The sequence below is a fragment of the Poeciliopsis prolifica genome, unplaced genomic scaffold, assembly GCF_027474105.1.
Source record: "Poeciliopsis prolifica strain line A6 unplaced genomic scaffold, Auburn_PproV2 SCAFFOLD067, whole genome shotgun sequence".
Lineage (NCBI taxonomy): Eukaryota > Metazoa > Chordata > Actinopteri > Cyprinodontiformes > Poeciliidae > Poeciliopsis > Poeciliopsis prolifica.
In genome coordinates this window covers 602,057-828,819 of record NW_026562442.1, presented here as the reverse complement: position 1 = coordinate 828,819, position 226,763 = coordinate 602,057, and the positions used below count along the sequence as shown (strand labels likewise).

General features: G+C 38.3%; 7 protein-coding genes across 10 annotated transcripts; 1 reads left to right on the top strand and 6 right to left on the bottom strand.

The window, feature by feature from the left end:
- Positions 1-2,677: 2,677 nt before the first annotated feature.
- Positions 2,678-17,288, bottom strand: nup37 (nucleoporin 37). Of its 2 annotated transcripts, none has more exons than XM_055020349.1 (10): positions 17,166-17,288; positions 16,047-16,241; positions 15,844-15,965; positions 11,095-11,167; positions 10,825-10,919; positions 4,998-5,088; positions 3,703-3,887; positions 3,581-3,631; positions 2,919-3,012; positions 2,678-2,841 (listed from the first exon to the last, which is right to left on the bottom strand). In XM_055020349.1, exons 2-10 carry the CDS (start codon positions 16,200-16,202, stop codon positions 2,728-2,730), a joined length of 981 nt encoding a protein of 326 aa, XP_054876324.1. In that variant the 5' UTR covers positions 16,203-16,241; positions 17,166-17,288; the 3' UTR covers positions 2,678-2,727. The 2 variants fall into 2 exon arrangements, with proteins under 2 accessions (XP_054876324.1, XP_054876325.1); XM_055020350.1 differs by having other exon boundaries at positions 16,047-16,238; positions 17,166-17,222.
- Positions 17,289-17,491: 203 nt separating this feature from the next.
- On the top strand, positions 17,492-33,529 carry parpbp (PARP1 binding protein). Its single transcript, XM_055020348.1, has 11 exons — positions 17,492-17,556; positions 18,215-18,370; positions 19,010-19,246; positions 20,370-20,474; positions 21,589-21,759; positions 21,864-22,018; positions 23,425-23,608; positions 23,688-23,869; positions 25,649-25,730; positions 30,836-31,016; positions 31,930-33,529. Exons 2-11 carry the CDS (start codon positions 18,221-18,223, stop codon positions 32,259-32,261), a joined length of 1,779 nt encoding a protein of 592 aa, XP_054876323.1. The 5' UTR covers positions 17,492-17,556; positions 18,215-18,220; the 3' UTR covers positions 32,262-33,529.
- Positions 33,515-35,216, bottom strand: pmch (pro-melanin-concentrating hormone). The gene is made up of 3 exons (XM_055020351.1): positions 34,993-35,216; positions 33,709-33,838; positions 33,515-33,624 (listed from the first exon to the last, which is right to left on the bottom strand). Exons 1-3 carry the CDS (start codon positions 35,206-35,208, stop codon positions 33,575-33,577), a joined length of 396 nt encoding a protein of 131 aa, XP_054876326.1. The 5' UTR covers positions 35,209-35,216; the 3' UTR covers positions 33,515-33,574.
- A 6,580-nt stretch (positions 35,217-41,796) lies between these two features.
- On the bottom strand, positions 41,797-61,599 carry igf1 (insulin-like growth factor 1). Its single transcript, XM_055020347.1, has 5 exons — positions 61,293-61,599; positions 59,497-59,656; positions 49,176-49,432; positions 49,026-49,061; positions 41,797-46,924 (listed from the first exon to the last, which is right to left on the bottom strand). Exons 1-5 carry the CDS (start codon positions 61,338-61,340, stop codon positions 46,865-46,867), a joined length of 561 nt encoding a protein of 186 aa, XP_054876322.1. The 5' UTR covers positions 61,341-61,599; the 3' UTR covers positions 41,797-46,864.
- An 11,186-nt stretch (positions 61,600-72,785) lies between these two features.
- LOC129351551 (zinc finger protein 420-like) lies at positions 72,786-79,107 on the bottom strand. The gene is made up of 7 exons (XM_055020457.1): positions 78,980-79,107; positions 77,804-78,006; positions 77,612-77,713; positions 77,438-77,533; positions 77,247-77,357; positions 76,272-76,395; positions 72,786-75,550 (listed from the first exon to the last, which is right to left on the bottom strand). The coding sequence occupies exons 1-7, from the start codon at positions 79,005-79,007 to the stop codon at positions 72,957-72,959; spliced, it is 3,258 nt and encodes a 1,085-aa protein (XP_054876432.1). The 5' UTR covers positions 79,008-79,107; the 3' UTR covers positions 72,786-72,956.
- Positions 79,108-79,479: 372 nt separating this feature from the next.
- Positions 79,480-85,818, bottom strand: LOC129351555 (zinc finger protein 709-like). 2 transcript variants are annotated; one of them, XM_055020465.1, is made up of 7 exons: positions 85,689-85,818; positions 84,491-84,693; positions 84,306-84,407; positions 84,131-84,226; positions 83,927-84,037; positions 83,097-83,220; positions 79,480-82,936 (listed from the first exon to the last, which is right to left on the bottom strand). In XM_055020465.1, exons 1-7 carry the CDS (start codon positions 85,714-85,716, stop codon positions 80,331-80,333), a joined length of 3,270 nt encoding a protein of 1,089 aa, XP_054876440.1. In that variant the 5' UTR covers positions 85,717-85,818; the 3' UTR covers positions 79,480-80,330. The 2 variants fall into 2 exon arrangements, with proteins under 2 accessions (XP_054876440.1, XP_054876441.1); XM_055020466.1 differs by lacking the exons at positions 84,491-84,693; positions 85,689-85,818 and having other exon boundaries at positions 83,927-84,213; positions 84,306-84,370.
- Positions 85,819-86,176: 358 nt separating this feature from the next.
- On the bottom strand, positions 86,177-224,416 carry btbd11a (BTB (POZ) domain containing 11a). 2 transcript variants are annotated; one of them, XM_055020393.1, is made up of 17 exons: positions 223,316-224,416; positions 127,230-127,379; positions 108,444-108,651; positions 105,715-105,867; positions 104,061-104,226; positions 101,599-101,688; positions 99,402-99,503; positions 98,368-98,461; positions 97,206-97,341; positions 95,752-95,984; positions 94,652-94,830; positions 94,338-94,443; positions 93,070-93,172; positions 92,902-92,983; positions 92,108-92,176; positions 91,913-92,026; positions 86,177-90,854 (listed from the first exon to the last, which is right to left on the bottom strand). In XM_055020393.1, the coding sequence occupies exons 1-17, from the start codon at positions 224,181-224,183 to the stop codon at positions 90,615-90,617; spliced, it is 3,093 nt and encodes a 1,030-aa protein (XP_054876368.1). In that variant the 5' UTR covers positions 224,184-224,416; the 3' UTR covers positions 86,177-90,614. The 2 variants fall into 2 exon arrangements, with proteins under 2 accessions (XP_054876368.1, XP_054876369.1); XM_055020394.1 differs by lacking the exon at positions 99,402-99,503.
- Positions 224,417-226,763: the final 2,347 nt, after the last annotated feature.

The following is a 226,763-nucleotide window of genomic DNA, read 5'->3' as shown; positions in this document are numbered from 1 at the left end:
TATCCTCAGGACTGAAGCAAATTATCCATCCATCCATTTTCTTGCACCCTTACAAAGACAATGGGGCAAAAGAATGATCAAGTACGACTTGTTTGTGAGGGGAAAATCTCTAAACGTCAGGAGAATTTGGGATTGCAACGCTGCATCTGGATGAACAAGACTTCTGCAGCAATCTCCAGAGACAGATGTCTGATCAAAATGCAGAGGAGAAAACCAAACATCCTGCAAAAGCATTTTTTGTTGAATGGAAATGCAATTGAAAGGATCCATTGTGATGGCAATTTTCTGGCTGATGATCAATATAGATAAAACCTGACCTAAAACAGATTGTTTTGTCTGAAAGATCACCAAGTCGGTAACTGGACCTTTGGTCCAAACGTGATGTGGTGAGCGGATCAGTGGTGTCTCATGGTTGAATCATGGGATGCACATGAGCTTTAGATTGATTTAAATACCAGATACTGTGAAGGCCTGACTCTCGGTGGCAACAACTTCCATCAAGTGTTTGTGAAAACTAGAATTTAGTTGCACTCTTCCTACCTGGATTGGTTTAATCCAATCACAGTGAAGGTTTTTTATAACCTGACAGCCTGTTGAAGGTCAGACTACAGAGTCTCAATTGAATTTCAGTCCAGACTTTGACTTAGCCACTCCAAAACTTTCATCCTGGTGTAACTGTATAACTGTTTGTGGATAATGCCTCTCGCTATGATTCACTGTTTTTGAATTTGATTTGATCAGGGCACAATGAGTTACTTTTTGAGAACTTTAACGCTTTTTGTGTTGGTTCAACTTTAACTTTTTGATCTTACAAGTTAATTAAATGGCAGGTGATCACATTTTCACATAGGTCTGGATCGGTTTAATAGGTGACAGCATTTTGTGTTTGAATAATATCAAAATTTTACATCTGATTATGCCTTTAAAATCCCAAACTTTTCCCTGGATTGTATATGAATAATGCATCTTTAGTTTATGCAGTTTATCTGATCAAACTCCACACAAAAAGCAGCGTCAGCTAACTATTTTTCCCATTGATTCTCTTCATCTGATCAAGATCAAAATGAATCGCTTCATCCTGGGAAAAGTCTGCAAACAAACCAGCTTCAAAGAGCCGTAATCTCCATCTTCTCACATCACGCTCCTCATTATTTCTGTTTGCTCTTTTTGTGTTGAGTCAGGGATTAAAGTTATCTGAGGGGAAGATTAGAGGAAAGCCGGTTTTGAGGAAGCCTGATCTCACTTTTATCCCATTTCACAGTTTGTTTTTAGTATGCACAGCAAGGCCAGGGATCGAATTGCTTGTGAGGCATGAAAACTTTCTTTCAGATCAAAAAGGTAAGCATCCGAGGACGTGCTTACAGGAAAGTCCAGAAGATGGTCAAAAAGAGGCTTTATACTGACTGTCGGGCAACAGATGGCGTCCATGAGTCATGAGATTCAAGAGAAAACATTGAACTCATACAAACAAAGTAGCAGTGGCACGTTTTGCTTCAGTGGACGGTGGTGAATGGCCAAGAAACATACAAGGCTGGTGAGGAGGTTTGAAGGAACGGTGCTTCTTGCTGCCTCTTCTCACTTCGATCTGTTATTTAGACAAACTGCTACACAATACATCCCAGTGTGTTTCAGCACAATGAGCAGCTCTGTTAGCACTGATCCTGCAACATGTGTGGAAACAGCTGACTGCCTGTCAAAAAAATGAGAACACTCCCGACTCCGCAGCTCCAACGTGACATTTCAGGTTTAACACAAGGTTGGAGAGGGAACGACAGGCCTGACTCAGGTACTTAAAAATGTTGGAAAAGTTCAGTCTGAGCTTGCAAACAGAAATGAGTAAGTGCATGTACTGTAACCAAAGTTATTACATGCTCAGTTTGAAGAGAAAAAAATAAAAATCCATATAAAATCATTTGCAATCGTGACGTTTCCATTAAATAAGGAATGCAATTAAAATCACTGGTTAAGTTTGTTCACATAATTTTCCTTTGCAGTCTCAGCTGACCAAAATTATCCTTAATATTACCAAACTCACACAAAATGGGGTCAATTCCTTGTATATTCTTTTTTATGTTCATAGAAATTGAGGTTGCTTCTTCTTGTGCTTCAGAACAGAAATGATTAAAACCATAAGATTTCACTTTGCGAAGAAAATGGGAGTCAATAAATGCTTCAATTGGCTGCAAACACAAAACATTTTAAATATTTAGTGTTAAAGTTAACAGAAATATGATCAGACTGAAATCAGTTTTTTAAGACTCACCTTTAGAGTTTTCTTTATTTTAAATAAAATATAAAAGTTCTCCATAGTTTTATGGCAATCCAGAAAGACTAATAGAAAATGAAACGGAAGGACATGAGGAATAACAAACAACTTTTTGACAATTTGAGAATAAAACCTGGAAATACAAACGATTTCATACAATCTCAGTTTTTCCATACCTTTCCAGGCCTGGAGAATAGTAAATTAAAATTTTCGGCTTGTCCAGACTTGGCAGGAACTCTGTGAAATATAATGTCGGACAAAAATGTAAATGTTAAGCATTTTTCCTTCAGAGTTCGCTGCTAAATGAGAACGGACCCCATCCAAACACTGGAGTATGAATTATAAACTTAAGGATCCAAAAAAATCTCCTTCACGCAGGCAGTTCCATGAACTCTCAAACAAATTCATAAATAATTGTGAAAAGATATATTTTATTGAACATACAGCAACATAAAAAAACATCACATTTCAGTCGTCCAAAAGCAGAGCTTCCTGTCGCCGCCAACCACACAGAGCGGCAACATCCGGTGCCAACTGAGGCCCGATCCGACTGACGACGATCCGAGCATAACGGGCTGCAACGATGTAGGAAATAAGCGTCAACGGCAATGAAGTAAGAGCAGCCGCCTGTCTGGTTGAGGTGAAAACCTACCTGTGGGTGACCAAGATGATGGATGAAAACCTGACTGCTGACTTTTCCAGGACAGCCGGTGGTGGCGAAGAGGTTTTCATTGACAAAGGACCACCTGAAAAGAAAAATGATTAGTTGTAACAACTGGATTTATTTGGGAAATATATATTTTAGACATGAATACAGTAATAGTACTGTAGGTAATGATCACCTGTTACAGCCTTTGTTAGTTTTGCTCCTACAAATGACTCAAAGTCTTCTGGAGAGAAATGTTGAGAGGACAGATTAGGTCCTTCAGACACTGTTTTCTGCTCCAGCTCTCACACTGCGCTCTCCTTTCTTTCATGTGGGTAAATTATGCAAACTCGCCTCATTTTTTTTTTCTTTTTTTAAACAGTTACACTGTGTGGCATTATTTAAAATGACACCAGTCAAATGCAATATGATAAGCAACGACTGGGGTAAAGTTAGCCTTCCTGTTTACTCTGTAGAATCCAGTACAGAATGGGTGACAAACATATCAAAAGATATGAATTTTTGAAGTAATTATGAGTTTTGGCGTATCACAAACAGAAATGTTTTAGTTAATAAAAAAATTGCAACACACTGAAGCCAACATGTTCCACAAATCGTGGATCCCTTTCAGGATCAAAATTTAACAGATAAAGGAGACAGTGTGTTACCTGAAAAGTCGTGCTTTGTCTTTATGAGCCGGCCGTTTCTCCTGAGGGTAACTGGATGAATAACACATGAATCAGACGTTCTGTAGATGAACGAATGAAGCTTCGCCTCGTCCTTCCCTCACCTGGAGCGAGTGATGTCCCAGATCAGCCAATCGTTGCCCACCACGGCGCCGACCTTGATGGTGTTTGTGAGGCACCAGTCGGCGGACATGAGCGGCCCTCTGTGCCCGCAGTCCAGCGACAGAATGGCCTGCTGGGTAACCAGGTCGTAAAAGCGAATCGTCCCCTTCTTCTCCGCCACCATTAACTGATCAGCAAAGACGTGCCAGAAGAGGTCAGTTTGTGCAAACTGACCGCTGTGGCTCCCAGTTAGCATGTTAAATGTAAACGTTAATGATAAGACACAAAAACCAAAAGGCGAAAGCCGCTATTGCAGCAAAAAGAATGATTTTAGGAGACCCATGTAAGCAGAGAGAAACTAAACATATCTGGAAAACAACACATCTTTAATATCATTTTTCACAAATAAATGTTGAAATAAAAAACATAGAATTTTTATAAAATTACTTCTCTACTGGTTGAAAATGATCAGGTCTTAATAAACAAGCTCTGGAGTACTTAAGACATAGCTTGTTACCAACAAAAGAAATTAAATTGCAAGGTTTCTCCCAGTGTTGGTGCAGCGAGTCATTTATTCACTGCCGTGTTTTTAAGTTAAGAAATGTTTAAAGTTGACAGGAAATTAGAAAAAAATAAAATAAAATAATAATAAAATCGCTTGATAATCATGTGCTATTAGAAGATTAATGCTTGAATATTGACTATAAGGTATTATAAAAATACAAACATTTAAAAATAATTGAATTCGTTTTGCTTAACCTGGTGGAAACCCTGAATTAGAAAAATGTTCATCGTTCAATACAAACAAGTCAAGTTTAACAAAAAAATTTAAGTAAAAAAATCACAAAACTGATGTTTTTTTAGACTTTACGTGAAAGTTTGTTCAACAAAATACTGACAAAGATAAAGATAAACAGAATATAACAAAATTTCTGTCTTTGAGAAGGAAAAAAATCCAAAGAAAACTCAAATTTATCTGAGAAAAACCCTGCAACAGTGAAGCACGGTGGCGTAGGGATGATGATTTGGGCCTTCATTGAGAACAAATCAATGTTCTTATGTCCTGAAAAGCTAAGATTAATAAACAGGCGTGTACTTTCTTTTTTCTCTAACAATACATTCAAATATGAGTTTCTGTGCTGTAGATGTGATTGTCATAAAAATATACATAATTCATTCAGACAGAAGAAACGTAATAAACACTTTAGAGTTCAGTTTATGTTTTAGAAAAAGGACAAATATTTATTTAGCTCATCTGAGACTAAAATAGTATTTTGAAAATGGTTGAAAACAACACCTTGAATACTTCCTGTGGGTGCCAGCAGACGCTCATCCCTGGAGAGCGAAGCCTCAGGACGGCCGTTTCATTCCCGTCCAGGTCCCACAGCCTGAAATTAACACAATTAAAATACTTCACTAAAAACACTAAAAATACTTGTTGTTTGACCTACTTTGATTTTAGAAATGATTGGGAAAAAACAAGCCTGTGTGAGATTAATCTTCTGCAATTAGTGACGTGACAGACTAATTCCTGTTGACATGTGAACAGCTTTTGGTCTGAAACCTGCAAAAGATCAGTGCTTTCTCCTAATTAATGCCTAAATATAGCCTCAAACCAGGAACCAGACTCGGATGCTTACGTAATAATAACAGAAGGAATTCGCTTTCCAATGCTCCCCATTTACAAACATCCTCGACTCTGACTGATATAATCCCAAATAATCCTTTTTTCACAAACAGTACGCCCAATTATCCTCTTTTTGGAGCGTTGAGATTGCACAACAGGGCTTTAATGGATCACATTCAAGATTACGCTGCCCCTAATTCATCAAACCTCTACTGAACACAGGCTTCCCATTTTTCCAGGATTTTTTTTCCTTCACTGACAGAGGAAACGACAGCCGGAGCAGCGCTACGCTTCATCCGGACGGCAGCCGGTGGTTGGATGTGGGCGGCTCACTTACGTCAGGCGGAGGAAAGCGAGCGCGATCGAAATTCGGTGAAAATGAAACAGAAAGCACAGCCTGACCTCTGTTGTTCCTCGATTCATGCTCAGCCGAAGAAAACACTGGAATGCTACTAAAGTCTAAGAAATAACCTCAAAAACGTATCTAGACGTAAATTTCTCAATAAAGATATTTACATTTTCCTGTTTTATCAAGTTAGGGGATTTTATGTGACCACACAAAAATGCACATAAAATTGATGACAAAATATTTTAAAATATAAACAAGAAACTCCACCCAGTATACATTCTCCATTGTGAAACATGGTGGTGGCAGCATTGTGTTTCACAGAGTTCTGCAACAAAGTGCAGCCAAAATAAAATCTTCCCATATTTATAAAACTGCTAGAAACAAACTCCATCAGTCTTGGAGTAGTAATTGAAACAAAAGGTTTTACACAGTATTTCTAAGAGGCAGGGTGCAAGCCACACCTTTCAGATTTTTATTTGTAAAATTACTGTTAGAACCACCCTGGGTTTATACAGGCTCCAGCAACTCAAATTTAACTTAAGACAACTATGAATAAAATTTAAGACCTTTATCACGACCCAAATCACGGCTTGTTAGCTACATCGCATGATAGCTACTTTTTTCACCTCTAAGAGCTACCTAGCCAGACAGAGCTACCTGGCTCTCTCGATAGCCATACGATAGCTGCTAAAGCCATTAGCAGCTTGTTACCAGTAGCTTTAACCACATAAAACTGGGACATTTCTGGGATCTTTTTGTGGTTCTTGTCAGTCGCGTTGAGCTTCTCACATGGCATATAGCTCTCTAACTAGCTACGCAAAAAGTTACATGTCAACTGCTAATAGCTTGTGTGTATGCTAGCCAGCTAGCTGGCAAACATGCTTGCTAGCTAGGTTAATTGCCTTGAGTCACAGCTTGTTCTCAGCTGCTAACAGCGTGTTTTTGGTTGCCTACCTTGAGTTACAGCCTGATAGTTAGCTGCCAAGTGCTAACAGCTTGTTTGTTTACTTGCTAACCAGTTTAACTATGTGGCTGTCAACTGCTAACAGGTTGTTTGATTAATTGCCTTGAGTCACAGCTTGATAGCTCACTGGTAACAAACAGCTTTTTGCTTGCTAGTTAACTAGTTAACCACCTTGAATCTCAATTTGCTAGCAATCACTAGCATCTTAATCGTAGCCTTTATCGCTTAGAGTCACAGAACGCAATGAGTGAAGATTTTGCTATGAGGAAAATTCCTGCAAGAAAAAAAAACTACATAAACTATATAGGATTAAATTTTTTCTGCAGTGACAAGATTTAAGACTTGAGATTAATCAAATTGATTAATGCATCACTGTCCCTCCATATTTACTGATTACTTTGTGTTTTGTTTCACCTGAAATCCTAAGATATACTGAAGTTTGTGGTTCGAGCATGACAAAAAGGGATTAAGTTTGAGGTATTAATACTTTTATAGAGGAGGTTGCTTTGTTCCATCCCGTGGCGTGAGTGAGGACATCCCCCATGTCTCCTGCTGGAACAGAGTCCCATCAAAAGTCGGGGCTTCTTTTCGCTAGTGGAGAAGAAACCCACTAGACCGCAAGAGGAAAACAACAACTACACCCTGTTCTTTCTGACCGGGTGCCAAGCGGAGCTCAATCGCACGGAATACCACCAACAGCCAAACTTTGGTCAACCGCGCTGCCCTGCGAACGGAGAGCAGCGGCTCTCCACAAAAACAGAACCTCTGCAGGAAGAGGTGAAAGACGTAAGGCGACGGCACTCCGTGCGCCGCAGAGTTGAAAAGGTCGCCTGAGGTCCTGTATCGTCTTATCAAAGTGTGAAGAAAAACAGCAGAGGCCTCACAGTTTGCTCAGTGCTTCCAGTAAATGGGGAAACGAGAGCCATTGCCGGTGCTCTTAAAGGGAGAAGAGTAAATAATTAAAAGTGTCTCTCTGGACGGAGCTAACGGGGTCAAACTGTGTAAATCAGGAGTCTGCTTCCTTTGTTATTTTATGTTTTTGCTGTTTTCCTCTGCAGAATAGATGTTTCCCAGAATAAATATCCTTAGATAAGTACGGCTGAAAAATATATCAGTCGATGTTGAAAATTATTGATTCATTTTTTGTTTTAAATATCTAAAATACTGCAAACATTTATTGTTTTATCCAGTTTTCACTCCCCACTGTTGTTTTTTTTAGTTTTAGGCAGTTATGAGGTTCAGCAGTCAAACCTGAAACTGCTGCTGCGCAAGTTACGAAACAGACTGTTACTAGGTAACCATGGAATGAGCGAGTTGCTAGGTAACCAAAGAGTGAGTTGATTCCACAAACTTCGCTCAGCTGTGATTGGTGGAGCGGCTAAAGTCTTTCTTCTGCCTACTTTCCCAGAATGCTGTGGGGTTCTGAATCAGAGTTCAACAATATCATTGGATATTATTGATTGATATTGGTCCACGTCTATCACAATATATATTGCTATGAATTAGTTTATGAACAAAACAAGTTCATAAAATAAATTTTTTTTGTCAGCATCGAGAAAGAACAAGTATTATTGATTATTGACTTTTCTCACTTCTGAAACCAATGCAGAGGATTTATTAAACAGTGCTAAATTGACTTAAATGTTTGGGTTTTTTAAATTAAAACTTAATTTGATAACTTTGCACCAGTACAGCACACTTTAAAACACCAGTAGCTTCACAAGGTTGGTCAAAGACTTAAAAAACAAAACAATTTTAATTTGTTCAGTCAGTTAAATTAGGAGAATAACAGCCAATATAAAATAAATAATAAAAAACCTGAAACAATAAGTTAATTATCTTGATAAAAGATCTGAAAATAAACTGCAGCATTGCTTTAAATGGCTCAGGAAGTACAATTATAAATTCTGAATATGGTGTGAAATAAAATAATAATAAGGGATAAAGCATAGAATTAGACTGAATAGATCTGCACCAATCCAAAAAACTAGATTTTTTTTCCATTCTGTATTTTTCTGTGCATCTCTTTGATAAATGGTACAATAAATGCCTGTGCGTGATTCTATTCAATATTTGATTAAAACTGTCTGTTTAACAAATGCATCTAAAGTGAAAAGGCTTCAACAGTTTCATTCAGAAAGGATGAGATAATATGGCAGCTGTGACGTGTTTTTCCTAACAGAACACATGCAGACACAGATAAGGCTCCGGGGTCTGGACCAGGCCCAGCTCAGAGCTGCAGGTGTGTGTTATCTGAGTTCAGCCGAGAACTCCGTCAACTCCAGATCCTCCCAGGACTCTGCAGTGCGGCCTTCTGACCTCTAGGTGGCACGCCCCCCTCCCTCGCCCCGTTAACTCCACCCTGCTCCACCCGCAGCGCGGCTCAGACTCCATCCAGCCTGAGGAAGTGGAGTGCGGCTCCCCGCCTTGATGCAGCGGCGTCAGGTTGCATACCGACTGCAGCAGAGTTCCCAACGCTGCAGGAGACGGCGATGACAAAACTAAGCAAACTTATAGTGGAGGCTGTCCTGCCAAAGCCAACAGACTGACGGAGAGGTCGTGAACTGACACATGCTGACATAAACCTCCCTTCCTCCCTTTCTGAGCGGCCGCCGCTCTGTGATCGGCGCTCGGTCTGTGTGGGCTGACTGGAAGGACGCTCCTTCGCCGCTAACCTGATCTGTCCTAATATTTCCGCCCCGCTCTTCCTCCAGCGTCCCGTATTTTCTCATCATGACAGCGTTTAAATCTTTCAGCAGATGGAGCGCTCTCCTGTTTTCTCTGGACGCCCGGCGGAGGGAGGGGAGGCGGTTAAGGAGGAGGGATTTTAATCTGGTGTGATCCAGGGCAATCACCAAGTATTTCCTCTGATTAACTGATAAAAATGCTGCTTCAACGTTTTAAAGACCCTTCAAATAATTAAGCTTTCATTTTTATCCAGATCTACTTTAATTAACTAATTAGGCCCATAAAGTAAGAAAGCAGAAAGAAACAATAGGAAAGTAAAAACAAATTAATCCAATTCAGTTCAGCTTTCTAACTCAAGTTAAAAAAAATTGTTGCTCAATAGTTCAGTATTGCAAATTATTTAAGAGTGGCAAGTTATTAAATATGGACTGATGGATGAACATAAATACATTGCGCTAAATATAATCAAGCAAATTACTGAAGGTAAAAGCATTTCCACAATGTGGAGATAACTCAAGAGATTGGGAAAGAACAACTGCGAAACCTTAAGAAAACCATCAACCACTTCCTGCGTTTCTACTGCACAATTTGAACTTACAAAAATTAAATTGCTTCATGGAAACATGGCGATTTAGAAAGAATAAACAGTTTCTGCACAACGTTTTGCAGTATTTCTCAATTAAAGCATCTTTTGAGTCATGAATCATGTTACTACTGAAGGAAACGACAAAGAAGATGACAGGAAGTGGTAGTAGGATGATGGTTAGTTTTTGAACTTTTCAGAGCAAAGAGAAAACAACATAAAGGCTGAACTCTAAAAGTCGTGTATTTTGAGAAGCGAGTGATTTTCCCATGATGCCTAGCGCCTGCTGTAGCAGCCGGTGGACGCAATGCTAAAATGCAATAAAGTGAGGTTGCTACGACAACAATGTGAGCCCAACAAACAGTTACGCCAAGCAGTAATTAATGCTAAAGGCAGCCCAAATTAATGGTGGGGTGACCTTTTTGATTTTGGACTTTGTAATTGGTTTACAGTTGAAAACGTGAAAGAAAGTGTAAAACGATAGCAGAGGTTCGAATAAAACGTTTACGACCCAATTAGAGGTGGAAATCATTAGATTGATGGTTGAACTAGAAAAGGATGGAAAGAAACGAAGCTGAGAGCTGCAGCTTCCTGTTCAGGTTCTGTCCCTCCGCTGACCCTGGCTACTGACAGTTTTTTCCCTCTCCCAAACTTAATTGAAGAGGAAAATTTAGGAACCTCGTTACAAACTCTTCCCCCTTTAGAGGGGAAAAACCTCTGTGCAGCTAATTGGCTTTCCATATTTAACAAATTAACCAGAAATGCTACAAAGCAGCTCAGCGGAGCATGTTGTGCTTAGCATCGGGTTTCACCGTGGAAACACAGTCAGGACTTTCTGCACCATTAACAAAGAACAGGACTGAAAATCAGAAGCTGGGAACACGCGGAGGAGCGGAAACCAAGCGGCTCGGACCTGCAAGTGTGGTCATCGCTGACGGAAGCGATCTGTTTCCCCTCGGTGGGCTCGAACACCAAATGGTTAATGTAGCTGCTGTGGCCCTCCATCACCTGGGCGAAGCAGAGAGGAGACAGTCAGTAAAACTGAGCAGAGCTGGCTGCATATCTGCTTTCTGTGTGTGTGTGTGTGGTTACATTTCCTGTTTAACTAAGTAGCAAATGTCTGCGCTAAGTAGAGAGAAAGCTCCCCGTCTGAAGACCAGAGCAGTTCCAGATGTTGGGATACCTTGACTTCGTTCTGATCCTGCAGATCAGAAGTCAGCAGGCGTATTTTTCTGTCAGCCGCCGCCGTGCAGAACCTGCAGAGAGGAAGACAAGACGTAACAATAAACAAAAAGAGGGAACAGAAAACACCCTGGGTGACAGACGACATCTCCCAATCAGAGTCTGTGTGTGGCAGGAACTTGGAACGGGATCGTCGGCGGGGGAACGCTGCCAGGGATACTGGAAGATAAACACAGAGAGAAACAAGACGGCTCACGCCATCTACGTGTGTCTTTGTTGGAAACCCGGTGCCGAGCCGCGGAGAGGACTTTCCCCTCTAATCAGTCCTCGTACAAACCAGCGCCTGCAATTACTCACACAATTATACTAACTCACTTATGACAGGAAAAACACACACGCATCACCAGTATAAACAGACAGCGCTTCACACATTTTCAGGCGCAGGCAAATGGATTTGGCATGATGTCATTATAAATATCCCTCAGACAGCTTTGCCTCTGCAGCAGGTTAGATAAAACACACGCAGGACGTTACAGAACGTTACAGCCTGCACTTTTTGGCACGTCGGCTTTCCTATAAAAGAACATTTACACACTGATGTGAGACAGAAAACCACTTTAAAAGCCATCAACAACGGTGTTTTTCCCTAAATATTAATTAAAATTTCATCACTTTTTATCTGATGATAATAAAAGTGCATTTCTGACATTTCAGGAAATAGTTTAATACCAAAGAACTGCGTTTCTACTCATTTTTCACAAGGAAACTAAGTTAATTTCTCTTCTTTAAACTTTCATTTAAATACAAAAGTTCATCTTCCTTCAGAAGGAAAAATAAAACCCTTTTCGCCTTAAATCTAAAATGGTCACAAACAGATCGATGGTTCTTGTAGTTTAATCAGGCATTTAAAAAGGGCACATATTGTGTAAAATTCACATTTTGCACGTTTTTGGTCCATCTGCTGCTGTGTTTTTGGTTCTCTGTGTCTGGAAAATGAGCCGTTTTAGAAACCTTTTGAATGTAACATCACAAGTCAGCAGGCGTTTTCCCTGTTGCCTAGCAACCTCAGAAACCAAGCTCGTTACCTAGCAACCCCAGTGAATTTCCAGTATGTTTGGTCAGGTGGTTTTATCACCGTTTCGCTGAACGGAGTGATTGGTTATTGACTTACATTCTAGAAATCATTTGTTACATTCTTGCTTGTTGAGCAGGAGGCTCTACTGATGCTTTTCAAAGATGAATAGGTGGATAATTGCGCATCTGTCTGCAGCCATTTTCACGTGTGAGTGTAAATGATGAGTTGGGGGGCGTGGCCAGCAGATTATTCGGATTTAAAGTGGCAGAGGCCCTGAAACAGCTCATCCTGATAGGAGCTCAAAATAGGTACATTTATCTAAAAGTGACTTTGTGCAAAAAATGTAATACACATGTTTTGTATAGACCTAAGAAAAATGGAGCTCTGTTAATCCCATCTGTGGCCATCCTGGGAAGACCGTGAACTTTGACCTCCATGGTTTGAGTGTCGACTCTCGAAGAAGAGCCGGTTGCTCGCAAGTTGGCCGCCGTATTTACTAGATGACAGCCAAGCTTGAAAACTTAGCGTGTGCAGTGGAAGTCAGTGGTTTTAATAGACGTCAGGCCTGTTTTTCAACACAAGCTGCAGTGGTGGCAGCTCAGCCGCCCCCCCTACCCCTTTCGCCTCCCATCAGGCCTGTGAGAACGCTGGACTTTTCCTGGAAGGCACAGCTACGTGCCGATTGAAGGGAGAGCTTGAACCTGAGCGGGTTCTCATCAGCACAATAACATGTGCGCACGTCACAGCGCTGGCTCGAGGGTCCTGTGGAGTAAACCACAGAAGGCCAGGAATTAGCGCTGCCTTTCCTTTCCAATTACACAGAGCCTGCGCGCCTCCAGGGGGAATGCAGATCCTTCACATCCACAGCTCCAATCAGGTGGAAACTCTACTTTCTAATAATCCCTAGCTGCGCCGACTCCCCACCTGAAACAACTTGGCTGCGGTCCTGGACGAGTGACAGCGAGGAGTGCTGATGAATACTTTCGGACAGCGTGACTGACACGCTCTCCCAGAAAGAAAGAAAAAAAAAAAACGATTCTGCTATTTTACAAGTCACAGATGTCGGCTTTTCAGGACGGAAGCGGAGGATAGCTCGACACGCTGTAATCCTCCAGCAACAGTCTGATGACATCTTACATAACACCCCTCTCTACACCGTCACATACTAACCCTACTGTAGTGAACAACACCTCCTCATGTGGTTTTTCAGAAAAACAGCAAATCGGTCACCACATGGCAGGATATTGAAGCTCTTAATATCTAAACGTCTTTACTAAACGTAGTAAAGACGAGTGTCTGAAGATTTACAGGTGGTTGCCGATGTCAGTGGGCAGACTGGTTTGAGGCGACAGACACCCACTCGTTACAATCAGGGTGTGCAGAACACAACCAGTGAGCAGAGAATAGATCAAGCCTTGATGCAGCTGAGCTACAACAGCAGCAGACCACACCCAATACCACTCCAATACCTAAAAGAGTTCGATTTGTTACATTTTTAGCTGATGTGGATTGTTTTCCCACTCCACTGTGTCAAACGAACTAATTAAAAAACCTGCTCCTCTCCTCGCCTGTGGTGGCGCTGCACCAAGAACCATTGCAGGAAATGACTAAATAACCTCTGAAGAATAAGACATGAGTGCAACTTCCTTTCACAAAATGAAGACAAAGATGGAGTGGTGTCACATTTTAGCGGTTGTAGGATTTCTCTCTTGTCTTTCATCCTGCTAGAGCAAGGCTCTCATGTTTGACTCTTGTGGTTGCTTAACTGGTATTTACCCACAATGCTCTGCACTATAACCCACTCTTACAATCTCAGGTCTACTTGTATCCATATACGAAACAAACCAGAGCTCTCTTTAATCGAGTCCTAGATTTGTAGGTAGACTAGAGTTGGCTTTCTTTGGTCGATTGCACTCTCACAGTTCCCCAAACAAACCAAACTTTACATAAACTGAAGCGGGATTAAAGAAAACAAAACAGGACTGGTGTGAAGGCACCAAAACTTGAGAGGTGGTCCAGTATTAGACATTCGTTTTTAAAATGGTAAATCCTGAAAAATAGAAGTTTGACTTTTTTCTCCGAATTCAGAGAAAAGTCAATTATTTTCTTTTTTTTATGTGGCTCTGTTCTTCTTCCACATAAATGTATGAGTTTTAATAAATCAATCAAAAAGCAGATTTAAGCTCAACAAAGTGCTTTGAGAATAAAAATCACTGAATAGATGTGGTCTCATTTAAAACATATATTTTAGAGGACAAAATACTTAGTGTTGTACCTAAGGAAGAATGCAATAAGATTTTAATAAAGAAGTAATAATTCATGAATTACATGGACTTGTAACAAGAAAATAAATCAGTTCAGTGGCCTAAAATGACCACAGATTGACTAAACCAATAATCAATTATTTGATTATTTGTGGTATTTTTGTTGTCTTTTCTGTTCAGAAGAGTTTATAGGTCAAATTATTTCACAAACACACCAACCATGGGATGTTGTTGCTAAAAGTGGTGAAAAGCATCACAGCAGCTTGAGCTCGTATGTCAGAGACTGGCGACAGGTTTGAGCCGCCGCCTGCAGCGGCTCCCTGCTGCGTTTTATCCGATTTATGATGAGTTGGAGCGATCTAGCACTGCTACATCACTTAGAAAACTGATTGAGACTCTGCTCAGTTTACTCTTCCTGCCCGTTGCTGAAAACTGTCCAACTGAAGGGATCTGGTTGCCACGCAAATTTAGTGACGCGAGTTGAATTAAATCAAACCAGAGATGAGGTAAGGTGGGAAGAAAAGGTTATTTTTCTATATTTATTATTGCTTGATAGTGAAAATTACCAGCTTAACTGATTATCTCATGAGTAATACTTACATAAATACAGCTAATTGAAAACCTCCTGGTTTTTCCACCAAATGTTGATTTCTGAACTCTTCCTAAGTTAAAACATTAGTACTGTTGTTTCTAAATGAATATAAACTTGTTTCCTTTGCATTATTTGAGCTCTGAAAGCGCAGCATCTTTTTTGTTATTTTTGGTTGAAATTTCAGAGACATGTCAGTAGTTTATAAAATAAAAGAACAATGTTCATCTTACTCAAACATATTCCTATAAAAAGAAGTAAAATCAGAGAAACTGATCATTTTAAGTCATCTCTTAATGTTTTTCCAGAGCTGTAGAAGTAATAGCTTTGAGATTGTTTACTTTAATACATAAATACCAGTATTTATGTATTAAATACTACTATTTATGTATTAAAGTAAACTATTAAATATTTTTTGCCTATACATCCCATTTTTATTCTTGTAGTTCAACTTTCACAGGAAACAAAATTAATTTAATTACATTGGAAGAGGAAAAGAGCCAGTCTTTTCCAATCAGGCAGATATTAAACCTTACTTCCAGCTGTGTAGCACTTTGAGCCTCCAACTGAAAAAAGTCCTTTCAACAGCCAACTTACAGCACTAATCAAACACTTCCAAGCAAAGCATTTGGATTATCGCACCAATGAAGAAGCATCTGAGCAGCCAAGGGGCTCTTGTGGTTGATATTTCAGGAAAAATAAACTTAAACTCCTGAACATGGATGTCAGTGAAACCTTTGCATTGTGTGTGGGCTGCAAAACAAACAGCATATCTAATATGCTGCTACCAGTCAACATGTGAATTATCTTGAAAGGCGATACCTGATGGTGGGTATCCTGTCCAACCGCGACTCGGGACTCCAAGCCAAAGTGTCAACCCGCAAGTCATGATGAAAAGCTCGGAGAGCATTGAACTGGACCCCGTCCACCTCCATGTCCTCCTCCTGCGGAAGCAGATTCGTGTTTAACCGCAAAGACAAACAATGTGGTGGGTAAATCTGGCAGTGTGGAGCCGCATCTCTTACTTGGAAGAGGCAGGTGCCCACCACCACATACTGGTTTCCACCATAGGCCAGCAGAGAGGCAGGAGAACCCGAGCTGAAAGGGCTGAACTCGACCACATGGACATAGTCCTCACATGTCACGGTGTAGCTGGGACTGCGGGTCAGGTCCTCCTGCATGTTGGGATCTGGTAAAGTTGGCTTCAGGTCAGAGATCTACTGGAAACGCAGCAATAAAACAGGAAACAGACAAGCCACATTAGTTTGCAGAAGAACAATAAGCTTTGGCTGACACTGCAAAAGGCAGATTTTCATCTCTGAATAGACAGATACAGGTTGTTAAAATCAAACACAGATTCGGTCCAGTAGGAAAAGCAGAACCCATGCTAGAACATCATGTTACTACCACAATCCTCAATTTATTTTCCTGGAATTTTATGATTTTACCCAGAACAAAGCGCTTTATTCTGACACCTAAGCAACCAGTTCCCTACAGAGGACACCCAATAATCCCAGTATAAATAACACTATTTGGTGAAGGGTTCAGAGGCTTTTTTAGAGAACAGCAGTAAACATGGGATCCCAGGAACCTAACAGAAACATCAGGGTTAAATCCTGCAGAAGACTTGACACCTGGAGCTGAGGGATTCCATGCAAACTGACTAATCTGAAGATACTATGAAAGAAAAATGTGTAAAAAAATTAATGTGGGGACGTTTAATACAAATGTACTCTTTTTAATTTGTAAGATTGACTATGAACGCTTTTGTATCTTCCTGCTCTTGTCCATATTTGTAGGAACCAGGTGTTAATTTAATTATGAACATAATTTCCCTCCGATTTCCTGGAAGAAAGCTGTAATGATACACACCATCGTAACAAATGACCTATGTACAGCTTCTCCTGAAGTATGGCTGGTATCTGGTTTACTTTGGGACAAAATAAGCAGTTCATTTCGTCTTTTTTTAACTCAAACGTTTTCCTCTTTACTCAGACGACAGCTGGTGAAGCTAACCGTAAAAGTCACATGGATACGAAGTATAACGATTGTCAACTTTCATGGCCCAAATGGACCACAGATGAATTAGTTTCGTTAAAAGGGTTTGTTCATATCATAAACGCAAATATAACGTGAATATTTACCAAGTTGGTCTTTAAATGGGCTCGCTGAATCAAATACAGCGCGCATTGGGGGTGTTTTCTGCCCTACTTCCGCATACGTCACCGGAGCGTACCGTTTATTGTAGAAGTACGGGGGGTTCGGGTGATAGACAAACCCAAAAATATAGAGATAGTTTACAAAAGGCTACAATAAAATATTATTAAAGTCTGTTTTATGACAAATATTTTCAAAATGTACTATCATTAGGTCGCAAAATTTGTCGGGAATTCAAAAGAATATCAGGAAACCCCAACTGATTCTTGCTCAGAGCTGATTGGCTGGAAGGTAAAAACGTAATCGAAGATTTAAACGTTCAAATCGGCAGCTGATTTCTGGTTGACTCGCTGCTGAAGGCTGGGAACATTATAACAGGTTAGAACTGATTAATCCAAAGCTTATTGACATTTCTATTAATATATGTCGGAACAATAATAATGGAGGCATAAATAAAACTATAATTAAAAAGAAAAAGACAAATTAATTCAAAACGATTGTTAGATAATTTAAAGTTGTGGGCTCTCAGAGACCTATTGTTCATTTAAAAATAAATCAACACGAATTATCATGGTGTACTTTTCATTTAACTTCATTTACATCTAGCTTTTTAACTTGGCATTTCAATGAGAGCATTTAATATGCTTGGAAATTACTATACATTTATTTTAATGTATTTTAATATTTTCTGTGGTTGTCTGCTTTATTAAAATAATAAACTGCCAGCCAACAGGTCAGCCCTCTATAAACAGATAAACAAATTGCCATGACATAATTCACGCAAAAGGAGCCCCAACTAAATATTAATTGCATAAAACTGATTATACTCCTCAGAATCCTGACATTTATGTAGATAATAAAAAATAATTTTTTATTGATCTTTTTATTAATCACAAAAATAAAGGTTGAAATATTCCACCACATGTGCAATAAATCTGAATAATCTGGTCACAATTATTGAGCGTCTTCATAATATTTCAATATTTTAGATGAACTTTTAAACATTCAGGATAGTTTTCTGCAACTTTTCTTTTAGGAAACGATGTCAGCATTGGCAGAGCGTCTGAGGCTGATGGTGAAAACCTTCAGAAAGGAGTCCCACAGGGTTTTACCGTCAGAGAGGACCACCGTCCACGGAGCCGACAGCATGCTGATGGTGCTACAGCTGGCCATGGCTCAGGTCAACAAGCAGGTAGCAGATTAGCTTCTCTATTCGTTAGTATTCAAAAATGTAACCTGGATTAACAATGAAATAGTAGTTAAGGGAGGAGTTTCATCCAGAAAACTCGCTAAACCTGGTGGTTCAGCACGTCGTGTTAAATGTTTAAAGTTGACAGGAAGTTTTAAAATATCACTTGATTATTATGTGATATTGAAAGATTGGAAGATTAATGCCTGAACACCAAAATACAAACATTTTAAAAAGACTTAAAGAGGATGGATGAGCTCGACCTTTTCACAACATGGAGACAGTTTTAACAAATAAACATTTTTAGTAGAAGTTACATTCTGCAGCTTTAACACCAAAACCTTTTCCTTCTTTAATGCAGTCTAACAAGGTTCTTCCATGTGGAAGAGATTTTCTGGACAAAGTGAAACATACTGGAAAACAAAATGCCTTAAAAAATGTTAGTATTAATAACTGGCACTCTTATTTCCCCTACCATTAAGGTTAAATAAACAAAGTAGTACAAACTGAACTCATCTCTTCACATCCTGATGTTGCACAACTTTTGCATTCTTGTTTTTTTGATTTTGCTTTAGTTTCTGCTCCAGACTCGATTTGTCCTTGGCTGTTAGTACTCACCATCTCTTCTCCTCCCATCGACAGCATCAGGGAGAGTTCAAGGTGGATCTGAGCGACGTCCTGATGGCGTGGAAACTCCTTCTGCTGGACAAACTTCACCTGGCGCCCCCCGGCGCCCTTCACCTGGAGAACTCTGAGCTTTTCCTGGAGGCGTACCGATCTTTCCTGAAACGCTCCAACGCCGTGGATCTTACTGATGTTCTTGCCATGAACAAGGAACTGAGAGCGACGGGTTCGGACCCGGAAGAACCAGTGAGCGCGGTGAGCAGCAGCTAGTCGACATCAAAATCAATGTTTTATTATTAGAAGAGGATGAAAAAGTTGTTTAACTTTTTCACATGCCAAACACAAACCTTGACATATTTTTTGGGGATTTTACATAGGTTTTATTATGAAAGGAAAGCGTAAAGTTTTACATTGATAGCAGTAAATAAAATCCAGTCCAGCAGTTGTGTCAACTTTGTTATCAACATGATTGACAAAAAGCGGCAAATGGGAATTATCTTCTGAATGAGCAGCGAAAAATGATGAAGCTAATTGTACAACAGTCCTAAAAGCAGCATTAGAGGTTTTCATACATCATTAATTGTGATTTACCATCATAAGAAATTATAGTAAATGATAGATGGAGGATAAATGACCTATAAATTCAACTCCAACCAATGACGGACTGACTCACGATTAGAACTGCACTGATTGCAGTTTTCTGGCTGATCTCCAGTTACCGATATTTGGATATTTGCTTGTGAACAGGCTGAGTTTAGCTTTGTGAAGATTCACAAAGTTGCACTGTTTGAGTGTTGACATTGGCTTTGAGTAGAGAGAGCAGATCTCATAAATAAATTTGACATTAAACATAATGCAAGTTGAAAGTGTGGCATTAATTTTAGCCTCCTTTTTAGCATTTGCATTTGGTAGCAGGCTAACTTGATAAAGATAATACAGTATTTTAATTCCATAGTAGAGAAAACCGTGTCCTTTCAGTAAGTAGATAGAGGGAAAAAAATTGGCATTGGTATCGGTTATCAGCCAAATGAGTTTCAGTATATCGGCATTTCGGATGTGAACCATATGGTGCATCCCCAAGTCAAACCTCTCACCAAAGAGCAGAAGAGGACAGTCATTGATTTATTTTGTCCTTTGCAGAGGATAATTAGATCAGCTTCACATGTAAGTATCACCAGTTCACTGTGGCTCAGGATACAAATGTGTGCCACACTTTTCAGATTTTCAAGTTTCTTTCCTTTCACTTCTTAACTTTTTATTGGTCACATAAAATCCTAAGAAAATACATAAATCCAGAAATAAAGGTGACAGTTGAAGAAGTATAAATAAAGGGTAAAGTAGTGAAACATTCTAATATGTTGCTTATTCCTTTACCAAGATCCAGCTGTTTGAGTTCCTGTCAGGTAACATGGAAACCCCAGATCTCCCAGATTCATCAGCTCCTTTAACGCCGTCTGCTCAGAGCAGGCGCTGCCGCTCCCAGGTAGGCCCAATCCTGTAATAAATCCTTTCTGTTTCCACTTGTAGCAGTATGCAAGCCTTTTTACCAGCTTGCACTGATCCAGGCTTTTGCTTTTCCAGCCTTTCTGGTCTGGAATCCATCCTGTTCCTATTGACAGGAACTCTATATCACATCACTCGGGTTTCGGAGTGTAATGTGAAATCAATTACGGCGCGGATGTTTAACACTTGGCTCGGAGTGGAGCTCAACAGGAGCTTCTGTAACACAGTCTGCTTCCTCCTTCTGTCGCTTGCTAATTTATGAGGTTTCAGCCAAGACTTGCTGCTATTTTACCACTTTTAGGGCGCTTTCATTCTTTATGAGCTCAAAACAGTCCAGGTTTGAGTTCGTTGCTGTGAGGCAACTGTTATATTTGCCCTTTCTGAGATAATCAGAGATTTTGATGAATCTCTTACAAAGTACCAAGCATAAAAGAAGAGATTCTGTAGAAATTCACTTCAAATGCAAAAGAAAGAATGCTGCTGGATGAATATTCACTTCTCCATCTGTGAGTCTATTGTCATCAATCTATCAATCCATTCATCCATTTCATTCATCCATTCATCAAGGTTTCCCCTCAGAAAACTTGCTAAGCCTGGCGGTTGAGGCGCTTGGCAGCCATTCGTCCAGCAGCCCGCCTTGTTTTTGAGTTAAAAATGTTTTAAAGTTGACAGGAAATTTGAAAATATCACTTGATTATTATGTGTTATTGGAAGAATAATATCTGAGCAGCAACTATAAAGACTTTAAAAATGCAAATATATATATAAAAAAGTAAAATAACTAGGCAATGCTAAGCCTGGTGGAGGCACAAGTAAAGCCTGGCAGCCCACCAGGCTTACAGTACACTGGGGGACACACTGATTCATTCTCTCATCAGTCATTCAGCATCAATCAGTGCATCCAGCCATTCTTTTATAAATTTGTCCAACAACAAACTTTTCTTTCCATCTATTTGTCTGTTTGTCTGCAACTAGTGACTATTATATTGATTATCTTTGATTAATCAGATTAAAAAAACGTCACATTCACAGATACAGAGACAATTTTAACTTAAATGCTTGTTTTATGATCTGTTTTCTGTTTATCGGAGCAGATAAACATGACAGTGAGGCGAGTTTTCTGCTCCTATCTGAGTTTGCTGGTGAACTCTAAAGATGACCTGGCCTTGACCTTCACCCTCAACGTTCCCTGTCGCTCTCTGCAACGCCAGGCTTTCACTGACATCAAGCGTGCCGCCCGACACAGCCAAACATCTCTCTTCTTGGTAAGAAATCCACATTTATTCAGTTCACACATTAGCAGCAAAGCAAGATATAGAGTATTTCTCGTAGCTGCAACATTTGTTTTTATTTTTTGTGGCCTTTTCAGGCTGTGACATCTTTTGTTCGAGCCATCCAGCTTGGAGGGAAGGGGTACGCGCCAGCAGAGTCTGATCCCCTCAGGAAGCATTTCAAAGGCCTGTCTGACTATGTCCAGTTCATGGACAATCTGGAGGAAATACTGGGGGAAATTCCTGACCCCAGGTACACGATGCAGCTTAATCCCAACTTGGTTTGCAGCTCACAGTGTGACTTGATATTCCTGTCTGGAGTTAATGGTAGTTTTTGAGGTACTCTTTGAGTAAAAACTTGTAGTAGTAAGAGTAGAACTACTTCAGCATATTTTTGCTTCAGTGAAATTAAAAAGTCGACTCAACCAGTGAGTAACTGATCAAATTATCAATCATCTCACATTTAAAAATTACACAATCAGGTGGTTCAAAATGTAAAGTTAACAGGAAATGTTGGTATTTTACGGATGTAATTATTAAAAGTAACAAAATTAGAATCTGGATTCTTTGAGTTTTTGGTTAAAACATGTTTGTTTTCCATTCAGAGGGGAGAAAGTCCAGAAATTTCACTCCAGTAGAAGTGAAATCTGTTTTCCCAATTACACAAGTGAAAAGAAATCTCAAATTAAAGTTAACATTTCTTTCCTTTGCGGTAAAGTCACTTTACTTTAGCACATCCTGTTGAAGGTGAAGGGTGGGATAAGGAGCAGGCCGGCATAATATTCACTGAAATCGCACTCTGATCATAAAATATATCTGTGCCAAAGCAGGTTCTGATTTATAAAAGCATCCTATTCATTTTTTTCCTTTTTTTCAAGATAACCGTGTTAATTTTTCCAACATCAAAGCCGAGTGTCTTCTGGTTCGCTGACTTTGATCAAGCCTTGAACTCTGCCCATCATCACAGATCATGTTTAGACGTCGAGGAGCTTGGCGCCACGACAGAAGCGATTATCAGAAATGATTTTCCCGTTCAATCATGCAGATTTGGAAGGGGAAGTGAAATCTCTTTCTGTTCAGCCGTAACATGTTGTCATGTTTATGCAGTGTGAACTCCAGCTGCTTTTCAGAGGGCTTTTCAGTTCATCCCGTCTAATGAGATGTTGATTACCTCGTCCCACATGTATCTTTCAACAAGCAGGGCCTTTAAGTTCTCAGCAGAGTACTGTATTCCCTCAAACACCTTCAGCGCCCCTCGTTCGGCGAACATCTGTTTTCCCAAATGATATTGTTACCGAGCCTCAGTGATGGGTCAGGGTTGGAGCACCACCTCTCCACCTTGTGGACGTCTTTTCTTGCACGCCTTAGTGCACTTAACGGTGAATCCAGTAAAAGCTGAAAGGTACGGCTGAGTGCAAGGTGACTTTATTACAAGTTGGGAACATTTTTCACAACTATTACGATTGGCAAAGCATTGCGATGAAATAAAAGCGCTGAAATGCGTGTGCTTCGCCTTTAAAGCCAATGTCCAAATAATTGAAAGCGAAGCTGCAGTATATCTTGTGAGTGCTTAAAGTCGACCATTTACATCCTCTGTTGTAGAGTCATTTATGTCCCTCTAACGATAATCATTGATTAGTTTTTTTTAACTTCCTTCAGTGAATGTGGAGCCAGGCTGCTGGCCGCCATCAGAGCAGCTTTGGTGAAAGGACGCGGTTCTGAAGATCCAGTGTACGCTGCTGCAGAAGAAACTACAAAAGAGCTAAAAGAGAGGATTGTCCAGCTTCACCAGACCCAGAAACAAGCTGCTAAGGTGGATGGGACGGGCATAAGTCCTGCTAGGGTAATCGTCATCCTCACCTCTAAACTCTGCGCTATTAGATTCGCTGTGAAGTTCTGATTGCAGCCGTTTTCATCCTCAGCCGAAAGCTTACGCAGTGAACCACGCCACTGCATACGGAGGGCGAGAAACGGTAAAGGTGCTAATAGCGCTGCTTGACGAAGAAGCTGTGGCGCCGCCGTGTGGTAACAAGGCAGACCTGCTGTCTGAAGACCAGCCGGTCCTCAGCGGAGACGAGGGAACGTGTGTCCTCACGCTGTTCAGGTTGGTCACATGCTCAGAGAGAACAGTCTGAGTTCAGCAGCACAAACTGCCTACTGGGTTTTTTAAGAGCTTCAAGGAAATGTTCATGTAATCTACCAAAGATGAGCTGCAACAGGTTAGGTCAAAAGGTGATACAAAACACGTTCATTAGGTTTTTTGCACAAAAATAATTCTTACATAATGAGATTTAAGTCTGGTAACTCTAAAGGTAACTCTAAGTACCTTTTGAGCTCCTGTCAGAATAAGCTGTTTTAGGGCCTCTTGCCACTTTAAATCTCAATAAGCTGCTGCTGACAACTCAACGTTTACACTGTGAAAATGGCTGCAAACAGACAACTATGTATCTTTGAAAAGCAGAAGTGGAGCCTCATCCACAACCAACAAGAATGCAGCAGGTGGTTCCTGAACAGTAAGTCAACAATGAAACACTTGACTTTTCCAGCAGCCGTTGTACGGGGGTTAAGCCAGCTGACCAAATGTGCTGGAGCTCCTCTTTGGTTCCTAAGTGATGGGCTGAGGTTGCTAGGTTGCTACCTAGGGACATTCTGGAGGTTTTAGAGAGCGCTCATTTTCCAGACATCAAAATATATTAATTATCGCCCCAAAAAAAGAGCTGGGTTGTTTTGTTTTGTGTTTTAATTGCTGAGGCGTTTATAGAAGCAATAAAGACCCAAATGGAAGCACAAAAAAACTAAAGCTGATGGTTTATAATACATTTTCTCAAACTATTACAAGAAAACAAAAGGATTCATTCTGCAATCCTCTGGTCTAACAGCACAAAACATTTAGGTTAGATTCACCTGACAGATTCCAGTTTCCAGCAGAGATGGTTCTGGAATACCTCAGGTTTCTGTGGTTGGACCTCTTTGTTTCATGAATGCTTCCCCTGACAGAAGAGAGAATTGGATGAATGTTTTGTATGCTGACTGCACTATATTATCCATAAAGCCTGATTAATTCAATCAGGCTGCAAATAATTTAAAGACGTGCTGCTTTCCTCCTTTAAAGCTGCAGCTTTTCAGTCATTTCTTCTGAATGGCACCAATTTAGCTTTCACTAATGTAAAGAACCACACTTTTTCTAACAAGAATATGTCATTCTACAACTACTTATAATTATAGGATGACAAAAATAGAAATGTCTTCCAGATTTCTTCAATAGATAACTTCTAAATCCAAAACATAACATAAAGTCTTCTTTTTAACAAATATAGTTTCTAAAAATAAAAAAGAAAGATACACAAACTCTCTCTTGAGAACCAAACTTTTAATTGTTAATATTAGCAGCACACTGCGGACATATTCTATGTTTTTCTTTGTTATCATATGAATTTTTCCTGTTAAATTGGTTATTATTAAACCTGAACTGATACTTTCAGACTCAAGTCTGATGTATCCCTATAAACTTGGTTACTTTTGGAGTCCAGATTGGAAAAATGGTTGAAATCTAAAGTTTGTGCTTGTCACACCGACTTTGAATTAAATTAGGCTGTTTTTACACTCTGAGAACGGGAAAAGCCCTGCAGCAACGAGCCGACCAACATGGGACTCATGGCAACTCTCGATGAAACCACATGGGGGAAAATCCTCCCGCATCACACTGGAACAATTTATCAGGTCAAACATCTGAAAGGAAAATAGCAGCCTGGGGCTGTTTGCAGTCTGTTGTCTGATGGTTGCGAAGATCTTTGACGGGACAACAGATTTAAAAACAAAACAAAAAAAACATGCTGAAGCTTTTTGCTTTCTTAATTTATGCAACTTCACTTCTTGCTTCCAGATCCCCTGAAGTGTCCAGTGGATGTTCTCCAGAACCCCTGAGGAACCGAGTCCAGAGCCGACTGAACCTGCTCAAGCCCAAGGTAACACCAGCACCCAGAATCCAAACCATCAGTTACTTCAAATTGAATCAGATGTGCAAACACTGAAAATAATGTCTTTACATCCTGTAATCTCTCCCTGGTACTGTATTATTTATTTGCTTAGCTGAAGCTCACAAGTTAACGTTTTCACAGCTGTGTTTTAGCTCCTAATGCTGGTTCAAGTGTGCAGTTTCAGTCCAGGGCATAAAATGAATTATTTGTAGGGGGCTCATGCCATTAACCATCACCTCCTGATAGATATTCATTTGCCTATTTGCTTGCAATGCACAATACTGTATACTTAATATCAATATTTCACTATTTCCTGTCCCGGTTTCTTGGTTTCAGACACTTTCTGCATCAACCTTTAATTCTGAGTGTTCAGAGTTGATGTTTTGCTCCGTTTTAATAACCTTTTACCCAGATGTTTGATGTGAGGCACAAGCCTCACCTTATCATGGTGATGCTCTGCAGAAACACTTATTATTCAGAGCCATGACTGGGGAGCAGAAGCAGACTCGGAGGTAAACCGAAACCGGTCTGGTTGACGGAGGCAAATAACCGCGAGGCGGTAATTCTAGGTTCAGCTGAAGAAATGTTCCACTCCCCATGCGTCTTTGTCACAGCGAGTTTAGCAGGGATCCCCGCTGATTCTTCACACATGAAACTGTGTTCCACGCATGTGGAAGAAGATGTGCAATGAGGGGTTTGAGTCCCGAAGGAGCAGAAATAAAATAACTTCTGTTGCTGTTGAATAGAAATAATAAAAAAACATGTCAACAAAATTTGTGTTTTTTGCGCTAGGATGAGTTTATGACGAGCAATGGAAATACTTTTTAAGCATCAGCAGCTGGATGTTACTACTGCCGGAAATGATGAAGAAGACGACAGGAAATGGAAGGAGGAGGATGGTTTACTTTTGTTTTTTCTGGGTTTTTGGGTGTTTTTTTTTTTTTTTTTTTTTTGGAGAATCTGCATCTGGCTTCACCAGAGTTCTCACATCATCGCACATTTCATGAAAAGTTTTCATTTCAACGTGTTGAATGCGGAACCCTTGTGTAAAATCGCCAAAACGTGGCGAACGTAGTCAAGGACGCATTCTCAAGGATCAATAAACTTCAAATTCTAATGAACATTTAACATTTTAAATATTTAAAATAAATACAGAAAACAAAAATAAATACATCATGAAGTCTGAACAAAATGGGTTTTTATATAAAAAGGACTGGTTGAGACCAAAGCACCAATTTTGGTAGAAATAGAGAAAAGAGAAAAACTTTAAATCAAGCAAATGAAAATTTTGTGTCTTGTAATTTATCATGCGGTTAATTGATTTGTTGTGAGGCCAATTTGTCTCTCCAGTGGCTGAATTATGAAAATCTCATGTAACTGTTTACATCTGTTGCTGCCATCATTTTTAATCTCTTATTGGGTGATCAAGCTTTTTCACATGTGATTTTGATTTAATTTGCGATTACGAAACAGTGATTTTTGACATTAGCGGAATGGTGACAAAGATGTGTCACTATTTGCAATAGAAACGCAGGAAGTGACTTGAAAGCCGGATAAAATGCGACCATTCAAGACAGCAAACCAATGGAACCGATTATAAGTCCCTCATTTTGAGTCGCATTTTCCTGCTGTGTGAACGCAGCCCATGTCTGTCTAACTTCACACATTTTGACTTGGAAATGTTTAAAGCTAATCACCTGTGTGAACCGTTTTTGTTTTCCAACATCATATGCTGAACACATTGAGCGAAGCAGCTCCTCCATTTGATGGAGCTTCCAGATGTCATCCCAGCTCCCCACAACCTGGCTGGCTTCCTGTTTGAATGCGGCGTAATGGTCCCCGGGCCGCTCACCGCTTCCTGAACTCCGCCAGCGGAAGCTCTCCGCTTCAGTTTCGCTTTGAAGATGCCGTATCAGGCGCACAGCTCGTCTAGCCGGGGAAACATGAAAGGTTATTTGTTGTCTGCTGAACGACTTTGTCCTCTGGTAATTTCACCGAACGCTGACGTCAGCTGGCACACATGGAGATGGACTGATTTTGTTTTTGAGACGTTTTTAAATGCGTTTCCCAGTGCTGCAAACCCAACCTGCAATGACACTCAACATTGTTTTGCCACAGACTCTGTTCTCAGAAAAGTGGAATTTATTACGTTTTAATCCAATGAGATTAAATCCCTTCCATGTAGGCCTGTCACCATGACAAATTATGCAGGATTATAAATTGTTCCAGAAGTAATTGTTGTTGTTTTGATGCCATTTTGTAAGTGGCCTCAGATTTTGGTAATGACACAATAATAATGTAAGAACACATTAAGAGCATTTAACACTGGAACTGGAGGACATTTTAAATATCCAAAATAAACAAAATACATTTAATTTTGAAGTTTTTGTAAACATTGTTTTCAAAAAGGGATTGGTTGACACCTAAGCACCAGTTTTTGGTAGAAAGAGAGAAAAAGATAAATGATAAATTATGCCAATGGAAATAATTGAGTTTGTTTTAATTTGACATGCGATTAATTGATTTATTGGTTATCGTAACAGACCTCCTTAGAGGTGGTATTTGTTCCCAGTTTTTGTAGACGTTTTAGACATTAAAGTGAATCTTTAGATTATTTTTGTCCTGAAAAACAGAACCTATACTTTATGAACCTACCAGCTTAATTTGCTGTATTTTTTTGCCCCTCTCCTTGGTTCTGATTTCTTCTCACCACTGTGAGCCTTTGGCTTGAAGGGTAAAATCCCCGGATTGTGATAAAGAGCCGTTGATCAAACGGTGGATCTGAATGTTCCAGGGATTCAAGTCTTCAGGATCGTTCAGTTTTGTCAGAACCTTTGTCTCGCACCATCCGACTTTTAATAAGCTGCTTTACTTCCCCAAGATAAAGACGTAACTCTATCAATACATATGACTTTTTAAAAGCTAACAAAAAATATAAACAGTAATCCTAACACAATTACGTTACAAAGTTTCTAAATTTGGTGTTTTGCTGAAAGTTGACCTGTAGTGCGTTTTTGAACAGGATAAGTGTTTTGGCTGTACAAAACATGTTTGTAACAATTTTTTTTGTACAAAATATTTCTTACATGAAGAAATGCCTAATTTGCACTGGTTTCCAAATGAGCTATTTTAGGGCGTCTTGTCACTTTAAATGCAAATAAGCTGCTGCTGCTGGCCACGCCCCCCGACTCGTTGAAAATGGCTGCAGATAGATGCGCAATTATCCAACCGCGCGTCTCTGAAAAGTAGAAAATAATGCAGCAAGAGGTTTCTGGAGAGTAAGTAAGCAACAAAACCCTAATCAGCTGTTGTACAGAAATAAAACCAGCTGATGGAACGGGCTGGAGTTCCGCTGAGGTTGCTAGGCAACGGGCTGGAGTTCCGCTGAGGTTGCTAGGCAACGGGCTGGAGTTCCGCTGAGGTTGCTAGGCAATGGGCTGGAGTTCCGCTGAGGTTGCTAGGCAACGGGCTGGAGTTCCGCTGAGGTTGCTGGGCAACGGGCTGGAGTTCCGCTGAGGTTGCTGGGCAACCGGCCTACGATTTGTTACATTCAAAAGGTTTTTTTTTCTGAACACCAAAAACACTTTAACTTAAAAGAGGCCAGGCGTTTTGTTTCTTTAAGCGCTTCCGATGTTTGTAGAAGCAGTAGAAACATAAACAAGTTCAAAATGTGAATTTTACATAATAGGTCCCACTTAAAGCAACACCATTCCCATCTGAGGACAATAATTTCTTTACACTGAGCCTAAATATTGACCAGATGTTATGTTTACTGCTTTAAACCATCAGTTATTACTTTTCTGAAGGATTTTGTCAACAAAACTACTGACTGTGGAAAATCTGAAGCAATAAGACTAAAACTAAGTAAAGTTTTGGATTTGAATCAAATTAGAGGGCAGTATGTCTTAGTTAGTTTGGAACATTTTCATTACGTTTTGCTCTTTTTGTCCTGGTTCTAAAGAACCATCTCCTTTTGTTATGTTGAAAACACAAGTAGGAAAAAATCCCTCAGCGAGTTTTGAAAGGCAGGAATCCAGGGCATCAACTTGGAGTCAGTGATACCGATCAGCATCGTCATATTGTTTGATGTTTTTATTAAAAATATTGACATATAAGAGCGATTTCTCCAAGCCACCCACAATAAAAGACACTAATTACTTTGGAGAGTCCCGATCCACTGCCATGTAATGCCAACATGGCTGCTGCCAAACTCCAAACAAGACATTCATGTTCCCTTGAGCATAAGCTCAACTTGTCATGTCATGGTGGCTTTTCCACTATACACACTTCTCATTTCTTGGAAAAACTAGTTTAAGGAGCTGCAGTTTTAAAAATTGCTATGCTAATTTTCATTTATTTTTCACGTTATAGTCGCACTAATGTGATGCAGGCCACTAAGCAGCTTTCAATTTTCCTTGTTGCTGATGAGCAACATTTTTTAAAAGTTCAAAATCTTAATTTGAATACTTTTGCAGGGTTGACTTTTGTTGTTAGTGAGAGCTGCTAAAATGATAAAAAAATCAAAAAGAAGATTAAGAAAAGTGAGTAAAAACTGGGATTATTTTGTTTAGCTACAACAGAGGGTCAAAAACTTCTTCAAAAGTCGAACGACAAACTCAAAATAAGGAAATAAAGTTGTGATATTGTGAGAATTTTACAAGAAAAAAGTCTTAATAAAATAAGAATAAGTTTGTAATAATGTGAGAATGAAGTTAATAACAGAATAAGGTCAGTATTTATTTTATGAGAATACCATATGTAAAATAAATTAAAAAGAAAATGAGGAATCTTGAGCATTTGATGAAGTTATAATTTAATATTGGTTTTACAAACTGACTTTGTGCAAACAACTGCATTTCGGAGAAGAATCATCAGATCTAACAAAAGCTTTGCTCACATTAAAATGACTTTTCTCTAAATTGTGTAACTTTTTCAGGCAACATTGCGTCTTTATTCCGCCGACACGATGACTTTGTTGTCGGACTTTAGTTTCGTCATGAGAAAAAAAAAAAATCTGTCTGCTGTGGCTTCAAATAAGTTGATCCAGGAAGTTTGAAACGTGCGTTGAAGTTTGTTTTGTTGGTTTGTTTCAGGCTTCACAAAGGGTGATCCGATCCCAGTTTGCCTGCACCTACAACGATGAACCGCCGCTCAACCGAGTGCTGGACTTCCCGAGCGCCAGCCAGATGCCAACCTGTGTTCACCCGGCGCCAAAGCCAAGGACCGGCCCGACTGTGGCAGACGGGTTCAACCCAGATGCAGAAGATACAGCAGGTTGGTTCACATTTCAACCTGTTCAACAGAAAAAGATTAAGGCACTTTGTGTGCATTTATATGTGCAAAAACCCAAAATGTCAGCATGAACGACACAACTGGTTGGGAAACTTTACACCTTGATTTTCCTCAGTGGAGAAAACCTGAAACCATTAAATTAATACCTTACTGTAAAATATTTTAACCTGCAATGGCGCATTTGTAGATAAGAGGGGAAAAAGTTAAATTCTGCTCAAGAAATTGCTGAAATTTCTAAGAAGAAACAAGTTTGAAAAGTTAAAAACTTTGCAAGAAAATTTGGAAATTCTTGAGTTTCAAACGTTGAAACTGGGAAAAAAAATTTCTAAGAAATTTCTCAGATTAATTTCCAAAATTCTCAAGTTTTTGACTTAAAACTCAGAAATGTATACATTTTTTCCTAAAAATGTATGAAATTAATGTCAGAATTGCTTCTAGCAAATCTTTGGCTTTTTACACTTTAATAAAAATTTCTGAGATTAAACTCAAAACTAGAGTTTGTGAAAGCAAACTTCAGACTTTTGAGACTCTGAAATTTCTACTTTGTTCTTCTTTAAAAGTTCTGAAATTAACGTCAAATTTTCTGTTTCTTCTAGCAACTTTTCAGCTTTAGATTATAAGAAATTTTCAATCAATCTAAAAATTTCTTTTGGCAAAAATTTATTTTCTACATTGCCACACAAACCCAAATAAAGTGACTCCACAGACTTTTTCCCAATGTTTGTTTGCGTTGATCTGTGAATATTCAGACTCCACAAAGTTTATATGAAAAATGCTGAACTTCTGCTTCATGGCATATATATATATATACACACAATGCTTGGACGTCCAGTACACTTTGTGAGTTTACCTTTCGTTGCTTCCAACATTAAAAGGTGTTTTTGGGTTGTTTCAGTTTCTGCAGCCAAGCCTTCCAGTGAATCCTGGAGAAAAGAGCGCTTTGAGGTAAAGCGGGGGGTTGCACCCGAGCAGAGGAGTGGAAATGCTCAAAACGGAGGTGGATGTCCAAGTAATAAAAGGAAAACTGGCATTCAGATGCAGAGCAAGGGTAATAAGAGGAAGCAGCTGGATTCTGAGCAGCACACCGAATCAGAGAATGAACCTCCGGAGAAGAAACAGCACACCCGTGTGTCAGTCAAAGTGCCCGGCAAAAACGCCTGCAAGGCTTCAAATACAAAGAAACTCATAGCTGGACAGGGAAAGCTTACCAGCTTCTTTAGAGTTTAGGCTTCTTTCACTGATTCTATGTCAAAATATGATTGTAAATTTGCTTAATTTGAGTCAACTAAATGGTCAATTTCACCAAAACACAAATTATGAAACATATTTGTCCCTGCACAGGTTCCCTGGCTTATATTTTGTCTACTCTTTTGTTTAAAATTTTGACCCTTTAAAAATTTTTGTGAACAGGATCTTTTTTGTTTTTGAGATTCTTTGACATTGACATGCAACATAGCTAGCTGCTAATTAGCTTGGCTACTTTAAACTAAAGGAAAACAAGAACTAGAACTGGCTAATGAGTTTTTCCTCAAATATGTATTTCTACAAACTGAGTGGTAAACAGGTTTTGTACAAAACAATAAAATGATGCGTCTGTCCGACTGTAACATGAGCAAACTGAGAGAAACGGCTAACCACAAATAGCAAACTGGGTACTAGCAAAAATGTTATGCTCAACAAATTTTGACAAATGTCTTAATGTCTGGTTTCATCAAAGATGGGCCAAGCAGTAAAATACCTAAATTATTGCAAAACCAATTATGATAATGGAAAAATTATTAGCATAAGCTAAAGCTAACAAGAAGTGCTAACCAACTAGCTAGCTAGAAATGTCTACTTAGACACTAGCAATACATTTTAAAAGATCTTTCTACTAATTAAATTTTATTAACATGTCAAATGTTTTGCTTTTTTTCCTTTTGGAACATAACTTGAAATGTCTGGCTGTAGCTTACCGGTATCGTTAGCATTCATCCCTTTTGCTAAAGACGCAAAAAACAGATTTCTAGGCTTCGGCTACAGATTTGGATGTTTTCAAAGTAGCAAAGGTGCCAAATGTTGCATTTGTCAAGATGCAAAATGCTTTTTAACTAGTAGTTTTAGCTCAACAACCATAACACTTTATTTTATTTCCTCAGTTCTTGGGCAACTTTTTGTACTTTGACATATTTCGAAATCCAAGAGCATGAAAAGGTTTCATCTTTTGGATTTGAAAATAGTTCTTGATATAATCAACAAATAGGTGAGTTTTATAAAATGTAAATGCATTTAAGGGGCTATATTGGTTTTTTTCCCCCAAGATAAATTCTCATTTTAAAACTTGAATTGTGTGAGGAAGGAAAATCAAACCTGGAATCCATATTTGATCATTGCACTTTATTTCTAAATTATCTGCATACATGTCAACAGAAATGCATTTAATTACTACATATGAGGTTTGAACGTTTACTATGTACGATTCCAATGCAAGCTTCCATTTAATAAACTGTTGATGTTTTACATGTTTACGGTGGACTTTATGTCGTATATTTGAGAAACACTCAAGCTTCCCAACAGGGTCGGTAAACTCTTCCGATCATACATCGCAGCACTGCAGGGATGAAAACACAGAAATCGGTCAAAACAATAATTTGATAACAGTGAAAAAATGAAGGAGATATTCCCAGACTCTTACTGTCGAGGTCTTTTTCTCGTTTATTTATTTTCAAAGTGAACTCATCAGGTGTGCGGTCCGAACTTCGCTCTGCGACCAGAGGGTGGCGCCGGTTCAGCCCACGAATACGTTGCTCCACCAGGTTCACGTCCTACAATATATTAATCACCACATGTATAATCTGAATAATCAAGAAGCAACAACAGCTTCAAAAGATTATTTTTCCGCTCAGCAGATGTTGGATTTCCCTTTATCAGATGATCCAACTCGCAGAAAATGGAACAAATGTGTCCTCCTGTTTTTTTACGATATCACGGTAGCCTGTTTTTTCCAACGTTCTGGCTCACTCAGATGTAGATGTCTTTGTTGTTTCAATTATGGCTCTCTGTTCCCCATTACCACAGAGATAACCACTGTGTTCATGACACACTAGAGACGTAATCGCCAGAAAAACATATTGCAGCCAAAGGTTTTCATGAAACACCAATATATCTTCATTCCTCCTGGTGTGATTTCAGTAAATCTTTATGGGCTTGTGATCATCTGACCTTTTCGGGTAATGGCATTTCCCGGTTTTCCAGCACTGCTGTAAAATTATTTTATAGGCGTGTGGGTAAAATATTGACTTAACAGTAGATGACTGGATGGTGGCCAGCTGAGAACGGTCAAGTGGAGATAATGTGCACTGTGAAGAAGACTCACAATGAATGTTTATGACTATTAGGAAAAAATTACTTTTGCAAGTTTGTCGGTTAATTCAGATTAATAGTATTGGCTTATAGACACAAAGAACAGCTTGCTGATGATGACCTCCATTGGTTTTAACTGTCACATAATGTGCCAAATCTTAAATGTATAAATCTAAAAAAAAAAGGGATGCAGTGCTTTGCTACTCAGTGGCCAGGATGTACTTGGTAAAGGCTTAGCATTGTTAAATTCTTGCCTTTTTTAAAGACTTTATAGTTGGTATTTAGGTATTTATCTTCCGATCTTCCAAAAATGCATAACTATCAAGTAATATTTTCAGATTTCCTGTCAACTTTGAACATTTTTTCAGTCAAAAACATGGTGGCTGGATGGATGAGTGTCTGCCCTGGTACTCCACGCACCAGGCTGAGCAAGTTTTCATGGGGAAAACTTGCATTTTAACAACAATCAGTCATAGTAAAATGGTAAAAATTACTAATTAATTATATTTCAAATTTAGCTTTCAGAACATTAATGTTAACTTGTACTGTCTGGGGAAAAATTGCTTAAAATAGAATCAGCACAACTAAAAACTCTTTTATCCCTTGGAAAACTGACCGGTATGACGATGATTTTGGACGTCCCGTCATCTGTGAGGCTCCGTCGGTACGTCAGAGGAACCAAAGCGTGTTCAGTCACGTCGTCTTCAGCCAGAAATGAGTCCAAACCTTCTTGTTCTGCAGCGCCATCTTCTGAAGGAAGGGCCACTGTGACCAAGTGGCTGTTCATCTCAGAGAACAGCATTAAGGCGAACAGGAGGGAGCAGATGGACATCGTGGAGATCAGTGTTCAACTCAGAGCCTGTCTGATGTGACGGGGCAATAAGCTGCTTTATATAGTGAAGGATGGTGGAAAGTGTCACCAAAATGCAGCATCGCATCGATCTGTAAAGGCTGAAGGGGACAGGAAAGTTTAAAAGGTGACGCAAAATAATCTACAATCTAATTAAAAAGAAAAAAGGGGAGATTAGAGATGGGATGAGAAACATGCTGGTTGTAATTCTCCATCCTTATCAAACTGGGGTTGACTGGTCACATAAAAGGTCAGAGGGCAGAAAATAAGCAGTTTACTGAAATAAACTCAACAGGTGGAAGGACAGACGCCTGTTGAGGGGTCAGAAAGGTCATAAAGGTCATGCTTTGTGGCTTTTCAAAACCTACTGAAAAGCCATCAACAGGCGTCTTAATACATTCTGACCTCTCTGCTCTATAATCCTTCCACTGTTGCAGAGAATGACGTGTTCGCAGTTCATTCAAGGTATTTTACGAATTATATTTTACTGCACTCCAAAACACTTGATCTTAAGTATTTTAGTTTATTACGCTAATATCTCCATCTCTTCTCAGCAAGACATATAACCTGGTTAAGTCAATAGATTCTTTCAGGCCTATGTTCACTAGCAGATTATTTTCATGTTTAACATGGAAAAATGTTTTATAAATGAAATAATTTGCTGGTACTAAATCAATATTAAGGAATAAAACAAGCTCCTACATCTTGCTGAACGATTTTGTCTAATTTTATGTGAACCATCATATTTGCACCAAAGAGTTTGTGTTTTTCTGGCCTATTTACCAAAATTAATCAGTGGGAACTGTTTTGCTACACCGTCTCATTATCTTATGAAATACCAAGAGAGCCAATCACATTGCAGGGATTAGGGGCATTTAGATGTCTGGATGACTTGAGGAAAAAACTAAGGCTACAGTTCAAACGGGTTCACCGAAACTGAACAGTAGCAGAAAGAAAAACGCTGCCTGGATGAGTTTCAGTTGCAACATTCAGATTATAGGGTCTGAATTTTGCACCAACAGCATCCAGGCAAGAAACAATCCAGCTCTGGAGCAAAGGTTCAGCCTTGTGGTGGCGTAACGGTGAGAGGAAACCATATTTTCTTGTTCTCTTACCAACTGAACATTGTTTGAGTCTCAAGGCAAACCATCATATTGATGATGATCATGTCTTTCGCTTTGACCAAAGCGCATCCATCTTCCATATCGACTTATTTCAAAATCTCCTGTTAAGTGTGACGATGAGTTCATTGAACTTCAATGAACTCATCATTCACTAGATCTCAGTCCAATAGAGACGTTTGGGGTGCGGTTCATAAATCAATTAAGCTGTTAAGAAATGACTCAGACAATGTAGAGACACCATGAAGGAGAGCCAAGAAATTCAAGAACAAATTAAATAAAGTTATTGACATCTATCAGCTTTGTTTTTTCTAAGGTCACCAGAGTTAAAAAAAAAGTATTTTCAATCAGCAGCAAAGCACAAAAGAACATAAAACAGTCCACAACACAATATATAAATTGATCTCTATTCAGTTCAAACAACTAAAAAAAATGCATTTCAGTTCAATCACAGCTATACTGCCGTTCCATTGGTTCTAAAGATTCCAAAGAGGCGGGGCTTGGCGAATTCAACCAATCCAATCGCGGCAAAAAGGTTGACTCATCAGAACAGGGCTGTCAGTAGCTTAGCATCTAAATCTCTGAAGCTCGGACTCTGGCAGGAGTTTTTGGGTGAACGTTGGGGAATATTTGGGAATAAGTCAAATACTGTGAAGTTTATCGTCTCAAAGTGATCCTGGTTCAGATGAGGAGACCTTGAAAGCAGCAGCACTACAACAGCGTATTTATTAGTGCCAATATACGAAAAATGAGGAAGAATAAACTGGCCAAAAAACAAGAAAAGTCAAAAATTTGCTAGAAATAAAAATTAAATTCACTTTTCAAACTTAGAAAATTTCCAAAAGTGCATATTGGTGCAACAACTATAAAAGTAACATTTAAATATTTTTTTGTTTTTGTATTACTGTGTTAGCTTAGTTCTCTATAGGGCCCCCTGGTGGTGTGGGGGTCCTAAGCACCCGCTTAACTTGGGCAAGCTTTGCACTTTTCACATCTTGTTTTTTCAATTATTTCAATTACATCTTGTTTTTTAAAATGTATTCAATAATGAGGAAGATACTCTTTCCAACCATGAAAGTCCTGATCTTTAAATTGAAATGGATGCTGCGATTTTCCCGTTTCTTGACTGACAAGCAACGACATGAAAATGCAGACCGTCAGCCGGTGATAAAAAGGCGGAGGCAAGCATAAATGTTGACACAGCTCTTTGTGGGTTTCTTCGCAGCTCAAAGGGCTTACCTTATTAACATCAGAGGATCCCGTAGAGCAGGGGATGGAGAACCAGGGTATGAATAATAACTAAGGATCTCAGCTGAAGGGATTTTACTTGGAGCGGTCAGCCTTTATTTTCTAAGTATTATTGTTGGAGGGCTGGGAATTCTGATGAAGAAGATGGCTGATCCAGCAGAAGCACATCTGAACATTTGAGCTCCACACGTTGTTGTTTTAACCTTTAGGGGTCTTACTTTCTGTTTAATAAAACCGCCTTCTTTTCAAGCTGATCTATCCGTTTTATTAAACCTAAACGCGCAGTGGATGGACGGCACTTCACTTCTATACCACCTGATTCAAAGCCTCAAAAAGGAAATTGAAGGAACTATCGCACTGTTTTCTCTAGTCTGGATTTCTAAGAAATTGTTACCATAATTCTCCAACATAAAACATTAAAAGTAAATCCAAGAGGGGAATAATCTCACGAGAGCCAGATGTGATTTGAAGGATCCTTGCTGGATCTCTGGCTGATGTCTTTGAGGAGTTTTCACCTTAAAGACATCAGATAAAGCTGTTGCTGACTTGCAGCTGGCCTAGATTTAATCTCCTCCATATCTGCCTCATGCCTTATGTTTTGAGTTTTGAACTCGGAGAGGCTGCTGAGTGTTTTATTCATCAACTCTGTCGGATGCTTGCATCACCTGTCAGATGGCGGTGCTGTATTTCAATCACACCGCCTACGACTTCTAGCCTGGGCTCCATGACATCAGTAGCAGCATTGTTTTATGACCCTCTAGGGGTGCAAGAAAGGTCATTTCCTCATCCTGTATTAACGCACTGCCTTTCATCAGAGACACCCGTCTTCTGATGGGAAGCAAAAAACGGGAGAGAAGACAAACACGTTTTGCGGCGGACGGCGGTAAGAAGCTCCAGTTCCAGGGAAATTCGATGCTCCGTGCAGGATGCTTCACATGTGTGCGCTCGGAGCCAGGGGGGCTGGCGTTGATGTGGGTGCAAAGATGGAAAGGGAGTGAGGGGTGGTCGCATTTTGGGCAAGATTTCTCTGGTTTTGCCAAGAGAACCGACCATGGTTTCCTGGAACAATGCAGCTGATGAGAGTCTCTCCAAGGAAAATAAGGCTCTGACATCATGGGTTCTTAAAGCACGCAGCTGAGCCAACACTCTCCTGCTATAATCAAGTCTCAGTGAATTTCCACTGTCGACTGAAGCCGAGAAAGAGGGAGAATCTCCAAATCCCAACGCTTAGTTGCTTTTTTTTTTTTTTTTTTTCTTTTTTAAAGACACTTTAATCTAGCTCCTAATGTGCTGGTAGCATTGCTGGACTGTTTTCCTCACATCTGCTGTGATTGGTCATAATCAATGCATTGCTGTCTTTCATGGTGTCTGGGGACAAGATTCTTCTGGAGTAATAGAGCAATAAAACACTGATCTGACAAAAGCAAAAGCAAAAACTCAGCAGAGTTCGACTGCTGCCTGCGCTACTGGGGGAAGAAATGAATGGCTTAAGACAGATGAGGCCTTACGTGGTGCTTTCTTTTTTCTCCCTGTGAAACAACCACCAGAATAAGTAGTAAAATTGGTGAGTGTAGTAAAAGAGACCACAAGGTCATTCAAAAGACAATTGTGTGCTTAAGATGAGGAGTTGAAGAGTGTGGGGAGATTGTGTTTCAGAGTTCAGTCCAAAGTACGTGTCCTTAGATGCACTGGATCTCACAGTGAGCAGATCAATGAGAGCGGAGGCTGCTTTTTCCAGTCCTGGCTTCTGAGGTTACTCACATATTCTCCTGTCACGACGCAACACTAAATAAGAGGAATAAGCTAATCTTTAATTATTAGCTCGCTGTAAATGTTCTGCACGCAATCTGCCAGGTTCATTTGACAGTTTGCTAAAACTGACGAAATGAAACTGAAATTGAGGAAAAGTTTTCGTTCAATGGACCAAATAAAAATGGAGGGAAAACTGTTCCGAAAACACGTGGAAATTATAGATATAACGTTCTTTGTTTTTGTGTTTTTTAATCTATTCAATCTTCTCAAACAAAACGGTGGCAGAAAAAGTTGAATAAGAACTGAATAAACATTTTGAAGATATTGTATGTAATGTAATCACAATACTTAGGCCTTTTTTAACTCTGCACCTAAACATTATCCAAAAAACCACGAGTATAGCTAATAATATTTCACTAGCAAATACACTATCAGAACTGAATTTGACATGAACTGTAATAAAAAGCCCAAAGCTACTTATTTTTAGTTAAATATTGTTTGCTTTTAGCTTAGTTTTTATTGTTTTTGGAAGTAAGTTTTCCTTTTTTACACTTTTGTCAACTTTTAGGTACAGAATTAAAAAAGAAATGGATTAAATTTTCTTTGAACAGCCAACTGACTTTTACAATCATCATTTTGCAGACCAGCAAAATTGCAAAAAAATAAATTAACACGAAAATGAAAGATATATCTATATTTTCAGTATGTCTTATAAACACACCATGTAGTTCTCGCTGAGCTCATTTTTAAATTAATTTATTAAAAGTGTCTCCATGTTGTGGCAGTTTATGATAACCTGTGAAACAGCATCAACAACCAATCAGAACAAGGAGGCGGGTCTTAGCGTTGTCAATCACACTCATGTACGCGCTCTTACATGTGGTAATGGCGGAGAAACAAATTACAGTTACAGAAAAGTGCTTATCTGCCATCAAAGGCGGCTATGCTATCTAGTTTTAGGATTCACAACAGAGATTGATTGACAGCGCTAAGACCCGCCTCCTGGCTCTGATTGGTTGTTTCTAGAGAGCAGAGAGCTCGATATTCTCACAGATTATCTGCCTCATACCATTTTTTACTAGTACTGCAGCTTGATAGTGATTAAAACTAACTGAATTAAACAAAAAGTCACAATACAATGAAAAACCAAGAACTACTACAATCCAGCTCTGCATCCTGTAACCGGACCGTTGTGGAGGGATAATCAATTCTGTATTAGCCTCGAGGAGGGATGTAATAACATCCAGGATGACCTGGAGCGAGCCGACCTCCCCCTCCGCTCCTCGTTTTGATCCCCGCCGCCTGCTGGGCGGCCGCCAGGGAGTCAGTTCATCAAGGTCCCCATCCCTGCTCCATACATGCATCCGTTTGTGAAAGTGCTGACGGCGAGCGGGCTGGAGCGCGGCCCTGTCACTGCGAGCATCCTCCAAAGAGCTGAACATGCAGCTCTGGCCTCAAGGAGAACCACACCCCGTTGTGTTTGGGTTGGCGGACCCTTCCGCCTCCGAGGAAGTATCACGTTGTCTTTCGGTACGACCAGTGCGGTCAGCTTCAGAGTGCACACAGCTTGACTTTTGGCTTTATCTGCGGCCAAAATATCTTAAAGGATTTAAACAGGGACAAACATCAACTATATAATTATCTGCTGCTTGTGTGTCTGAGTCAACAGAGTTCCTCGTAAAAGCTGCAACGTTATGTAAGAGGGAAAATAATGTCTTCGCAGTATTAGCTTTCCACCAACAGCCTGTGGGTCTGAAGTTTCCTCAAAACTATTCACACCTCCGGTCAGCATAAATAAAACTATTCCGAGTGTTTAGTAGAGCATTAAAAGCATCGTGAAATCATCATCTGGGCATCCACATAAACAAAATACTTATGCACTCCAAATTTTACGATTTTAACCTCTAAATAAATGGAAAAACATGAAGATTTTCCTTCCAGCTTCAAAATTACGTTCTACTTTATGCTGGAGATCACATAAAAATCCTGACTCAATAGCTTGAGGTCAGGGCCGGCCCGAGGCACATGCAAGTTAAGCAGCTGCTGCAATACGACAGTGTCCAAACAGCACCAAGCTGGCATGATAAAATATATATATACTGTATATATTTATACACCTCTGGAAAAAAATAAGAGACCACTTAATAATCTATGAACGACTGACTACATGTCTCCCAAAATTACAAGCAAAAAATGAGAAATGGTCAAAATAACAAAAAGATAAATAATGCAAAGGAAAAAAAGTTTGTGTTTCCTTAGAAACAATTCTAATGTTTAAACTCAATATCCGGTGGAATAACTGAGGTTTTTAATGTTTATCATCTGATTTTACTTTCAAATAGTTAAAACAACAGCTCTTCATTTCAAAATGTAATTATTTAATTACAAAAACAATAACTACAGCATTTTACACACATTGGAATGACAAAGCAACTGGTATGGGGGGCCCCAAATGAAAACCTGCTCAGGGCTCCAAAAGGCTTTGGACCGGCCCTGTGTGATAAAGATTAAGGGCTTTGAAAGCTTTTTTTCAAGGTGTAGCGTGTGAGTGTTGAATAAAAGCAGCCTCCAGACATTTCTGTGATGTTGACAAGTGGTTTATTCAGCAGGAATGGTGAACAGTTTGTCAGTATTTTTCCCTACAGAAGGCAATCAAGCACCATAAATAACAGGGCTGTAATTAAACAGTTTCTTGGACAGTGAGCTTCAGGAAAATACATTTACTCATTAAACACTTCAGGGAGTCATGAATGACTCACACACGTCCTCCCGTGCTTAAGTCTTTTTTGATTATTTCACACAATTGACAGACTGAAATGTTCGAGTGATTCATAAGCAGATGATTTGAAGTCGTTTCTGTGGTTTGCTCCTTAAAATATGCAATATACACAAAGGGATTTCTGTCTGGTTCATTCGCACTTTCACTTTTTACAACTTAAGCATTAAACTGCAGTGGAGTTGAGATAATTGGATCATGCTATAGTTATATTTTCATGAGTTACAATTTATTTAAAAAGTCTTTGGTATGTACTGTATATCTAAAGGAAGAACATATTTTTAAAAGAACATTAAAAGCCGTTGCAAAAGATTCACACACTTTAATGTTATTTTTCGAAGCTCAAGAGCAACAACCATGCCAGTCAATCGGATAAAAGCAAATTTTTCATTTTGATTTTTAATAATTTGGTGTTTGAGGTGTGATCCTGCTCCTGAACTTCTAAAATTAAGTTGTTTTTTTCCTCAATAAAATATTTAAAACCTTATCTGACTTTGAAAGTGGGACCATGCAACTTTTGTTAAATGGTGATAAAAATGCAAGTGTTGATTTGTGCATGTGGAAAAATCTCAAATAGCATTTCGATCTGGTGTTAAAACACGAATTCTTTCACATTTTGAAAATAGAGGGAATCATAATGTCTTACCAAAATTATACAAGCAGCCTAATTCTCTAAATTATTGGTGCCATTTGCTTGTATCAAGGCTCCACTGTTTAGCTATTTTAGCAATTTAACTCCTTCACTTGTACATACAGTTGTTATAATTTATGTAAAATAGCGTTAATTAAGCATGTATCTACTAATAAATGTTACATTTTTCTGTTTTATTTGTAATATAAATGTTAAAGTAAACAAGAAGTCTAAAGTCATGAATGTGCTTGACTGTTTATAGAAGAAGTCGCTGTGGCTGGTTAGCTTACGTAGCTTAGCTATGTTAGCATAGCATAGACGTCAAAGAAGGAAATAGCTGATTGTTTAACAAAATATTATGAAGATGTTAGGTTCCTCAGTTTATTTAGGATGTTTGCAGTTTTTGTATTAACTTAGGGTCTTGAAGCTTTGAGAACAAGACTTTCTAGCATGCTTTTGGCTAAATGTGGCTAATGCTAACAGATATGAAAGTGTATTGGTTTTAGACCTGACAAAAAACAAATGTTTCCAACATTTTCAGTTCCCTTTATATCAAAGTCCATGAGCAATGATGATTGATTTTTGTAAAAATTTGTAGTCTGCTTTGGGTAAACGACATTATGTAAGCTGCTTTTGCAGTATGTTTTAGGCTAAAATGAGCTAATAGCTGAAATATTAATCTTTGACTGATCCTGTGTTATGTTTAGCGAAATAAAAACCCCTAAGTTGTAAATGTGCTGGCTACCCTAACCCTTAACCCTAAACCCTAACCCTACAGTTGTTATTGTTTTAAAGATAACTTTAAAAATTGTAAGCTAAGCTCCACCGTTAGCATCCAAGTTTACTTCCGCAAATGCTGCGCACGCTCTCAATTTGTGAAGTCATTGCGCCCTCTACTGCGCATGCGGAACACTTTCAGGTAGTTTACAATTCATGCTAGAGAACACAAACATGTTGCGTGTATTTGGAAGAGTGAACAACATGCCGCAAAAACACGATTTGACAAAAAAAATTCAGAATTGGGTCACTTTAGGCTGCAGTGTGAAGGTAGCCTCAGTTAACAAAGTTAAAGCTAATATTAGTTATATTTGTTGCTGCTAGGTTTAGGTGCCAATTCATTCACAAGTACAAGTTCTGGTTTTTAATACAAAATAAAATGTATAACCTCCTAATATAGATGGATTTTCAGGACAGCGAAATCATGTTAAGTTGAAGTAATTTTTGCAAGGAAAATATTTTTTACCTAAATTACTTAAATATGATCATGCAAACTATAAAAACAATGTAAAGTATCACAGGAACAATTATACTAATGAACAAAATGCAATTACTTTCTACGAACAATAGAGGACGTCAAGTAAAAGTTGCATAATCCCACTTTGAGTTCCCCTAATGTTATATATACTTTGGCTTCCAGGGAGGCATATGGACGCACGCACACACTCTGGACAGACAAGAGCACACCATGACCTTTAACAAGCTTAAACACAACTGGAAGAATCACAGTATTTTTCTCAAGACATTTGGCAAAAGGGACTTATGTTGAGAAAATAATTTAAGAGTAGTAGAAAAAATAGCATTTTGCCTTCTTGGGGCCACAACATTGTATACTCATTTTCTTTTTTTTTGTTTTTTTTTCTCGTTTTAGTCTCCATGCATTCACAGAGATCACACAGATACATTTACTTGCTTCCACTACTGAAACTGCTCACAAATAAAATCACTATTAACATGGTGGCCACAAGGCTGTGCAAAAGGGAAGACCTCCAATGTAAGCCCTGCCATTCGTCTGTCTTAGCCATCTCTTTGCAAGTACCAAACTATAAAATAGCACCATTATACAGTGGATAGGATTTTTAATACAGTTTTGCTATATGAAACCATCATGTACAATGAGTGATAGTAATGCAAAGGTTAACATAATGGGAGTACAGTTTGATTATACACAGAGAGAGGAGACAGAGCCAGATATGAGCCGTCTTTGGGGCTTTTTCAGGGAGGCTCAGACAAAAAAAAAAAAAAACTGTTTCCTGTCAATTATCATGCAGTAACTTCTCTGAACTGGCTTGTTTGTGAAATTTGTGAAGGTGATCTTGACCCTTAGTCATATTTGGATTATTTATAAGTGTAATTGTGTACTGTTGCAATGCTGCATCTCCCCTGTCAGACGCTGGTTGGTCATGTTTACCAGTTTATTTTGCATGACTTCCCAGTGGACTTTGAAACGGATGCTGTGCTGTTTGGTTGTCATTGCATCAAATTATACAATACTAGTATTAGTCCTCTGTTAAATAAGAAATCATAGGCTGATAATTAGGCTAAACTTTACTAAATCTCAACATTTCATCATGTTGTAGCCACAAACTTCACCGTATTTCACTGGGATTTTAACTACCGGTAATAGAATTGAGAAATGGAAAAAATTATGTTTTTCCACTGTTAGTTGTGCTCTTTACAAATATTTCTTTTGTGGAAAAGTTGCACAGAGAAACTGAGATTTGTGAAAGAAATGCTGTTTAATTTTACCAAAAGCCACACAAGGAATGAAGCAAACATGTAGAAGAAAATGACAAAGTCAGATGAGACAAAATTTGGGATTTTTGTTCTTTTTCTTGTGTAAATGCTTTTACTTTGCAGGACCAGGGAACCAATCAGTGTCAAAGGGAAGATTAGTGAAGCTAATAAATCAATTATTTGCATGACAAATCTAAACAAATGCAAATAATCATTTCCAGGATTATAGTTTTTCAAAAACTGGATGACAAAAGTCTCGATTTACCCCTTTTTAGAAGAACAGTTTTGTTAATGGAGACTTTATTATTCATTTTATCTGTTATTTCTGTATTTTTCTTTACTGATTTTTGAAAATTATTTCTCATATTAGTTGAAAACAATCTCCAAACAACAATATTATTGTTTATCACAATAACTTTTGTTGGCATTTTATCATCCAGAAAAAAATTGTTGTGCCTATTTACAGGTAAACTAGTAAAGAAGGAGCTACTTTGGAATGGTCTAGTCAAAGTTTAAAATAAAATAACAATAATAATAAAAAAGGCAAATTTTAAAAATTGATGTAACTGTCAGTCTGAAAGCAGGACGGGGTATATCCTGACAGACCTGCAGGATTCCCCCATTTCACAACTTTGTGGTGATTTATGACATAAACGTCCAAGAAAAAAAAAAAAAAATAGCAGCGTGGTTAATTTAGTTTTTGGCTCCAATATTTTAGTTTTTTCTTTGTCTTATCTAAAGAAGTTACTTTCAAAAAACTGATCATTCATGATTTGTACAACATGTTTGTCTCCAGGTATCTGGAGTTTTCGCAATCATATCTGGAAAAACTGGTGACCTGTGAAAAGCTAACAGAAAACAAACATAATGGCTGATTGTCACTATTTGATTAGCGCTCTCATTTATGCCAGCTGAACTTTGAATCCACTGACTGACCCATTTCTGTTGAGTTTTAACAACCATGACAAACTGAGAAGACAGAAATCTTGGGTAAATTGAAAAGCTTATTATTTTTAAAAAATTAAAACCTACAAATTATGGTTAAAGTGGGGCTTGAAAAGGAAATTAACAACAGCAACGTTTAAAAGTCCGACAATACACAACATGGTGTTGGTCTTTCAGATAAACAACATATCCACAGTAATGCATAGTGCATAAAAACAAACGCTTAAGATAGAATTGAATTTGAACAGGGATAGTAACTGCTATATGTGGCTGTGACACAGAAGTAATCAGAAGAGTGAAAAGGATGTGACCAACTATTCCTGTTTGGGTGACGACCCCACCTTCACTGGAGCCAAGGAAGGTGGTTGTTGCCGTTTAAACATGGAGGTATAGCAAGCTCTTATAGTGTCTTAGCAGCTAAACTAGTCTGTTAGATTGAGTTAACAAAGATTTCCTCCCGATATGGAATGGTGCAGTGTTTAAGATGATCACAAGTACCCTCATCCAACCTTTTAACTCAACTTTTCTACTGTTTTAAAGCTTTTAGGCCATTTTTAGCTTCGTTTTGTTATACAGTGAACCATTCCAATGGGGTACCAGGTAAGGCCACTCCCTTCTCTCTTCCTAAGGTGTTGTCCATTCGGTGCTTCCCTACATTCGGTAAGTTCTGCCCCCGGAGCTGCCTCGACTCGAGTTTTTCGGATGGACTTCCTGCAACACAAAAACAAACACACCTTAGAAGTCACAACCAATGACAGTCGGGTCAGTTGTCACAACGCTATGGGACTTTAGGAGCTGTAAATATGGAAACTGGAGAATCTTTCTGTGGTTTTAGTATTTTATACCATTCCCAAACAATAAGAAAAAACAATCTAATCTACAAGAACCAAACCGAGAACAATCATTGAGACCCATCAAAATCTAAGAGTATTTTCACATTGGGGACCAAAACTGAAATATTTCTTACATTTTCAGTTGGTGAGGTTAAAACCAATCAAACTATGAAAAACCTGTTCCCCTCCTCGCCTGTGGGGGCACTGCACCAAGAACCACAAAAGCCTCTGAAAAAGACAATGAGCGCAACTTCCTCCTTCGTACAATGTAAACAAAAATAGAATGACATCGGATTTCGCTGTAGGATTTCTCTTTTGTCTTTGGAAAGAACCATTTCTCCCACCAGCGCCAGATTCCTGTTTGGTTGCATTTACCCAGAAAAGTTCACTTGGGATCTGTACATGTATTTGAATCGCACCAGAGTTCACTTCAAACCAACAAACACCATGGATTTTAGGCAGAGCAGCATTTGGTTTTTTGGTTTGCATCAGAGTTCGATTGCGTTCACATTTCCCAAAATGAACCAAACGTTTTAGACAAACTAACCAGAGTTTGATTCAATCAGACTAAACAGGTGTGAATGAATCCTTACTTAGCTTTTTAACCACTTCACTAGTGGCGTTTCCATTGCAAATGTGTGCTAAACTTTGGCCACATTCAACTAAAGTTAAAAGAGCACAATTTCACAATTGCGGTCTTTCCATTAAATAAGAAACTATTTCAATTTGGCCAAAAAAATTACCTCATGTACCACCAAAACTTTTTATCAAACGAGAGCTTCCATTAAGAAAATTTACTTTTGAAATGTTAAATTTTGTAATTAAATGGTCAATGTAAGTGTGTTTGGGGTGATAATTAAAGTTATCATTAAAGTTCATGACATCTCAATTAGAAAAAGACTGTACAAGGACATTTGTTTGTAATCACTGTGCTACAAATCACCGAAACGCCAAAACATAGATTTGGCCATAATTCACCATGTTCGGAGAAAACCAAACCCAAACGACCTGACACCAGCTGTAGTGGAGGCGTAACGCAGTGGTGGGTTCTGATGGGGGCTTGCTTTGGAGCCACAGGACCTGGACACCTTACAGCCAATGAGTCAGCCATTAACGCCTCTGTAAACCAGAGTATGGCAGCATCAACTGTGAGGCCATCTGTCCAATGGTTGGCCTAAACTGGGGTCAATAACAGAACAGCCAGGCACTGACATCCGTTCATCAACAATATACCAACACACGGGAAGCAGCTGCCTAGTCAAAGTCCAGATCTTATCCTGATTGATATTTAGAGGTGACCGTTAGGAGTGCAAAACATGATGTCTAAAAAGCAGAACAAACTGATGTGGTGAGGAGGTGTTATTCAAATGTAGGGTGCACTTAATTTTCCAAATTAGTGTTACATAATGGTAATATTAGCAACATTAGAACATCAGCTTTCACCAAAGGATGAATTGGTTTATCCTTTGGTAAGGATGAACCAAATGATGACACATCCACCTAATTTGGCCAAATACAAGCACCATATGTTCAAGATGCTAGCCCATTTTCAAGATGGCCACCATATTGGCTGTAGAATCACTACATTTTGCTATGAATATGCACCAACTTACCCAATGTAGAAGTTTCTAGCATCAAATTATATATTTTTGACAATGTAAAAACCAAATCTTAGACTCTAAAATCTTATAGAATCTTAATTTTTCCTTATTTGAGCTTAGTTTAAAAAAAAAATAATAATCCAACACAACTTTAGCTATCATGCCTGTTTGTAGAGATCAGGGGTGACCAAATATTTTCTTAAAGCGGCTATATTGGAAATTTAAATATTATATTAGGACCATATAATATAAATATTTGTTATTTTACTTCTAGGTACGGTTATATGAAAATGGTATTTAGTTATTGATCAAATCAATCCAAAAATACATGATTTTATGGCATTAAGTTGGCTTTAGCTGTGATAAGATCATCCATACCTTGAAGGATGGATGACTATGTCCAGATGAAGGTCTCTGTGGGAGGAAAACAAAGCCAGGTAAGTTGGATTTATTTACATATTACTTATTATTTTAATGATTTATTGTGTTAGTTCATTGGTCTGAATCGGTCGTGCTGCGTTTGCTCACCTTCTTGTTTTTTGTCTTGTCTGGCTGCTGCGCCGTCCTGCGCTCTGTGCCCTTGTCCGCTCGATGTCCCGGGTTGCTGACCTTGGGTGTCCTTGGCACATCTGTGTGGCGCTGTGCGCGAGGAGACCGAGATGTCTTGCTAGTCCTGGCGGGTGCGCAGTACATCTCCAGGCGCCGCAGCTCACAGCTCTGGAAGCAGCACTCGTCCACGATGCCATGCGACCGCCTTGCGCTGGGCCCATAGCCTGTTGGTTTATCTGTTTGGCGAACAAAGACACTTGAAACTATGAACTATGACTTCACAATTTAACACCTTGAAATCCTGTTTATCTGTCTCTTTAAAAACTCATCACATCACTTGCCTGGTAACCCTCTGACACTTTCACCAGCGTTGCACTAATTAGTTGGAAGAAGCAGATGCACAGTTCCACTAGGTGTTTGCTAATTGCAGCTGGCTAGTCTGAAGGAGCTGAGTGATTAATCATTTTACTAGGACAAAATTATAATAGAAACAAAGGGTAATAACCACTTAATTACCAGACTTTGTGTTTTCTGTATTTCCATAGAATATCTTAACCTTTATTCAGTTACTTTAACTTTAAAGCAAACTGTAAAGCACCTAAATTGTATATAATTAATTTATTGAGTGTTTCCAGAGAAGTGACCCAAATCCTGTTCTTTAGTTGAGAATAAGTTTACTTACATTGTACATTATTTTTTTAAATGAGTCCCAAAGAATTTGCTAACTTGACATTGATCAACATATTGCTTTCCTAATTTTATTTTATTAAAATATTCCATGCTTAGTTTGTTGTTGAGCATGTACGTATATTTTTTGTAGTTCTTGCTTTTCAAGAAGTCATAGTTTTTGGTCTGCCAGTACTTTTGACTTGATGATTTGGCCCCAAGTGACAAACAGTTTGGAAATCCCTGGTTTGACGGTATTAAAAAGGTTTTTTTACCCACATAATTTTGATTTCAAGACACAAATCCACCACCGCAACAATCCACAGAAAGTACAGAGAGATTTGAGATCATAAGGAAGTCTGGAGGAACTTTTTAGTAGTTTTACTGAAAAACTGTAGTTTTAGTTATAAAACCTGTTGAAATATCAATGAATTGTTAAAAATGAAGGTCCCTGTGGTACTAATTTGGAAATATTTGCAATATTTGTGCTTAATTATGATGGTAAATGTAACTTTTTATTACTTTCTGTATTGATCTTGAACTATAATCTGACATCATTTAGGGCTGAGGCAGCTGTTTAGTACAACTTAAAGTTTTTGACCATTTTTATCTCCAATAAACTCCCAGTTATGTGTTGGCACAAAAAAGTGCAGAAATTTGATGATTTTCTGAGAGAATTTCCATGACAATTCTGAAAGAAACTGCAGGAACTGATTTATATAATTTTAGAGTAAAGAGATAAAAACTGCATTGATCTAATTGATAACATCATTTTTAAGCACAGTCGGTGTTTAGTCTAGAATCTAGTGGGCCGCATAAAAAGCTTCAGTGGGCTGTTTTTGGCCCACGGGCCTCGAGTTTGACACATGCGCTTTGGTGGAAATGTTGCCACACTTTTTCGGGAAAGTTTTCCTAAATTGACCAAGTTTCATCTCTTTATAACAAAATTCCCATGACCTAATAATAATAATACTAATACTAATAATACTAATACTAATAATAATACTAATACTACTACTACTACTACTACTACTACTAATAATAATAATAATAATAATAATAATAATAATGATTGTCCATTCCCAGCAGACTTAGCAAAGTTTCAGCCTATAAAACAGATTGTGTTTATTGTTCTGGCAGGTTTCCCAACGTTATGCTTGTAGTAGAGCAAAGATAACAGCAATAAGTAAAATATGAACCAACCTAATGACATTAAATTCCTACAAGTAAAATTTACAGCATTGAACATTGCACACTGTGGACCAAATTTGGCAGCTGTGTGTTGGAGAATGTTCTATTCAGCCATTTTTGGCTCCATTAATTTTTTTCTCCAGCCCTCTGAGTCCGATCCACCTGCAGAAACATCGAGGCCTCTCTGTTCATTCACATATTCATTTGGAAAAAGCCCGGCTTTAGAGCCATTCAGATGCATACATAAGCAAAAAAGGCTATGAAAATGTTTTCAGTAAAAATTTATAAGGCTATTTGAAGGTCACTCTCTTTTCGTGATGACGCCATTCCCGCCGTTCCACTCAAAGTCGATCCTCTTTGTTGGAGAAACTCAGACCCTCCATTTAGAATTCCCAGCTCCTTTGGTAAGAAGGAAAACGCTGGGAAAAGATGGGCTTTTCCCTGTGACCAAATGAAATAATAATAATTTAATATGGCATTTACAAGGAGGAAATGCCTCTCTCTCTCTCAGAGTTAATAGCTCTTGGCTCCAAAGCCTGCCAGCGCTGACAAAGTGCATTAACTCCTGCTCTGTGTTTGCCTTGTTCTGACAATGTTGCTTGGACAGAGGGCAGCTTTCATTAAGAAACAGAAGCATCTTTCTCTTCTGGATTGAGAAAAAAAAGAAGATAATGGAGGCGTGAATGAGATAGAGGAGAGGAGGTTTTGTGCATGAATTATTTATAAAGCAGGAAACCCAAGTTGCCTGGATGTATAACTTCTGAATGAAACACCTCGTTTGATTGACGGTATGCTAATCTTGTTGAGCATTTTATGCTTTTCCAGGAATTTGTTCCAGTTACTGAGTAACAAACTGATGATGTGTTGCTGTGGGAGCAACCTTGGCTGCTATGTTAACGACTGATGTGAAGAAATAAAGAGAGAAAAACTTAACTCAAGTCCACACTGGTGGTTATATAAACACCAAACCATTACGAGCGAAAAGCAGGAATCTGTGTCCGTTTGATTGGCTGCATTTCCAAGAAGAAGAAGAAAAAGCTTTGCAAATTAACACCCGGTGTAATTCCAAACACAGTTTGCCACCCTGCTGCACAAACAGCTGGAAGGGAAAGAGAAATCAACTGGTTGCTGCTCTGGATAGTTAGGACAAACATACATGAAGTACTCAGCTCTAAAAGGTTTTGGTTTTAAAGGTTTTAACACTTTCGATAATTACGCTAATCCCTCATAAACAACGACTTGCTTTCCAAGAGTGTTCTCAAACAAATGAGAGTAATTTGCATCGGTTTTATGCCTCTCTGTGCTAAGCTGGAGTTTACTTTATCGTCTCCTTGCATTCCGAGCGCTAGACTTGTTTTTTTTGGAGTTGTTGTTGTTGTTTTGGTGTGTGACAGGCATGTAGGGTTCAATAACTGCCACAGAAAGCTGAGTTTTACAGCTCTTTATGGTTCATAAAAATAGATTATTGGAGCTAACGCACGAATCTAAGCCCTACAATGGCCGGCGTTTCTGACGATGAAACCCAGCAGAAATTTACCCGTTTACTATTAGTGCCTCCCAAAAATATGTTTTGGTTGATTCCACCATTGCAGTGCAAAAGCCAAGAAATCTGATGCAAGATAATTTGATCTTACACTTGTGTACTTCCTGAAATGTCAAGGAATGGAAGGTCTTATTGATTGGTAAATGAAAACAAAGAGATTGCTATGGGTTATCAGTGAAAACAAAAAAACACCAACTTAGTGTTTTTCACGCTTCAGTTTATGTCTGCAGTTGCATCTCAGTACATTTCAGTGTCATCATGACTTAAAGTTTTAATTAAGACTGACATTTATTTTCCCAAAAATGTATTATGAGCACCAAAATAAATGCTTTTGAACTCAGTAACTCAGGGTTTAAGCCTGGCGGGCCAGGCTTATGATACTCTGATGAGGCTTATGAGGCTTTACTTTTCCCCCACCAGGCTTAGCATTGCTTATTTATTCAAGATTCTTTTTAAATATTTGCATTTTTTTAAAAATTTATAGTTGGTGTTCAGATATTAATCTTCCAATTTTTCAATAACACAATTATCAAGTGATATCTTCAAATTTCCTGTCAACTTTAAACTTTTTTTTTTAAATGGCCGCTGGATGAACGACTGCCAAGCACCCAACCACCAGGCTTGGCACGATTTCTGGAGGAAACCTTGTAATTTATGCAAAAGTGTTGAGTGAATACAATGCACAGCCTGTCTTCTACATTTCAGATTTCTTAAATTTAATCGTTAAAGTTGGGGTTTGTATTATTTGTAAGCCATCAACATGCTTTTACTAGACCACTCTGTGTAAATCTTTGAATAATTAGACATTTACAAATCATGTTAAAACTGAATCTAACCCAAGATAAGAGGCGTAAGAGGCTCAGCGAACATCAAATTTCATATACAGAGGAAATAAGCAAATATTGTCAAGAACATCTAACATACAAGGAAAGTACCAACTTACACAGATGCCACAAGTTTAGATTTGCAAGTGTAAAACTATTTTTTTTAAATAAAAAATGCATTTGATCCTTTCCCAGACCCAGCAACTACCAACTATCTATTGTTTCATATCTGCTTTGATGCCAATTACATTTAAATTCCAGAAAAAAGACTGGGAGAGAAAACTGTTGTATAAACACATTATGAATGAAACTTGCTGGAGATAAATGTGGTCCACATTCTGTCAAGAATGGCAGAAATGACAGTGAAATATCTCACAGGGAACAAATATCTTATTAAAGTACTAAATCCACAGTCATAGCAACCGAAGTGACGCAACAGGAGGCAGAAAGCATTAATACTGAGGGAGGATAAAGACTGACATGCTGCAGCTGGGAACAATTAACTAACAAAGACCAGGGGTGGAGGAAAACAACAGGGCATTATCTGAATCTAAATGAGATTACTTCAGTATTTAATAGCATTTCAATTACATCTTTGCCTTTGCTTATCTGAAATACTGACATATTTTTAAATATGAGTTTAACATATTTAGTCCAACACACCGAACAGATCAAATCTTCTTCAAAATCTTAGGTTGATAAAGATGAAAGTTTTCCCCAATTTTTTGAGGTGGACTCTTTAGAAAATCCAACTCTAATATATCAAGGTAATCCTGGTAAGTAAGTAAAGCTTTAAAAAAATGAAAATAACAATAAACCAAACCAAAATCCAACATTGACTGTTGGAGAAGTTTTTATTTCCTTTATCACCCTAACCAAGGGTCCTCTCCATGGTTCCAAATATTAAATATTAAAATTTTCTTTTGTCTTTGAGACGAAAACACATCTAATTCAGTGCTAATGTCAGAAAAAACTCCAGCTTTTTGTGAAACTCCGCCTTCAACATGGCTCCGAAGTTAACCTTTTAACTACATTTTTACCTGACAAGTAGCTCCTCTAACGAGCCCAGCAGACGAGCAGCTTTACCAGGTGTTTGCTAATTGCTGCTGGCTAGTCTGAAGGAGCTGAGTGCAAGAAGTGTGTGGTAGAGTAGCTGAGGTGAGGTGGAAGCTTGTAAATGACAGCTTTGAGGAGGAGCTGCGCCTCGAAGGCGGGGCTAAGTCCACCCAGGCGTTTCTGCCATAGAGATTAAAGAACTTCTCAAACATGATTAAACATGATCAAAGCGACACTCCAGGTATATTTTTGATAAAGGAATAAAATTACAATATGTTGTAAAGCTGGAAAAGTCAATTTTCAGACAATGCTTCTCCTTTCAGGTGTTTAACTCATTTTCACCACATGCCAACAAAAACAGAGGGTGAAACTCCCTGAATATCCGCTCTACCTGACTAACAGGTCTAAATCCGGAGAACTGACTGTCCTTTACATGAGGCGCCTCTTTGTTCTGCTGAGCCCTAATTCCCGGAGGGATTTGGAGACTTTTTGGTTCAGGTGTCTTTTTTTTTCCGGGGGAAACTACAACTTTTTTTCTTGGCGCTGATGAGGACACAGGAGGTCTTTCTTCAGATGCTTCCTCATCATGTTTGAGCTCAGTGTATCGTGATGGAGGGCAGAGGAGAGGGGAGTCCTGATCATCCTGTAATCCCTGTAATCCCCTGCTGCTGAGGGACGAGGCCTCGGCGTGCGCGCTGAAGCGTGGGTGCATGCATGCATGCGTGCGTGACGTGCTGTTTACTCATCCTCTGGAGCTCAGGAGAAATTGACGAAGTTGAATGCTGACCAGGAACTCTCGTTGACGGCTGCAGCCCAAAATAACTCGGAAAACAATACGTTTCAAGCCCAAAATGTCCAGTTATCTCATCCTGTGACTCATAATGGGCTATGCATTATTCATTCTTAAGATGTCCTGTTCTAAATTTGGATGGCTAAATATTTTAGCATGACCTAAAAGTGACTGAGGCCAGAGAGCTACTTGGAGCTTACACTTAAGCCAAAAAAGCCTTATGAAATATTTGATTCAGAAAACAAACATCCCGGTGAAATCACTGCGCAGCCCATCTGGTAAAGCATTGAGAAGACAAGTCGGGATTTCTGGGTCAGGCTAATATTTGGAAAAAATGAGTAGTACTCTACTGGCTGCTTGCTTCAGGTGGATAAGGTAGGGTTTGGTTCTTGTATCCATTATCAATCAGAGCAGAAGGTTTCAGGGAAAGGAGCAACGCCGCTTTGCAAAGCAAACGGGTTCCAGACGGATGTTTCACACAGTCGAACGTAGAGGAAAAATAAACCAGTCAAACCCAGGAAGACAGCAAGTGGCATATTTTCCAAAGAACAGCACCCTGCTGCTCAAAGCTCATCTTTTTCGTCTGAGTGTGCATGAAACACCTCCTCTCCTACAGGGGAACTTATAAAGTTCAATATACTCACCAACACTTTGTTGGGTGCACTTGTTTGAGTCCTAGTTTGCACAAATAATAAATCAGCCAATCACATGGCAGCAACTCAAAGCATTCAGGCATCCAGAGATAAAAAAAAAAGACTTGCATAAGTTCAAACCAAGCATGAGAAACCAGGGAGTTTTTCTACCCACCACTATCTCTTGGGTTTGCAGAGAACGGCCACACAGAGAAAATATTGGTTCAAGATTATAGTCAAGTAATAGCAGAACAAAGACCCATTTGGAAAAACCACTGCTTGATCTATAGCACCAGAAAACCAACTGGGTTGAACTGTCAAAATTTGAAGATGGTACAGTTTGGTAGAAAACGGAAAGCTTGCAGAAGTAGAAAAACCGCCTGAAGGATAAATAATCTAAGTGTTTTTGTAATATTTTCCCATTTAAAACCACACTTTTAACACTTTTCTATGTTTAAGCAATCACATTAATGGTTTTACAAAAACTGGACAGAAGATCATAAAGAAAGCAGAAATATTATGAGAAAACCTCTCCAGAAAATAAGGGGAAAATTAAAAGAAATCTGGTGATTTTTGAGACAATATTTAAACTTTGCAATTACTTGGTGAGTATCCAAAAATTGTGTGTTTGGGTAAAGAAATGATAACTTCAGATCAGGGTGAACAATGAGCATCGACAAGGTGTAGGTGGCCTTATGACTGGACAGTTGATCAATATGTATCAGATGCATTAGCAGCAGTAATTCAGCACTGATATGCTAATTCAGCAAGAGGATAATCAACCATTAGAGTTTGACTTCCATAAACTGTAAATTAGATCTTAAGTCTAAGAGTTTCTGACGCAATTTCACCCGATATAAAGCAGGTTCACAAGAGGAAAATAGAACCTGATAACTGCAGGTCAAACACTTGGTCAAAAACCGATTTGTGAAATCAGTAAAGAAGACGATGCATTCTGAGAATAAACATCACCAGGTTTTCCCCCCATCGTTGCCTTGCTTGTTCTTTAAACATATTCTCTGAATCCAAAAACTAACTCAGATCTGCCCTATAGTGGCTATATTGCCTAATAATGTTCCCAAAAAGGGATAAACTATAACACGACTAGCTACCTAGCTAGAAAACTAGCTAGCATCTGAAGTTTCAATACAGCTCTGCTTTATATACTAGCTAGCGCTAGCACCGCTACAACTAGCTGTAAACTTGAGAAACTACTAAAAACAATAAATGTAGGAATCTAATCCCCACTTGCTGCTATTTTTTATAGGCGGCTCATAACAAGAACGAATTTTAAAAAGATGCTAAAAGGGACTAGCTAGCTAGCAAAGTTTCAATATAACTCCACCTTAAATGTTAGCTAGCGCTAGGAGAGCTAGCTAGCATTTAGCCAGCGTTAAATTTGAAGGACCAAAAAAAAAAGATAAAGATTGGAATCAAATCCCCACTTGTTGCCATTTTTTATACACAGAAAAGAAGCTAAAACTTGGCATTTAGAAGTTGCAGGGTTGTTTAAAATCTGTTTATTATTGTTGGAGACAAATTATTGTAGGGAACTGGCTTTGATAGTTTAAAGATTGTGCTAAGTATGCAATCCAAAGCAGTGATTAAAGGAGCATTTCAAATACAGGCCACAATGTGCTAACAATCATCAAAGAAGCAGCAATAAATGTAGTAAGGTCTGGCAGCGTTAAAGAGGAGAACAGAAAATAAAAAATACACAGCAGAAACTGAATGTCCTTCACCGTTCCGGTCTTCGTAAATGGTTAGCATAGGTAAATGTTACAAGAAATTAAAAATGTTGTCTGGTTGCTGTTTTTGCAGGATAATTTGTGCAAAATGCAAACATAGTCGTAGATGCCATGAAAACATTTAGTCAACGTTTCCAAAACAGATCCTGTTTAGATGCTTGCTGGCGTAATAACACATTTAATTTAGGTAATCTATAGGCACTTTACAAGACAAATAATCCATTTTTATATACAGATATATGATGAGATAAAACTGCAGTACAGCTACTTGCTACATGTATTTAGAAAAGCAGCATCTTGTAGAGTGCTTTGTTTTTTGTGATGTCAAAACCATTTAAACAAGAAGATACATATCGTCAGAAATGTTGTTTTTATTTAGTTTTCTGCATGATAAAGTTGCTGTTAAAGACTAGCGAGATCACCAATATATCGGAGAAACAAATGTAGAAGACATTGCCTTAACAGAAATAACATATTTCGAATATTCATCTGTAGAAAGAATGTAAGTCCTGTTGCTATTTAATGTGCTGTATTTATTCTGTCCGGTATGACAGAATAAATGTCAAGATTTTGTTGGACAGTGTGAAGCTTCTGCAGAAGCACTTTCTAAACTGCGATGGGAATAAAATGGTTTCATGTGTATTTCAGGAGCTCTCCCTTCCCTTCAGCATACAGTAGCCACCACTACTGCTTGGCTGTCGGCTGAAAAACCTGGAACCCCTTCTGGCCCCCCAGTTGTCCATCAGTCAACAGGTTCTCATGTATTTTCAAACCATTCCTGGTTCAACCGAAGGTGAAAGCAATCAATAACTGGAAAGGAGAAGAACTGAAAATGTGCTATAGATGCTGATCTCCCTGAGAAATGCTATATCTTCTTCTCCCTTTCTGCTTGAAACTGGCAGCTGACAAAGTCTACCGCATGTGGAAAATCTTTCATAAGTTTGGGACGGAACCAAACCATTTATAATGGATTGTTAGGTCAAAACTACATATGAGTCATAGGGACAATCAGTTCCTGGACAGAACAGGGTTTTGTTGGAGATATGATTCTTGCTCAGGACATTAAATACAATTCAATCTAATTGCTGGATGACCGCCAATGAAACGTGAACGATGTGAATAAACTCCAGTTCTGCAAATGTCAAATAAATAAACTTGTTGCACACTGGTGGAAAACATTGTAATTGTTTTCAAAATACTTTAAAAAGCAGGATCTGCGTTTCTGTTACAAATGTTTGCAATACTTTGTCAGTGCTAAAAAAACAACAACACAATTTTGCAAATTGCAGCGTTTTTATTAAGAAAGAAATGCAATTAAAATCACACATAAATAAGTTTGTCATTAAAAACATCATCCTTCAACCACTTCCTGTTGTCTTCTTTGTTGTTTTCGCCAGTAGTAACATCCGGTGTGATTTGAAAAAAGTGTTTCCGTCGCAGTTTTGCGAAACTTTTCAGCGACAAATTTGAGTTTTTTATTTATTTCATAACTGTGCCGTACAAATAAACTTGATTGATTTATATGGATGTTTTGGGGCACAAATACTTTAATCTATTGAGAGAAAAAAAGGCAAAACTTTACAGCAACATCCAGTTGCTCCTTTTTCTTTTTCTGACAATAATCACCAAACATTCAGTCGTACTTTATTTCTGCTTGGATTAAAAGTAAAACACTTGAAGGCAGAGATAAGACTGGAGAAAAGGAGTGAACTACAGACGAAACATTAATGCAGGGAAAGTCAAGACAAGATGCCAAACTGGCTGCTGTTTTATTTATGAGTCTCCTGGAGGCGGAGAGCTCTGAGACCCACACAGCCAGCCTTTATGAATAAATAAAAAGGTGCACTTACTGAAATAAAAGCCCCTCTCTCCACAGACAAACTGCAGCGTGTCGACCAGCTCCGCCCCGCACAGGGTCTCCGGACCCGCCCCTGTTGCCGTCGGAGTCAGGGTGAGGATGCACAGCAGTAGTGAGAGGGTGTGGCCACAGGAGATACAGCACATCGCACCCTGCGAACAGCCAGACAGGGAGAGCCTGAACGTGAGACTTACAGCTGAAGTAGCAAAGCCGGACATGAGGGGAAACGGTTCGGCTTCAAAAACAACCCGGCTGCACACTCTACATTAAAAAAATCCAGTCGGATGTGCACTGAGAAAGTTTTCAAAGATAAAAGCAGAATTTTAGGTCTCAACAACTGAGTAAAACGCCTCCATTTTCACTAAAGCCAAATGTAATAATTTATGAATATTATAAAATCTGTGCGCTTATTCTGCAGAATAAAATCTGGGATTAAACGGGTCAATACAAAAATTTCTGAATTTCAGAGGAGACTTCAGAGATGACAGATATCCAACAATGAGACGATGACTGTGCTGTATCCAAGCATGTTAGTGGAAAGTGAAGTGGAAGGAAAAACTGCGACAGAAAAAGATGCATATGAGAAACGGAAAGCCGCTTCAAGAGTTTGGAGCAGATTCACAGCTGGAATCAGTGATTCAAGAACTAATAGTGATAGTTTCAGCATTTAAAATGTTTTACAAGTTAAAGGTGCAACATGTTAAAATATAAAAAAAAACTTCAATTCAAAAAGTTAGAGAAAGAAAAACCCTGTAAAAGTGACTTTCATTTTTGCTTCGATCATTTTTTTCTGCCACAGTTTTTCCTTCCACAAAACATTCCATTTACATCTTTGGATACCTATTTTCCTTTCCATATTGAAAATAAATCACTATAAGGCTTAACTTCTCAGCAAATTTCAGATTTTCAATTTTAATTACTGAAATGAATCAACTTTTCAATGATATGTTCACTTGTTTGCACAAATAAGTAAATAAAACCAATAATTTGATACCTAGCAGGTTTGTGGGGATGGGCATTGGCTCCCCACGGCCCCCCATTAGGAGCACCTCTGGCAATAAGTCCTAATGCTGAGTGTGTCCAAATTAAAAACACACGTTCCCCGTTATCACCCCATACTGCAGCCAGCATATAGCAAGGAGTTAGCAACAATCCACATTAATCAGAAACATTCATTCATCATATATATCATTAACAAGCAGGCCACCGTCTCCCGGTGCCAAAGCTGTCAGCGCGTTATTACGCACGAAAAGTGCTTCGAAATTCAGAAATAAAGGATGCAGAAAAGAGCCGCCAGGGGATCTTTCCGATCCAAAATGTTTGACGGAAAAGAGTTATCCCGCCAAAGCCAGCGGAGCGAGCGGACCGGGCCAAACTGTGCATAATAAAACCGAATAAATACATCCACATCAGAACCGCGCAGCTCTAAACGCCCCGGAGCGCCTCAGATGAAGCTTTCCCTCCGTTTTCCGGTGAAATATTTAAGCTTTAATAACGCACACTCAGCAGCAATTAAGGTGAAAGTTTTAAAGCTTTCTGGTGCAAAATAGGGCATTACGCATGGAGGCGCAGAGGACAGATGCAAACCAGGCAAAGCTGTCAAAAATAATAAATTAATCCCCTAGAAAAGGTGCGAATTATTGGGGTGATATTAATATGCAAGAAACACAATGAGAATTGCATGCAAACTGAATTTTAAAAAAAAACACGTTAGGAAAAGCTTCTGGTTCAGAAGGATGCTGAGCGCAAGCAGGGAGCAAGGTGACAATGGAAAAGCAGCCGCGTTACCTTGAGGACGTCACATAAATGCCACCGGGAGGAAGCAGCGCCAGACATCACCGCGGATCTCCGCAAAAAGACAAAGAAGCCCGGCGAAAATGAGCGACTTGTTTGAAGTCATTAAATAAAAGAAATCGGGGCAAAGAAAGAGGACGAGATGCGGGGCAATGTCACATCTCAATATTCCCACTTTGTTCCATTGCGCAGGCTCGTTTTGGAGAAGTGAGATTTAGCGAACAGGAGACGGATTTAGAGAGAAAATCCCTCACATTTATCTACATTACACAGACATTTTCAACAGGAAACAGCTGGGGCAGCGTTTGCCTCCTCCTAGTTCTAAGTTATTCATTAAGGATTTTGGGCACATGGTCAAATAACGTCATTTCTCCCCCCCCCCTTTTTTTTTATTCTTTCAGTGAACGGGATGCAGTCTTGATCTTTCTCAGACTTGGAACTGCAGCAGCAGTGGTTGCAGCTGCAGCAACAGTGGCTGCAGCAGAACACCGTGGTTCTGCTTTATCCCCTGAAAGCTCAGGACTGGAAGTTAAATACAAACGAAAGGTGATAGTTTCACTTTTACTGGTTGCGCGCAACCTGGTGCCACGGAATCCAGCAGTAAGTCCGTTTAACAAGAGAACTCGGTGATAAAGTACAAAGGTTTTTGTAGCAATAAAGAATAAAAAGTGAAGTCTTGATCCTTTCAACTCTGTGGTAGAGGAGGATTTCCAGCTTCCCTGCTCTGTCAGTGATTTATACTCCTGGGTTTCCTTCTCTTCTCCCTGATTTTCTATCAGTCCGTGTTCTTGGCAGGAAAGTGAAATATAAAATCACTGGCTTTCAAAGAAATTCTTACACTTATGACGTGATTTATGTGAAGCTCTCCCAGATAGAGACTGGAAATGTTTCCTGCTCTTTCTGCACCAGGCATGAAGCTCAGTCAGATTAGATAGAGAGCAAACATTGATTCAGATCTGGACTTTGACTGGGACATTCTGACATACAAATGTGACTGGATTGCTTATATTTGATGGCTGAAAGGTGTGCAATAAGATCAAATACCAACTAAATAAGGTTTTGGTATTTTTTAAAATTTATTTTGGATTATTTTGTAAAGTTTATCAATACTTTAATAACATATTTACAGGATAAATGGAAACTAACTTGTGTGGATTGTTTTCTAAACAAAGTGCAAATATTTAATTTGAGAAAAAGTTAAAATCAAAAAAACTTTACGGGAAAGTTGAGAAATTAGATTGCAGATCTAAAATAAACTAAAATATTGATCTTATCACGATAGGACCGATCCGATACCGACTTGGTATTGATATTATCAATATTTTGGATCGATTTCCAGAAGCTGATTAGCTTCCATGTTTATGCTGAAGACTAGCATTCCCACAGCATGATGCTGCCACCATGAAGGAAAATAAAACATTTACGCATTTGTTCTTTATCCAGACTTTGCTTGTCGTGTTTTTAATTTGAGGCGTTTCCACTTTTACTTTTACTGCTATTTAGCATCTGAAAAGCTCAAACAACTCCTGAACTATGACCCCAAATCCCAGAGGAACCAACAAAAGGAGGCTTCTGAACCAGAAAGCAGAGACTCCAATGTCTCTCTGCCCGGCTTTCTCACCATACGACCAATCAGAGAGTTAAAGATGAGTAGCAAAAGCAAATGAGGTGGATCATCAACTGATGATGAACAAAATGTGATTGTGGAAAATCGAGCTGCTAGTTTGTCATCAGGTCTTTAGTCCACAACGATTCGTTGAAGATACATTTAATCCCACTTTGGGATAAATGAAGCATTTCTGAATTAGCTCAGATTTTTGGAAGTCTGACTCCTTTTCCGCCGAGCTGAAGCTCAGAAGAACCACGATGCGGCGTCTATATTTGCCTCCCCTGCCGCGTCGCGTCATTAACAGGAACTGCTTGTTCCAACGTGGAATACAATAAGGATGCTCCTCTGAAGGACAAAGCTATTTTCCTGATGACACCGCTAGCGTCCAGTTAGCTCAAAACGCTCCATCTCTGTTCTGAAACCTGATCTGGATTCCTCTGCCTGCTGTGTACTGGAAATGATGAGCTCGCCCAGTCTATAGATATTTGCTGATGAAGAGGAGCGAGGCGGGATGGGCTGACCTTACCTTCCCCCGCCTGCTTCTGGAGCGTCTGGTTATCTGAACCGTCTCTGTGCCAAGTTTCTCTCCCTCCCTCCTTCTCTCCTTTCTTTGATTGTGAGACTTTTGAACCCACTCAGCGCCACATTCAGCCGCCGCACAGCTTCGTCTCTGGAGACATCCGCCTCAGTGAACTCAACGGCCAAGGAAAGGCCGTTGAGTTCACTGAGATTAGTTGTCATAACTATGCAGATGATCCATAGCTCTACGTTATGATGTCACCAGGTGGCTCTGAACCAACCAATCACTGAACAAATAAATAGCTGAACAAAACAAAGTGGAATAATCTAGTCGGTTGTTATGACTGTAAATGAGCGATCAGGCCTGAAATCTGAGTGTGAACCTTCAGAGACACATAGAGACCGTTACAAAGTCGGCCTTTTATCATCTGAAGAGCATTTCCAGGATTAAAGGAAGATCTAGAGAAACTCATCCATGTTTTTATCTCTAACCGCATTGATCTGCCAGAACGCTGCAGCTGGCATTCTGACTAAAACCTGTCCTTCCTCCGGCTCCCCGGAGTCCAGAGAATAGACTCTAAAATATGTTTGTTAGTTTGTAAATCAGTCAGCAGCTTAAAACCAAAAGAAAAAAACATTTTCTAAAGATCTGTCATCGTTTCGACCTTCTAGGTCACTCTGGTCTTCTGAACCAAACATGGAGAAGCAACACAGAGTTTCTTTAAATCAAGATGAACTAAATGTAACTTTTCCTACTGTTGAATAATTAGTTACTGAATTCAGTTTTATGCTTTGTTGTTGAAACATGTTTTACAAATGAACTCTACTCCAGGGTTAGGGTTAGAAACCGAAAGTCCAAACAGAAAAGCCTGAGATTTGGATCTGCTGTGGATCGGTTTCTGGTTCACGCTTCGAGTTTATGAAACTTTTCATTCCTAATTAATTCAGAGATCAGATATGGCTGATCTCTGGAAATAATCCGGTATTGGATTTAAAACGAGAAACATTCCCACTCTGAAACAGAGTCATGGCCAGTAAATAGGGAAATCGTCTTATGTTTAAAGAGTTAACTTACACGGAGTGAAATTCTTGGTTTCAAACTGAGTTGTATCACCTCATTTGGAACAGTGTTTACATGTTAACACACGGCGATCCAAAAAGACTTGTGATTTTGTTTTTCCTGCAGCGCTAACAGCATCCCTTTGCGTCTCTGCTGCCAAACAAATGTCCGCGTCAGCGATGCACACACACACACACACAGGAGACAGAGAGCGGGGCCGAATGCAAATGAAAGGATGAAAAAAAGGGTTGAAAACTGAGATAAAGCTTTTGCAAAACTTGTGTGAACCGAAAACGGGGTCCCGGACCCAACATGGGAGGGGCTGGCGCTAGCGAGCAGGTTCACTTGAGGACACGCACTTGATTAGGAGAGCAATGCTTCTGTTTCTGTTGATAATTTGGAGGGTTTTTCCTCCTTTACCCATTGACTAAAACAAAAGAAGAAAAGTGCAGTGAAAACAATGAATGAGGGGGACAGGACGGGAGATTTCTGGTGTTTTACCTTCCCAAACAGTCTGTGTGTGGCAACGCTAGCTCACATTGTTATCAAAGCCCCCTTGTGTCCTGTACGTTTCATATGGAAGGAATAAAGGTGCGTCATGGAGCAAATGCAGAAAATGGGGTGCTTGTTTTGATACGCTGTCTTTCCACAGTAACATTTAGGGGTCACAGGATTTTGGCAAAACGGACAGGAAAATCTGTGGTGCCTGCTGATGATCAAAACCTACATTTTCAGAAACTGTTAACTGTTTGTGGCGAGGCTTTCAACGAGCTAAACTTTAAGGCTGCACCACCCTGTTTTACTGGCGATGAAAACAAAAGCAGCATGGACTGGATTTAATGGAAGTGTAGGACTGTATTTAACGGCAATGATAAAAGTTAACCTGCAGACAGGGGTCACTTCATCGATCCATCACTTGCGGACAAAACTACAACCTAGTTTGACCTTCTGCTCACAACTTTTGCATGCAGACTGGATATCAACACTCCCATTACCTCTGCACTGCAAATTCATGTAAGTTTCTTCAAAGAGCTTTGGATGGGATTTCTGCTGTGGATCCCCAGTAGCAGTCAGCCATGCAACGAATCTGAAAAAGCCTCTGACTGAAGACAGTTTCTGTATGTCACTCTTATGAGTAGTTGTATTTTTATTAACCATAAAATTGTGTAAATTAAAATAAACATACATTTGCTTCAATAATAATCATTAAAAAAAAAAAAAAATCACAAAAAAGTATTTCCGCCAAGATGAGGTGGTTTCACAGCCGTATCAAAATAAATGTATTTCACAAAACTCCAGTGGAAACCCGAGTCACGTGATCAAAAACCAGATGTTACTACTGCTGGAAACCACAAAGAAGACAACAGCAGGATGTAGTAACTATTTGCATGAACAAAATTATTCCTGCCTGATTTTAACTTCACTTATTATTTAATGGAAAAACCACGATTGCATAATTATAGTTTAACAACATTCGCAGAATATAGACGAACATTTTTAATGGAAACGCAGGTATTGTCGCTACATGCTAACAGTTCAGTGTTCAGGCAGCAGAGACTAACCCTAACCCACCTCATTTGCTTTTGCCTCACTTCTTTTGTTTAGCTCTGTTTTGGGGTCGTAGTTCCAGTATTATTTAAGCTTTTGAGATGCTAATCTTCTCTTCCCAGCTGTAAAAACACCTTCTCACCTCAGTTACACGTTGCAATAACTCTCCAAAAGTCAGAGACGTGTAATGCTTCAACCAAAACATTATGAACAGAAGTCCACCAAAGAACAAATCAAAAATAATGTAACAGATATTCCAACGAGTGACGCAGTGGATGTTTTTCTGTTGTATATCATCTTTTCTTTGTACAATATGGGATTCCCCTTTTTCTTTTCTCTAAAATTATTCCCTATATCTGTCTGCTGTTCACACTGGTTGATGATTCAAGAGGACCTTTTTGCTCTTACGTCAATTGAAAAACAGATTGAATGGTGTATTTATATCTTCCAGAAGTAGTTTTGACTTCACACCTTTTTACAAATTTAAGATTTTTCTACATGCCTTTGCTACAATTGATAGTAGCCACACCGGCACGCCCAATAGGACAAAACAAACACACCCAGTGTAACTCTCGCATTCTATTGGCTGAGAGGTTGCCAGGCAACGGCACATTTTTATTCAAAGCAGAAATAGAAAATGTAGAGGAGATTTGATGAGAGTGGAGACAGGTTTTGAGAAATAGAGCAGAAGTACAACTTTCAAAAATTTTGATAAAACATGAAATCCTGCTTTCAGACTGAAAATGTGTGCTCTCAAATTATGGCAGAAAGATTATGGCCATACATTTTGCTCTCAAAAAAGAGCAAACACAGTTACTCAAGTGAAATAGCGTGATGGATAAATCCACTGCAACCTTAGAAATAAAAAAGTTCTTCCGCTTCCCTTCAATTTCTGAAGTTAAACACGGACAGTGTGATAAATTGTGAAAAGAAGGGAATAAATTTCTCAAACAGAAAACGCTCGAAGAACATCTGCCTTCCAAGAACAGATGTAATGCGTTGTTATTCTAGTAGAACACCCACAAAAAAAAACAAAAAAACTACTTGTTAATGGGAACATTAGGAGCTCTTTAAAACCCTTGATATTGGCCTTGAATTTGTCATAAATAATGTTCGGGTTAGGGACCCAAGTGGGTGTCGTGGTTTGGGGGCTCTGAGTTTTGTACTGAAAAGGCTTCAGAAATCAAATTAAGGTTAGTCGTTTCCCCGTGTGCGCTGAATCACAGTGGAATCTAAAGGAAATAATTGTTGGGGTTTATTTTTCGGGTTACAAAATCACTGCTGGCACAATTATTGGAACCCCTGCTGTTACCTTGTCCAGCCCACTATTACCACTAGTACAGAATGTAGTGTTCTCCTATAATATTTTACAAGGTTGGAGCATACAGAGAGAAAGATTTGTGACCATTCCTCTTTGCACAATATCTCCAAATTGTCCAGAGTCCTGGGTACTCTCTTCTCTTCAGCTCAGCCCTCAGGTTTTCAATAGGATTTAGGTCTGGGAACTGACACGGCCATAAAGAAGATGGGTTTTGTATCTGATGCAACACATTGGAGTTGATTAGGCCCCATGCTTCGGATTCTTATCATACTGAAAGACTCTGATGAGACATTTTCTGCTCTCCAGCAGATTTTTATTTAATAACTCTCATTTATCTCAACTTCAGTAATTTCAAACATCCTCTGATTGTATGATCAGGGTTTGGAACGGTAACTAAATACTTGATGTAATTATTTTTTTTTAGCATTTTTGAAGCTCAACACAGATTTACTCTATTTGAAGGTAATGTTTTCTCTTCTTTTTCATTTTGAAAAGTTCCTAAAACGTAAAGAAATGTATTACAAACCAGGCTAACAAAATATTAGCAGCACCTCAGCTTAGCTGGTATATTACCTAGCTTTAGCAAAGTAGATAACGTTTGTAACTTTTAGCTAACATGTTAATGTTATCACTTTATCTAAAAATATTTTTAAAAATTTTGATAGCACATAATGTATATGGAAGTTATAGTCTCACACAGCCATAATAGCATTATTTGTAACATTATGGCTAACATGCTACATAGCATTGTCTATACTTGCTATTGATAAGATGCTGTTAGCATTTTAGCTAACTTCTATTGGCATAACAAATAGTCTCTTGTTTTTAGTTAACATGTTAGCTAATTCCAGCATATTAGCTAATGTCACTTTAACACTAATTTATTGACAAGAAAATCCTGATGACTTGTGATTGATTATATAATCATTTTTAAATTAATTCTTGCTTTTGTGCGGTTAAATTATTTCAAATAAACGTAACAGAGCTTTAAATTACAAAGATTAGGAATTTTAAAGAGTTAAGATGCAAAAATTAATACCTAAACTTAAAATACAGTCCTAATTATTAAAGAACAAATATATATTTTAATAATATCAGAGCTGTAGTTAATAGCTACACTGCTGGTTTTGTTAAACACGTCTTTAATGCAGGATTTTTTGTCACTAAATATAAATAATTCTCACCCGTTCTCCGTTTTTGTACTTTGTAACCCAATAGATTCACTGCAAGTTATTTATTTTTCTTCTAAAATCCACACAATACATTAAGAAATGAAAAAGTGGTATGATTTTCTCTTGCATTTGTAATTTTATAAACATAATAGGTACATAAGTGTTCCCACTCTTTGGTATTGCACTCAGAAGTGACCTCAGGGGTAATTTGATGCAAGTCCAATTGTGGTAACTTTAGAGATAATTTGGGGCAGAAAACACTTATCTAGACATGGTCTCACAATTCACAGTGTAGATCAGAAACCAAGCAATGACGTCAAGGAAATTTTCTGTAGACCTCTGAAACCACAATATATTCAAACAGAAATCAGGCGAAAAATACAAAATATTTTGGCAACACTGGATGCCCCAAAAAGCACTCCGGCCTTTGTTATTTGGAAATGAAAGAAATATGAAACCGCAAGGACCTTATGAGCAATCCAGGTGAAGGGATTGGTCACAGAAAGATGGCGCTCCAGTGTTCATTTAGCGACAGAAGGACAAGAAGAAGAAGATCATTTATTGTCTGCACACTCCACCGATCGCATCTTTTTTCACTGAAAAGTACATTAATATTTTACTGGTCTGAAGAACATAAGGCCTGCTAATAACCAAACTAACACCACCTGCATTGTGAAGCATAGTGGTGGCAGTATGGTGCTGTGGGGAATTTTGTTTGTGGTAACTAGAGATTTTACAATCAAACCTCCACTGTAGGTCTCTGAAATTCACATTGACCCAACAAAGATACAGCCAATATTACGAAGTAGTACCTTAGTAAGGAATCTGTAAAAGTCCCAGTCAAAGCCTCGACTTGGACTGAATATATTTGTATTTAAAGCTACAGCATATAACTTTCAAAAGAATGTTTGACATATTTGTTATATGTGACAGTATGAGACAGATGATCTGTGAAAAGATCAAGCTCCTCATGTGAATAAATGCTCCTGCGTTAAACAACCAATCAGAGCCAGAGGGAGGATCTTAGAGCTGCCAATCATCCTCATCCACGCACTGCTGAATGTGCTAATGGCAGAGAAACAACTTACCTGTTTTTCCTCCGTTATGTGTAGCCATGCTAACTTGTGTGATCACTTTTGGGCTGGGTTAGCAGCAACATAGCGGATATACAAGGGTGATTAACAGCGCAGAGACCCTGCTCCTGGCTCTGATTGGTGTGCGGATTACAGTAAGTCCTTGTGAACAATGCAGACGAGCTTAATTTTTATTTTCATACATTAACTGTCTCTTATTATGTTCTTGTGACAGAGACAGTCCTAACAAAATACGTGCCGGACAAAATACGTGAAAAAAATAAATTTTGTAAATTATATAGTTCAGCTTTGAGACCTAATACTGTTTATGTATCTTAAAAATGTTAGGTCGAATGGATGACGCCCTTCGAACTCCTCTGGGTACAAATGTGAGCAAAAACCCAAAACAGGTGTACCGATCTTGAAGACTTAAGTCTGTAATGTCGGGCTGGACAATATAAGTATTTCAGATCGATCAACATCAATAATTAATGTTTTAAATATCTGAAATACAAACAAACTAGTGAGGTGACCTTTCTTGTTTTATCCAGTTTTCACTCCTCTCTGTTGCTTTTCTTGTTAATTTTTAAGCAGTTATGAAGCAAAACCTTAAACCGCTGCTGCGCAAGTTACTCAACAGCCTGTTGCAAGGCAACCAAGGAATGAGGTAGTTGATTCCACTAGACTTTTTTTAGCTAGCAGTGAAACGTTGAGCAGCTAAAGCCTTTCCTACATCTCCCAGAATGCTGTGTGGTTCTGGATCAGAGTTTAGTGAATATTCTGTCAGATGTATTATTGATATTGATCACGCGTCTATTGCTATATACATTGTTATTGATATATGGTGTCATCAGAGTCAATCCTTTAACCTTTAGCAGTTTGTTGCATCCTGCCGCGAGTCTACCCCACACACCGACCTGTTGAAGCCTGCTCCAGGCATTCCCCTCTATTTGCAAATCCAGGAAAGTTCCTGTGACTCAGAAACCAAAACACAAAACAAACACATGAAGGAACAATATTATCCCCCAGTAATTATCGGCTTAATGTGGCTGCAGCAGCTAATCCGAGACGAGAGCCAACATTTCAAACAATGCACAGATTCACGGTTCGGCTTTGCTGGAAATCTGCTGCCTCATGCTGCATTCAGATCTGGACGGCGGCCTGTAAGTGACACCTCTAAGCAGGCAGGGAAGAATGCTGTCTGTGCAGCTAAGTGGACCAACACAGGAGCAATGGCTTGGTGAGGGTGAGGGGTTGGGCTGCAGAGCGGGCCTTGCTTCCCACCATCTGGCACCGCCGAGACAATGTCTAGGAAAGAGACCGCTGCCAGGCCTCAATTACTGGGGGGAATAATCCAGGACACACTGAAGCAATTAGAGCCCCATATAAATCAATATGCTTTGGGTTAAAAAGTGATCTGCTCCCAACACTCTGGAGAGGCTGCTGCTTGGTTTTTCTCAGAGAGGGGAGCCTTTTTTTTTTTTCTGTTAAAAACCGACGGGATGATGCAGCTGTTGCGGTTTCCACCGTCACTCAGGCTGCGTCAACGGTCAGGTGAAAAGGACTGCGAGGAAGAGAAGCAGGATAAATATTGACTCTCGGCTACTGGGCCTGAGCAAACAGTTGTGAAACTGATGTTGCATAAAAGCAGAAGCTGCATAAACAAGCAGAGCCGCCTGCAGAACAAACGCGTCTCTACGCAGAACCTTCACAGCTTGCTGAGAATCGGTATTAAGGTTTCAAGTCAAGCAGAAGCTCTGGATTATTTATGCATCATGATGCTTCGCCACAAGCCACTGACACAGATTATCAGCGTATTACTGCCATCTAGTGGCCGAACAGGACAACTACAGGATGAGTTTCTCTGCTTTCATTACCTTAACTCTGATGCCATTTTTATTTGATAAAATATAAGAGCAGGTCAAAGTTTTATTTAATTTACCCACTTTCTAAAAGGGGAAAAAAAACTTGTGACGGTGAATTTGGACATTGTGGATATAAATATAAATATTTTTAATTTTCTAGATTTATTTTTCTGGGGGAAATTCCTGAGTTTCAAAAGTTAAAATATGCCAGAAATATATATATATTTTGAGAATCTCAAAAAAAAATTCTATAAAGAAAATTTTAAAAGTAAAAAATTTTCAACTTTAAACATTTTCGATATATGACATTCAGATGTTTCCATGTTTTCTCTAGAAAATGTCAAAGATTCTCCATTTATTTCTAGAAAATTTTACGTTCAAAACACAAATATCTTTGTTTATTTCCAGAAATGCTCTGAGATTAATCTAAAAATGTAATTAAGTCTCTCTGGTGGAAAATGACCCTTTTTCCATATAAACAATGAACATGAAAACGTAATGCTCTGCAGACATTTAAGTTTTATCTCAAAGTTTCCAGATCATAACTTCATTTCAACACCAGTATTTTCCAAAATCAACTAAATGATGCTGTTTAAATTCTAACCAGTTTTAAATCAAGATAAGCTGGACCTGTGGTTCTTCTGGGTCAATAGAAATAACACATTTTGATTTTAATTAATTCTCGAAAATTGTTTTTCCCCTTAGAGGTCCATATCCTCTTCCATAGGTCCATGACCTGATTATAACTATTTTTATATGTTCTGATGTGTTAAAGGATATGCACTTATATTACTCAGTGTCAGATATTCCTTACTTGACAAGTCCAGGTGTAGTTGGTGCATTTTGACCACCCACACTCCTAAAACTAGAAGCAACCTGCAGATGATAGAACCTCATTGTTATTTACAGTTAAATGTGAAGAAATGTTGCAAAAACTCCAGTAAGACACTGAAATTAGTTTCAAAGTGTGAGAACTCTGATTGCAGCTGTTCTGTGAATACTAAGAAACACAGATGGGTCAGAAAGATGAAGACAAAGGTGGTGGGAACAAATGAAACAAAGACTAAGTTTTGCTTGACAGAAATCTTGAAACAATAAACCCACCCTCACATCGGTCAGATGAGGAAGATTCTCCAGGTAAAAAACATCCAGATTAGCTCATCAAATCTATTCCAGCATACTTTTTGATAAAATGAACACAAAGATTTATTCCACAACAAATAAATTTCTTTCTGTTGACAAATTGAGTAATATTGAAATGAATCATTTTTACTTAAAAGTAATAAGACAGACAAAGGATACTAAAACGTAAGACACCAATGACGGTTCAAGTCTTTAATGTTTCAAAGTTCAGAAAAGCAACATTTTTCTGCAGCCTTTTCCAAAGCATGTCTGATTATTCATTCCTTTTTGCACATGTTAACTCTGTGATGCGTAAACGAAAAGAAAAACATTGACTTGTAAACAAAATCCAAAGAAGAAACTCAAAGTTCATGGGTTAAATTCCAGTCCGACTTCCGCTGTGAACGTTTGTTCCAGCTTCACGTCGTGAGTGAGCGAATGTTCCCACAGCAGCTTCTTCTGCAGGAAGACCGATCCACAGTCCTCACAGACGAAGCTCCGCGTTTTCCCAGCGTGAGTCCGCCGGTGTTTCTTCATGTGGTAGGACAGCCGGAAGGTTTTATCGCAGAGGTCGCATTTAAACGGTTTCTCCCCTGTGTGGATGCGCATGTGAGACTTCAAGTAGCCCGACTGGATGAAAGCCTTGCTGCACACGTCGCACTTGTACGGCCGCTCTCCGGTGTGGTAGCGGTTGTGGAGCCGGAGCTCGTTGGCGGTCAGGAAGGTTTTTCCGCAGACGGTGCATTGGTGCGGTCTCTCCCCGGTGTGGATGAGCTCGTGCCTCTTCAGAGACGTCTCCTTCATAAACTGCTTTCCGCAGGTCTTGCAGGGATAGCGCACGCCGATGTGGACCTGCTCCACGTGGTTGCTGAGCTGCAGCTTGGTGCGGTAGGCCATGTCGCACTGCGAGCAGCTCCAGGGTTTGTCCTCGGAGTGCGTCCCCATGTGGACCGTCAGCTCTGAGGCTGAGCGGTAGCACTTCCCACACTGCCAGCACAGGAAGGGTTTCTCCCCGGTGTGCTTCCTCTGGTGGACCGTCAGGCAGTTGGACGAGCGGAACTTCTCGGGGCACATGTTGCAGGCGTAGGGGAACTCGCCTTTGTGTATCCTCTGGTGGATGGCGAGGTAGGACAGCTGGACGAAGGATTTGTCGCACTGCGGACAGGGGAAAGGCCCGGCGAAGCCGTGCTGCTTCTCATAGTGCTCCCTCAGTCGTCTCAGAAGGGTGAAGCTCTTCTCGCACATTGTGCATTTCATCGGCCGGTGCATGAGCTTGTGCCTTTCGAAGGCGGCCTCATTTCCAAGGATCTTGCCGCACTCCTTGCAGTAGAGCGGGTCGTGGATCCGCTGGTGGACTTTGAGCATCGTGACGCTCTTGAACTCCTTATTGCAGTCGTCGCACTTCATCACTTCCCGGATCTCCACCTTGCAGACGTTCTCCTGGTGCTCCTTCAGGGCGGATGGATACTCGAAGTGTTTGCCACAGTTGGAGCACCAGACGGGGATCTTGGCCGTTTGGCCTTGTGCAGAGTCGGTACCGCTCGCCTCGCTGTGGCTGGGTCCGGCTCTCTGCTCCTTCTTCCACGACAGACGGGAAGTCTTCTTGTGGCAGATGGCGTAGATCTGGTGTCTCTTCAGGCCGTGCATGTGTTTGAACCTCTTCTTGCAGTGGATGCAGTGAAACGGTCGGTCCTCTGTGTGGCATTGGATGTGCCTGTTCAGAGTTTTGATGCTATCAAACACCCTGCTGCACACCGGGCACGCCTTTGGGGCTTTCTTTCTGTTCAAACCCACTACAGTCCGGTTATCCGTCGTAGTTTCTGCAGGCGGGTCAAATTCTGTTTCTTTTTTACCTAATCCGTCAGGATCCTCCTGGTTCTGGGGATCTGCGTCCGCCAGGATCTGCTCCACGGTCTTGCAGTGCTCCTCTCGGATGCCCTCGTGCCCGTGGATGATCTGGTGCTTCTTCAGAGTGTCTTTGTACTTGAAGCCCTTCTCGCAGGTTATGCATACGTATGGTCGCTCCTCAGTGTGGGAGCGTAAATGCTTTGCGATGTCCGCGGTGCAGGGGAGGATTCGGCCGCAGATTGGACAGATTTTCCCTTCCACCGATACCTCCGAGTGCGTCTCTGCGTTCGCATCTGAATCGCCTTTCCTTGCTTTCTGCTCCCTGCTCTTACAAATCTCCCTCTCATGCCTCTTCAACACATACAGATTCTTGAACTTCTTGTCACAAAACGAACACTTATACGGACGATCTTCTGAGTGGGACTTCATGTGTCGCTCCATGTCAACTTCCCGGGCGAAGTACTTCCCGCACAAGGAGCAGTTTTTATTTTCAGACATCTCAGAGGTGCAGGGATCCCCCAGGTCTTCATCTTTAGGGCTGCTGCTCAACACTCCCTTCTCGTGAACCCGCATCATGTGGCGGTTCATGTCGTACTGGTCCCTGAACCGCTTTTCGCAGCTGCTGCACTTGTACTTCAGGTCGCGGTTTTCGTTGTGTATTTCCTGGTGGCGCCTCATGGCTGCGGCTCGCAGGAACGTCTTGTTGCATACTGGACATGTTTTGTTGTTGGAGTATTTTTTCCGCAGCCTCTTGGCCGCTTCTGATTCGCTGTTTGCCTTCGAAGCTTTTCTCTTCAGCTCCAGCCTCTTGCTTTGCTTCAGCGGCTGAAAAGCGGCAGGCTTTAATGCGTCGTCCGAGTCGTCGAGTGTCGCTTCATTGGCGTCCATATCTTCGTGATCGTCGGACTCCACCAGAGTCGGCTGCTCTATCTGAATGTAGTCCAACAGCGTGACAGTTTCGCCCTCCACCTGGACGGTCATACAGCCCTGGATCTGGTCTGAAGAGGACTGGATCTGCAGCTCGTCGGGATGGATCACGATCTTCTCCAGCTGGGGAAGAGACAGCGAGGACAGGATGCAGTTCCCAAACGATGATGGGATGTTCTGCGTTTCATCTGCGGTGAAATTAAAATTTTATTTCAATGATGGATTAAAAAAAAGATGCTTTGTACAAAAACAGGCTGAAAGTTTAGCTGAAATACCCCTTTAATGTTTTTATGTTTGGTTTAAACCACACATTTAGGTTGTGTAGCGGCCTAGTCAAAGCTTGGAGTTGAAATAACACTATGTGGCTAAATTAAATAAATGGGAAGCTCACTGCTCATATTCACTAATCAAGCTGTTGTTTTGTTTGGTTTAGGGGGGCACACATTTTCTACACAAAAAAGGTTTTTTTATTCTGAGAAGATTTAAATAATGACTTTTTATATTCCCTTTGGTCATCTTTGAAATTAAAACAATCTGAAAAATCATTATCAACTTGAACGCAATAAAAAATACAAAATGAAAACCTCAAATTATGAAAATTTGACTAATGAATTTCAGAAGGTTCTGGATGCTTCAACTGTTTTCCATGTTATTTTTAATCTAAATCCAACTTCAAGAAGAGCAGACAGATCAAAATAAAAACTACCAAACTACCTAGTCAAAGTCCAGACTGAAATCATATTGTAACAGATGTAACTGTAATAAAGGTTGGGTTCTGAAGGAATTGACCCAAAACAGTTGAGAATAAATGCTCAAGCAAAGTCACATAAAACCAAAATAAATTTAAAAAAAGCATTCAAGTTTTTGTAAAAATTGGGGTTTGTAAATACTTTTATAGTTACGACTCACCAGTAAAATCCACGTGTCCGAGTTTCGTCTGGTACCGCAGGACAGTTTTCAGGTGCAGGGGGTCCGGTACCGAGTGAGCGCACTCCTCCAGCGCCGTCGGGATGCCGCCGATCATGGACGCCGTCTACGAAAAAACAAACAAACATGAAGTGACTGAAGTTTTCTCAAATATGGGAAAGATTAGAGAACATTTCCTTAAAGTAAAACAGATCAGCATAGAGTCCCAGTAACTAAATCCAGATGCCAGTAGAAGAAAAACATGTTTCCTGTTTCACATCACAAATTTAAAGATGCAAGTTTTCTCAAATCTTTTTGGCATAAAACAAAATGTTGAAGTTTGGGACGCCCCTTCACTCCCACTGCTAAGCAAAGTGCAGGTTCTGTGATGCTGTGGGTCTCCATCTCTTTCAAAGGCAAATTTAAGGTGAAGGTAAATTTAAGAAAGAAATAACAGGTGATAAACTACTAGCACCAGTTGATTGTTTTATTTAATGTTACAGATGAAATTTTAAAAGTGCTGCTTTGGCGCGATGCTGCCACCAACATGGCTGATTGTGCTTTCCAGAAATATTCAGAAAGGGACAATCGGTTTTTCTCGTAACTGACAGAAAGGTGTTTATCAGCCAGCTGACTTGGCAGTGGGCAGCAATAGAAACCTTGATTTATGGAAATACTTCAATTAAAAAAAAATTTTTTTGTGCTTTCAGCCGTACCAAAATTGATTTTTTTTATGCAAAACTGCTTTAACGTGTTGACTTGGCATGCTTTTTAATTACTTATTTAGTGAACTAACTTAATTACGTGTCATTTAATTTAATTTCTAATTTAATGGGAGCACTGTAATTGCGAAATTGTTTCTTTTTTCTAACATTAGCAAATTATTAAAGATTTGCAAATATTTGTAATGGAAACGCAGCTTGTGTGTTTAAAACCTTGTGTGTTTAAAACCTTTAAAAAGATGTGAGTCTCGTCTACCTGCTGAATGTCGGGAACTGGGAGAAGCTTCTCCAGTCGGGACAGGAAATCCAACATCAGCATCTGCAGAGCGTTGTCATATTCGGGTCCAAAATCTGTGGGGAAAACATCCTGGAGAAGGAAAGGTCAGGTTTTAGTTTGAAGAGTACGTAGTTAAGAAGTGCTTAACGCAAGGTGTAAAAACTAAAGACCTGGAAGAACTTCTCCTTCTCTTCAGGATCCTTCAACAACAACCCAACCTGATCCACAAAGTTCGACTCTGGAAACTGAACATCTGAAAAACAAGGCTGGAAACACAGAAACATTCACGTGTATGATATCTGATTGGCTCTGATGGGTTAAATGTTGTATTTTAAGAGGCTAACCTGTGCTGCCCAGGTGGATATGAGGGATTTGATCTGATCCAGGTGCATCTGGATGGATTCTGTGTCGGGGATCTGCTCGGAGCGACACAATTCAAGAACAACCTGAAGGAAAGGATGAAAAGGTGGCAGGATGAGCGAACTGTTCTCACTCCCTGATGGAGGAGAACCGATGTTACTCGTTTTTTTTTTTACCCTTGCTCTCAGTCCCAGAAGCAGCTGAGCTTTCTGGTCTGGATTCAACAGTTCTGGCACAAGATCAGTGATGGTACTGATGAAGTCCTCCACTAATCCGTATTTGTGAAGGTTCCCGCTCTGCACGATGTGCCACATGGCCGCAGACACAAGGCGGAGGGGGGGGATGAAGAGGCGAAGAGACGGCAGCAGGAGAGGCAGATCTGGAAAACATCTTACAGAATTAGAAAACCACAACCTTTCTTTTTTTTTTTTTTTTTTTGCTTTTATATTGAAATTGAAATATCTTTTCAATTTATATTGAAAAGATATTTGGGATATTTTGAGTTTAATCCCAAAAATAAACAGAAAATTGGTCAGCATATCATGGATTAATGACAATAAATTTATGAAAAATTAAACAATTACAAGGAAATAAATTTAAACTGTAAATATTAAGTTATGCATTAGATAGCTGGATGGACTTGACTGTTCAAAAGATTTAATGCAACATTTTCATAAAATATGGTTTAAATAACTTAATGCTTTGTTTATTATTTGATTTTGAAATTCTTTGCGATCTGTATTGTACAACTCAACACATAAAATCCAAGAAAACAGCTTTTAACACATTTGCTTTCCAAAAAGTTACTTATTTCTGGAGCCAATCGTTTATCCGCTCCCTCCACCGTGGTGCGTTCACGGACAGAAACATGTGTGGTAAAAACGAACAATAACACCGGTGCAGCCCGACAGCATGATGGACGCAATATCTGTAGCTGTTTACTTAATAAATCATCTTAAAATACATGTAACGGATTAACATAAAGCGCTGCAGATGACATAGTTGTTCAGATCTCAGTTGTTTTCAGTTAGCTTTGCTGACTCTAATTATACCCGAAGCCCTCGAAGGCAACATTTGTCAGCAGTTAGTCGGTGGCAAAAACGTAAACTAACGATAACCTCAGTTGAAGCGCGTAGTTAAAGAATGTGAGGATCGGTTTTTGTTAAGTATTGTTCCCCACTCATTTACGCTCATTCACCCAGTCCAGCTCCCCGGCGTGCGGTGCAACGTCGCAGAAACCAACCGCCATCTCAGAGCGGCGTACGCCATGTTTGAAATCGGGCGCACACACTCCGAGAGAAAAACCAATAACTCGGTAAAAACAAACGCTACACAAACGCTCATCGACTTACCGTCACTGGTAGGTTCTGAGCTCCCCATATTGTGTCGAAAAGTACTCAGTTAGGAATATAAATCAATTCGGGGACGTTGTGAGTCGACGTCCGCCCGACCCTGCGGTGCAACCAGCTGCTGGCGGGGAGGAAAAGACGGTTAAATATCCTGTTCATAGTGCGCATGCGCAGTATGTCAACACATGCTTATTTGATAACATACTACTTTAAACGTGATGTATTTTCACACGCTAGCACAAGCTATTGATTATTCAGACATGTTAAGAAAATAAAATAATGTTAAAGCCTTTGCTTGCAAGTAACCTTCTTCACATGATTAATGCGGTCTGTGTTGCTCACCATCGCCACCTACAGGAAATTCGGAATTTAATGGCAGGGCAATAATTTAGTATGAAGAGCCAAAAGTGCCAAGAAAATAAAACATTGTTTATTTATTATAACAAAAATATACGTCATAGTTTAAATAAAACCAAATATAAATATGCACAAAAATAGCATATTTTTTATTGAATCACTTTCTGAAATCTGAAAATTAATATATGTCCAAACAAACACTGAAATATATCTGATGACAGTGAAAATATGAGTATGTGGGTAATGAGCAGTACGTGACAGATTTTTTTAATAGCTACAATTTTAAACAAATGGTTGCTTTTTGTTTTTATTCATTATCAATAGTAAAAAATGTACACCTCACCAACTTATTGGCTTGAACATACAAGTAAACTGGTCGATGAAATAAACATGGGAATGTATTTTCTATAATAGAAAATATGTCCACTACTTAAGTGGATGTAGTCCACTTAAGTTTTAAGTGGACTATATCCACATGTAGCCATGTATTGAATACATGGTTGAAACAAATCCATTTTTGTAATTTAATATATGGATCTCCAAATGTACCAACAGTAACACAAGTCCAAAATTAATCCTGTGTATAAATATGAGTAATTTTAAGGGCAACTACATATTTAGCGACTTACTGATTTAATTGTTTCACTTTTGACCTTTGATTATTTATTAGTCACATATTGGTTGCTCTGAAACAAACACACCGCTTTTTTTTATGGTTTGAAGTTTGCTTTGTGAAAAAGAAATGCCTGTTTAAACTTTATTAATTCATGTCAACTGCATAGTTTTTACACACAAGCAATGAATATCTGCATGTACTTTTAATTGATTGAAGCAGCTCTCTTTTACATAAATTTCACTTTGCACCATCACTGGTGACAAAAACAAATAATGAAAAAGGTTAACTGGAAAGAGCTTGTGACCAAACATTTAATAAAGAAAACGGAATGTCTCAGAAAAATTAGGAAATGTTACAATTTCTGAAGAGCAGACAGAAAACCTATTGATACTCCAACTCAATCTCATTTCCAAAGACCGTCTCAATGTTCTGTTCATGAGTGACAGAGTGTTCGTTCAGCAGTTTCCTTTGGGCAAAACCGAGTCCACAGATCTCACAGGTGAAGCTCTTTTGTTTCCCATCATGAGTGAGTCTGTGTTTCTGCATGTTTCTCGACAACCTGAAGCTTTTGTCGCAGATTTCACATGCGTATGGCTTCTCTCCTGTGTGGAGACGCATGTGGATCTTTAAGTAACTTGACTGGATGAAGGCCTTACAGCATACCTCACACTTATATGGGCGCACGCCGGTGTGGTATCTGCTGTGCCGCAGGAGCTCGTTGCCGGTCAGGAAGGATTTGCCGCACTCTGTGCATGGAAAAGGCCTCTCGCCGGTGTGAGTGAGCTCGTGCCTTTTCAGTGACATCTCCTTCATGAACTGCTTCCCGCAGACGGTACATGTGAACCGGATACAGAGGTGGACTTGCTCCACGTGATTCTTGAGCTGCGCCTTTGTACGGTAAGCCATGTTGCATTGACCGCAAACCCAGGGTCTCTCCTCGGAGTGGGTGCCCATATGCATGGAGAGATCAGAGGCGGCGCGGTACGACTTCCCACACTGCCAGCACAGGAAGGGCTTCTCCCCAGAGTGTTTCCGCCGATGAACCGTCAACAAGGAGGAGGTCCTGAATTTCTCAGGACAACTGTCACAGACAAATGGAAACTCCCCTCTGTGGATCCTCTGGTGGATAATGAGATAGGAAAGTTGGACAAAGGTTTTGTCACACTGAGTACACGGGAAGGGTCCTGTGAAGTTGTGCTGCTTCTCATAGTGTTCTCTCAGACGTCTTGAGATGATGAACGTCTCATCGCACATCGTGCACTGCATCGGCCTGTGCAACAGCTTGTGTCTCTCGAAGGCGGGTTCGTCAGCCAGGATCTTCTTGCAGTCTTTGCAGTACAGCGGGTTGTGAATCTTCTTATGCACCTTGAGCATTGTTATGCTTTTGAACTCCTTTCCACACTCGTTGCATTTCTTCACGGTCGGTTCTGCTCGGCAAACGCTTTCCTGATGTTCTTTCAGGGCAGGCAGGGACTCGAAGTGTTGGCTGCAGTTTGAACACCAGACAAATATCTGTTGGAGATCCGTTTCACCTTGATTGGACCCCTTCTTCAGCGAGTAACGTGGGGGTTTGTTGTAGCAGACTGCATAGATCTGGTGTCTTTTGAGTCCGTACAAGTCTTTGTAGCGCCTCTTGCAGTGGACGCAGTAATATGGCCGGTCGACCCTGTGGGACTGGAGATGCTTGTTCAAAGTTTTAATCATATCAAACGTCTTGGAACAGACAGGACACACTTTCAGGCCTTCTTTGGACATCTTCAGAACAGGTACACTCTCTTTTGGAGAATCTTCCGATCCCTCCACGTCCATTTGTTCTGGTCCACCAGTATCACCAGTACACTGAGCATCAGCCTCAGAGAGAAGCCTCTCCAGTTTCATGCACTGCACCTCTCTGATGCCCTCGTGGCCTTTGAGAGTTTGGTGCTTCTTTATTGTGTCTTTATACTTAAAGCCCTTCTCACACGTGAGGCAGACATACGGTCGTTCTTCAGAATGAGATCGCAAATGCTTCTTAATGTCTCTGTTGTTCTTAATGGTCATGCTGCAGATGGGACACACTTTATGTTTAACTGATGCTTCAGTTGACAGTAGCATATATGGAGTCAGCTCTGTATTTAAAGGTGGATTGTTTGGAGGTTTTGCTGATACATCTGCAGTTGTTTCTGGATTTAAGGATTCCTTTTCCTTTTTCTTGGCCATTTTGTCCGCTCTTATTTTGCAGCTCTTCTCATGCGACTTCAAGGCGTAAGGGTTTTTAAACTTCTTTCCACACAAAGAACACTGATGTGGGCGCTCCCCTGAATGAGTCTCTATGTGCCGCTTCAGATCACTCTGCCAGGCGAAATACTTCCCACAGTGCGGACAGGTTTGTTTTGTGGCCGTGGTGGACTCTTTGGACTTCCTGGCTTTCGTGTTAGTGCTGTCACTCGTCTCTCCCTTTTCGTGGACTCGCATGGTGTGTCGTTTCAAGTCGTACTGGTCCCTGAATCGTTTGTCACACTTGGCACAGTTGTGGTTGTAGTCGCGCTTTGTTTTGTGAATCTCCAGGTGCCGCCTCATGCCGGCAGCTCGCGGGAATGTCTTGTTACACACGGGGCACGTTTTACTGTCGTGGTATTTTCTTCGGACTCTTTTAGGCTTCACCAGATCTTTCTTTTCTTTAAAAACTCTTCTTCTCAGTCGGAGCCACCTTGTTTGCTGCGGGGGTTCTACGCCATTATCTGAATCGTTATGTGGTGCTTCCTGCACAGGTTCCTCCATATTTGATTCTCCAGGATGATCAGGTTGAACTGAACTTGAAGCCCCAACATCGTCAACCAGGGTCACAGTTTCCTCCTCCACTTTGACAGTCAAGGTATCGGGCAGCAGCTCCGGGAAAGGCGGCATCTGTATCGGGTCGGAACAGACCACAAGCTGGTCCAACTGAGGAAGAGATAAGGATGACAGGATGGAGGTCCCAGTGGAGTATGGAATGGTCTGAGTTTCATCTGTGTGGAAATAAAAACTGTTCAGCCATTTCTACAAACAAGAATTGGCTTGAATTTGTTGTTTTCTTCAAATTAAACCTCCAGTCAGAACTTTACCAGAAGCTCATTGAAGGATATTTGCGAGTACTACACAGATACCGAGACAATAGAGGAGACTCACCGGAAAAATCAAGACATCCAAGCGTTGTGTGGTACCGCAGAACAGCTGCCAGGTGCTGTGGGTCGGGGACAGAGTGAGCGGACTCCTCCAGGCCAGAAGGCACTGCACTCAGCATGGATGCAGTCTGAACAGTCAGAATGTTGAAATTAAGCTCTGAATTTTGAGATTAAAGTCAAGCATTTTGAGAAAAAGAGTCAGAATTATGAGGATACATTTGGAATTTTGATGTTCAATTGAAAATTTTGAGATTAAAGCCAGTTTTAAAATTTAGGTCTAAATAGTGAGAATAATAATAAAAAGATCAAGAATTTAAAAAACAAATTAAAAAACAGAAATATAAAAATAAAGTTGGAATTTCAAAATCAAGGTGAATTTTGATTAAATTCAATAACTACGGAAAAACAATAGAATTATGAGAATAAATCTGGAATTCTGGAATTAATTTAAATATTTTTTAATTAAAATCAGAATTTTAAAATTCAGATCTTAATTTTGAGATTAAAGCCAGAATAAAAAATAAATAAAAAATCTGAAACAGATTTTGAAATTAATATGATTTTTTTTTTTATATCTGAGATTAATGTCTACATTTTAACTATAAAGTCTGAATCTTTGAGACCAAAGTCAAAGTACTGAGATTAAAGTCTGAACTCTGAGATCAAATTGTGAAATCTGAGATTAAGGTCAACATTTTGAGATTAAAGTCTAAATTTTGAAGTTAGAATCCTGATATCAAATGTGAAATTTCTTATTTTTTTACAAAAATATTGTGTGGAATACACATTACATTTTATGTTAAGAAAGAGCGGAAGTGACTGATGTTCTTCTACCTGGTGAATATCAGGAACTGGAAGAAGTTTCTCCAGTCTGGACACAAAGTCCAACATCAGCATCTGCAGAGCGTTGTCAAAATCAGGTCCAAAATCTGAGGGGAAAACATCCTGCAAGACAATGATCACAGTTCACCTAAAAATGTATTTTACTGCCAACCAAACATCAACGTCCGGTCCAATACCACGCCGTTCCGGACAAACCTGGAAGAACTTCTTCCTCTCCTCAGGGAGCTTTAACAACAGCTCCACCTGATCCACAAAGTTTGTCTCGGGAAAACGTACATCTGCAAAGCAAGGCTGGAAATAAGACACACAGCTTCAGCTTCAGTTAAAGAATCGAGTGAATGATCCAGAAGACATTGTGTCAGGAACCAACCTGTGCTGCCCAGGAGGACATGAGTGTTCTGATCCGATCCAGATGCATCTCGACAGATTCTTTGTCTGTGGACTGCGCCGAACGACACAGTTCAAGAACAAGCTGCAAGAAAAGACGCCATCTCAAACACCTTATGCATGTCACACATCAGCAGTTTTGTACGGTTAATAAATGTCTCTGTTTACTCGAGCTCTGAGTCCAAGAAGGAGCTGGACTTTCTGCTCCGGGTTCAACAGTTCTGGCACGACATCTGTGACTCTGCTGATGAACTCTTCCACCATCCCATAATCCTGAACGTTCCTGCTCTGCACCGTGTGCCACATGGCTCCAGAAACCAAACGGAGGGGAGGAATGAAGAGGCGAAGAGAAGGAAGCTGAAGAGGCGGCTCTACAAATAAAGATTTAAACTTGTTATTTAAACACTGTTTTCAAAAATCTGGCCTTTGTTTTGAGCTGAATTTTAAAGGATATGTTACACTAAAAGTGGAAAGGTTATGTTTTAATATGAGTATATATGAGAACCTCTAGATTTTTCTAGATTTAAAATAATAAATTCATATTATGAAGAGATAAATGTAAAATATCTTTAAAAAAGATTTGTGAATGTTACCTGGAGAATTTTAAAAATCAGACATTAGGTCCCATTTTTTGAGTCACAATTACAGTTTATTAACTTCTTTTTATTGTCATTAAATGCATGATAAGAAGGATCTCCTTCTTATCATGAATATAAGGAATATAAGCACATCTTCCAACAGCATGAGAAAAAAAAAGTCTCAGTAGTCTTAATTAGTGGCCCTGTCTTCCATATGATTATGTTGAGAAAACATTTATTTATTTTTAAGGTTTTGAGTTTATTATTAACACAATTAAGCAACAGTTTAATTATATTTTTTCAGGATTTGTGGCATTTTTTTAGCTCCATATCACTTAGCAGCAAGTCAGGAAATTGCGTTGCTCCGTGATGCGTTCAAAAATGACGTAAAGTCGAGCTATCTAACTGAGCAATAACAACAGCAGTAAAAGTTCTGCAGACTAAAGTGGCATTTAAAGGGGATAACTCTCTTTTATAAGCAAGCTCAAATGTAGCTTTCCAGAGAGCAGTTAACGGCAAAAGGCAGCTGTCAAAGTTAAACCCTTTAGAAGTATTTATTAGTAAATTAAGTTTTAGTAATTTTATTGCTTAGAAGTCAGCTAACTTCTAACATAAACTTCAAGACTAAATTGCGCCCACACCCGCTTCCTGGTGGAGCAACACGGCACCGAAACGCCGTCAACGTCCCGAATTGAGCTACGCCATATTGGAAATGGGGCGCACACACTCCAAAACACGAACTAATAACTCATCAAGAACAACGAGTCCTGACATTCTGGATGGCTTACCGTTTTCTACATGATCCGGGCTTTCCATGTTGTTTTGTAAAGTGAACAATCTAAACAAACAGTCTACCTCGACACTATTTCAGGTCGACGTTCACTCAGACCTGCGGAGCAAACGGAGAGACAGAGAGGAAGGGCGGCGCGGCGGTTTGTACGTATGGCGCATGCGCTGTAGTAGAATCTAGGTCAACGCATTCTGCCGTCCAGCGGTTTGCTTACAGCAGCACAATAATAACACACATCGGTTTTAACGTTAATTTATCAGAGGATTTAATACTTATATTTTTTAATATATATATACTTATATAATATATATCCAGTAGTGCCTTGGAAAAGTACTTTGACAGATTTTAATTGCATTTCTTTGAAATCAACAAATTTTGTCAGAAAAAAGGTTTTATCAAGTTTTTCCATATACTTTTGCTTAGCTTAGCCTACAAATACATATTCCTCTCACAAATACAAGGTAAAAAGACAATTAAGACTTTAGATGTTTTTAAACTGAGGTCTTTATTAGCTGTCCACAATATCATGTCATGGAACGACAGAAACCGTAGCATGAGTGTAACATTTCTCTTTGTTGTTATACTCCACCACATCTCTGCTTCTGACACCAGGTATAATTTATATATTTTTTATATATATATATATATATGTATATATATATAATTTGTACAATGTACATTTTCCCTTTAAAGGAACAGAAGTAGCAAAAGTTTCATCCCCATGTGGATTTAAACTAACCCATGCAAGTTATCACTGTGTCTAGGGAAAATTAGGTATATTACCAGGAACAAATACGCAGGATAATAAATGCTCAGACAAACACAAAGGAGGGTGTTGAGACAAAGCTGCTGTACAGAACACATTCCCACCAACATTAAACAAGAAGAGCCATGCAAACTGACATTTACTCTACAGCTTTGACCCGTTTTGGGCCTGAAATGCCAGAAATGGGACAAGCTAAGCTGTTTTTTTGCTACTGGCGTAACATTAAGTCTAACAGAAACAGATAAGCATAAAATCTTTGACTTTATTTTCATACTTTAGTTGCTGTTGGGTCACAATAAGACTTTAACTCAAGCTCACTGGTAAAATACTCTGATTGTGTGAGGCTACAGTAACACTGGCACAAAAAAGTGCTTGACATCATCATGAACCTTGGTTTGCATCAGGTTGCATTTCACTTTCAAATAAAGCGTTTCTACTAAAATATGTGAATATGTGATGATTCATTTAAGTTACTAACATACAGTAAACACTTTAAAGCATTCAGGGTAAAATAAACAAGAACACACCATGGGTTGCCACAGATATTTAACCAAAAATATATATATTTAAGCAAATTTCAGTCACTCATTTGGCTCACATTTACACCATAGCTAACCTCATGGGAACACAATCTGATGGTAAATATTGCTTCTACTAAATATCTTAAAGCATTATTAAATATATTCTTTTCAAAACTGCTGAATGTAAAATAAAATATATACTGCTATGTATGTAGATAAGAAAATAAAACTGTAGTATAGCATCTATAATCTGTCAATATTTATAGAAGTTCATATATTATGTTAAGATTTCCTTAAAATTTGGGCTAAAATATGGATGTAATTTTGAATGTGCTACAGTAATTATATTTCATAAGAATATAAATAGTAAATATTAAAACTGTTGACAATTGCATTTGGTTTGTTGCTGGAAAAAAATTGCACAATTTCCAAATCTTTGTGTTACATTCATTAAATAGATTTCAGTTGTATATTAAAATACAACCGAATGCATAAAACTTAAAAACATCTGAATGAACTGTCAATATCTGAAAAGAAAAAAAAACTGTTGCTAAATATTGGGGCATTAAGCATTAAGAGAATTACTAAAATAAATAAATATTGACCCTTTTCTCATGACGTCACGCTCCACTCCGCCATGACGGACATTAAAACAACCGATTCGCTCCTGTAAAAAACAATCATATCCATTTTATTGATTCTATTTCATTTTGAAAGTGGTCACTTTATAAGTATGAATAATTAGAAAGATTTAAAAATATCGTATTATGGAAAAAGTACGTGTCTAGCCATTGGTAACCATGGAAACAGTGCCGCACCGTCATGTAGCCTAGCATATATGGAATAAAACTGGTTCGCATCTTCTCTTTTGTATGTCTAACGTTGCTCTGGTGTGAAGAGAAACGCTGTTTAGGACACATTGACATAAATGATGCGGTGTGAATTGAGGTAAACTCGGTAATTTGATCACCAGGGAGGATTTACGGGTCGGTTTCTAAGCTAGCTGCTTGTGAATACCGTCAACAATGAGGCCCAACAAGGCGAGTTACGTTCAGACAAATTAACTCGACTCGAACAAGAAGGCGCCACGAATAAACTGGAAAAAGCAACTTTGTTCAGTTCAATACGGGCATTTCAGGCCCGTCCGTCACTTCCGACGCCCAACATGGCGCCTGGAATGATAGAGTGAAGTTGTTGTAAAGGGTCAATACTGTATGAGACACCACTGTAAACAATGTATTCTTGTTTTTTTTATTACTTTTGTTAAATTCACACTTTGTATTTAGTAGACTTATTTTTTTAAGCTACTAATTATTAATTTCCTGGATGATTTCTTGACTTTTTACACATTCTGTCCTTCAAAATGTTGTAAAGCCCATGCTACACCAGCAGGGGGCGATCATAGCTATGAACTTTATTAAAATCCATTGTGACTCGTGTTTTCTTCAACTTATTTCACCGTTTCCTCTCTTAACTTTTTCAGTTTGTATTTTAATTTTATGAAATCAAAGCAACATAAAATTGACTTAACTGTTGCTGAAGTTAAATGCTGAGAGGCAATGCAGAAACTGGACGTTTCTTAGTCGTTTTACGACACCCAGACTATTCAAATGCAACACAGATTGTTTTGTTTTTTTAAATAAATTTAGCAAAATATTTAGCATGATCTGCAAGGAGCTTTAAGATTTTAGCATTTCTGTCATTATACATTCATGTGAAAATATGATTCCCTCCTATAAGATTCAGTGTTTTTCAAAAAGATTTAAACATTAAAGTATTTGTGTTTAACAATAATATATTTTTATAATAATTTAAACAAACAATAAAATAAAAGACTGTCAAGTTTTTTTTTTTTATAAGGTTTTCACTTTTGAATCTCAGATATATTTAGTCTGGTTACTGTTTAAGTGAGAAAAAAGATCTGTAAAAAAACAAATTAAGACGTCTCAGAATAATTTGTCATCAGATATTTCAAAATAAAACAACTGCTGACATGTCCATGTTGGCCGACAAAGCATGTTCACCCTGAGAGCAGACAGTAAATGTTAAAAGAAGTCTCCAAACCCCCTAAAATGTCACCACACAACAGACAGCAGGTTTGTGTTACTTTTGATATGAAAGTGTAAGGAAGAAACTTTAAGTTTAACTTTATTGATGCTCTCAAAGAGAAACATGAAGATTTAAGTTCGCAAAGAAGACCAGGAAAAATTATTCTTTCACAAGTCGAGTCGAAAATTTCTCTTGATATCTTTTAATTATGAAGACAATGTTGATTTTTAGTTTTTTAAGCGCAACTATATCACTTTGTTTTTCAGAAATCAACATAAATTTGATTAGCCGTCAAAATGCAAACATTTTATTAGCTCCTTGTGACATTTTTTGTCATATAAGAGTTTCATCTTTGGTTTTTCATTTATTTAGTTTCATTATTTTTAGTTTATTTTTGGGATTTCTAGACTTTTTAAAAAGTTGATCTTTATATTTGCCTCCCTTTTACCACCAAACAATGAGAGTAAAATATTACTTTATGTATAATCTCAATTGTATTAGGAAGTTCATTTCAATACTAAACAGCTAAGATAATTTAATACACAGATAGTAGATTTAAAAGCTGCGGACTAGCATGAATCTTGTAATCTATCCTGATAATCTGGGACACTTCAGAGCAAAAATAATTTGAGGGGAAACCCTTCGGCTCAGCTAAAACTAGCATCCCACAGTGTGATGTTGCATAACACACAAGTCATACAGATGGATTAAACATGCAAGTTTGCATAATCCTGACGCACAGCGGGGAGCAGGTTTAGCGAGGCCGGTGTCATCAGCCAGGCGAGTGAGTGTTGGGATTTTACACCATCTTGCAAAAACGATGATTTTCAGAAGATATTTACAGTTTCAGAAACTCTGTCCGTCTCCAGAATCCCGCTCTGACTTGTGGCGAATAAAAAGTTAATAAGCAGCAAATTCTTTACTTCCCGCTCAGAAAAAGTGGTCCATGAAGTAAGCTGTGCATAAAAAAGCAACATGATGGCAGCTCAGTAAAGGAGGTGTCATGCAAAAAGACAAATCATTTCCCGTGTTTTAGGAATCAGTCAGCATAGATTTCGGGTTTATTTGAACCGGCTCGGCGGAAGTTCCTGTGATCAGTTTGGCTTCTGCAACATGGCAGATAAAACACAGTGAAACGTGTCCAGCGAGAACACACTGAAGGACTCAAATGTAAGCAAGTCCACCTAAAAAGTTGCTACGGGTTGTATAGCAGGGGTTTAATTTGCGGCATCCACTTCCAGAAAATGTATCATTTGTATTGAATGAGTAAAACTTCTACTTTAATTTCTGAGTGAAAAAAGTGTAAAACATGTATTTCATGCATGTGTCCCGTATGAAATACAGTTGCGAGTCGGATTATTGTGAATGAGGCGTCTTGATCGAGTCAGGTTTGTTTTTACCCGCAGTGAACAGCCGTCAGGACAGGAGCTCAGGCAAAAAAATAAAGTTCAGTCACAAACGACTACATTAACGTTCAACAAGCAGCAGAATTAAAGGGACATCCTGGCGGTAGATCGTCCAACAGCAGTTTGACGTGGGCGGGACAGTGTTTGCTAAGATGGGCGTTACATCGATGCTGCGGCTGCGGTCACACCACCGAGCCCTTGGAGGTGGAGAGGTGGATGGAGTGGATGCGGGTGGCCAGGGTCTTCTCCAGGTCGTGGAGGATGTCGGAGCAGAGGCCGGGGCTGGACGCGGGGCTCTCGGCGGAGGTGGCGGCGAGCGGCTCGTACAGGAGCTGTTTGAAGGCGTCCAGTTCGATCAGCAGCACCATGTTCTTCAGGAAGTAGCCCTCGATGAACGCCGTTAGCTCCAACGCACCGAGAAACTGCAGAGAGCGAAGATAAAATGATCACATTTTATCACTAATATCATAATAATCTTCTTATCCTTTTTTTTTTTTTTTTTTAAAAACTAGGTATTCTGGGAGTTTAGATTTTAATTCCCTTTTTTGATTTGGTTTATTTTTTTGTTTTTTGCATGACATAAAAATCTGTGGTGAATAACTTGAAGTTGGTGTAAATTTGGAAAAGATCTTATTGTTATATGAATTAGATCATCTTAAATAAGGAACAATTGATCATTAAATCTTCACTGCCTTCAGGAGAAGATACAGGCTAACCGCTAGCCATTACGTTATTTAGATTTTATGACTAAGAAATGTTGAAAACAAAACTCAAATATTTTTATACCCATTTTCTCAATTATGCCTTAAATCAGAGCTCAGCAAAACACATCTGTAATGTTTATTAGCATCCACAGAAGCATGCTAATCTTAGCATTGTATTGTTAACGTGTAAAAAAAAAAACATGTAACAGTTAGCATTAGCATGCTAACCCTAGCAATGACAATACTTATTCAGGGATACAAATTCTAGCAAGAGGTGAATTGCTAACATTAGCATCCAAATGAGCATAATAATGTTAGCAGAGCAATGTTAATGTGCAAAGAGAATGATACCATTACCTTTAGCATGCTAATCTTACCACTCATGACTATGCAAGGGGATAAAATGGGAGACAATAACTGGAAAAGGGTTGAATCGCTAACATTAGCTTGCTTAACATACATTGTTACTGTATGTTGTACTTTGTCCGCTAAGTTTGCAGCACAGCATTGCCTATTTTAACCAATATAGAGGTCAAGCTCTGTATTTTCCTCTTATTCTACAAAATTTGCAGCTGAAATTCAAAATATTCCAATAAAATTATGAATCAAAGTGGGAGAAACTCAACAAATGTCCTCTTTTTGGACCAGCTAGCATTCAGTTTTTTCTTTCTTTTTTTTTCCTTTGTCAAGACAACTGTGAGTTAGAGCCTCTCAGAAATCAGCTGTCATTTGAGGCATTAATAAATAATGGAGGAGATGAGCAGGTGGATTCCCACCTTGGCGTGTTTGTAAAGGTCCACGCAGGTTTCAGTGGTGATGTTCTTGGAGCAGATGATCTCACAGTGTCTCTGAAGGGCCTCTAGTTGGAAGAACTTGGCTGCAGACAGGAGCTGCAGAGAACGGTACATGCAGGATTAAATTAAAAACAAAAACAAACTCAAAGTAATGACTTTGCAAACCCTCTGCATTACCTCCATCACTTCTGTGTTGCGGATGTGCAGAGACTCTGTGCCGCCGCAGTATAGATACTGCATGACCAGCTGCAAGATAAAACACATTTAAAAGTAAATAAAAGGCTCTGGATTTGGGTTTTTTCACATCCCCAAAATACTTTTTTAAACCAATTCTGAAAAGCTGCTGATATGATGCATCTCCTACCAGCTAAGGGAGTGATTGTACTTCACTGGAACAAAACAACAGGATCAGGAAAGCTGAGTTATTTGAAAACATTAAACATTAGAGGCCAATTAAGGACAAGAATGACCAGATCAAGATGTTCAGAGGCAATAGAGTCTCTATGCTGAGTTATCTCCTGTATATATTAAAATATGTATAGATATGCATCTCAGAGGGTGCTTATTATTGGTTATATTGTCTACATGTCAACATATGTGAAAAAAATTCACATGGAAAAAGTAAATGAAAATATCTCATTGCTTTATAAGCCTGGCAGGCCACCAGGCTTTACTTGTGTCCCCACCAGGGGACACAGTGCTTACTTTTTTATTTAAGTGTTTTTAAATTGTTTACATTTTAAGACTTTATGGTTGTGTTCAGGTATTAATCTTGCAATCTTTTAATAACACATAATTATCAAGTGATATTTTCATCCAAACATTTTTTAACTCAAAAACACGACGAACCGCCGGATGAATGACTGACACCTAACCGCCGCGGTCAGCAGGTTTCCTGGGGAAAACCTCCAATCTTACACTCATCTAACTTGCTAAAGTAACTAAAAAAATCTACATGTTGAACTTCTTACGTGGAAAATGTTGTATTTGACGTGGCTGATCTCAATGCATGTGTTTTCTGCTGCTGGTCTGTTCTGCAGCAGAGACTTGAACCTGGATGAAAAACAAAACGAGTCACTTTTTCCATCTTATTGACTAAAATCCAACATATCTGCATTAAAGCCACAGCTTCCCAGTACCTGGCTGACGCTGTAAACAGCAACACCTTGTGTGCATAAAACGGTTTCCCCTCCACCAGGAAGGTGACGTCAGACATCTCCTTATTGTTCAGGAAGTGAGGGTCTGGGAAAAACAAAACGCTTTTATTCAAGAGAACTAATTATAAAGAGCAGCAAACAGCAGAAGATGAAGCTGATTGTTGTAGGTTTTACTCCAAATTAAACAATTACCATTTATTTTGTATTCTAACAATGAATGTCTTTCAACATTTCTCTAAAACCCTCAGTCATGTTTAGCTCCTTCAGTGTTCATTTCTGATGTAAACAGCAGGTGGCGTCGCAACACTGTGCAAGTTTCTTGCTTAACCTCAAGATAAAAAGTTATTATTATTTCCAGCAAGGACGAACTGAATTAAAGTAATAAACAGAAGCACAAAATGGACGACTTTTAGAAATATATTGAAGTTATGTATCGTTTGTTTAGTTAAAACCTAAAAATGATAAATGTACAATTTGAAAGCCTATATGTTACTTTCAGGAATTGGATGAAATGGATATTTGAATATAAAGTATTAAAACATTTACAGATATACATTTAATTTATGAAGCTATTTTTATCTGCTTCATAATCATAAAAAGAGAAATCTCGATGTTACTCACTTCATAATGTGAATCCAACAATATGATGTTTATTTCATTGGAGGTTGTTTATTTGAGTAATGCTATTTGCAGCTAATAATGCTAATTAGCAACTATTAGCTAGTAGCCCAAACGTGTCCATTGTTACGATTATTCCCTGTTTTGTAATAAGATAGATATGCAGATATACAATTAATTTATGCATCATCATTTTTTCTTCTTAAACATATCATTTATATGATAAAATTTAAATGCATAATTTAAATTTATTTTATAAATTTAAATTATGAAAAGTTGTTATTGCATCAACTTTGCGAAGTTGAACATGATTTCCAATTTCTACAGTTCTGCCTATATATAAATTACTAATTAATACTCATATTAATAATTTGCTCTCTGTTATTGATTAATGTCGTTAAAACGCATCAAACTCAAAAATACGAATAATTCGCTATATTAGCTGCAGATCAGATCAACCATGAATCAGCTGTTCACACTCTGACCACCAGGCGGAGAGTTTATGGGACAGAGGGAAGAGGATCGATGCTAATTTGCGCCAATCGTCCACAACAAGTACTAAAGACACAAAAGAGTCAGAAACTCATGGAAATAAATGAAAATGATTCTGTTTTCACAAACTGAAGGCTCACCCAGGCGTGACGTCTGTTTCTTCTTGATCTCTGTCAATTTGGGGATGGGGAAAGGTCCATAGCACTGCGTGAAAATGACCGACAGCTGCTGGCTAATCACTTCATTCTGCAGACACACAGCAGCAGCAGCAGCACCGTTAGGGACAAACACTTTCCACATGCTACAGCTTTAAACCCTTTGGTTTCCCCCTGCTAATCCTGACAAAACATCATGCAAATGAGGAAGCTAATAGATTCAGTTTGTATTCCCAGCCTGTCTTGTGTCTGCAGTCTGAACAAGCGGTTTGCTGCTGTGAAGGAAAGCCCCCGGCGACCTTGCTGGTTCGCAGGATCTGGAACATGAGCGGCAGGCCGTGTGTGATCAGCTCCTCCGTGTACTCGTCCTCCTGGATGCAGCTGAAGTCTTTGAGCAGCCCCTGGATCAGCGGCCGGCGGTTCTGCATGAAGCAGGTGCGCAGGGACTCGAGCCAGGTGTGCAGCGTCCAAGGAACGCCTGGGAGAAACACACACACACACACACAACACAAAAAACGTAGAGTGAATACAGAGAAATGGAGAAAAACAAGGGAAGAGTCACAGGAGACAGACGGATCATATTTCTCCACTGGATGCCATGAATGTTGGATTAGTGGGAAATCAGAGGTAAAACAAATGGAGCATCTGAGTTGAATTAAAAGTGCTTGTTAATAACAGCTCTAATGCGATTGATGGAAATGAAGTGAGCATAAAACACAGCGAGACAGAAATTAACTGCCTATTCTCTGCCTTCATAACGATGAAGATGGTTTAAAAAGCTTAAAGCTGCAGGTTATGAAAAGAAAATATGGTTTTCACACATCTGTTAGTGTCTGTGTCATGCCAGCGTAACATGAGTGCTGCTATTGCAGTCTGAAGAAATGCACCGCTCCCGGTCAGAAGCAACCAATCACAGCCGGGAGGAGGATCTTAGTGCTGTCAATCAGGCTAGCGTACACTCTGCTCAATGTACTAATGGTGGTAAATCGACTTATCTTGAATATTTAAAATGTCTTCCAGTTGTGATGTTAAACATTCATAAGAATTGAAAGTTTATTGTAAGAACTTCGGTGGACAATTTATCGTCCAGATAAAATTTGTTATCATGACAGACCTTCGCACACCAAAGTCCCTCCTGTTTGAATCAAAGCCAAAGTTCTGACTAAATGTTGAGGTGAATGCACCGAAAGCTGACGGCAGCTACATTTAAAACACCAGGATGAAGCTCCGTCATCCTGTTCACACCTTTGACCCACTACAGATAAAACGGCTCCTGTTTTACGGTTGGGTGAGCTGCAGAGGGTGGGAACAGGACGGGACAGGACGGGCACAGCATGAGCACATCTGCAGGACAGCTGGAGGCTTGTGTGCCACTGAGGCATGCATTAGTAAATCTGACCTAAGCTGCGGATGTCAATGGTGATGTCCACATGGCCATGCTCTGCGCTATGGTACATGGCCTCTCTCAGGGCCCGCAGTTTGGCCTTTCCTGTTCGCAGCGTCCCGCTGCAGTTAGCCTGCGGTGCCGGCCTCTTCTCCCCGGGATCCGAACCCTCGGCCAGGATCTCCTCCAGGGACAAAACGTCCCCCTTCTCCTTCTCTGAGTGGGACAGAAGCTTCCGGAAAACATTCCTGCACAAGAGGGAGACAAAACGCAGAGTTGCATCATGGGTAAAAATTCAAGAGGATGAACTCTGCCAATTCAACAAGAGTCCTGGAGCTATTTCTCTTGGTAGCCATAAAAATCCTCAGCTGTTTTTATTTAAGTTATATTATATTACACTATACTGACTGATAACCTTATTATTATTATTATTCACTGGGATTATAAAACCATGTTTCAGTTAATTTAAATATAATTTAACCTGAGAAATATTATTTAAACTTGTAGTGGCTGCATAAAATAGAATAGAAAATTAATCTTACCAATCTTACTTGATAAGATTTTGTATTTTTGCAGTGTATTTCACACTCCCTCCTGGTTCCCCTCATTATTTTCTCAGTTTTTTTTTCCATCTGAATTTTTCCTTGGATTTAAGTTTTTGTTCTGCTTTCATCATGTTTTATTTATTTTCTTATTAAACTCCCTTCATTTACTCGACTTTTCTACCATCAAAACACAAAACACGACAGATTTTAGATCCTTAAAAATGACTGCCTTCAAAACTAAATTAAAACTGAACATTATATATAGTTATTAGCCTTAATCTGAAGATAATCTGCATGAGAAGAACCAGCCCTAATTCAGTGGCAGCCTCTCTACAGCGTAACGCAGCGTGATCACCACTCTATAATTGATTGTCTTAATAATGCTGCATTGTGCTGCGCTCCATTTACCCGCCGCCCTGAATGCTAATAGGTTTTATCTTTATCCGTTTCGGCTGCAGTAAAGTGCGGCCCAACACATCGTTATGGAAATGGAGATGTCTCCCGTGAGGAGCAGATTGAACGGATGTGAAGGGATCAATACTGTGGTTATCAGAGACAAAGTTTTAGTTTTGCCAGAACTAATTAAAGCTTCAAACAGTTTAACAGCAAGAAAGATGAAAGGATGTGTTATACTTTATATTGATTTGAAAGTTTTCTGTGGCTGACCGCTCTTTTTTATGATTAAAATTTAAAATTTTAACTGTATTTAATTTAAGGTCCAAGCGCAGAATGTTTCTGTTATTCTGTTGTGAAAAAACACAACAGAAATAGAAGAAGAGCATTGGTTGTTCGGGCTCAGCGCTGCCCCCTGTCAGTCAGGCACGGTACTTTATACTAGCTTTATACTTTTAATATCGGAGCAAAGTGTCAAATAGATTTCAAATTAGTGCTACAGGTGGATTTACGGTGATTGACTCGTTTCACCTGTGCCCGTGCGACGCTGCCAGGCTGAACGAGTTCATGTCTCCCAGCGGAGTGGAGGAGATGCCATTTCGACACATCGTGCCGATCATGGGGTCTGCTCCTCTTTCCAACAGCAAGCTCACCAGCTCAAAGTTCCCTAAAACAGAGAAAACCGTAGATTTATAGATTTAGGAACCGCAACAGTTTACTTCTGCTGTTTCTCAAAGGTCAACAGTTCAAATGTCAGCATGAAAACAAGCCTAATAACTTAAAAATAATTTATCATTTTAATTCACTGTGAAAACACTGAATGTTCCTATGAACTTTGCACTAGTTCAGTCTTTCTCAAACGGTAGTTCGGTGGCACCTAGTGGTCATCAAGGTACTGCAGGTGTGATACATGAAGTTAGCAATTTTTATTTGCAAGGAATTTTGCAATATTTGTGGTTATTTATGACGTTACATCTGACTTTTTGTGGCTATTTGACATCAAGGAAGGCTGAGGCACCAGTGTGATGAAAGTAAGAAATACTGCCCCCTACAGGAGAGAGTTAGCATCACAAAAACAACAATTACAACGATGTTTGCTGGAAATCTGCAATAAACTTACAGTTGTGCTCTAGTATGAAAAAATGCTGGGATCTGTTGACTTTCTGTGAATTTCCACACAGAAATTCACAGAAAACTGGAGGGACTGATTGACCTAATTTATCTTTAGCATCTGGCCACCATGGCGGTGGGCCTGTAATAATAATAACAATAATAATGACACTAATAATAATACAAAAACACATTAAGACCAATTAACTTTAAATTCTGAAAAACATTTACCACTTGAACTGTACAATATCCAATATAAATAAACAGAACAACAAATAAAATGAATAATAAAGTCTCTATAAACAAAATTTTCCTCTTTTGTCATCCAGTTTTTGGTGGGAAGAGTGAAAAAGATAAATAATTCAAATAGAAATGATTGAGTTTTTTTAAATCCATCATGTGATTAAATGATTTATTGAGTTTGACACATGTGGGTTAAATGGTCCTCAGCCTGAAACAGTTTGAAAAACACTGCTCTAGTTTCTAGTGCACACTTTAAATAAGACAAACTAACATAAAAGTAACTTTTATGTAAATAATTCCTTAGTATTGATGTGTCAGACTACAATCTGTGCTGCTTCACCTGCAGCTGCAGCAAGTTGGAGCGGCGTCTCCGTGTAGTTCTCCGCCCCATCCTGCAGGGCGCCCTCCACACTGGTTCTGTTATCCAGCAGCAACTGTGGGAGAAATGGAGGAGGGAAACAAACAGGACAGCAGGGGGAAAACAAGCGAGGGAGACACGGGGTGTTACACTTCGGTTTGGTGAGAGAAAAAGCCTCGGCTACTGGACAGACTCTGAATATGAATCACACTTCCAGCCTCGGCTTCTCGTTTAGTTCTGCTACTGATGTTGAGCTGAGGAGGAAGAATTTCTTTTCCAGCAGACAAAACTCTGATTGTTGTCATAAATATTAATAGTTTAAAGATCCTGCAGGCAACATTGTGCAAAATAACTGTTACTCCAATGAAAGATATCATAAGACTCTGTGTCCCTGCAGCTGTGTATCATCCTGCCTGAGCTGCGCTTTTCAGCTCAGCTTCAAGGGTTCCCTACTTTTTAAATGTTGGGACATAATTTTACATCTGGTTAATGCTCCCTAAAACGATAGCTCAAGTTTTTTCCAGCTGGGGTTTGGTGAAGTAGTTATCAGTAGTCAGTAACTACCCTAACCCCGAAAGATAAATCTGATAAATGTACCCTGGTTCTTTTGAGGAATGTCTACCAGCTTTTTTCAGTCAAATTGGATGGATAACATCTGTGGACATCCTGAGATTCTTTTCTAGTTTAACGTTTGGGGTTTGCATTGCAAAAACACAAAGTCTTAAAGTATTTTTAGTCAAACTTCTTCAAATAAAGTGTTACTGTTTAAGCAATGTACCATGAAGCTGAATACCTTTTATGTAAGATATTGTCTACAGATGATTACTCCGCAGAACCCCGATCAGAGCTAATTAATTCCTCTTCTAAAGCACAGCACAACAGGACCAAGGAAGGAGTAACAAAAGGTCTTCAGGCATCATTACTATCATGATGCGCAATCATTATTAGTATTGTTTAGTACAAAGGTGAGGTCAGGGGTCCAGAGGTTAGAGGTCACAGGTCATTAACGTAACTACCTGCACGACAGGGACGTGTCCGTGCAACACGGCGAACGTGAGTGGCGTCGCCTGGCGCGTTTCGGGGTAAACTGAGGGGTGCTTGTTTACTGTGCTTGGCACCTGGGAAGTCATAGGTGAAGTTCAGGGAGAGAGATAAACAGCCGTTATCACATTGAGAGCCGAGGAGAGACGGGGAAGGAAGCAGTATGCAGGACAGGTGGAAGCAGGAAGAGGGCAAGATGGCGGGGCCAGATTTTCCTCTTGAGTTTTGCAGAAAATCTTGAGCAAGTTTAATCCTTCCTCTCATCTCAAATCCCAGCCCGAAGCATGAGGAGCTACATCTGCCCGGACTCGGTTCTGTGTCGGTGCGGCTCCACCTTTCCGTGGAGTTTTGTTCTCAACAACAAACGAAACCAGAGAGAAGATGTAACGGTGACGACAATAAACGCATGCAGGGCTGGAGGTGACGACTCAGAAGCAAAGCGGAGGCGTCGCTTCGCGGGTTTTTACTGCTGATTAATCATCAAAATGATTTGCAAAAATCACCCAGAGGAAAAACAACTATTTGATGTGATGTCACATTTCATTTGGACTCTGATGCTAAGCAGCAGCGGGACCGTTGGTGTTTTATTGTGTAATGATATGAATTATTAATGTCTTTATAATTACAGGCAGCCGCGACAGAGGAGGAGAAAATCTGAGGCAGCTTCTGTTGTATAAATAATTACAGATATGTATTTATCTATCCATGCAGGAATATGTGTGTTGTGTTCATTTTTGAAAATTCTGATGAGTTTGGACTCCAGATTGTGCAATGGATTTAACAAAAACAGTTTAAATGATTCTGGATCATCGTTAAGGCTTCCTAATTATCTAATTGAAACCAACACATAAAAAAATAAAAAAAATAAAAAAAATAAATCAGTCAGAGCATTGTTACAGGCGAAAACAATTTCACAATAGCAACAAATTAAGGGAGGAAGAGAAGCGCCCACATCTCCAAATTGCACCTATAAGCTAGGAGCTGAAACGCTGACACAGCACAGACAGAAAGATCCACTGAAAAAGGTTTTTTTATCACAGATTGTCGTAGATCTTTTCACGGACGAAGTTCCTCCTGGGCACTACAGTTTCCAAGCTTTGGAGTTTCTGCCACTCAGTTCCTTCAGACTAGCCAGCAGCAATTAGCAAACGTCTTGTTCAACCCCCTTCCTGAAGAGCAAGAGCTTATAAAGAAACAGAATCCCAATTTCAAGGAGATAAATTACGTAAAACTTCTTTGACATTTAATTCAGACAACATTTCTATAACAACTGAAGGTCCCGTAGTTACTTTATTGTGCTTTAAAATGGAACCAAATTAACAACACTGCCCTTTCAAGGAAAATTGTAAATAACCATCCAAACATCTTTAAGCTAATTAGTGATATGTGCTAAACTACAGCAGAAAATAACTGGAACAGAGTTTTGATCTTTCATATGCTAAGTTAAAAACGAAACTGATGGTGAAGGTGCAGAAACCTTTATGAACATTCAAGCTTTCAGTAGAAGCAGCTTTAGTAGGATGATATTCATCAGCAATAAATGAGCAGCATTTATTGCTGATGAATGAGTCTCCTCCACACATTTATTCCAAATTAAGTAATTATTTTCTCAGTAATAAGCTTCTGAATGATTTTTGTTATTTGCTTCTGAGTCAGCACAGGGAAAATGCTAAAGACGCCATCACTACTGTGGGCAGCGGTACACACACAGGAAAAACTGCACAGAAAAAACAAGAACTGCATGATTTATGACAGCAAAGCCGCTATCTTACTGTCTTATTTCAACGTAACAAATACGTGCGGTGAAGTTCATGCGGTACTTTGCAGCGAGTTACACAGAGTGCACCTGGTTGTGTAACAGAGGTTTATTGTTGGTGCACCATAAAGCAAACTGCTGCTTGATAACTGCGGCGTGAAGCGAGATGAAGTGACGGGCAGAGCGGAGGGACTATCAGCGGATTATTATTCTGGATCAGTGGGACGAGAAACCGACAAACGATAATCGTTTGTTATCAGTGCACTTTGTGTAACGAGCAGAGAGCGAGCAGGTGAGACAGAAACAGGCGGGGTGAGGGAGGGGAGAAGGGACAGAGTTCTCACAGAAACAAAAATGAATGAAACATTAAACTGGAACAGAAACATTGTGATGTGTTGGAGAGATTGAACTCTGACCTCGCTGTTGATGTCGGCGCCGGCGTCCAGCAGCATCTGGACCATGGCCTCGTCGCCGCGCACGCAGGCGTACATGAGCGGCGTCATCCCCTGCAAGAAACACAAGATGGCCGCTTCAGAGAGTCATGTTGCTTGTGCTTTACTTAAATGAAATAACCATGTTTTCTTTTCTTGCTCTTAAGGATATTTGAGGTTCTTCGGTAGATTTGAGGCTTTTCATTTCTCTTTTCTGGGTTCAGTGAAGAATATATTCATCGTACACAACTCAGGATGTGAAAACCAGGCAGAGGCAGGAAACCAGGGAAAACCACTTCCTGTCATCACAGGATAACCCTCATCCATCCATCCGTCCGTCCGTCCGTCCATCCATCCATCCATCCATCCATCCATCCATCATCCATCCATCCATCCATCCATCCATCCATGGATGAAGGTATCGGTAATTCTTAGCGGCGAACAGTGGAAGTGAAAACGGCTTTCAGATTTTACTCAGATCCACAAGTCGACCTTCCAGTCCGATGCTTTGGATCATCCACTTTTTGAGAGTTTACTTTTTAACACACAAAATCAGCACATTTCACTGTATTTTATTAGGAGAGTCACTCAGAGTGACATTTGGTAAATTGCATCATAGAACAACACATTTGTGGAGGAACGGAAGCAACAGATGCATGGTTTTTACCTTTTCTAGTAAAATATGAGTCACCTAATGAGTGAACCTCCTGTGAATTTTCCAGTATTTACCTTTATTTAAAAATAAAAATATCAATGGCTGCTCAAAAACACACATTTTAACAACATTTAAAATTTGAGCATTAGCAGCATAAATTAAAATATTTACATTGGAAATTAGTTTCATTCTTGAAAGCAGCAATATATCACTTGTATAAAAAGTAGGTTTTTTATGTTTATTGAAACCGTCTGCATGTTGTGACAGTTTGTTATGAAACAGCTCTTCTGTCTTCTTCAAGTGTTAACTAGAAACAACCAATCAGAATAAGGAGGCGGGCCTTAGTGCTGTCAATCACCCTCCACTCCACTAGCTCTGTGCCATGCTGCAGCTAGCAGAGCCTGTTGTGAACGCTAAGGCCCGTTAGCATGATTTTCCTGTAACATTAAGTTGTTTCTCTGCCATTAGTACATTTAGCAGCGAGTACATGAGGTGATTGACAGCCTCAAGACCCTCCTCCTGACTCCGATTGATTGCTTTTGGTCATTTCTCCTACAGTATTTGACACAACAATGTGATAATTTTAACAAATATTTAAAAAACATTTTTAAAACAGAAGTTACATCCTGCAGCTTTAAAACGGCACGAATAGTTTTTGCGAGACACTGCAAATCGTATTAAATTACAGTTTCATACCCGTGTAATTCTCTCTCAACCACATGAGAGACCAAAGTGCTTAAAGCGCAATAAAGTAAAAGCTGCGGCTCACCTTCGTATCTGAGCTCATCATGGCGGCCATCGGCGGCCATAACGGCCTCCTGATTAAGTAGATCAGTTTTCCATGAAATACTAAAGACTGAATCACCACAGAGGGACACGAGTCTCCGACATAAAGAGCTGCAGCGGGTTACGAGCGGCTCGTAAAAGGCCTCTGTTGAACGTAATGGCTTGAGTCAGACATATGACTGAAGTCGGCTTTACAGAAGCCTGTCATGGCAATCAGTGACATCACTTCGAAGCTTCACAACCAAAAGACGAGTTTATCACTAATTACATTGGCAGATGAAATCATACCCATATTATAAGTATAAACATTGGTGAAATAATAATAAAGCTCTTATTTTGATAACTTAGTTCACTGCAAAAACACAAAATCTTACAAAGTAATTTGGTCTATTCTGGTGAAAATATGTTAGTATGCTTGAAATAGTAGTAAAAGTAACTTTTCTGGAAGATATACATGAGCTTGTTTTAAGTAAATAATTGCTTAATATTCATTAATTCATTAATGTTCATCTTTTCTATGTTTAATTTTAAAAACTGCTAACTGAGAGCCATTGCTTTCTAGTTTGTTTAGGGTTATTTCTTATATTTGATTTAATGTATAGAGGCAGAACTGAACTGATGTTAACCACCAACTTGATTTCCTAATAAATACAGCGAACCTGAATCTGTTGTAAAGTCGACCTACTGGACCTGAAGGACGAACATAATAAATTTAATTGACCACTTAAAATGACCAGTTTCTCTGATTCTATCTCTTTTTTTTAGCTATAATAGTAATATGAACATTGTTCTTTTATTCTATGAAATACTGACATCATGTCTCTGAAAGTTCAAGTTCAAATTTTGTATTTATTTGCAGAAAATGAGAAATGGTTAAAATAATAAAAAAGATGTAACCTCAAATAATTCATACTCAGTTAGAAACAACAGTTTTAACTCAGGAAGAGGTCAGAAATCAGTGTTTGGTTACGTATGTGTGTGTGTGTGTGTGTGTTGAGTCTCTCACCTGTTCGCTCATGCTGTTAATCCCGTCGGGCCCCAGCAGGTTGACGGCCTGCTTGACCAGGTCCGTCCGGCCGCAGTTGAGCATCCTGAAGCCCAGATCCTGCAGGAACTTGGCCTCGGTGGAAGCTGCGTCCAGCTTCCGGGTGGCGCAGAAACAATCTTCAGCTCTGCAGATGGAAGCGGCAGATACATTATCGTGACTAAGTGGGGGCTTACCTCAGAAGTGGATTCGGGGAATCAGTGGGCATTCATCTCCTCAAAGGAGAGAGTGGGAATGATTTATTGCTCAGCTTTTCCCAGCTTAAACCAGAACCGAGTTTATACGCATTGAGCTGTTTACACTCAGAGACGATTCACTCATATTGGAGCGTGAGCTTCTGCCTCCTCCAAGTGAAGCTTCTGCTGCGACTCGTTTTTTTTGTCTGTAATGACTCTTAATTGACGCTGCGAACAGCTGCTGCTGATCTGGTTCTCAACAGGGTCGCAGGGAAACCTCTGCACAATATTATTCTGATTCTACCTGGCAATTAGATGTGGCATTTTGAAAAGAGATGCTAATTGGTAACAAATACCTTCGCCGTTCTGTTTGTTTCATCTCTGAGAATGTTTGAAGTGGGAGGACTGTTAACCCATGACTCTGTGATAAAATCCTTAAAATTATTGACGCTGGATGAGACAAAAGCTCATGCTGATTTTTGATTTTCTGTCTGTGAACTGTAACAGACGTATTTGTAAGAAAATGTTTTTAAAATAGCAACTGCAACTTCGATGAAGCAAAAAAGGCTGCATGTTCAACTAAGGAAATAAAGTAATTACATAATTATCCCTATTTGTGCATTAAAACTTGACCAGCAGGAAAGGTTTATGTTGCCATCTGTATTAGTTGTTTTTACTGCTTTTTAAGATAAAAGGGATTCTGAATAAAAACATGACTTGTTCTTTTTTGCAAAGTTTCACACGATAAATGAAACTATTTTTCTGCTGTTTTGTTTTTATTTAGTAATCAAAGTGAAACTAAAGATTCATTTATACAAATATTTTGTGCTAAAACCAACAGGAAAGCAAATAACCTTGAAAAAAAGAATTTAGTTCACCGATTACATTTTTATAAATCTATACGCTGATGATATTCAGCTGATGCTGCGTTCGCACCAGACGCGATTTGAGAGTCAGGCTCTTCGGGCGTCAATGCCGGGGTTGGAGAATCTGATGTTTCGCCATTTGATGTGGGGAATCAACCAATCAGAGACTCCGCTACGTCTCTCTGGTGCATTTTCCGACATAGGCTCAAAAAATATATATATGGAGGATAAAGTAATCTATGATCGCAGTCACGACTACAGAGACAGAATAGAAGGATCAGTTGGGATGTTGGATAAATTATGACTTTTACTATTTGAAAATATTTCCCAGCATTTGAGCTCTCCACATAAATCCAGCAAAAACGCTGAGTCATGTTAAATAAACATATTTATTTAGACGAAACCTGCAGAAGACTTTGGAAGAGTCTCCTCTCAATGCTCACCTGGACGTGTTCGGTGTGAAGCAGCATAAAATATCTAATCGGTTTTCAACCAAAACCAGTGAGAAATTTGCAGGAACCAAAGCCTGCATGGTGCATTTGGACTTTCTCTTTGCTCGTCGCTCGTTCTCACTTTATTTGCCGCGGCTCACAGTCCACCCCGGGCAGCAGCAGCCGGGCGGCCTGCCTCACGTCGTCGCTGTCGACGGAGAAGCTGCGTCTGTGCTCGGTGTGGGCGACTGCCACCCGGATCCACTCCATCAGCGGAGGCAGAACCAAGAACGGCCTGCAGAGCAGAACAGAGTTCACTAATGATTAGCATCAGTCATTTTACAGTCAGATTACATTAAATTTGACGAGGGTAATGATTTGTTCAGCAGCACTGTGTGAGGAAGTTACACTCGTTATACAATTTCAATGTAAAAATATGAATAATTTACAGCATTAGCTAAAGTCCCAACAGTTAATAGAGACGTTGGTTTCTTTTGAGGCTCAAACTAAACTTATTAAAGATGTCCTTATACATATTAGAGAGGCAGCAACACAAAATCAATACTTGAAATTTATTAGAGATGAAAGAGATCTAGAAGCGGTAACCTCTCTAAGTGCTGTTGTTACCCTCATTTATCACAAAGAGCAACGGCCTGAACTGATAAATGATGTTCGCATTCTTCATAATTTATTGCAGAAGTGTGTTTTTTAGAGTAATCAGTCTAAAAATGAGTCATTCCATCCGATGCAGAATAAACCCAGGCTGCATCAGAAAGGGAAATGTCAGTGAAAAGTCAATTTAAACTATATTTCACCACTTTAAAAATAGCAGTGATGGATGAAAGAAAGCAACAAATTTAAAGTATTTACAGTTTTTATTCTGTAAAAAAAAAAAGAAAAAAAAGAAGGAATCAGTTCTGTATCACCTTTAACCTGTATAACTTTAAGTTCAAATCAAACTTTAAATTCACTTGGTTTGAAAAATTCCCTCGTTTAAAGTTTGACGTCTTCGTTTCATTTAAGCACATTTTTGTACAACCTTCATAATTTTTACTTTTTATTAGTTACTAGAACATGTGAGACATGTTTAAACACTTTTTAAACCCAATTATGAATCATTTACTCACATTTATAATAATAATAATAATAAAACATCTTTATATTCATATGTAACATTATTGCTTGTTAATTCCACTTTGCATAATTTCTGCTTAATTGTAATTCACTGTACATTTTCATGTCAGTATTGAATAAACTTTTGTAAGTATGCAACTTTCTGATTTATCTGACCTTTAGAAACAATTTCCACATTTAGTTACAGATAGTAAAACCCTAAAGTTGTGTAATGTGATGAATTAAATCACATAACTCTAATCTTATCCTTCAAAGAGTTTTCACTATAATTACTTTTAATAATTAAGCATACACTGTCTAGTCTACATTTTAAATCAATGAACACTCTGCAATTCTTTTGCAAATTTAACCTTCTGCTATTGAGCCTCTACTGAATTTTTTCCTTGTATTTAATCACATTTATTCAGGTCCTTGCTGCCCGTCTGCAAGCTTTCAGTCGAATGCTAAACAGAGTTTTGTCTCAGAGGAATAGGAACTCTGCTGACGCGTCGCTCCGCCTTGACGTTCCTCACGTTCCCCAGGGTCGTCTGGATGGAGTTTCAGCGTTTCTCAGCGAGGAAGAAAGCAGGAAAGATGCTGAAATATCTGTCCATCAAGAAGCTGCAGGCTGGCAAGTGTCAGCGCTGACCAGCCCACGCTGCTGGAGCAAATATATAAGTAGAAATGTCGGTTTTTATTGTCAGCCTGTGCTCAACTTATCTGGAAGGTTAAAAGCACAGATGCAAAAATCGCCTCCCTTGCCAGAAGTCAGAATCAGTCCCACTTGGGCCTTTAATAAATCTGAAGCGGTTAGAAATCATTTTATTTCACTCAGTAGTGTTAAAGATGACACTCAGTTAAAAGTTTCAGAACCAGAAATCAACACTTCTGTAAATTTTAACTGAAAAAGATGAGTGGACTTTACTTGACTGTGGTCAAAGTTTAGTTAAAGTCAATTAAACGACGATGTTCAGAACAAGAGGAGTAAATGTTCACCAAACAACTCAGAGATTTTGACTTTAATCTGGAAAATGTCTGAGTTCCAAAAGTCCTAATTTGCTAGAAAAAAAATGGAAATTTTGAGATTAGGTGTAGAAATGTTTGAGAAAGAAAGTTAGAAATTTCAAATTTTTTTTAGCACTAAAAAATGTCCCTTTTTTCATTTAATTCCTGATATTAATCATTTTTTCAAGCAACTTTTTGACTTTTCAATCTACAATTTTTTTTTCCATTTAATTCATGAGTTCAATCTAAAACTATCTGAGTTTTCTCTAGCAATTTTTTGATGTTTGACATTAATAAATTTCCATATATTTTCCAAGATCACTTTAACAGTATTTGAGGCTTTCACAGCATTTTTTTTTTACTTCTGATGTTCATAAATTTACATATTTCTTCCATTTAATTCCTGATATCGATCTACAAACACCAGAGGTTTCTTAGCAGATTTTTGACTTTTCAATCTCAGAAATTTCTGTTTATTTTAGTAAATTTCAAAGATTTTCTAGAAATCTTCTTTTTTCAGTGCATTTTGTGTTGTATAGTCAGCAATGAAGTTGACTTTAAGTTAATAAATTAAGTGGGTGTAACTTATGTTTTCACATAGTCGCAATACATTAAATAAAAACCAAACATTTTAAGTTAAGTCAGCACAGTTTTTCTGTTTTGGCCGACACTGGAAATAAAAAGAGTGTTGGTGCAACCCTGCCGTTAAAGCATCTCACAATGAGCCTGGATTCAAACGTAACTCTGTCCCACCTCTCGGTTTGCAGGGTGACTTTGGACGGCTCCACGTTGGGGTTCTCCCACTCCATCTGTGGGCAGTGCATGAAGTAGCAGAGGGTGTAGAGCGCTTCGGGTTCCCAGTGGACCGTGGAGCTGCTCTTCTGGTGGACCGGCGTCCCGTTGCTCGGGTTCTTGATGTGTAACGGCTGGAGGTGATGCATGGCCCGGGAAACCAAATCACCTGGAAAACATGATAAAGATCAGCCGCATCGATTAAAACTGAGCTGTAAATCGGCGGGTTAGTTGACTTAAGAAGGAAATGCATTCCGCTGACACACAAAACCCGACTATTGATTAAGCTGCCAAATGCCCACGCTGTCTTGAGTGGTAAATTGTTGTTTTAAAAGCCATCCTACACACATAATCTCTGATTTTCTCCTTTGTTCAGTTTCTGTTTCATTTATTCAGGGTCATTTCCCAGCAGAAATATTTCACTTAATTACCAACACAGCTAAAATTGTCCAATTTTGTTTGATTTAAAGTCTCTCTAATTGCCAGAGTGGAGAATTTAGTTAAGTTTGTTAAAGTGGTGATTCAGATGAGGAAAACTTAACTACCGGTAATCCCACTTTCACAGCCCTGCAGGTACAGCTCTGAAAAAATCATCTGAACTTGCAATTCTGAGCGTGTACAAAACAAGATGAATTGAACAGATTAATTTAAATTACTGATGCTTTTTTATCAACTGGAACATCCGGAACAAGTTGATAAAATATATACAACAGGCAAAATTATGAAAAAACATCATTAAAAAAAATCAAGAATCAATGTTTTAACAGATGTTTATTGTTTGAACAGCAAAACATTTGTATTTTAATTAAAGTGGGTTTAAAAATTTAACATGCAAAGATGCAGCCCATTTTTATCCAAGCAGAGCAACATATCTCCAAAAATCACAGGGATTATCATTTAATCCTGAAAGGCAGAGGTGTTAATCTCATTTTCATTTTGGGTCATAAAAAAATCTGAATGTTCTTGTATCAGAATATATTGATAAAACCAATTAAACTGTAAAAATGTCAATAAACGTCTGTTTCTGCAGGATTTTGTGATTGCTTTAGAGTTTTTCTGGATCTAAACTACAGATTCTGTTGCTAATTTAGAAATATTTGTAAGGAGTTTCTACAATATTTGCGCTGATGCATGGCGTTAAATGTGACTTTGTCCAATTTTGAGAGAAATTTGAGGAAAATCAGAAAAAAACTGTGGAGATTTGTTGACTGTGTGAATTTTGCAGATTTGTGAAAAACTGTTAGAATTCACTGATGTAATTAGGGTTAGGATTAGGGCCACGTGAAAAGCTACAGCGGGCCAGATTTGGCCCCCACGCCTCGGGTTTTATACACGTGCAACCACATAGTTTGAATACAGATTTTTTTTTTGTCTGCATGATATTTTGTTCATTGCTTGTAGCATGATCTAAATCAGCTGTGTTTGTGCGCAGCAGGAGTGAAGAATATTTTAAAAAGCGGATTTGAGAGAAGGTGTGAAATTCAACTTTTAAAATTCGCCACATCCACGGCACAGTAGCAGATATTTAGCCCTTACATTCAGGGAGGCGTAATGCTCAGATTTATAGTGTTCCCAGCTGTGGATCGATCAGGTCATTAGTGATGCATTTAAGAATAACGATTAAACGGCTGTAAGAGGGAAAATATTGCAGAGTCAGGCTGCAGGGTTTATTTCACAGATAAATTTATTCCCCTGTTGATGTAATTATTCATTCAGTTTACTGGAACATTGGAGCTTTGTGGTTCTGTAAGGAATATAAACAAGAAGAAGAAAAAATGCATTATTTTGATTGATGAGGGATTTGAAAAATGAAGAAAAAGAATTGTTATCATTCTGTTGAATCTATGGCAATCCATTAAGGACGAAACTCGCATGCAGTGTGCTTAATATTCAAGAAGAAGTGACAGATTTATAACCCTTAAGGAGGCAAAACTTAGAGCTGAAATGTGTATTTTGAAGGTGGAACATCCTGCTATCCGAGGAATAAAAAGAGTAAATAGGAGACTGCAGCTTCGAGAACTGACAACACTCCTCAGGGGTTTGGAAAACACGACTGCTTCTTAAATAAATAATAAAAAAAACCAACAACTAAAATAAGAGACACAACACAAGCAGTAAAAACCGCAGCCGTCCCTTTTAGCTACAACCTGGAGAGAGTCAAAGACGAAAAACAAGATTTCTTTGGCTTCGTTAATTGTTTCTGTGACTTTGATTTTGTCAGCAGGGCGACGTTTGCTCCCGTCTTCTCTGCTGTAATTATCCAAGCAACACTCCTGTGGGGTTCATGCTTCTGCTCATCTGAATTAATCACAGGGGACAGCTTACTGCCTTCGTTTCTCCGAGCCAACTCCCACTTGAGTCGAAAGGACTCAGAACCGGGAAACCTTTCTTCCATTTTTTCTGTAAAAATGCTTAAAAGGAGAAACTATTGCTAACGTTACGATCTGGAAACATCAACTGTGGACTTTCCTCGTCTTCTTCAATTGTCGTAGTGTAGAAAACTCAGTAAAACTGAAATATAACTTCAAAAACAAAAGTTTATATGTATGATATTGATTATGGAAGGTGCTTTGAGCCAAAAATTTCACACAGAGTTCACAAAAATAGCTCTTCCACACTAATATTTGGTTTTCAGTAAAGCTAACGCTAACAAACAAACAGGAACAGCTGTAAGTTATGTTGACTCTGAGGTAGCTAAATGCTAAAACAAGTACACGACAGCAAGCTAACAGTGTGTTAGCATTCAATGTAACGCTAACAATAAGCAACAAAAGAGGACTGATGAGAATGTTTTTGATTAAAAATAAAACTAGCATATGGCAGCGTGCTAACATATGCTAGTTTGTTAGCATATGTTAACTAACAAACTAGCTAACATACGCTAGCTAGTTTGTATGTTAGGTACAAACATACAAGATGTGCTAAGATGTGCTAGCACTAAGATGCTAGCAAGAAGCAGTACAAACTGTGACTGATGGGAATGTTATTTGATATGTTGGAAGTAGCATATGACACTAGTAGCAAAATGCTAACAATAAGCAATATAAGCTGATTGGAAAGCTTTTAGGTTTTATTTTATTTTACCAATTTTCATTAACTCACTGACAAAAAAATCATTACACGCAAAATCTCAAATACGTATTTCCAAATATACTTTTTCAGATAAAAACCAAAACTGAGCTTAAACGTCAATATTTGAATATTTATAAACAGAATTGAAGTTTTACAATTTTTTGCATCACTGTTGCATTAAGACAGAGTCACAAAAATAACATTTAACGATGGCCTTTCCTGGTTTCCAGCGTTAGCAGCCAATTCATTCTCATTGTAAAAGGAAATATTGCTTATCTCCATCTGTGAACCAGAGCTTTAAAGCGTTACGACGATGCAGTGAGTCTGGGATGGACGAATCCTTCCCCGTCCTCTGACTCACTGTCAAGGCCTATCGCCACCCGGAGGACACGTTGTGGACATTTAATCATCGGTTAGTAATACGGCCATCTCAGTGCTCTGCCTCTGGGGCACATTAGCAATTCGATGGCAAGTATTAATCACAGTCAATTACAGAATATGTCATCATCAACAGGGAGAAGCAGTTACTTTTACCAGCAGAAATTAATCATAGGTTGATATAAAATATCTGAAAGAAGGTCACAGATAACCATCTGTGCTTAATGGATATTTGATCTGCCAGGATGTAGCACACATAAAGAGTTTTAGGCTAGCTAAATCAGAGGCTAATGGCTTATTAGTTGTAGTTTCCCAAGCTGATTTAAGGAATTTGATAAGCAAAAGATGAAGTAAAGATGTTATTTGCAGCCGCAGAAGCTCCAAGAGTGGCTGAGTCACAAGAAAAATCCCTGATCCATCCTCTAATTTGTCTTCTTGTGCTCTGAGATAATAGAAACATGATGCATTGTTTGTATTGATAAAAAAAAAAGTCCATGAAGGAAAGGCAACATGGCATTAACTCCAACGAGAGGACCGAAAACAAAGAACTGCGAGAACAAATAAACCGTCTTCCTGCGGAAGCAGCACGATGATTCACTGGGGTTAATACGCCAGCCGTCAGAGCAGCACTTGATGCTCAACTCAAAATAAATACCAAACTGGCCTAAACAGAACGTGATAAAAGGGCAAAAACAACAGAGGAGGTTGATGCAGAAGCTTTGTTGGAGCTGGTTGTCACAAAACCTTCAGGTCTGTTTGGGGAAATACAAATCTCCATGTATTTTATTGGGATTTTTATTTGAACAGACCAGCATAAAGAAACAAACAATTGCAAAATAGAAGTAGACCTGTCAAAATAAATAACTAAATAGCATAATAAATTTAAGCAAACTCAGTAATATCCATTTTAATAATCTATTGTCTTTCTCTTTGTCCACCAAAAACTTGTTGACAAAAGTCTTGATTCTGGTGCTTTTCTCTAAAAGACAGTTATAACTCATTTTATTTGCTATTTCTGTTAATTTCTTCTGGGTCTTTAAAATGTCTTCCAGTTCCAGTGTTAAATGTTCATGAGAATTTAAAGTTTATTTATCTTTAAGAATTTGTTCTTGCAAGATTATTATGCAATTTATTACTTGAAGATGGTCTCAAACAACAATATTAACAACAATATTATCGTTTATCGCAATGACTTCTGTGGACAACGTGTCATTCAGCAAAAATTATTTATGGTTTTCACTTTGTAGGAACAGATTTGGATTCTGAAACTCTTTGGTTTCTAGATACTTTTTGCTTTTTTAACTGAAGTTTTTGACGATTCCTCTGCGTTAATCTTTAAGCAGAAGTTCAGAAGCCATTTCATTGTAGTTCTGGTGTCCCGTGTCATAACGCTTCTCATTTTGGCACTGATAAAAATACTTAAAGGTCTTATATATTTTGTCATTACTTCATCTCCTCAGCTCTCTAAAGCCGGCCTGCCAGTTTCCAATCTAAAAAATGGACCAGAATGACAATAATCAATGATTCTCTTTGGTTTAGATTTGATCCAAAAACAAGAATGACTCCAAAAATAACAGCAGGTTATCTGGAGCTCTTGCAAAGAACACTTGAAGTCAGCACCATCTGTTTAATCACAATGGGAAACAGCAGAGTAATTAAACATTTCGCTTTGAATCGTGAATCATCAGCATGTTTTCTACCACATATGTGTTCAGCAAGCATCAAACCCTGGTTATTTTTTCTCTGTTCTGAAACAAGTTCTGATTGAAACAAGCAATTGGAGAGCTGCGATGCAAGATATTGTGAAATGTCTTTTTGGGAAAGTCTGTTTCTGGATCAAAGCAGAGATCATCACAGCTCCTCCTCTTTGGCCATTAGCTCCAGTCTGCTGCAGCAGAAACGACACCAAAGCACCAGAAAAACAGACGTGATGTTTTATCAGAAACCTTCAGGGGACGAAGAGGGACTGCATCACTGCACACTAAACGACTTTTATCTGTGTGGTTTTTAGTATCCACTGTGTCAAATGAGCTGAGATGTTATGTTTCATCGTAACTGTTTAAAAAAGCGACATAAAAGCTTAAAGCCCTGGAAGATATGAAAAGCAAATCTGGTTTGTGCAGCAACAGCTGCTCAAAAGGAGGGTAAACAAACTCTGACACAACTAAACACTCAGCTTCTGTCTTATTGCATATAGCTTAGCATGTTAGCTTTCAAACACTTGCAAATTAAGAAAAGTCAGAAGAATATAACAGCTACTATACTTATTAACATGTTTGATGTTTAATTGAAACTGCCAGCAAACTAGAGCAAAATCTGAATGCAAATTATAGAAAACTTGCTAAGCCCGGTGCTACGGCAGGCATTCATCCAGTGGGCCGTCATGCTTTTGAGCTAAAAAACATTTAAAGTTGACAGGAAGTTGAAAATATCACTTGACAATTATGGGTCATTGAAATATTTGAAGATTAATATCTGAACACCAACTTCAAAGTCCTAAAAAATGCAAATATTTTAAAGACTTACATTTTTTTTAGCAAAGCTAAGCCTGGAGAGGGGACAAGTAAAGCCTGTTGGCCCGCCAGGCTTACAATACACTGGGGAAAATCTTGAGTAAATGTAGCTGCTATTTACAGCCTCACATGTATCTTAAAGTACTAATAATATCCATAATAATACAAACGTTTGACCTACTACAGGTAAAACAGAATGAGTTCTGTTAATAACAGCAAAGCTAATGCTGGCTACTGTCTTAGCAATCACAATTTAGCATATTTAGAAGAAATATGCAGACATATTTTATGCAGGTTTGTGAAAGGAGAAGAAGGGAAAACGCAAATAAAACAGAACAATTCTGAAATAATTATCTGACCACCAGACATCCTTGTTCTGATGAGCAGAGGTCTGAAATGAGCTGACGGAAAAGACAACAAACGTTGCTTCATGCCAAGTTCTGCAAGGAAATCAGCTAAAGGCTACAATTAAAGTTATAAGAGATTACTAGATGACATAATCCGCTAATTTACATATTTGGTGATGTTAGATCCAGGCATCTGAAGACAGGAATATAAACTTTGGCAAGAGAAAAAGTGATTAGAAATAATATAATAGGTTTAGAGCTAGAAAAGGAACTTTACTCATTTAAATTTAGAAATACCTGAACTAACTCTGCGTAAATCAGTTTTCTAAAAACATCAAATTTAACCAAAACAGGAGATAAATTAGTCACTAACTGTAAGAATCAAATGCAGGAACTTATTTTTAGTTAAAAACAACGTAAAAAAATATATCTAAATTATATTTGCATCCTTTGTAATTCAGGGTGGGATCCCAGGCCAATTTCCACCAACTGGACTTCCAATCTTTCAATGGTTCTTGAGCTGCTTTTCCAGGGAAAACAAGATGTTGGATTTGTTCTATGAAAATCTCAGGGATGCTTATACATCCGTTCCAAGACCTCCTCTTGGCAGAACAGATGAAAATGAGTTCTGAGGAAATCTGTCCAAAACAAGACCTGTGAGAAAACAGTCGAAGGATTTCTGCAGGGATATTTTGAGGCTTCAGACTGGGTTGGACTTCACTGGACACATGGACAGAACATTAAAGGTGAACTATTATGTTTCTTTGAAAAGGTTAGGATAGGTCTAAGGGCGATACAAAACATAATCACTACATTTTCTGAACAAAATCATTCTTAGATGATGACATTTTTTTCTGCTGAGTCCTTTAAGGACGAGCTGCTGTAGGGTCTCTCTCTCCCTCTGCCGGTCACCGTCCCCAACTCATCGTTTACACTTTCACGTGAAAATAGCTGCACACAGATGCACAATCATACAACCATCCATCTTTGAAAAGCATAAGTGGAGCCTCCTGCACAAACATTGAGAGTGCAGCAAGTGGTTTCTGGAAAGTGAAGACTACAACAAAATGCATGTCTTTTCCAGCAGCCATTGTACAGTGGGTAAACCAGCTGAACAAATGTGCTGGAGCTACGCGTGGGTTGCTAGGTAACGGCTTGGGTTTTGCTGGTTGCTAGGTAACGGTTACGTTCCAGAGGTTTTGACAGTAGTAATTTTCCAGACACGAAAAACGATCACTTACTGTCAGAAAAACGACTGCATGTTGGTTCTTTTAAAGCAGTTGGGTTACTTTTAGGAGCGACAGAAACCCAGAAGGAAGAACAAAATGTGAATTCTCCTTAATTCGCCGCCTTTAATGCCATGATTGAGAGTGTAAGTAATTATCTAAACTCCTGTGTGGAAAACAGCATCCCTACTGAACACAAAGTCATTTCCAGAGTTACATCCCCGGAGGTTTCACGGAGAGAAACAATGAATTAGCGACAATAAAAGCCGACTACCCCCACAAGGGCGTAAAAATACTTCAAGCAGGTGTGATAATTGGCAAATCAGACCAGTTACAAAGCAAACCTGAAAGACACAAAACAAGGAGCAAGCAAGAAAAGCAGATAAATCGATTTATTGTTTTATTACTCTAAAACCGCTATTAGCTTCCTGCTGCCATTCTGAACGCTATTAGTGAGCCTGCATTAGCTGCTGCTGTCTGTCTTTCTGGAACAGAGAGCAAAGTGAGTGTTAAACACAGATAAATTCACTCTGTCCCTCAGCTGTTGGAGTCAATGAAAGAGGCAACGATGAGTATGCTCTTTTGTCACCTGACAGGCGCAGCAGCAATAATTGCTAATGAAAAACACAGATTGTTGAGTGTTTACTTTCTCCAGAAAACTGCGTTACACACAAAGAAAGGCCTGGTTTCACAAATCAAAGTAAAGCATGTCAAATATACACATAACTCCTGAAGCTCGGATTTAAAGCTGTTTGTATATTTGAGGACAAATTGTTTCAAGGCAAATCATCACAATCACATGACTAAATTTGGGTTTGATACTTTGCAATCATTCAAATTACATTTAATCGCTTTCCTGCTTTGATTGTTTTCTCTCTGCAATTTGGACAATTTGTCTCAAGTGATTTCATAGGTCAGAGCTGCCACATTGTCTTCTCATGTGAACAAACTGCATCAATCCTGGATATTCATTCACTACACATCAATTCTTAAATTCGCCTGGAGAAATAAAAAAATCGCATCTCAATCGCAAAGGTTTGTTTGGATGTAATTCGGCAATCATATAATCATACCACTGTTGTCGTCTATAATTTAAATTATAGACAATTTAAATTGACTTTATGACAATGGTATATACACTCACCGGTCACTTTATTAGGTACACCTTTCAAGTACCTTCAAAACTGTCTCAATCCTCCATGGCAGAGATTCAACATGAAACCTGAAATATTCCTCAGAGAGTTTGGTCCAGACTGACACGATGGCATCAGTTGCTGCAGATTTGTTGGCTGCATCTCCCGTTCCACCACATTTGGTGAGTGTGGAGGCCATTCGAGTTCAGCGAACTCATTGTTCAAAGATCCAGACTGAGATGATTGGTGTTTTCTGACGTGGCGCGTTTTCCTGCTGGAAGCAGCCATGAGAAGGCGGGTTCGCTGTGGTCATAAAGGGATGGACCTGGACTGCAGCAATACTCAGGCAGGCTGTTGACACAATGCCCAATTGGTACTAATGGACCCAAAGTGTGGCAGGAAAATACCCCACATACCATTGCACCACCATCACCAGACTGTGGTTGACGCCAAAATCGGACCCGACCATCCGAATATTGCAGCAGAGATCGAGACTCATCAGACCATTTGAGTTACTGTTGTTGTTCTATCAGCTCCAACCAGTCTGGTCGTTCTCCTTTGACCTCTGGCATCAACAGGGGATTTACATCCTGCTGCTCACTGGGTGTTTCCTCCTTTTCGGACCATTCTCTGTAAACCCTACAGATGGTTGTGTGTGAAAAGCCCAGTCGGTCAAGCAGTTTCTGAAGTCACTTAAATCCCCTTTCTTTATCGTTCTGATGGCCGGTTCTCACTGCAGCAGATCGTCTTGGCCGTGTCGACATGCCTGAATGCATCGAGCTGCTGCCATGTGATTGGCTGATTCCACATTTGCCTTAATGAGCTGTTGGAAAGGTGTACCTAATAAAGTGGCCGGTGAGTGTATTCAGCGAGTCAAATTGACTTTGTAACATATATCTTAATCTGCATTCACATCGTCTCCAATAACACCATTTATGTGTGGGGCATTAAAAAGATGCACATTATATGGGTCTAAAATGAAGAAATAAAGAAGTCCTGTCACATCTGTCTCTTTTTACAGCATTGTAACAAATTACAATACTAAAGCATGAAAAACGCATCAGCAACCATGCTAATAAAAGGTGGAGGGAACATTATGATGTTGGAAAATAAACAGAGCGTTGATTAAATCTGGGATAACCTCACTGAGTATCGACATCTGATTATGAAATCATGTTTTCCTAGTATTATGCTGCCATCTTCTACACAAAAAGAAAGAACCAGCTTTAAGTGAATTGTGACAGGTACACTGTCTCAATTTGTTTCCATTTCTATGGTGTAATTTATCAAAGATATCAAGATAACACAGTCTGACAGAAAGAAAATAGCATTTCAGAGCTAGGAGCTGAAAAGTTGGAACAGAGATAGTAAATATTTAGGACGATGCATCTAAAGTTCTCAGGTTTAGATGTTATATCCTTGTTTCTAAAGTACTGACCTCGATAATATAATATTTAAGGCATAACAGTTCTTTTCGTCAAGAACTGGAATGTGAAAAAAGAAAGAAAAAGGTTAAAAAGACCTTTTGGTTTTTGGAGAACTATTACTTTAGAACGCAAAGTTGAAAATATTGAACTTACTGATGACTTAATGCAAACAGCTCGATGTATTCAGGCGTCTGGATGAAGATGACTTGGTTAAGTTTACACCAAATATCAGAAATATGACATGATGATGAATATTTTCAGTTTATACTGGGATTTTGCTGCACTAGAGGGAGAAAACGCCAAAGGAGTAAGAGTTGTTTTGATGAAAAAAAAAAGCCTTGTTGATGCCAAAGGTCAGAGAAGAATGGGCATGCAGGTTCAAGAAAGGCGACAGCAGCTCAAATAACCACTAGTCAGAACCAAGGTCAGTGGGATTCTGACTCCAACTATAAAGTAAATGGGTTTCAGCAGCAGGAGGCCAAACCTGTTGTCGCTCCTTTCAACAAAACTGAACAATAAGTGATTGGAAAAACGTTGACTGGCCTGAATAGTCTGGATTTCAGCTGCAACATTCACACGGTTGTGTCTGGTGTAAACATGAAATATGAATCCATGTTAATAATGACTCCAATAAGATTTAATTACTACAAAATACACTATAAGGCGTTCTTCGATTTGGTTTGGATGGATGAGTGTTGTGCTGTCTCTCTAAAGGTTTTGGGAGACACAGAGAGAAAATAGCACTCGCCCGGAGTCAAAGCTCAGTGAACATTTCTTTTTGGAAAATATTAACTCTAAGTTGGTGAGACACACATTGGAGAACGGCGCAGCAGACTTGTGGGAGGGCAGAGAAGGTTACGCAAAGTGAAGTGAAATGACAGGCGGCCCACAAAAAAGATTGAGTTGTCCATTATGAAGAGACTGAGAAAGACTCAAGGGTGCTTTTATCATCACCAGCTAAAGTGCTGCAGTGGGCACTGTGCCTGTTTTTAAACTTAAAAGCTCTAAATCACAGAGATGCTGCCTCATCACACCCTGTTTCATGTTGTTTACTAAGTGCATTATGGTATCTATGAGCTTTTAACAACTTAACAGAGATGTACTGACTCATTTTGTCTTTCTCGCCCCTTCCTCATAGTTCCAGCCTCACCTGTGCAGAGAAATGGGTCAGACAGGGAAAGATTAGGAATGATGATGGATAGCAAAGTGGGGAAAGTATTTTAACTCTAATAAAATGAAAAATGATTCAACCTCTGATGGACTGGAGATGAAATGTAACACCCCTCCTGTGTGCAAAACTATCCCATTATTCCATCTTCACACAGTGAGAGAGGGATAATGGAGCAGAGAGGATGGGAAGATGTCTGAGTTGCAGCATTAAAAAGCTGAGATGTTAATGAAATTTTGCAGAAATGCTGTGAAAAGTCAATCTTAGTTATATTTTTGTATTCAAGGCCCTGAAACTTGGTTACAGGTGCAAATTTCAAAGATAATCTTCTTGAAAATATTGAATTTTTTAACATCTACGTTGTCAAAGGAACAAAAGAAGGATTTCTTAAAAAGTCAAAACACTGAGCTAAATATGAAATGAAAACAAAAGGATTTGTTTTGCTGTGGAGCTCTATTTTTTTTTTTTTGCAGTTTTCTAAGTTTTTTCACCAGTTTGTTGCTAAAATTTGGAAAATTCACTGATCTGTTCGATTGTAACTTTGTCTGTTAAGATGTTTTTGATTGCAAAAGCTTTTGACTTTAGTACATGTGACCACTTAATGCTGCACATTCAAAGGATGACCATCATAAAGAATGTTCTTTATAATCCGTAAAATGTTTAGAAAACCCAGCTTGTAATAAAAACCAGAGAATTTGGATGGATGTTGCTTATTTAAACCAGTTAAAAACAAATTTTTCAGAGTAATTTGCTTCAGTTTACTTGTGTTGTTGCACATTTGGTGTAAATTATAAACGTGCAGGATTTGTCTTACCTGCTGCGTTCATCCATTTGGCAAAAAAAGGTTTTGATAAAGTTGCTATAGACTGTAACTCCACCTTGATATTTCAAAATTTTATCAAAAGGAAAATAGTTTATTTAGCATATTTAAAGAAGCTCGGTCTGCCACAAACCTAATTGTCCCAGAACTTGTTGCAATAAATGATGATGTTGTTTTGAGGCAATTTTAAAACAATGTAATGAATAATAATGCAAGAACATATTCTTAAAAAACAATAAACTTTAAAACCTAATGGACATTTAAAATATCCTAAATAAATGATCAAACTATAGAAACAACAAATAAAATTAATTATTAGGTCTCTGCAAACAAAATTATCTTTCAACAAAAGAACTCATTTTGTTTTTGGTAAAAAGAGAGAAAAACAAAAAGTAAAGCAAATGAAAATGATTTAGTTTCTTTTAATTTATTGTGCAATTAATTGATTTATTGTTTATTGCGACAGGCCTGGAACCCAGTTTCTCCATTTCTTGTTTTTCATGTTTGTGCTTTTACAGGTCAATCTAGAAACCAGAATTATGAGGTGAAGTAATGATAATAGAGTCTTAGGAACATTGTATAACATTAAAATAAATTTCTGTGCAGTAGGAACTGCAGCAACAGGAGAGCCTCATTAGTAAAGCCTTGGGCTGAATTAATGCATCATTTTTTGACAGGAACCTGAGTGCATCTGAAAGGTTCACTGTTCCAGCTGGTCACAATATGTCAGCTCAACACGTCTGGATCTTTTATGCCACACAGAGCTGAAAAGAAAGCAAAAAACTCCAGAAAGAACAGCTCAGACGCCAGCATCTTTACGCCTCGCTCTGACAAAAACAGTGAAATATAAGATAAGAGACGATATAATGTTGGCCTCAGAGATAAAACACTTAGTTTTCCCACTTCTGAGGGAATCAAATTATGGACATAGCGATGAATGCTCTTCTTCAACAGCCTCTTCTATTATCTGTTAATTACCAAACAAGTCGAGCGTGAAATTGCCCCGGCAATCAGCTCTGTGAGGCTGCTTCACTTTTAAGCCGCCCTGTTTATAGTTCAGATTTTGAGCTAATAAGTTAGAAACGACTCTGGTGAAAACAATTCAGCTTTCCGAGTGTCTGACGATCAAACACCTGATTCCTGCTGCCGATTTGTTCCAGGCCTTTTTTCTGCCTCTCTGCAGCTGATTCACAAACGGTTCCTGATTATGAGCAATTATTCTGGGTAATTACTGTAAATCAGAGCCCAACTGGATCCAACTTTCATCCAAACACTTTCATTCTGGATTACTTATGAGGTTCTTTCTCTCCTTGCAGTTTCACACTTTAGACCTGAGCAGTTTTCTAACAACAGGAAACTGACTCTATGACTCACACACAGGAACACTCTGCACTTTTCACAAAAATGCTTCTCAAAGCTCCTGATCCGTCTTATCTTTTAGTTGTTCACAAGTGTCTTGTCCAGCATCTAATTCACAGAGCAAATAGCACTTACCCCCACCTTCTTCAAATCAGACGAAAACGGCGTCAAACGTTTGTGCAGAAGACATTTTTTAAAGACAATAATAAATGTTTCCAAAGGTCATGAAAGGTCAATCAACTTAACTACATTTTTGCTGGATTGGGCAGCAATGTTTTTTGCTTTAGTTGCTTTGTTTTTGAAAATATTAATGACATTTTATTAATGATTTTGTAAAAGTGTGGGTTGGTTGATTTTTTTGACCTTTAAACTTTTATTAATATCTTGGTAGGCAAAGCAGTACAAACAAAAATTGTTGCTGCGCAAATGTAGCCAAGTTTATTTGATGTTTTTTGGTTGACCTTCTACGACCTCTGGAAACATTTCTTCATGTATTTAAAATGATAGTGCCACAATCAAAAATTTTAACACAATTTTTGTCTAATTTCAAGAAGCTGGTGGAAAAACTTCACTCAGGTTTTTACAACTTCTGCAGGGATTGAAAGAAAATAAATCACAAAGATGAAAAGTATAAAAAAGAAGAAAAAGATAAAAATATCTTATAGTTCCTGCATAATCTCAAGTTAAAACAAAAATGGATAAAAAACACCAGATATGATCATTTTTCTTCAGAATTAAGAAAATATTAGAGCACAGTTATTAGCAGAATAATAAACAATTTCTAATATAAATAGGTAACAAGCATTTTTGTCATTTATATTTTGCTTTAAGGAGCTTAGAGAGAAAGTAATTCATTATGTTAAAGTTTTAAATATAAAAAAGGTTGAATAGTTGTCACAGTATAAGTTGAATAAGATCAATAGTTGCTAAAAATAATGCTGGAATATAATAACCACCTTATATAATCATATAGTTTCAGCTGAACTTTTATTGAACTGCTGTTGTGGAGGAGTCAAACTGAAGCAGAAAGTTGCATTAAATCATAAAAAAACAGCAGACTTTGCAGATTCAGGCTGGAGGTTCTCGTTTTTAAAAGGTGGAAACATAACAATATTGGTTGAGCTCAAGAATTTCCATCACAGATTAAAAATGCATCAGTTGGAAAATTTTTATCGACATCTTTCAGAACATTGCTGTTAATTTTTTTGTTTTAGTAAATTAACAAGTGGAGGAAGCAAGGAAAATTCAAAGTAAGTAATATTTATTAGTTGAGTCTGAATGATCTCTTTATGTGCATCCTCAGGCTGTTTGAATAATAAGTTCACATCAGGCTGCTTGTTTAAATTATTTAAGAGAACAGGACGATCCTGACTGTTCCCTCCTCATTTGGAGCTCTAACTTTGATATTTGTATCTTGATTGGCCCAACAAAAACAAAACTATAAAGTTGGTCTATTTAAAGCAACCTGGCGTCTCTTCTTTTGTGCTTTTTTAAGCAAAAGAAAAAAGAGGGTCATGTTATATCTTGCCAGGCGGTGACCGTTTTTTCCCATCCTATGTTTGAAGAGGAGGACACATTTCACCATTAAACAGACACCACACTATTTTATATCTGTCTGAGAGATGTAATAACAGCAAGTATTTATTTATCCACAGTGCTCCGGGAGGAAAATTGCCATCTTATATCTCATCTTTGCTGCTCTGGACCATATTTCATCTGCGACAGGGGAAGACTGATGGTTCAGGAACTGGAATGAATTATGTATCACTCCAGTTTATCTGAGCAGGCACTTTTTTTTTATAGCAAAATTGACTAAGCATAACACCTTTATGCTGCCTTCATATTGAATATGCCTTTTTTAAGCTGTAGTTTTTCCCAAATGTCTATAAATTGCTGTTAATAATTGTAATTTTTTAGTGTTTTTAAACAGTTGGATTGTTTTTTTTCTTTTGCAATATGAATATCGCTGTTCTGTTGCAAGATCTAACTTTTTGCAAAAAAAAAAAAAACACCCTTGAATTGTGATTTAAAGTTTGAAAATAAAGCAGATATTAAACATGCTTTCCATTTCAGGTCCGTCATTGGTTGGATGGAAATTCTCATCTTCTACTAAATTAAAATATTTTTGGTAATAAGTACCTGTAAACATCAGGCTTGGCGTAATTAATCTGTATTAATTATTTTTTTCTTAATTAAAAGTTTTTACTCTTCTTGTTATCATAGTGTAGCAAAGCATCGTCCCTTTTAACGCGTAATATCGACAATTTAACAGCTAAATCCGATGGTATTCTTCTTCTTTAGATTTGAACGGCAGCTAGCATCCATTAATTTTTAATTACTGCCACCTGCTGGATACCTGATAATTATTCCTCAAATAATTAAAACAATAAAGAAAGAATGACATATCTTCCCTTTCCCTTTATTACTATTTAACTGAGCAACCACATTTTCAAATTTCACCCATAGTTTCACTGTGAAGCAGCTTTTTGGTATCCAGGCGTCACCCTGCAAGGGCTGAAAGTTAAATAGATGCAATTATTTGAATAAAGGTCTCACTGCGTCTGTATCAAGACTCATCAGCTTTGGTGAATTTTTCCTCTCTTTTGCAAAAAGGCAGATGGAGGAACATGTTGGCAGTAGGACTCTTGATGCAGTCATAATGTACACTCGCTAAGCAGATGCACACTCGTGTTACTCAGTGATTCGTTAACTGAAGATCAATCTGTTCACAAAAAGCAACATGAGGAGAAAATGTTCAGATCCACTAAACTTACACTTGCAAGCAGTTTGTGTTCGCTGGATTGTGTGAATGTTTAACTCAGGCAGAGGAAAGTCTCTACAGGAAGAGCGATGCTGATAATAAACTGGATTTGTAATTTACAGCATCTAAAAAGTCTTATTAATTTCACCAGGCATATTTCTTTCCAATATTCTAAAATTGGATTAATATCCAAAATATACAGGTATTAAAATGAAATGTGGTTTAGTGAAACAATTTCTTATATGATGCAGGATTTACTGAAACTGTATTTGCATTAAATAGGCTGATGAGTGACTATTCACATTATTAGTCTGTGCATATTAATGATTACAGTTGCCTGGAAACAGCTGAGTTGCGGCTGCTGGTGTCCTGTTACATTAATAAATACCAGATTATTTTTTTAGTTTCTAAAATTACTGCAGGAAAAACATCATTTGTAAGGAATAAGATCTGGCAGAGTGATAAACTCTGTGATAAACACAAATCCCCAAATTGTCTTGTAACCTTTGAAAGGTATCCTAATTATAATTTCTTTCAGTCTTTCACTGCTTCTTTTCTTTTTTTTATTTTACATCTGAGTTTGTTTGCTTTTTTAAGCAATTTTTTTACTTTTCAAACTCAGAAATGTCCTAATTTTTTCTAGAAAAATTCTCAAATTTATGCCAAAATGCTGTCATACAAGTTGGAGTTATAAATTAAAAAAAACAAAACAATAAAACAGCAGGTACTGGACTGAATTAATAAAAATACAATAAAAACTTTGAAGGACCTTCAGAAAGTCTGAGGATCTTTTCTTCCAGATCGCTTTATAGGATTATGAGTCTGAGCAAAATAAAAAGAAATGGAGGATGACTCAAGACCTTTAGAGCAAAGTACTTTTCCCCCTGATAAACGACATCATGCCTCACAAACGGCTCTCAGGTCAAAGAACAGACCTGGAATTCACCGCTGGAATCGCGATGATTTATGGTTCTGCAATGGGCTTTAGGGTTAAAGCAAACAGGATAAATGAACAAGGACTCCGCCACCAACTGTTCAAACGTCTTCGGGGGACGGTCGGCTCTAATATGAGAAACAAAGAGTTAAAGCGTTTCGCTGCTAGTGGAGGTTGAAACCCTGGGAGGCGATGACCTTGGATTTAAAGGATTCCCCGGGCGTGGATCATAAACAGGTGTCGGACCAGCTGCAGCACGCAGGATCCTGGCTGCTGAGTGTCAGAGGGACGTCGGACAGCAGGGCGACCGCGACAGCCGGAGGGAGCGGCCATGTTCATTCCTCCGCCCAGGAGCAACTGGGACATGACGTACAAATCCAAAATATTCACGTCAAACAAGGAGAAAAACTGACAGGCTGAGCTCCCTGTGAAGCAGAATAAAGCGTAAATTTGCATAGACAAAGGAGTCCGGTTTAGCTAAGCGCTCAGTCATTACAGAGCTTCACCAGCGTCTTCCTTTTGAATGAAAAGTCACTTTAAATTTCGAGAACAAAGAGAAAAATTTAAATTCATCTTTAAATGTCTGCAACAAAAGCTTGTTGTTCGTCAAATGCCATCGAGGTTCACACAGAAACCTCCTGCATTCTGCTTTTTATTCACTTGTGATGAAACATTTGAACGGGTCACAGTGACATTTTGAATCTGTAATGTTTATCTGCAGCAGAACAACAAATTCCCGAACAAAACTATTCACTGATTGCAAAAAAAAATGGAAAGAAAAACTCCTTTATATTGATATTTTCTTCTCTTTTTCAGGTGTTTTTAGTTTGATTTCATCGGCAATCAAATTGAACTTTGAATAAAGTAATTTATTGATTTGAGTGTCTTTTTACGAGAGTTTGGTCGTGTATTTCTCCGTACCATCTCCACAAATTTCTTGTACCAAGATCATTATCATTTGCACATCCTTTGTAAATAAATTTTTAAGCTTCTTTAACTTCAGTTAAATTCTTCCGCCATAATTCAAAAGCTCTCATCTTTCAGTTTGAAATCAGGATTTCATGTCTTTATTCTCAAAACTTCGCTCTTTCAAAAATTCACTGCTTTCTCAAAGTTATTTAAAATGATCAGTCTCTCTGATTTTACTCTTTAAAAGTTTCTTTTTGAGTGAAATGAACATTATTCTTTTATTCTATGAACGACTGACAGCATGTCTCTGAAGTTAAAGCAGAAAGGTCAAAATAATGAAAACGATGCAGAGCTTTCAGACCTCAGATAATGCAAAGAAACAATAATACTAATGTTTCAACTAAGAAAGAGTTCAGAAATCAATATTAGGAGGAAAAACCAGGAGATTTTCAATGTGGTTCAATGCAATGTGCTCCTACTTCTTTTTCAGAGCTGCATTTATTTATTTGTTAGTTTGCACAGTGAGGAAAGTGTGAGATGGGAGGAGTTCACTTTACAATAATCAACACTAAGCTCGTCTCCCACATGAGTTTCCATCTGATTCTCCAAGCTAACACGGCTCTGCCTGCTGTCTGCTGACTCATTCCTCTAAAAAACAAAACTTGTCAATGCTGTGTAAGAAAAAGGAAGCTCCACTCACTCAGCTCCGCGATGCTGCCCACTCGGGTTGCCAGCAGCGACTGTTCCAGCGTGCGCAGCTCGGCCTGGGAGTACCCGTGACCCTCGCCGCCTCTCCCTGAGCGCTGCTGGTCTCGGTGCAGGTTCAAACTTTCCGGCAGACTCAGCACACCTGGAAGAAACACAGAGACAGACGCCAGGGTTCATCAAGCAGCCGAACTCGTGTTTGAGGAGGAAATTTAGTTAAACTAACTTCATTTTCCCCCCCTTTCACATACAGGCGGTATCACGAAACACCAGGGGGATGGAAGCTGCAGAGGAGACAGAAATGCAAATCAGCACTTTTAGCTAAATGTAGAAAAACAGAGCTGGGAGTTTGGAGATCCACATTTATTTTCTGCTCCAGCTGCAGCTTGGGGAAAACATTTATCTTCATGACTAAACGTAAAGCGTAGGGTTAAAAGCATAAAGTGCTAAAAATGAATCCTAGATTCCCTCTGAAGTACGAGTTTATATTCCTGTTTGTGCTCGTTGTTGTCTGTGTTTCAATTCATCACCTGAAGTCTAATTAAGCTCTATGAATTCAAACTGTGACCTTGGTGGGAGCCGTTCCTCGTTTTATAAAACCAATAATAACTCAGGTGTATTGTTTGAGTTTTTTTTTCGTTTTTGTTACAGCAGATTATGTTTGTGGACAAGAATGAATCCATTTAGGAGGCCATTATTGCAGCCAGGCATTGTTTCGCTGCAGAATGGCTTGTGACAGATTGGATATTGAGTTTTTTTCTCCTGCAGGAGAATGGAAAGCAACACCACACTGAGGGCTAATCCTAATGACCCAGCGCAGCAGGATAAGCCGTTTCTCAACAAACAGTAATTAAAACATGGGGGAACTCAGTCTATTTGTCTATATTTGATGCCAGAATTGAAGACAAAAGGCCCATGCAGTTGGACAGAAGGCAACAAGTTGGAGTTTTTCTTGAATTTAGCCTCAAATTCCTCCCACAATGTTTTTTTTCCCACAGTGTCCAGCCCGGGAATTCCAGTATTCCCCAATAAGAGTCCCACTCCCTTCTTCCCACAGCCTTTTCGGGTAGTTTACTTAATTTAGAGCTTCCAATAATTCCTTTAGCAGCTATTTTCCACTGCTTCTTGACCGCTAAGCAGGAGGCGCAGCGCAGCTGATATCTGGGTGTGCCTGAACATAAATTCCTTGGGAAAAATATGTGAAAAGTTTCCAAAGAGTGGAAGCATTTCAACACAACAGAGGTAGATTAAAGACGAAGCTGAAGTTGGTTTCCGATTCGGGAAAAGGTTAAAGGTTCACGACTTCTTCATCTTTAATCTGCTCTAGTGAAAAACTTTCTGCTCTGATACCAGAACATTGAAACCAAATGTGGGATTTGAAAAAACCTTTATCTGATTAATGAAACTTCAATAAAAGCTGCTTTCTTTTTCCAACTGAACTCCTGCTCCTCTGAATTTTCCATCATTTTGCAGTTTTAGCTTTTTGTTTTCTCTCATAAAAGATGCAGAAGATAGTGGGAAATGAGGTGAAACTTTATCCAAGTTTCACCTTTATCTCGTTGCAAAATAAGGGTTTCATAAGTGTGGTTTCATTCCACACTTTAAATATTCTGCCATTGTAGCAAAATAATCTAGTTCAGGTAACAGAGAGAAGATGCTGTAGGTTTTTACTAAAGTAGGTAAAAGATACTTAAGGTAGCGAAAAATTTAGTGGAATCGCCCTTTAGCCATTTCCCACAATCAGAAACCAATTTCAGCTTTGCAACTTAAGGGTATATGTACCAATGTAATCGATTATTTCCTCTCCAGTAATATAATCAGCTGCGAATACATTAGACAACAGACATTTACAAAAACTTTAAAAGACCATGTGACATTAAATTAAATTCAAAAGTACTTTATTAATCCTTAAACGTAAATAACATGTTGCTGCAACTCATACAATTTTCTTCCAAGAGTTTTTGTAGATGGTGATGCCTCCTGTAGCAGTCTGTATTACACTGGTTCTAAATAAGCCTCTGACTGAAGACACATATTTGTTGTAATTAAATGATGCAGATTGTAACTATTGCTAGTTTTAGCTGAATTATTCAGATTATTTACATTTTTTTGTGTTTCCAGATAGTATGAAATTAAATTATTGACCTTAAGCTCTTAAAGCAAAGAATTTATTGAAGAAACCAAAAATGTAAGTGAATAAAAAGAAAGCAAAGAGTTTCCCTCAGATGACTAGACATCTAGAAATGTTTTTATGTGATTGCTTGATCTGATTTTACCAAGAAATATGTGTTAAAAATCACAACAATCACAGCTTTTTAACCATGTTCGGATAAAAAAGCTGGATTTGAAACTGCAATGCTGAGGTTTTATAACCAGCAGCTCATTTAGGCGTCAATTGTTCTCGTATCCATGTTCAGATATAAACTCGAAGTCTGCAGTGAAGCTAGAGAACGCAGCATATTGAGTTGGTCTTGCAGCAGTTTGTTCAGAACCATAAATATCAAGAGAAAGTAACTGAAGCCCAGGTTCTGACAGAAAACTTCAGAGCGCTTCAAGTTTAGCTTTATCTCCTTTCCCACAGTGAGTTTGAGAAATCTCCTGAATTTCTCTGGGAATCCAAAATCAGATTTTGAACTTTGAAATAGGTTTCTGAAATCACGGCCTGCTGTTGTTACGGCCGTCCAGATTTATGCCTCTTTTTGTTCTCCTACTTCAAAAAGCTTTGCTTTTAAAGAACCCACAGGGTGCAACAGAGTTATTTGCTGAATTATTCATCCTGTCAGATCAAGACGTATAAACAAGTCTGCAGCCATCTCTTTTCCCACCTCCCACTCCCTCTACATGTTATCTCTCACTAACATTTGGCTTCTCCGGATACAAAAAACAGGAGGAATATTTGATCCTGGATGATGTTTGTGAAATAAACATCAGAGGTGAGAAAAAACGGCAGCCTGGCTTCCTGAAGAGGAAAAAACCGACGAGCATGACAGATAAGAAAACGGTTTGGTTGACCTCTAAGGCAACAAGAAGAGTATGGGGGAAGTTGCCTGCCATAATTTGAGAGCTAACATTTTCAGCCTGAAAGCAGGATTTCATGCTTTTCTTCCCAAGACTTGTATTCAAAACTTCTGCTCTCTCAAATCTTTCTCATAGCGCTCAAAACTTGTCTCTGCTCGAATCAAATCTCTGCTCGCACTTGGAACAGAAAAGTACTGTCGCCTGGCAACCTCTCACCCAATAGAATCAAAGTATTGTAGTTGGTGTGTTTGTTTCCTTCTAGTCGGTGTGCTTGTGTGGACAATATCTGTCTGTCTGTCTGTCTGTCTGACTATCTATCTACTGTAACACTTTCATTCTATTGGCAAAGAGTTTGCCAAGCGACGGTACTTTTGTGTTCCAAGTGTGAGCAGAAAATGATTCACCAGCAAGCAGAGACATTCCATCCGAGGAAAGACAAGTTTTGAGCGTGAGGAAAAAGGTTTGAGAAAGCAGAGTAAATATTTGAGAACTAACATAAGTTTGGAGAAGAAAGACTTGTAATGTCCTGCTTTTGAACTGACAATGTGTTGCTCTCGAATTATGGCAGAAGAATTCCTCCATAAAAGAGTTCAGCAAAATGTTGAGAAATGGGTTCATTCTAACGAAATAGGTAAGATTTGTTGTACCTTCTTATTTAGAGAGCATGTCAGCTGCTGTCGAGTTGATAAAAATAGAGACTGGGTCATTGGAACGAGACCACTACAGAGCTCCACAAGGCGTAAAGGAATCCCTGTAGTGATTTCAACAGGACCATTGCCGCTCATGCAAGTCATCATAAATAATGTAGAGGATATCGAGCTCTGCAAGGATACACACTGTGTGAGAACAAGAAACACAGGAGTATTTTTTCAAGTAAAATAAAGATTAAGAGCTGCTAGAACAGGCGTCATGTTTTTGCCACATTAATGAACAGTGTAATTAAAGAGGACTCGCACTTTCCTTCTGCCACCCCACGAATCAGAATGCAGAAACCTAAACTAGATTCATAAAGCCTGACATCAAAATGTGGGACAAAACATAGTCTGAACCGCCATCTTGGTAGGTAAATGCGGTGCAAAGCATGGATGAACCATGACTTTGAGAACGACAAAAAGAAAGTGCCGATGTGCCAGAGAGATTTGTCCACAAAATCGCTGCTGTTGGGATCTAAACGCATATGAAACACAGAATGCTGCTTGTATATTGTTGTCATAGGAACTCCATAGCAACCGTCATGACAGTCAGTTACGGAAACCTACCAAGATGGCCGTCAGTTACAACGTTCCCAGAACTGTGATGTTACACCTAGTCGTTAGCAACAATTAGCACTGCGAGCTGTCAGAGCTGTAAAGGTCATCATTGTTTTAAATAAAATTAGTAATTTAATTGAAACTGTTGGCAAGAGCTAATTTTATTAATTAATATATAAAGTTAAAAGTATATTAGATATTGGGAGAATGACTTAGGATAGATGCTAGCACAAACTGTTTGCTGACAAGTTTGTACTAACAAAATTGCTTGTAAGCAAACTTTCGAAGCAAACTTGCTAACAACTTGCAAGTTTGCTAGCTAACTAACTGGCTAGGTAGCCTAGCTGCTAACTAGCCTGTTAATTTGTAACTCTCAACACTGAGACACCCCTGTAATTTCAATATATCTCAATATATTTTGAGATATAATAGAAATATATCTCACAATTCGTTGAGATATTTCTGTTAGATTATACCAGACGACAGCTCAGTTCCCCATGGATCCAACTGAATTGAATTTAATATAAATTTTTATCCAAAATCATGTAGTAATTTTCCAAATTAAGAAGGAATTTCAAAATCTTATTTGAGGACTTTTCTGAGAAACAGAAGATTAAAGAAATCATCCAAAAACCTTGTTTTCGGAGACTTTTTACACAAATGAAGAATGTCATGCTTTTATTTTCTAAGAATGACGGCCTTTTTATAACACGATACAATGGAAACACAAAATCACATTTTCAAAAGTCTCAAGGTTTTAGAATATTTCACACAACACAATCGTGTGTGAGGCTTTCGGCTGAACGGGGAAAATGACAGCCTCTATTAGGCCGACTGAAATCTCCTTTTCTGAGTCCACAGGAGATCAGTCTGAAGACCAGCAGGCGCCGCGGTGGCTTAGGAAAAACAGCTTACCATTTTCACAGGTGACACTACAATGCGGTTTGAGCAGAGCTCAGAGGGAAACACAGCTGGTTTAATGGCACACCTTGACATTTTGAATTGGAAACATAAATATCTCTCCAACACCAGACATTTGGGGCAAAAACACTTTTATATGTTATTTTTATCGTTAGATTTTTTTCACTGAGCCAGAGACAATGCATCATGGCTCCCATGTGTCTGCTGACTTATCAAGATAAGCAACATTGGCATTTTTCTAATGAAAATTTACACTGGAAATTTACAGCTGACATCAGCAGAGGCGGTCCTAGCCTTTTTGGCGCACTACTAAATACTAAAATATTTAGTAGAAATATAATATAAAAATTCAGAGCTGACATTTTTCATCACTTTTGCAAAAACTGTGCAATAAATTAAAAATTATGCAAAAAGTGCAGGGATTTGGAGGGACTGATTGATACAATTTGGCAGTATAAATAAAACCTGCTGTGAATTGATTGATTAAATAATATTTAAGATCACTTTTATCTTGATGGTTCGATGTTTGTTCTTTTTAGAGTCTAGAGGGCCTTATAAAACACTTGAGTTTCACCCATATGAGAGGATTTAAACGTAGCATCTTGTAGTTTCTCTGAAAGCTTATTTTCTGCTAATGCCAAGAAATAAGAGCGTTTCCATTTTATTTTGGAAAATTTAAGAACAAAAACTTTTTAGTTTGACACGCGATTTATTTTCCTGGCTCTTTTTTCTCCTTATTTCAAGACAAACTACCATTAAAACAAGGCCTTTTCAAACAGAGGAAGGACAAAAGGTCTGCCTGCTCTGGTTGAGAGCAAGCTGGCAACATAATGAGATCCGTGATCAATTCCTCTTTGTGACAAGCTGACAATCCCACCTGGATGGTTTTATCGCAAGGAAGCTCGACCCGTTGAAGTCCAACCTTTGAGCAAACTTCTCAGGGGAAAGAAAAAATATCTTAACTAAATTGATTTTCCATTAAAAGCTGCAGTTTGTGTAACAATGATGTCATTCTGAATTGCAAGTCAAGGTCAGTAGGATCAGTCTGCACCGTTGGGATCCCTTTTTTCTGCAGGAATGTCCAATTGATTTCTTTTTTCTTTTTGTCGTGAGGGAACTGCGCACCCTCCCTTGTCAGCGACAAAACTCTGCAGGAATATTAACAAGTAGTTGCCATGGCACTAGGCGCCTGCTGCCTCGCGCTGCAGCGATTGGCCGAGCTGGAAAAGCTTTACTGTAGGAATACCGTTTGGAAAAAAAAGCAGAGTGATTTTTAAACCCACATCACTGAGCAGGCAACACAAAGCAACACAAAGCGTTTTATCAAAACAGAGGGGCTGAATTAGCGTGATAGGTCCTGGAGCTGCTGCACCACAGAGGCATTTATTCCCTCATCAATAATGAATGAATGTACTGAGGACCGAAATGGTCAAAATGATTAAATGGTTGACCCAACTGATGGACTGAAAATTGATCCATAACACAGCTGTTGGTAGAAATCCACAGAGAAATCCACAATTATGGGCTTAAATATAAAAATAAATATCACAAAACGACGCGTGACTTAAAATCCAATCAGATGAAAATGTAATTTTATCTGGAAGCGATTTATTTGGTGGTATTTCCCAAGAAAACAGAGATTGGTAAAGTAGTTTTTGTAAAGACTTTTTGGATTTTTTTGGGATAAACTGAGACAAATTATTTGCTTTTATAAAATAAATATTAAATTCAAACTCTCTAATTTCTATTTTCTCGCTACCAAAAACTGGATGACGAAAGTCTTCAGTCTCGTGTTTCTTTTTTTCAACGATAATTTTGTTCACAGAAACTTCATCATTCATTTTGTTTCTGTCATTTCATTTATTTATTTTTTTTGGACATTTTAAATGTCTTCCAGTTCCAGTGTGAAAAGTTCATTAATATTTGAGGTTTATTAATTATTATTCCAAACGACAATATTATTATTTTTCGCAATAATTTCTGGGACTATTCACCGTTCAGGTGTTGCTGTGACAGGCCTAAACTTGATGTTTTACTCGTCTCTCTGCTCCTGATTTAAATTATTACATTACCTCGTCAGGATGCTGCCAGGTGATGCAAAAGCCTCATAATTACTAATTAATTTCAATGCGGCAGCAACGAAGCAGAACCGGGTTCAGATTTATGTCTCCACAACATCTAAAACAATGAACAGTTTATGAGTTTTCCTGGCACAAAGTGCCATTTCATAGCACAATCAATTAACTATGTTAACTTCAGATATAAAATAAATAAAATAAGTAAAATAAATTTTACTAATGCCTTGAAGTTGGGTCTCTGTCTCCTGCTACTTCTCAGCGTTTAATTGAGAAGTAGCTTTTATAACAAGCTCAGCTGATGCGCAGTTCCACCAGGTGTTTGCTAATTGCCGCTGGCTAGTCTGAAGGAGCTGAGTGGAGGGAGTCACAAGCTTGAAAAGTGCAGCTCTGAGGAGGAGACGCGCCTCGAAGGCAGGCCTCAGTCAACCCGGGCGTTTCGCACAGCTGAATGGTTGCAATGGAAATGAAAGGATTTCTCGAACATGCATGTTTAAGAAATGTTTGATGAGGGAATAAAATGATATAAACGACATTCTCAGTTTTAGGAAATACTGCCTCTTTAAACTGAACATCTCAGATAATTAAAACATGTTTTAACTGATATTTATGTAAATCAATATGCCTTTTTATTGCACTTACTTTATAAATTTTGACATTTTACCCTGAAGTTGGGAAATAACTGGGATTTTTCTTGCTGATGTGAGATTCTATAACTTTGAATCAAACCAGAAAACATGAAATCCAATCATCTGCTTTTATATGATAAGTGGTTTCCATCATGCTAGAAAAATAACCCTCCTCTCCCAGTAAAATGTCTCCTGACCAACTGGTCCCTCAGCTTCTCATAAATAAACCAAAACAAACAAACATATCTGGCATGAAAAGTCATCCAGATGAATTCTCTCTCAATAATTTGCAGAGCTCTGAACCTCTCGGCATGTTTACACACATTCCCCCCCAAAAAATTTACATTTTCGGAAATGCAAAGCCAAAACGTTCTACTAACTCAGCAGTTTTTTGTTAATCTTACAGCATAATAAAGTAGTTTGTGTTCACAGTAAAATCTGGATGCAAACAGAAAAGTTCACAATACCTTGCAATTATGTTTCAGTTTTTTTAAATAGAATTTTATTAACCAAATTTTTTTTCTAATAGGTAATTAATTTTAGAATGAAACAAATTGCTACAAAACTGCAACATATTACTAAATTACTAGTGATAAAGCTTTATAGTTGCATTTATGTCAGGATATTATATTTTCTAATTGCAACATTATTCTGTTTTTATGTATTTTTTTTTTTTGCTCTAAATAAGAATTAAAATATTGCAGCCTCCAAAACCTTGTATAAAAGTTAATAAAATTACATTTTAACAGGTAATAGTTAAATTAAAAGTGCCAGATGAAGTTAGAGGAAGAAAAAAAGGTATTTTTTTTATCTCAAATGAGGCAAAGTAAGAATATAATTTAGCCTCTAATATAAATGCTATCAATGAGTCCTTGTGACGTTCAGTGACAATCAGATGCATTAATGATTTAAAAAGGGAAAAAGGTTAAATCTGAATTTGTTTGTCTGTGAACTGGAGGTAAATCTATCTTGAAAGTATATGAAACATATAAAATTTAATCTATTCTGTTTCAAAAACCAAAAAAGAAAAGTTTACATCAATTGGCTTTCTAGCTGTGAATTAAAATAAAAACAAAAAATATTGATTTAATTCCTATTTTTGGTCTGAACTCAGCAGATGAGGCCAAAACAACTAGAAGTCAGAAACTTAGTTCAATCACAGTTAAGCTATAAGCAAGAAAATTATCTTTATCTTCCTCAAATCTGAGTTCATTTTCACTTTAAACTAGATTGCCATTGACAGCCCTAATCGAGCCTCGTTCTGCACATATAGATCCACATGTTCTAGATCGTAAATCAGGGCAAACCGTAGAGCAACGTGTGGGACCCTGCAGGTTGCTTTCGCTGCTTCATCATCTGGACGTCTTCATCACGCCAAACCAGATGGACCACAACGGCTGCACCAGATGCCCGACTGTATTTACAACCACGTGTCGACATCGTTCTACTAATTAGATGAGCCACATTTACAGAGTTATTTATGTTATGGGATGTATAATATGTGCCAGCATAACATTAACTTTAACATTTCTGAGGCTCAGGCAGGAATATTCCTGAAGTTTTTTTGGTTTGCCATTAAGTAGATACAAATTCCATTGGACATTATGTAATTTGAATTGTTTTATTGATTATGTTGCAGTCATACACTGCAAAAACACAAAATCTTACCAAGTAATTTTGGTCTAGTTTCTAGTGCAAGACAAACTAACTTAAAAGAGGCTTGTTTAAGTAAAAGATTGGCAAATAATTTAACTTATAATATGGGAAATAGGAAAAATAATCTGCCAATAAAACAAATGGAAAGCTGAATGGAAATCAATAATAAAGAATTATTTACTAAAAACAAACCTCTGTATATTATTGAAAAATTACTTGGTAAGGTTTTGTATTTTTGCAGTGTACTGACGCATCATCAGTCCATATATGGGTGTGATGATTTTATTTCAAATTTTAAATTTCAAGAGGGTTTCAGCATCACTTTTTTTGCTTTAAAAAAACTGTAAAAAATTCAAACTTTGGTGTATTTATGAGCTTTAATGCTAATATTATGACATTTTCCCTTTTAGGTGGAGAAATGTGAAGCTTTCCTTGCTAACAATGTTTGGTTTGTTTGTTTCTATGCACTGTAATCACTACCTTAATGAACACTGCTGTTCCCAAAAGCAGCACGACTATATATAGCACCAAAACTAATTTATTGGTTCGCCCACAGGTACCAAACAATCACACGTTTACACCTTTTCTAATTGAGTGCTGCTGGACACTCTTTCTCTTTCTTAGTTTTTTTCTTCTGCAGAAATTTGCCCCTGGCCTTTTTCCTCGCAGTATTTCCCAGCGCAGCCTGTGTAAAGAGGCGGACGGTGGGACGCGCTCATCCCCTCCCCGCCAACGTAAATAGAACACGTCTAATTTGGCAAGGGCGATGTTGACATTTGGATCTGACGCCCCGGTGGGAAGGGTAAAACGGCGACCAGTTGGGATGCCGCTGCCGCACAACACCTGATCTGTTCCTCTGTATTCAGCAGACGGTTCTCGACACTGCAGCGGCGAGAGCAAGCCAAACGAAATCCCCTCAGATCAGAGGATTATTAGTCACATCGTTCCACTCAGAAGGCGTTCTGGTCTGAATGGAAAGCAGACGCTTTAGAGCTGAATTCCTGCTTTCATCAAAACTGCTAATTTTGCTCAAAAAATAAATAAACAAGTGTTTGAATTAACTAAAATACTGCGGTTCGGTGAGCATTTGGCAGAATAGATCTGAAGGCAAAATTTGGGAAAGATGTTCGTCTTCCTCCTACAAAATCGCCGGCCGACTTTAAGACTTGGAAATCAGAAAACTCATTAGTTAGTCGTTTTCTTCTGACCGTTTCGCTATGGAAAGACAACCTTCATGAAAAGCCTGGTCATTCTCACGTTAGGTCTGGGCAGATTTTACACAATTAGTCATTATTTGTTTATCAGAACCAGTTTAAGAAGTTTAATAACAAAAGCAGATTCAAATGACGGAAGATGATGTGCAAACATTCTGACATCTGTAGATTGGAAGATTTCACTCCTTCTTTGGATATATTTTCAACAAATATCTTTTATCTTCAGCTGTGATCAACTGTCTTTAAAATTAAAACTGGAACAGGACCTGTCTGACAGCATGAAGTAGGTTAATTGACATCAAGACCTCGTCCAAAATCAAAGATAAAACAGCAGTATGTAAAATACTGCCACTCTGTTATAACAATACTAGACAAATAATGTGAACAAAATCAAGTTCCTCCGCTGTTTACCTATAAACCGAATGTCATCCGCACAACTTCACAGCCGGAAACAACCAATCAGAGCCAGGAGGAGGGTCTTAATGCTGCCAATCAACCTCGTGTTTACCACAACACAGCTGCTACTGTAAAAACCCAAAAAACCGAAAACGTCTATAATTTAAACTAGCGGCAGCTGTGGTTGACACAATTTTACCGTTTATCTACAGCAAAACTCTATACAGATACCATAAAATAATGTAAAATTCTATATAAATATGATAAAATATGGTAAAATTCTGTATAAATTTTGTAAAAATATGGTGAAATTCTGTATAAATTTGCTAAAATGTGGTAAAATTCTGACAGTCACATCTGTCCATATTTTACTGTAAATTATAGATCTTTTTCTTTTAAAGTGCCTGAATGCTAAGGCTAGTTAGCGCAGCAGATGAACAGTTCATCTGTCTCATATCAAACTAATGTCATAATGACAGTTCTTAAAAACATTTTTATAAAAGTGACATAATTTACATGCTTAATTTTGGTAAAAAGCTTAACTTCTCTTTTTCTGTTCAAACTCAGATGAAATTCAAAAATAACAATAAAACAAAACAATCACGCAGATCAGCACTGGCAGCTCTATATTTGGAGGCAATATAACCGGGCCGCTGATGTTAAGGCTGGCGACGTGGCTGATGTGACCGCGCCGCATGCTCACAGGTCACCGCGCCGCGGGGCGCCGCCACCGGTCACACGGGGTTAGGAGGTGGCAGAGGTTAGCCAGCTGTGACCGGCTGCCGCCCACAGGCTGGCCTCAGATGACTCCATGTGTCGCCGCAGAGCTCAGATCGCACCACGACAGAGCGAGAGCGAAGATCAAGAGTGTGAAAGAACAATGGAGATGGAGCACAATGAAGGCTGCAGAGAGGAAACAGAAAAGTGGGAACGAAAGAGTGATTGAAGAGTGAAGGAAGAAGACAAAAGGCCAGGAAGTCATATTTTATCCTTCAGCTTCACAGCGACTGGCCTGCTGAGAATCCGTCTTCTCTTCCTGCTCCTGGCCCCAAAAAATAAAAGCAGACAAAATGGAGAATCTGCTGCAGAGCTATTTAGGAATAATAAACATAACTCCCGACTGGTAAAGCAAATAGTGCCTTTAATACCACGGAGCAAATGCAACCTTTATGTTTAGCAATTCGCACACAGTTCAAATATGACCTCCAATTACAAACACGCAAACAAACCAAGAAAGAGAAAACTGAAGATTTCTCACAACGATATTTGGATTTGTGTCGAACATGGCTTTTGTACACACGTGTCAAACTCCAGGGCCAGGAGCCAAAATCCAAATATTGCTTCAATAGGTCCCTCCAGTTTCTCACAAATCAGTAAAATTCACACAAAATCTATAGATCACATGGTTTTTCTCATTTTACTGAATTTGTTTTCTCAAAATTGGCCAAAAACATGAATCGAGCAAATAAAGTAAAAATTCCTTACAAATATTTCCAATTTAGCGCCACAAAATCTGCAATTTTGATAAAAAAAAAAAAAAAAAAAAACACACAAAAACCATCAAAATCCTGGATGGACTGATCAGTGTGAGGAGACATTCAATATGATTTAATTTCAAGAAACACTTATTGAATGCTAACCCAGGTATTTATTGATAACTTAACAGCTTAATGGGTTTCATCGATACATTCTGTCACAACCGGCCCTTTAAGAGCATTCAGACTTTTGATTTGGCCCAAAATCAAAACGAGTTTGACGTCCAATCTCTCATGAAAAGCTAAATAAAGTTGGTGGCAGCAACCGCCTCGCCCGCTCTTTGGTTACCTAGCAACTCACTCGTTGTTCTGAGGTTGCCTAGCAACAGCCTGCTGAGCGACCGGCGCAGCAGCAGTTTCATGTTTGATTGGAGAAACAAAAATGAGCTTGAGGTGAGTTATTGTTTGTTTTTTTTCTTAATGAAGATCAACAGTAGCTGCGAATCCTTTCAGCGTATTAAGTTGGAATTACGAAAGAAAGATTGCGTCATGGAAACAAAGCAATTTCGCAGAAATAAAATCAGGTTTTTGTGCTGAAATTAAATGCTTTTTTGAAATTTGTGTATCCGCAAACCACAATGAAAACACTTTTTTGCATCATACGAGTCACGTGATCTGTCATAAACAAATAAAAAGAAAATGTCTAAACACCTGGATCAAACCAAGTAAATGACCAGAAGTGACGCTGCACGCTTTTTAAAAATCACCTTCTTTGTGAACAATCTTTCACATGTGATTTTAATTCAGTTTTTTTAAAGCTACAATTGCAAAATTTAGTTTTTTCTGCACTATCAACATAGTTTTGTTTAGTTTTTGTAATGCCTCTTTTAGAGTATAAATCATTTGTATTAACTGGCCTCAATATTTGCAAAAATAAACAAAATACATTGTTAATGAAAAGAAAATGTCTAAATATGTTGTTTTGTTGGTGTGGTGTCTTTTTTCCTTTGTATTTCTGCCATTCTTTAGTTCCTCAAAAGGACTTTTAGTCCAAGTGGAGCCAAGCTGAAAGGATTTGCTGGCCAGAAATTTTACTCCAAGGTAATTTTGCATTCAGCTTAGCTGTGTTTGTGAATACATGGGTGTAATTTCTCAGCCCTGTGTAAAGCAGCCGCTCTAAAGACGAGCGATGAAGCAGTAAACACCGACATTAGTGGCATCAAATGATGCCCCTTTTCTTCTGGAGGATTTCTCCTCTTATAAACAAGCACAAATCATCATCTTCATGAAAATGTCAAAGTGCTGCTTTTAGTCTGTCAGTAGTGTCAAGCTGCTGACGCTTTGACAAAGAGGCAGCGCTTCTTGGAGGAGAATGAAAGTGAAATTGATGCAGAGTTCGCGGCGTTGGTTTTCACCCCTGCTCACCACCCAGGGAGACCCCGAACGCGACCCAGTCACAATGTCCCGGCACCCCTCGGCCGCTCCAGATGGACGCCATATGTCCTCGCACCACCAACACCACAACCCACGGCAACGAGAGGGCACGCTTCACAGGCGCCGGGTTTGTTTACCAGCGTTTCCCTCTGCTGTTTGCTGTGTCTGACGGAGCATCTGCAGCTGCAACTGCTGATATTAGGGGCAAATAAAACGTCACAGAAAGGGAGAAGGTCCTTTTTGTTCTCCTCCATGGTCTCTGTGATAAGAAAGGCAGCAAACTAAGCACTCGGGATGATCTGGAGAGATTGTTATAAGAGACTAAACGTTGGTAGACTGAATGGTCCATAAATCCATATGCAGCTCCATCTCAACCTTACAAAACAGACATAAAGATGCAGCCATGAAATCAATTTTCAATTAAAGTTACAAATTTTACCTGTTTTCAACGAGGTTCTTTAAATCTGTACATATTTTTTTATTTTAAATTCATGACCGCATACGAAGTAGATCAGGGTATTTGCTTATTGTTAGCAAACGAAAACATTTCCCAGCATCTCCTAGGAGGCTCTGGATGTCATAACTATTGCAATAAATGATAATTTGACAGGAGAATATTTGATACCAATAAACTTTAAGTTTGTATATAACACTTAAAGCGGAAGTATACAAAATTCACATAGTGCCATTTTATAGTACAATCAAATATCTTTAATTGTGATAAAGATGCGATATATATCAAATAAGACTGAAATTATTTAACACTTTGAAATTCAGTCTGTCTCTTTAAGAAACTCCTGCTCTTACTGAAGCTCCGCCTTCAGGAAGTGAACATGGCTCCTCCATTAACCCTTTGAGAATGCTGCTTTTTAACCAGCATTTAACTGAGAAGTCGCCCAGCTGACGCATAGCTCCACTAAGTGTTTACTAATTGTTGCTGGCTAGTCTGAAGGAGCTCAGACTGGGAGGGCAGCAGGTCCAAGGTGGAGCTGTGGTTGCCATGATGATTAAATGACTTATCAAACAGAAATGAAAGAATCAAAGCAACAGTCCATGTATGTTTATGATGAAGAAATAATATTATGACATGATGCAAAGCTACATAAAACAGATTATGACGTCTCTGTAAACAAAATTACCCTTAATTTTTTTTTAGCTTATTTTAATTTATCATGTGATTAATTGATTCATTGCTTATGGCGACAGGCTTACTTCCAACAAGTTTCCAAATCTGAAAATAATATCCAAGAGTCAGTTCAATGTTATTCAATCAACTCGCTGTTTCATCAGTTGGATGTAACATGAAGACATCAAGTAAATGTCATTTTTACATAAAAGTAATTATGGTTGGTATCATTTTCAGTGTCGTTAACAGATATTAGCCTCAGGGTTGGTGGATATTAACGGAGGACAAGCGTCCGCTGTGATGCAAAATAAGAACATATTAACCTGTCAAAACTGACTTCTGCTTCTCATGGTTGAACTTTATGACGTTTCTTTGGCTCTGTGTTTATAACAAGACTTGCTGTAGCGACTCAAAAGTCTATTTAGCTTAACTGCAGAGAAACATGTTGATTTTTTTTCAAAATCTTAAACTGAGTCGTTTAATGACATTTTGCAATGATTTTTTAAAATTAATTAATACATTTTTAAGGGGTAGATTCAAGTTTTCTAATGCCTGGAGAGACGATATCTATTGATATTGATCACATGCCTATCAGGAAATATGTTGCTCCTTAGTGTTGATGAAAAAGTTTATATATTTCACTTATAACTAATACTTTTTAATCAATCTCAAGGAAAAATTATTAACTTAAAACACATTTTTATTTCTTTGCTAAAAGTTACTTCTCAGTTCTTTTAGTCTATTTTATTTGCATTAGAAACTAGAACCAAAAATACTTTTGTGTTTTTGCAGTGTATTAGAGCGGGGCAATAAATCAATAAAAATATCAATATCAATAGATTTCTCATGGCTAGCTAAGCAAAGTTAGTGGCATCAACTAATTCATTTGCTCTCTTGTTGAGTAACTGGCATTGAAGCAGTTTAAGGTTTTGCCACTATGTGTCATAAATGCTTAAAAATAAACAACAAAAGCTGCAGCCAAGAAAAAGAAAAGGTTGCATTTAATATATATAAAACAAACTGATATGAAACATTTATGGTTTTTCAAACCCGGTGACTCCTTCACCAAGTTTGTTCAACTCCAACTTAACTTCTGGATCCACCAACGAAGCCGGGGACTTTGAGCAAATTCCCGATTAATCTGCAGGGATTAGGAAACAACCTGTGCCTCCTGAACTCCAGTCGTTCGTCACATGGTGGAGGAAGAAGAGGGAGCAGACAGTCTGAACTGCGGGCTGTCAGAGAGGCTGAGCTGTAATTACACTTCAGGAAGGCTGGATGGTGTCAGGCCCGCCCTCCCTTCGCCGCGCCAACCCGTCCCTGGAGGCGAATTAGCTGAGCTTGCTTTCCACGGAGGAATCCAGAAAAAGTCGGTATCAAATGTCAGATTAGCATAGCAGAGCGAGAGGTAAATTATTTGGCATCGTATCGCTCTTTGAAAGCTGAAGTCAGAAAGTACCGACTCCATGTTTCTCCTCTGACAGCCGCCCTTGCGTGACTTTGCAGAGCTGAGGCGCAGCTTGAAAGGAGATAAATCCACGATGGGTGGCAAGTTGAAGGAGAGACGAGACGCTCAGTTCACCTGAACCCTGACACGACTTTATCCTCATACACGCATCCTAACACGGAGAGCAAAAGTGGAATATTAATGCACGTATATGAACTATTTCTGCACAAGATTAATAATTGACCTTTATAGTTTTATTAAGATTCAAAGTTATTAAATACCACAATGGATCTATGAGCGGGAGGCCGGGCTGTAATCTGTTAGCTTGGACATTTACAGGGAATTAATGTAGAGCTGCATGACATAAAAATCTGAAAAGTGTGGCGTGCATTTTGTATTCAGCCTTCTTTTTCTCCCCTAAATAAAATATTCTGCAGTCACTGGATTAGTTAATAATTAAGCAACCACAACTTTGCCTCTTCCTGCACTAGTTGTTGTTTGTTGGTTGTTGTTAAACCGTTAAATCACAAACGAGATAAGTGCCTGCATTTCAATCCTTGGACCTTCCTAACACATGATATTTATGAATTATTACATTTCATGTATGTTACATTTCTGGTTATGTTAGTGAAAATGTAGGCTTTACAACTGGCAACAATTGTTGCTGGTGGGATCAAATGGGTTAACAGTTGTTGGTCGTATTTTCTTAATATCTCTATCTGTACTGTAATCGTCCGAACAAACTAATTCATTATTGGACTCCTTTGGTTTCACTTCATTCATGCAAAGAGAACAAATTATGTAAATTGAATCTGCAGAACCTTACAGCTTTAAAGAAATGCCATAGTTGCATCTCGGCTGCGCGGCCGTCGCGAGCGTCTGCCCCCCACGCCGAACCGTCTCATCCGTCAGGCTGACAGCAGGCGCTGACGGCTGGTGCTGACGGGCGGAGAGGCCGGCGGCCGCTCCAGAACCCGGGTCAGAGCTCCAGATCGGGATGCCATCTCCGTCTGTCACATCTTGTCACTGGCGTGCCGCCCAGAGGGCCGCGGGTGACGGATCGCGGTGTCAGTCGGGTTCTGGATCCTTCCGTAAAAACACGACCCCTTCCTTCGACCTCTGACCTTTTACTGCAGGTGTCAGGTGGGACGGCGCTGATGCGGCCGCTGTCTGTCTGAAGCCACAGGTTAAGCAGAGAATGATGATCGCTCATGTCAGCAGGACGCAATGACCCAAACCGCCCCACGCCGCCGACCCCTTTCGACCCAAATTAGCTGAACAGAACTACAACCGGATGAGACAATCACAGAGCAGGCGTGTCGGATGCCAAACCGACGGAGAGAAATCAATTCAGTCGTAGCTTTATTTGCCTTCATCTGCAAAAACACAAAATCTCACCAAGGTTTGTTGGTCGAGTCATTATAAAAAAGACAAAATTAAAATACATTTTCAGGAAGATCTAATGATCTAGTAAATAATCCCTCAATATTGACAAAAAAAGTTCTAGTAGATAAATTCACTTGTACCAATCTTATCAGTGAATTGATCTGCCAACTCATCATTATTGAGAAGTTATTGACTTATAAAGTGGTGCACCAGTAGTTGTGCTGTTTTGTTTGTGTTTTTAACTGTTATTGTTATTATTATTATTATTACCGTCATCCATTTTAGCTTTGTTTAGTTTCACAGATGGTATCTGCTGGGAGCCACTGAGTTGCAGTTTGTTTATGGTTATTTATTTTATTTTGTTTACTGTATAGAGGCAAAAGCTGCTGGACTTGATTTCCTCTTTTGTTAGAATAAATGCAGTGAACATTCATGTGTTTGTCATAAAGTCAACCTACTGGACCCAAGACCAACATAGAAGGGCTGCATGTATGAAAAACAAGCAATTTTAGACGTCTAAAAACACATTTTTTATGTTAAATAAAAACACAGGAAATCCCCAGTTTTGCAGATGGAGCCAAAGGTAAAATGAGTCAAAAATTATTGACTAAAACGTCTGTAAATTTGGTTTAGTTTACATCAATCTTTGTACGCTAATAGGGAAATCCAAATAATTTTCTGTTCCATTATTGAAATAGTTTCTAATTGGAGAGAAAAACTAAATTAGATGTTATTTTAAATCCATGAGAGGGGAAACAAGACATAATCGTCCTGCTCTTGTAAGGTTTCTTCATGTTGGAGGACAATAATCTGAGTCGCTTCGCTTGTTGAAGGTAACGCAGCGACTGTGAGAAGCAGAGCCTCGGCTGAGGCAGGCAGGTAGGAAACGGCCCTGCCAGCCGGCGGAGGAGGAGGCTGTGCAGAGGATGCTGCAGGGAAACTGTGACTTTTCAGATCCTCCTCTTGCGTCACAGATTGAGATGCTCACCGACTGGAAGACGGGGAGGTTTTTGCTTGCAGTTGGCTCAGATTTTACCTTTGTGTTTACTCCTTTCTGTGTTTGTAGGCTGAGGCGGGATATTTTCTGTCCTGAACTCCCACTGATTCAGGCTTCCTGCCAGGATTTGGTCAGGAAGTATCAGCGATGAGGGAGTTTCTCCTCAGAACTGGGTCACTCAGACCTTCTGCCTTGTAATTAAATTCACCTTTTACCTGTTTTCTTCTCGAAGGGATGATGTTAATTCTCTGAAACAGTTTTTTTTCAGAATAAGTGGTATTTGTGTCTGCTGGGATTATTTATGATCAAACGGTTGCGGCGTGGGCGCAGTTTACTCACCTCGGCTGTGACACGCGCCGTGATGCAGTGACGATAAGATCCATCTGCTTTATTCGTCTGTTTGTTTGAATCCTGAGGGAACGGTTTACCACGCCGCAGCGCTGTTGTAGTGAATTTTAAAGTGTTTTCGTCAGATTCGGAGGCTGTAAATTCGACCTTCTGGATCTCTGAGCAGAGATTTGCGATTTCGTTTGTCAAACCCTTATTTTGACTTCCTCCGTTTTTGCCGCTCTCTGTCTTGTTTGTGTATCTTCCCAGAGTTCCTGGGATTGTCTCCATGTTTAATTCATGCAGAGGTTTGTGTACAAGTCAGCGAGTTTCTCTTCCTCTTCCTCTCCGCTGCAGCTGAAGGAGGGGTGGCAGGAAGCGAGGCCGGGCAGGTCAGTTTGATCTCAGACCAGAGAGACTTTGTGATGATTCACAGCCGGCCCACCTGTCAGTCAGGGGGATCGACCCGCTGTCAACATGACATTTCTGTGCTGCTCACAAACACGTCTGCCCTGGAGTTGTTTCTGTAAAACAAACTTTATTTGTCGTTTTTTAAAGAACTCTACATTTGCTGCTGAGTTCTGGTTTCTAAGGAAGAGGATTCAGGGACACTGAAAAATTTATAATCTTGAAATTTTTCTCAGAATTTGGAGAAAAATCTTTTTTGCTCCTAATCTTCTTCCATTGGTTTCTCTAAAATTTCTGGGATTGGAAGTATCTAATACTTTAATTAAGATCAAGTAGGTGATAATTTGGAAAATATTTTACTTTTATTGGCTTCATACTAACAGTAGATGCCTCTAGTTTAATTAATTAAAGTGAAAATATTTGTACATTTTCTTTGTCTACAAATATTGGGTAAAACAATCAATTTTATTTTAAATGAATTTAGTTTTATTTAATTATTTTTATATTATACTAATATAATTATTTTAATAGATACATCTAACAATTAAAGTCTAAACATAAGATGTTATTTAAATATATTTTTGTAGAAAAAATATTTTAATGATATATATGTAAATGCATATACTTTTATTTTAATGTGTGTTCATGCTACTCCATACTACAAGGGTCAGTTTGAGGATATATTTATTTACTTTTTTGCATTTTATTTGATTTTATTTATTCTGCTTTGTTGTTTTATTGATCAGTTTCTAACTTTTCTTTGTAAGAAGTAGCTTTGGGGCACAACTGAGTCATTCCTGCAAACACAAACCACATTATGGTCATTTCAATAAATGCTTTGAAAAAAATACATAAAAAGGATTGAATTAAAACACAAATACAGAATAAATTGTGAATTGTTCTGAATAAACGTGTGCAAATGATGGATCATTTAAATCGAGATTTAACTATTTCCCCCCTTTTTTTCTGTTTTCTTTTTACAAGTGTTATGTTTTAACTTTGACTTATTTTAAAAGTGTCGTTAGAATCAGATTCTGAGCACAAACAAGGAATCTGACTTAAATTTTCAGTGAACTTTAGAGGAAATAAATGATAAGTAGAACATTATGTACAGGAAAGTTTGTACTGTGAAGTTCTTATATGAAAAAAAATAAAAGTAAATAAAGCCAGAGTGGAGTGACATTTAATCAAAAGTGGATCAGTGAAGAATAAGGATGTGAAGGTCCTTTTCAGCTTAACTTTTCTGTAAAAATGCTGTCATAAAATATAGCAGACATATTAAAAAACATTTGGGTAAGTTTCATCGCTTTCCGGAATAACACCAGTACCAGGCAAACCAAGAACCACAGCCAATATATTTCAGCAAATAGCAGCAGCAGAGCAAGATAAAGATGAAAAAGACGAGCTGAACGACGAGTAAACGTTGGTTTTAGATTCATTAGGGAGTCTGAAAGTCAACTCCTAACCAAATACAGCTCAGTATCCCTTCATTATGAGTTATGATTTTGAAATAAAATTGTCTTAACAGCAAAATGTCATATGGGAAATGATTTCAAATGAGGAAAACCTTTGAAGGGGCTAGTCAAGAAAATAAAGCAAAGGGAAACTAAAAAACGGCACAGAATGAAAATTCAGAGCAATTAATTAAACTCTGCTGCGTTTGGTGAGGCTGTAAATAACCAAGAAAAACAATATCTGCATCAATTACAGCTGCAGGGAGATTTTAACAACATCCAGCAGTTATTATCTGTGTTTTTGTGCCGTTTTTCTGGGTTTGGTGTTGAAAATAATAAAAAAAATCAAACTATCTTCATGAAATGAGTTTTAATCATGCTGAGAATCATTTACAGCTGTGACCATGAAAATGAGGCGACACCTGTTGTAGAGCCAGGTGTAATTATCATATATATGAGGATCAGACTGAGCTGATATTATCATATGTCTCCTCTTGCTTAACACGCAGCGTTGGAGCTGCTGAGTACCAATGTGTCAAAACATTCACATTAATTATCCAGCTCACCCCCGACTGTCAAGATTTGCAAAAAATGACTCCAGTCAATCTCTAAATTTGAAATTAATGGCCACCATTAATATTTATTTTTGCAGGTACTGACACTGTGTTTTCCTCTAATGAGGCTGAAGTGATTTACTGGGAAAGTGGACCAAGGTTGAAGAAGTTGTCGTACAAGTTTAATGCAATCTGAGCAACTTTGAGCATGCTAGAAAGCGGTTAGCTTAGCATGTGGCTTTAAAAACAAAAGACTTTGTGATACATTTAACCGCAAACCAAATATTTAACATCAACAGAAAAAACTTGAATTAAAGCTGCAAGCAGCCTCGAACGGCCCTCGCAGCCAAGCGCCGCTCCGGCCTATTGCCACCGCGGGGTATGAGCAACCGCCGCCTCACGCCAGCCACCACAGAAGCTCTCACGCAGTTTTCAGCGCCTCCGCCCGCACCGCGGAAGCTGTTGCTCAGTTTAAACTTCTCCAACTCCGGTCCAACAGAGCCTTCTTGCTCAAAAGCGTGGTTTGGATTTGCAACTCCAAAATCCAAGCAAAATGTTGAGCGTAGTCCAGTTCTGTGGCTCCAAAAAGCAGGCAAAATGTTCAGGAAAACTTCGCAGCTCCAGCTGTCGCCGGCTGACTGTTATTACGTAGCGTCGATCTGTTTTCTCATTGATGGAGTACCACTGCCTCCTGCTGGGGCAATACTGGTATTGCACTAGCAGTACCAGTATTTCTCCACAAGGTGCCAGTAGTACTCCATCAACACTGACCCCAGTGTGTTCTTACTTCGCTGTCATAAGTTTTGCTGAATGACTTTGTTTGTATTATTTCTAGCAAAAATGAATGAATGTTTGTACTTTAACCCACAAAATAAACTTATATATATATAAAAAGTTATAATAATGTATATTTAAATAATTAATAACAACATAACCTATGGGCTGCTGTTTTCTAGGGGGCGCTATAGAGAAATTAGGCCACGCCCACCAAATATTGTGATGGATTCCTGTCGGGGAGTTGATGGGAATCCATCCTTGTGAGTTTGGAGCAGGTGGGCCCAGAAATGTGGAATTGAGAGCCAAACGTATGGCGATGGCGTTACAGGTCACTTCGCCACGCCGCCACGCCCACCTGCTCCATCGTAGCTGGTCGGGGTTGAAATCCTCAACACACCAACATGTCTTCTGTGTCTGGGCACAGTTTCATGTTGATGAGGTCAAAGGGGTGAGATAGCGACCGTTCAGAGTAAAACATGACACTTCCTTTTCTCAGGGGGCGTGGCCTAAGTGATGTCATCATTCGACCATAGGGTATTGTAGGACACCCGATGATGATCAATCACAGAAAGTCTGGTGCCTCTGTGAGTTTCTGTGTAGGAGATATAGCAGTTTATTTTTTTATGGCGAGTAGGTGAACTTTGACCCCTGCTAACCCCCCTTCAGCATTCTCAAAAACTCACCGTTTTGATAACTTTAGATGGGACATGCCTTATGAGCAGACTGACCGAGTTTGAAGCCGATCAATCGAAATCCCTAGGAGGAGTTCGATCAAATAGGAAGGCTGTAAACGGCAAAAATGGGATCAAAATTTGAACTTCAATCTAAAATGGCTGACTTCCTCTGGGGTTTAGACCGTGGCTCCAAGAGACTTTTTTGTAAGTCCTGACATGGTACACACGTGTACAAAGTTTCGTAGTTGTAGGTTAAAGCATGGCTTGGGGCTGATCATTTAAAATTTTCTAGGGGGCGCTATAGAGAAATTAGGCCACACCCTGCAAATATTGTGATGGATTCCTGTCGGGGAGTGGATGAAGATCCATCTTTGTGAGTTTGGAGCAGCTGCGCCCAAAAATGTGGAATTGAGAGCCAAACGTATGGCTATGGCGTTACGGGTCACTTCGCCACGCCGCCACGCCCACCTGCTCCATCGAAGCTGGTCGGGGTTGGAATCCTCAACACACCAACATGTTTTCTGTGTCTGGGCACAGTTTCATGTTGATGAGGTCAAAGGGGTCAGATAGCGACAGTTCACAGTAAAACATGACACTTCCTGTTCTCAGGGGGCGTGGCCTAAGTGATGTCATCATTCGACCATATGGTATTGTAGGGCAGCGGATGATGATCAATCACAGTAACTTTGGTGCCTCTGTGAGTTTCTTTGTAGGAGATATAGCAGTTTATTTATTTACGGCGAGTAGGTGAACTTTGACCCCTGCTAACCCCCCTTCAGCATACTCAAAAACTCACCGTTTTGATAACTTTAGATGGGACATGCCTTATGAACAGACTGACCGAGTTTGAAGCCGGTCAATGGAAATCCCTAGGAGGAGTTCGATCAAATACGGAGGCTGTAAACGGCAAAAATGGGCTCAAAATTGGACCTTCAATCCAAAATGGCCGACTTCCTGTGATACTTGCACTATGACATTAATTGTAAATTTTGAGCATCTTGGGGAGCTCTACAAGTGTACCAAATTTCATGTCTCTACGATGAAGAAAGTGAATAGCAAAGGGTCCTTTGAAAATTTCTAGGTGGCGCTATTGAGCCATTTCTTATGGGATTTTTGCGATGACCTTAAAATACAAAATTTTGAAACTCCCTTTACGGGTCTGCCAAGTTTGGTGAGTTTTTGAATATGATAAAGCCCCCAAAAAGCCAATTCATTTGGGTGGAAGAATAATAATAATAATAATAATAATAAGAAACAGTACAGAAACAATAGGCCTTCGCAGCGCTTAGCTGCTCGGGCCTAAATACAAAACTAAGAATTTACTTAATGTAAAACAGATAAATATGTTTAGTAAAATAAAGATTAAAGGAGATTAGCATAGCAGCAAAAGCTAAAACAGAAGAACTACTGCATACTTAGCGTGTTAGCCTCAAAGATCTTTATTTTAAGTCTTTAACTAAAAACAAACATTTTTCTATCAAATCTATAAAATCTTTACTGATTCAAACCTGTACTGTTTGTTCTATTTAGGAAAATAGCTATAATCTTCTACAAATTAGTAGTTTTATTTTAATATTTCAACTTTTAGTTCAGCATGAAAACTGACCAAATGTAACATTTACCGCATGAGAAATGTATAGGTTACGCAACGAAAATAGCAGAAAGAGATAAAAAACCTGTTTTCATTTATGGAATAATGACTCAAATAATTGTGTGTTTGTAATGACTAAGCTAACATTGTTTTATTTCTGTCTTCATATCATCTACGTCTTAATTTATTGGATTATTATTGTTTAACTCTGCATAAAATTGGGAATAAGTCTAAAATGCACATGCATTTTTAAGCAAGTATTTGAATTTCTATTATTTTTACAGTTTATTCTTATGAAATTTAATTAAATTTATTTATTAAAATTTTAAAATGACACAGTTCAGTTTGGTTTAGTACAATAATAAATCAGAGTAAGTTTATTTGCAGTTGTGTGTCAATCATAGTTTATTTGTTTGTGCACAGTGGCAGCCATCTTGAGAGTCCCACATTATTACTTTCCACTGTTTTTCAAGCCAGAAAAGGAGAAAAACTATTTAATTCTCCAATAAATTACCGAATACTCCACAGGGCTTTTGCACAGTACCTGTACTTTCCCTGCTATAGGTGCCCTGATGAGGCTGAAGGATAAATAGTTTGATTTGAAAGTAAGTCAGTGCAGCTCAGGAAAGCTCAGAGGAACAACTGGGGATGATCCTATTTGACTGCAGCGCCTGAAAACCCTTCATTTCAAATGCATTGCTTCCTTTTAGCCTTTCAGCAGTACTACTGTACCTCCTAAAGAGGCTCATCGTCTCTTGTCCTCTGGTTTTTTCTCCTGCACCTTAAATCTGTGTCTCATTTTGTAAAGACAAAAAGCAGCGTTTTCACAGGTTCCTCTTATGTCCAGGAAAGCTTATTGTAATCTCTCTTCCTGCAGAGTCATGATGCAGCTAATCTGGTGTTTTCCTCCCAGATGTTGGACCGCAGCCAGAAGGATTGTTTCATTTTTAACAGACTTTTTTTATTAAACGGATGATTTTACACATCCAGGTTACGCAACAGACACAGATACTGCATGGGTGGCGTTAACTCAACTCATGAGCCAAGAAGGTAAACAAACATTTATGAGCAGCTATATTTTTCCATTTAAAAAAAGAAGCATTTAGCCACAGCTTATAAACCACAAAAGCCTCTTATCCCCTGCAAAACACCTGCACTGAAGGAGAAGCTTTGCCAGAACTTTCCGCGGCTTTTTCTATTTTTAAAAGCCACGACTTGAAGGATAAATATTACCACCAGTTGGATATTTTTATATCAAGTCTACATTGTGTTTTTTGTGATTCTTTTATTTATTTGCCAACATGTTTCTGAAGTTATGTGCAAATGAGCGATGAGTTCAGTGTGAGTGAGAAAAATTAAGCTTTGGTGAAAAGCTTCATTTTAGTTTATTTCAGGTTTCTTCCAGGTCATTTGAGCTCTGATACTTTCTTTTTTTAGCTCGAAAAGTTAAAAAGTATCTTTGTTTCATAAGCTGACAAATTTACTGTTGAGTTCCACTCACCTTGTCTTTTTAACTCTGTTCATATCAGCTGATTTTATAGTGAAAAATAGATGAGAGCCATAATTCACCCTGTCTTCAATAAGTTTTTGGGCAAAACATTCTGCAATATTATGTTATATTTACGGCATAAAAGCAACAACTACTCCACTGACCACTCGGTTCTCCCACAATAGTTGTCATTTGGTTTTAATAGAATAGCTGGAAGTCAAAAACTAGCTTTCCGATAGATTACAGAGTGAAAAAATAATTAGGAAACAAACATTGAGCCTTTTTCTTTGCCCACTTCCAAAGGTGTTCCACAGGGTTCTGTCCTGGACTCAATTCTGTTTGCTGTTGAAGAACTGTGAATTTCATCTTTACGTTGATGATACTGTGATGTTTTATTTGACAGATTCTATCTGTATCACTTGTAAAACTCTACAGATTTCATTTAATCTCCTTCAAAAACAGTTTTTTTTATTTACAACTCATAAAAGACCAAATATAAGATCAGAAACTCCAGAAAAAAACAATGACGAAAGCCTAAAACTCCTTTATGCAGCACTGTAACACAAATAATTACAATGATAATGAATTTTATTAAACATCACAATGAATTCAGCTCACAAACATTTAGTGTGAACAGGACATTAAAATAAATGTTTATCTTAATAAAACAAGAGTCAGAGCAGTGTAAGGATACAGAAACACGCCGCTAAGCATTCTGGGAAATAGTTCTTTCTTTAAGTGCTAACCTAAAAACTCTTCTTTATTCAACTCTTGGAAGTTTAACAAAATTAATAAAAAACTAACAACTGAGACAAACTGCAAGTTTATCTTTCACCAACTGAAAATTAATTTGATTTAAAAAGTAGATAGACACAACTAAATGCAGCTCAAATGTTTTACAGCGTAGTAGACTGCTGTTATAAATTCGTGTCAAACCACGACACAACCAAGATGGAGTAAGTATACAACTAATGCCTGATGATGCATATTCAACACATACAGGATGGAGAGTCATATTGGAGCACTCTGCCATCTAGTGGCCAGAGTATGCCACATTTTTCTAGTTACTTATAATTAGAAAAAATATCTGATATTATGTCCTTCCTTCACATATTATGTATGTTGACAGACAAAACTGAATTTATAGTAAAAAAAAAGACTTTGAGCCCCAGTAAGACGATGAGCCTCTCCAATAATTCAGTCTGTTTTGACAAAATGAATTTGGACCTGCTGCAAATTTAGGCACAATCTTGTAATGAGTCATAAAATATTCAGGCCTGTTCATGAAACACTGCAGGAGATGTATAGTGAAATTAGGCTGAAAACTTAATGAGTCCGCCTCGGTTTCATCTCTGCTGGCACATTTTTAGATTAAAACACAGGAAAGTTGATTTTCTTTCATACAATCCAAGTCTCAAATGCAATAAACTAACAGTTTTTTCTTAAAGCTTACAAAATGAAACAAAAACACTCAGATTTTCTGCCATCAATGGGCATTAGCTTTCAGAGAAACTACATGCAGCTGTTTGAATCCTCTAAATGTTTGCATATTTTATAACTTTTTTCTCTGACAAACTGCAGCTTTAGGTTAAAATTCTTTAGCGTAAACCACAGGAAGCATTTATGAACACTTCCACTTGTTGCCACTAATAAAAAACACAATCATGAGCTTAATAAGCAACTTTTCTTAAAGCAACACAGTTTCTTTCAGCTCCTCTGACCTTCACTGTTGCTGCTCTCATTACTAGTTTCAGTGCAAAACTTAAAAAATTAATACCTGCTGTCTGAGATGCTTTTTTTATCTACACTTTATTCTTTTTCACTTCAAAGTAAAGCAAGCATCAAAAACCGAACTGCTGCACCCCATTGTTCACCTGATATCTTAACGACTTTGAATGAAAACAATAAGAAAGAAAAGTGATTTATGGATTTAACACACGGCACCAGCAGGATATCGAGGTTTATTTCCCATTTCCAGCTGATTTATGCGCAGCATGTCCTGCTAAGATCAGCCGCGTGCGATAGCTTCGATTTGGATGCAACAGGAAGCTGCAGCAACAAATGGACCGAATTCAAAGACATGAAAAATACAAAGCCGTTCTGCTCTGCAATTGGTTGCAGAGAGATGTTCAAATATTAGAGGAGGAGATCCGAATCCGGCGCTGCGACCTGCAGGAGCAGGAAGGTTTCTGCCTCCAGGTATTTATTTTATCTAAACATTTTGTCTTCAAACGACATAAAACCAAGTTTGTGACGATTTTTTTGTGTCCATTTTTAGTCAAAATACATCAAGACCATAAATGTTCTTAAATGTATTGATGTATTGATAAAATTCAGTAACAAACTGTGAAAATATTAATACCAGCTATCGGTATTCAATAAATGCTTCTGAAAGTTAAATGATGTTCAACATTTTTTCAAAATCATGTAATCTGGCAGAATACGGATCAGAACTGTTTTGATTTGACTGATGAAATAAAATTTAAGTACATAACTGCAGTCCTGAAAGCTCTAAAGTTTTTGTGTGTCCCCATAAAAACGTCCAACGGGCCGGATTTGGCCCACACGCCTTAAGTTTCACAAAAACGTTTTATGTCCTACAAATCTTTCAGTTTTAAACCCCTTTATACTTATTTAAAATCAGTTTTGCACAATTATTTTAGCATTCTGTGCAAAAAAGCAGTTTTACCCGTCAGACTGAACATGTCGGCGACAATCCAGCAACATCTGCAGTACCGTCACTCCGCCACACTTTCCGCTATCTGAACATTTTCTTTCAGTTTCTGAAAGGGGAGACGTTGCACTTTCAGCCGATATCAGGTTATTACGGTAATTTCAGTCCTGCCGCAGCAGGGATTGAAATGAATTTGATGAAACATTTTTTTAATAGACGGTAAATTATGAAAATGACTGGATACATATGGGAAGTAATATATTTACTCACTGCTTATTAAAGTAAGCAGAAAATATCCAGATTTGAACTTTAGGACGTAAAAGCTGAATCTCCTTTTCCACTTATAATTTCTCCGAGACCAAATAAACGTTCAGAAACTGCAGATGACTATTAAAACCTAAAACTCCTTTGCAGCATCGCTTTACATTTTCCACAATAATTGCAGCATTTTGTCTAAAAAAAACCCGGTTTAAATGCCTTCAATAAGTGGTGATAATGTTCAAACAGATAAAAGGTTTTAAAATGTTTCCTGTCCACTCAGAAAAACGCTGCTGCCAATTAAACCGGACACAATCAGGCTTGACGCTTTAGAAAACAACCTGACAGGAAGCTGCTAAACTCAGTACAACTAAAATAAACCACACATTTTCCTCCTTTTTCTTCCCGCTGCTCAACATTTGCTGCTCTAATAGAGCTTCATACGCTGCATCCTTTTTAAGGGCACTGGGGAACTCCAGCTTATGTAACACCATCCAATTAGTAAGCTGGGTCACTCAGAGAAGCTCTTGTAAACACAGAGCAGCTCTTTTCCACGTTTGAGGCCTCGGCTCTTTCTGAGCGATCGCGCCCGGCCGCAGATGTGGACGGAAAGGCTGCCCGCCGTCTGGCTCCTACGTCTGACCTCATCCACGCATTTAGCTTCAGATATACATAGAACATCTGTAAATATATACATGGAGAAGAGGAGAAGAGACGCGAGTGGATGTTAGAATAAGAGCGGAGAAAAAGAATCTGGATGAATCTTGTAGTTTGTTCTCTGCTGATTGACTGAATCCCACATGCATGTTTAAAATCTCTGAGGCGAAACCAAACCAAACTGGGTAATTAGAGCACCATGATACTGGGCTAACTGGACCACAGTGGGAGAAAACCAGCACTTGCAGGGAGCTGCTGCAACCACATGTTTCATATGAGCTGCAGACGCAAAGCAGAGTCTGTTTTATGAAGCATTTTCAAATGATTGTCACTTATTTACTTGCCTTCTTCAAAAATGAAAATGTTTCTTGGTTTCCCATTCCAACAATACGTCCAAAGTTTTGATCAATCATTTACTCAATATTTAAGTATTAATCCTTTTAACTGTATCAGAATAATTGTGTGTAATTCCCAACTCTTTCATTTCCAAGCTGTTTTTCTCTTTGAGGATAGAAAATGTTTTCTTGAGACAAAAAGCTCCATTAAAGTAACTTCAGGCAGTTTGAGAGATTAATTTACTGGCATCGCCTCACCTCATTATTCACCAAAACACAGTAAGAAGTTCCTCGGAAAGCTGCAGACAGCGCCATCCTTTAATGAGCCTCAGATCCTCCCAACCTCTCCTCAGACAAAAATAACAGAATCACAACCAAGAAGTTGTTATATCTCTGCGCTCTGACATGCTGCAGATTCCTCTCAACTTAATGCACTGCGCATATTTTGGAGATTTTTGCAGGAAAGGAAAATCAATTTGTGTAATTAAATTTTTTTCTGGAAGCAGAGTATTAATATTTCAGTTTAAGGATTTTCCAGAAGGATCCTCCACTCCTCCTGTCCTGAATGTGCTGATTTAGCCCTGCATACCCTGAAAGGGTGGAGGACTTATATAACTTAAACTTTCTCTGCAGAAACACACACACACCCACCCGCGCACACACACACACGTTGGAGAGGGGGAGAAGTTCGGCGTATCCTCAAATAACTCTGGTCATCGTATTTTTGGAGGAGGAAGAAGGTAAACAGTTTGGAGAAGAAGAAGAAGAAGAAGAAGAAGAAGCTCTTCTTGGCGTCTGTTTTGCATCTGTGGGTTGGATATTATTCTGCAGATTCAGACCTGATCCCCCCGGAAACAAATGATCCCAGCAGGAGAAGATGAAAGTCAGCGTCAGTGTTTACAGAGATTTTTTTATCTGATCAGTTTTCGACAGATTGCGTCTTAATTCTCAGAATCTTGCGTTAATCCAATTTGTTGAGAGCCGATTTTAGATGGCTGATGTCAGATCAGTGGAACATCCGTAAAGTTTGTAAATATTTCCTATTGTTTTAGGGGTTTTGCCTGCACCTCTATGTTTAAAAAGCATAGCAAGAGGGCTGTGTGTGTGAAGATTCATCCTAAAAGCTCCTCTGTGCTTCAGCGAGCATCTGGTCTGCAGAAACAAGACGAGGCTCCAACTGATTTATTATTTAAAAACATTTTGAAAACAATATGGAAGCTGGAATCAACCCGGGACAGAAGAAGGAAAACACTGGGATTAAACTGTTTACTTGTGGCTTTGCTTTTCTGTTTTAATATACATAAAGAAATTTAAATAAAGTTCAATGTTGTGACTTTTATGAACCAAAGATTTTTATGATTATGATTTTCTGAATGCAGTGACACCCGTCGCTCTGGTTTTCTGTTTCGTTAAGTTGAAAACAATAAATTTCTCTCTGACTATGTTTGAGGAAAATGAACTTTTTTTGTATGAACTACGGACAACACGTCTCTGAAATTCTAAGCAAAAATTTCATATTTATTTGCAGAAAATAAGAAATTTTCTGCAAACAAGAGTCAGACCTCAAATAATACAACTCCCTCCCAACCCCCCAAAAAACAAGTTTGTATTTATTTAGAAACAATAATACCAATGTTTCAACTCAGGAATCAATATTTGGTGATATTTTCAGTCAAAACTTTACAACAACCAAATAACTTCAAAATTCTTACTGTTGTATCTGTAGATAAAGTTATGATGTATGTCGCTTTAAAATCAAGTTGCTATTGCATCAGATTTTGAAAATAATAATGTTATAAAGCACATTAAAAGCAAAAAAATACAGAGAATATATCCAGGGTAAATTCTCCAAAGTCCCACTCTGTGTGCATGACTCAGTCCAGAGATCAGAAATGATCAGAAATGATTTCACATGACAAAAGGAGAATCTGATCTGCATCCACATGCTTCCCAAACTCTGCTTTGACCTTCAAAGAGTGCTTAGCAAGCCAGATGATTCCCTGATCACAGAGCGGACCTCTTCCTGAGACGGCGTTTATCTCCCACCTCTGATTGACCCGAGCCGGCCCGCCCGCCCGCCTCAAACGATGAGAGCAGATCAAAAACCTGCATAATGCCATCGCTGCAGGTGTTCAGGCAGCGAGCGCTCTGCTAGCGCAGCCACACAACGGACATGAAAAACTGAGACAAAAACACACAATATACAAACATTTTTAGCCTGGTTTCTACTGCAAATGTCTTAGTACACTTAAATTAAGATAGAACTAACTTAAAGTAAGTTGTTTGAAGAAATAATTCCTTTATATTGACGACAAAGTAACATTTAAAATGTCTTGTGATAATCAAAACACTGTACTTTCAGAAAAACAATATTAGGTTTCTATTTCTTGCTGAAAAGTTACTTGTAAGTTAGCTTGGAGCTAACCAGAAAATAAATCAATGATCAATATCAACGGGTCATTTTTGGTTGAATATTCAATTATCTCACTCTGAACAGCATTCTGGGAGATGTAGGAAAAGCACAGCCTTTGGTCACGTGTGTCAAACTCGAGGTCCGGGGGCCAAATCCGGCCCGTTGAGACTTTTTACGTGGCCCATTAGATTCCAAATTACGTCAATAAGTCCCTGCATTTTCCCACAAATCCTCAAAATTCACACTAACTCAACAAATCCACACATTTTTTGATGATTTACTGAAAAGTTTTTCTCAAAATTGATCAAAAACATTGAGTTTAAGTGACTGCTTGAAGTGATGAATAAGGCTAATAATAAAAAGTCACATGAGCGCAAAAATTCCTTCCAAACAACTACAATAACTTACAATATTAATATTTTAACAGTTCAATGGGTTTTATAAATGCATTCTGTCACAACCGGCCCTTTAAGAACATTCAGATTTTTGATTTGGCCCAAAATTGAAACGAGTTTGACGTTCAATCTCTCACGCAAGACTAAACAAACATGGTGGCAGCAACCGCCTCGCCCACGGCTGCTGTGCAACAACTGGCACAGCAGCCGTTTCATGTTTCACCAAAACTGCTTAAAGATTGGAAAAATAAACGCAGAAAATGGGAAGAGTGCTATTTTTTTCAGCTTTTGTCCTAAGCAAACTAAACTATTTACAGAAATACTCATCAAGATTCTGTGTTTTTACAGTATATCTGCCCTCATTTCAACATAAATCCATTATTATTTAACCAAAAGTAAACACATCTGTTAAAAAATGAACAGCTACAGTGGAAACTTAAGAGCTCCTCTATAAATGCTAAAATAATCACTGTGTATAAATTGCAGCGAAAAACGGCACAAAATGGATGAACAATTACGGCGAAAACCAAAGCAGCAGCACGAAATATAAAAAACAAACACAAAGCTAAGTGAGAACAGAAATACAAATAAAACGATTGGACATGAAAATTGAAGCAAAAAACACTTGAGGCAACAAACCGGAGGAGGACACAGGAAGGTGGCACTCAGCTGTCGGGTCAAGATGGCCGACACGACAGTGAGGCGGCTCCGGGGGCGTCTGACCCGAATCCCCCCGGAATAAGACAGGACTGCACCTGCAGGGGCTTCACGCCCCCCCAGTGATGCATCAGCGCAGTGAACGCTCTGGGGGGTTTTGGATGAACTGCTGCACATTCAATCACCATTTTATCCCACAAGGTTAATAATCGTGTATCAATATTCTAAATTAGATTAGATTTGATCAAAGTTTGACACCTTATTTTGCTACAGTCTTAAGATCTGCTCACATATCTAGTAAGAAATAACTTCCTCTACAGTTATTAGCCTCATTCGATGTGATTATATAATTATGCAATCTGGCATTTAGAAAATAAATTTACTATTGGCATCATACTTTCCTCACAACGAGTCACATGATCTACAATCAGATGTTGCTAATGCTGCAAACCATGAAGAAGAAGACAACAGGAAGTTGTAGGATGATGATGTCATAGTATGTTTGTTTAATTACTTATCATACCAACAGCAATAGCAAAATTGTGTTTTTTTCGACATTAATGGAATATAAACAAAGTTTTGAGCATATCTGTAATAAAAACACGGCTAATGTCTGTTTGTTAGAACCATCAGCACTGAAACTGATTCAGTATTTCTCAAAATTTCCTCATGTTTTCGTTTCCACACAGCATAATGCTGCCTTCACAGCTGGAGCCAAAAGCACCGCATCCAATAGTGTCCTCATTAGGACGAGATAAATAAATTAAAATATTAAAACTATTCATTTAAAGTTGATCATTAGGCTGTCACCTTCCTCACTCTCCCTTTAATTTAAAGGTGTAGCAGTAAAAAATGGACTAAAACAACTTCTACCCAGTGTGAAGGAAAGGTCACGCATCATCTGACCTTTTCTGTTTCTCTTAACGATGAATACGAAGGATTAGAATCTTTATAAATAAAATTCCTCCGGGCCCGTTTCCTCCACTTTGAGTTACAGCTTTCTCTTCAGCCGTAGCGACTCTGGGACGTCTTGCGTAACGCAGAACGAGCTGCCAGGTGAATTACAGGCCGCGACTTGACGAGGAAACTGTTTGCAGAGCAACGCCCCCCCACCGCCTCGGCGTTGGCCCGCAGAAAGAGCCGCCCTCGTCAGCAGATCTGGAGCGCTGCCGCGGTCAGGCGGGGTCACGGCTCAGAGGGGGCCCGCTGTAATCAGAGGCACGCTTCCTGCTCTGCCTCGCAGTGGAGTGCTGCGCATGAAAGGAAACACGCAGCGGACTCAGCTGTGCTGCAGCGGGGCGTCTGTCGGACGCGTGCGCCGCAGAAAGAAGAGATTGATCTGATAAACACGCCGTTCGTTCGTTCGGTTAGAAGAGGTTCTGAGGAAAGGAGGAGAAAGAAGCAATGAAATTCACTTGGAAGATTTTATCTGCAGGGATAATTTGGGGAGAACCGGCCAAAACAAATACTGAATACTGGCTAGATTTACTTGAGTAACTTTATCATGACGTATTGATACTCTTACAAGTCTGACTGGTTTCGGTTGGTCGCCATGTTGGCACATCCACAACGTTACGGTATCTTTATTACTTTGGTACAATGTTATTTACAGAGTTGGCTTCACTTTTTAAAAAAATATTACTTTATCAGTGTTTTTACTACGCTGTACTTTTTATTTTTACTTGAGTTAAGTTAATTATGAAGTATTTCTCCTCTTACTTGGGTAAAATGTGTGGTTTCTCGACCCACTAAACGAAGAACAAACATGATTTAACCTAAAATTCACCAGACGCAGACACACACCTGTAGTTTTTTAGTGTTAAAAACTGACTTGCAAAATGTATCAAATGTTTACTTTGCTATTTTCTGTTACTTATACGAATTATTGTCATGTTGGTTCTTAACTTTATAATCTGATCCATCCATTTTTCGGAATGGCTGCTTCTAACCCAAGATGGAGGATCCCAGCCATTCTTCGCTGTTTTGTTCCATAAATACATCCAAACTGAAACCTCCCGCTGCCTTCGGTTTGAATAAGCATCGACAAACATCCCCATCTTCAATTCTTTGTGTAAATTAGATTAACCCAAATTTATCTAATTTTCTGTTGCTACAAGAACTACAACATCTCGCAACGTTTTCTACACTACAAAATCTTCCCAACTGTCTTGAGTTTCTTGTTCAAATATCTATGGCACACTTGAACGATAAATGATAAATTGAAAGCTCCACCTAGTGGTAAGATACAATATTTACCCATTTTGAAGAGTGTCACATCTTCCCATTTAATATCCTCCATTTTGCCACCAAATGAAGTCGTCTGATATGACCAAATAAAATGCCAGGGGCAAAAATAACCCCGCGGAGTTGGTTATTAAGCATAAATAATTACCAGGATGGGTGACAGGTGCAAAATGAGTGTGATAACAAACCCACAGGAGCGCGAGTCGGGTATGTGCACGCACATTCATGGGAGGAAAATGAGACAGGCTTGTAACTCTGCGCCTTGCCATGACATCCTGCTGACTTTTAATTTTTCCAGAGAAAGCAATTTAACACATCAGGTCTTGTTGTGGGAAGCAGGCTGAATGAAACTGTCTGTGTGGATTAGTGAGCGGAAACACGGCAATAAGCAGAGGAAGACAACAAACATAAAAGGTGTCGATGGAAGGGAACCAGGATTATATTATTAGTAATTAAAAGAAGAATTAAGTTGGATACTAGCTGTGTTTTAATAACCCTTTAGAGGTGTTAATTTCTTAACAAAATACAAAGTATTTCATTTTTTAAAAATAAACACAATCTGGGGTTTATTAAACTTTGATTTATGAAGGAAAAACAAACATTTACAACTATTTAAGCTAGAGCTACTCCTCTGTAAAGCTTTGATGAAATGGTAAAGCTTGCTACACTAGTTCTAGTAAATGCTAAAGTCTGCAGATGTGCTGCTTTAATGATGGTTAGAACGAATTATCAACACTGTTTCCCATCGTTCCTCCTTCAAATCGCTGGAATGAACCTAAATTACAAAATATGTTGCTGCTGATTGGACACAGAATGACTCAGCCAGATGTTTGGAACGGGATTATGAGCATAACAAGTAATTATCTTAAAGATTGTTGGCCTTGATGTTTGCAAAATACCTAGAAGCATTAAAATATGATCTGAAATTGTTTCCAGATGAATCTTTATAGTCCAATAAAACTAATCTGCTATAACATCACTTTATCAGACAAACTAGTCAGCAACATTCATCAATTTCTAACATTTTAAGTGATTCACCTTTAAGTTTAACTCAAGATCACGCAAAATGTGAAATAAATGATACAGAAGAACGTTCATAGTCAGTTTCTGACAGTGAGTTTTGGTGCAGTCATCTAACAAAAGGGCCTTTCTGTGCACACTGATGGCGCTCTAAATTAACTCAGACCAGACACACAGGTAGCTCCAAACTCAAGTAATGAGATTGATTTTGACATTTTCTGGCTCAGATTTAAGTTCTCTGCTTACAAACTACGGTTTCTGCAGCTTTTAGAGGAGCATTAATTGAACTAAGTGCAGATTTATGGATATTTCTGTTTCCCCTCACTGGGGATGAAAGGAGAAAACAGTAGTTTCTGAGGTCACAGCGACTGCCTCATCCCTTCAAACAGCAGCAGGAGGATTAGATGCCTGTGTTGCCATGCATGGCTGCAGCCCGCATTGCCCCACTTAATAGCTGCCATGAGATTGAGGGAAAGAAAGGCTCAGGGTGATCTAAGGCAAGGAGGCAGGGAGGGAAGGAAGAAGCCCAGTCAAGGCGAAGGGATTCCCCATAAGTCTGGGCCGTAACTCTGGCTGACAGGCGGCGCTGACGCCGGAGCGGCTCAGGATGAAGGAGCTCCTGCTTCTCGCTCAGACGCTAAAACTGATGCCGCATTGTGAGATCATGTTGCTTTTATGTGTGGAATGTTAGGGAATGTTTTCATTCGGAATCGTCTAGGAGTAGATTGACAGAAAAAATATAACGTGACGATATAAATACTTAAGAATCAACCAATCAGAAACCTTTGAAAAAATTATTCTGCAAAAAGATCGACTCCAATATTCATGCAGAAACTGAAGGACAACAATGCTGAATAAACTGGTTATTAATTAAAAAGAAAAAAGATAAATCAACCCCACATTATTCGTGCAAACACAAGGTCAATACTCAAAATTAAATCTGAGTAACAAAATTTCAAAAACAGCTAAAATAAAATGTAAGACTCATCCATATTCAAAACTGTCCACCTTCTAAAAGTCAAGAGAAAATTATACTAAATAAATGTGAATGTAGTTAAATTATTTAGGTCTGACTGCACAACAAGGTGCAATTTACAGCACTGCCACTAGATGGCAGTAAATCTGATAACTGACACCTTTAAATGTGTCTTTGCGTCAAATTGTGGTATTTTTATTTATGTGAATGAAAATACAACAGTTTATTTTTAAATTAGTAACAAGAAAAACAAATAATACATTGCAAATACTTCACAGCCATCATCTGAATTAACTGCAGAGAGTTGTTCTTTTCATGAACCCAGCCAGCGAATGTAACTGTAAGTCTGTAAAAGATGAATCAGCTCCAACAAAACATTTCTGTGTCACGCACTGCGATCCAGTGATAAAGTTGTCTTGTAAAGGGAGATCAATGCATGTTTTCCTGCAGGCGGTATCCACTCCGGCTGGATGCGCTGAATGATTTTTGCCATCCCAACCTGCAGAGAAATCGATAATTACCCCGTCCTCCCTCCCGCGTAATAACCACAGCGTTGGGATTATTTCTCATTGCTGGTTATCGGGCGAGTTGCAGGGTCAAGCGAAGGTTAATTACAAACCGAAAGGAAAGGTGATACTGCGTAATTGTGTTTATATTTTACTTATTTGAAGAAGAAAAAAACAACAAAGACTCGGTTTAACTGGAAGACAGAAATGCGCGCACGAGAAACGCGGAGGATGGCAGGTCAGAGTTACAGAAAACCAACTTCAGGTGTGAATTATGAGAAAAGTTTTATGAAAAAAAAACCTCTAACCCTAATTTACTGCAGGATAGAATCAGAGCAAACACCTGCTTATGAATATTTCCCACATTGATATAAAATGGACTACAGAAGCACCATAACCAAAGTTTCAGTAGAAAATGACTTGAACCTGCAGGAAAAAAGTTTTGTTAATTAGTGCGAGAGCATCGAAAGCAGAGAATTTATATTTTCACTGATGCAATCAAAAGCAAACGTGTCAACAGAATACAAGAAACCTGCATCATAATATAAAAACTGCAAATCATTTAGCTTTAACCAAATGAAGTGGAAAAAGAAATGGACAGAGAACTGAACCTTGAGGTACACCACTAAAAAATGTTTATGAAATAATGATTTCTCAACTCTCGATTTTGAAAACAAGTCATTTGTGAGTTGTTCATATTTGTGAAAACCGGAGGTATTTATTGATGTAATTAGGAGTTTAGGGGCCAAGTAAAAAGCTACATCATGGCAGAAAAACCAGGAGTTTATTAAAGGACAGGATAAGAAGACAGACGTATAAAGGATGTGCAGCCAAGTCCAAAAGTATCTCTACACCTTTCAGCTTAAGTGTTGTTGACTCTCCTTCTCCAAATCCAAACGTCAAGTTCTGACAACACTCTGATCTCAGCAGCTGAGACCTTGTGAGTCACAGTTTATTGGATCGATCCTCCACAGGAGACTCAATGATGGCTAAGAGACGGCAGAGGCTCCTGATTATTACCTCAGTTGGACTGGACACATCTGTCTAATTTAAGGCCTGAAAAAATAAAACGATTTTCGGTCTTCTAAGGAGTAAACCCAGAGAAGTTGATGCCGTCATGAAGGTAGAGAGAGAGGAGAGGTAATGAGCTTCGTTCTTTCTCCTGGCGTTTGTTTGTCTCCTCTTTTGGTCTCTGAACCGAAAAGCGAAGGAGGTGGGGGCTACTGCGACAAATTCTTATTCAACCCCTGCAGCAGAGCATCACCGCGATCGATCTTTTATCTCTCAGCCGCCTCACCTGTCGGATCACTTCTCTGAAAATTGAAAAAAAATCCGGCTTAGCGGCAGAGGATAATCAAGAGGATGGACAAGCAGCAGATTCTAGTGCTGTCTGAAGAGATCCCGTTAGAACACCCTCGAACTTTGATTTACACCGTTTACTGCAATATTTACGGTGGAGCATCTGCAGCGAAGACGAAATCATACATGTGGAAGAATACGTGTATTTTCTGCTATATTACTCTGTTTATTCATCCACTGCTGGATGATAGGAGGATTCTGAAGTGACTTCTCTTTGGAAATACCTTTACAGCTTTCTTCCCTTTGAAAACAGCCATCTTAAAGAATTAATAATGATTCTTTTGAACCTGAAATATGAGTTCTGTCCTCTACGAGAGCACACACTTTCAATCTGAAATCAGAATTTCATGTCTTTCTTCTCAAAACTTGTAATGCTCGTACTCAAAACTTCTGCTCTCTTCCAAATATTCACAGTGCTCTCTCAAACCTTTCTCCTCACGCTCAAAACGTCTCTCTGCTCAGATCAAATCTCCACTTGTGAACCTCTCTGCTCGCACTTGGAATGGAAAAGTACCGTCACTTGGCAACCTCTCAGCCAATGGAACGGAAGTGTTACACTGGGTGTGTTTGTGTCCTAACTGGTGGCTAATGTTCACTGTAGCAACCTGAGCCACCCAGGGAATGTAAGGAGAAACGACAACCTCTGTGTTACATGAAAGATCCACCAGCTGTGCGCTACTGATTGCTAACAGCTACTGATCTTAGGCAGGAGTGTGTTCACCCAACCACAGAAAATGGATCCACAAACTAACAGTGTTAAACCTTAGACAGACATAATGTCCATCCTGGACACCCACTAGAAAGAAACAAACACACCCAGTGTAACACTTTCATTCCATTGGCTGAGAGGTTGCCAGCTGTTGGCACTTTTATGCTCCAAGTGCGAGCAGAGAGAACATTTAAGTGCAAGGAGAACAATTTGAGAAGTCACAGTGAATATTTGAAAGAGAGCAGAAGGTTTGAAAACGAGCATTACTCTCAAGTTTTGAGAAGAAAGACATGAAGTCAATGAAAATGTGTTGCTCTCAAATTATGGCACACAAATGTCCCCATATGAAGGTGTTTGCTTTGTGACATTGCCAGTGTCACAAAGCAAGAACGCAGGGAGTAAATACTTTTTCAAAGAAACTATGGATGACAATATGCATTTTGTTTACCATTTTTGTGATAATTTAAAACCGTATAATTCTTATCCACAATTGATATAAAGTGAGAATCCCTGAGAAACTCGAATAATTCAACTTTTCACCAACAAACATGTCCTTCATAGCTTTATTTAGCTTTAACATTTTGCATGTTTGAAGTTTTACCACAGATGGGAATCACTGACCACATGAACCTCATCCTGACAGAGCCAACCTTTCGGGGAACGCTACAGTCTCGCCAAATTTAATCAAACCCACTCTGTCAGTTTGATGTTCCTCTTTGTGTCCATATGTCACTGAGCTTTCAGCAGCACCAATATCTCCAACCAATTACAGAGTTTCTCTGTGGGACTGGGCCACCATGAACGCATCCAGGTTTTACAAGCAGCCAACTAAGGTGTTGACTTTTATTCTGAAACTCAAATATGATACAATCAATGCTGCTTTTAGGTAAACACAAGTGAGTTTAGACCAGTGTGATACAACCCAGTAAAAATAATAATACATAATATTTCTGTTTGAAATGTTGGAAAGACTGGAGTATGCCTGTCACAATGATCAATAAATCAATTAATCGCATGATAAATTATTTTTCTCATTCTACCAAAACCTGGATGATCAAAGTCTTAAGTTTGGTGTTTTGGTCTCAAGTTGCCCTTATTTTGAAGGACAATTTTGTGTACAAAGTTCATTTTATTTGCTTAGAAATTGGAGGAGAGAGAAAGGAATGACATGCAGCAGATTATGAGACATTTTCTCCTAAATAAAATCGCTAAAATTGTTGATTAGTAAACTATCGTAAAGAGCTTTGGGCCTCGAGTTTGACACATGCGCCATGTATGATAATCTCATGTGAACTTTTTCCAATATCTGTTCCTTGGGAAGTTAATTTGGCTTGTTTAGTCAAACATTTTATTTTCTTTTGCATAGTGGAAAAAGAGAGTGGGAAAGAACATTTGTAATAAATAGATGTAAACAACATGAAGAAGTTAAAGATAAAATCTATAATCTATAACGACTGATTTCTAAATCTCCTCTAAAGGCAAAAAGAAACTCTACAAAAATCCGAGGCCTCCATTTTCGTCTACATTTAGTGACGAAGGAAGTTGTGCTCAGTTTTTTCTTCAGAGATTTTCGTGTCGTTTCCTTCAGTAACTCTTGATGCAGCGCCCCCACAGGTGAGGAGGAGAACAGGTTTTTCAAACCACTAAACACATAAAAAAATAATTCTGAAAAATGGGCATCATGCTGAAATTCAAGTGGCTAATGGAAAACATAAACAACATATTTGGGGCCTGCCCTTAGCAATGCATAGGGACAGTAATGGCTGACTGCCTCTATGCATTACCCACCGACAAGTATCACACCAATTTAACTACTGTTAAAATTATATGGTTAAATACATATAAAGTCCAAAATACGTCACTCGGAAATTACGTAGGAAAAGGCAATTAAGGAGAAAAGTCAAGGGTTGTGACATTTCTGCCTCTTGGTTCCAATGGAGGACACATCAATCTAGCGCTGTCATGTCATTCAGAAAGATTTAAGCAACATGTCAGATTCCTTCATATCCCAGTTTAAGAAAATACAAGAGGAAGAAACCTTTAATCAGTTGTTTCAGAGAAAACCAGATTGTTCTGGTAAGAATGGAGCTTCTCCCTGATCTGCTTTAATCCCAGCCTTTCCTAGATGCATGACCCAGGACTATAATGCATATAGGCCTTAATCTTTTCCCTGGCAGCTGGAAGAGGGAGGCGAAGCCTGGAGGAGACAGTGGATGGTCCAGCCATGACCTCACCTCACCTCGCTGATGTGAGCAGGGCTGACAAGCCGGCCCAGAGCTGGGCGACAGCGAGGCCGGCGGCGCCATTCGAGGACTGGATTCTTTCTGAGAATAAATAACTATATGTTTACTGTATCGAACCGTTAAACCTGACGAATTTCCTGCTATTTATACCGTGACGTGTGCAAGTTTTAATCTTCTCTGCAGAGTTTCAGCTGCAGAAACCAACAGGATCATATTTGAGGAGGTCTGCGCTTTGGGTCTCTCCATCCAAATTCTGACTGATGGAGTTTGGACATTAACCAAGTCTTTCATCACAGCCAATAGTTTGGTAACATTTGTTACATTTTCAGCTGCTCTTGTTTCTTTTCCACACTGAACTTGTTCCCCTCCTCACCTGTGGGGGCGCTGCACCAAAAACCACTGAGCGCCACTTCCTTCTTCATAAAACGCAAACAAAATATTGAGTAACGTCAGATTTTATTCAATAAACGTTAAATAAACGTTAAATAAACTGATTTATTTAAACAAAATAAGAAGGAAGTGGTGGAAGAGTTCGAGGGACTCGAAGGTCAAGGAGTCTCCTCTCAATGACCTAAAAAATCTTTTTAGAAAGAAAGAGGCTTTTTTGACAAAATCACTATTATATCAGATGTCTTATCTATTGATATTGATCATATTTCTATTGTCGTTATTGATGATTTTGTCTGAGACGACAAACTTCCATGATTTTGGCTCCTGACATTCAAGAACCAGCCAACCAGCAGCATCCAGTTGATCACCTCTGCTGTTTCCTCTGCAGCCAAACAATCTGTGTGTCTGTGGGAAAAGCAGCTCTCTAAGCGAACCTCCGGAGGGCCGCAGCACTCTGGTCCAATATAAGAAGACATGACAGGCAACACGTACGAAGAGGGCCGTGCATCTTCATGAGAGATGTTCCGTGAGGAGGCTTCAGAGACTTTTTAAAATTCTCTATTTTTTCCCTTTCCGTGTTACGCAACCTTATTATTTACGAGTGTGGTCTGTGGAGAAAATCAACTCTGCAATCTTCTCTGAAATTTCAACGAGCAGGTGGAGGAATAAAAGTGAACGCGTCCCCCGGAGTGCCCCGCAATTACAACGCCGGCTTATTCCGAGCAATTTTTGTTTAAAAGTGAGGAGAAATAACCAGCGAGGAGCTTTAGCATCAACACGTACAACGTTTCCTGCATCATATCATTTATGGCAGCGGCTCCTCCGAGTGAACAAACTCAACCGGAGAGACTGTTTTAAAAGCAGCAGCGGCTGACGTCCATCCACTTGAATCATGTTCAGGCGAAATGGAGGGGAGGCGCTGGATGAATATTTTTAAACCAGAAATTCGCCTCAGACTAACTGACCTGAGTTACACACACACACACACACACACTCCATTAGCTAATTATTTCCCTCTAAATGACAAATGTATAAGGCAGAGGGCAGCCGCCACATGAATACTAACTGGATTTTATCATGTGGGTTTTATAAGCGCAGAGTAAAACAACCTGCAGCCACAGGAAAGAGGAAAGAGGAAAAACAGGACGGACTCCCTGCTGAGATCCACGAGGCCAGAAGAATTAAAATAATGAGCAAAGAAACTGAGCTAAACTTTATTTAAACATGATTTTTAATTCTGCAGACTCCAGGTTTCAGAAAACTCCATCACAAGGAACGTTTGAGAGTAAAACAGTTTATATAGTAAATATTTATACAGATTTATAGAAGTACAATGTTCACTATGAGGTTAATTATAAATATATATAATGTTGGACGGATGTTGAATTTAATGAAAAGCTAAATCAGTTTGCAGCAATGTTACCAGCTAACGTTCTCAAAACAGCCAATCAAGGAACAGCATTAATTTTCCTTGCCCCTGATTGGCTGTTCATGTTCACATCACCTCCTACTATAGATACATAGAAAATCTTTATTTTGAGTCAAAACATATTTTTTGTTCCTGAGTTTGTTTCTTTTTATAAACAAATATGCTACAAGCTAATTTCAGAATCCAGATGCTGCAGCATCGACTCACATCCACATTCAGACGTTTGTTCTGCTGAAAACGTCTCTTAAGAAATAAAACATGTAATTTAATCCTTTTGCTTTCATTTCCTGAGTTCTCACTGCTCATAATTCGCAACGCAGCGGCATAAACTCAGACCAAACAGTGATTTCAGCCCAGCAGCAGTTCCTGAAATAAATTACCGCGCCGCCGACTGATGACCTCATTTCACTTCAGTTCCTTCCTGTGTTCTGAGCGTTCGCCGAAAATGAAAGCTGCAAATCTTTCCCGGAAGAAACATGAAAGTAAATAACATCGGCAATCAAGAAAAGGGAATTGTGTCTGAAGACAGAGACGGAGAGTAAATCTTTAAAAAGATGCTGAAATACAAAATCGACTTATTTTATTTACACTTATGGGTCCAGCAAAGAGGCTGATGTGACGTATTAACAAAATGTAATTAAAGTATAAATGTTGAGTCTAAAACACTAAGAAAAATATACATTAAAATCTTTAAATTAAATTATAACAAAAATTATTTCAATAAATGATAATATTGTTGTTTTGAGACTCTTCAAGTGATATAAAGATAATACATTTAAATTTTTAAACAAACTGGAAGATATTTTAAATATTCAAAATAAAACACAACCACCCCCAATAAATGAGTAAAAATCAATAAAATTAAAATTCAAAAATACTTTATTAATCCCAAATTAAATGTAGCTAATTAATTTTGATTCTTCAAATAGTTATTGAAGATTGTGATGGAAAAATTATTGAGCTAATTTTAAGTGATTAATTGATTATTGTGGCAGGTTTATGTGAAACTGAGAGGGAAGTGAAAATAATGAGGCTGTAGGTATTTTTGCAAAAAAATTAATTAAAATAAAAGCCTTGTCTGCATCCAAACAGACATTTGGAAAATATTTTTTTAAATATGATTCTTAATTGAGTAAAAAAGTGTTAAAATGTATCCCTTAGACGTTAGAATGGAAATATAAGCAACAATTCAAACAATCTAAATTAATTTAAACAGAATCTGGACCATTTGTGGTCCAGATTCGGACCAGAGTCGGCTGATCCAACAGAAAAGGAAACAGTTAATTAAAAACCCGTTTTGGTTTGAAACAAGCAGCAACTTCTGCTCCAAATGGGCTGAACTGACCCAGATCCAGTTCAGAACGGAAACATTTCTCGAGACAAAAGTTCAGGGCCATTCTTGTATTTTCTGCGATGATTAGCAGATTCTTTTCCCCAACAAAAAATCAAAGTAAAACATTGCTTTTCCAATGAAGATCAATATTCAGAGACTTTACCATTTAAATTAGGCCACAGCAGCCAAACGCACTTTGTGATTTTGGCCAAAAAACAACAAGATGACTCACTTTCAACACCAAGAATCGTGTGAAAAGTCGCCACAAACACCAAACAGTTAGGATGAAACGGCTCCTTCCCATTTCCTCTGCTACACAACGTGAAAAAAGATATAAATATTTGTTTTTCATACGACCAACTGCCCTGCAATTAAACACAGCCAGCGTCTCCACTGGCTGCAGCACAGTGGGAGAAAATACAGCCTCCCGGTTTCGCAACTTGTTAGGCGGCAGAAAATTGTTTTCCATGCTTGGCAAGCGGCCCAAACAGTCGCAGAGCAAATTAACATGGCGAGCGCAGAGAGGAGCTTACCTGCAGGCGGACGGATGGACAGAGGGACGGACGGAGGGATCAGGTCCAAACGCACGGAAAGGAAAAGAGAGAGAGAAAAGATGATGTTAGCAAAATCCTCTGAAACTCAGCTTACAGACAAACAGCAGGATTATAGTTTCTGGGGATCAAAATATTGAAAAGTTCATTAAATGCTAAATATGCTTTGCATTTGTTCCACTTGGTGTTAAATATGCTTTGTTTTTCTGCTGTAATCTGCATGAAAATGTATGAAACCAAATAAATTATCATTTCATATAGAATCACTTTTACAGCTGCCTAATAAACATTTTTCACTGTTTTTTTATTAGTATTTTCTCTTATTTTTAAGTAAAAATTAACCTTAAAGCATAGCAGATGCAATACCGCTAACAGCCACTAGGAGTCAGATCTAAAATCATAAAGTTGTATTTATATATGAGAAATCACTGCTGATTTAAAATCCTTTCTGGATGTACAAAGGATAAAGTAAGCAGTACTGCCCCTCCCCAACTTGTTGCTATGCATGGCTGGTCAATTGGCTGAAAGAAGGTTGTTAATTCTTTCTCATCAGTTCAGAAATATTTACATAAATTTGGACAAACGAGACTGATTAATTTATTTTTATTAATTAATTATCTATACTGGAAATATATAGCATATTAATATTGAAAGATTAGAGGAAAAACAATAACATAAAAAATAAATCAGATTCACATTATGGATTCACAATATATCCACATTTTTTAGTTATAAATTGATAATTTTCAAGGTATTGTAGCTTTTTATTAGTATTTTCTACAATAATCAAAAGTAATTAAGGAGCTTTCTTGTTTTTGGAATAAAAAAAGTGATAAAACTGAATAATTAAAGCACACTTTACTTATTTCAATATGTCATTGTAAGTGTTTAATTTAAAGTTTAGTTAGACAAACAGTCTCGCTCCATTGTGTTTCATAAAAAATACCATCATTCTGCCAAATATCTTTTCGAAAAATTGCATAATTACAAAATTTTTAATATATATTCCAGTTTGTCAAACTTTCAAGGAACAAATATTCCCATATTTCCACTGACAATTGAAGAAAGTGCTGTAATTATCATGCTGATACAGGAATACAAATAAATACTTTTTTGCGCTGCAGTTTGCTAAACTAAAACATTATTCCGTCATATGTTGCTACGCTTTAATATTTCATTGTGGTTCTTTTATGTTTGTGGCCAGAACCAATTGCTGGCAACCCTGAGATGTCCAAAGTTTTTTTTTTTTTTCAGCTGCTTGCAGGGCAATCATCCCTGCATCAGTTACATAACTCTCCACCCACTGAAATAAAAGAAATCCTGCCTGTCACTCAAACGGTCCAAAGATGTGGGGGAGGAAGAGGAGAGAATGTGCAGCAAAGAGGTTCATTAACGCTTCCTGAACTGAGAACTTCACAAAACAAACATTATCCTGCAAATTATTAGTTTTTTATCCGGCAACTGTTAGCTTTTAAACGCTAAAAGCGTTCCAGAGCTTATTTAACTAACGCAGAAAAATACTTTAGATCCACTGTGTATAAAATCATAATAAAATGTATTGTATTTGTGAAAATGTAAAAGAGAAATAATAATAATATTAATAGACTATCATTTTATGTTAGCCTAACAATCAATTAGCTTCTATCCTAACATGTTAGCTTCTATTCTAACCTGTTAGCTTGTTTAGCTAACACTGCTTAAGAAAAAATACTTCACAATACTTCAAATGTGTATAAAATCATGATCAAAAGTGTGAAAAGGTAAACTAGAGACTCACAGGCTTTTACTATGTTAACCTAGCAAATTAACCTGTTAGCTTGTTTAGCTAACACTACTTAAGAAAAATACTTCAAATCATTTGTTTTTAAAATGATGATGAAAGTATTCTATATGTGAAGAGGTAAAACAAAATTTAATGGACTATAATTACATGTTAGCCTAGCTAGCTAACCTGTTAGCTTGTTTAGCTAGCACTACTTAAGAAATATACTTCAGCTCAATTGTGCAGAAAATCATGATAAAATGCATTATATTCGCACAAAGGTAAAAGAGAAATTACAAATAAAATTAATAGACTATCATTATATGTTAGCATAGCAATCTAACCCAACCTGTTAGCTTCTATTCCAAGCTGTTAGCTTGTTTAGCTAACACTGCTTAAGAAAAATACTTCAGATCAAATGTGCATAAAATCATACCAAAAAGATAAAATGCATTATATTTGTGAAAAGGTAAAACAGAGACTAATAGGTTCTGATTATATGCTTAGTCTCGCAAGCTAATCTCTTAGCTTGTCCAGCTAACACTACTGAAGAAAAATACTTCAAATCAATTGTTTATAATCATGATAACTGTATTTTATTTGTAAAAAGGTAAAACAAAAGTGAATGAACTATAATAATATGTTAGCTTAGATATCTAATCTGTTAGCTTGTTTCGCTAACACTGCTCATTTATCCATTGTCTTCTACCCCAGAGGAAAGACCCACATTGGATTTGCCCCACAAAGCTTTGGATCAAGTCAACTCTGCGACATCAGTCCTCAATTTTATTAGCCGCTTTGACTGAAGGGGGCTGCAGAAATTGATAAAATAAAAAAAAGAAAAACCTCAGAGATATGTCAGATCGTGAGCGTCAAGCCCCGAATTTTCCCGGTGCAGCAGTGACAATGCTAACGTGGATGTCAGACTGTCGGATTGAAGAAGGTAGGAAATCCCTCTCGCTATGTTCCCATGTCCAATTATCTTCAGAGAAAATGACATTTACTCTGCTCCCCACAGAATCAGAGACAAACCCAAAGATACAGGCATGAGAGGAGTCTTGAATACTAAATACAAGTGGAAACAGCGAAGAAGCGCCTTAATAAATCAGCCAAAGGTCACTGTCTAAAACACATGAGGTCACAGAGAGCCTGTCTCAGGTGGATCAAAATATTAAGGAGAAGTGAAGAATCAAATTACATTTCCACAAAGTGCAATAATTTCAACAACTACTAACGATTGAGTTAAAAAGTAAAACTCTAACAAGATTACAGGTTGCTGAGTCGGTAAAAATGGAGTGAAATTTAAGGAAATGGCAAGAAAGAAAGAAGAAATTAAACCTGAATTAATTCAAAAATTATAAGCATTAAGACTCAAACATTCTGACAGAAATGTACTTCTTTAAGGTAGGGATTGTTTTTATGCATTATAAATCCATCACTGCCCATTTATAAATGACTGTGGTATTTATCTCTTCTTTCTGCAGCTTATTAATCAGAAAACGTGAGATATAAGTGAACAGTATGACTGTTACATTTGCCAGACTGCCACTGCGAACCAAAATATAAAAGCTGAAATTGTCTTTCTTTTGATTAAACTTCCCTCTGAGTGAGATAAGAAACCTTCACTAAACTCTGTGCTTCCCCTGCAGCTTTCTGTGCGCCGTTTGTGTATTTTTTCAGCTCCAAGTGAATGACAGACTGACCTTAGTAAACCCCACCAGCTGACAAAATGATTTATACTTGCTGCTGATGACTACATTTGGCAGATTTCACCACCCCAACGGTGTAAATACCTTCAGACAACCTCCGCTCTTCTCCAGAGTCGTGGCTGTACGGCAACAAATCTAACAGCGTCATCGATATGATGCGGATGTTTCCTCTGGGTTCGTATAATTCAAGAGAGTCCAAACTTTTTCTGGCCAAACAACACAGAATTGTTCAAATGTGCTTGTCACTTACAGATTTGTTCCAATTTTTTTTATTGTTTTGTCACGTTCAAAGGATATATATGGCGACACATTCTTGTCAAAAATGCAAGGAGTGTATTATGTAATCACAACTGTGCATATTTCCTTTTACACGGAGGGCCATAAACGCAGCATGTTTCCAAGTCTCTAATTATTTGTCAATTGGGGCGGAAACTCCTCTGATTAATCTGATTGGTTGGATTTTTCAGACGGCATTGAAGAGAAAAAATACAAGAATGTGATGTTGGTTCAAAAGGCACAAGGAGAGGAGATGATGAGAATGAAAAATAAGAATGTAAGATGTAATAAAAGTTTGTGGATTTTTTTCTTCTTTTTTTTCTAATGTTCTTACTCTTCCTCCTCCTCCTCTTCTTCTTCTCCTCCTGTAACGCCAAGTACCAAGCTGGCCAAACTCTGACCAATCAGATTAATCAGAAATGTTGTTTCTCAATTAATATGTGTGGTTGTGATTGCCTCATAAGCTCCTCGGATTTTCAGCATGAATGTGACGCCATAAAAGGGATTATCAAAAAACATGTAAATATGGGACCAAAACATAACCAATATTAAAACTGTTTTTAAGTCATGTTACACCAGATATAACAATCCAACAGAAACCCATGAAGGAGAAAAGCTCAGAAAACAACAAAATTATTTTTATTGAATGGCCTAGTCAAAGTCTGGACTTAAAACCAACAGATGTTATGGCTAAAGGGGTGGGACAAAATATTAATTTAGTTATAGGTCAATTAGTTTGTGATCAAAATATGAAAACTACACTTTTAGCTATTTTTCTTCTGACATTAGACTTTGTTTTATAAATTTAAAGAAAAAAAAAATACTTTATTAGAGCACAGTAAACCAACAAAGCCAAAGAGTTTCTGAGACTAAGTAGAACGATGTTTTTGTATTATTTCTAGGTGTGTAAGATAAAATCCCCTTGACTTTAATTATGTTTTGTTGGGTTGGAATGGTTTTCCTATAGAGACGAGCAGAACATTTCCTCTGCTTGTACGGCTGTCACTATTGATTCAAGTCCTGGGACAAAACTTCCTCTTTCATGACACAGAAAAGGCTGCAGATACAGATATAAGCCTCACAGCCTTGCTGGAAATGTCACGAAAATGTGTTATCAGTCTCCAAAGGTGAGGAAGTCTGAAGTGTCTCTGAGAACTGTCAAGGTTTTCCTCAGAATATCCAACTTTTGTTAGGAAGTAATTTAAATCTACTTTTCTATTCTGAAATTGGGATTTAATCAGATTCTAATTGCATTTTTTTTGTCTCAGAGAAATAACTTTTAGTCATTTTTATATTTTTAAATAATGGTGTAAATAAGGAGATTTTTTTTAATACTATTTTTTATTGTTTGTCACATTTAAATCCTTTATATGGCAACACATTCCTGTCAAAAATACAAGGAGTGCAGTAAATAATGACAACAGTTGTCATTAGGACAACAACTGTAACAACAATAAGAATAAAAGAGCCTCTTTTTCTTTTCTATTAACCTTAAAGGAAAAAAAAATCAAATATCATCCAGTTAAGCTATAAAAATGGCAGGAATTGTGTTTATTTATTAAATCTATGTCTGAACATTTAACCAAAGGGTTTGAAGAATGAAAACATAAAACGCTTTCCAAGGTTTTTGTTCTTACTATTTGTATTTATTCTTAACTGGATAATGTAATAAAAATTGAAAGAAAATTTTTGAGGAAATTATTGACTTTTATAAAAAAAAAAGAGTCTTTGTTTCTATATTTGCAACACACTGATTTACAGTTCAGCTTTACACAGAGTAGTGTCAGTGGACACGTGCGATCGCTGGCGGCTGCCTGGAGGTAAAACTGTCACGCCATCTAACATGGGTTATTGACCCGGACAGCATGCACTCCGACGCCATCCGGGTCAATGATACATTACATCCAGATGTGCTTAAATCTTGGCTTTAATGAAGATTTTTCAAATTGTTCTGGTTATGTATTGAAAAGCAGAGATTGTGTTTTAAATGCAGCTTTTACATATTGAGGATATGAAGACGGATGTGTAGAGGAATAAAATGTTGCCAGCTGTTTGGCACCAATGTGTGTCCTTATTAAAAGGACATGTAGTGAATCAAATGTCAGTCTGACCTGGAAGTGAAGAAAGGATTACTAAATTACTAAAATATTACAAACACCATGCAGCTAAATGTTGAAATGTCCCAGTATCTCAAAAATGAAAGATCTGCGTCAACAAGAATGAAAGGGGCTGATTGAGTCCACTTTTCCATTCCCTAACAAAATGGCGTCCAACGTGGGTCGTAATATTTTAGTATTGAAAAAAATTTTATTTCACTTTTGCATTTTCTAAACATTCAAACTATTTTACAGAATCCTTGCAACTGAAAACACAAACTACACGTTCTGTGACCTGATTCATCCAAAATGGTTCCTCACCAATTTTGGTCCAAATTTAAAACTAGAAGTTGAAAAACTCCTGAACACCCGACAGCAATGCAGTGGTTTCTGGATGGTAAGTCAACCACAAAACACTTGTTCCAGCAGCCGTTGTCTTAAGAATTTGGAAGTTTTTGAAACTGCCCATTTCAAGACACCAAAAAACATATTTAAGTACCTGGAAGTGAAAATGCAAAATGTGAACTCATATTTTGCATTCTTGGTTTCCTTTAGTAATAATAATAATAAAAAAATTAAAACGCCTGACAGATTATGCTTATGAAGCAAAATCCAAGGGAACAGATTCTAAAAAAACAAAATCCATGTTTACCCAATATAAACCCATCCTGAGGATGGTGGTGCTCCTTCCAGCTCCTGTCTGAACCTCCTCCTCCCTCTGCTGCCTCACTCTGCCTTTATAAGAACCGGCCAAGAAATGGTCCCCAGTGGGCGACTTCCTCTTTCCACTCCACTCCATCCTTTGTCCTCCTACTGTTTACATCACTAAGTGCTTTATCACCTCATTGGGGAAATACTGTGCAGGTCTAATCAGTGATGCATGCTGGGATAGACACGCTTATTTATGTTAATGTGCAGAAAATGCAGCTCCACATGTATCACAAGCACGTGTGGCAATTAATGGAAGCTCATTTTGAGTTTCTTCAACCAAAACATACCGAGGTGAAACAAAAACGCACAAAAATAAACTTGTTCTCAGCCAGCTTCGTTTAAGACGACGTTTGTTTTTGTTTCCTGCATTTTTTGACGCTTTGACATTTTCCTTGCAGCATCACTGCTAATGACCAGAAACAAGTAGAAATGTTCGGCCCGTTTGCGCCGTGAAGCACAAGCAGCAAAACATTAACTATTAATTTAATAAGGATGAACAAAAACACATTACACCGATGCATTTATTTTAATGAAGCAAAATTATTTGACGAGATCCAACAGTTGATTTGTGCATTGAGGATAAAATGCTCCTTCAACCTGTTTGGATTGTTTCTCTATGAATGCTTCTTTAGCCAGATTGAACATTTCATCCACTACTTTGGAAATGATTTGATAAAAAGAGGATAATAAAATGTGTTTCTATCTCTATCACTATTATTTATTCCCCAAAGGGTCAGTAAGTTGTGCAATAAGATTAAGTGTTTTTTGTCATGAGGCATCGTAAACTGCATAGAGAGAACTACTATCTAAAGCAGCCCACACCAAATAAATGCAACTATAACTGAAAATGGTGAAAGGCATGAGGTTAAAGACTCTAATTCATTTATTGTTTTTAAAAATGGTGCATATTACACGAGGAAGTGTTGGAAATGTCGCGTTTTTTATGATTATTTAAGTAAAAGTGCTTGTACGGCAAGATGGTTGTGTATTTAATCTTTTTGACATACTAGTTCCCAGTTTGCAATGCCTGATAGAGTTTAATAAACGATAAGCTGTTGGTGTATTTAAATGTGCTGTTCTGGGTATCAAATTATTGTTTAAATCAGTGCATAAACAGATATTTATGTTTTTAAAAACAGGAATATTTTGGGTCAATTCAGCTGTTTTTCTTTATCAGCTGTTACTAAGCCCAGGGTTTCCCCCTCTGTACTGTAAGCCTGGCGGGCCACCAGGCTTTACTTGTGCCCCCTCCAGGCTTAGCATTGCTTATTCAAGTTTTTTTTTTCAAATATTTGCATCGTTTAAGACTTTATAGTTGGTGTTCATGTGTTATCAAGTAATATTTTCAAATTTCCTGTCAACTTTAAACATTTTTAAGGTCAAAAACACGACAGGCTTCACAAGTTTCCCTGTAAACCTCATTTATTCGTCTTAGAGGTTAGAGATCCATGTTTGTCACTGGATCTCTGACCTAAATTGTTTTGTATATGAAAAAAATAAAAACTGAATGTCTTTGCAGATGTTTTGGGGGAACGCTGAAGCTAGTTTTGATGTAAAGTTTGTTTAATTTGTAATTTTTTAACCTACTTAACTCGACAGTAGTTCACCTCCCACACTACATAATAAATATTCATAAAGCTCTCATTATAGAGACTTAACTGGGCGTTCTTTGCACCAACCTCATAATTACTCATAATTTATCACTTTTCCAAATCACTCGATCATTTCGATCTCATCAGGCGGCGCGCGACAGCCTCGTCCTGCTGCAGTCATCGCAAAATCTAAAACCTGCCTTGAAGCCACGAGGTTTTATTCTGGGAAAATCAGCGGGAGTTGTGTTTGGAGATAAGCCCACACAAAGTTTCTGTGTTCAGGTCTAATTGCATGATGTAGTGGTGCTGATGTGGAGGGATTAGTAAGAGTTTGTGTGTGTTTTTTTTAGCCGTTTTTCAGTGAAATTCTGTTCATAAACTGTTTCAGGACCAAGGAATATTTTCAGCTTCTTCCACAGGATTAGATAGAAAGATTATGACTTCATATTTCATACATATGAAGCTGCAGACAGCAGCTGGGTGGGTTTATCTTTACATGAAGATTTGATTCATAATCTGAGCTGAGCATCACATAAACACAATATCTAAATGATGATATACATGACCAATAAAGTACACATGCAAGAATACAGAGGAAGACTGCTTTCACAAAAAGTTAAGTGGAAGGAAAAACTGTGAATTTATGTCACATATATTTTCATTTTCAATTTGAATTCCTAAAATAAGTCAAACTTATTGAATCCCTGTTTGAAACTTTCAGACTGTGCTAATATAAAGAGACTATTAAAAACCTGCTGGTTATTTCACCAAATATTCATTTCTGAACTCTTCCTGAGATAAACATTAGCATTGCCGTTTCTAAATGAACATTAGCTTGCTTTCTTTGCGTTATTTGAGGTTGCATCTTTTTCTTATTTTGACTATTTCTCATGTTCTGCAAATAAATACTAAATCTTTGCTTGAAAATTCAGAGACATGTCAGTATTTCATAGAATAAATAATGTTCATTTACTCAAACAGAAACTTACAAAAATAAGTAAAATCAGAGAAACTTATCATTTTAAGTTTTCTCTTATTTTTTCACAGCTGTATTTATGCTTTGGTAAAAAAAAACTTTATTTGAAGAGTTGTGCATCTCAAACATGAAGGCGTCTTGATGAATTTTAAAATTGAATTAAGGATTTGTCCAAAAAGCAACAGTAAATGTTGCTGAAAGTCAATTTAAGTTATTCATCCAAACATCTTCTATTATTTTTCAATAATTCCTCCATCAATAAGTTTCTCATTTAACCATTTTTAGGATTTATAAATCCGAATATTGTCACTCATAATCATCTGTTCATCACCCTTTAGCCCAACACGCTACTATTGAGCATTTTTTATTCTGCAAAGTGATTGCTTGTGCATTTTACTGCTTTTTAAAATACTTTCTATTTATCTCCCCTGTATATAGACACAATATCTGCAAAATATTTTTACAGCATCAGTGGACTCAGTTTTCTTAAAAAACATGACTTTAAAATAACATAAAATGACGTTGGCTCAGAAAACAACCAACCAATGCATAGATGTAGCTATTAAACATCCAGACAGATTTGTTTTCACGATCCTGAATAATTGATATATATTGGTGGAGGTTGACAGGTCTCGCTGTATTTTGTGTGCAGATCACACTGTAAAAATCACGTTATGCGAATATTACTTTTATGACTGGCTGTGGGAGTTTGGTCACAGCCGCTCGGAGGCGTATTTCATTTAAAACGGGCGGAAGGCTGAAGCCTCATAAATCTGATGGAATAAAAGATTTAGTCTCTTCATTGTTCTTGCTTCATGCATTAAAATAAGAAAAATCTTAATCTAATTATAATTTCAAGAGCGCCGCAGTGAAATGGCATTTTCCAAATCCCACAGTGGCCACGTTTATGACTCCAGGAGGATGAAACTTCCCCTCTTCTCTCTGTCTCTCCGTACCCTTTTTATGACTTTTGCAGCAGATTTCCTGGAAATTTATGGCCCTGTTAGGGCTCCTTAATTTGAGCCACAGCCAGCCGGCCAGGCCACAGAACAGTGCCAGCAGAGGAGGCCATTACGACTCTGGTCTGGGTTTAGCGATGACCTCGGTCACAGATGACATAAGAAAGAGTCATTTGCCTCGCTGGAGTCTTTCAAACGTAGTGGAGCTGCTTCTTCTGCTGCCATCGCTTTCATTGAATTACTGATCTTAAAACCAATTTGGGGCTGTTCAGATAAAAGAAAGACAACTTTCCCGATTGCAAATTTAAAACTGATACAAAAGGGGGGGAAAAATTGGTAGCTACTTTCGGTCAGTCCAGCACAAACTCCTACAAAAATTTCAGATTTCAAAATAAATGTGACCGTAATCTATCAGCATGATTTCCATTTTTTAAAGTTAAATCTGAAGATGACATCTCACAAAGCCGAGACGTTCCAATTTAAAAACAGGAATAAAATAATACGCCTTTCACTAAACTTACAATATGCAAACAGACGTAACTTTGGTCATTTTATCTGAACCAAAACAAAGTCAGGCTGAGTTTTCCTCAGAAATCTTGCCAAGCCTGGCGGTTGGGTCATTCATCCAGCAGCCCGTCGTGTTTTTGAGTTAAAAATGTTTAAAGTTGAAAGGAAATTTAAAAATATCATTTTATAATTATGTATTATTGGAGGATTGGAAGATTAATACCTGGACACCAACTAAAAAGGCTTAAAAATGCAAACATTTAAAAACAATTTAAATTAGCAATACTAAGCCTGGTGGAGGTATAAGTAAAGCCTGGTGGCCCGCCAGACTTATAACAAGACCATCCAGTTTTTAACTATAGCTCGATCAATTCTTGCATCACTGTTAGTAGTGATTTGCCACAGGATCTTGCTTTAGAGTAGAAAATGTCAATCAGCATACATATTTGGCCACTGTGGGAGTTCAACCCATCGAGCCAGAGACGTCATTCAGTGACTGTAACTGCATCTGATCAGTCGGTGCTGTGAAAGATTCCCGTGTTGAATAAAACAGAGCCAGGACGATGAGAGGTTTCTGCATGAGCTGCATGTTTCTGCAGAGGTTTGCATGCAAGTCACATGTTGATTGTTTTACAGCAGAAACAGGGACTGTAAACATGATGTCATTCTGTACTCATGAGACAAAAACTACATCCGGTATTGGTGCCAAATTTCAGTCTGTGCATGCCAGAAAGGGCTCCGGATTCACACCAGCGCTGTTTAGTTCGCTCCGATCGAACTCCACAAACTCAAAAGTCTGATTCGTTTGGGAATCTGAGAATGTCCAAACGAACTCTGATGTGATTCACATGCATTTTTGAATGTGCGTCACTGCTGTAAAAGCAGGCAGTGGTTGATAGTGCAGGGCATTCTGGGAAAATACAACCAAACCAAACACGCTAGCTCAGCGCTGACGGGAGATATGAGTCGTCGTATTTTTCCAAAGTTAAAAGAGACATTCTACAACCGCTAAAATCTGACACTACTCCATTTTTCTTTACATTTATGAAAAAAGAACGTCTTCGTCTGAGGTTTTTTGAGTAGTTTCTTTTGGTGCAGCGCCACCACAGGCAAGGAGGGGAACAGGTTTGTAAAATGGTTAGGATCATATGGCGCCGAACATGTAGCTGAAATTTAGCGAATGTTGCAATTTTGGTCTCCAGAGGAACCAATTAATAAGACTATCAGATGAAAACAGCTTTAAGTTGCTGTTTAACTTGTTTGCATGGCATTAAGTTAATAAATACTGACGTGTAACGACAGCAGAGCAAATTAGAAATTATCTCTAACTGGAAATTGCTTGATGACGATTCAAACGTCAAGACAAATGGCAAAATGATACCCGACCTCTTTTGACAATTTAATGCCGAACCAGAAAATATAGAATTTACAAAATAGTGATTGTTGAAAAAGTTGTTTTCGTTGTGGTCCAGCAGCGTGTACGCCATTATTTGCAGGTTTCCAAGTTAACTACAGACATGATGCAGGCCTGACCTTTATCTCCCAGTATAATTGCTTCGTCTCTGCACCAGGACCTTTTCTGCGGTAATAGTTTCATTACAGCAGATTCTGTTATGGACATCAGTAGTCTCATTCACAGCTGCGATTTGCTCTTTCACATTCCTCAGTTTGTCAGATACCTGCTTCTGCCCAGGTCTCACCTTTTATTCAGCTGAAATGTGATTTCTATTTCATGAGAGGCCAAAGTGCAACAGAAGACAGCAGGATAACAGCTCAGGTTTGGCCTGTACGCCCAAATCAGACCAACAGGAGGACGATTTTCTCACAAAACCCGTCTGCAGTTGGGTACTTTGCTTCCTTGCATTCATTTAATGCAATAAACAAACTGAAAAGAAACATCAAATCAAGATTATGAAAGACAAAAGAAAACAATAAGTCATTTAAATGGAAATTATTATGCGATTGATTTATTGTTTATTGCAACAGGCCTAATTATAAATCAGTTTGATAACTCTGCGTCAGTACAGCACAACAATAGCTGCACAAGCTTGGACTAAAATGTAAAAATAACAAACTTGGTTTGTTTCGTTAGCAAATATAAAGTAAGTATAACAGAAACAGAAATAATAGGATGACTACTTTGGTCAAACATGTAAAAATAAACTGCAACAAACCTTTAAAATAGCTCAGAAAGTCCAATAAGAATAAGTAATAAATCTATTTCAACATCAAAACCGATACTGATATCTAATTTAAAATTTGAAGAGTAAAACTTTCATTCTGTGTCATAAAAAGACACCTGAATATGTCTTATATTGACTCACATAATTATCATAAATAAATTATGTGCTGGTTTTAGAAAAGCATCTCTTTGCTGTTAGCAAACAGAGAAATGTGCTGACATTTCATTTCAGATGCAACATACAGACGTCAGGATGCATGTAAAAAGGGGCAGGGTTATTTTTTATTTTTTTTAGCTTCTGTCATACATCTGAAAGTAGTTTAGCAAAAGCACATGACTCAGTTGGACCAGACAAGCTGTGTGGAAGCAGATCTTTGACAGATGGGGTCATTTAGGAACACAATGACAGCCGGTCAATAAAACACCGGCAGGGAAATTACAGTGAGGCCACTCAGAGGTCTTTTACCATCACCTTTACAAATGTCCACCACCCGCGTATCATTCTCCTAAACCCTTTAAAAGCTGGACTTTTTACTCACTCATTCACCATCCAACAGATAAAAACCTGATCTCTGAATTTCCATGAAGGGAACGTGCTCAACAGATGATAAGGACTATGATCATTTATTTCTGAGATCTAGTGGCTGGAGATAAGATGGGCCCTCAGCAACAATGGAGGGCCTCAGGGAGAGTAGATAATGAAGCTGCTGACCCCTGTAGTATGCTAGGCTTAGCCACTCGCCTTGCTTTCTGTCAGTGGGTTTATCTGCTGGGAATAGCGCAACGCTGCGCATCTATCTGACTCTTACAGCTTGGCAGCAGTTCCTACATGCTGTCGTCAGTCCCAGAGGTGCAAAAGCTCAACGCAGCTTAGAGTCTGTATCCAGAAACCAAGAGGAAGTTCACTGTGCAGCACTCAGAGGGAGGGTGATGAGATCAGAGCCACTGTTTAAGAACCAGCAATCTGGAACTGAGAGAAAATGCAAAATGTTATCTTTAAAAAATGGAAGATAACAGATAATTAAATGCCATCTTCAATAGGTCTGGAAACCGAGGTGGAAAACTTCTGTTTCTAGTTTTATTATGTATTTTGAATCATTACCTTGCTTGAAGGCGACATATAAAGCTCCTTTGAAACCAAAATTTGGTTTCAGCTTTTCAAAGCTGCAGTGGTAGTGGTGCATGCTGGGAGAGAAAAGGCTCCTCTGGTGACTTCTTCTCAACTTTTTCCGTTTTTAAACGCGCTATACTGATAAATTTAACACACGTCTGATCAGCGTATTCTTTTGTTTTTCCCATTTTGAAGATTGGCACAAAATTAAAGGAAAATATGTGTGTAAATTACAAAAATGGTCCATTTATTTCTATGCATTTTCATGGGTGCTAACAAGCATTGATTTTGTTAAATAATTATCTCTTAATGTGCTTTTTAAATCAAAGTGCTGGTTATACCAAAGCCATAACAATTACTAAGAGACTGGAAACTATTTCTGACAACATTTTACACCAAATCTGTCACACATCTTCATTAATTGAAAGCCTAGACATTTGTTTAATCAGCAGAATCTTTATTTGAAGAAAAAGGTTTGATTGTAGTAACATTAATATAAATCTAATTGCTGCCAGTCAGATTCCAGAGGATCCTCACCACCTATTACCATATTTATAGATAAATAAAAGCATATAAAACTTCATTAATGATCATTCATGTGCTTGTCATGTCTGAAAGTGTTAAACTGTTGCATAAAGGTATGCTGATGACGCCCTGGCTTCAGAGCTGGATGTCGTAAATCTGGTAGATGACACATGCAGCATACAGATAGCCTCATTAGCTCCTGATTTATGTCAGAGCAGCAGAACATCGACTAGCGCTAAGGCTAATGGTCCCAGGTGATGACAAGGCCTGAGAAAGGGAAAGTGAAAGTTACATTTTGCAGCATAAAAAGGAGCAAAATGTACATTAGCAGGTGGCAAACAGCATTTTTAACACAGGTGCACTCAGGGGCAAGACAAACTCTTCCAGCCTGGTTGTACATGTTCAGCAGGGAGCATTAAATAAAAAATACGTTCTGCATCACCAGAGGTGCATTTATGTGCAACATGTGCTTTAGGCTACAGCAGGAAGTCAAACTCATTTCTGCTCTGGGCCAAATCAAGATCAGGAATCCTTTTAAAGGGCCGGTTGCGCCAGAATGTATTGGGAAAACCAGTTCACAAGCTACTAAAATGTCAATGAATTCTTAAAGTTAAATATTATTTCACATGTTTTCAGGATTTTGAGATACTTTTTCTGATTTTTTGCAATATTTAAATGCAACTTTTTATTACTTGCTGTATAGATTATGCACTATAATATGACATTAAAGGCTGAGGCAGCTGTTCAATACAATGAAAAAGTTTTCGACAGAAAAATCTACAATAAACTCCAAATTACTGTTGATTTTGTCTGAATTTCCACAATAATTCTCAACAAACTGGAAGGACTGATTGATCAAATCTGGCAGAAAACATATAAAAACTGCAATGATTTGATTGATAACATAATATTTAAGCTCATTTAGTGTTTAGTCTGGAATCTAGAGGGCCACATAAGAAGCTAAGACGGGTCGGGTTTGGTCCAGAAATCTTTCTAAGCCGTGATTTTGAGTTTAAAAATGTTTAAAGTTGACAAGAAATTTGAAATTATCACTTGATAGTTATGCGTTTCTGGAAGACTGGAACATCAATACATAAACACCAATTATAAAGTCTTAAAAAAGGCAAACATTTAAAAAAAAACTTAACACAAGTAAAGCCTGACGGCCCGCCAGGCTTACAATACACTGGGGAAAACCCTGGTGGGGCGGATTTGGCCCACGGGCCTCCAGTTTGACACACGTGATCCAAGTGCTTGTTCTGATTAATTCAACTCATGTTCACGCAGTCTGAGCTGTTGAGTCTCATTTGCATTCCAAATGTTTCCTGATTTTCATTTGTTTTCCACAAAAGGAAACAAGCAAGAGAAGATCTGGTTTCCATGACATAAATAATTAAGCTTGTGAATCGTGCAGATTTAAAAAAAAAAAAAAAAACACTAAGTGGCTTTTATCCCATGAACGCAAATGTCAAGAAGAGCTGAGCGCGACCCAGCGGAGGGCCGGATCCGCCGTGCACAATAAAGATCACCTGGATGTTTAATCAGGTGTGAGCGTCACAGGAAACATCGTCTCAGAAAGCCGCCTTGGGTTCACGTTTTGCTCAATTAGAGGATTAGGAATGCTTCATTCATTCATTCATTCGTTCGTTCATTCATTCATTCATGACAGCATGGAGCCTCTGGATGCTGAGGCGACAACCATTGTTGAATTTCATATCTACTTTACACATTCGTCCCATAAGAAGGTGGTAAAATCTGTAAAAATACCCTCACTGTTATATTTTACCCTAAAATGTTGAGGATATTTTTAATATTAGGATTATGATTCCATGATGGGATACGACAAAGATATGGAGAAATATAAAAATGTTTCTGTTTTGTTAAAACTTTAATTCAAATGTGTCAAACTCGAGGCTCGGGGGCCAAATCTGGCCCGCCGTAGCTTTTTCTGTGGCCCTTTAGCCTCCAAATTACATCAATAAATCCCTCCAGTTTTTCACAAATCAGAAAAATTCACACAAAATCAACAGATTCACAAATTTTTTCTGGTTTTACTGAAATTTTTTCTCAAAATTGAACAAAAATCTCTGGCTTTCTTCTGTCAAGTGACTGATTTGGTGTTTAATAAAAAGTTACATTTAACATGGAGCTAAACTTTTTTACAAATATTTCTAAATTAGCTCCACAAAATCTGTGATTTTAATTTAAAAAACCCACAAAAACAGTCAAAATCCTGGATGGGCTGATCAGTGTGAAAAGATCTTTAATATTATTTAATTCAAGAATCATTTATTGAAAGCTAAAGCAGTTAATATTTGTTAATATTTTTAACAATTTAATGGGTTTTATCGATACATTCTGGCACAACCGGCCCTTTAAGAACATTCAGATTTTTGATTTGGCATAAAATAAAACAGAAATTTGACATTCCCGAGTTAAACATGCATCTCATTTAGCAAACAGTGGAAAAATAACCAGCACATCTAATCATTTCTAAAAGTTTCAGTTTTACTCATAACTTCCTCTTGACCCAAAAGTTTCCGTATTTGCAGTGCTTCTTCCCCTGAAGGAGAACCATCTCCCCGCTCTATAATTCATGTCCTTTTCACTTTAAAATCCCACTGAGGATCAGACCGAGTCTCTCACACACATTATGTGGATGTGGTTTCATAACACGCAGATGAGAGCGAATCCAGTCAAGCTACAAGCAAAACCTTGGAGCTGATTTTGGTTTTTATGGTAAAAAAAATGTTTCTGGGATTCAGGGAATGTAGGGATTTAATAAAGATTTCCATCAGCACTTTTCACAAAGTCATCAGAGATTTTGAGATTTCTCTCTTACAAGGTGGTTTCATCTAGATGTCAAAGTAAAGGCTCGTGGGCCAAATGTTGACCGCCGTAGCTTTTTATGTGGCCGTCCAATTTTTCAACAAATCTGCAAAACGTACTCAAAGTTCACACAAAATCTACAGATTCCCACATTTCTGCAAATTTTGCTCAAAATCGAAGACAAATATTTGAGTTTAAGTGACTGTTGCCTCTCAACAGTCACTTACTTGATGTCAAGTTATAGTCAGTGAAACGGGTTTAATAAAAAGTCATGTTTAACGTCATACTTTGGCTAAAATAGCATAAAAATTCCTTTCAAATATTCACAAAATCCTGGATGGACTGATCAGTGTGAAAAGCTGTTTAATATTTAATTTTAAGAAACATGTGGTGGATGGTGAAACAGCTATTTATTGATATTTTGATAGTTTATGGGTTTTATGAATACATTCTGGCACAACCGCTCCTTTAAGAACCTTCACATTTTTGATTTGGCCCAAAATGAAGACAAGTTTAACACTCTTAGTCGAGATCATACCAGCTGAAATGTATTAATCAGTATTTATTATGAACCGGAGTTAAATCTGTCACAGACATGCTGCCGACTCTGATGTTGCTGAGCAGCGCCTGTTGATGCGCACCCGACTCGGCGCTGATGAGGTACATCTGTCGCTCCGCTGCCTTTACCTGCGGCATCGTCTTTGCTCCGTCCTCTGCATTGCGCTCTTTAATGAGTCGACACATTTCCTAGCAAAAATGAGCTTCATTTAAATTCAATGGCCTCCCACACACACAAGTTTAACACTTAGCTAAATGATGATTATTACTGTCGCTACAAACTCAACAAATTGCATTGCCTTGAAGCCTGAATTCACTAATTAACGTTTTCAATATGTATTTAAAGTAATATTTACATGAACATTTGGTTTCCTTTCCTCCTAAAAATATGAGATTAAAGCCTTGTATTCTTTTCTTTACAAAATAAAGCAATTGTTTCTGCCTCCCAGGAAGACGTATTGGTGGATAAGTGAGTAAAGACACGAGAGTCGATGTAATTTATGCACCTTAATGTTTGCTTCTTATTTTGCCCTCGAGTCACTTCAGGCTTTTTCTTTCCTACACAATTTGCCTTTTTCACATCCACCTTTTGTCACATTTAATGTGATTAATATCATAATTTAGTTTTTATTTATCAACAATATTTGTTTAAAAGAACTGATACTCAACGGTTGGTAACCAGCCAATCCAGGAGAGGCATTCATTGTCCTTGGCTCTGATTGGCTGTCCAACCAAGAACAAAGATAATGAAAACTGGCTTCTATAGTCGTATTTTTTAACAATTTAAAGAGGTCACTGTAACTGTTTTGGTGTGTTTTAGCCATTTAAATGTGTTGGTGATTCCCGCAAAAACTCGGGATCCATTGCTAAGAGGAAAAACTCAAGATATTATTTATCATTTTACGTTGTGTAAATGTTTTGTTTGTTATTCTATTTGGGAGAAACAATCTCAATTTAAGCAAAAGTGTGGAAATTTCTTCGTTCAATACAATGCACTTCCTATCTCAGGCCAGTAGGGGGTGGAAGCATCCACTAACGATATGAGAATGAAAAGCGATTTCCCCAAAACAACTGCATTTGGTTTATATGACATCACTTCCTGTTCGTGGCACATGACAAAAGTTTCACATTGACACATTAAATCAATGGGACGTTGTGGTTTTCGCCGTGGGAGTCATGAGTTGTAGTTTCCCTTTCAAAAAGCTCAATTTCGAGTCGACAAACGTCTAAATTCAAAAATACAATTTCCAAGCAGAGATGCAGTGGAGTTAAACACAAAAAGCTTGCTTTCCAAAACACCCATCCAGTCAACAAGTCAGAGAAGTTTTTGTGGGAAGTTGGAGATATTTTTTTTGCCATAAAAGAAACAACCAAGCTCTTCCTTGTGGCCACCCCTGTGGCGGTTAATGTTTATTTCTCTCCTGCTGGTCTGCCAGCAGCAGAACTGCAAGGTACTTCAGGTGAGGACACTAAGAAAACTTCCAGTCTCTCCCCACAAACTGTGACCCTACGGTGCTAAATGAAGACACATGGGAATAAAAATAGGAAGTGTAGCTTGTTTACTTTCCAGGCTGTTGGGGGGTTTTGTACATATTTAATGAAAAACAAGTTACTTTGTGCAAAATATAACCAAAAACACTCAGATTGTTCTAAAAAAAAAACTAAAACTAAAAGTTGAGGAAAATGCAAAACAAAAATAAATGCATACAGGTTTATTTATAGGATTATTCTAAAATCTAGAGCAGTTTAGGAATGGTTTAATTGGTAATCCAGCAAATACAGCAGGATTTCCCCAGGGTACAGTATTATAAGCCTGGCGGGTCACCAGGCTTTACTTGTGCCCCCACTAGGCTTAGTATTGCTTATTTATTTAAGTCTTTTTAAAATGTTTGCATTTTTTAAGACTTTGTTGTTGGTATTGATGTATTAATCTTCCAATAACAAATAATTATCAAGTGATATTTTCAAATGTTCTGTGAACTTTAAATATTTTTTAACTCAAAAACACGACAGGCCGCTGAATGAATGACTGCCGACCACCAGGCTTAAGTTTTCTGGGGGGAAACCTTGCAGAGTGAATGTAGATGGAGACTTTGTGTTTTTCTTTCTACTTTCAATAACAATTCTATGTCTTAAAAATAAAATAAAATACCAAATAAGAACAAAACCCAATTTTTTGCTTTTGTTTTAATGCCAACAGGGTCACAAACACAAAGTCAGTTCTCACTTTTGTTGCTGGGAAACAACAAATTAGGAAACTACAACTCTTAAGAACATTTTTTTTGGACATTTTCAATAAAAATATGTTAATTTTAGCAGGTAAGAAAAATAATTCATAATAAAGTTATTCAGGATTTTTAACTGAATTTAAATAACTAAATAAATTGCAACTTCCAAGAGCTTTGAAATAGAAGATTTTAGACATTTACTTGTTTTAATATCCTTTAAACCAACATAATCCACATGAACCAAAAAAAAAAAACACTTTTTGTAAGAAGATGTATTACTTAATGGATTAGCGTTTATAAAGTTTATTTCTGTGAGGATTTATGTCTTCAGGTGGCTTATTCCCGCTATAAGCAGATAAAAAGATAAAGAAAGGCTTAGAAAATGATGGATAAGATACTTTCCAGGTTGTGGGAGGTTAACCCAGCCTGCAGTTAGACTAAGGAATCAATAACAGATCCAACAAAAGTGATCAGTAATGAAAGCAGTATTCAGTTTCATCCTGAGGCGTTCAGGTAACCTTTGGTGGCTCTGTGTTTCTGACCACCTGCAGCTCTGCTTTCCCTCCGCTCCCGGAGGAGCGCGGCTCGCCGTGCGCTGCCATCCATCAGGCTTGTCATGAGTCGCTCCGGGGCGGTTTCGCTAAATCTGCGTAGGACTCGCCTCATTTCCCTACTCTGATTATCCGGGCCCGCTCGACGGGAACGGGCCACGGCCGCTCGGGTCTTCGCCGCCCCAATGTCTTCCTAAATTCAACCTCCGCTCTGTCAGCGTGGTTATTGCACTTCAGATTCCTTTTGTCCCCCTGGATCTCATCACTTCTACACTACAGCTTCTTCTTGCCAATCACAGATCAGCAGAATCTGATGTTTTCTGCCTCTCTCTCGCTTGGTGTTCCCCTGGCTCGGGTTTCACCAGAGTCGCTCATTTACAGAGCCTTGTCCTCCTGTGTGGGATTCCCCGAATGTTTAACAGCTCATAACAGAACCTGTTAAAATGCTTCTGCTGGTGGATTTTGACAGGGAGAAAGGTGTGGAGAAAGATCCTGCTGTGCATGGCAGTGAAAAATGTGCAGCCATACTTGGTTTAAAATTAGAGCCGACATAAAGGGAATGCAGCCTGGTTGAACTCATTTCATGATATTAGCAGCTGACAGAATATTTTACGCACAAGTCGGTGCCACAAATCACATATCAATCACTAGTATTGCTTAAATGACATACATTTATTTGTTTATAGTGTCAGCTGGATTTTGTAAAATTTAGAAAACCATTAAATTAATTTACAGCAGCTACTATTGCAATATTTTCACTTCTAGTACTATTGACGTTTTTTCATTGACAGTATCAAAATCATTGCACAATAATAATTTATTTTTACTATCTTTAGAATTACAGAAGTTTCTTGTGAGTTTTGATTTACTTTATTCGTTATAATTACAATTGTAATTGACATGTTATTAATAAATGTCAAAAGGTTTTTTTTAAAGAAAGTAATATCTCAATATGCTTTTAAATTAATTTGCTTTATCGCCAGAGAACTGGTAGATTGTTTACGTTTTCTGGACCAAAATTGTAGAAAACTGCAAAACAGCCGAAACACCGATTTCCTATAAATCGATGCTAATAAACCCCATCTGTATATTTGCCTTTGATTCATAATAACTGGAACATTGTTTCCTACATTTGATGTATTTTTGCTTGATTATTTGTGTAATGTAATGTTTATTGCTTAATAATTTATTACTGTATGTTTTTAACTCTTTGAACTGCCTGGTAGCTAAAGATTAAGCTCATGTTTGCAATGAACAAGATAATATATGTAATTGAAGTCCAATTTTTTTCTCAGCTCTTTGAAAGATGAAGGATATAAGACAATATTGTTCTGCTAAAGTTGTAAAAGTTGTCGTTCTGCCATTGGATTGATGACAGTAGTCAATAACTTCAGTGAAATCTTCAGGTTTTTCTTGTAAAAAGTGGATTTAACGTCGGCGTCTGACTTCTGTTTGAGGCAGAGCTGATCGATATTTCAGGACAAAGGAGTCTGGAGATGAAGTCAGCACACAGAGAAATAACATGTCTGTAAATATTGACCCTATTACATTTCTTGTTGTTTGAACTATTAGATTTACACGTGTTTCCCTGCAGTCATGTTGTGAGTTTTTTATTTCCGTCCCACTGGGTGTGCATTCACACCAGTCCAGTCCTTTAATCTGTTTTCCTGGGACGTCTGGTTTGTTTGGGAGGTGTGAATGAGTAACTGATCTCTGGTCTGCCTACAAACTTTGGTTTGGTTCGGTTGAAGTGAACTCTAGCACAGCTTGAATTAGGAATGTGTGATTTGTAATAAAAGTCACATCACGATATATATTGTGTCGTGTGATGGTAACGATATAGATCACAATATAATTTGTATAAAACTTTGTTTCATACTAAATGAGAAGAATGTATTTATTCGTATGCATAAAAACTAAAAGTAGTTTTTCTAGGTTTCCCTAAAAAGACATCATTTTAAGGGAAACCTAATTTTCTTCCTAATGTTGTGACTGAAACTTGTAATCAGCTGCTTTGCTGATATTCAAGCATATGCTTCATTTTAAAACAAATTGCTAGTATTGCCTCTCTTCCGCGTGGTTATTGCACTTCAGATTCCTTTTGTCCCCCTAGATCTCATCACTTCTACACTTTTTACGCTCCTGGTTTGATTTTTTAACCCTCCAGCAGTCTTAAGAAACAGGGGCATCTAAACCATACAAGTTTTTTTCTGTGTGCGTTTTACAAGGTTTTCTCTTTTTATGTGGTTTCAGAAAGACCGTCAAACCTCACAGCGCTTCCCTGCTGTCCGACCGTGACATCTGCCGCGCTCTTCCTGAGCATTACGCCAAGCCCGCACCAGGTCCGTATAATTTCTGTTTTTTGAACCTGCCTTTTTAACAAGCTCTTCCTTTGCTTCCTGCTTGCTCTGTTTTGATGTCGGCTGGTTACGTCATCAACAAGCTTTATCGCAATTGGCCGGCAGACTTCAGATCTTTGTGGTAGGCTCAATTTCTATTGTTTCGATTGCATCTATCACGCATTTCTAGTTTGAATGTGAATGTGGATGCAAGAAGACTGGAGACCGCTTCCAAAGCAGGAAGCTGATTGTAGCGCAGAGCATTCTGGGTTACAAACGCCTCTACCACAACAGTCTGTATTACTAGTGAGAGAAATGGCTAGTAGTCAAAAGAGAAATCCAACAACCACTAAAATGTCATGCTACTATCTTTTTGTTTAAATTTTTCCAAGGAGGAAGTTGCACTCAGTGTTTTCTGAGGTTTTTGTGTTGTTTCCATCAGTGGTTTTTTGCAGCAGCGCCACCACAGGCGAGGAGGGGAACACGTTTTTCCCAAGCTTTTATGTCATCATTTTTATTTTGCCCATAGTGGTTGTTTTATTTTTGTATAACAATTTTATTTTAAGTCGGTTCATGATTTCATGTCTGCGAAAGTGCTTTACAAATAAATTTTTGTCATTTTCTTACAATAGAACCGTGTCTACCGGACTACTGGGTGCGAAAACACACCAACACTGTGACTCATGATTCCACAACGATGATGACGATGTTTCACAACGCTCAGCACTCTGCAAACTGGATAACATTATTCCGACACATAAAAAAATTAAGGAAGAAAAAATTTATTTCCCCCACAAACAAACTGTGAAGCACCACAAGAAAATGTTGCAGCTGAACCAAAACAGGCGGATTTCCATTTTGCTGCATTTCCAGAGCTTCATTCATTGCTTTGACAGCCCAGACTCCCAGGAGGCTCCTCCAAAACGCTGCCTCACACAGCGACCAAGGAGGTTCACTCGGCACGGCTGCTCCCAGGCATGAGCTGGCCTACTTTAAAACCAAGTCTGCGTGAACGACAGGCTGAACTTCAACCTTCCATATCTAGAGGACGTGAGGATCCACTGGAGGGCTGCGTCATCGGACGAGCCTCCGCTGAGTCTACCAGAACCTGAAGACTCTGATGAAGCTGTGAGTCCGGATGTGGTTCAATCAATCGCCGGGACGCAGTAAAACTGTAAGGTTTCCACGTTAAGCGTCTAAATAAACGCAGAAAAACGAGAAACCCGACAAATGTTGAGTTTTTCCATCACTGCTGAGGCAAACCGTAGTTCAATATTAAACTAATTGCATATATGTAAAAAGTTTGTGATATATTTTGGTTTGATTTGAACTTAATTACGTTTAATTTGACTTGTTTGATTATAAAAATGACAATAGTAATTTGACCAAATTGAATTCAATTCATTATTTGTATAGTTTACATTAAATGCTACTTCAAGGTATTTAAATCACAATAAAATATAAATCAATTAGTCACATGACAAATTAAAACAAGTTCAATAATTTTCATTTGCATGATTTATCGTTTATTTTTCTACCAAAGAATGGATGTTTACTTGTTTATTTCAATTTTTTTTGGATATCTAAAATATCTTCTAGTTCCAGTGTTAAATGTTCATTAGAATAAAAAGTTTATTAATCTTGGAGAATGCCTTTATCATTATATTGATTGAAAATTGTCTCAAAACAACTATATTATTGTTTATTGCAATAACTTCTGGAACAATTTATCGTCCAGTAAAATTAGTTATTGTGAGGGGAAGACGTTAAATCAAAAAAGTTATAATTTATGGTAAAAACATTTTAATTAGCTCCAGGTTTGATTCAAATCAATCCAACTCCAACAAAAAATCATCATCTAGTTAATTTTTGCAACAAATCATCCAGTAGCGCCGACTCAAATGCATCTTATTATATCAGAATATAATCAAACAGTCAGTTAATTTTGTTCAGTTATAACATTTAAAAAGCTAAATTCAGATTTTATAGATTTGTGACTGACATATTTTAAGCACTTAAGTCTTGAAATATTTATGCAAGAATATTGCATAAAACCACAATCAAAAACTAGACTAAAGTAATGTTTGATATTTGGTTCGCATTACATGAGGAAAATAATTGCAGTTTTTTCTTCCGCTCAATTTCCAATTGACTGAGTTTTCTTTACGAAACAAATGCTTTGAATAAGTCACTGTGTGAAATGAATCCATGTTAGTTTGGCCTTTTAATCTGCAGCATCAGATACGGAGCGCTAAGGGCTCTGATAAAATCTAATCCAGAATCTAAAATATGTCTTCAAAACAGAAAAAGAATGGCATGTGTACCATCTGTGGCACTTACAAGCAATTTCTTTGTTCTTCATCTCTTGCCTGCATAGAAACTCATGTTTTGTCCCAACTGCAGCGTTCTTTAAGAGGCAAACTGAAGACCACACTTCTGATGAAGCGTTTGAATTCAAATCCTCGCCTACGCAAACTGTCCCGTTTCCTTCCATGGCTGCTTCAAACCGAGCTGCTTGGACGACATCATTATTAAATATCTTGAACGTCTGATGGAGGTTGAACATCCACACACCAACTTCCCTCCCGCGGGACCATTAACTCAGATGAGGAGGGAAAAAGCAGCAGTGATTTATGTTCTGTGACGTAAGGCGGCTTTGGACCACAACGGATGTGTTGCTGCAGTTGTTCAGGTTTTCTTTATGAAACATTGACAAGGACTCCCTCACCCAAGACGTGACTCACTGCCAGTAATGCAGCAAAACAACTGCAGCAAGCTTGTTCATCTGCAGCTAAACAACATGTGGGTTTGATGAGGTGGGAGTGTGACAACAAGGTCGCTGCTGGTGCTGCGCCTGAAACCACCAATATATCATTTTTTCCTCCCAGAATGTAAAATCTCATCAGTAAAAACATCTAGAAGTTTATTTAAAGAGGAGGGAGAAACGGGTGAAAGTGATGGAAATGCTTTGCTAACTACTTAATTTCTCCAAAATTATGTTTAAAACTAAATGGCAGAATGTTCAGAGACACATTTGTAGAGATTTCTTACCAGTCCGACTTTATTCATGATGCACTTTAGAAACAAAGTGCTAAGACAAAAATCAATGAACATTCAAAATATGGAAAGAAAAAAACAACCCAAATTATTAAGATGCAAAGAAGAAAATCAGAGCAAAAGTCTCAAATTGACCCGTCAAGATAATAAATTGTCCACAGAAATTATTGTGATAAATGATAATATTGTTGTTTGAGACGGTTTTCAGGTAAAATAATGATGTAACAACACACTCTTAAAGTTAAATACACTTTAAATTCTCATGAACGTTTAACACTGGAACTGGAAAACATTCTAAATGTCCGAAATAAATAAGCAAAACAACAGAAGTAACAAATAAAATGAATAATAATGTCTGTGTGAACAAAACTATGCTTAAAAAATGGTTAGCTGAGACCAAAGCACCAAACTGAAGATTTTTGTCATCCAGTTTTAGGTGTAAAGAGAAAAGCGATAAATCATTAAAATGAAAATTATTACATTTGTTCAAATTAGTAATGCAATTAACTGCTTATCATGTTAAAAGCCAAAAGGAATAAATAACTTGCTTAATCATTTTCAACCAACGTAGAAATGTGAATAACTAAAACTACTTTTCTTTTATCACTTTATCAGCTTTTGACTAAACAGAAAAACTTCTACAGATTGACAAGAAAACAAAAAACAAAATCATCCAAAATGTCAGGAAGGCAACTGTGGATTTCCACAAATATGGTTGCCTGAAGTTTCTCTCTAGTTCTATATAAATGTCTAGATCTTATATTAATTAGTTCTGTGAAAACAAGCCGTAAATGGAAATTTAACTCATTAACAGCAGCATTAATAACATTTATTACTATGTGAAGTTGGTTCTGCTGACTCATCATCCTTCATTTCACTTACACGATGTAATTGTAAATAAATCTGAATTCAGTTTGTAGTGATGGTCTTTCTCCTCTAATCACCATGAAAACGTGGTGATTATTATGATTTGTTCCCCACGGTTCTATACTGGGGGCCCCTACAATTTATTTCTACCCTTTACTGTTCACAACATTGAATATATTTCAAAAACGTCACATGAATGCATTATGGTCATTGATGTTTTGTTTTTTTATATTAGACCAGTAATATATCTTTCTCATTTTATGTTTTCACGATACAAAACCAATGAGATTGCCAGAGTTTCCCCTACAAACCGAGCAAAGCCTGGTGGTACAAGGGCAGCCTGTTGTTTATGAGTCAAAAAACCCTTAAAGTTGAAAATATCATGTGTTACTGGAAGACATTATGAACAAGCATGGTGACATTATTAACGCCAGGCTTGTAAGACACTGAGGGAAACGCCGAGTTGCATTTTCTTATCCAAATCCTGGAGTATTTCAGAAACGGTTCCATCAACTTGAACTCAAACAAATTTAGCTTTGAGGGGATGATGAGAAATCAGATTTCTTGTGTTGCCAACAAACTTAACTTAAGAAAATGGCCCTTTATACGCCTACAAAAGGCTTTTTTTTACTGCAATTATAAGTGGAGGCTTGTAAACCCCGCTAAAAAGTGACACTTGGATACAGAGACAGGCTCATGTTCATCCTGTCCCACATAATCCCCAACTAGACCTCAGAATAGTAATTCCCCATTCGTCTGCTCCCAATTACTCTTTTGCACAAGCTGACTCATGAATGCTGCCTAACAGCTGACGAACATCACAAATTAGCTCATTTAACAGAAACTTTATTATATTTTTTTCAGCCTTGCTATCAATTTGTGCATTGGGAAGAAGGTTTTTCCACTCTTGGGCATAATTAGGGTTGAACCCAGAGGAAATAAATGATCCAGAAAGCAAATTAGAGACATGCAGAGGTATAATGTTTCCCTCCTCTGGAGTGGAGCTTCATATGAACAATCTGGAGGCTATTTGAAAAAAACTACTGCTCTCAGAAAATCTGTATTGCTAAGTTTAGTTTGATTTGAAATGGAGTGCAAAGCTTTCGGTTGACCTCAATTATAAGAGGAAACAGAGAAAACCCAACAAAATACAACAATGTAGTTGTTTCACCAGAAGCACTTGGTGCTTTTCCACCTGACAAGCCTTCAGCTGAATATTGATGAGTGAGAAATATCCCCGACTTCAGCACTTAGATTCCAGTAAAAATACTGAAACAGCATGACAATGTGCCTGCTATTATATCTACACATTAACTGGATTCACTTAGTTTTCCACTTTAGAAAATTGGAAATAACTTAGTAACTTCATTAGAAAATTAACAGCAAATTTGAAAAATAAAAACAGCAACCAGGTAGTGTTTTAGTTTAGCTCATGTCAAATCTCTCAGATTTCAGAAATGTAGTTTTTTTCCTGGCAGGAAATGTTTAAAAAATGTTTCACTTTTGAAAACAAATTACAACTTTTTCAAACTCCACAATGACCTTGATCATGTTTGAGTCATTTCTAATAAACTCATCATAATTTATTAGACTTTATTTAAATGATTTGTGCAACATTTAGTAATGGTAACTAAGAGCTCCCACAGTTGGATTCAAGCTAATTTTAAGAAAAGGTTTGATTGATGGAAACGTTGCAGGATGAGTGGCTTTTGGGAAATTCCCAACGCGGTTATGAAATAGTCAGTGACCTGGTTGTTTCACCAACTCTGTAAACATCTCTTCCCACAACGCATGATAAATGCTCATGTGCTCAGAGGTCACAGTGGATAAAAACAAAACCAAAAACACCACGAGTCACTGGGGTTCTTTGTTTTTCTGTTTCAAGAAACAAACAGAAATAATACTTTAGACATTTTGTTTGATGTGTTGCATGGATATTTAGAACAATTTACTTTCTAAAACGTTTTCTCCAGAAAACTTGCTAAGCCTGGTGGCAGTCATTCATCAACCCTCTTTTTGATTTAAGAAATGTTCAAAATTGGCAAGAAATTTTAAAAATATCCCTTGATAATTATGTTTTATTGGAGGATTTGAAGATTAATACCTGAGCACCAACTAAAAAGACTTAAAAATGCAAAAATAATTTAAATAAATAAGCAATGCTAAGCCTGGTGGAGACACAAGGAATGCCTGATGGCCCGCCAGGCTTGTAATACACTAAATGTATATATTGAGTAATTACTTCTATACAATACAGACCAAAACATACTTAATCTATCATATTCATTACAATCTCAATTTAAAATTAAATAATCCCATGCAGAGGCTTAAAATCCATCTGATCAACCTTCAGGGGAAAATCTTTGTGTACGTCTTCAAACCTGAAATCCGGTTTCCATATAAAAAGGGCAAATCAGAGCTGAATTCAGAGTACCTGCTTCCAGTCTTTGTCATCTTCTACATTCAGGATCTCGTGTTCATTTCCCCAAGGCCGACTCGTTAAAGGCACATCACCTCGTCTGTGTTTGTTCACGGCAAAATGTCTGACAGAGCGGCATCCGGAGGCTCACACGGAGATGAACTCGCACAATAACGGCGACAAAGAGCCGCTGCCACTCGGGACAGGCCGGCGGGAACGACAGGAGCTGGTCTGTTTTATTCAATGACTGCATTGTTATGCTAAATGTTTCTAATATGCAAGCAAACATGTTGATGCACAGAGAAATCGTGATATATTTGAGTCCCGGCGTTATTTTCCTCCATCTATCACACAAACTGTTCCCTGCTGATAATTGACTTAGCAGGAAACATCACATAATTTAACTCCTCTGTCCTTTTTCTGTCAGTTCAGCGCAAACACTGGCATTATTTAGGACGAGGTAGCTCACCGTCCTGTCTTTGCATTGATGAATATGTAAGCCAGTTCTGCAGACAAGGTAAAAATGTTCTTGCAGTTCTTCGTTTCCCTTCAGGAAGAGAATAATAGTGTGAAAAGTATAAAAGTTAAACCAAAATACATGAAGCTGTGCAAATAAGTTGGCATAATATGAGGATTTCCCTTCATAAGGGCTTCATGGAAAAAGAAATAAAATAAGAAGGCAGCCGATCCGTCTCCCAGCAGGGTAAATCTCTGTTATATTCAATCTATTTCTCTTCTAACCTCAAGAATAAGCTCCCTAACCCCATAAATATATCACCACTGTATTGCACTAAGACATGGATGACTCAAATCCTTCATGAGAAGAACCTGTGGCAGGGCGCTCCATCAGCTCCACTTTCTCATGAGGACTCCTGGATTTATGCATAGGAGGAAACACTCAGAGACAGCTGCATCAGAGCAGCCGAGGTGAAGGCCGTCAGGACTTATCCAAACAGAGGGAGACGTTTGCAGAGCAGGAGGAGGGCTGATTTAGTCTGGGAAATGAAGGCATGATTGATGTTTCCTGGAAAATTTCACAGCCTTTGACTTCCAGCAGAGCGAGGGAGAGGAAAAAAAAGTCAATTTCTAATTTTAGAAAGACAAAAAAAATCAAAAGGGGAAGTTATCTTGAGTCACTTGGTGTAAAACGCAGTTACTGGAAATCGGAAGGAAGGGATAAAATACAGATGAATCAGTATAACTTCAGTTGTTTATGGTTGCACATTCTCGTGTAGGTTTGGAAATATTGTTTTCAAAACTCTTTTTTCCAAGCTAATGTTGGTTAATGTGAACCCTGGTTATATTTTTATATTTTAACCACAACAAAATAGTTTTTTGATGACTGTACGCTTCCTGCATGGAGCGAAATCCTGCCCAAACTTTTTGTCACAAACTCGCACTTGTGCGCCAAGAAAATATTTAAAAAATAAATAAATGATAAAAATTATAATAATCAAAAGATTAAAATAGAAGTCAAGCAATTAAAGATATCTTAGTGACAGAAAGTCTGAATTAACATTAGCCACACAAGCATTAGCCGTGTTAGCATTAGCTAGGCTTTTTGGGGTTTCTGTTTATAACCAACAAGTTTGTTTTTGCTCCTTGTGAACAGTGGTTCAGTTGCATAAAATGCTAGTAGAATATAATCCCTAGTATTTTTTCAGCATGTTATGCTACAGGAACACTGTTGCTATCTGGCGTTATCGCTAAACCTCTGGGTCTGAATTGCTAACAGCAGTTAGCCTGGAACGTGTGTATTAATAAATTGGTAAAATAACAATTTTCAGCTAAAACAGGATTAAAACAGATGCTAGTAAAGCCCAAACAAAACCTAAAAGATATAAATGCTTTGTCTGTTTCTTGTTAACAGTGAGAACATTTTGCAAAGTGGGATTTAGCAGTCAATTTGTCAGCGAGCAAACTCACAGAAAATTTCTTCAGCAGTAGCTCCATCGTTTATAAAAGTCATTTATTTAAATACAACTCTGAGACAGCCAAACTCAACTTTGATTGGTTTGATTTCCAATCCAATTAAAGTGTCCCTCATTTTCTGGTAGCGCTGTACATTTCATGCATCCCAACATAAACTCAGGATGACTCACATTTAAAACCAGGGAAAATACAGATCAGAATGAGATACGTTACACTGCGCCCCCTTCCTTATGATGCATTCATCTGCGAGAACAAGCCAAAAAACAAACTGTATTTGATGATATTACCAGAAAGCCTCCGGGACGCTGTGACAGATGGTGGGCACTGATGAGACCGAGTATCTGTTATCTGCTATGCTATGAGTGCAGGGGAGAAAAAAAGTAAAAAAATATATAAATTCAGCCTGAAGATTATTGAGTTTAAGAGTGTGGAAGCAGGAATGGTATCATGCAACTGCTCTGTGTAGGTGTGCATTAGCATAGGTGAATGAGTTCTTGAATGAATAAACCTGGCAGGGCAGCATGTGCATGAATCTGGGTGAGGAAATTCAAGCCGTTTAACATTAGGAGACTTCATGCTATAAAATGATGATGATGTTAAGAGTGCTTTGTGAGATGCTGCTGCTGCAGAGACCTGATAGGTGAGGTATGTGCAGGCAGACGGCAGCAACAGGTGGCAAATTTCATAAAACTCACGTCCTGCGTGTCTTTTCTGGTTTTCTGTCATTGAGGATGAAGTTTGAGAAAAGGACAGACTTTTATTTTGGAAACACCTGCAGTAAGGGGAGGGAATTAATCTTATCGTTTATCATTTATCGTCATAAATTTGTTTAGATTATAAAAATTTCAAGGTATTGCCATCACAATAAACTCCAATTAATGATATTTAAATCCCCCAAACTATCTGTATTGTTGTTATTTCACATTTATTGTCTTTTCCACTGTTTGTGCAATAAAAATATATATTAAAAAATCGAATTTAATTTGAAAATATGATGAGATAAATTCAGTTTTTGTGGTTGGTGTTCTAAAGAAGCTTATTACAATTGGGTATATTTTTCCAGAGCAGCATTTGCAATGACCTAAAAATCTTTTTTTTTTTTTTTAAGTTCTTATGGTCACGTTGATGAAAATCACAATATTACCATAAAAAAAGATCATGATAAAACTCTAAGTCTGCATTTGAACCAATTAAAGCAGCCATTTTCAGTATTCTGATAAAAGTTTCATGTGAAGCTGCAACCAGTTTCCAAATATACATTAAACAATTTTCAGTCCTTTTTTAGGTTATATTACATAAACAGCTCTGGAACAAATCAAGATACCATTTAAAGTGATCAGTTTCTCTGTTTTTGCTTCTTTTATAGGTTTATGTTTGAGTAAAATGAACATTGTTATGTTATCCTATGAACTGACAACATATCCTTAGTATTTATTAGCAGAAAATTAGAATTGTTTAAAATAACAAAAATGACTGAAAAGAGGTTTCAGACCTCAAATAATGCAAAGAAAACAAGTTTATATTCATTTAGAAACAACAATAGAGTTGTTTCAGGACGAGTTCAACAATTAAGATTTGGTGGAAAAACCAGGGTTTTTTTTTTATGCGATTCAATGCAAAATATTGTTGGCAAATACTTAGACTTCCAGAACCAGAAAACACCAGAGACAGTAAGAAAAACTGAATTAAAAGATTAACAGAAAGACGGTTTTTCAGACTACTAGGAAGCTTGGATTGCATTTTTTCTCAAAACGGTGTATCAGTTACAGTGATTGACGTCTCACTCATCCAGCTGCCTATTGTGCTGTTCATGCTGGGGCAAGCCGAACTGCTCCTTTATTCTTCCTACTATTCCACACACTGTTGCAGCTTTAAACTCAGCTCTGCCCACCTAATGAGGAAAAAGATCTAAAATCCCGAGCCCCGGCATGTAAAGGCTTGACGTTTTAACAGTAGGACTAAAGCAACGCTTTATCATCACGCAAACGCTTAAATTATATGTAACATATTCAAATTAGGGGACAAGACACCAAAGAATTCAAAAACTAGAAATAAGAAGAGCGCCAGAGATTTTTTTTTTTAAACTGGTCTTCATTTCATGAAATACAAAAAAATTTCATAGCCAAACTTGCAAACTTTAATGACAATACAGGTTTGTCTTAATTCAAATACTTGAAATATTTGACTCATAGATGACTGCCAGCAATGAAAAACAATCATATCTAGTGTAATAAAAATGCAATACATTCTTTAAACTATTTCTACCATCAAGGGTAAATTATGCATGAACAGCTTTCAAGATAATCAGAACTGTACGCAAATTCAAAATACTTCATTGATCCCAAAGGGAAATTAAATGTTGTTGTAGCTCATTAATTCAAGATTCAAAGAGTTACTGTACAGTGATGGTTGTGGGCATGCTCCTGTAGCAGTCAGTATCGCAGCAAATTTCCTAAAGCCTCTGACTAAAGACACTGTTTTAGTAAGAGCCTTGTGAAGAGGAATGGACTGGGCTGTCAATAATTTTATTAAGACAAGAGAACATTATTTTTAAATAAGCTAGATGCTTTTCAAACTACTGAACTGAACCACTTGATTAAACTTGAGCAATAACTAAAATGTTTTCCACACACAGGAAGAAAATGAAAATATGATTTAATTCCCACTTCCTCCATTCAGTTTGACGCCTTCCACTTCTGTCCAACCACCCGACGTTGTGCAGGAATACGAACGCGCAAAGGTTTTTGTGTCACTTAATGACAGCGAAACAAGCTAAAACAAACTGACGCAAGACGACTACAACTCACTGTGCCTCTACTTGTCTGTAAAGAGCTCTGGGATGACGTAAAACTGGCTCAACCAGTCTGGTGGCAAAATAAAAACAGAAATCCCTGGAGGGTAATCGTAACTTCTCTTAATGCAACGGTGCAAAAAGTACAGAAGAGAAGGGAAGATTTGTGGAAAATGATTTTGTTGTGATTCTTTGAAACCTACAACAACCAACCATGAGCCTCAATTTATTTTTATTTATGAGCCCCATTCAGTCAAGCAGAAGCTAATAGCTTAACCCTTTTGAGTAACATCAGCATTTCCTCATGACATAAAAAAAATGTAATTAAAGAAGAAATGAAATGCAAGTCCTTAAGGGGAGATAATGCAGCGAGGTAAAATCTGGAGCTGTTGAATGAGAGTTTATTATGCCATCCATCACTTGTCACGTCTTATGAAAACAGTTTGGAGCTCATATACAACATATCTGGTTTTCTGTGGAAAAGTTTTCACCAGTGACAACTTTCTTTTCTAACACAACAAATATTTTCAGATCATCAAACAAATGCAATAAGTACAGCTGGTGATCAGGGTTTCCTCCGGTGTATTATAAGCCTGGCGGGGCACCAGGCTTTACCTCTGTCCCCGCCAGGCTTAGCATTGTTCATCTATTTTATTTTTATTTTTTATTTTTTTTAGGTCTTTGTAGTTGGTGTACAGATATTTAAGTTCCAGTATTTCAATAGCACATAACAATTGAGTGGTAATTTCAAATTTTCTGTCAACTTAAGACATTTTTAACTCAAAAACATGGCGGTCGCCTGGATGACTGCACCCCAATTATTGGGCTTAGAAGGTTTTCTGGAGAAATCCTGGTGATAATCAGTATTTTGTATCACTTAGGAGGAATTAAAGTCCAAATGCCATTAGGATCTAAGATGTTTTTATGGAAATTGTTGAATCATGAACACCGTCATTACTGAGGGAAATCACTTCACATTTTTGATGACTCCCCAAAGAGTTGTCAAAACACCACTGAAGTAACCCTGGCAGGGGAAATCAATCAATCGGGAAATCAATCAATCGCGCTCACAGTATACCACAGTTCATAAAAAAGTTGAACATATTGAATACATAACTCTTCGGTAAATTCACCAACTATAATTTCCCCAAAATACTGCAAACGTAGCCACTCCAAAGTACAAGGAGCTTGTTGCGCCACTGCCTGAATAAGACGGGCAACGTCTCCTCTGACGATCTGATGATCAGCGCTAACATCAGTAGCGCCTGCAGACATATGGCTGTACACATTGTGCGTACCTTGAGATTTTCCTGTAAGTAACAAAAAAATATCATCTGTCCGTCTTTACTATTAAAATTTTTTGGGGAAAAATGTCTTTTGTGTCAAAACATTTTGTACATAGCCCACATCTGTGTGAGTGGGAATATATACAACTTAAAGCTAAGTTTTATTTGTCAGTTTACTTTTGCTTATTTGGCAGTTTGGCACTTTTACTGTAAGCTATAAGTGACAAAGACGCACAGCTAGCTAAATCTGAGTAAGTGGAGAGTACTGAGAGGTCGAGTGAACCCCACCAGAGCTTTTTACTGTGTGCACAGTTCTGACGACTTACAGGTTTTTGGTTTTTTTTCCAATTTGTGCTTTCGTGACCTGAAGAGCCAACGAGTCACTCAGTTGGCCGACTGTGACATCTGCTGCATTAATGGTTAAACAGTTAAATCTTGTAGCATTAAAAATTATTTTACATGATTTTAATTTAATTTCTCATTTAATGGAAACACCGCAAATGAGAAATTGTGTATTTTAGACATTAGCAGCATTCAGACAAAGATTTGCTCACATTTGAAAAGAAAACGCAGCTCCTGACTGAGTGGAGAGGTTCTCCATATTATGAAATCCCCACATCTGTCAGAGGAAGCGTCCCTTCCTACGCAATCAGAAAATTGCCTCATCTTCATGCCGAGTTGGAGGAAAAAAGCTCCCAATTTCAGGGCAAGTGTAGTCGGACAGTGTGTCACTGTTTCAGAGGAACGGCTTACGTAACTGTGGGTTTCAAAACAGAAAGAGTTAAAAAAAGAAATGTTGTTCCTTTTGTATGGCAAACTGTTTGAGTTGGCGTTTGCACTCTACAAGCCAAGATTAAGTGGTGGAGTAAGAAAACAAATACAAAACAGGGAGGGCAAATATATGCAAGCGTAGGTCTTAATTGCCCAAAATGCCCCCCTGGATTCTGTTAGCCATAATACCACAATAACACCCAACACAGGCCTAGTCGGTGTCGCTCGCTCCAGCTGGTGCCCCGAAGAGCAAGAAGGCTAATATCCCTCTCTCTCCACCTGGGAACAACCAGAAAGTGATTCATCATGCCGCCCTCATTAATTAAATGTTGTAAATGTGACGTTTGAGTCCTGTCGGGATGTAACACACCTAGCGGGGCGAGCAGGGGGACACGGATACACACCGGGAACAGGAAGCAGCACAGTTGGTGATACAATGACTCTCAGAATTGATCATGTTGCTCAGATTAAGTGAAAAACAAGCAAGTTTAATATTGACAAAAAGGCGCACTAATCTGGTTTTACAAATACTTCGGGAAAGACTTTTCAATTCAAAAGTAGCAATGATTGTTTTGTTAGATACCATAATCTTTCTCAACCAGGGCTGAAGCGATTAATCGGATTAATCGTGATGAATCAAATATTGAAATAATCATCAACTAATTTAGTGACTGATTAATCGTCAACTGTAACATAGATTCAAAAAAAGGGAGAATAGTTGAAAGAACAATGTATTTCTAACCGTAATCTGGCCAAAACTGTACAAAAAATACACATTTTGCATTTAAGAGTAAAATAAAAAGTTAAATCTATTCTACCCAAAACGTCTCAAATGTAAAGTCTTTTAGCTTCACCTGCAAAAAAACTCTATTCAATATCTTATACTGTTAAATTATTAATCAGTTAATCAAAAAGATAATCAGATTATTCAAGTGTATACTAAAATAATCCGACATTGTTGCAATAAAATGTTTATTTTCCTTCCTTTAAAGGAATTGTCTTCGTATTCTTTTAATTTAACTGATAGATTGATGGATAACTAAAACAATAATATCTCAATCTGCTATTTTTTGTTACCAAAAAGATTAGTGCCAACATTTTTAACCCTTTATTACACTGAAGAGACAATACAATAGAAAACATGTTGCAGTTTTCTAAAACCAATTATTTCTTATTGTCACTTTAAGGCGTAATTCATTTGCATTAGTTAAAGTTGTAATATTCTGAGTGATTATGAGGCACTTCTTACTCACGCGTCTGCCATTTGTCATTTCTTGCTTCAAAATCAAATGTACAATTTCCATTTTAAACCCAGGATCCTCTTCATATTCCAAATTAGAAATAAAGCAATTAACTTCAAACATCAAAAAGAGGCTAAAAAATATATGTCACAACTTCAAACAGATGACATTTTCTCTCTGACGTCTCCGTACGCTTTAGAAGATATTCAGATTTTGTTGGAGCATGATTTACAAGTATTACACAAGCATTACACAATTCCCTCCAGCCAGACATATGATGCATTCTTAGTAGGAGATTCATCACTGCAGGCCAACAGCTGACAGACATTATCTTTTTGGATGAAATTATCCAAATGCCTGTTTTTGTCTTGCAGCTTATTAAGGCAAACTTGTAATTGCGTCAATGTGATTCAGATATGCTAAAACAAGGAAACGTTCATGAGTGAATTTTGAGAAGCAAGAAAATAAAAACAAAAACATTTATTACCGCTGCCAGGACTTTAGAGATGAAACGAGTCAAAGCCAAGTAATCATGTCAGAGTTGTTCTAATCCACTCTCGTTGAGGCTGCTTGAAGCTGAAAATCTGTTTTCATTAAAAAAAAAAGATGTTATCGACCAACATCAATCACTAAAGATGGAATCAAAACCTACAAACATGCTGAAATCAACTTGGTAATATGACTCAATGGGCCTGAGAAGTCAGAAAAACTCACCCCAATGTCCATTATTTCTGTAGGAAATTAAAATATAAGAGGACATGGATTCCAGAAATATACTCAAGATTAATGTTGTGACTTCACCACATTTTGAGGGAAAAGGGTGTTAAAGTTTTCCAGTTGGACCATCAGACGTATGTTTACAAAAAACTGTGATAATTGATGGCATATTAACATTAACAACTGGAGTCCAAGTATAAATTCAGAGTATCAGAGTAAGATTTGACCTTTTTATGAGAAGTTGAGAAAGTTTGTGATAAAGACTGTGAATCACTATATTACTAGATGTACTGCAGACGATATTCAGGGTTTCCCACAGTGTATTATAAGCCTGGCGGGCCACCAGGCTTTACTTGTTCCCCCACCAGGCTAAGCATTGGTTATTTATTTAAATCTTTTAAAAATGTTTGCATTTTTTAAGACTTTATAGTTGGTGTTCAGTTATTAATCTTCCAATCTTTCAATAACACAGGATCATCAAGTGATATTTTCAAATTTCCTGTCAACTTTAAACATCTTTTAACTCAAAAACCCGACGGGCCGCTGGATGAAGACCAGGCTTAGCAAGTTTTCTGGGGGAAACCTTGATGCTGTATTAAAAATCTCATTCCCAGGGGAAATCCACCTTACTGTCAAACATATTTGAGATTACTCACACTAAAAAAATGAACAGAATTCAAATTACTCTATTATCTCTGGAGGAAAGGACATATGAATATAATTTTTCACTCATTTTGAAGAGCACTCAGCAGAGAGGCTACTATCAATAGCTGCATATAGAGTTACCACCGAGTCCTCGCTCTCATGTAGGAGGAATACACTGCATTTGCTGCTTCTTATTTAAATATATTACAGTCCGCTGCAGACAACTTCACCTACTCCTGCAGTAAATGTGTACGCAAGGGAGGATCTGCTTGTGATTGATGCTTTCTGCTTTTAAAAACAACTCGCACGCAACCAAACCTCTGGAAATCATCCACATGACTCAACAAAGCATGGAGATATAGTTGAAGTGATATGATTAAGCTGTGTTATGCAACCGTCTGCTTAATTAAAGCAAAATTTAAGAGGCCAGAAGGCTATTATTTTTTTCCACTGAATAAATTATTTGATGGTCCTCCAACAAAAGCAAACACGACAGCAAATATTTAGGTGGTTTAAGCTTCCAATTCGTCTCTCAGCACTGAAAAATTCAGTCTGAATTTATATATGGATGTCATAGACGGTTGCAACATCCTCATTCCTTGTCCCAGAATGACATCAGGGTTACAGAAAATCTAAAATTTCACAATTGGTCAATAGACTTACTCACAATGTTTCACACTCTTGGTTTTTGTCTCAAAAGATAAAATTCTTACCATTAGGATTTTTAAAAAATCTAGCTCAAAATTACAAAGCGGTTCATTTATGAATTGCAAAGCACAGAAAATGTGTGAAAGTTCTGATCAAAAGCCTCGTTAAACAAGAGCCACAGGCCTGCAGAGACGAGAGCGAAATTCATGAGGAGGAAGACATACGGTAGCCGACAAGATGCACAGCTTTATTTTTATCACAACAGCACAAAAAACATTAGTTTTACACCTCAAAGGGTTACAGGCTACATAATTCACCAACAATGAAGCTCAATGAAGTAATTCTTTATATTTAAATGTAGTTTTCAGCTTAACGTCATAATCGGTCCTGAAACTAAAATATTTTAAATATATGTAGACACTACAGCCCACCAAAGAAACAGATCCTAAGAAAGTTTGTGAAAATGTTAATTTTTATTTATTTTATTTAGATTATACATGTAGAAAAGTGCAGCAAATTAAAAAAACAATATGAAAGTAAGCTGGAAAAGTAAACTATACATTTTAGGAAGTTACAGGAGAGTATCCTATAAGTTTGTTAAAGTGCAATCTAAGTTTCATAAAAGTAACCTGCATGTGCTGGAAATTCCCAGGAAAGTAATCTGAGAGTTTTGGGAAAAAGTAATCAGAAAATGTCATACATCTCAGCATATGTCCTCTAATTTCTCTACAGTAACCATTAAGTTTAAAAAAATAAATAAAATATCTGTATATTTCTAGGAAAGTATTGGCAACATATTGAGAGCACAAAATGAATTTAGAGGAGATGCAGGTTTTCTAGGACAGAGTATTAAGGCCATGATAAAATAAATAGAATATTATGAGAATAAAATCTTACGAAAATAATCAAAATCATGAGAATAACATGACAATATCATAAGTTATTCTCATCGTTTTATAACCTTACTCTCCTACTTTTTTATTTTCTTATTGTGGCCCTAATATTCTGTCGTAGTTTGACAAATAATTTACCGACTGCAGCTCTCATTATTAATTCCTCCAGGATGTTTCTGCTGAGTTAGGTTTCCTACTGCAGACAGGTAACATCACAAAACAGCATTTTCTGACAGCAGCTGTCAAAGCTTTTCTCAACATCAAAGAAATCCTGCGCATCTTCCATTTAATTAGGATTTGTGTCACTGTGGCATTCTCTTGTGTATTTGGTCGTGTCTGATAACACAATTAGGTCATTTTGTCACTTCACAATAGTTTCCCAGCCCACTCGGGTGATTGTTTGGAGACACACATAACTCCAGATCTAACAGGACACCCATTGAACATGAATCACTCTCACAGAGATGGAGCTCATTAAAAACAACAAGTCATCTTTCACCGCGGCCAATCAGAGAAAATACTTCACACCCACATGTCCTCATACTTTCCTTTGTTATGCCATGAAAACAAACAGTGAGACGAGTGACAAACTTATCTGTTGCATCTAATAAACAATACGACAGAATCCCAACAAACCGGTTTGTTTCTTTTTCATTCTTAAATAAATCTATTATACATTGTGGGGTATGTTGATGTTTAGTGATATTTGCTACTCAGCTTTTTGGAATTGTTAATTTGTAATATGAAAAACAATTCATGAAGATAAATTAATTACTGAATAGGCTGAAGTTAGCTTATCTATATTAGCATATCTTGGTTGATTTTTTATGTTTGTTTTCCACTTTTATTTTTTCAACAAGTTTCAGTTGGCACAAACGTGGCATAGAAATTAATTTTTTTCTGAAAGCTAGCTGGAATAATTTTCTTCTCCTCTTGCTTTAGCTTATTTTAGCTTAAATTGTTCAAACTTTATGTCCTGTAGTACCTGCAGTTCTATGTAAAAAAAAAAAAGCATAGCGCTTAGAGCAACAATTAACTTTGTTCAAGGCTATGTTAGCCTAGCCTAGCTCTCTGATCAGCTGCTACGTTAATCAATAAGTGTTTCTGTGATCACTGCATAAAAAGTAAATAAGCTGAAAAAAAAACTTCAGCTGAGTTACTATTGATCTGTTCACTTTCTGTCTAAACATGTTTTTATTTATGAATTCAAAGTAGTTCTCAAAATGTAAAAATAAGATGTCACGTTAGCTTAGTCGAGTTTAGCCTAATTTCTTATCAAAATGAAAGCTGGTAAGCAGAATTATTGCATTTTTTGCATTTAGTGTCCTAGTTTTCACTTTCTGATAGACTACACTGCATCTCAAATTCATCTTGAAATTAAGTTAATTTTCTGACAGATTTTTTATAGTCATAATTTGACTCTTAGTGGTTTAGGATGCAGATGAAATCTGTTGTAAATATGCTACAGAGTTAAGAAGTATTGTGTCTTGCTTTAGTGAGCTTTTTAAAGGTGGCTGAAAACAGTAAAGCTAACATTTTTCTCTGCTGATTATTATCATTTATGAATCCATTAGCCTGAGGATAAAAGCTCCGACTCAGTTGCTCTGCATTGGCCTTCAGTTCAGACATATTGAGTGCACAATATAGTTTAAAATTATGCAGCTGTATTTAATAGTAAAATACTTTACAATGGAAATCTCTCTTTTTCACTCAAATGGCTGGAAAATGAACTCTCCTAACTTGACTCGTACTCTAAACACTTTAGATCTGACTCAAATATTCTTAATTCAGAAATGAAATAAGCCAGTGAGTGTAGATATATTAGGAATCTTTGCTATGTGATGAAATAGAAGATTCTACAACACCGTCTCATTAAATCATATCAAGGATAGAAGATATTTGTTTGCAGCCACAGAGAAATCTGATCAAACTTGCCAATTTGGACTTTGAAGGAATGGAAATAAAGTATGAAAGGGTTTTTTGTTCTTCAGGCCTCCCTTTGTGTTTCCTGTTGCTCATCTTAATGACCAACTGATAAGCATAAGTGTTAATTAAACAGATCAGCATGGTAATTATATCCTGGAGGAACCTGTGCCAAATCCTTCGCCACCCAACCTCATCCAGCTGACACTCTGGCCTGATTCCTCCACTTGCACTTAACTCCCTCAGTGCATTACGCACTGCTAACACACTTCTCTTATTATCTCATCCTGACCCAGTACATTCACCTACTTAGTGAAAATGAAAGAGGAATCCACTGTCCAATAAAAGAGAAGTAATAAAACCAAAACAGGTTGAGCTACTCCACACTGAACTTGACTCGTGTTTGGAATCTCCTCCAGTGGAATCACCCCGAAGCATATGAAATTAAAATGAATATAATGAAACAAAAGGCTCATAACGTGCATCTTGGCCACACAGCACGTTCACCATCACCGATCGTTGCTCAAACTGGTTACGGGCGTGAGAGGGAAGTCTACGGCCAGACGAAATTACCATGACATAAAAATCCATCACAACCAGCTTTGCTTGGCTGGACGCTCACAACAGCAGCAGAAAGACAACAATCTGTCCGCTCGTTTCCGTGCGCCCGTCCTGCCAGGAGGAGAAGGGACGGGCGGAAAATTACGACAGAATGGACAACAAGAGGCTCTGCCAGAATCCTGTTGTTATGAGCCGAGCTTATTATAAACCACAGAGGAAAACAAATATGCAAACACAGAGCCCGCCCCCAGCAGAAAACACAATAAAATATGGTGTGAAAGACAGAGCGGGACGCCATGCTGCTAATTTAATAGGCTGGCTGAGTCCTGCTTTGCAATTCCATTATGTTGTGTCATCTGTCCCACGGAGGTCGGAGCAGCTCCTTCGGGAAGGTCACGGGGAATGACAGGAAAGCTCACCATCCCTGCGGTCCTGGAAGCTGATGACCAGGCTTTTTATTAAATATATACAGAATAATCTGAATAAGCGAGCACCACATGGCATAACTTAGTGTTTTATTGACAATTACTTTGTCCTTATTGGAGCTGCTGATGTCTTTGTGTTTTATTTTCAGGTCATTTTAACTATTATGACCAGATTGTGTTTACGGCACTGATTCACACGTTTCTTTGGTAGCTGCAATGCACACCCTAATAATGAAAAATTAATTTAATAAAAAATAAAAAAGTGATTAAAAGTTGGTTCAAATATATAAGCATTCATTATTGTGTGTAGAATAATAAGCTCAGAGATTTAACCCATCCCAGTAAATCACAATAACTTTAAATGACTAGAATAATGTTCAATAGGATCTATCACTCCTGAAACAAATGACTGAAATGTTATCTCAATTTTGAGATTAATGTCATATGAACAACAAAAACTGGAATATTCCTTCACTTTTAAAAGTCAGAAATTTGCGAAATCTTTTCATGACTAAAGGCAGAAATGTAAAATATTAAAACTGACATACAGTAAAAAAAAAAAAAAATCCCATTTATATACAACGGAGCTTTTCCTCAATTGCACAAATAAGTCTTGTTTACTCTTATATTATCTAATCAAAATAAGACACTGACGGCTTCCCAGACGAGATCAAACAATCTGGTGAATCTCAAACAAACCAGTCAAGAAAAAAAGTCACAACTAATTTAATGACTGAAGCCTCAGGCTTTTCCAAAATCCAGATCGTCCCATTTGGCCCGTGATTATTTGTGCTGTACGAGTCTCATGTCAGTTATTATGACCTTCCATGTCAGGCCTAGTCAATCTATCTGGATTCATGCAGCGTATTTTGTTTTATTAAGAAAAGCTTGTTATTTTCCGTACCCCTCAGCCTCCAGCATCAGTTTATATTTGGAGCCCTGCAAGTCTGCAACACAAACAGTTGCAGTACCATGACAGTGAGACCATGCAAGGCAGCTGCAATGGCGTCCTATACCTTTCAGACTTTGTGATGGAGTATGTGTTTAGATACTCAGTGCAGTAACGTCTGAAAATGTGAACATATTCACAAATAATAAAGTAAAATCTACATCACATATTTTCAAAATAAATGTTGTGGGATAGCAAAAACTGTTCTGCTGCAATGAAACCTTGTTATTGTCAGTGCATGCTATATGAGTGTAATATGTACACACTTTACTCTTTTAAAATAAATTGATATTAGAGCAAAATGAAGGCTTACATTTTTCCAAATGACCTCAAGAAATGATAGATGGGCGTTTTAGTTATTTAAATTAAATTCAAATAGACAAATACTTATGATTCCAAGGAGAAGTTAAAAATGTTGCTGCAAATCATTTATCTTTCTCAAAAACAATTGATATTTCAAAATAAATTGTCATTTCATCAGTATTTTTAAATTACTTTACATTGCTTTACATTCAAAAGGTCATTTTTGACTAGAAAAGGAGAAAGATGACAAATGAAACGGCATTTCATCTATTATTATGCTGCTGCTTTCTTGCTACTCTCCATTTATGTCCAAATTAATATTTCTTTACTGAATAGATTTATTGCTTGCTTCCTGGATTTTGTCTTGTCCTTTTATAATTCTTGTTCTGTGGTTTTATGTCTAACTGTGTGTTTGCTGTCAGAGCTATCGCTAGCGCTGGACAGTAAATCAATAACAACATCCATAGATATGTGATCAATTTCAATAAATAATACGTCCAATAAAACTTTTAATAATTTCACTGAACTCTGATCCAGAACCACATGGCATTCTGGGAGATGTGGGCAGAGGAAAGGCTTTAGCCTACGGCTAGCGAAGCTCGGTTGGTGACATCGACTAACTCTCTCACGCTTTGGTTATCTAGCAACAACTCTGATTCCCTCCCAAACTGTTGTGACAATTGGCCACTCAACACAAACCCTGTTTGGCTTTAATGGTTCTTCCTGGATAAACGGAGTTGTTCCTTTTTACAGTCGCCGGATGCTTGCCAGACCACTGCAAAGTAAACAACTTGACAAAATGCGTTTGTTTGTTTTTTTAGCAACTTATTCATAAATATTCAGCTGAAGTTTAAATGAACTGACGTCAATGTGAAATGTCCAAACAAGACATTGGTTGTCAGTTTTAAAATGTGCCTGAAAGTCATTAGCAGCTAATTTTGGTATTTAATTTGTGCATCGGTGATGTGAAAATATTGACTCATTATGTTTTGAATAAATCTACTGAAGTTGTTGTGCTGTCTAATACAAAAAAATAGGAACAAAATATAATATATATATAATATATATATAATATATATTATATATATATATATAATATATAATATATATATATATATATATATATATATATATATATATATATATATATTGGTTTCTTTCTCCACCAGGCATCTGGATTCAGTAAAACACTTTCAAGCTGCTTTTGTGAATCATTCTGTGCCAAACTGTAGATAGACACAAAAGAAATATAAAACCGAAGGAGCTTTAGGATGCAAGGAAATTGACTGGAAGCTTTAAAAAAAAAAAAACAGCATTATATTGCTACCTTTAGCAATCACATAAACACCCAACTTGAAAGCCAAAGTGAGAACCTTCCAAGATTACCTTAGTTGCTTTCGTCATTTCTATGTATGATGTTTTTATTCTGCAGAGCAGTGGCGACAAACAAAACCTGAAGTGAATATTTCATGCAGGCAATGACAAACAAACTTCAGTGATTTCAGCCTGACAGCAGGCTTTCCCTGTCGTACACAATGAATAAAGCAATGCAAGCGGAAACTGAAGGAAGACAGGAAGATATCACGCAGAGTGAATGCTTCACAGAGCTGCAGCCAAACAAAGGTTGGAAAAATGACTGGGAAGCAGCAGCAAGGAGCATTTGGATGAACTGCAGACCTGGAATGAGATTTTACACCACAGAGACCTATACTGTAACATTCTATCACTACCTCAGGGCTTTTCAAAGTGTGGGGCTTGATGCAGAGCTACCAAATTCAGCAGTTTGGTTCCTTTTGGATCCGTTTTAGGTCTTTTACCACTTTTGCATTCAGCGAACAGAATTCAATCATGCAGTTTGGGTATTTTTGGTGTATAGAACTATTTAGGATCCTGAAATAGAAATACCAATTACATTAAGTTAATCTCTTAAGGCTCCTAAACTACAATTGAGCCATTTGTTTGTTTTTTTTGTGTTTTTGACATTGTTTGAAATGTGGCATTGTTGGTGAAATGCCTGACACCTGGGCGTATTTTCTGTTTATGCGACCAGAGTATTTAAAGTATTTTTAATGAATAAGTTGATGTTTGATGTGAAACATATGATTAATAAATTATTGAACAGGTTCATTTGTGATTAATGTGAAAGTTCGAATGTAATTTTGAAACATTACTGGCACTATGCATTAGATTTGTTAATTCCTAATTGCACAATGTTAAGAGTTGCTATCAGGTAGGAATATTCAATTACTTTTTCCATTTTTTTTTTAATCTGTGGACCATAGATGCAGTCATATTTTTGCAAGAAATGGTCAAAGAAGAGTCAAATGAATGTGTATCTTATTTCAGGACTGCATGGTTGCAGCACACGTCACAGCTTTTTTCTTGCAGTCATCGTGATAGTTCTGCAGATTACAGTCAATGTGCATCTTTGCATTCATGTTTCATCTCCACCCACTCCACCCATTACAGTTAGCTAGATCCTGTGTGTGACTCGTTCCAGTATTTCAAAAACCGTCTACATCAGAGGCTTTTGAAATCGCTTTGCAAAAGTGTTTCTGAAAGATTTTTCTTTCAAGTTGGAGACCTGCATTTACTTCTTCTGGACACAAAGGCTGAAATTTTGCCCAGCTCAATAAGAGCAGTCAGGTATGCTCAGTGGGAGAGCAGAGCAACCCAGATTCAGTCATTATGTGCTGCATCACTTTTCTTTTTCAGATGAAGACTTAGAAATGGGAGCATGAGTCCCTGCATAAAGGGTTTCCCGGCACTTTCTTTCACGACTTCAGCTGCTTATTGTCTCCTCTCTTTGACCAGAACTGCAACAAAGGAGACATTTCACACACCTGACTGGATGTTAGATTAAAATATGATTAAAAATCTGAGTAGATGTGCTGCAGGTGTGAGAATCAAACTTGAAACTCTGAGAAATTTAAAAATGTATCTCCTGAAAACTGGAGAAATGTTACTGCTATTGATTTTTTTAATAAACTGGTTCCTCTACAGGCAAAGAGATGGGAAAAAGGATGCACATCGACGCTAAAAGCAGTCGATAGAGCAGGAAAGATACGGTTAAAAATTCAATGAATTGGCCATTAAGAACAATGACAAATCATATCTACAACAACATTTCTGATTGTAATCATAAATACAATTGTAATCATAAATACAAAAAAACTGATAAATCAGGTAAATGACAAACTAAGTTAAAAAGTAGCTCAAATCTAAACAAAGACCAGTGTGAAATCTTTATCTCAATAAATCACCCAAGACTTTTGCACAGTACTAGATAACATAACAATTATCATCCAACATATAAAAACAAATCAATGTTATCAATCAGAGCATGTGGACTGAACTGTATTTTATATAATATTATTGTCACCCTGTGAACTGGAGATCTATATGAACTGAAATGACTTAAAAACTTATGTCAGATGGTAAATAATGGCGCCTAAACGTAATCCTCAGTTTCAGCATTTACTCATTTTCATATAACGTCATATCAGAGTGAGTCGTTTGTGGTACCAAACAGAAACAATCTGATTCTTCTTCCATCATATTTGGATTCAGTTCTCATCGCAGACCCATTTCAGATCAATCCATCTTCAGATTGCCTCTCATAGTCTCTCTTTTCTAAGCTGTTATTTAACAAATCAAGGCCACATGCACATCAAAGAAACTTTTCACTTTACCAAAGCTATCGCCTGAACACCATCACTGCAATGACTTTTTTCTGTTCAATACTGCATGTCCCAGTTTGGCTCTCAGTATGTCAAGTCCCTTCTGCTTTACAGTTTCAGCCAATTCATTCAGTGCTTTTTGATAGAGAAAAAAAAAAAATAATAAAAGGCCAGCCCACACTCACTGACGACTTACACCTTCTGGAGTGACACAGCGGCATTATCAACAAGCAACAAGGCCAGCGCACAATACATAACACGAAATCCTGCTTCTGCTAAATTGTTGCACGATGCACACCAACTCAGACTGTCAAAAACACTCATTAACATTCATGCCTGCCATGTAACAGCATGGGAAACACAATGGCTCACAGTGACACAAGATGGGGTTTGTTTGATCTTTTTCTCACCATAAACACCAATTTGGCTGTTGATGCTGCAGGGCTCTGATAACCAAGAAAGGGAGAACTTGTTTTGGAGGCAGATTGAAACCTGACAATTTTTTTTGGAAGCACATTTATAGACGGATTAAGAACACTAGAAATTTCTACAACTATAAAACTGGTTTAAAAAAATAATCCCATCCACACTCACAAACCTAAAATGATTTAACGAGAGATATTTTTAGCTATTCTGACTGATGACTGTTTCACACCATGATTATATGGACAGAATATAAAATTAGACAAGAATCATAACAGTTGTGGTTGAGAAAGTTTTTGTGTTGGAGCAAGAATTTTAATTCAAATGCAGTTAGCATAGAAGTAGCACTGATGCTAAGCTAACTTACATGTGTTAGCATGCTAGCTAATGGCGCTGCTGCTCAACAAGTTAAATATACAAACTAGTAAATTGGTGATTTAGCAAAAACTTTTGTTGTAACATTTAGTTACAGTTTCCAAGAGTTTAAGATATAACCCACTTTAGCTAGTTTCACAACGGCGCTAAAGCTAAAATCTATTAGCTTCAGCTCACCTGGCTCCAGTGTTAGCTCATTAGCAGAGCCTGATAGCTACTGAAACTTCTGTAGCTTCAGGTCTTCTGGTTCTGGTCTGCTTTGCATCCCCAGAACCAGAACCAAGAGAGGAGAAGCAGCTTTCAGCATCTATGCACCAAAAATTTGGAACAAACTTCCAGAAAACTGTAAAACAGCAGAAACCCTGACTTCCTTTAAATCTCAACTAAAAACACACCTGTTTAGAGTCTTATTTGAAATGTCATATGGAACAATATATTGTTTATTCTATGATGCATGACTTTGTGTTTTTGCGCTCATGATGTAAAGCACTTTGAAATGCCTTGCTGCTGAAATGTGCTATACAAATAAAATTTGATTTGATTTGGAAACAGCTTCACCATTTAATTCAAACATGCAGGACAAAGGAAACATCTAAAAGTTACATGTCTTGTTTCACACCACAACCAAAACATTTGTGTGTGAAAATGTGATTATGTTCTAATGAATCAGTGACATATTTGGGGCTTTGGATATTTATAGGCCATAATCACCTGAACGAACAGGTTGTCATGACTAGTAGAGTCCAGATGGAGGTTGTCTCCCACTGTCAGTGGAAGTGTGTGTGTTTAGAAAGGACGCTTTGTGCTGCTTTCCTACCGCTTGAATTCTTGCCGCAGATGAGGTGCTGGTAGGGCTGCAGCAGACCCCACATCTCCGAGTCGTTGCTGATGGCTTGCTCCATGGACTCCAGCGTGATCTTGGGGACCCCGTTGTCCCTCTCCACCAGCGCGCTGCGCAGGACGCGGCCGAACACCTCCCGGAACAGGCTCTCCATGCAGGCGCACAGGTAGATGGCGGCGTGCTCGTGTATCCTCAAGGCCACCCGGCTGTCCACCATCCACCTGAAGAACCTCCCCACGGAGAACACCAAGCCGCAGCGCACCGACTTGCCGCGGCTGAACTTGTCTCCGGCGCTGGACATGTTGTAGAGGGACAGCGCGCTGAGCGCCGCCGTGATGCAGTTCACCGAGATGGTCCAAGACAGCACCACCTTGATGGCGCTCTGGATCTCATGTTTGGTGCACTTGGCGTAGCGCAAGCTGAGCCGCTGCGCCTCCCGGGCCACCCTCACCAGCGCCCGGCTGATGAGGGCGGACAGCCGCGCCAGGACCTCCGGAGACGGGTTCCCCAGCATCAGCTCCTCGTCCTTCCTCAGTGCGCCCTCCACCTCTCCGAGGCTCCACGGTGCCTCCTCCAGCTCGGGCAGCTTGGCGCAGTGTCCCGCACACTCCAGGATCTCCGTGTCCTCCGCCAGGACGGTGTTAACCGTGTCCAAACTGTTGTGTCTGCTGTGCATGGATTCCGTCAGATGCCAGTAGTTGCCTCCATGCGAGACGGACTGGTGCGTGTCGGAGCAGCAGAGCGACACGCTGGACGACCTGACCGAGTCCGCGGCTCCACCATAACCAGAATCAAGCGTTAAATCCTCCAGCGTCCTCACGACTGTCTTATCCTTGCCTGCCATAATTGCACCGCATAATGTTGGGTATGCTTGATTCTCGCAGATAAACGCCTCAAACTCGCCCCGGTACCTTATTCCCTCCCAGTTTGACCAATTCAAAACAAAACAAACAAAAAAAAAAAGAAACAGCCAGAAGTCAGAATCTTACTCCCCTCGATCTGCCTGACGCGCACGACAACTTCTCCTTCTCCTCCGCGGCGTGTCTGTCCAAGAAGAGCGCACAAACCCGCAACAAGCGCAGATCACGCAGCCAGGCTGTGGAGAGGAGGAGGAGCGCGGAGACCCCGCGGAGCTCCAAACCAGCCAATCAGCGTCTCGGTTCAACTGTGAGTGACGCAGACGCGCAACCTGCTGCGTCTCAGCACCTGGTGAAGCACGACTCGATACAACCGGAAACGCATGAAGCTGCGGTGAAGTTTCCCTCTGAGCACAAGCAGAGGAATATTCACTATTAGCTATATATTTAAAAAGTAGCAATAAATTTCATGCAGCTTATAGTTTAGATTTGAATTGGCATTGCTGAATTATAAACAATTCAGTTTTAGTAAATTAGTGAATGAAACTTTATTTTTGCAGCACATTTCAAGATCACAAAGTTTCATAAAATGCATAAAAACACAAGAGAAATTAATACAAAGCTGATTTAAAGACAAAGACTTGAAGATGAAGGAAACCCAGCTATACGAGGTGGGATTATGATCTTCTGTCTGCAGTCTTGACCTCACTCAAGAAAATTAATCTGACAATATCTGCATGTAAGATTAGATACATATTATTCCAGTTTTTTGACATTAATTCTGGAGGAAGCAGGTTTTCCTTGACAAGCTGCCCTTTTTAAGGCAGATGTTAACTAAGGCTTGTTCAGCCCCACATGTCTATGAATATTTTACAGATTAAGAACTTTGCCCCAAGACTTTTAGAGACTGATTATTCCAGCATCTTGTGAAAGCTTCAGGATTTAGCTCCATTTGCTGAAAACAATCCCTCTGAAGCATTTATTGCCTGTAAATACAGAATTATTTGTTGTTGTTGTTGGCTAAAACAAGGAGTGAGCGAGCTAAATCCCGACGTGCAGAGAGAAGCAGTTGGTGGAATGATGATTCATCCGTTCTGCTGGGGCTTCTCCTTGTGCATCTGAGCTGGATCCACCATCTGTCCCCGCTGCCTGCCATGCCAGAGGCACTTTCCTGCTTTCTTTGCATGACGCTGCATTGTGCCAGAGCTGGAAAAACAGACCGAGGTGACATGGGGAGAGTTATGCAACGCTGGGAAAAGTGATGGACCAGGAGAAGCGTAAAACAAATCAGCCCAGTGTCTGACAGCTGTGTAGATAATAACAGCAGCGAAAGAAGCATCTTATGTTTCAACATTAAACACGAGGATTTCTTTCCATCTCTTGTCTTTGTCCTCTGGTCTGTGTCGCTTTCTGCAGCTCCTGATGCACTGCAGATCTTCCCTCCTTGCTCAGGTGAGAGCAGCGGAGGTGGGCAGCTGTCAGCGACGCCTCAGAGTCCTCTGCTGGCGCTCCAGAGTCCGTCCTCAGTTATTAGGCCTTGGTTGCCTGGTAACTGGAAAAATTATCATGATTTTCCCTGCAAAGATGATAGATCATGTGTTTCCCAGCAGAAGCTGTGTGTCGCATACAGACCTTAGTCATGCTGCGCAGACACAATTTGAAGTAACTAAAGGAAAGAAATGTTTGTATTTATATGTTATGGAGTTGGGGTTTGCCCCAAAAGCTATAAACAAATTAACTAATTGATTTATTCATAAATGACTAAATGCAAAGACAGAAAAAAATAAAGGGACATATGTAAACAAAATAAATACAGCTAAAATTAAATAACAAATTAAATGCTTTATTGCCAAACCTTTAGAAGTAATATGAATAAATACTGTTAATATTTTAATACATTCTTCATATCTTTTGAAGATGAAAAAATTAAAAAATATTAGTAATGCAAAAATAAAAGATTGAAAACTAAAAACTGAAAGATAGTAACAGAGAAAAAAAGAACAAACAAAATAAATATATCAATGTATTTAAGTTATTTATCAATTGTGACAGAGTTCACTAAAACCAGTAAATTGAAGAATAAACAGATTTAAAATAAAAACAAATCAAATTTGAAAAATTAGAAATATAAGTCATGCAAGGATACTGAACTGATTTAAATCAGAGGTAAAAACTGAAAATTTATTTAAAATGTTCCAGTTTATTGTAAAACTATGGAGTGGATCAATACGTTGCAAAAAAAAAAAAGGTTATTAATGTGATACCATACTGCCTCTCTCTGGTGAACAAAGTGTACTGCAGCGTTTGGCAATGCGACTATATTTCCGGAACGACTAAAGATACGAATAAGGATTTATTTTTTTAAACATCACAGTAAGGCTGCAATTTGAAGAGACACAAAAAAATAAAAAAAACTGTCAAAGGCAAGAGCTGAAAATTGTACAAATAAAAAAAAGTGACAATGACTAAAGTGATTCCATCAAATCAGTATTTTTTAAAATAGTAATGATGTATTGTATATCATTATTACAATAAGCTATTTTAAATAAATGTTCATACAGAAATTT

Excerpts from the sequence above, each read along its gene's own strand:
- nup37 (XM_055020349.1), bottom strand. The coding sequence starts at position 16,202 with ATGCAGGAGGACCTGACCCGCAGTCCCAGCTACACCGTGACATGTGAG. Across the intron at positions 11,168-15,843 it reads GACAGGATACCCACCATCAG|GTTCTGCACGGCGGCGGCTG; the intron begins GTATCGCCTTTC and ends TCCTCTCTGCAG. Across the intron at positions 5,089-10,824 it reads AGCGATGACCACACTTGCAG|GCTGTGGGACCTGGACGGGA; the intron begins GTCCGAGCCGCT and ends TGTTAATTTCAG.
- parpbp (XM_055020348.1), top strand. The coding sequence starts at position 18,221 with ATGTCAGCATTGGCAGAGCGTCTGAGGCTGATGGTGAAAACCTTCAGA. Across the intron at positions 23,870-25,648 it reads TGTGTCCTCACGCTGTTCAG|ATCCCCTGAAGTGTCCAGTG; the intron begins GTTGGTCACATG and ends TCTTGCTTCCAG. Across the intron at positions 25,731-30,835 it reads TGAACCTGCTCAAGCCCAAG|GCTTCACAAAGGGTGATCCG; the intron begins GTAACACCAGCA and ends GGTTTGTTTCAG.
- pmch (XM_055020351.1), bottom strand. The coding sequence starts at position 35,208 with ATGTCCATCTGCTCCCTCCTGTTCGCCTTAATGCTGTTCTCTGAGATG. Across the intron at positions 33,839-34,992 it reads CCAAAATCATCGTCATACCG|GACGTGAACCTGGTGGAGCA; the intron begins GTCAGTTTTCCA and ends AATATATTGTAG. Across the intron at positions 33,625-33,708 it reads ACGAGAAAAAGACCTCGACA|TGCTGCGATGTATGATCGGA; the intron begins GTAAGAGTCTGG and ends TCATCCCTGCAG.
- igf1 (XM_055020347.1), bottom strand. The coding sequence starts at position 61,340 with ATGTCTGGCGCTGCTTCCTCCCGGTGGCATTTATGTGACGTCCTCAAG. Across the intron at positions 59,657-61,292 it reads ATTTATGTGACGTCCTCAAG|GGTGCGATGTGCTGTATCTC; the intron begins GTAACGCGGCTG and ends GGCTGTTCGCAG. Across the intron at positions 49,433-59,496 it reads AGAGAGGGGCTTTTATTTCA|ATAAACCAACAGGCTATGGG; the intron begins GTAAGTGCACCT and ends TTCGCCAAACAG.
- LOC129351551 (XM_055020457.1), bottom strand. The coding sequence starts at position 79,007 with ATGGGGAGCTCAGAACCTACCAGTGACG. Across the intron at positions 77,714-77,803 it reads TTCTGGGACTGAGAGCAAGG|GTTGTTCTTGAATTGTGTCG; the intron begins GTAAAAAAAAAA and ends CCTTTCCTTCAG. Across the intron at positions 76,396-77,246 it reads CAGTTCCCGACATTCAGCAG|ACGGCGTCCATGATCGGCGG; the intron begins GTAGACGAGACT and ends GTTTTTTCGTAG.
- LOC129351555 (XM_055020465.1), bottom strand. The coding sequence starts at position 85,716 with ATGGAAAGCCCGGATCATGTAGAAAACG. Across the intron at positions 84,694-85,688 it reads CCCGGATCATGTAGAAAACG|AGCCGCCTCTTCAGCTTCCT; the intron begins GTAAGCCATCCA and ends CTTTATTTGTAG. Across the intron at positions 82,937-83,096 it reads TGGATGTCTTGATTTTTCCG|ATGAAACTCAGACCATTCCA; the intron begins GTGAGTCTCCTC and ends ATTTCCACACAG.
- btbd11a (XM_055020393.1), bottom strand. The coding sequence starts at position 224,183 with ATGGCAGGCAAGGATAAGACAGTCGTGAGGACGCTGGAGGATTTAACG. Across the intron at positions 108,652-127,229 it reads GGGCAGCATCGCGGAGCTGA|GTGATTTGGTTTCCCGGGCC; the intron begins GTGAGTGGAGCT and ends CATGTTTTCCAG. Across the intron at positions 92,027-92,107 it reads GCAACACAGAAGTGATGGAG|CTCCTGTCTGCAGCCAAGTT; the intron begins GTAATGCAGAGG and ends CGTTCTCTGCAG.